At 42.9% G+C, this 288,358-nt stretch overlaps 6 protein-coding genes and 1 non-coding gene across 24 annotated transcripts; 3 read left to right on the top strand and 4 right to left on the bottom strand.

Annotated features, from left to right (window-relative positions):
* Positions 1–20,819: 20,819 nt before the first annotated feature.
* On the bottom strand, positions 20,820–23,653 carry LOC147004499 (protein transport protein Sec61 subunit gamma-like). Of its 2 annotated transcripts, XM_085837556.1 has the most exons (4): positions 23,581–23,653; positions 23,268–23,283; positions 22,798–22,829; positions 20,820–20,905 (listed from the first exon to the last, which is right to left on the bottom strand). In XM_085837556.1, exons 1-4 carry the CDS (start codon positions 23,651–23,653, stop codon positions 20,820–20,822), a joined length of 207 nt encoding a protein of 68 aa, XP_085693682.1. The 2 variants fall into 2 exon arrangements, with proteins under 2 accessions (XP_085693682.1, XP_085693681.1); XM_085837555.1 differs by lacking the exon at positions 23,268–23,283 and having other exon boundaries at positions 20,820–20,924; positions 22,808–22,845.
* A 34,194-nt stretch (positions 23,654–57,847) lies between these two features.
* Iqsec2 (IQ motif and Sec7 domain ArfGEF 2) lies at positions 57,848–137,949 on the top strand. Of its 5 annotated transcripts, XM_029473106.2 has the most exons (16): positions 57,848–58,813; positions 79,266–79,295; positions 93,353–93,448; positions 115,302–115,563; positions 116,329–116,730; positions 121,533–122,428; positions 123,992–124,153; positions 124,660–124,782; positions 125,964–126,130; positions 128,172–128,311; positions 129,025–129,150; positions 131,541–131,640; positions 132,416–132,577; positions 134,368–134,541; positions 134,998–135,047; positions 135,639–137,949. In XM_029473106.2, the coding sequence occupies exons 1-16, from the start codon at positions 58,107–58,109 to the stop codon at positions 136,602–136,604; spliced, it is 4,563 nt and encodes a 1,520-aa protein (XP_029328966.1). In that variant the 5' UTR covers positions 57,848–58,106; the 3' UTR covers positions 136,605–137,949. The 5 variants fall into 5 exon arrangements, with proteins under 5 accessions (XP_029328966.1, XP_029328967.1, XP_029328968.1 ...); XM_029473107.2 differs by lacking the exon at positions 93,353–93,448; XM_029473108.2 differs by lacking the exons at positions 79,266–79,295; positions 93,353–93,448.
* On the top strand, positions 90,431–90,537 carry LOC115030244 (U6 spliceosomal RNA). The gene has a single exon (XR_003835836.1). It is a non-coding gene; the product is annotated as a U6 spliceosomal RNA (small nuclear RNA).
* Positions 137,950–146,072: 8,123 nt separating the features above from the next.
* Kdm5c (lysine demethylase 5C) lies at positions 146,073–187,464 on the top strand. 7 transcript variants are annotated; one of them, XM_029473065.2, is made up of 26 exons: positions 146,073–146,545; positions 150,624–150,701; positions 152,524–152,646; positions 152,921–153,091; positions 154,941–155,072; positions 157,857–157,980; positions 158,079–158,260; positions 159,229–159,387; positions 161,361–161,480; positions 161,595–161,753; positions 166,564–166,745; positions 166,839–167,001; positions 175,369–175,488; positions 175,595–175,789; positions 179,501–179,682; positions 179,761–179,885; positions 180,027–180,174; positions 180,839–180,944; positions 181,725–182,083; positions 182,671–182,809; positions 183,291–183,470; positions 183,633–183,770; positions 183,955–184,536; positions 184,803–184,872; positions 185,018–185,217; positions 185,638–187,464. In XM_029473065.2, the coding sequence occupies exons 1-26, from the start codon at positions 146,396–146,398 to the stop codon at positions 186,001–186,003; spliced, it is 4,653 nt and encodes a 1,550-aa protein (XP_029328925.1). In that variant the 5' UTR covers positions 146,073–146,395; the 3' UTR covers positions 186,004–187,464. The 7 variants fall into 7 exon arrangements, with proteins under 7 accessions (XP_029328925.1, XP_021009257.1, XP_021009258.1 ...); XM_021153598.3 differs by having other exon boundaries at positions 184,803–184,881; XM_021153599.3 differs by having other exon boundaries at positions 154,938–155,072.
* Positions 187,465–209,538: 22,074 nt separating this feature from the next.
* Kantr (KANTR integral membrane protein) lies at positions 209,539–240,849 on the bottom strand. Of its 5 annotated transcripts, none has more exons than XM_085837952.1 (4): positions 240,676–240,849; positions 240,471–240,549; positions 239,714–239,842; positions 209,539–211,816 (listed from the first exon to the last, which is right to left on the bottom strand). In XM_085837952.1, the coding sequence occupies exon 4, from the start codon at positions 211,053–211,055 to the stop codon at positions 210,825–210,827; it is 231 nt and encodes a 76-aa protein (XP_085694078.1). In that variant the 5' UTR covers positions 211,056–211,816; positions 239,714–239,842; positions 240,471–240,549; positions 240,676–240,849; the 3' UTR covers positions 209,539–210,824. The 5 variants fall into 5 exon arrangements, with proteins under 5 accessions (XP_085694078.1, XP_085694076.1, XP_085694077.1 ...); XM_085837950.1 differs by lacking the exon at positions 239,714–239,842 and adding an exon at positions 233,509–233,587 and having other exon boundaries at positions 240,676–240,848; XM_085837951.1 differs by lacking the exon at positions 239,714–239,842 and adding an exon at positions 233,509–233,583 and having other exon boundaries at positions 240,676–240,848.
* Positions 240,850–253,425: 12,576 nt separating this feature from the next.
* Positions 253,426–259,027, bottom strand: Tspyl2 (TSPY like 2). Its single transcript, XM_021153243.3, has 7 exons — positions 258,122–259,027; positions 256,894–256,971; positions 256,677–256,788; positions 256,449–256,594; positions 256,220–256,314; positions 255,306–255,976; positions 253,426–254,140 (listed from the first exon to the last, which is right to left on the bottom strand). The coding sequence occupies exons 1-7, from the start codon at positions 258,905–258,907 to the stop codon at positions 253,992–253,994; spliced, it is 2,037 nt and encodes a 678-aa protein (XP_021008902.1). The 5' UTR covers positions 258,908–259,027; the 3' UTR covers positions 253,426–253,991.
* A 1,188-nt stretch (positions 259,028–260,215) lies between these two features.
* Gpr173 (G protein-coupled receptor 173) lies at positions 260,216–285,832 on the bottom strand. 3 transcript variants are annotated; one of them, XR_003835715.2, is made up of 3 exons: positions 284,881–285,832; positions 284,220–284,309; positions 283,063–284,068 (listed from the first exon to the last, which is right to left on the bottom strand). XR_003835715.2 is itself a non-coding variant. In XM_021152627.3 (2 exons), exon 2 carries the CDS (start codon positions 264,060–264,062, stop codon positions 262,941–262,943), a length of 1,122 nt encoding a protein of 373 aa, XP_021008286.1. In that variant the 5' UTR covers positions 264,063–264,295; positions 284,881–285,832; the 3' UTR covers positions 260,216–262,940. The 3 variants fall into 3 exon arrangements, 1 of the variants encoding a protein (XP_021008286.1); XM_021152627.3 differs by lacking the exons at positions 283,063–284,068; positions 284,220–284,309 and adding an exon at positions 260,216–264,295; XR_015047130.1 differs by lacking the exon at positions 284,220–284,309.
* Between the last annotated feature and the right edge of the window lie 2,526 nt (positions 285,833–288,358).

Genomic DNA, 288,358 nt, shown 5'->3' with positions numbered 1-288,358 from the left:
TTGTTCCTATGGGAAACTAGGACCCAGAGTGGTTTACAACTGACTAGGCATCACACAGCAGTTGTGAGATTGAGACTGTAGATCTCTTAAACCTCTGTGCCGACTACCAAGATAGAGCCTCCCCTGGCAATATTACTTCAACTGCCTTGGCCTTTGATGCCCTTCAAAAGCACACATGTTCTGGTCACATACCTGCTTCCCTGTAACCCCTTCAGTCACATGCAGGGATGTCTGTATTAACCACTTTTCTCATTACTGTGGCAAAATACCCAACAAAAGCAACTTAAGATGAGAGGATTTATTCTGGCTCAACCGTGTGAAGGTATAGGGAAGGCGTGGTGGCAAAAGAATGAGGTGGTGGCTCACATTGCACCCACAGTCATGACCCAGGAGAGATGATGCTGATATTCCAGCTGCCTTTCTCCTTTCTCCATTTTATTTAGTCTGGAACTCCAACCTATAGGATGGCAGATGTACTCCCATTCAGGGTGCCTCTTCCTCCTCCTCAGTTAATCCTCTCTGAATTTTCCTTACAGATATACCTAAGTATGTCTCCTAAGTAATTCCAAATCCAGTCAAGTGTGCCATAGAGATTTGCCATCAATGTACCCTCCTGCCTGGAGCAAGGGCAGTATTGGATAAATGTCATGCAACTCCACTCATCCTGACCCAAGTCATCCACAGAGCTAGGCACTTCCTGAGCATTCTTTCGTGTGTGTGTGTGTGTGTGTGTGTGTGTGTGTGTGTGTACATATATGCTATGGAGCACATGTGAAGTTCAGAGGACAACCATTGGACTTGCTTGTTCCTTCTATCATGTTGGTCCTGAGCTTGACCTCAGATCATCAGGCAGCATTGTAAATGCTTAGCCATCCTGCCAGCCCTTAGCATCCTCTTATGTAATGCAGTCCTCATAGTTTGTCTCTGTCTTCTGACTTAGCAAGTGGAAACTAAAGGACCAGAAAAATACAACATGATTGGCCAAAGTCACACAGTGAGTTTTAACCTGAATCCCTCCTCCTCCAGAAAGGTCTTTCTTCCTGTCCTATCCTATATTCCTTAGAGTTTCTCTGGTGCATGTTTTTCTTTCATTTATGCCCATGTAGCATACCCTACTCTGTCCTCTGTCTTATGTACAGGACAAACTCTATCTCATCATAGCTGATCCCAACAGGTCCAGTTGTTTTCCCCCGATCTGTCAAGTCTACCAGTCATCCTCTGCCACTGCCCTGATTTGGTTGTAATGTCCCTCACACCAATGACCAGAATTCTACACCCTAGCTTCTAGACTGTCTTTAGATTAATATGCTGTACAGTAACAATGTGAGGCTACTGACATAAAGTCAATGTGTTCTTTCCTTCTGTAATACCTCATTCGCCACAAGATGATGTTCTACTTCTTTCTTTAGTAACTAAGGCCATCCATAATTTTGTCCTCTGTCAAACACCAAGACATCCTTTGCCATTTTTGGCCTCACACCACTGAACTAACAATTTCTTCCTACAATGTTCCAGGCTTTTTTTATTCTAGTTATCTTTGCAATGTTTTATTATTATTATTATTATTATTATTATTATTATTATTATTATTAAAGGCCTTTCACACTGACTCCCCCAACTCAGTAAACTGAGCTGTCCAAATGTAATCAGCCTACATTGATTCCTCAGTGGGCTCGGTTCTTTCCTTTGGGTTCTCACAGTCCTTCAAGCTCCTCTTTGCCCCTTACACAGCAAGGTTCTAATGTCTGGGGCTCAATGGCCTATCAGATTGAAAGCTCCTTGAGACAATGACCCTGTTTCTAGAAAATCCCAGGACTTGCCAGAGGAATGGCCAATGAATATTCATTAAATGAATCTAAATACAGAAATGGCTTGATGACCAGTAAAATTTGCATTCAGTTTCATGATTGCCTGCTCACATTCAAGAGAACCTGGGACATATCACCTGTTACCTGACAACCTCTCTACTAATTCACAACCTGGGTTATCTAGAAAAAGGTGTGTCCTAGGTCATCTGATCCAGGGTATGATGGCTTAGTAATCCAAATCAATCAGATTATAACCAAAAAGGGCGCTGAAGGTGTAAAATGAGGAACCCTCTGAGAGAAATACTATTATTTTGCCTGCCCCTTTTATTAGTTACTTTCCTGTAGATGTGATAACACCATGACCAAAATCAACTTATAGAAGGAAGGGAGGGTTTATTTGGACTTACGGTTCCAGAAGGTTAACAATCTATCATGGTGGGAAGCCATGGCAGCAAGAGCAGGGAATTGAGAGCTTACATCTTCAAACACAAACATGAAACAAAGAGAGACAAATCGAAAGTGTCACAAAGTTTTTAATCGTAAAGCCTGACCCTAGTGAAATACTTCCTCTAGCAAGGCTGCACCACTTGAACTTCCCCAAGCAGGACAACCAACTGGACACCATGTGTCTATGAGTCTATGAGACCTTCTTGTTTAAACCATTGCATTCCACTCCCTGGCTCCCATGGGCTCATAGCCATATCATAATGCAAAACTACATTTAGGACAACTTTTTAACTCTCCATACTCTTTTACAGTCCCAATACTGTTTACAAGTCTCTTATGAGACTTGAAGCTGTCTCCTAATTGTAACTTCCTGTGAAATCAGAAAGCAAATTACATACTTCCAACATGTAATGACACAGAATATACATTACTGTTCCCAAGAAGAAGAAAGGGAGTGTAGTGGGGAAATATTGGACCAAAGCATGGGCAAACTCCAAATCCTGTAGCTCTGTATTCAGTATCTGATACTTTAGCTCCTGAGGACTCAAATGACTCAGCCCCTTCAGCTCTGTTGCCTGCAGCATACATCTCTTTCTTGGGCTCCGTCCATTCCCCAGATGCAGCAATCCTTAGCAGATGTCTTTTTTTTTATTAGATATATTCTTTATTTACATTTCAAATGCTATCCCATAAGTTCCCTATACCCTCCCCCACCCTGCTCCTCTACCCACCCACTCCCACTTCTTGGCCCTGGTGTTCCCCTGTAGTGGGGCATATAAAGTTTGTGAGACCAAGGGGCCTCTCTTTCCAGTGATGGCCGACTAGGACATCTTCTGCTACATATGCAGCTAGAGACATGAGCTCTGGGGGTACTGGTTAGTTCATATTGTTGTTCCATCTATAGGGTTGCAGATCCCTTCAGCTCCTTGGGTACTTGGGTTCATCCATTGGGGGCCGTGTGTTCCATCCAATAGATGACTGTGAGCAGATGTCTTATAGCTCTGCCATTTCCAACATCATGGAGTCTGCACCCAGGCTTTGTTTTCACAGCTTCATGCAATGGCCTCTTCTAGTCTCTTTTGCTCTGGGTACCTTCATGTAAGGACTTCCTTGCTGTGTACTGCCTGGCCTCAGTGACTCTTTGAAACTGTGGAGGAAGAATCTACAGTGAATTGACTCTTGCATCCTTTATACCTCTAACTCCAATACCATGAGTATGATGTGACCAAGTTCCATTACCAGCAAAGGGATGAACCTTTGCCCCCCTTGAATCATATTAGCAGTAGAATTTTTTTGTTATTGGTTTCTAGGAGCAGAAAACTCTACTGGGCCTTTTCCTTTCACAAGTTGGAAACTTAGCTGACTGTGCTCTTGCCCTGAGGGCACCCTTCTCTTTATTCTGGTGCAGAACAGGTAGTCTCTCCTTAATGCTGCTAATCTCCTTATCTCTTTCAGCTCAAGCCTTGGCTACAACATTAATTTTCCTGGTGTTCTTTTTCAATCAAGCTGTACATTTTTGTATTTCTTTCTGCCCTACTTGATCTTTTTCATTGTAAATCTACATTAGAGTGATTAATAGTAGTCATAGCACAGATTCAATAGTGTATTATGTTGAAATTTTCTCCAGCAAGGAAATTTGTTCATTGCTTGTTAATTTAGCCACAGGAAAATTCTCAGGACATTGGCAGAAAACATCTTGAAACCTTTTGAGAAAGTTCTCTGTAGCTCACATTGCTCTCAGCATTACTGTCTTCTAGGCACCTAAGAAAGTCCATTAAGCCCAATAATGGTTCAACCACTTTTCTAGCCCAAGTTTCCAGTTTCCATATTCCTCAAAACCAAATATTCCATATTCCTCAAAACCAACCAACCAACAAAAAACAGTCATGATCTGGTACTTCACAGCAACAGCCCATTCTCAGGTACCAACTTCTATATTTGTTTCTTTCTTGTTGCTGTGACAAAATACCATGGCTAAAAGTAGCTTATAGATAGAAGGTGTGTTTGTGGTTATAATTGCAGAGGGTTAAGAGTCCATCATGGCAGGGAGCCACAGCAGCAAGTGGCAGGCATGGCAAGCAGGAGCAGGAAGCTGAGAGAGTCCATGTCTTCAGATGCAAACATGAAACAAGAGTGAACTGGAAGTGGTACAAATCTTTTCATCTCAAAGCCCACCCCAGAACAATACTTCCTCCAGCAAACCTGCACCTCCTAAACCTCCCCATTCAGTGCCACCAACTAGAGACCAAGTGTTCAAACACACGGGTCTATGGGAGACATACTCATTGAAACGACTACACCCTTCTAGCTCAGGAAACGAGTATTGAAAACCTTTAACAATGTAGCAGAGCTGTATAGCTAAGTAAACGAATGGCAACACTAACTCTGACCAACTCGAGTTTAGTGTACAGCACTTGTTTAGTGTTCACAAGAGCCTTTGTTGGATCCCCAGAACCACTTAACTATACCACCACCACCACAGCAACAACAAACACAGGTCAAGAAACTTAAACTCATGTGACTAATTGAAAGAGCATTAGTAACTGAGCCCTCTGCCCCAAAGTCCCAAAATAACAAAATACCCCACCCCTAAGTCTCTATAGAGCTAATACATAGTACCTGGTGAAAACATTTCTACCCCCAAATACAACCAATGTTAGAATCTTGATTGATCTATTTAGCCTTTATTTTTATTAATTATTTACTTTACATCCTGATATCAGCTTCTCCTCCTCCCTCCTCTCCTTCCAGTTCCTCCCTCTTCCCTCCCTTCCTGCCATCCTCTGCTCCTCCCTTTCTCCTCAAAAAAGGTGAGGCCTCCCATATATATCAACCAGCCTTGGCATATCAAGTTGCAGTAAGACTAGGTCCATCTTCTTCTATTGTGGCTAGACAAGGCAGCCCAGTTAGGGGAAAGGGATCAAAAGGCAGACAATGTAGTCAGGGGCAGTTCCTGCTCCTACTTTAGATGTCCCACATGAAGACTCAGGTGCACAACTGTTACTTAAGTGCAGAGGGCCTAGGTCTGTCCCATGTATGCTCTCTGGTTGGGGGTTCGTGAGCCCAGGTTATTTAATTCCTTAGATTTTCCTGTGGTGTCCTTGACCTCTCAGGCTTCTTCAATCCTTCCACCCCTTTTTCTACAGGATTCCCCAAGCTCCACTTAATGTTTGGCTGTGGTCTTCTGCATCTGTTTTCACCAGTTGCTGAATGAAGCCTCTTTGATGACAGTTAAGCTAGGCTCCTGTTTGTATAGCAGACAGGATAGCAGAGTGTCAGCAATGCTGTCAGAGGTTAGCTCCCTCTCGTGGCATGGATCTCAAGCTGGACCAGTCATTGATTGGCCTTTATCTCAATTTCTGCTCCATCTTTCACCCTGAAACATCTTGTAGGCAGGACAAATTGTGGGTCTAAGGTCTTGTGGCTGGGCTGGTGTCCCAATCTCTCCATTTAAGTCTTGCCTGGTTACAAAAGATGGCTGGTTCAGGCTCCATAGCCCCCATTGCTAGGAGTCTCATCCACATAGAATCCTGAGAGTTTCCATTGTCTTAGGTTTCTAGCTTGTCCCAGATATGCCCCCCCCCAGTCCACTTGTCTGTCCCAGTACTCTCTTCTTCTATCCTTCCCCCCACCTTATCCCTGCTGTTCCCATCCCCATCCCCTCCTCACCCAGTCATCCAGTCCCCTCTAATCCCCCATCTAATTGATTTTCCTTTCTCAGTGAGATTCAAGCATTCCCCCTTGTGCCCTCTTTGTTTCTTAGCTTTTTTGGATCTGTGGTTTGTAGCATGAATATGGTTAATATTCATTTATAAGTGAGTGTATATCACATGTCTTAGTTAGACTTTCCATCTTTGTGAAGAGACACCATAACCAAGGCAACTCTTATAAAGGATAACATTTAATTGGTGCTGGCTTGCAGCTTCATAGGTTCAGTCCATAATCATCATGGCAGAAAGCATGGCAAACATGGTGCTGGAGAAGGACCTGAGAGTTCTACATCTTGATCTAACTGTAGCCAGGAGAATACTGTCTCCCAGGTGCTAGGAGGAGAGTCTCAAAGCTCAGCCCCACAGTGACACACACTTCCTTCAAGGCTACATCTACTCCAACACAGCCACACCCCCGAATAGTGCCACTTCCTGGGCCAAACATACTCAAACCACTACACCATGTTTGCCTTTCTGGGCCTGGATTACTTTTTTAAAAAGGAAATTTGAGCTCAAATTTGAGTATAGAATATATTCAACTCTATACTCCCATCATCTCACAAACATTTTCAATTAAATTTATTTTTTCCTACATTTATTAATTCATTGATTTATTATGTATGTGATGTGTTATGCACATAGAGAGGTCAGAAGACAACTTGTGGACGTCTATTTTCTCCTTTCACTATGTTGGTTCCTGGAATCAAACTCAGGTCATCAGGCTTGGCACCTTTACCTTCTGAGCCATCTTGTTGGGACCTGATTAGAATTCTTTATAAACATTTAAGTTACCACAAAATACTCCATTAAATGGATATAGGTACGGAATTAATTTCTGTAATGGTTTTGGCATATTCATATTTGTTCATGTTTTTTTCCCAGAGGAATGGGAAGTTGAGATAAGGTCTCATTTAGCCCAGAGTTGCCTTAAATTTAGTACATAGTTGAGGCTGGACTTGAATTCATCTACCAGCCTTCACTTCCCAAGTGCTGGGATTAGGGTATACACCACCATACCTGACTTTTTCTTGCTTTCTTTAGTTTTTTTGGGTTAGGTTTAGGGATTTTTTTTTCTTGTATCACATTTTGGGAGGTAGTATAAAGACTATTGTTTAAGATAAGTTAGGAAAAGCAATGTAGGTATCTGGAAACAATAGCATTTTATGGGAACTTTGGAGTATGTAACAAATGAATAAGATAAAAATCTTCGATAAAAAGATGGCATAAGAAGGTATTCAGTGGAAAAACAAGAGCTTCAGCCTTCATCTTCTATTCCCCATTTCTACACGGAGGATCTCACTGTTAGCACTTTCTTGTGTGGCTGTTAGGTGGATAGTCTAAGCCTACACAGTCATCCTTCAGTAGCCAATGGGAACTGCTTCCAGGACTCTCCTTGGATACCAAAACCCACAGACACTCAAGTTCCTTATGTAAAATGATGTAGTATTTGCATAATAGCCTACACACATCCTCCCATATACTTTAAGTCATTTCCAGATTATAATACCTAATAAAATGTAAATGCTATGTAAATAGTTATTATACTCTGTTATTTAAGGAACAATGACAAAGAAAAACTTTATATGTACAGTACAGACACAATTTGAAAAAAAATATTTTCAATTCTTAGTTGAAACTGCAGATAGGGGAACTATGATATGAAGACCAACTGCATTTTCAGGCTCTGGGAGCTAGAATGAGGACACATGCTTGTGTGCTTGGGTATATACAAAGGGTTCTTTTTAAAACAGAATTTCATTGTGCAGCTCTAGCTGGCCCCAGACTGGTCTCAAATTCACTGCAATCATCCTGCTTCAGCCCCCAGAGTGCTGGGATTACAAGTATGAGTCACCACATTTAGCTTGTACGTTCTTAAAAATTTTTAATTAAAATATTACATCATTTCCCCTTGTCTTCTCCTTCCAACCCCTCCTATGTTCTCTCCCACTCCCTCTCAAATTCATGGCCTCTTTTTCTTTAATTATTGTTGGCATACGTGTATGTAGATACAACCTGCTGAGTTGATTAGTGCTACTTGTATGTGTGTGATTTCAGGGCTGAGCAATTGATATTGGATAACCAATTAAGAGGTTCATCTAGGGAAATTCTGGATCTTCCTCAATCGTCAGTTGTTAATTGCTTGTATTGCTTCATCTAGAGGTGAGAACCCATGAGATTTCTCCATATACACTGGATGTTAACTATTGTTGGGAGTGTTCAGGTCTTGTTTTGTCAACCATGTTGCTGATATTTCATGGCTGTAGCTTCCCTGTTACATCTAGGAGATATGATGTCACAGCAGACATCCTGATCTTCTGGCTCATATAATCTTTTTACCCCTCTTCCATGATGTTCCTTGATAGTAGGTGCAGGAGTTGCATTGTAGATGTTTCTGTCTATTGGATCTAGGAACCCCATTATTAGTTGCTCTCTGCATTTGAACCAGTTGTATTTTTCCTGTAACAGTCTGTTTTTGCAAAGTGAAGCTTCTTTGCTGAAGGCTGAGAGCTACACTTATCTGTGGATATATGGATAAACATTCAGAATGCAGTTGGGAATTATGTTGGTCAAGTAAACTGGTGGTAGTAGGTTTGTTCTCCTATAATATTCATAACCTCACTAGCCTGGGGTAATTGGCTAGGTTTCTGTTATCTAGTAGCTTTCTCCAAGATCAAAATATCCCATGCATCAGGGGAGCTCCCTAAACAGGGAGACAAAAGATAAAAATAAAAAAAGCTTCAAGAATGCCCTGAAACTGGGCTGGAGAGATGGCTCAGCGGATAAGAGCACTAACTGCTACGACAGAGAACCTGAGTTCAATTCCCAGCAACCACATGGTGGCTCACAACCATCTGTAATGGGATCCGATGCCCTCTTCTGGTGTGTCTGAAAAACAGCTTTAAAGAAGAAGAAGAAGAAGAAGAAGAAGAAGAAGAAGAAGAAGAAGAAGAAGAAGAAGAAGAAGAAGAAGAAGAAGAAGGCCCTGAAACTAGCCAGATTCCCTACCAGAGTAAACAGTAAAATCTGAGAGTCCCACTCAGAGAAAAAACAAGCTGAGATCACTTGAGACTCTCAGATAAGATGAGCTTCAAAGAAGACTCAGCAGAGAACAACTACAGACTCTGAAACCAGAGTGGCTGCCTAGCTGCCTGAAAGAAGTTTAGACCAACTGAGTCGCTTAGATGGGACACTTCTCAACATGTTGAGCTACCTGAATGCTGTGCAGCATGTTTCAGGTTTCCTAGCTTTTGTGAACTTTCACATATGCTGGGGTGGGCCTTGGTGATGGATTTGTCTTTATGTCATTTCAACTTCCGTAAGTAACCCCTCACCCATTATGCTGGCTAGTTTTATGTTAGCTTGACACCAATTAGAGTTATTTGAAAGGAAGGAAGCTCAACTGAGAAAATGTCTACATAAGATCTAGCCATAAGGCATTTTAAAAATTAATGATTAATGGGGGAGGGCCCAACCTATTGTGAGTGCTTCCTTTCTTGGGCTCATAGTTCTAGATTCTGTAAGAAAGCAGACTGAGCAAACCAGTAAGCAGAACCCTTCTATGCCTCTGCATCAGCTCCTGCCCCCAGGTTCCTGCTCTGTTTGAGTTCCTGTCCTGGCTTTCTTCAATGATGGACTACAATGTGGAAGTGTAAGCCAAATAAACCCTTTCCTCCCCAACTTGCTTTTTGGTTACAGTGTTTCATCGCAAAAATTAGAAACCCTAAAACACCCATATTCTTGTAAGTAACCCCAATAAAAGTCATTGGTACATCAAGTTGGGCTTTGGTGATATTCATACTTTGGTTTCTAATGGGTTCCCTATTTGAGGTGAGTAGACAGGAAGTTTCATCACACAAGAGTTTCTAGTACCAGATATGATTTTCCTCCACCTGTGCAAGCTTTAAGTCCAATCAGACAGCTGTTGGTAACCACCAAGATATGAGTGTCACTATTGCACCTTTAGGGATGTCTTACCATGATGATCATTGTTGTGCTTCATAGTTATTACAACTTATTAGTACTATTCATTATTTTTCTGCCTTGGCAGCTTGCACAGCAACTTCTGATACTATGAAAGCTAGTCCTCAAGAAGGATGCTATTGAGTTAGATCCAGCTAAAGTATTTCACAGCCTGTATCCAAAGTGTGTGGTTTCTATAGCAATAGGGGATTACCCTCCAACTTCTGGGTGACAATTCAGGACAAAAGCAATAGCTTATATTACTTTGGGGTTCTCTTGGACCTCTTAACCCAAAACTTAAAAAATAGGTTTCTCATACCTGGTACTAGGCATTCTGTTAGGTAGTCCATGACTCTTAAGTAGCTTTGTTGATATATAATTCATAAACCATAGACACTACTCTTTATAGTATAGAATATAATGGCTCTTAGTATATTCATGCAGTTGTGTGACTGTCACTACAATATGTTTTAGGATATTTTCACATCTCCACTAAGTTATAACTACACCCCACAGCTATCACACATCACTATCCTCATCCCCCCACCCTGATGTAACCATTAGTTTACTGTCTGTCTCTATAGGCTTGCCTTTTATTAATATTCCATATAAAATGGAATAATACAGAATATGACTTCCTGTGACCAAATTCTTTGACTTAGCACTTTTCCAAAGCTCATCTGTGTTTTAACATATAGTTAGTACTTTATTCATTTTAAAACTATTTATTTATTGTGTGTGTGTCTATGTGTCCGTGTGTCCATAGAGGTCAGAAGAGGGTATTGGATGAATCCTCTGGAAATGGAACTATATAGACAGTTTGGACTGCCATGTAAGTGCTGGGAATTGAACCTGGGTCCTCTGGAAGAGCAGTCAGTGTTCTTAACCACAGAAAAATCCCTTCAGTCCCCTATTTTACTCATTTTTAAAAATACATGTAATTGTTGAGGACATATCTCTTAGATCAGAGGTAGAGTGCTTGCCTGGTGATTGTGAAGATTTGTGTTCAAGCTCTAGCACCACATGTGTGTATGTGATATGTGTGTATACATGCACATACGTATGCATGCATTTATTTTCAAAGCAGTTTCACATTTACAAACAAATTGAAAGTACTCAGTCCCACTTGGGAGAGAGAAGAAAGCAATCATAAGTGGGGAGAGAGGGAGGGAGGTGCTTTCTCACACGCTATTGTCTCGACAGCAAGAACACACACGCGAACAACCGGATCCTTCTGCAGCAATTCTTTATTACGCTAGCTTCAGCATGAAGAGGAAGACCCCGAGCCCCAAAAAGGCGCTGCTTATATACACCTCAGTGCGGTGTGTCCACACCTGATTGGCTGCTCTTTCAGCACGCCCCGGGATGGGCAGTGACTTGGCGTGAACACACTCTTGCACATGCGCATATTGCTTGTTTACCAGTTAGGCCACGTAGGCACAGCGGAAACTGGCGCCATCTTGTAATGGCAATTGCAGATTGATAGGGATGGTTCCCCACAGTACTTGAGAGGGAAAGTGGATGGGGTGGGAAGGTGGGGGGGTGGGGAAGAGGGGAACCTGATCTGGTATTGGGTGAAGGAAAAAGCCCCTTAGGGCCAGAAGAAAGAATATAAACAGGCAACCTCAGGAAATAGGAGGTTGGGGGAACCACCCAGTATGCACCAGAGACTTGGGAGGTCAGAGACTCTCAGGATTCAAAGCGAGGGTCCTTAGATGAAATGCCTGACAGTAGGGAGAGGGAACTTATAGAGCCCACCTCCAGTAGACAAGACATCAAGTGAGGGATGGGGTTGCCATCCCACAGTCACACCTCTGAAAGAATTACAGGGATGGAAATGGAGAGGAGCCTGAGGAAAAGAAGGTCCAGTGACAGGCCCAAAGTGGGATCCAGCTCAAGGGGAGGTCCCAAGGCCTGACACTATTACTGAGGCTATGGAGAGCTCACAAAAAGGGACCTAGCATGACTGCCCTCTGAAAGACCCAACAAGCAACTGAAAGAGTCAAAGGCAGGTATTTGTACCCAACCAATGGACAGAAGCAGCTGACCCCTGTTGTTGAATTAGGAAAGGCTGAAAGAAGCTGAGGAGAAGGGTGATTCTATAGGAGGACCAGCAGTCTCAATTAATCTGGACCCCTGAGATCTCTCAAACACTGGACCACTGAACAGACAGCATACACCAGCTGATATGAGGCCCCCAACACACATACAGCAGAGTACTGCCGGGTCTATGTACATTCAGAGCTGATGCACCTAACCCTCAATAGACTGGAGGCCCCAGGGCATTTAGAGGTCAGGTGGGATGGGGGGTGTGGGCATCCACATGGAGACGGGGTAGAGTGGGGAGGAGGTGTGGGATGTGGAGGAGTTGGAGGATGGATGGGGGGGGCGTGGGGAATGGACTATGGAGTGTAAATAATGAATTACAAATGAAATTAAAATTTAAAAAAGAAAGTACAGAGATGAAGTTCACATGTACTCTCATCCTATCCTAATGTGCATTATTGCATTAATATGATATATTCATTATGAATGGTGATCCAATATTAGTACATCATTATAATTATATCATTAAGTACATTATTGATTAAGCCCATAGTTTACTCAATATTGTATATTTTACAACTCTATCTTTTTTTTTTTTTTTTTTTTTTTTTTAGTTAGGGTCTCACTATGCTGTCCAGGAAAGTCTTAAACTGCTTCAGTCTCTCAAATGCTGGGATTTTAGCTGTCAACCACGATGCCTAACTCATTCTATGAGTTTTGACAGTATATGGCATAAATATCATTTGGTTTCATACACAATAACTTCACTGCCTCCAAAATTCCCTGTGTTTGAAACTTCCTCTTGCAGAAAAAGGGAACAAATATAGAGGCACATAGCCAGATATTTCAGAGTGAGTGACTTTAGAACACTAAGCCCTAAGGGTTGTTTCTATCAAATCCTTCCCCTCCTAGCTCCAGGAACCCAGTAGAGGCAAAAAGAGAATAAGAGCCAGAAGGGATGGCAAACACAGAAGTGGATGCTCACAGTCATCTATAGGATGGAACACAGGGCTCCCAATGGAGGAACTAGAGAAAGTACCCAAGGAGCTGAAGGGATCTGCAACCCTATAGGTGGAACAACAATATGAACTAATCAGTACCCCCAGAGCTTGTATCTCTAGCTGCATATGTAGCAGAAGATGGCCTAGTCGGCCATCATTGGTAAGAGAGGCCCTTGGTCTTGCAACCTTTATATGCCCCAGTACAGGAGAACGCCAGGGCCAAGAAGTGGGAGTGGGTGGGTAGGGAAGCAGGGTGGGGGGAGGCTATAGGGGACTTTTGGGATAGCATTTGAAATGTAAATGAAGAAAGTATCTAATAAAAAATTTAAAAATAAAGAGCCAGAGGGGATGGAGGACACCAGGAAAACAAGCTCTCTAAGTCAACTAAGCAACGCTCATATGAACTTACAGAGTCTAAGGCAGCTGAAGCAGCATGCATAGGGCCTGTACAGGTCAACACCATTGTATGGATGGATGGATAGATAGATAGATAGATAGATAGATAGATAGATAGATAGATGTATTTATTTTATATATGTGAGTATACTATTGCTGTCTTCAGACACACCAGAAGACGGCATCAGATCCCATTACAGATAGTTGTGGGCCACCGTGTGATTGCTGGGAATTGAACTCAGGACCTCTGGAAGAACAGTCAGTGCTCCTAACCACTGAGCTATCTCTCCAGTCCGCCGTTGTACTTATATTATGGCTTCCAGTTAAGTGTTGTGGGATTGCTGAGTGTGTGAATGAGTGGGTCTCTGATTCTTGTGCCTTGGCTTGGGCTCAATATTTTTCTGTTGGTTTGGACCATCCAACTTCAATGTGATAGTTTTTATCTTATATTTTATTTAGCTATATTTTTTAAAAGTGAATGAATGAATAACTAGTAGGGTAAAGGTTAACAAGTGAACTGTCAGTTCTGGGAGAGAGAAAATCTGTTTTCTCCAATGGAGTGACACTGGGTAGAACAGCCACTCTAGGACAGGCCTCATGTTCAGGAGATGTTGACCAATATATAATGGACTCCATTTGGACTCCACAGTGCTTTTATTTGGTTACAGTTTGGTGTTTTGTTTTGTTCTTGTTTTGGGTAGTGTTTTCTTGGTTTTGTGTTTGTATTGGGTTTTTGTTTGTTTGTTGAGAAAGAACTTAAAGTTGGGTGTGTAGTGGGGAGGAGGGGATCTGGAAGAACTTGGGGGGGGGAGAATATGATCAAAATTTACTTAAATTAAAATTGCTTTGACAGAGTTTCTGAGTAAGAAATTGAAATAAAAAACAAACAAACAAAAAAACAGTTCAGTGTTAGCTTGGGAGAGCCAAACAGATTGTATGATTAGATACAGTGTGGTCTCAGACAACCTCTACCTTCTAAGCTGCCACTTAGACATCTAACCACAGGAGCAAGGGATGTAACCCTCTAAGACTGCTGTGAAAATAGAAGAAATGTGGTATGAAAGACACTTGCCATTGCCTGGGACACAACAGCACTGGGGATGTGCTACCCATTGCTACCATGGCATGATTGTTGCTATAATCATAAAGACTGGCATGACTTCTGTCCTTATACTCTATATTTGTGAAGAAGAAATTATTTTTTAAACTCAAAAATTGCTTTAAATAATAAAAAATTCTCTATGCTCTATCTTCTTATCCTTTCTGCTTCAACCCCTACCACCGGGCAGTGGTGGCGCATGCCTTTAATCCCAGCACTCGGGAGGCAGAGGCAGGCGGATTTCTGAGTTCGAGGCCTGCCTGGTCTACAAAGTGAGTTCCAGGACAGCCAGAGCTATACAGAGAAACCCTGTCTCAAAAAACCAAAAAAAAAAAAAAAATCATCATCATCATCATGCAGCATTCAGAAGACAACTTCTTGTAGTTGGTTCTCTCCTCTACCTTTATGTGGATTCTGGGGATGAAAACTCAGGTGGCCAGGGTTTCACAGCAAGAACTTGCACCTATTGAGGCATCTCACCAGTCCTAATCACTGATTTTTCTAAGACAAGGTGAAGCTATGTAACCCAAGCTGGACTCTGGGTCCTCCAGGATGAACTCCATATCCTCCTGCTTCAAACTCTCAAATGGTAGGATTAAGGGCATGTGCTACTCTGTTCAACAACCCCCTCCCCTTTGTCACTGTCACCACAGTTTTGCCTTTTCCAGAATATCACATTATTGGAATCATACAGTATGTCATCATACTAGATTGCCCTCCTTCACTTCTAAGGTTTATCTATGCCTTTCCTTTTCCTTTTCCTTTTCCTTTTCCTTTTCCTTTTCCTTTTCCTTTTCCTTTTCCTTTTCCTTTTCCTGTCACCACAGTTTTGCCTTTTCCAGAATATCACATTATTGGAATCATACAGTATGTCATCATACTAGATTGCCCTCCTTCACTTCTAAGGTTTATCTATGCCTTTCCTTTTCCTTTTCCTTTTCCTTTTCCTTTTCCTTTTCCTTTTCCTGTCACCACAGTTTTGCCTTTTCCAGAATATCACATTATTGGAATCATACAGTATGTCATCATACTAGATTGCCCTCCTTCACTTCTAAGGTTTATCTATGCCTTTTCCTTTTCCTTTTCCTTTTCCTTTTCCTTTTCCTTTTCCTTTTCCTTTTCCTTTTCCTTTTCCTTTTCCTTTTCCTTTTTCTTTTTCTTTTTTCGAGAAAGGGATTCTCTGTGTAGCCCTGGCTGTCCTGGAACTCGCTCTGTAGACCAGGCTGGCCTCGAACTCAGAGATCCACCTGCCTCTGCCTCCCAAGTGCTGGGATATCTATGCCTTTTCATGACTTGTCTAGCCATTTCTTTTTATTCTTGAATTAATATTCTATTATATGGATTACCATAGTACTTTACCTGCTCAAGAAAATTTTGGTTGTTTTCAATTATGGGCACTTATGAGAAAGCTATTATAAATGTTTATGTGCAGATTTTTTGCGTGGACTTATTTTTAAGTCATTAGGGTGAATAGCCAGAAATACAACTATTGGGTTATGTGGGAAGATGATGTTTATCTTTGTAAGAAACGCTTAAACTATATCCCAAAATGATTGTTCTGTTTTGCATTCCCATTAGCAGTTAATGAATTCCTGTTTCACATCCTCGTCAGCATCTGATGTTTTCAGTGTTCAGAATGCAGCATTTCTAATAAGTGTGTGTTGATAATCATTTTAACTTTCAATTTTCTAATGGCACATGATGTTGAGCATCTTTTACTGTTCTTTGCTGTCTGTATATTTTCTTTGCTGAGGATCTGCTCAGAAACTTTGTCCATTTTAAAGCTGGTTTGTTTCCTTGTTGTCTTTGAATGGTTCTTTGTTGCACATGGCTGTATTTCTGTAGTGGAGTGCATGCTTAGATGATGGGACACTCTAGTGTCTGTAGTGGAGTGCATGCTTAGATGATGGGACACTCTAGTTTGATCCCCAGCAACAAAAAAGTTCTTTGCATGTTTTGAATACCAGGCCTTCCTGATATTCCTTTCGTTCTCTCTTTTTTTTTTTTTTTTTTTGAGACAGAGTTTCTCTGTGTAGCCTTGACTGTCCTATAAATTGCTCTGTAGACCATGCTGGCCTCCAACTCAGAGATCTGCCTGCCTCTGCCTCTCGAGTTCTGGAATTAAAAGTGTTCACCAGCACTTCCTGGAAAATTTTTGTGTTTTATCAAAACACAACTTACTGATTTTTTTCTTTCATATAGTGTCTGTGTAATGTCAGGTCTGAAAAGTCATTGTTAAAGACAAGGTCTCCTAAATTTTACTTGTTAGGTTTTAAGAATTTCATAATTTTGCATTTAAGAATTTTATTAATTAATTTATTTAATCCAGATACAGTTTCCCCTCCCTCTTCTTCTCCTAGACCTCCCCCCCCATCCACTTCTTCCTTTCTTCTTAGAAAAGGGGAAGTCTCTCATTAATCTCAACCAGCCCTGCCATATCAAGTTGCAGTGAGACTAGGTGCATCTTTTATTAAGGCAGCCCAGTAGAGAGAAAGGGTCCCTAAGGCAGGCAACAGAATCAAAGACAGCACCTGCTCTCACTGTTAGGAGTCCCACATGAAGATCAAGCTACATATCTGTTATATATGTTCAGAGGGTCTGGGTGAGTCCCATGCAACCTTCTTGGTTGGCAGTTCAGTCTGTGAGCCCCTATGGGCCCAGGTTAGTTGATTCTGTGGGCTCTTACAATCCTTCTCTCCCTCTTCCACAGGACTCCCTAAGCTCCAGCAGCCTAATATTTGGCTGTGGGTCTCTGTATGTGATTCTCTCAGCTACTGGATAAAGCCTCTCTGGTGGCAGTTATGCTAGGCTCCTGTAAGTATAGCAGAATGTCAAGGGTGAGCTCCCTCTTATGGCATGGGTCCTAAACTGTACCAGTCATTGATTGGCCAGCCACTCCCTCGATTTATGTTCCATCTTTACTCCAGCACATCTTGTAGGCCGAACAAATTATAGGCTGAAGCTTTTGCGAGTTGATGTCCCAATCCCTCCATTAGCAGGCTAGGGATATGGTGGGATCAAGCTTCAATCCCCCATGGTAGGAGTCTTACCTAGGGTCACCCTCATATATTCCTGGGAGTTTCCATTGACCTGAGTTTCTATCCTTTCACCCCATTCCAGTTGTCTCTCCCAGTACTCTCTCCCTCAGTCCTGTTCTCACCTGATCCCTACTGTTCCCATCCCTGTTCCTACCCCTGTCCAGTCCTCTTAACCCAGTCCACCCACAATGTCTATTCTATTTTTCCTTCTTGGGGAGATTCATGTGTCCCCTTTTAATCCCTCCTTGTTACTTCGCCTCTCTGGGTCTGTAGATTGTAGTATTTTTATCCTTTACATCTAATATCCACTTATAAGTGAGTACATATCATGCATGCCTTTCTGGGTCTGGGTTACCTGACTCAGGATGGTTTTTTTCTAGTTCCATCCACTTGCCTGTAAATCTCAATATGTTATTATTTTTAATAGCTGAGTAATATTCCATTGTGTAATTGCACCACATTTTCTTTATTCATTCTTCAGTTGAGGGACATTTAGGTTGTTTTCAGTTTCCGGATATTATGAATAAAGTTGCTATAAACATAACTGAGCAAGTATCCTTGTGATATGGTTGATCATCCTTTGGGTATGTGCCCAGGAGTGGTATAGCTGGGTCTCGAGGTAGATCTATTCTGAATTTTCTGAGAAGTCACCAAATTGATTTCCATAGTGGTTGTCTTAGGGTTTTACTGCTGTGAACAGACACCATGACCAAGGCAACTATAGCCCTGGCTGTCCTGGAACTCACTTTGTAGACCAGACTGGCCTCGAACTCAGAAATCCGCCTGACTCTGCCTCCCAAGTGCTGGGATTAAAGGCGTGCACCACCACCACTCGGCCAAGGCAACTTATATAAAGACATTTAATGGGGATTGCTTACAGGTTCAGAGGTTCAGTCCATTATCATCAAGGTGGGGGCATGGCAGAGTCCAGGCAGGCATTGTGCAGGAGGAGCTGAGAGTTCTACATCTTCATCTAAAGGAGAAGATTGGTTAGAAGGAGGATCTCATTGACCACCCTCACAGTGACACACTTCCTCCAACAAGGTCACACCTCCTAGAAGTGACACTCCCTGGGCAAAGTTTATTCAAACCATCACAGTGCTTGTACAAGTTTGCACTCCCACTAGCAGTGGAGGAGTGTTCTCTCTGCTCCATATCCTCACCAGCATGTGCTGTCACTTGAGTTTTTGATCATAGTCATCCTGATAGGTATAAGAGGGAATCTCAGAGTCATTTTATTTGCATTTTTCTGATGGCGAAGAATGTTGAACATTTCTTTAAGTGCTTCTTGGTCATTAGAGATTCCTCTGTTGAGAATTCTGTTTCGATAAGTACCCCATTTTTAATTAGGTTATCTGGTTTGTTAATGTTTAGCTTCTTGAGTTTTTTTTTAAAATATATTTTGGATTTTAGCTGTCAGATGTAGGGTTGGTGAAGATCCTTTCCCAATATCTAGGCTGCTGTTTTGTCCTATTGACAGTGTCCTTTGTCTTACAGAAGCTTTTCAGTTTCATAAGCTCCCATTTATCAATTGTTGATCTTAGTACCTGTATGTTTGGTGTTATGTTCATAATTTTGCATTTTATATTAAGGCTTATAATCAATTTTGATCTATTTTGTGAAGAATGTAAGTTCTGTCAAGATAAATGCTTTGGTATGTAGATGTCCAGTTGTCCCAGAAACATTTGTTTTTTTAAATTAATTTATTATTTACACTCCATATTTTATTCCCACCATCCACCCTCTGACTATTCCACATCCCATACCTCCTCTCCACCCTCCCCCCCCGTCTCCATGGATGCCCCCACCTCCACACCACCTGACCTCTAAACTCCCTAGGCTTCCAGTCTCTTGAGGGTTAGGTGCTTCATCTCTGAATGAACACAGACCTGGAAGTCAAGTCCTCTAACTGTATTGTGTTGGGGGCCTCACATCAGCTCGTGTGTGCTGTCTGTTTGGTGGTCCAGTGTTTGAGAGATCTCAGGAGTCCAGATTAAGATTGCTGGTCCTCCTACAGGATCGCCCTTCTCCTCAGCTTCTTTCAGCCTTCCCTAATTCAACAACAGGGGTCAGCTGCTTCTGTCCATTGGTTGGGGGCAAATATCTCTTTCAGCTGCTTGTTTGGTCTTCCAGAGTACATTCATGTTAGGTCCCTTTTTGTGAGCGCTTCCTCTGTAGCCTCAGTAATAGTGTCAGGCCTTGGGACCTCCCCTTGAGCTGGATCCCACTTTGGGCCTGTTACTGGACCTTCTTTTCCTCAAGCTCCTCTCCATTTCCATCCCTGTAATTCTTTCAGACAGGAACAATTATGGGTCAGAGGTGTGACTGTAGGATGGCAACCCCATCCCTCACTTGATGTCTTGTCTACTGGAGGTGGGCTCTATAAGTTCCCTCTCCCTACTGTTGGGCATTTCATCTAAGATCCCTCCCTTTGAGTTCTAGGAGTCTCTGACCTTCCAGGTCTCTGGTGCATTCTGGGGAGTCCTCTCAACCTCTTATTTCCTGAGGTTGCTTGTTTCCATTCTTTCTGCTGGCCCTCAGGGGCCTTTTCCCTCACCCAATACCAGATCAGGTTCTCCTATCCTCCCCACTCCCCCCCCCCCGTCCACTTTCCCTCCCAGGTCCCTCCCTCCCTCCCCACTTGTGATTGCTTTCTTCTCTCAAGTGGGACTGAGGTGTCCTACTTAAGCTTGTTGACCTTAGTTCTGTGGACTGTATCTTGGGTATTCTGTACTTTTTTTGTGGCTAATATCCATTTATTAGTGAGTACATACCATGCATGTCCATTTTGGTCTGAGTTACCTCACTCAGAATGGTATTTTCTAGTTCCATCCATTTGCCTGCAAAACTCAGGATGTCCACGTTCTTAATAGCTGAGTAGTATTCCATTGTGTAAATGAAGCACATTTTCTGTATCCATTCCTCTGTCGTGGGACATCTGGGTTGTTTCCAGCTCCTGGCTATCACAAATAAGACTGCTATGAACACAGGGGAACATGTGCCCCTGTGACATGGTGGGGCATCTTTTGGATATATATATATATATATATATATATATATATATATAATCTTTTCTCCATTAAATTACCTTTGCTCCCTTGTTCAAGATCATTGATTAGATCTGTGCTTACTTCCATCTTCTGTGATTTTTTTGTTATGGAAAAAGGGTTTATTTTGAAATTATTTTAATTTAGAAATAGAAAACCTCATAGGAAGGAGGAAAGAAACAAAATACATAAAGCATCCAGGCAACGTTTTACTTCATGAGCTCATCACTCTCTCATTAGTTCACTTGTCCCATGATGAGAAAGGACTCAGCCACCCAAAATAATGTTATTAATAGGGATATGGATCAGTTTCACAAAGAAGCCAATGAATTCCATGATAGCAAATCCTATCGCTGTGGCCATGGCAATTGTCTTAGTCAGGGTTTCTATTCCTGCACAAACATCATGACCAGGAAGCAAGTTGGGGAGGAAAGGGTTTATTGAGCTTACACTTCCATACTGCTGTTCATCACCAAAGGAAGTCAGGACTGGAACTCAAGCAGGGCAGGAAGCAGGAGCTGATGCAGAAGCCATGGAGGAATGTTCCTTACTGGCTTGCTTCCCCTGGCTTGCTCATCCTGCTCTCTTATAGAACCCAAGACTGCCAGCCCAGAGATGGTCCCACCCACAAGGGGCCTTTCCCCCTTGATCATTAATTGAGAAAATGCCTTACAGTTGAATCTCGTGGAGGCATTTCCTCAACTGAAACTCCTTTCTCTGTGATAACTCCAGCTGTGTCAAGTTGACACAAAACTAGACAGTACAATTGACCCCTTGTCAACTTGACACACAAACACATCACTAGTAAGCCTCAACCCTTACATTCTTATTCATCCCCAAGATCTAAATAACTTTAAATATTCTTAAATTCTTAAAATTCTTAAATTTTCAATCTCTTTAAAATATCCATCTCTTTTAAAATCCAAAGTCTTTTTACAATTAAAAGTCTCTTAACTGCGGGCTCCACTAAAATAGTTCCTTCCTTCAAGAGGGAAAATATCAGGGCACAGTCACAATCGAAAGCAAAAATCAATCTCCAACCATCCAATGTCTGGGATCCAACTCACGATCTTCTGGGCTCCTCCAAGGGCTTGGGCCACTTCTCCAACCATGCCCTTTGTAGCACATGTGTCGTCCTCTAGGCTCCAGATGCCTATACTCCACTGCTGCTGCTGCTCTTGGTGGTCATCTCATGGTACTGGCATCTCCAAAACAATGCATGACCCCTTCAGTCCTGGGTCATCAATTGCAACTGAGGCTGCACCTTCAACAATGGCCTTCCATGGCCTCTCACAATGCCGCGCCTCAGCTGCTCTGCATGACCCCTTCATGCCTTCAAAACCAGTACCACCTGGGTGATCCTTACACATTACCAAGTCCCACTGCAGCAAGAGTACAACCTTGGCTATCTCTGGAACACAGCCTCTTTGTGCTTTCAGAAAACACTTCCCAGAAGATGTCACCTCAACGATGCTGGTCTCTTCTTGATCACCGCTAATTTCTTAGCTCCAGCTAACCAGCATCAATAGTCCCAGTAATGCAAAGTTTTTGCTTTAGTAGTTCTGGTATCTTGTTAATCACAGATGATTCTTCAGCCCCAGCTAAGCAGAACCACAGAATCTTCACAATCAAAACAGCAATGGCTCTAAAAAGAGTTTTTAATTTTCCCTCTGAAATTTCAAAAACCAGACCTCCATCTTCTGCACTGTTCTCAACATTATCTTCCAAGCTCCTACACAACATCTGACAGAGCTCTTAACAACGAATGGATCTTCAAGCCCAAAGTTCCAAAGTCCTTCCACAGTCCTCCCCAAAACATGGTCAGGTTGTCACAGGAATACCCCACTATGCTGGTACCAATTTGTCTTAGTCAGGGTTTCTATTCCTGCACAAACATCATGACCAAGAAGCAAGTTGGGGAGGAAAGGGTTTATTGAGCTTACACTTCCACATTGCTGTTCATCACCAAGGAAGTCAGGACTGGAACTCAAGCAGGGCAGGAAGCAGGAGCTGATGCAGAAGCCATGGAGGAATGTTCCTTACTGGCTTGCTTCCCCTGGCTTGCTCATCCTGCTCTCTTATAGAACCCAAGACTGCCAGCCCAGAGATGGTCCCACCCACAAGGGGCCTTTCCCCCTTGATCACTAATTGAAAAATGCCTTACAGTTGGATCTCGTGGAGGCATTTCCTCAACTGAAACTCCTTTCTCTGTGATAACTCCAGCTGTGTCAAGTTGACACAAAACTAGCCAGTACAGCAATCTTCTGGAATTCTTTTCTGTTGAGTTTGGTACTTTTTTTGTTTGTTTGTTTGTTTTGAGACAGGGTTTCTCTGTGTAGCCCTGGCTGTTCTGGAACTCACTTTGTAGACCAGGCTGGCCTCAGAAATCCTCCTGCCTCTCCCTCTCAAGTGCTGGAATTAAAGTCATGCGCCACCACCGCCTGGCTTGGTACATTTTTTTTTATTATTAGATATTTTATTTTTATACATTTCAAATGCTATCCCGAAAGTCCCCCATACCCTCCCCCCACCCTGCTCCCCTATCCACCCACTCCCGCTTCTTGACCCTGGAATTTCCCTCTACTGGGGCATATAAAGTTTGCAACACCAAGGGGCCTCTCTTCCCAATGATGGCCGACTAGGCCATCTTCTGCTACATATGTGGCTAGAGATATGAGCTCTAGGGGTACTGGTTAGTTCATATTGTTGTTCCACCTATAGGGTTGCAGACCTCTTCAGCTCCTTGGGTACTTTCTCTAGCTTCTCCATTGGGGGCCCTGTGTTCCATCCTATAGATGACTATGAGCATCTACTTCTGTATTTGCCAGGCACTGGCATAGCCTCACTCGAGATAGCTATATCAGGATCCTTTCAGCAAATCTTGCTGGCATGTGCAATAGTGTCTGGGTTTGGTGGCTGATTATGGGATGGATCCCCCAGTGGGGTAGTCTCTGGATAGTCCATCCTTTCATCTTAGCCCCAAACTTTGTCTCTGTAACTCCTTCCATGGGTGTTTTGTTCCCTATACATCTTTTAACCAGCCAAATTGAGTCCTTTACAAACCGCCGACTTGGCTCAACAAACTGCATTACCTGATCCATGTTTGTGGGATGGTGATTTGAGAGCATAGAGACACATAGCTTAGGAGATAATTCTCTCTATCTTATTTTACTAATAGACTTATCTATTCTTTCACCAGTACTATATTACAGCATTAGAGTAAGTCTTGACGTGAGGTAGCACCAGTTCTCACTGTTTCTTCTCTGTCATTCTTATGTTGGTTATTCTAGGTCCTTCCTCTTTTAATAGAAATTTCAGAAACACTCTGTTGATGTCCAGCAAATTCTAGGATTTTTGTCGCTACTTCATAACTGTAATTTTGCTATGGTTATGAATCATTACATTAGTAAATACTTGGTATGCAGGAAATCTGATACATGACCCCCTTTGAGATTACATATCACCCGCAATTTGCGGACCACTTCTCTAGATTGAGGTTGACATAATTAACATTTTGATATTTTTTCCTATTTTGTGTGCGTGGAATATCACTTCATTTGCTTGTCTTTGGTTTTTATCATTGGAGCTTTGTATCTTTCCTCATATAGATCTTATACATGTTTTCATTAAGATTTATACCCAAGTAAGTTTTGGGTGTTAACATAGATGATACTATGTCTTTCAAAGTTTCAAATCTCAGCTGTTCCTTGCTGCTATATTTAAAAAAAAAAAAAAAAAAAAGCAGTTGGCCTTTGTAGCCTAACCTGGTTATCTTTGTATCCTAACCTGGTTATCTTGCGAACTTGCCATAATTTATTAGTTACAAGAGGCTTATTTCATCCTTTGACATTTTCTACATAGGTAATCATATCTTCTGACAGAGACAGCTTCATTTATCATTTCTTCTGTCCCAGTCTGAATACCTTTTATCTCCTTTCCTTTATTTCCTGTTCTTGTCTTAATGGCTTAAAGTATGATGTTAAATGGGAGTGAAGAAAACACATTCTTGCCTTGTGTATGTATTTATGTGCCTGTATGTATGTGTGTACAAACACACATGTATGTGGATACTAAAGTTTAAACCCAGATTTATTCCTTGGGAGCCACCCACCCTCTTTTTTTTTTTTTTTGATTTTTAATATTTTTATTACATATTTTCCTCAATTACATTTCCAATGCTATCCCAAAAGTCCCCCATAGCGCCCCCCCACTTCCCTACCCACCCATTCCCATTCTTTTGGCCCTGGCATTCCCCTATATTGGGGCATATAAAGTTTGCAAGTCCAATGGGCCTCTCTTTCCATTGATGGCCGACTAGGCCATCTTTCGATACATATGCAGCTAGAGACAAGAGCTCCGGGGTTCTGGTTAGTACATCATGTTGTTCCAACAATAGGGTTGCAGATCCCTTTAGCTCCTTGGGTACTTTCTCTAGCTTCTCCATTGGGAGCCCTGTGATACATCCAATAGCTGACTGTGAACATCCACTCCTGTGTTTGCTAGGCCCCGGCATCGTCTCACAAGAGACAGCTATATTTGCCACCCTCTTTCTTGAGGTAGACTTTTTCATTGGGGCATGGGACTTGACAATTAGAGTAGGTGACTGGCCAGCAAACCCAGGGACTCCTTGTGTCTACACCTCCTGGTATTGGTATTACAAATGCATACTTTCTACATGGGTGCTGGAGATTGAACTTGAGTTCTCCAGCTTGTACAGCAAACATTTTACTAACTGAGCTCTCTCTCCAGCCCCCAAAAATGTTCCTCATAGCAAAAGAATTCTCTGAATTATGTACATTTGGTTGATGTCTCTTTAGCCTCACTATGATAGAATTCTTCAGAATTCATTAGTCTTTCTTGTGTCTCATAGCGCTGACAAAATTTCAAGAGTACAGACTAGTTATTTTTAGATTATCCCTCAATTTGAGTTTTTCTAGTAATTTTCATTATATTTGGGTTATACATTGTGGTAGGAAGATCACAAGAGTGATGGTGTATTCTTTTTGGTACATAGTATCAGGAGGCATACAATGTCTATTTGTCCCAGTAATGGTGATCACATAATTAAAGAATGTCTTCCAGATTTCTCCAAGTATAGTTACTATACTTAATAGTACCTGGTGGAAAGATGTACCACACTTATTGTAATTATATCAATATTCAGACTTGAACCTACTAGCTTTTAGATTCATCTGAAATAATTATCATGACTGAAATTATCAAATGGTGATTTCCAAATACTATCATTCTTTTAGCTCTGTTTTTTCTCATCTAAAGTCTCCTTTTTCTTACACCTGCAGCGGTAAGGATATGTATGTATGTATCTATCTATCTGAATATATATGGAGATATATACATATATGTGTGGCTATATAAGTATATATATATATATATATATCTTTATGAACTCAACAAGTTGTAGAATATTAATACCATTCTATATATTAACATTCAAATGCCCTATATTCAACTAGGAGAAAATTTTCAGTATTAGTCAGGGTATTCCATAGGGAAGAAATCAATAAGACATATAGAAAGAATTTTAATTAGATTAGTTGACAACACCATGGAGGCTGAAAAGTTTCACTGTGGTCATCTTTGATCTCATGATACAACCACTCAACCTTGGCTCAGGCCAAAGGACCAAGAACCCACCAGTATATAAACATATGCTGGTCTCCTGAATTCAAATGCCTGGAGTCCAAAGTACCTGAAGTCCTGATGTCCATGGGCAGCAATTAAAGAATACATCCCCATTCTTGAAGGAAGAACTGGAGAGAGAAAATGTCTCCTTCTTCCTCTCCATTCCATCTGGGTCTTTATCTAATTAGATAATTATTGATCCTATTTCAAGTGGATCTGCCTCATTTAGTTTGCTGACCAATACACAAGTCTTCTCTGGAAACACACACCTGGAAGCATTGATTTACCAGTTTTCTAGCAACCTTCAATCTTATCAAGTTGATATACAAATTTAACCACCACTCCACTCAAGCTCCTCCTTCATGCTTTTAGTCTTTGTGACTGCATCTTTCTTTGAGCAGTTCTTTATTTTCTCACACAAGGTGTTTCAGACCTCTTATATTTTCAATTCCCCAGCCCTGGAATCAGCCAACTTTCCAAGAAGCCTGGCTGTTTTGGCCTGATAATGACAATTAGAAACCACAATTTGGGCACTCAGTGTTTATTAAAATAGTTAAGAGTCCACTTTTTTATTTGTGAAGATACTCTGGATTCACATTGCTGACAACTAAATGCACTTTGTTGCAATTGATAGGAGGCTGACAGTGTCTTCCTATTTTGATATCTTCTAAAAGCAACTTATACCTGATGACATATTACCACAGTGATTAGGGCAAAGCAATAGAACTTGAATTGATTGTCAGTAAGGTTGGGCTGTGACACTTCCAATTAATGAGAACTTACTGTGAGCCATAGAGTGTGCTGAAAAGTTTATAAAGATGTTCTCTGATTCCCTATGGGAATTCTAGAAGATGGAGTGAGACTGGTCTGTTTGGTTAGTAATAGCTGAGCAAGGAGAAGAACTCAGCAAGATGGTGTGAGACTCTACCTACTGTAGGAGAAAACCAACACATCACAGTTATTTGGGGAAAACACTTTAGTGTAATAAGCTATGAACTGAAAACTTGATGTTCTCATCCTACTTTTGCTGCCCCCTGGTTATGAAATAGCCATATAGTCTCTTTAAAGATTAGTTTTACTGTCTGACTACATCATCTGTTTTTTAAAGGAAATAAAATTAAGTCATGACTTGAAAGCAGATTTATAAGCTCTAAAATGCTACACAAATGGAAACGGCTACTATTTATCTGGCCATATGAGCCTGGAGTCTTTTCTGCCAGAGACCATAATTTTCTTAGGAATTAAAATTGAGCTAAGCATAGTGGCATATGCTTATAATCTCAGTACTTGGAAAGTGGATACATGAAGATGTTCTGTATGGTACAGGGAATAACCTATGCCAGCCATATTTTAGGGTTAGAATGAATAAATTTAAGGATATAGCAAGCCAAAGTAAAATAATAAATAGCAAATGATTGATAGATAGGTGGATAACAAAACAGCAACTTAGATGCTCAAAACATCCAGTAGACAAAAACTGAGAAAGCCCCCCAAAGGCAGTCAGATGACCTTCACCATAAAGAGATTCCCTTGGGTGAGGCTTCCAAGTAAAAACAAAAACTAAAGACCAAATAGCAATAGAAAGAGATAACATCACTAAATTATCTCAAGACATCTGGCAGAAACTGACGTAGGACCTTTAGGCAGTCAACTGAAGTTCCTCATTGTGCTTACTCTCCTTGGCTGCACTCCCAATGGTAGAACTGTCCATGGCTGAAGCTGCACTCTGCTTTTTCACTGTAGGCATGTTAAATACTATGGAATGAATACTAGTTACATCAATTAGAAATGGTTTACCCTCTAGTTATTTTTAAGGGCACAGTATTTTAACTCCTTGGCTGTTTTGTGATTGTTGTCTCTCTCTGCCTCAGAGTGAGGCAGGAGAGCCCATCCTGAATCAAGTGAACTTGGAGGACAATTTGAGACAAATATACTTTAATCTGAAATGGGTCTGGAACAATCCCAATTTTAAACTTAGCTTCTTAGTGAACGCAAACAGCACATGGCAATTTACCAATGTACGTTATCGAAGACAGAGAGTTTGAGGATACTTTGTACTACATAGTGAATTCTGGGTCAGCCTAGATCTTTCCTCAAAAAAGAAAAAAATATCCAAGCTAACTGTGGTGTAATCTCAGTACTAGAGAGGTAGGGACATGATGATCAGGAGTTCAAGGTCACCACTGGCTGCACGGGGAGACGAAGGCCAGCCAGAGCTACGCGACTCTATCTCAATAAAGAAAAGGAAAGAAGGAAAGAAAGATAAAAGAAATTAATCCAGGTGGGAGTCAGAGGCAGGCAGATCTCTCTGAGTTCAAGGCCAGCCTTGTCTACAGAAAGATTTCTAGGACAGCCAGGGCTACACAGAGAAAACTTGTCTCAAAATAAAACCAAAAACGAACAAACAAAAACAGAAGGATAAAAGAAAGAAAGAAAAAAGGACAAAAGGAAGGAAGGAAGGGAGGGAGGGAGGGAGGGAGGAAGGGAGGGAGGGAGGAAGGAAGGAAGGGAGGGAGGAAAGAAGAAAGTGAAAGAACCTAGTGGGGAAACCCCCACTCAATTCTCGATTTGGCATGCACCCAAGAATCATGAACAGATGACCATCTTGATGCAAAAACACGAGGTAGTTTAATGGTGGAGCTCCGGATCAAAACATATCTCACGCAGGATACAGTGTTCGACCACGAGGCTTGGAAGCTAGGGGTTTTTATAGAAAAGGGGCTGGGGCTGGGGCTGGGGGAGGAATTGGCGCGGTTTCACATGATTGGTCCATTTAAACATCAGCAGACTGTTAACACTTAACTTAGGTCAGAAGGGAGGGAGATAGGGAGGCACTGGGCCAGTCCGGCATGTCATTCTCTTTATCTCTTTTTATCTTTATGGCCAAGCAGCCTCAGGAATATCTTAATGACGGGCCTGCCTGGGCATGTCCTGGCCTGTTCTGCTATGTTCTCAGCCCCAGGTTTCAAAGCTTACAAACAACTCTTTGGGCTATTTGACATAAATTACATGAATCACAGGTCTCAAGTTTTATTTCCTTTCAGAAGGAAGGAAGGAAGGAAGGAAGGAAGGAAGGAAGGAAGGAAGGAAGGAAGGAAGATTATATTTTATATTGAGAAACCTTCTTTTCATGTATTAGGGCAGTCCTTTGGCAAATGATTCTAAACTTACTATAACTTATATTTCTTAGTAGCTATGATAAGTAGCCTTTAGGAGGCCCTCAACAATTCTTACATTTTTTTTTATTCTTTAATCCTTTTTTACAGTCTAGTCTTCATCCCCCTCCCAGTCTGCCCCCCAACCACTCCCTATCCCATACCTCTTCCACCACCCCCACCCCCATCTCCATGAGGATGTCCCCACCCCACTCCCTTCACACACACACTCTCACCTCACCAGAACTCCCTACTCCCTGGGGCCTCCAGTCTCTAGAGGGTTAGGTGCATCTTCTCTCACTGAGTCCAGACCCGGCAGCCCTCTTACTGTATATGTGTTGGGGGCCTCATATCAGCTGGTATATGCTGTTTGGTTGGTGGCTCAGCCTCTGAGAGATCCCAGGGGTCCAGGTCAGTTGAGACTGCTGCTCTTTCCAGAGGGCCACCCTCCTCCTCAACTTCTTCCAGCTTTTCCCCAATTCAATCACAGGAATTCCTAGCTTCTGTCCATTGGTTGGGTCCTAGTATCTGCATCTGGCTCTTTCAGCTACTTGCTGGGCTCTCAGAGGGCAACCCTGATTCTTACTTTTTTAAAGATTTATTTATTTATTTTTATGTATGTGAGTACACTGTAGATATACAGATAGTTGTGAACCTTTATGTGGTTGTTGGGAATTGAATTTTAGGACCTATGCTAACTCCAGGAAGCCCTGCTAGCTCTGGCCAACTCTGCTCGCTCAGTCCCTGACTGCTCCAGCCCAAAAATTTATTTATTATTATACATAAGTACACTGTAGCTGACTTCAGACACACCAGAAGAGGCTGTCAGGTCACACTACAGGTAGTTGTGAACCATCATGTGGTTGCCGGGATTTGAACTCAGGACCTTCAGAAGAGCAGTCAGTGTTCTTACCCACTGAGCCATCTTGCCAGCCCTTGATCCCTACTTTTGATATTGATGTTTATGTGTAATTCCTTCCCTGTGGGTATGAATTAACATATAGACTAGTGTACAATTCATGTATATGACAAAGGTGATGGGATTTGACTTAAGTGTTTAGATTACATAGAACTGAGACTTCTATCTTGCTAAACAATGATTCTTTAACTTTGTGGTGTGTGTGTGTGTGTGTTACAGGATAGCAAACTCAAGGCCTCTCACATTCCATCAATTACTTTACCTCTGACTTATACTCCTAGTTCCTTTGTTAGCTTTGATGAAGCAAGTTGCTATGCTGGCGAGGTCATGTGCCAGGAAACTGAAGACCAGGAACTGGGGGGGGGGGCGGTGTTCACAGTCCAACAGTCAATGAAGAATTGAAAATATGACAATAACCACCTGATCTTGGTGTGGTCCTTCCTCTACTGATTCTTCTAGTGGTCCCTAAACCCTGACTAACACTTTTATTGTAGTCTTGTGAGGCCCTGAGGCAGAGAACTTGAGGTAAGATGTGCTTAGATTCCTGACCCATAGAGACTATGAGACAAATAGGGTTGTTCTAAACAACTAAATTTGTGTATGGTACTCAGCAATAGATAATACAATAACCACCTCTTACACACATTCTTCTGCTCTGTTCTTTCTTGTATTTCATACAGTTCTATATTTCCCCTCCATTAAGCTATACTTAAACTTCTGTATTTCCTTCTAAAGTTTGTCATTGTATCCTTCTGGAAACCTCACTGTACAGTTAAGGGGCTCCCTTATAGGTTATAAAATATGTGCATAGAGCTGATGAGATGGTTCAGCAGGTAATGACACTTGCCACTGAACCAGCAGTCTGAGCTTAACACCCAGGATACAATATGAAGGATCCTTTGACCCTTCATACAATAGCTAGATAAATACTGTAATACAATAAAAATATGGGAAATGATCACTATTTATAAAAATGTTAACATTCTTCAAATTAATTCATAAACTTCATGAAATTCAAATAAGTTTACATTGATCTTACATATATAAATTGTATCCCCTTGGAAAGATAAAGATCTAGAAATAACTGGGAAAATTCTGAGATGACTAATGAGTAACCACCAGTTTTAGTACTTAATGAAAGAAGTGTGAGGCTGTAGAAATTAAAGCATAGCGGTACTGATTCAAAACAGAAAACTAGATTAATGGAATACAGCAGAATGCTTTTAAAAATTAGATTCATGAAGAATTTAGCATATTAACAATGATGAATTTATTTGTGAAAAGATAAATTGTGCAATTTACTTGTGATTTGGTAAAAATAGAGTCATATCTCTATCTTATTGCTTATGTGCAAATAAACTCCAAGTGTTCCAATAATATAAATATTAGGGGCTGGAGAGATGGCTCAGCGTTTATAAGCACTTACTGCTCCTGCTGAAGACCCAGGTTAGGTTCTCAGCACCCACGTGTTAGTTCACAGCCCTCTGTAATGACAGTTCCGGGGAATACAACATCCTCTTCTGGCCTCTATTGGCTCCCTCATGTATATGATACACACAAACTCATGTGGGTTTACACAATACGTAGAAATAAAATCAATCAATCAATAAATAAGAAATAAAATAAATTACTTTAAAATGTTTTAAACAGTCATATTTTGTGGAAAAGGGGGAAATGGAAACCCCAAATGCCCACCAGTAGGTAAATGGATAAGCAAGTTATGTCACAATTGCACATGAAGGGACTGTTTAGCAAGAGAGGTATGGATTTCTGATGAAAGCAACAGCTGGGATGAATCTCAGAGAACTGAATGAAGCCAAACTTTCCCTCAGAAAAAAACCTCAGTTTTTATGTTTTTCAAGATAACATAAAACATTGGATAGAAGTAAGAACAATAGGACATCGGCAAGAAGGCTGATTTTGAAGGGTCATTCATTATATGAGTTACATGGGTTCGTGTTTTTATTGAAACTGATTGAACTTTTCACTAAGATGTGAGCATTTTGTTTTATGCAAATTATATCCCAATAGAATTTAATGTTATTGTTATTAGTTATAACAGTAACATTAGTGCTCAAAAGTTTTAAAAGAAAGTGTGAATAGATGTTTTATAGCCAACAGTGAGAATGGGCTTTTCCATGTGACTCAAGACCCAGAAGGATATTTCAACATACTTTGTTTTGTTAGTTTATTGAATCGTTACTATTTATGTAGTATGAAATGCTAAAGCATTGCTTTCCAGGATTGTCCATTAACTTGAAAATATATATCCCAATCATTCCCAATAACTTGAAAATGTATACTTTACATGGCCTGTTAAGCAGCCCAGCTGCTATAAGAACATGCGTTAGACAGATAATTGTTTTTATTTTTTATTATTTGACATTAAAATATAGTATAATTATATCATTCCCTCCCTTCCCTTTCCTTCCTCCACTTAGTCCCATGTACTTATTCCCTTGCTCTCTTTCGAATTCATGGTGTCTATTTCCTTACTTGTATATATGTGATTTGAAGGCTGAGCATTTGGTATTAGACAACCAATTTCGAGGTTCTTCCCTGGAGAAGACTGTTTCTTCTGCTCTCAGAACTCCTTAGTTGCCTGTAGTTCTTTGTCTAGGGTTGAGGCCCCATGAGCTTTTCTCATCCCGTGGTAGCATGTCTATCACTGTTGTCCTTGTTCAGGTCATGTTTAGGCAGCCATACTGTAGAGACTTCATGGATGTAGCTTCTCTGACATTTCTAGGAGACACAATCTCACAGTAAACTCCCTCTTCTTACAATCTTTCCCCCTCCTCATGTGTAGGAGTTGTGTTGTAGATGTATCACTTGGGCCTAAACTTCACAACTCTGTGTTTGAGTGGTTGTGGTTTTCTGTAATGGTCTCCATCTCTTGTACGGAGACGTTTCTTTGATGAAGGATGAGACTTTCACTTATCTGTGAGTAGAAGGATAAATATTTAAAATGTAGCTAGGAATTACTCTGGTTTAGGAAAGTGGTGGTAGTGTATTCTCCAAGATCCATGATCTCACTGGGACTAGACTAGGTTTCCAGTGCTAGGAATGATTTCCTTTTTGCTGAGTGGACCCTAAGGCTAATAGACAGCTGTTGGTTACTGCATACCTTGGCTGAAAAGTCTGAGATCCAAGCCCTGGCAGGTCCAGTGTTTGATGAGCATCCATCCTTTATCTGTGGGCCTCTTTTTTTTTTTTTTATTTTAACGCATCCTCACATGATTAATGGACAGAAAGGAACTTACAAGATTTCTCAGGCCTCCTTTATAAGATCACTAATCACATTCATGAAGGTGGAGCCTTCCAAAGGCCTTACTTCTTAAAACCAACACCATGTGGTCTCAACATATGAATTTTGGGAGAACACATTCATGGCACAAAGAAATTTTAGATGTCAAGGTGAGGATCTTGATAATAGAAAGAATACTCTGGGTTGATTGGGTAGGCTCAATCCAACTACAAGGGTAATTACAAGTGAAGAAGAAAGGAGGACAGTTAGAGAAATGTAACAAGTTATGGAAATAAGAGAGGGAAAGAGAGGGAAGAAGAGACAGGAGGGGAAAGTGGAGAAAGAAGAGAAATAAAAACTTTATATTTCTGACTTTGAAGGAAGTGGTCATAAACCAAGGGATGTGGGAAGCCTTTAGAAGTTGGAATTGGCAAGGAAAGAAATACAGAAACACTCCCCCTAACACTAAAGAACATGTCCTTTGCTTTTAGCCCTGAAAACCCATTTCAGGCTTCTGACCCCCAAAACCGAGGATTGAACTCAAGGCTTTGTGCATGCTGAGCATGCTTTCTTTTTTACATTGATTTATTTAGTGTGTGCACATGTGTGCATGTGCATGGTGCACATATGAAGGTCAGAGGACAACTTGTGGGAGTCAACTCTCTCCTTCCATAATGTGGTTCCCAAGGATTGAATTCAGGTTGTTAGGTCTGGTGGCAAAGGCTTTTACTTGCTAACCCATCTTACTGACCATGATTGTGGTCATTGGTTATGCCAGAGATATGAAACTAATACAAATAGCTAAAAATATTAAAACTATATATAAAGTGTATTGTGGAAATTATTGTTAATAATCTGTCCTCATTCAGCTGTTCCCCTTGAACTCTGTAGAGTAAATATTTGTATTAACATCTAGTATATTCATTGCTTCTTCGTTTTCTCCTGGCTTGAATATGTATATATTTGCGTGTATGCATTTGGAGGCCACAGGAAAACCTCAGGTGTCATCCACAGGAGGCACCTTCTTCAAGGCAGTCACTCATTGGCTCAGAACTCATCAACTAGGCTAGATTGGCTGGTCAGTGAGTCTCAAGGATTCTGATGTCTGTCTCTGCAATATTGGCATTACAAGTGTAGGCTCCCATATCTGTCATTTTTATGTGGGCTGTGAGGATTGAATTCAGGTCACTGTGCTTACAAGGTCCGTAGTCTATCTAGCAACTCAGCCATCCCTCACTCCTATATGTAAACATATTTTCTTACTTTCTGCTTTTGTACACAAGGATAATCCCATATACAGACTTTTGCTTACTTTTCTTCAGATAACAATACAAGGTAGATAAATTAACCATGTAAAGTTAAGCATTTGTCAAATAATATCCCAAGAAGAATCAAGGGATAAACTTGGGGAAATATTTGTACAAAACCCACACTAACATTCAAAAGATGATTATTCATTGATAGAAAATTGCTCAAGTAAATTATATTGTGTTTATAGAATGATTTCAAATACACTGTAACAAACAAGGCACTTACAAAATAACAATCCTTTGTATGTACAAATTCTTTGTTTGTAAATAGCATAGAAAATTGAAAGAGTATGTAGCAAATTATAAGTAATGATTATTTTGGGAATTATAAAGGACTCTTTATTTTCTTCATTAAATATTTGTGTAGTGTTCAATTTTTAATACGTGGTATCACTTTAATTATCAGAAAAGGTTAAATCAAATATTCTCATCCCCATACCCTTTACTAGTTATGGGTCTATTTTGCAGTTGGTTCATTGTGTCTCTGGTACACTGTAAGAGAAAATGAAATTAGAAATGTTGAAATTTCATTATTGAGACTGAATTTTTGGCATTAGAAGTATTGGAAGGGGGGCTGGAGAGATGGCTCAGCAGTTAAGAGCACAGACTGCTCTTTCAGAGGTCCTGAGTTCAATTCCCAGCAACCACATGGTGGTTCACAACCACCTGTAATGAGGTCTGATACCATCTTCTGGTGTGTCTGAAGAGAGCAATGGTGTATTCACACACATAAAATGAATAAATAAATATTTTTTTAAAGAAAAAAAGAAGAAAAAGTATTGGAAGGTGTGGCAGAGGTATTTACTACTTACCAAATTTTTCCAGTCCTCTTAGAATTTGGTGAGGCCATTGGCTAGTTCTGGCCAATGAGTTGTGCAATTTAATAGCTGGCGCTCAATAGACCTACTCTCTCTTTCTCTAGTATGACAACCATAAGCTAGATGAGTCAGCCACAAAGATAGTAGAGTCTTCATTTGCTTGCCTATTTGAGTTACCACTTAGAAAGGAACTATTCTGAAAAGCTGCTAGACCTGCAGTTGATTTTGCATAAACAAAACCCCCTACTTCAACAGAGTCTTCTCTACAGCCTAGACTGGTCTTAAACTCATAATCTCCCTGATCTAGCCTCCTGAGTGCTGGGATTATAAGCATGCACCATCATAACTACCCAAATATATTTATTGTTTATGTATGTGGGAAGTCATTTCAAGATGTTACTTTTCAAAGTTTAAGCCAGCCTACCCCAACTAATAGAAAAGAATGTCCAGTAATCTATATGGTCCATAAGAGTCCTGGAGGAAAAGGCAAAGTCATAAGCCAGGCCTAGCTATAGGATGTAACCTAACAGCATCATTAATGGCATGGATTGATAGGATAATTCTTTCTCACCCATGATCAACATAACACTTGCCCATACAGCTGTGTACCCTGCTATTCCACAGATTTTGTTTTGAGACCAGGTCTTACTTCATTGCTCAGACAGGTCTCATGATTATGCCTCAACCTCCTGAGGGCTAGGATTTTGTTTGTGCTACCATGACCAGCTATTATCAAATTCTCGACTCCAGTAACTTCCTTGAGAAATCACTAAATGACCCTAAACACTTTTCTGTTATTCCTTCAACATTCAAAGTCATAGGCTGGGTAATGTAATTGGCCATGTAGAGTCCCCAGGAAATAGAAGGAAAAAATATTTTGTGTTCTAGAGGCTTCACTGGGATAATCACAAGAGGTCTTGTGCTCAGTGGTAAAACACTTGTCTAGCATTCCCAAGTGCCTGAATTTGATCCCCACCACTGCCCTCCACCAAAAGCCACAAAACAACTTACAAACTAGGAGAAAACAATGCAAGCCATATGTCTAATAAAGGACCAGAAGCCAGACTATATAAAGAATTCCTACAACTCAGTAATGATAAGATGCACAATCCATTTGAAAAATGGACAAAATATTTGAAGAGAGAATGAAGATATAGAAATGGCCATGGAGCACTTGAAGAAATAAATTCATAGCTGGACGTGGTGACACATTCCTTTAATTCCAGCACTTAGGAGGCAGAGGCAGGTGGATCTCTGTGAGTTTGAGGCCAGCCTAGTTTACCTACAGAATTTCAGGCAAGTCATGGCTACATACAGAAACCCTGACTCAACAAACAAACAAACTCATAATACCATTAGCCATGAGGAAAATGCAAATCAAAGTCACTTCACACCTACTAGAGTATGCATAATTTTTAAAAAGGGAAGTGTTGACAATTGGAATCTTTGTATATTGCTCGTGCGGATGCAAAATTATGAAGCCTCTGTGGAAAATTGTCTGATATTTCTTTTAAAGGGTAAACACAGAATCACCATATAAGCCAGTAATTCCACTCTTAGGCATGCACTCAAAGCAGTTCGGGACAAGAATTCAAGCAAATATAAGTATACAAATATTTATAGAAGAGTTATTTATAATAACAAAAATTATAAAAATGCGCAAATGGTCATAAATTGGTGAGTGAATAAATGAAATGTGATATATGCAGTACAATTTAATATTTTCAACCATAAAAAGGGAGGAAATGTTGATACATACTACAACGTAGATGAGCCTTGAGAACACAATGCTAAGTGAACACAACAGGTCACCTATTCCATGGTTACATTCATATGAATCACTGCACAAAGCTGATACAGATAAATACAAAGCAGACTAGTGGCTGCTATATAAGCTGGGGTTGTGGAGTAATAAATAATGAGTGATAAATGAGTATGGGAGCTTTCTTTTGAAGTGATGAAAGTGATTTAGAACTAGGAAAGGAGATAGGTCACATGATATGTGTAATAAATTCCATTAAATCATACAATTCTTATAAATGTAACAATTAATGAAAGCATTGTCTAGGCCATGAGATGGCTCAGTGGGTAGAGACTCTTATTGCAAGTCTGATGACCTGAGTTCAATCTCTGGAACCCAGGTGATGGAAAGAGAGAACCGATACGCAGAAGTTGTCCTCTGACCTGCACATGCCCCACAATTATACCTCTAAATACCTAAGACAAATGAAAACTCAAATGTATAGAAGAAAATTATATTCTGATGTCATAGCTTTTTTGTTCAAACTATGCAAAAGGTCCAATTTTCTACCAACTGACAAATGTCTAAACAAAACACGGTATAGTCATGTTATTCAGCACTGAAGCAGTGATACACACTGCAGCATATATGAACTTCAAAAATATTTTGCTCAGTCAAAAAAACTCAGGCACAACTTCTGCCCCATATACACACTATCATTCCATATAAAGAAACTTTCCGTGAAATACAAACATATAGTAACAGAAAGCAGATAAGCAGTTGACTAAGGGAGAGGTGGGGATAAGGAGAAACTGGGCATAAGTGGTCTTTTAGAGGAAATAGAGGTGTTTAAAAAATAGATTGAGGCCGGGCGTGGTGGCGCACGCCTTTAATCCCAGCACTCGGGAGGCAGAGGCAGGCGGATTTCTGAGTTCGAGGCCAGCCTGGTCTACAAAGTGAGTTCCAGGACAGCCAGGGCTATACAGAGAAACCCTGTCTCGAAAAACCAAAAAAAAAAAAAAAAAAAAATAGATTGAATTTGGGGATCGTGGTTTGTGCCTTTAGTTCCAACCATTCTGGATACTGAAGCAGAAAGATTGCTTGAACTCAGGAGTTCAGGCAAGCTTGAACAACTCCCATCTCAAGAAAAAATGGATTGTGATGATCGCATGATTTTGTAAACAAGGTAAAATTAATTTAAATGTGTACTTAAATAACATGAAGTTCATGCTACATAAAGGTCCATATAAACAAAGACACTGTCAGGGATGGGGTGGGGGTGGGGGTTTCACTGCTTTCTAGCTTCTAACCTATCCCTCTCCTCCATGTCAGGGACAAAAGGTGTTACCGCTACTGTCCCTCCTCCTCACCTCCCCTTCACTTTTTAATCTTTTTCTCCACAGTCACCTCTTAACCTTTTTTTTTCATTTCGCCTTCAACTCTTTCCTTCTTAGCCCATTGTAATTTGCCATCCACGCCCACTACTCCATGGAAACTGCTCCCTGCAAGACTGCCAATGATCTTGTTTCTAAATCTAGTTGATTCAGACTTTGTTTTGTGTAATATTTGGCACTGTAGACCACTCCCTCCATTTGATTTTGGTGACACACACTCTTCCTGGATTTGCTCTTTATACCTTGGGCCCCTACATCTCAGTCACTTTTGTAGATCCTTTTTCTTTTGTCTCTTTATTAATTTTTTTATAAAGCTATGTTCAAGCCCTTTTCTCATTCTTGGGCGGGGGGAGGGGGGGTGGTGGTGGTGGAGGGCAGAGACAAGCCAAATGAGAATCACAAAAGCTATTATTTAGAGCTTGCTATAGCAAGGAAATCTGCCACCGGTTTGTTTTGGTAGAGACTCGGAGGCAGGTAGAGGAGGAAAGGTTCATATTAGAGAAGAGACAGCTTTAGGTGTGCCCCTATTAGAGACTGTTTTGCTTTGGAAGCCTTCAGTAGCTAGAAACAAAAAGGGTATCTTATGTGATTAGTTAGGGGTACATATTTACATTTCTGTAGTTGTAAGTTGAAAGGGGGACTGAAAACTTGGGAACCTGTCAGTTATTTATCAAGTCCTAATCATTTTGGGTCAAGTGATAGGGAGGGCATTATTTAGCTTCCTAGAAGGTCAATAGAGGTAACCACTTAGCTTCCTATAAGTCTTACTTGTTATGGGCTTGGTTCCTAGGCTTTTTACTGTAAGTAAAGAGTAATCTTCTACGCAGGTTGCTGTAGGCTGTATGTCACAGTTCTAGGTTCTATGTCTCCCTGCATTGTCCATTTGTATATTCAATGGGTCGCTCTGTGCAGTCTTTGCAGGTGATCCACTCATTCCTCTATGCTTACTAATCACCTAGAAGATGGCTCCCAACTCTGTAACTCCAGCCTCCATTTCTCTCTTGAACACCAGATCCTACGTCTATCTCATGGATGTCTTCCCAAAGGCTGAGAAAACATAGCAGTCCATTCAGTATTTTTCTTCCGGATATGTATTCCTGTCTGTGTGTTCTCCCTCTCAGAGGAAGGTTCCACCATCCGTTTAGCTGCCTCAGTCATAAACCCAGGCTTCCTCTTTGACTAAACTGATTGTATGCCAATGTTATCCACTTGTTGGTCATGCTGCTTTCTTTCTCTGTATTTGAATGGGTTCCTGCCATGTTGTACAGTCTAACCTCAAACTCCTGTATTCAAGTGATTCTCCTGCCTTAGTTTCTTGTTGCAGCTAGGACTACAGGCATTTACCACTGCACTTAGAACTCTTGTGGCTATTAAAACAATCTCCCTATATTCTCTAATGCAGAGATCCTACGCAGCTGTTTGTGTACTAGATGGTTTAGAGCACACTCAGACTGCTGAATTACAGGCAAAATTTGATATGCTGTGTGATTTACAGTTTTTCTGGGGTCAGTGTGTAGGCTGGAACCTTTATCGTTATTCTCAGACAGATGAGTCACAACAAAAAAAATGAAGAACCACCACCACTCTACGTTTATCTATTTTACTTATCCACATTTCTGCTCTGACAAGGTGTTGTCACTACACGGGCTATTTCTCTTTATAGCTGCTTTCCTTTTCTCTTACAGCTGCAAATCGGGAGATTTTGCTGAGGTTGAGCATCAAAGTGTTGGGTACAGTCTGTCCAAGGGTGCTGCAGATCCTGGCCTGATCTTTTACCCCCTTTCTATTAATAGATAATTTGACTTGTTTCCTCCCTTCCCCCATTAGTATTCTTTTCTCTTTCAGTTTATTCTCTGCCCTTTTTTCAATTTCTGTCTCATGCTTCATTAACACACAAATTATAGGGCAAAGAGATCTTTGGCACACAAGGCTTGGAATTTTTCTCTTTAAAAAAAAAGACTTCTTTTATGTGTGAGAGTGTCTTGTCTATATGTATGTTCATGTACCACATGCAATCAGTGACCATGGATGCCAGAAGATGGCATCGGGGTCCTCAGACTTGGAGTTAAAGATTGTTAGCCACCATATGGGTGATAGGAACCAAACCCAGTTCCTCTCTCTGGAAGAGCAGCCAGTGCTCTTAATCACTGAGCCATCTCTCTATTCCCTCCCTTTCTTCCTCCTCTTACTCCTTCTCCTCTTCCTTCTTCTCCTCCTCATTTTATTTTCCAGTTTAGATAGGATTTCGCCATGTATTCCAGGCTGGTCTTGAACTTATTATATATCCTAGGCTGGCTTTCAACTCTCAGCTCTCCTCCTGAGTCACTTTCCCAAGTACTGGGATTAAATGAATGCATCTCTATACCTGGCATTACTACCCATCTGAGATCAAATGAAATGAGGAAGTGGTATGGGCACAGATTTGAAGTCTCTTATAATCAGGACAACATCTACCTTCCTCATCAACTCCCACTAACAGAGTCTCTGGCAATCCCCCCTCCCCTGACCAGAGTAGGAAAAGAGAGTAAGGTTCTGGTTTAGAGGTATAGTGTCCATAAGAAGAGAGACCCCTAACACCAAGAATGGCTGTAGAGAATTTAGAGAATTAGATTGGACAAGTCAAAGACTCATATACCTTATAATGCTTACTTCTATGATGCTGAGAATGATGCCTAGGGCCCCATACATGTTAGGCAAGCACTCTACCACTGAGCCACATTCTCTACCATAATCTTTTACTAACAGGATCTTCCTCTCACACTCATTTCTTTATATACTCCCCTCTCCCCTCTCCCCTCTCCCCTCTCCCCTCTCCCCTCTCCCCTCTCCCCTCTCCCCTCTCCCCTCTCCCCTCTCTCTCTTTCTCTCTCCCTTTCTCTCGATTGAATCCAGAGCCTCACATATGCTAGGAAAACTCTTTACTACTAAGCTGTATACCTAGTCCGTTATTTCCTTTCTATTTTGAGACAGAGCCTCACTAAGTTGCCACAGTTGACCTTAAACTCTTTCTGTAGCTCAGGCCTTGAGCTTGTGGTTCTGTCAGACTCCTGGGTGGCTAGGATGATAGACCACCGTCACCAGGCTCACCCTTGTTACACCATTTCTAAAATGAAATTATAGTGATGGGGGGAAAACTTGACTTCTATTCCTGAAGGAAGTTTGTATTTGATGTATCTTTTATCTATCCAGAACCCATTCTGTTTTATAACATGCCCCCTATTGCTCACCTGTATGGACTATGTGACAAGAAGCTTGTTTTAAAAGGGAAGCATGAAGTGTGAGACTGTATTAGCCGCCTTCTTCTAATTCAGGGAGAAATTTGTATAAACAGACCTTGACTTCATTTTTCTTTTTTAACTTCAGTTCATACTTCCATTAAATTCTATTGCATATGTCTCAGAATTTGTTCTAGTTCTGCTCTGTTGATGTATGTGTGCATTCCCTCTTTAGTTCCCTTGTGTACTCTAACTCACTTGTATTGTGGTTGCCTTGAAACTGGATACTGTGAATCCTCCACTTTTGTTCTTAACTATTGTAGTTGTAACAGGTCTTTGGCCTTTCTGTATTAACTTCAGAATCATTTTGTACATGCCCATCATGTAAGCTTGCTAGGAATTTGGTTGGAATAACATCGTATCTCGATATTAAGTTGGGAAAGACAGATCTTCACAATTTCTAGTCTGCTTGTCTGTGAACATAGAATAATTCTTTATTTAGATTTGTCATCAATGTTTTGTACATTAAGATCATGTACCTATTATGCTGTTATATTTATATATAAGTATTTCATTGATTGCTCTTGAAAATAGTTTTGCTGTCTTAAGATGTCAAATTCTAATTGCTTTTTGCTGATACATAAGAAGCAGTTGGTAGGCCGGGTGGTGGTGGTGCACGCCTTTGATCCCAACACTTGGGAGGCAGAGGCAGAGGCAGGCAGATTTCTGAGTTCAAGGCCAGCCTGGTCTACAACGTGAGTTCCAGGACAGCCAGGGCTATACAGAGAAATCCTGTCTTGAAAAACCAAAAAAAAAAAAAAAAAAAAAACAAGAAGAAGAAGAAGCAGTTGGTTTTTGCATGTTGACTTTGTCTCTTATGATCATACTACACTCTCTTACTAGCTTCTCGATTTATTTTGATTTTTAAATCTAGATTCTTTGGAGATTTCTACAGATTGCTTGGATTTTTCTGTGACTTATGATTTGTTGTTGCTGTTTTGAGACAGACTCTCCCTCCATATACCAGGATGGCCTGGAACTCAAGATATAGCCAAAGCTATCCTTGAATTCACACAATCTACTGCTAGGATCACATGTATATGCCACTATGCCTGCTATAGCTACACATCTGTTTGAATACTTCCAGCATCATTTCCCCCCAGTGATTTTTGCCCCTAAGTTAGACAGTGTCTCTTTAATATAAATTTGTGTATTATAAGTTATCTATTTTTGAGGTCATTTTTGAGCTTCTTTTGCTAAATTATATTTTGAAGGGATGCCCATTGTCATAGCACACATGTGGAAGTTGGTTCTTTCCTTCCACATAGTTACCAGGAATCAAACCCAGCTTGTCAGGTTTGGTGGCAAGCATCTTTACCCACTGAGCCATGTTGCCATCCCTTAGCTCATTGAAACTGTGTATCAGGACTGGAGAGATGGCTCAGGGGTTCTTCTGATTGCTCTTCTGATGGTCCTGAGTTCAAATCCCAGCAATCACATGGGGGCTCACAAACACCTGTAATGAGATCTGACACCCTCCTCTGGTGTGTCTGAAGACAACTACAGTGTACTTAGATACAATAATAAATAAATCTTTAGGCTGAAGTGAGCAGGACTAGAGCAAGCTGGGCCAACCAGAGTGAGTGGGGTCAACCGGAGCAAGCAGAGGTCCTGAATTCAAATTCCCAGCAACCACATGATGGCTCACAACCATCTGTACAGCTACAGTGTACATAAAAATAAATAAATAAATAAATCTTTAAAAAAAGAAAAAGAAACTGTGTATAGAAAAGGAAAAAACCATATGGTCATTAGGAAAGATGCTAAGGAAGTAGTAGTCAATAAGACTTAATCCATGTTCTTGACAAATAAACATCTTAGCTATTATGAAGAAGAAGAAATTTCCTTAACTTGATTTTTAAAAAAAACCTTCAAAAGCCTACATCAATCATTATATATGATCATAAAGCGGGGAGCTCTCTTTCTTTTAGATGAATAACATAGATGCCCATTTTGTCTCATTTGTTAGCTGTAACTACAGTAAAACCTGTATCTCCACATTCTAGAGATCCCACACAGTAAGACAAGGGAATGAAATAACAAGAATTTGGAAAGAAGAAACAAAACTGCCATTTAAATCTGTCTTGCATCTTTCACTCACTATTCCTTCTGCTTCCTGGAGGCCCAGAGGGGAAGTGGGGGTGGATGGGTGGGTGGCGTGGGGTGGGGAACTGTCCATATAATAGCTCCCTCTCTGAGCCACCTCATCTAGTAAGGTAAACCCTCTTTTTGATTCTATCTTCCTGTGCTGTTCATAATCTCCTCCCCACAGGCTAAACATTCCCAGTTTCCTCAATAGTTCTTAACTATTTCCAGATCTCTCCTTCCTAGCAACACACTCCATTTTGTTTTGTCCTGTTCAGTTTTGTTTTCTAAACGGTGCCTAGAACTAGGAGAGAAGGTGAAGAAACAGGAGGCCGCGAAAAGAAGGAAGCACATAAAATCTGAAAACAGAGCTTGAAGAGGGTGGCAAGGAGGTATGAAAAGGCATGGGACAGCTTTTGAGAGCAAAGAGCCTGGCAGAGAGAGCTTGTGAGTAGTGACCAATCTCCTTGACTTATTTTCATGGGACAAGGAGAGGGACCCCATACAGTTTAGGAGCACAGAATCTGAAGCCGGCTACAAGCACTTAGTGGCTCTGCTATTTCTCCTTTCTAGCTCTCCTGCTCCTGGAATCCAGGACTGTCACTCTGGTAGCTGGAGTAGGGTTGGAGGCAGGGGATATTGACAAAAGCCAGCTTGGAACAGGAAAGTTGAACAGTTCCAGGTCTCTGTCCAGGAGGCAGGAGCAGCCGCCACAGTGGGAGGGAGAGGCAAGCCAACAGCTGAGTGAGACAAGGCCTGGGTTATTTTTTTTCCAGTTTGTTGGCATGTGGGTGGATTTTTCTCCTTTTTTCTTCTCTCCTGCTCTCTGCCGTTTCCACAGAGATGTGGGAGTTTGCAAATTTGTCTCAGTGGAGGGGAGAGGCAGGAGCTGATTTTTTTTGGGGGGGGGGTCCTTGTTAGGGATCAAGGGAACAAAGAAGGACATATAAATTTAGGCGGTCAGCAAACTAGGACCTATCTCCTGACAAACTTGCTAGGGTTAGGAAGTCTGGCAAGGTGGCTTCTTTCCCAGTGCAGCTGCAGGGATGCTTTCTTACCTCTCAGCTTTCAGTTCTCAAAACCATCCCACCTGGTGATTTTGGAAACCTCCCTCCCCATCTCTCCTTTATCTGCCTTGCCAGATGCCCTTCCTTGGGCCACTGGACAAACCTGAGACTGCCCTAAGCTATAACTGCTCTCCTCTCTAGTATTTCTGGGGATGGGATTTGGGGTGGGGCTGAAAAAAAACCTTAAAAAGGGTGGGAGTGGGAAGGGGTAAAGAAGCAAGGGAGGGGAAAGCATATGAGGGCAAAGTGATCTGTCAAGGCAAGCATGTGGAAAGTGCCCCATCTTCTTGACTTATTTCCCTGGGAAATATTTTCCTTGGTACACATTTAGAGGGTAAAAAAAAATATATATACCCGTTTTTTTTTTAAAGGGGGAAGGTTTTTGAAAGGCTGAGGGAGCAGTGCAAGGTGATTTAGGGAAGACCTCCTGGAGAATTGGAGAGCCTCACAAACTGACAAGTAGCCGAGGAGGTGCTAGGTATAGGCAGAGAACATGAGGCTGCGGGTCTGCATGCTTAGATGCTATTCTTGGTTCTGCTGTTAATTTGCAACAAGATATTAAAGACAGAGGGGTTTTTTTTTCCATTCTTTCAGAATTTGCTTTTTCATCTGGAAAATGGGCTGGATCTTGAAGGCTCTGTCCAAACTGAATTCCTAGTCTTGGGAGTCATGAATTATGTAGTGAGTTCATGTGTATGCAGAGTATGAACATCCTGGATGGAGAAACATGGCCAAATGCCCTGGTTTAACTGGCATTCCGAGCCTTCAGTGGGATCTAGGGCCTTCAGTGATTAAAACAATTGTGGGCAAACTGGAAAGGTTGGTGACTCTAGCAAAGATCATACCCACTAATGATCATTTGATCATCATTATCATTATTATTACCACCAGGGGGCAACACTCTTCTGCTGGAGAATAGGTCTTACCCTACCAAAAGGTTCAGAACTGTCTCCTGAATCCAGAACCAATCCTTGTTCTCAGTCTTGATCCTATAGACGAGAATGCTAAGGAACAGAGCAATCTACGAATTCCAAGTCTCTGGCTTCCTGGGGCAACCCTCTGTGGTCATCTGCTAGTTGAACTCAGGTTATTTCACTCTAGCAGAAGAGTCTGCTTCTTGAGGGACTAGGGAAATAAAGGAATTATGAAATGTACCTGGATTTGTCTGAAAAAAAGAGACACTTTCACAAAGCTGTGTGTGTTGTTCTCCCTATGGTTGCCTAGCAGCACAGACATTTCATCAGGCCATCCTAGACTAGCCTCATTGATGCCCAAACTGGCTATCTCCTTCCTAAGGAAGTGATTTGGATATACTGCCTTATATCCCTTATCACACTAAATTGTAATTATGTATATGTATCTATATATTCGGGTGTTAGTCCAGGCATACAAAAAGTATGGATTGCTTATTGCTTACCTACCATGTACCAGGATTTTTACTATACCTATGACATTGAACGTGAAGTGTAACAAATAGACAGAGAAACACCTACCCTTGAGTGTTAACAGTTCAAAGAAGGAAACAGATGGTAAGCAACAAGGAACTGCACCAGTCAATATGCAATTATAAACTTGCTGTGCCGGGCAAAGAAAAGGACTCTCAGACAGCATATATAGAGGGACCTGTCTACACTAAGAAGAAGAGAAGGGGCTGCTTATGAACTAAGATCTGAAGAATAAGAGGCAGTAAGTATGCAAAAGTGGGAAAGCAGCTTTCCATGACAGCAAATGGACAGCCCACGGGCAGAACATTTGTTCCTTGAGGGCACAGCTTATCTCCTGTCTACTATTGTATGGCTCCAGGCTTCTGAAACAGAGATGTGAAAATCTGTTCGACTAGAAGTGAATGGTATTTTGTCATAGAAAGTATCACAGTGTTAGAAGGCCTAACGTATAGTTTCAGCACTTTGGAACAATTCTGCTGAGTTCAATTTCCCAACTGTTAATTGTATACCCACCATGTGCAAGGTGCCAACACGAAGCCTTGTGGAAGAATTGAAAGAAAACTTGGTTTTTCCCTTGAGCAACTCTTAGTGAGGTGAAACAGGCAATGGGTTGGGTTGACTAGTCCCTTCCATTCCACAAGGTCTGCCTTGATCTGTCTGTCTGTCTGTCTGTCTGACTACCTATCTAGATGGAGTCTTGTTATTTAAACTCAGGCCGGCTTCAAACTTGTAATACTCCATCCAGATGATGAAATTACAGGCATGAGCCACCACAGCCAGCTCCCTCTGAGTCTCTTTATTGGGTCATAAAACAAGGGATTTGGACCACATGATCTCTAAAGTTCCCTTTAAACTCTGAACACCAGCCCATGGTGTAAGGAGCAATGGAAAGGACTTTTTGGTTCCTTTTCCCCTATAAGAATCATATGGGATAGGACTGGGTTAGTGCAGGCTTGGGTTCTGTTTATAGCTCACTATTTCCTTTATGAATATCTCTGAAGTTGTCGAGGTTCATTTGGGCTAGAATATCCCAGTATTTGGTGAATCTTTGCTTCTTTTCTGTTCTCCCTCCATACCTTTCTCTTTTCCATCTTGTCTTCTAATTTACAGCTAGGATGATGTCTTTCACGTGGTAGGGCCATAAAGGGACTTTGAAACCATCTTATTTAATATGTTTCCACTCTCTATTGCAACAGACCCTCCAAATGATACCATCCAGTCACTATTTGAAGGCCTCCATTGTTAGTGAACTAGCCTTGTTGTTTAAGCCTCCCTGGAAGAGGTTTCTTCCCTTGGGCTCTGTCTCCCTGTTATTTTCACCCATTACATCTGGCTGTGCACTTTGGAGTTATGCAGAATAATTCTACTACAGTACCCTCCGGGTAGCCTATTGGATATTTGAAGATAGTAATCATTTCCTTAGACGCCTGCTTTCCTTTAGGCCAAATATCTGTTTCTTGAAAGGTTCATCATTGTTTTAAATCCCCTTAGCATCTGTAAATATAGTTTAGTTTATGTGAGATTTATATCTCACCTACTTTAAAGAGGATATTAGGCGACTCATCAGTTTATAACATGAAAGAAAGAAAATTGGGGATAAAAATATGGAAGAAAACAGACCAGCAACTATGGAAAAGAAGCACAAATAGATGTTGCCAGGTACCTAAAATGAACTGAATTATAATTGGACTCTGAATTTGGCTCAAAGTTTTATGGCAGCTAGGACAAAATTGGAAACATGATGGGTTATGTGGTTTTATGTTCTGACAGGATCAAGCTTACACATCATCTTCAGAGAGAAAATTTCTCCTAAAACGAAACTCTACAGCAGCCTATTAGGCTTGCTCTCTGCAGTTGTTAGAGGCTGACAAGTACTTTGGTTACATATCACCCCATCCCCACTAGGGGGAAGGGGGCTGGCAGCGTAGTTAATTAATTAGCTAAAAGCTGTCTTAGTTTTAAGCACCGCTATCTCTGTAAGGATACCCAAGAGAAAAGCATAGTCCTTTTCTCTCTTTCTGTGTACCACACAAATGGTTACTTTCCTGCCTTACCACTCTCTAAAGTCTGATGCTTCTTGTTTCTTTGGAACAGCAAACCCTAGGAAATAGTCCAAGAAAAGCATTAAAGTAGTAATCTCCTAGACTAGTGGTCACTGCCTTCAGCAATTAGGTGCAATCAATCTCTCTAGTTCTCAATTTTGTCTTCTCCACAAAACTGAGTTCTTCTGGATACTAAATTTTCTGAGGGAACGATGTTTTTAAAGATAGGATTTTACTGGCCTACTTGGTCTCCCAAGTGCTGGGACTATAGGTGTGTGCCACCATTACTGGCAAGCTCAGAGACTTGCACATGCTAAGAACATGCTCCACCATTGAGAGACACCTCCAGATCCTGATTTTCTTTTTAATCTTGATATTCCCATTTTGTACTTGGCAGCTAACAGGTGTAGGAGAAGGTCTGTGCATAGATAGAGCTGTGAGAATCTAGTAGACAAGACCCAGTTTGAACAGATGCCACCATCTGAGGAAAATGCTTCATGGTTCTCCACATCACGACAGATTCGTATTGACTGGATCCTGGCAGTGTTGAGAAGCGGTTTGGGGGGGTGGGGCTCTTTCCTCCTCTAGCACACATTCCTTGGCAAAGACAGACCTTGGATAAGGAGAATTGGAACAATCTCACTGGCTACAGAGGCTTCTGGGAAATGACTCTGGGAGGTGGCAGGCAAAGAGAGATGTAGTACCATGGTTTCTGCTGAACAACAATAACAAACCAATACTGAAGTCATCTTGTAGTGTGGCATGTTTGCTGCCTACAATACCCATGTGGGTGCTCCACCTGGCGCATTCAAAATATGTTCAAAACTTTTCGTTGCCTATAAGAGAAGGTCCAAATTCTTTAGCTTGGCAATAGAATCTTCAATCTAATAATCAGTCAATGTTTTCCCATCGATTCTCCCTCACAACACTCATGTACACACACACACACACACACAGAGAGAGAGAGAGAGACAGAGACAGAGACAGACAGACAGAGAGACAGAGACAGACAGACAGACAGACTGAGACAGAGAGACAGAGAGAGACAGACAGACAGACACACACACACGACATACACGACACAGAGAGAGAGAGACAGACACACAGACACACACACAGACAGACAGACACATATAACACAGACACACAGACACACACTCACATGTGTGTCTCTCATTCCTTTTCTATGCATAGTTCCCAAAATACTGTGTTTTCCTGACTTTGTTCCTCTCCTCCCATAGCACACGAAGTCTTGTTCATTCGATTCTGTTTCTTAGTTGTATTTGGTACAGGACCCTAATCCATGGAATGGTACTGTCCATATTTGTGGGGTATATGTCTTCTCTTTCCACGTCAATTAACGTAATAACTATAATCTCTCATGAAAATTGCCAGAGATTTTTCCCACAATAGTTCTGATTCCTATTGAGTTGGCAATCATTATCAACAATCACAGCTCTTCCCCTTGTCACCTTTAGACCTAAGCACATAATTTTTAAGCCATTAACCTTCTACCCCCTTTAGCCATAGGCACACAGTGTCTCATAATGCAAAATACACCAGGTCAAAACTCTTCAGAGTGTTTAATAATTTTAACAGTGTTTAAAAGTCCAAAGTCAGGGTTCAAGAGAGAACTCAGCAGTTAAGAGCACTTACTGTGCTTGCAGAGGGCCTGGGTTTGGTTTCCAGCACCCACATGGTAATTCATAGCCATCTATAGTTCTGAAAACTTTGATCATGTCTTCTGGCCACTGCAGGTAGCAGGCATGCATGTGGTACACATACACACAGGCACATAAAATAAAAATACATCCTAAAAACAAAAACCAAGTTTCATCTGAGACTCAAGACAATCTCTAACTGTGAGTCCCTATAACATCAGAAAATAAGTTACATACTTCCAACATATATAATGACACAGAATAAAGAGTCCCATTCCAAAAGGCAAGAATGGAGACATAGCAAGGAATGATTGCACTGAAGTAAGACCAAAAACCCAGCAGAGATCATACCAGATTTTGAAGCTCCACATCTCACATCTGGGGTTCCAGACGAAACCATTCAGGCTCTAAAGGGCTTAGAGCGCCCTGCTTCTCTAGCTTTGCAACATGCAGAACATATAGCCTCTCTTTTGGAGCCTCTCTATGGCCTTCAGCTTTCTTCAGCAGGCATTCTATGGTTTTGGCACCAACGACAACCTGGGGTCTCCATTGCAACTTTTACCTTTACAGCTTCATGCAATAGCCTCGCAGGGTCTCCTTGGTGGGCCTCCAGTCTTGCCCACATTGCCTGGTCCTCTGAAACCATGAAGAAAGGTTCTATGACCTCTTCAATCTTCCATTTTTCATGCTTTCAAACTAGTACCACACAGATGCTACCACTGAGTTCTGCTGCTAGCTCAAAATGTAGCCTGTCTCGCTTGGATCACAGTGCTGACCACGTGGAAACATTTCCTTAGGCTGTTGCCTTTGAGAATCCTTTCACTTTAGACCCTCTCCCTTCAAGTGAACTTGTACCTTTATAAGATGGAGCCTCTGATGGGTGTTATCCTAGCCTTGTGACACCATTCTTACTGTTCCAGTGCTTGGGATTCTGTTTAATAATGCTAGTCTCCTTAACAGTCATAGCTACTTTCAAAGCTGCCTTGTCTATATGGTTAAACTTGCTTACACTCTTTTCCTCACTAGCATACACAATTTTAATATCTTTCTGCTTCATTTTTTTTCTTTCTTATGGTAGACCTGGATAAGAATAGTAAACAGTAGCCATACCATAGCTCAAATGCTATTTTATCTTGAAATTTCCTTTACCAAGCAAGTTAGTTTGCTGCCTTCAAGTTAAACCTCACTCACGTTCTTAGTGCACAAGCAGAATACAGAAAGATTCTTGGACAAAATATCACATGAATGGCCCTGACCTGCTTTTCTAAGAGTCCTTGTTCCCCTTTGAAATCTCATGAGCTGGATTTCCACTGTCTACACTCTTCTCAGCTCTTCCAAGGTCCCATGAGAATGGCCCACTAAATCCTATTTCTAGCATGTTAGACTTTTTCTAGCCCAAGTACCACACTCTTCCATATTCCAGCCACAAAAAAAGTTTCAAAGGCCTAAGAACCACATAGTCAGGTTTATCATAGCAAAAGCCCCAACTCAGCTGGGTGTAGTGGCACATGCCTTTAATCCCAGCACTTGGGAGGCAGAGGCAGGCAATGTCTGCGAGTTCGAGGTCAGCCTGGTCTACACAGTGAGTTCCAGGTCAGCAGAGCTACATAGTAAAACAAAACAAAACAAAACAAAACAAAACAAAACAAAACAAAAAACAAACAACAACCTGAAACCTCACAACAACAACAACAAAAATAAAACCAAAAAAGAACCCCACTTGTTAATACTAATTTTATATATTAATTACTTTTTCTGTTACTGTAATCTCTGATAAAAGCAATTTAAGGGAGGGAAGAGTTTATTTAGGCTTACAATTTTGAAGGTGCATGTCCATCATTGCAGGGAAGTCAAGTCAGCAGAAACTCGAAACATCGGGCTACATTGCATCACAGGCAGGAAGCAGAGTGAGAGATGCATTCTTGTGCTCAGTTCTCTCTCTCCTTTTTATACTCTCCAGAATGCCAGCCCATGGATGATTCTTTCTACCTCAGTTGAAATAATCTAGATAAGCCCTGACAAGAATTCCCAGAAATTTGTTTCTATTGTGATTATAAATCCTATCAAGTTGATAATGAATATTAGCCATCATAACTCATCATAACTCACCACATGACATTCTTCTCTTGTGTGTGTCTTTGTATCCAATTATCCAATTCCCTCTATTTGTTTTCAGTGCTGAGAAGTGAACCTAGGACTTCAGTGTGCTAGTTAAGTGCTATTACTGGTCTATGTCCTTAGGCCTTTCCCTTTTCTTCAGATAACATCAATCATTGGATTAGAACACACCAATTTTACAGGACATTATCTTAAGGTGATTAAATCTGTAGGAACCTTATTTCCAAATGAGGTTACTCACCGTTTCTGGGTGGACTTGGGTTTAGAAGGAACAGTATTCAGCACCATTCTAAATATTCTGTTTATTGTCTCTCTAACCTACTAGAATGTTAGCACCATAAGATTTCAGCTTGTTTGTTTGATGTAGGGGATTTTTGAGACTATAATATAATTATAACATTTCCTCCTTCCCCTCTTCCCCTCCAAACCCTCACATACATCCCTCAGGCTTTTATTCAAATTTGTGGCTTCTTCTTTAAAATTAATTGTTATCATATGCATATATATACACATATATACACACACACACACATATATATACACATATGTACATGCATTTACTTCTATAAATGTTACTTCTATCTGTTTTTAGGGCTAACCATTTGGCATTGGCCAACTGATTGGTGTGTTCTTTGCTGGGGAAGGCTACTTCTTCCACTCTCACCTTTCCTCATTTACCCATAGTTCTTTGTGTAGGGTTGAGGACTTGTGGGTTGGGCTTTCTCCATCCACTTTGGCATGTCCATTGATGTTGTCTTAGTCAGGGTTCTCTAGAGTTACAGAACTTATGGAGTGTCACTATATATTAAGGGAATGTGTTGTGATGACTTACAGTCTATAGTCCAACTCCCCAACAATGGGCAGCTGTGAATAGGAAGTCCAAGAATCTAGTAGTTGCTCAATCCCATGAGGCTAGTTGTTTCAGCTGGTCTTCTGTAAAAGTCAGTTCCAACAGATGTGTTGGCAAGTAAATGCAAGCAGTCAAAGAGCGAATCTTCCTTCTTCCAATGTCCCTATGTGGGTCTCCAGCAGAAGGTGTGGCCCAGATTACAGGTATGTACCACCAAGCCTGGATCTTGGACTTGTTTTGTCCCTGGCTGACCTTGAACTCAGAGAACTCCTTGCCTTAGTCTCCTGGGATTAAAGACATGTAATACCTTGCTTGGGCCTAAGCTTTCCATAGCCACTATGCCTCAAGATATCCATGCCAAGATCGAGGTCAGAAACTTGTGTCTTCCAGCCTCAAGACCTGGATCACAGGTGAGCACTCCAATTCTGGATGGTAGCTTATTCCGATATAGTCAAGTTGACAACCAGGAATAACAGATGTTGTACCTGTTTATCTCACATCTGGGCAGTCATGTTGGTGAGATTTTGTGGGTGTAGCTTCTGATATTACTAGAAGATTGTTGTCTATTTTATCTATTGGTGTGTCTTCAGTGTTTAGAGAAGTGCTTGATACATAGTAGACTTAGTATTTGGTGAATGAACCTTAGTGCCTATCTGCCCCCAACTCCAGAGGGAATTTGAGTGACAGATGCCGCTAAAGATGAGCTTTCGGGTATTGGTATTGCTGGGAACATGGACAATGCTCTATAAATGTTTGCAGGACGAATAGAAATATTCACTAGATATATTACTTTAACATTTACAGAGTGCCTCCTTTGTACAAGGCACAGGGAAAATATGCAAAGAAGTCAGAATGAAGCTGCTGACTACGTACTCTGGTTTTATGTCTGTGTGACCATCGGCAAATCGTTCAGTCTTCATTTTACTTCCCTTATGTATTAAGTGAAGGTAATAACAGAACCTACCATAGAACCTTGTCATGTGGATTATGTAGGCTCATATACTTAAATTGTTTTGCATAGTACTCAGAATATGGGAAGCACCATAACAGTAATAGCTGCTATTATTATAGCTGGTGTTATGTGCTAGTTTTGTGCCACACTTTTCTTCAAAAAACAACTTTATTGAGATAAAGTTCACATACTATGAAACCAGGCCCTTTCCAAAAGCACCATTTCATGGCTTTTAGAATACAAGCAATGTTGGGCTCCCATCACAAGTTCCCTTTAAAGATCTTATCCCTTCCAATAAGGTCCTATACACATTAGTAGACACTTCTGCAGCCCACCCCAACCCCCCCCCCAGCTCTACTGATGCTACTCTAATTTCCATGTCTATAGATTTGCTTCTTTTGGAACTTCATATAAAAGGAATCATATAATATTTGCCTTTTGTGACTGGTTTATTTCACTTAGTAGAAAGTTTTTAAGCTTCACCACACTTTTATACATATATTTTAATTTATTTTTCTTTTCAACACATCTTGACCAAATTTTCCCTCCCTCCACTCCTCTAAGTTCCTCCCTGACTCCTCCCAGTCCCCTTCTTCCCCCTCGCACCCACTCTTTTTTATGTTTTAATACTTTATTCTTTCTGTTGTTTTTATACAGAATTTCACTATGTAGTCTAGGCTGGCTTGGAATTCACAATTCTCCTGCCTCACCTTCCTAAGATTATAAGCATGCACTAGACTCCTCAAATAATATTTTGCTTCAAATTTGACATTTATTTATTTTATGTGCCTACATGCATGTAATGTGTACCATGTATGTGCCTGGTGCCCACAGAAGGTTTTGAATCAACCCTCTGGAACTGGAATTATGAATGATTGTGAGATGCCTTGTGGCTGCTGGGAATCAAATCAGGTCCTCTGCAACAAGTGCTCTTAACCACTAAGCCATCTTTCCACCCAATATTTCAGTTTTTGATTATACCTCATTTTGTTTATCCAACAATTGCTTATTTGGTTATTATTATTTATAAGGCAACAATGAATACTCTATAGACTTTTGTATAGTCATTTAGTTGTACACTTTCATTCCTCTTTAGACACCCAGAAGTAGAATTGTTGGCTCTATTTTTTTTTAACCTTTTAAGTAATAGACTGCTTTACAAAGGGACAGCTCCATTTTACATTCCTGTTGGCAATGAATGAGAGTTCCAATATCTCCACATTTGTGCTAACATTTTTTAAAATTGTAAATCCCTTTGATGTTTGCCATTATAGAGGATGTGGTATCTTACTATGTATGTTTAAGAAACTGATATTTAGGGCTGGTGTGATGGCTCAGCACTGGCTGCTTTTCCAAAGGTCCTGAGTTCAAATCCCAGCAACCACATGGTGGCTCACAACCATCCATAGTGAGATCTGATGCCCTCTTCTGGCACATCTGAAAACAGCTACAGTGTTGACCAGAGCAAGCAGAGGTCCTAAAAATTTAATTCCCAACAACCACATGAAGGCTTACAACCATCTGTTCAGCTACAGCGTACTCATATACATAAAATAAATAAATCTAAAAAAAAAAAAAGAAAGAAACTGATATTTAGGGGCTCAGAGGTTAAGAGCACTTGCACCTTCCACCTTCCAGAGGACCCAACTTCAGTTCCCAGCAACCACATCAGGTGGCTCACAGCCACCTGTAACTCCAGCTCCAGGGGATCCGATGTTGATATGTAGCATACACTTTTACACACACACATACACACACACACACACACACACACACACACACTAATAATGATAATATAGTAATAATAATAACATAAATTTTTACAAAGAAAGTGATGCTTTTCCATTAACTTTTATTTTCTGCCCATGGAAGGATAGCTTAAGAACATCATTCTGTAGCTGTTTCTATCAAGGCAGTCCTGAGCAGTGGGAACTAAATGAAGTCCAGCAGTCAGTGGCTAGCTAAGCACACTAGAGAACTTCTGCATCAGCTCAGAAGGCATTTTTCATGCCTTGTAATCATTCTGGACCCTATGTTAGAAAGCTGGCTATTCCCATTGTTCTTGAGCTTTCTCCTTGGTTAGTCACAGCCTTCTCAGCACCTCTCACTCTGCTGTTTCTATCCAATCTCTTTAGGATCTCTACAGAAGCACAGAACATTTATCACTGGGAAAATCAGGGATAGACTCAAAAAGAGGCTTCCTCCTTGTCCTCCTTTTCTCCTTACTTCTTTCCCTCTTCCTCCTTCTCCTTCATGTGCAAGGGTGTTTTGCCTGTGTTTATGTCTGTGCACCACATGAGTGCCTGGCACCCTTGAAGGCCAGAAGAGTGTTTAAAATCCTTCTTGAACAGGAGTTACAGTTTGAGTTGTCATGTGGGTGCTTGAAATTGAAGCCAGGTTCTTCGGAAGAGCAATTAGTGCTCTTAATTTCTGAACCATCTCTCCAGCTCCTAAACTTTCTATTGTTATTTTGGGTTTTGGAGATAGCATCTCACACTGTAGCTAAGGAACTCATTATTAGTTCAGGTTGGCCTCTAAATACTAGCAACCCATGCTGAGAATCTGATTCGGGTCTTAATGAAATGATAAAACTTCACTGATTGGCAATGGTGGAATGAATGAAGATGCCATTTCCATGGGGATTAGAAAATGACGGTTGAAGAAAGATGTTTTGACATCAAGTCTGACTCTAATGGGGAGTCCTGGGGCTTGTTGGAAATGATCATCAATGATCAAAAGACCCTTGTCAAAAAGGCCTTCCTTGGTCAAAAGACCCAGTAACTGGCTAATATAGGGAATCCTGGGGTCGGATAGGATTGGAAATCTGAGTATTGATTTGGATGAAGAATTTAGAGGCTGGCGGGCTGAAGGTAAATGCCTGTAGAGTTACATGTGTGTGTGTGTGTGTGTGTGTGTGTGTGTGTGTGTGTGTGTAGGGGGTGGTGGTAGTGGTGGGGGTGGGGGTGGTGGTGATGGTAGTAGTAGTTGAATTCCAGGGACTGTCTGGGATATGGAACTACAGACTGGATGGGCTGGAGGATCACAAGGCTAGAGAAACACAAAAGTACAGAGATGGAGTTAATGGTCTATAACTGACTAGTTGTAATGAAAAATCAAGAGATTGTCATGGAGCTGGAAGGAGATCATCTAAAACAAGAAGCCAGCTGGGATAAGGAATGGGATACTGAGTGGGGTTGGCAGACTGAGGGGTTGGAAGTCTGAGTTGGCTGAGTCTGGAGACTGCCTGGGCTGGGTGTTTTGACGGCTTGGGTCTTGGGCCTGTTGGACCAGTGCATATTAGAATAGGTTGGAGGACTTCATTAGGCTGTTAGGTGAAGACCCCAGGACAGCTGGAATGGAGATATCTCCTGTAGGCTGAGCTAAGGCTGGCATCCAGCTGAGGTGCCAATGCTTTGGGGCTGGTCCAGCTAGGGTGCTGGTGGCGACTGCAGGTGGGGCGCGCGGGGGCGGGTCGGGAGAGCTGGGTGGGGGCAGGGGCGGGGGGCGGGCCGGCGGCCGGGGCGGTCCCGCGCGGCCGCGCTGCGCAGTGACTCCGCAGCGGGCGGAGCGCCGTGGGCCGCGTCCTTCCGAGCCCTGGCGGTGGCGGTGGCGGCGGCGGCGGCGGCGGTGGCGGCGGTAGCCTCAGCTCCTGCGCCCCGTGCCGCCGGCCCCAGCGCTGTCTCCCGGGCCCCCTAGGGCCCCCGGGCCCCCGAGCCCGGTGCGCGCCCTCGCGTCCCGCCGGCCCCCTCCCCCGGCTGGGCCCGGGGGAGGGTGGCGCCGTGAGCGAGCGGGGACTGGGCTCTCCTGCCCGTTCCCCTGTCCCTGGGCCGCCAGGATGGAGGCGGGGTCCGGTCCTCCGGGTGGCCCGGGATCTGAGAGCCCCAACCGGGCGGTGGAGTACCTGCTGGAGCTGAACAACATCATCGAGAGTCAGCAGCAGCTGTTGGAGACCCAGCGGCGGCGCATAGAAGAGCTGGAGGGCCAGTTGGACCAGCTCACCCAGGAGAACCGCGACCTGCGGGAGGAGAGCCAGCTGCACCGTGGGGAACTGCACCGGGACCCCCTTGGCGCACGGGATAGTCCTGGCCGCGAAAGCCAGTACCAGAACCTGCGTGAGACCCAGTTCCACCACCGCGAGCTGCGGGAGAGCCAGTTCCACCAGGCGTCCCGGGACGTGGGCTACCCGAACCGGGATGGCGCTTACCAGAACCGGGAAGCTATCTATCGGGATAAGGAGCGAGAAGCCTCCTATCAACTCCAGGACACTACCGGTTACACAGCCCGCGAGCGCGACGTGGCCCAATGCCACCTGCACCATGAGAACCCAGCCCTGGGTCGCGAGCGTGGCGGGAGGGAGGCTGGGCCAGCGCACCCGGGCCGCGAGAAGGAAGCCGGCTATTCCGCGGCGGTGGGCGTGGGGCAGCGGCCACCGCGGGAGCGGGGCCAGTTGAGTCGTGGCGCATCCAGAAGCTCCAGTCCTGGCGCTGGCGGAGGTCACAGCACCAGTACCAGCACCAGCCCGGCTACAACCCTCCAGAGAAAGTAAGGAATGTGTTTGCGGCCCCCACCCTACCCATTCCTTTCCCTCTAGATCCCTCTCCAACTTAGCTGGCAGATAAAGTATATGAAACCCATGCCTGATCCCATTTCCTGCTTCGCCTGTCCCAATCGGGAGAAGGTTCTCCTCAACCAGCTGACATGCTTTCCCTAGCCACCACACATTGGTTTGGTCAGATGAGTGCGGGCTTCTTCTTTTCCCTGTAGAACCAAAGCCAGTTAGAGACTAAAGCAATTCCCACTACCTCCCTCCACTTCTTCAGCCCCTAGCTGTATCCTTTCCAGAGGATGGATTAAATAATTTTTAGACAGAGGTGGTATCAACTCAAGCCCCCTAAAGAGAGAAACACTCCTACACACCTTTTTTTTTGGGGGGGGGGTTGGTGATCTTGTCTCGAGGCAGGTGGGGACCAGAATGGAACTGCAGCATATCTTGGCATGGGGAGGGGGGGTGATGGTGGCAAAGATGGGGGAGCAAAGATGGAGGCTAGGCCCTTGGTTAGTTTCTCAAAGTCCAGCTGGTCTCCACCCTTCAAGAAAAACAACACCCATTTAAAGAGCCCTACCAGGAAGGGAAGTCCATAGATCTCCCATCTGTTGGATCAGCTTCAGTTCCTGTGCTGGGGTTTGTACATGTGTCTGAGACAGGTTAGGAATATTTTCTGAGTTGATGGGACATGGACAGGGTCTACTTTTCCTATGTAGATCCCATTGTGTGCTGATTGGGATAAATGTATTAGGCTGTGAGTCAAGGGCACGAAGGCTCACAGGGATGCCCTAAAGGCCCTCCTATTGCTTTACTGCTATACTGAAAAGAACACTGAACTGGGAGATGGGAGAACTGGCGTCCCCTTCCAGCTCTGTTGCAGATTGGCTTTGTGACCTTGACTGAGTCCCTTCTTCTGCCAGTCTATGATTTCCCCTAGATATTTTTTTTAAAGCCAGGGACTGCCAACTGAGATTCAATGGGTATGTTACTAACCCAGCCACACCAAAGAGCAAGTCTGAAGTCCTTTAGCAAATGGACAGGCTTCCCCCTCCTCTCACTGCTCAGCTGGTCCTACCATGTGCCACAACTAGTGGAGTGTCTCTTGGAGGCTGGGCTGGGGGTGGGGAAGCCTTCTGCCTCAGGAAATCTGCCGGGAGACAGCTCTCTGCAACTCCCCCATGGTGAGGCAGCAGGCTGGGGTGCTGGGTTGAGATGGCTGGGCCCCAGGAGCAGCAGCTGCAGCTTGAGGGCTTGGCTGGGCTCCACTGCAGTGCACCCTCAGCTGAGTGTTGAGGTGGAAGGACAGCCCCAGAATGGGGGGCAGAGAAAGACTGGATGGGGCATTGTGGTCCTTGAGCCTGGTTGCAGACTTCTCTAGAGGGGTCAGGCCTGTGATGGAGGGAGCAACCTCAATATGTATGGCTCCAGGGAGCAGATCCAGGAACAGAGGGAACATTTGAGATAAAATCAAGAGAACTTTTCAACCTAGCCAGTTGTGATGCAGTACATTGCCTCAAGGGATGGGGGTAGTAGCTGGCCTGACTGGTCCACTTGAAGTCTAAAGGGGGTCTGAGAGAGCTGGAGGAAGCATATAGTTCCTGATTTGAGCATTAAGCCCAATGAAAAGACCTGAATCTTTCTCAATTTCCGAATTCCATTGCTCTCAGATTCTCTACCCTGCAGACATAGGTCTGATTTTCTTGGCTGGCTGGAAGCCCATTTGCCCTTCTGCCATCCTTGCGGGCCTGCTTCTGACTCCTTCCTTCTTTTTGTACACTTTCCAGGTTGCTTGTTGGAATCCCTTGCATCACATTTCCTACTGGCTAATAAAGAGGTTTAAATAACACTTTGGATTTCTCTCAACCACATATTAACTGCTTGCCTATCTATGATTGCTTCCTTTGGACTTCACAGCCCAGCCCACTCAGTGAGCATCAGCAACTCCATTTTAGAGAGGGAGAAACTGAGGCTTCAAGATGAAGGGGCCTTATTCAAGGTTATGCTACTATTTGCTAATGGAGCTGTGACTAGAATCTAAGTCTGCCTGTCTTAAAGGCATGCTATTTGTTCCCTACAGCTTAACTACTCCTAGGAGTCTTGGCCTCAGGACCTGCTGAGGTACTGAACTTGGAAAAGCCAAAAGAGCCTTAGGTATCTCCAGGTTTTGAACTAGAAGAGATGGGTCTGGAATGAGTGGAGGAGTTGATGAGAAGAAAAGACAGCTGTCTTCCTCTTTCCCACCCTCCTCCTTGCCCGGTGTCAGGAGAACCTGTAGCCATTGCTGTAACCAATGCTGCTGCAAGCGACTCCCCTGCTAGGCCTGTTCTAGGTTTGTAAGGAGTGGGTGAGAAGGCTGCTGTTGGAAGCGCGGGCAGGCAGGGTGGGAGTTCAGCAGCTGAGGCTGCAGCATTGGGGGAGGACAGGCAGAGCTGGTACAGGCTGGGCTCTGTTGGGCCCCAGGCTCCCTCTGGTGGACAGACTAGGAAGACTAGGGCCTGGGTCAAGATGTTGCTTGTTGGGAGCCTGTTCTGCCCCAGACTCAGTTCTCCCAACAACCCTTTGTGCATCTGTCACTACCATCATGTCACAGCATAAGAAACCTAGGGCTCTGAGAAGTGATGTCCATCAGAGGTCACGCTACTAACACAACATGCTCCCGTTCCTGTGAACTCGGCCTTCTTTGCTTTGGGCATCACCCATCCATGTTCGGATCATTTACCCAGGACTCCCACATCCTTCCCTACTGCTCTTCTGGACAGGTTCCAGGATGCCAGAATCTCTGCTGCCAGGCTCTGGGTGTGGCCTTCCTAGTGTGACAGAAAGCAACATGAGTCCCTACCTCCTTCTGGTCACTGCTACATGAGGATTGAGTTGTTTGCTTACTAGTTGTTGATCCTGACTAATCCTCAGATCTTTTTATGTGGAGCTCTCACCTCCTGCCATGATTTAAAAAGAGATTTTTTTTTTTTGGTTGTTAAGCTTGGTCTCCCCCCACCCCCAACACACTACAGTTCTGGTACCTAAAATGATTTCTAGAGGCTAGGACTCACTGCTCAGTGCCCTGTGCCCAAGAGAGCTCTGTTCCTACATTTTCTGCATGGGCCTAGCTTTATCTCTGCTGTATGCAGTGGTGGGTTGAAGCCAGTATAGTGGTAACTGTCTATCCTCTGCTCCCTCCTCCCCACCCCACCCCCCTGTGTTCTTGACACCCAGGGCGATGCATAGTCCTACCATTTCACTGCTGAGCTCTCATCATGTGTGTGTGGTGGGTTGTCAGCATGCTCCCCATAAGGGGCCCAGGCTGCTGAGAAAATGAATAAGTGAGAGCAATCCCAGGGTGAGGCTCTGGGGGAAGTCTGGCCCCTTTGGCGTGCTGGATTCTTTTTCTAGGGTGTCTCTCTTTCCTTTCAGGAGGGAAACTATTTATTGTCCCCTCTGCCGTGTCGTGAGCATTATGCTGGTATGGGAGAAAATGATAATGTTAAGTTTAAGGAGAATTGGGAGTCTTGCTTTCTCTGTCTAGATCTGGGGCAAGAATGGGGTTGTTGTCATCCACAAATATTTCTTGGCTGTGTTCACAGAGCAGGAGGGGCCACCAGGCTGAGCAAACACCATGCTCTTGGCACTTGCAGAGCCCTCTTCCCACCAGCCAGGAAGACAGGGTTTCGGGCTTAGTCAGGCCATAGACAGTACAGAGGACAAAGTGAACCAAAAGGGTGGGGTTCCTCAGAGGATAGAGGGACCAAAGTGAGCCAGGCCACTGTTTGAGGACCTGGGCAGTAGAGGAAGGTGCTTTGAAGAAGTGCACAGTCCCTTGGTGTCCAATTGATGTTTGCTGCCTGTTCTTTCTCTGTCCACCTCCTACCTACTATGGCCTCTGAATTTGCTAGGGGCAGAGTAAAAGCCTGGAGCATGGTGAAGAGGCCCTGTTCATATTGAGTCTCAGCTTTCTGGGTGGTAGGCACTATCCTATGCAGCTTTATGTAATAATAGCTAACATTTTTTTTTACTGCATTTACTGTGTGCTGGACACTGCCTTCTACATGCTTCCCATGGAATCATTCCTTCTGTCTTCACATGCATCCCTTTATGTAAATTGTTATTAACTCCATTTTACGGATGTAGAAGCTGAGGTCTAGAAACTTCAGGTAACACAGCCAAGGTCCCTAAGTGAATACGTGGCAGGACTACAAAAGAGCTAGTAGGAACCCAGGCTGGGCTCCAGAGCCTGTAGCATTCTTGACATTCTTACCCATCAGGCAGCCCCATGTCTTATCTCATTGTCACAGACCCCTCGCCAGGTGGGCGTTACTGCTATCCTCAGATGAGGAAATGAGGAATCCGGGAGGAGCTGTAAAGGAACCTGCTGATGAGACCTAGAATTGTATGGCTCTCAGTCGTTCAATGCACTGCTCCCTGCCAGAAGAGGGGTTTAGAGACATGGACCTAGTCACGACTCAGGCTTTCCTCCGACAGAGGTTCCCTCTTACAATTACCTCCTGATTGTTGCCACCATGTATTTCTGTTAAGCCTCTGATTAGCTGGAGCCAAGCCATGTCTGCAGTCTGGCTCCTATGTTTTTCATTGTCTTTCTGTTTCTGTCCACAGATTCCCCTTCTCTCATTTTGGTGAGTCCCTTGTCCTCAGTCCATGCTTGAGTTAGCCTTGTGCTGTTCCCTCATCTTTGGTTGAATTTTTAAGATTGAATTAGCTGACAGCTCTTCACACCTCTCCTGTGTTTATTTGGTGGTCCTTAATTTGTTTAAAAAAATTCTATTTTGTGTCTGTGGCATTTTTTTGCCTGTATGTGTACCACATATGTGCCCATGGAGGCCAAAAGAGGGCACTGGATTTCCTGAACTGAAGCTGTGAGCTGCCATGTGAGTTGCTGGGAATCAAACCTGGGTCTTCTAGAAGAACAAAAAGTACTTTTAATTATTGAGCCATCTCCCAAGCCCTTGTTCATTTTTTTAAAGATTTATTTATTATTATATGTAAGTACACTGTAGCTGTCCTCAGACATATCAGAAAAGTCCATTGGACCCCATTACAGATGGTTGTGAGCCACCATGTGGTTGCTGGGATTTGAACACAGGACCTTCGGAAGAACAGTCAGTGCTCTTAACCGCTGAGCCATTTTGCCAGCCCTTATTGGTCGTTCTTAATGCTCAGTTTATCCTTGGCATTTGCAATGAGCAGATTATCCTTTTTATCTTCTTTTTATTATTTTTATTTTATGTATAGGGAAGTTTTGCCTGCACGTCTGTGCACAGTATGCATTCTCTGCTTGTAGAGACCAGAAGAGGACATCAGATCCCGTGGGACTGCAGTTACAGATTGTGGGTGCTGGAAATTAAACCTGGGTCCTTTGTAAGAGCAACTAATGCTATTGACCACTGAACCATCTCTCTAGCCCCAGGTCTAGCTTTTTACAATACCTTTGTAGTTGTTCACATTATTGTGCCTCCTACTAGCCTCTAAAACAGCGGTTCTCAATCTGTGGGTTGCAACTCCTTTGGGAGTTGCATATCAGCTATCCTGCATATCAGATATTTACATCACAATTCATAACAGTAGCAAAATTACAGTTATGAAGTAGCAACAAAATAATCTTATGGTTGGGGGTTACTGCAACATGAGGAGATGTATTAAAGGGTCACAGCATTAGGAAGGTTGAGAAACCCTGTGACTTAACTGACATGTATTGAGTACAAGTTTTGTATTGGATTCTGTGCTTGGTGCAGGGGGCATAACAAAGGGCTGAAGAACTTGGAAGTACTTTGCATAACACATAGCTGCTCAGTCAATTCTGAGTAAACACATGAATGTCTAATTAAGTCCTGGTGAGCTAATGGCCCAGTACCTCAGTTTTTCTTTATTCTGGACTCCTTTGGAGAGAAATGTCAACTTCAAAATTCTTTTGGCCTTTTCCACTTGCTCCCTGGAGGCATTTGGCTTATGACTTTTCTGCCTTTTACACCCAGTGGTCTCCCAATTCATATAGTGACAGAGAAGCAGGATTGAATGAGACTTTTGAAGATATACAGGCCGCCGGGCATGGTGGCACATGCCTTTAATCCCAGCATTTGGGAGGCAGAGGCAGGCGGATTTTTGAGTTTGAGGCCAGCCTGGTCTACAGAGTGAGTTCCAGGACAGCCAGGGCTACACAGAGAAACTCTGTCTTGAAAAACAAAAAAAAAACAAACAAACAAAAAGATATGCAGGCCAATCTGCTCATCATTATATCTCCTTAGCATGCCATGTCTGTGTCATGCGACATTCTTGATCCATGGAGGAAAATCCTCTCTCTTGAGTGAACCAGGCAGTCCTGTACAAGACCTGTATGCAGTTCACCCAAGTCTGGTTACAAGTTGTTGATTTATAAATTTTTCCATTTCTTTTCCCCTTTTTGTTTCCATCCAGTCTTTATTGAGAAGATACCCAAGGCCACGCACAGCATCTTGGGGTGGGAATAGACTTGGGCCTTTTTGGTTCCTTCCCTGGCAGGAGCCAGTGTGACAGGGAAGAAAGGTGAATAAATGCCTTATTTCCTCCTTGGTGGGGATCTGCTAAGGCTAGACAAGAATAGATGATACTTCCCTGCCCCCTAGAGGCGAAGTGCGACAAACAACGTGAAAAAAGTCCTATCATATCTTAGCCAAAACAAAGATGGCTAGCCAGTTATATGACTGATTGGGACTGTTCCTCTCGTGCTTTAGATGTAAATGAACCACCACCATCACCAGAGAGGTACCCTTTACTCATAGAAGATGCGTTGATGTGGCATTATGTGATCTTTTTTAGACTATAAGTTTCATTTATTTTTTTGTTGGCGCATGGAAATAAGAGTGCAGTTGTATGATTCTTGGGTTTTCTTAAAAGGTTAGTATGGGGGCTGGAGAGATGGCTCAGCGGTTAAGAGCACTGACTGCTCTTCCAGAAGTCCTGAGTTCAAATCCCAGCAACCATATGGTGGATCACAACCATCTGTAATGAAACCTGAAGCCCTCTTCTGGGGTGTCTGAAGAAAGCTACATTGTACTTCCATAAATAAATTAATTAATTTTAAAAAAGGTTAGTATGACTGTATATCCAGGTCTTATGATTTCCTACTGGATCTCAGGTTACAGTGTATTACACTCACCTGAATCAAATTGTCTTAGGGTCTCTATTGCTGTGAAGAGACACCATGACCACAGCAACTCTTATAAACAGTGCAGTTTTATTTACCCCTAAAAAGAATTAAGTAGTGTCATTTGTAAGAAAAAAATGAATAGAACTGGAAATCATGCTAAGCAAAATAAGCCAGACACAGAAAGGCCATTTTGTATGTTTTTCTCATATGCAGAATCTGCATTAATATATATATATGTATATATATATACACATATATATATATATGTATATATATATATACACATGTGTGTGTGTGTACTATATATTTATAGATATATGTGGGCTAGGGAGATGGCATAGTGGGTAAAATGCTTGTTGTGCAATTGTGAGGATCTGAGATAGGATTCCCAGCACCCACTAAAAAGCTGGGTGTTTTGGTGCACCCCTGTCATCCCAGCGCTGGGGAGGTGGAGACAGGAGGATCCATGAATCTTGTCAGCTGAAGTCAGTCTAACCAGTCAGTGAGTTCCAAGTTCTGTGAGAGATCCTATCTCAAGGAGAAGGTGAAGAGTGGATTTGGAAGACACTCAACATCAACCTCAGGCATGCTCACACACAGCGCACACACACACACACACAGACACACACACACACACACACGAACAAGTGTATACACAATTATATGTAACCTGAAAGCAAAAATGGGACTATTTGCAGGGAAGAAGGGCACCAGTGAAGGGAGGAGAGAAAAGTAAGAGAGCGCTTTGGGGGCATGAATATGAGCAAAGGACAAGAGTCCACATGTGAATATTATATAATGAGCCTTTAGTCCCAGTACTGGAGAGGCAGAGGGAGGTGAATCTCAAGTTCCAGGACAGCCAAAGCTATACAGCCCTGTCGATAAAAATAAGAAAGGAAGGAAGAAAAAAACCAGCCCAATGAAACTAATTTTAAAAAGAAAACAATTTGTTAAGATAGTAGATCTCATTAAAAGAAAAAAAAAAAAAAGACCTGCACACTTGGGTGCCAGAGAGAGAATAGTAATGACACTAAATTCTTCAAGTGCCATCACAGAAGGGAACGGAGCCCGCTGCAGGAGTTCAGAGAGGTGGCAATCATTCATGATCAGCAGGGTTGTAAATGTCAGGTGTTGGAGCTGGAAGGGCCAGAACTATGAGGCTAAAGGAGATTTACTTTACAAGTGAGAAGACTGAGAACAGAAGAGACAAAAGACTGTTTAGGGCCATGCAAGGTGTGAGCAGGGGAGAGGTGTCAGAGCAGGGGAGAGCGTTCCTGACTGCAAGAGTCTCTCTAGTATTAATGCCAATGTTCAGAGCAGCTTCCCTCTAATGTGCTGTTTCCTGCTCTAAAATCTTAGGAAGGTGGAATTGTTTTGTGTTCTACTTATAGAAAACCCAAATGAAAGAAAGAGGAAAGCTAGGACGCAAAGAGACTAGGTGACTTGTTGGGGATGAAGCTTGAATGGTAGAGTGGCCTTCTGCTCCATTTTGGCTCCTTAGGACCAAACCTCTTGCTAGGATTTTTGTCTTGCTAGGATTTGTTTGGTGTATCTGAGGCAGCTCGGAGGCAATTTCTGCCTTGATAGTCAGGCTTGGACACCTCCCCTCCTCCCTGTTTCAACTTTCATATAAAGGAGGGCTGTACTTTTGAGAAAGACAGACTTGTGTCTGAATACGAATCTGCTTCAGTGTGCTAAATGACCTCAGTGAAACCATTTTCTGTTATAAGCTTTTATTTCCTGGTCTTTAAAATGGAATAACAATGCCCACTGCTCAGCATTAACTGAGATCATTTGAACTGCAATGTCAGATGCTTGTATGTGCTCAATAAACAATCATTTTCATTCTCTTTCTGGATCCAGGACTAGGCCAAGCTTTGCTTTCCTGAAAATTGTATATTTTATCCTTGCTAATATGGGGCTGTTGGGATGTTCATTGTGTCTTCCTTTCTGCCTCAGCCACCAGTTGACTTGAAATTTAGCTTGAAAAACATGTTTTGATCTCTTTCTCTGTCTCTCTGTCTCTCTCTCTCTCTCTCTCTCTCTCTCTCTGTGTCTCTCTCTCTCTCTCTGTCTCTCTCTGTGTGTCTCTCTGTCTCTCTCTCTCTGTCTCTCTCTCTGTCTCTCTCTCTGTCTCTCTCTCACACACAGCTTCTTATTGTTTTGTTCAATTTCTGGTCTGCCCTTATCTGTGCTCTTGGAATAAGTAACCTTAAATCCTTCATGACTCAGGCAGGTATAAATACTTGCTGGGTGTAAATAGTTTAGTAAATGGAAGACTGGATGGGGTTTGGAATGGTAATGGTGATGTTTGAAGAGGGTGGTGCAGGCTGAGCTGGTTGAAAAGGCATCAGTATAGATGGTTGTAGGGAGCCAAAGTATTAGTTTAGAGCAGTGGTTCTCAACCTCCCTAACGCTGTGACCCTTTAATGCAGTTCCTCATGTTCTGGTGACCCCCAACCATAACAGTATTTTCATTGCTACTTCATAACTGTATTTTTCTATTGTGAATCATAATGTAAATATCGATGTTTTCTGATGGTCTTAGGCAACACATGTGAAAGGGGCATCAGGACTCCCAGGTTGAGAAACCACTGGTTTAGAGTATCCAGTCCTGTACCCACCTCTCTTGCTTCTTCCCTAAACAGAAGCAAACACTGGAGACCAGAACCTCATATCAGGAGAATTATCACTGTCTCTGCTTGGTATGTACAGTATGAAAGACAGAGATCCCAGAAAAGGAAAGGGACTTGATTTTAGAATTTTAAAAAGCATTCCAGCCAATCAAGGTGGCACCCAGCTCAGCTGGGAGGCTGAGGCAGGAGGATTACTTGAGCGCAGAATTTCAAGACTAACCAACACTATCAAGACCTCATCTCAAAACCAAGAGAAACAAAGTGAGCACAAATCAAAGCAGTGTATATATTCAATATTATTTTTTTATTTTTAACTGACATAGTAATTATACATGTTTATTACATACAGTATGGCATTTTAATATATGTATACAACTTGTGATCATCAAGTCAGGGTACTTATTAAACTGTACTCCAACATTTATATCTCTTTGTATTGGGAACATTAAAAACCCTCTCTACTAGCTAATTTGAAATATTCCAGTACTTTTTGTCAACCATTGTTATACTACTGCACTATAGGACAATAAAAGGTATTCCTTCTGTCTGCTAGCACCTCTGTACCCAGGAGTCATCTTCCCTCCATTCCCTTCTCATCCTTTTCAGTCTTGGTAAACATTATTCTGTTCTGTATTTCTGTGAGATTAATTTTTTTTTTAGCTTCTACGTATAAGTTAGATCATGTAGCATACACACACTTTTTTTTTTTTTTTTTTTTTTTTTGGTTTTTCGAGACAGGGTTTCTCTGTGTAGCCCTGGCTGTCCTGGCACTCACTTTGTAGACCAGGCTGGCCTCGAACTCAGAAATCCGCCTGCCTCTGCCTCCCGAGTGCTGGGATTAAAGGCGTGCGCCACCACGCCCGGCCTACACACACTTTTAAATGACACTCAAGGAGTTGTAGAATAAAAAGCCCATGTCTTGTCAGGCACAATGGCATATGGCTGTAATCTCAGCTCTTGGGAGGCTAAGAGGGGGGGAAGCCAGGATAGTATACATAGGCGCTCCCATGCACCACTGGATATGGTCAGTTGGTCAGTTTTATCATTTAGCTTTTCTGGTAGTAACTTCATTTCTCTTTTTTTATTATTTTATTGTTCTCTCTCTCTCTCACTTCTTTAACATTCACTTATTTGTTACATTCTTTCTTTGTCAGCTTCCTCCATTTCATCCTTTTGGTTTTCTTTTTCTAGAATGTTGGAAGTTGGATATTGGACATACTAGATTGATTTGCTAGGCCACGTACCTTTTCTCTCCTATTTTCTGCCTTGCAGACTGTGAATGACTTCATATAAACTCTTATTCTTTGTATCTCCAGAATCACTTGTCCACTCGCTGGTTTTGCTCAGTGATTCAACAGGGAGCTGATTGTTATAATGGATGTCTTTCAAAAGCCAAAATGAAAAGCAGTTTATTTGAGGCCACTAAAATGTCACTAGACACTCTAATCCATTTCTCATAGCTTAGTTCCTTTCTCCAGGAGCCCTGTGACATTTTGCCTTTGCGAGAATGCCAGGCAGCTTGTGTTCTGAGTCTAGTACTTAGAGTGACAAGGAAGGAAGGAAGGAAGGAAGGAAGGAAGGAAGGAAGGAGGGAGGGAGGGAGGGAGGGAGGGAGGGAGGGAGGGAGGGAGGGAGGGAGGGAGGGAAGGAAGGAAGGACTTTGTTGTTGTTGTTAATGATGATGATGATGTGTGTGTGTGCACGTGCACACAAGCACTCACATGTCATGGTGCACATGTGGAGATCAGAGCAAAACTTTCAGGAGTCAGTTTTCTCATTCCACTGTGCAGGGTCTAGGGAGCAAACTCAAGTCATTACACTTGCATGGCAGGTACCTTCACATGGTGAGCCATCTCCCTTGACCTGAAAGGATTTTATTTTGGTTGTGAGCATACCCTTTAACAGCTGAGCCATCTCTCCAGCCCCTGAAAAGATTTTATATGTTGTCAGTTTATCCCTTGTCTTTTGTCCCCCCGTTATATCTATTCTTCTTGATACATACCAAGGCTAAGTCTGGAATCTCTCTTGGCCTCTCATGATCCAAGTTGCTCCCTCCTCAACTGCAGCCTCCTCTGAGGTGTTCTTCAAGAGCCTTCAACTCCCTGAGTCCTCTTTTTAACTTGTTTTTGCTTTCAGAAACTTGTTGAAATCTCTTACTGATGCTTCGCTCTCCTACCCTATTTCCTGATATGATCTCATACTTGCACTTTATTTAATTCCTTTACTTGTATTTTACTACAGTTCTAGAAGAGAGGCAATACATGTTTATGCTCTTGAGTTATAGGCTTTGGCTCCAGCTAAGCCTGATTGAAACCAGAAATATTAGTAACTCCACATTCCCAGTAGCATAGCTTGGATGGCCTCATCTTGACCCTATGTTACTATTGGTCAAAAACAGCATCATGAACATTCCTTTAGCAGGCCTGGTACATCCCTTCCGTCAAGCTCCTCTCCCTAGACCTCAGGTGAAGAACAGATACCTGAGCTCTGTCTCCATCTGCCTATTGCATCCTTAGGAAGCCTTCAAACCTTCTCCTTCCCCTCTCTGGGTGCTTTGTCTGTGACTTGATAGGCTTCTGGTCTGCTGTGCGCAATCACTCCAGGATTGGCTAAGTGCTTGAGGAGCAGCCCATCTTTACCCTGGCAATGAAAGCAGGCAGGCCAGAGGTGATCCCCAAGCACACTGTAAGGGGCTTAGAGGCTGAGTTTAGACTTTCTCAACAGAAGGCTTGCTCTAGCTGCCTACCCTTCTGCAGACACCGTTTCATCATGGCTGAACACTTACTCCTGTACGTCCAGCAGAAAAGGAGAAATGTAAGGCCAATAGAACCAATTCCATTTTCCTGTCCCCCTCCATTGATCTGCAATATTTGTATCCGCCCCCACTTTCTTTTTTGGGTGTGCCCCTCTTCTGCCCCTTCTAAAAGAGCTTGTTGTAGCTGGAGAGATAGATGGTTCAGCAGTTAAGAGCACTGGCTGCTCTTCCAGAGGACCTGAGTTTAATTCCCAGCTCACAACCATCTGTAACTGTAGTTTCAGGGGATCCATCTCCTTTTTCTGGCCTCTGAAGGTACCAGGTACCATGTGGTACACAGACATACATACAGGCAAGCCACTCATACATATAGAACAAAAATAAATAAATATAAAATTAAATAAATAAATAAATAAATAAAAGTGCCTGCTAAATGTTTCTGGTATAGGGTACATCGGGCTATGCCATGTGGAGGGGAGATGGTAGACAGGGGAGGAAGGAAGGCCAAGTCTGCAGGCTGGTATGAGAGATGAAGTGCCTCTTAGCTCTGGTGTGCCAGAAAGGAGCAAAAGTTGTGGCAGTTGAAGAAGTATTTGGTGTGTGTGTGTATGATGACACATGCTGAGTCAGGAAGCTGAAGCAGGAAGGCAACAAGTTCCCTACAAGCATTCAGTGCATAGCAAAGTCCTGTCTCAAAAACCCAAGCAATCAGACAAGTACAGATTTTCAACTTGGACCCACCACTTATTAGCTGAGTGAGTGTGCATGAATCACATTGATCCACCAAGCTTCAGTTTCTAAACCCCATATGATGAGAACAACTACCTCGGACAGATGTTAGGACTACCGTAACTATTGCATGAGTCCCAGGCCATTGTAAACACATAATAAATAGTGGCATTGTTATTGTTTGGGTTATTGTAAGTTTGGCTATGATATAGGCCAATAATGCTTGCTCGTTATATTTATTATGATTATATAATACTCGTTTAGGATGAAAAGGAGGCATACCTTGTATGAAGCCTCCTTGGAGCTTCCCAGCAATTATAGGGCAATGTTTATATTCTCTTACCTAGTTTTTAAGTCTTTAGTTGTAGTCTTTGTTTTCTTCAAAACCTAAATATAAAGTGATCTTTGCCTCTTTAGTTCTGGAACATGATATTTAAGAAATTATAGCCATGTGTAGCGGTACATGCCTATAATCCCAGCTCTTAGAAGGAAGAAATGGGAGGATCAAGATTTCCCAGGCAGCCAGAGCTACCTGGTGAAATCTTGTCTCAGAAAAATAAGAATAAATATAGACAAATATTTAGTCTAAAGTTTGAAGCAATCTTTACCATCACTACTGTCACTATCATCATCTTTATTATTATTTCAGGCTTGTTCAGAGAGTTATGGTGAACAAGGACAATAGAAAACCTAATGGCCAACGACATTCTAGAAAGAGCCTTTATACATATGTATTTTTTTTTCTCTAGAAGCATTTAACATCTTTTTTTTAACTCTCAGTATTCTGAAATGGTATAGCTGCATATCTTGAGGTGGGTCTCTGTTTTGGTGATCTTGTGGCCTCTCGTTCCTTCAATTCTGGGAAACGGTCTTATACTGTGTCTTTGAGCATTTCCTTCCTGCTGTTTCCTCCGGCTTCTATTTCTGGAGCTCCTATTGTTAGACGAAGGAATTCCTCAATTAATCCTCTAATTTTCTTATCTTTTCCCTTCTGTCATTCTCTTTCTTATGTTATCTTCTTTCCTAGGATATCTTTCCACCTTTGATTTTCAAATTCCACTGGCATTTTTATTCTGGCTCTCACTATTTTTCCTTTTTTTAAAAAAAAGAATCTGTTTATTTGTTTATTTATTTATTTATTTATATTTCATGTGCATTGGTGTTTTGCCTGCATGCATGTCTGAGTGTGAGGGTGTCATATCTTGGAGTTACAGACAGGAGTTACAGACAGTTGAGAGCTGCCATGTGGTTGCTGGGATTTGAACTCAGGACCTCTGGAAGAACAGTCAGTGCTCTTAACCGCTGAACCATCTCTACAGTCCCCTAATTATTTTTCACTCTTCAGATTTCTTTTTCTATTTTCATTGTCTTTGTGCCTTTCAGATTCCTTCTTAAGTTTGTTTTCTTTGTCCATCTGCCTCCAAGTTGGTGGTCTTCCTCACACAGCTTTGTAGCATACAGTACTTTGACTGCCTAGAACTTCATTGCCTTTAAAAATAACAAATTTTATTAAGGTTTATTTAATATAAAATAAAATATACCTAGCTTGTGGGTTGGAGCGATGGATCAGCAGTTAAGAGCACCTGTTGCTCTTGCAGAGGACTCAGGCTGTTCCCAGCACCCACATGGCAATTTATAACCATCTATAACTACAGTTCCAGGGGATCTAGCATCCCTTTCTAGCCTCTGCCAGCACCAAGCACGCACACAGTGCTCTTATATACATGCAGTTAAAACATTCATACATATAAAATTAAAAAAAAATCTTAAAAACAGAAACCCTAACTTAAATGACTTTGGATGTTGCCGCTTTGAAACTAGTTCCCATGACACTAGACAGGTGCACCCGACTTTGCTGTTGGAAGGAGGAGAGTAGCAGGAAGTTAGGGTACCAGCATTTCCCAGGGAAGATTCCTTTGCTTTTAGCTCTGTTTCACCCCATCTGCCACTGCACCTGGTGTTCTCAAATCCAAAGCCTCCGGTTGCTGGCCTGGTGCTGGAGGTGGAGAGAATCTAACTGGACAGCATTGAGGACAGCTTTGCAATCCACTATTTTTAGCCTTATACCTCACTCCACCTTCTGAGGTGTACAGTACCTCTAAATCCTGAGCACTGAAGGGGTTCTATAAGCAGCATGGTTTACTTCTGGTCAGCATCTTAGGCTTTCTCTTTCTGTCTCTTGTTGCCGTTATTTACTCACATTTTGGTGGGATTTGGGAATGGAGACAAATCAAGTTAATTAACTCATTGTGTTTAGATGAACAGTCCTCTTTTTATCCTAGGCAACTGCTACTCATCTTCCATGACTCGTGTAGGCACCATATCCTCCAAAGAGTTTATGTTCATGTCCGTAGGGTGGGTTAAGGGACCCTTCTCTGTTCTCCTGTGATATCTTCTTCTTCCCTCTCAGCCATTAATGGAATTGCCTATTTCAAGCATGACTGAGAGACATCTTCTAGTGGTCTGGAGCTATGCCTCATTTCTTCCCATAGCCCTAGCTTGGGATCATAGAAGTACCGAGTGAATATGTGTCACTGGAATGAATGAATGAATTTAGACATAGCTAGAGGGAATGATTATCTAGAAAGAGAAATAAGATGTGTGTATTGGGCTGATATAAGGTTTGTTTCTTAAAATCCATGTGTTGCTTTAAAGCTGTGGTCAGGAAAGTCTATCTAAGCCCAATTTAAACCAATGGAAAAATATAGCTGCTTCTATTTTGTACATTCAGGGAATGGTTGACTATATCATGACAAATCAAAATAATGGTAATGAAGAATATGCACTTATGTGGGAAAACATGCAAAAGAACATACAATGAAAATCATGCAGTGCAAAATCATTTTTTAAGATTTATTTATTTATTTTATGTATATGAGAACACTGGTAGCTGTACAGATGGTTGTGAGCCACCATGTGGTTGCTGGGATTTGAACTCAGGACCTTTGGAAGAGCAGTCAGGGCTCCTAACTGCTGAGCTATCTCTCCAGGCGCAAAATCATTTTTACCACCATGAAGAAATGCAGAGAAATAGAGCAACTGTTCAGGGTTGTTGCTGCCTCTGTGTTGTAATTATGCACATTTGTCTCCTCTCTTTCCCAAGGTTTTCATGGATTTTCTAGTGGAAGAATGCATTCAGTGCACAGTTTTTAAAAAGCTATTCAGACCTGAAGATCAGTATACCGAAGGACCAAAGGATGAAATACCCCAATGGATATCCTGAGAATCAGTGCATTTGCTTACTAGGGTTTACAGTAAAAGGTTCACTGACCACAGATCCTGTAGGTCTTGGCCTGTGGGACATCCCTGAATTACAAAGCAGGACCTAGCGAAGGAAGCAAAAAGAGGAGGTTCTTTTTTTTTTTCAATTTTTATTAGATATTTTCTTTATTTACATTTCAAATGCTATCCAGAAAGTTCCCTATACCCTTCCCCTGCCCTGCTCCCCTACCCACCCACTCCTGCTTCTTGGCCCTCGCGTTCCCCTGTACTGAGGCATATAAAGTTTGCAAGACCAAGGGGCCTCTTTTCCCAATGATGGCCGACTAGGCCATCTTCTGATACATATGCAGCTAGAGTCAAGAGCTCTGGGGGGTACTGGTTAGTTAATATTGTTGTTCCATCTATAGGGTTGCAGACCCCTTCAGCTCCTTGGGTACTTTCTCTAGCTCCAAAGAGGAGGTTCTTGGGTCTCAGTTTACTACAAATCACAATATCATGGAGTGCCCCAAGAAAGACAGGTCTAGGCTCCAAAGTTCAAAGACCCCTCCCCACAAAGCAAGTATCTGTGGAGCTAAGTTCATTAGGACCCCATCCCTTCTAAACTATACTCTGGGTATCTGGGGTCCCAAATTCCCTGTCCAGATTTCTCAAGCTTTTAGCAATTTATTGTCTTATTATCCAAGTCTACTTATTAGGCCCAAGTGTACCCTAAGGAGCTGGGGCGGGGGCAGGGGGCACAAAGAGGGTATGATATGTATGTGTACATGCAAACATAGATAGACGGATGGATAGATAGTGGATGGATGGATGGATAGATAGATAGATAGATAGATAGATAGATAGATAGATACATAGGTAGATAGATAGGCAGATAGATATTTTTCTACACACAAGGGTGTGTCCCTGGGTCTTTGGTTCCACATGTGGACAGCTGAGTCTATTTGATAAGAGAAATAAACATTGGGCTTTTGAAGAAAGTAAATTTTTTGTTTGTTGTTCTCGAGACAAGGTTTATCTCCATAGCTTTGACTGTCCTGGAACTCTCTTTGCTGTCCTTGAACTCAGAGAGTCACCTGCCTCTGCTTCCCAAGTGCTGGGATCAAAGGCATGTGGCATCACTGCCTGACAGAAAGCAAATGTTTTAAAGCTTAAAGAGTGCTTAGAACTCAACTAATACAGCTGCATCATTTTACAGATGAGGAACAAAGGTTTAGAGAGGTGACTTACCAGAATTAACACTGCCTGCTACAGACCAAATCATAATACATCCCAACTTCCTACCACTTCACACTCTCTCCCTGAAGTAGGAAGCAGATTGACCATTTGTGATTCAAGGCAACGCTCCTCAAAAAGGTGCCAGATCACTCTTTATTGATGTTTGTTGCCTTAGGTTTTCTATTGATGTGATAAAACCTTTTGGGGAGAAAAGGCTTTATTTCAGTTTATGCTTCTCTATCACAGCCCATCACTAAAGGAAATCAGAGCAGGAACTCAAGGCAGGAAGTGACACAGAGGCCATGGAGAACACTATTTTCTGGCTTGCTCAGCCTGCTTTTCTATACATCCCAGGACTACCTACTAGGATGTGCCTTCACACATCAATCATTAATCAAGAAAATGTCCCATAGACTTGACCTACAGGCCAATTTAATGGAGGCATTTTCTCAATTAAGATTCCCTCTTCCCAAATATGTCTAGGTTTGGGTCAAATTGACAAGAACTGACCAGCACAGTTGTTATCCATATACAACATACTGAATGCTTAGTGATAGATCCTTGAGGTGGGATGCACCCTCACTTTGGATCTTATGGTGCTAGAGCTTCCCAAATGAGGAAGAATTAGTCCAATGAGAAGACTTGACTAATACACTCTGCATCAGGACTTGGACATCCCCCCTCCCAACCCCACTGCCATCTTGAGAAGTGTAACACATCACAGAAATACTTTGGAAGCAGAAATACTATGAATGGTACACAGTAGATGCTTGTTGATTGTTCAGGATGATGATGATGATGATGCAGATGATGAAGTTGAACTCCTTGATCAGGTAGTTGTCTTTCCAGGTTAGAGCCTAGGGTATAGTCAACTGAATAAATGTGTGCTGGGTTTTGAGATGGGTGCTTGTAAGGGAACCAAACTCTTTGGAGCAGGTGATTAATATTAGAGATGCTGAGGGTTTTCGCTTCCATTCTATAGGCAGCTGGGGAGTCATTGAAGTTTGGCTAAGCACTTGATACTTGAGAATAACTGAGCTGGAATTCGGAAGCTGTCTTGTTGCTATAGAGTGCAGTGGAGAGTTTTAATAACTGCAGTAAAATCTGCTGTGGCCTTGATTCTCTGTTCCTTTATGGGGGACAAAAAAGAGAACAGGTTGGTACCACTGACCAGCTGAACAGGCAACAGGTGTCAGGCACTTTAAGCATCAAAGCCATTCCATGAAGGGAGGGATTCTTAGCACTACCCCCATACTGCCCCGTTTACTGAGTGAAAAAATCTGAGGTTCTTAGACAGCAAGGTGATTTCTTCAGGATAATGTGGCTAGCAAGCAGTCAACTCAAGCAGGCAGACTCACCCTAGTAAAGACTGTACTTTAGCACCCTGACACTTGCCTGTCCTACCTTGCTGGAGCGTGTGTGTGTGTGTGTGTGTGTGAGAGAGAGAGAGAGAGAGAGAGAGAGAGAGAGAGAGAGAGAGAGAGAGAGAGAGTGTGCTTGAGAAGCAGCCAGAGACATCCAGGTTCAGATATTGCCTCTACTACTTACCATCCCTGTGAATTAGGAAAGCTACTTCATGTTTCTGAGTCTAAGCCTCAGTTTCCCCATTTGTAATACAAGGTTGCATATGCGTGCACACATGCATGCGCACACACTCATTCTCTCAACAAATGCTCTTCTAAAATCATCCTCTCAACATAGATATGGATGATATCCACAGGAAACATAAGAATATATCTTGGCTCTCTCAGCTGAAGACAGAGCCTTATGTATTCATCTCTATGCCTTTTACAGCTCAGCCTAGGAGAGGACCTGAGGTGAGGGGTAAAGAGGGAGGAAGACTACTTTCCATACTATCGCACTTCCAGGGCCCCCAGTCTTCCTTTCTCTCCTCTTCTGCTCCCAATACAGTAGCTTCTCTGTCCTAACCTCCATTACACAAGTACATGTGCATACATACATACACACATACTGTCCATGTGACTAATCGCTTGTACAAGCATGTGCGCCTAGACAACACACACTCCTCTCAGGGAGGAAGAGTGAGAGAGGAGGTGAGTGGGCCTAGTTTTGCTCATTTCCTGGCTTTCCTCAGAGCTGGCCCTCACTCCATTTTCTTTCACCCTTCTTTTGCATCGGGGGCCATGCATAATGAAGAAGACGGTCAGTACAGTAGAAAAGAACCTAGCAGCTGACTCATTTACCCTCTCAGCTTGAGTCTGTTCATCTGGAAAATAAGCAGGTTGGACTAGGCAGTTGGCAAAGCCTCTTCTATCTTGTTAATAATGTCTGGCTTTTGTCTGCTTGGTTCCAAAGAGCTTAATCATCCCAACAACTCTGTGAGGATCAACCTTGTAATACAAATGGGGAAACTGAGGCTTAGACTCAGAAAAATGAAGTAGCTTGCCTAAGTCACAGGGATGGTAAGTAGTAGAGGCAATATCTGAACCTGGATGTCTCTGGCTGCTTCTCAAGCCACACTCCAAGGAGAACCACACTAATTATGAGCCCAGCTAGTTCTGACTCCACACACCTTCAATGGCCCTTCGCTTGCTTACCTAGCTGACCATTCCTTCTCCCTGTTGCTCCAACTGACTAAGCACTCACCATCCTGGTCTTTGCACTTGCTGTTCTCCATGCATGAATGAAACACGTGTGTGTTTTTATAACATACATTGGACCTCAACATGGGGTAAGGGGAAAGAGTGGTGAACTTATATTGACTGTTGGGTTTTTTCCCCCTGTTTCTCTTTCAGATCTGATGGTGAGAATTCCAGAACAGTCAGGTCAGTTTCTTTAGTAGTACTTGGGGGATGGGGATGGGCCTGGGGAGGAGGTGTTTTCTGGTTATTACTTTGGGATCCATGGGTAGGGGTCAATGGCAGGGTTTATTCCCCCATTGGTATTAGAAGTGGGTGTGGAATGGAAGGGAGGACAGGGAGAATGTGGCAGGCTTAGAGATGATGGTGTTAAAGACTGTCATTCAGTCCTTGCAGTTGTAGGGGACTTGAGAGCTTTGCTGCACAGCTCAGGGGCTCATAAGACATCGGCTCCAGACCTTCTATTTTCTTCTTTCAGGAGGGAAGGGAACAATGGACACTAGGCTTGCCCAGTCTTATTTTCCCTTTGTCTCAAGTAATGGGGTTTACATTGACTTTATATGTGATACATTCTAGATATTAGAAACATATATGGTATGCTGGGTGGTGGTGGCGCACGCCTTTAGTCCCAGCACATGGGAGGCAGAGGCAGTTGGATCTGTGAGTTCAAGGCCAGCCAGGGCTACATAGAGAGACCTTGTCTCAAAAACCCTGGAAGGAAGAAAGGAAGGAAGATAATGGTGACAAGGAAGCAGTTTTGCATGCTTGGTTAAAAGTTTCTAAGCTTTGTTAAGGTTTAAAGGTGATCTGTTGGTACTTGAGGAAGCAGAACTAAAGCTGAAGTAAGACTAGGGCTCTTTGTGCATGCCTCTGGACCTAATCTGTCAGAAACCTCAGGAAGGCAGAAGTGTCAGAAATAGGAATAATGTAAGGCTGGTGAGGCAGTTTGGGGTGTGGTCTGGTCTTAGCATCTGGATTGGGAACTATGGCTTTTGAGATAAGATGGGCCCAGGCAGTAGAGACATACATTAGGAACAGTCTGTACTCTCTAGGCTTGCACTAGTAAATATGACATCTTTGTGATTGGTAGAAAACAGCTCACTTAAGAAACTATTCTTCTTTCCGAATGGATCAATTGGAAAATGTTCCCTTTCTTGTGAGCCTTGCCTTGCTCACCAGGCTCTTCAGGTTGGTGAACAAAGCACAAATGCGATGTTAGCCCCTATTCACTACCTCTCAGCTGTAAACCCTTGGGTGGGGCACAGTTTGCCCAACTATATGTAACAGTGCAGTTCCTATCATGCCATGCACACTACTGGACATGGGCTGGGGTCAGAAGTTGTCTGTGTACAGACAGAATTTGTCCTAGCATCCCCCTTGCAGGATGTACAGGAGGTCTGCAGTGAGCAAATTGGTACCCAGGTCCAATGGGGAGGGTGGACACATGCTGAGGCCAGCATTAAATCAGTGAGAATGTGGTGGATATAGTGAGCCCTGATGTCTGGGCAAGAGGTCTGTGATGGCACATAATTAATCCTTGCATGCAGCCAAGGAACATGGCCAGGCACAGCTTGTCCTAGCAGTTACGATGGCACTTGTCTAAGAAAGGACACAGATCTCGATGTCCTTACTGCAGGTTTGGGATGACTTCAAGTCCGGGCCTTCCAAAAGCATCTCTGTTAATGTACCTGCTAACTTGTTGAGGAACCAACTGAACTCATCTCTAGTTGTCAGCTTCTCCCAGCTGCGGAGCTCCAGGAACCTTTCAGCTCATGCTATTTAAAAATGACCATAATCATGAGTCATGTGATGACATATGCTGAGCCTTTATAGCTTAACAGAACTTGTCGAGGATTTGCTTTATTTGATCCACCCAGTGACACTGTGGAGGAAACCTGCGCTGGCCTTATCATCTATGTTTTACAGTTGAGGTGAGGAACCAAGCCAGGATTCAAACTCCAGTCAGCCTGGCACCAAGCCCAGATTCCTGCCTTTCCTGTCACTGTAGGACTTCTTAACAGCTTTGCAGATGATGATCATTCTCACCATCATCCAAATATTAGTAATCATAATAATTATCATTGATTCTTCAAATACTAAGAACTGTAAATATGGTCTTATTTAATGCTCACAGCAGCTGCATTAGGCATGGATTATGATGTCTGATCTGCAATTGAAGAAAAGGAGCATGGTGTGGAGGCAAATTCCTTTAATCCCAGCACTTGGGAGACAGAGGCAGGTAGATCTCTGTGAGTTTGAGGCTGGCCTGGTCTACAGAGCAAGTTCCAGGATGGCCGGGGCTACATAGTGAAATCCTTGTCTCAAAACAAAACAAAACAAAGCAAAAGCAAATGAGGAAAAGGATATCCCAAGTAGGTCAATCCCTTACCCAGGGAAAGGTCATTGGGGTGGGGCGTCATTCTTCTGATGAATACTCTGAACTCTCTGGTTCTGAAGCTAGTGTTGATTTGACTCGGATTTGCTTCCTCGTGTGTATACTAGGCTCATATTCAAGGACGCTCTAACAGCTCTGAGGACTCAGCAGGCAGACCAAACTCTGGCTATGGGAAGGGCCTATAGCAGTAGGACATGTAAAGCAAGGGCTTGCAAAATAGTAGGCAGACCCTTTAATTTGGAACCACAGTTGGATGAGACTCTCTGAGGATACTTTCAGGCCCCATGCATACATGCTCAGGTTCACTATAGTTAGGGTGTTTATTGGGGGTAGACGGTATCTAAGCAGGCAGGAGTACACAGGACTGACTTTACATAAGTAGAGTCCATGGATGTAGAATCAGAATGACTAGAAACACAAGGGATGTGTTTAAAGCCAGGGACCAATCAGTTGGGCTAAAACAGACATGAGCAGGAAAGCACTTCTAAAGGTAAGGACCATGATTGGATCAAGGATGTGTCACAGATCTCTTTAGGCATGTCCAGCCTTTTGACTTTATGACATGATGTCATCTACAAACTTCACACAGGGGAACCATGTAAACTGATGTTTACAAAACAATGCAAAAAAAAAAAATCTCAGCTGGGGAGAAGACTCATTTGGTAAAGTGCATGCTAGGTAAGCATGAGAACCTCTGGTTGATGCCCAGAAGCCATATAAAAAGCTAAGCATGATGGGCATGATCTGGTGATCACAGTGCTAAGGAGACAGATTCCTGGAGCTCACTGGCCAGCCATCCTGACAAATCAGTGAGAGACCCCATCTTAAAACAGAAAAGAAAAATTGAAGAAGACACCTATTTTCAGGCTCTGGCCTTCACACACACACACACGTACACACACACATGCATACATATACATGCACACACATATATACACACACATCACATATACATGTCCTTCTGAATCCACATGCATGCATACCATCTACCCACACATACACATGCACACATACACACATGTTCACGCATGCATGTACACACACAACCAATCTCATATTGTTTTAAATAAGTTCATAATTTTGTGGTTGCATCACTTATAGCTATTTTGGGGTGTAGGCGGCCTCTGAGTTGCAGGTTATATACACCTGAGTGCTGAGAAGCTAAGGAAAGTAGGCTTTGTGGCACAGAAAACAGGGAGAAACTTTGGATCCAGGCTAAGGGCTCCATTTGAGGCTAGGTTGCTTTCTAGTTATTTGACTGGGCAAATTGGTTTGTCTCTTGTAAACCCCAAGTTTCTTCATCCAGTAAGCATCTGCATTCATGAGTGTGCACATAGAAGGGCACATGTATGACTGGAGAAGAATTGAGTGCTGGGGAAAATGCAGGAAGAAGACAAATAGGCCTCAGTAGTGTAAAAACTGAATAGCAAGGAGTGAACATGGCAGCAGGTAGACTGCAAACTACCCATGTTGGGGCCCAGGCTTTAGGAATTCAGTACAAGAGTGTAATTAAAACTAAACAACTGACAGCGGGGCAAGGGGCCAAGATGGATGCCTGGGCTTCCTGTATATCCAACAGAATTTGTCAGACCTAAAGGCACCTTAAGCCAAAGTCCAGATTACGACTGGCCATACCTAAAGATCACAAGGCTATCAGTCTGACTTTTGCCATCACTTAAATACTCTGGTCCTTTGTTTCTCTTTTATAAAATGGTTCTGATTTCACTGAATTGAGGGAAATTGAAATAACCCTATGCTTAATATCAAATATCAGGACAACCAACTGCGCTACAGCCTCCCTTAGACTAACTCGTAACTGTATGATATAGAGTCATGCTGTAAAATGTGGACAAGTTTGTTAAAAGCAAACAGACAGGAGGGGCTAGACTGATCCCATCAGCAGAAGGTAAGGGAGTTCCAGATATCCCAGAGGAAATCATGGCTGTAAGAGGTCAGGCTGGAACTCCATGGCCCTGGGGACCAGGCTGAGGTTGCTAGGCATGCAATGATAAAAGCAAGAGGTGGCCTGTTGCTAGGGAAGGAGGGAGGGGGTAGGGGAGCCACTGACACCCTCTGAGCCAGGGACATCCCCATGGCAACAGAAGCCACTGGTGTCTGGAGAAGTGGGAGGAGGAGCAATGTCTGGCTTTGTTCCCAGAGGAGGCCTCCCACTCTGGGCCTCAGTGTCCCTATCTGTCCCACTGAAAATTTGGTTTAGGTATTTTGAAGATTCTTCCTTGTTTTGACCTCCTAGGATGACTAAAACCTTACAATCCTTCCTTGGCTCCCCCATTCACATATCTGAGATACTGTAACCATTCCCCAGAGCCACCCCAGCTATGTCCAGGCTTTCCCTCCCATATGCTTCCTGTTCAGCTCTGCCTGGCTACCCACCCTGCCCAACTCTCTGTTCCTACTGCTTCCTGTGCTTCCAGCCTTTCTCACTTACTGCCTGTAACATGCTCTCTGTCTGAGAAGGGGAAGCAATTCCCATCCTGTACAGTGTGGGAAGCCTGCCCCCCATCCACCCAGACTGCTTCCTCCATCCTAAGCTTCCCGGATGTCAAAGGTCTGATACCCCCCCCCATTTGTGATCACTGTTGCAATTTATTGAGCTATTTCTAAGAGCTGGGCTCTCCACATGATATTTGGCAGGTACATTTATGGTGACATATTGTGATTCCCCACTTTACATAAGACTGTTGGGTAAGCTCCTGGGATTTGTCTAAGGTCTTTCTGATGCCCTGTGGTGGTCCAGGTTTAGAACTTGTCTCTATATCATTCCTTCTGCCCCAGCCTCGGATGCAGGTGCGATTTTTCCTCTTGAGCAGCAGCAGCCCTACCAAACGATGGCTGGGTACTTTATACGTAGTCTCTAGTTTGTCTTCACTATATTCTTAAAGCCTATATATGTGTGTGTTATTTTACAAACCAAGATTCTAAGGCTTAGAAAGCTAAGTTAATTTGCCCTGCGGTAAAAATTAAGGTGGGAATCTAGATCATCAGATTGGTAATTACCACTGTGTTGTGAATTTAGCCTGATTACTTTCCTGAAGCATGGAAAAATTCATTTCCTAAGTAGCAGACCTGGGTTGGACAATCTGTTTTTGATGAGGGGTTTCAAAGAAAGAGGTAATTGGGGGACCCCTGCCTACAGGGAGCGCTAAATCTAGGGTTGCTATGGACAAAGATGAGTTAGTTTTAGAATGTGACAAGGTAGATGGCCAGTGTGTAAGAACAAGAGTCTGGAGGGATTGATCTGGCTTCTGATAACAAGACAGAAGGAAGGACGGAGGGGGACTAGGTAATTTTCCCAAAAGAGGAACTTTTTCTGGAAGCTCCAGAGAGATGAGTTAGGGCAAATGGTTCCTCTTCTCCCCTTCCTCTCTGGGTTCTCCTGCCTCTGCTTGGCCCAGCCCCCGGAAGTGGGTGACCCCTAAGCTGGCTGAGTGCCTGGTTAGCACCAAAATAAACTTGCCTTCCCTCTCTTTCCCTCCCCTTGCCTCTGTCCCCTCTGTCCTGGCTTTAATTAGCAGCCCTAGGGATGAGTCACTTGGCAGCTGGGGAGGGAGGCTATGCAGAGCCCAGTTAAGCTTCGACTCTTGCCCTGAGCCTTACAGGCAGCACCACAGTGTTCATATGTGTGGGTGTGTATTACTGCATGTCAGGGAGGCTCTGCGTCATTGCTGCTGAGAAAAGTGCAGTGGCAACTTTGCATGCTGCCTCAAGGCCATGCATGTCGGGGTGTCTGCACATAAGCAAATCTGGTGGTTGCTGCATTTGTCTCTGTGTGTCACTGAGTGTCTCTCTGTGTGAACGTCTGGCTGTAATGTGTGGCTGTGATAGCAAGTGTCAGGAAATGAGAGAGGGAGCATTTGGGCTAACAAAGACAAATGCCATAATAATTGCAGTCACTTCTCCTGATGTTTTCCCTTCTACCAGCCCCATGCTTGCATTCCCAAATTTCACTTGTCAGAGTTTGGATACATCTTGTTGCAGGGAACAGAAGTTTAGCCAAGCTAGCTCAAGAATAGAGAGGGGAGGGCTAGACTGAGGCTACACCTCACAAAATTAAGAACAATAAATTAAGGATAGCCATGCATTTTTACCACCAAAATCAAGACCCGAAGTCAAGGAACAAGATTGCTCTTTGACTCTGTGGATCTCTTGGGCCTATGTCTTGGTTTTATCCCTCATAGCTTGCTTGACCCCCCCCCCCCTTGCAAATTCTTCTCTGTGGCTTTTTCTGCTGCTGTGGCATACTAGCATGGTCACAACCTAGAAGCTATGTGACTTAAGGTCCCTGTCATTTAACTGCAAAGATCCTGTCCAGCCTCTGGTAATACAAGACAGCGAGGTGGATTTCTGTTCTCTTGAAAATGGATGAGGGTAGAGAGATAAAATACTTAGAACCTGGTATTTTTTTTGCACTGAGCAAGGTTTTTACATGCACAAAAGCGAGCTTAGGAGTTGGGTGTCCTGCGTGGCACATGCCTTTAATTCCAGCACTTGGGTAGCAGACACAGGAGTTTAAGGCCAGCAAGGTCCTCAGGGTGAGGTCCATGACAGCCAGGGCTAAACAAAGAAACTCTGTCTCAGAAAACAAATGAACAAAAATTTGAGGTCAGATGTTAAGATTGCCCATCCACTGAGTTTTTGGTCTCTACTTAATTCCAGGTGACCTTTCTTCTCTGTTTTCAAGTTCCATTTTCATATATCAAAACACTATTATATATAAAACTAATTCTTCACTTTTCTTATGATATTTGTATTGAACCCAGAACCTCATGCATGCTAGACATATGCTCTATTCCTAAGGTACCCTGCTTATTTATTTTAAGTCAAAATGCCTTTTGAACTTTTTGGGGGTGGAGGCATGGGAGGATGGAGTCCAACTATGTATCCCTGGCTAACCTGGAACTCTCTATGTAGACACAGCTGACCTTGAACTCCCATTGAGAGCATTCCTGAGTGCCCAGTCCAAAAATACCTTTCAAGTGCATAGTACAAATGATCATTGCTATCAGTTTGTGGCAGTCTTCATAGCCTCAGAACAACTGGCATAATGGTCCTGGTGGTGTAGCTGCTACCAAATTCATAGTCACTTTAGATATTTTTCTGTTTTGTTAGTTCAGTGACTACATTTATAGTTATTTGTAGTATATAATTACAGACACACATTATCAATATTAGCAACATGACGCTTGAGCTTACTTCTCCATTAATACAAACCCTGCAGTTTCTACATTAATTACAGAGGGAATTAATGACCCCTTAGACAAGTTTTCACCTATTAGTAAAGAGTTAGGAACCAGCTGTTCCAGTAATGACTGGTCTCCAGATGTGAGGGCAATGCCCGTAGCTCTGAAGTTGACCCTGACCTAGCATCCTCTAGCTGAAACTAAAGTCTTCTTAACACCTCATCTGGGGCCTTCTGGTTCTGGTCCAGCAAGAGACGCTGGTATTATTTTTAATAAATATGTAGTATTACTGTTAAGTCTAAGTGACAGAGATTATTCCAGGCTCGGGCAGAGTCTCTTTTCTTTTCTCCTCTTCTTACTTTGTTTTTATTGTTCCAAATATTAATTATTGCTTTTGGCTCTGAAAATATCTATTGAATTTTAGGTAGTGTTAGAGACTACTTGACACACATTATCTTTAGTCTTCATGACCATTCTGCCAAGTAGAGGCAATTTAAGGGTGGGCAAACATATCTAGAGGAAGTGAAGTGACTCGCCAATTCATGCATTTTGTCCTTCATTCAAAGATGATTTATTGAGTAGCTACCAATACCAGTTGATTCAATATGGCAAATAGGATGGTGCACAGTAAAGTGATGGACCCTGCGCTGGACTCCCCTTTCTGGTTAGGAAACAGAAAATGATCCACAATTATAAGAATGCCTTAGTGTCTTAGTATCGGGGACGATTCCCAAGCTGATGGTCCAAACTGAGACTTGGAGGATGAGTAGAAGTGATCTAAGGGAGGATGATGTGGTGTGAGATGAAATGGACAGTATTATATGCTGGAAGTATGGGAGGTGTGGTTGGCACCTGGATTTGTGAGGAACTAAAGCTTCATCTGCAGTGGGAGTGGGTTGTTAAGAGAAGAATCTGGAAATTAGAAGAGTGTACTTTAGGAGGCTGGAACTGGGGCCCTCGTCAGTTGTACCCACTGCTAGGGAGCTACAGGGCTCAGCTGAGGAGTTTCCATGCTTCCTGGGCTCCTGGAAATGTATACAGGGCCAGGCAACCTCCTGGGTGGGTCTGTATGTTAGCTTTACTATATTATAGTGGCTTCAGTGCCCTCTAGTGTCCACTGGCCTATCTTGCAGCTGTGCTGTGTATATCGTCTCCCACCAACATTCATAACCAGCTGGGCCTGTGCTAGGTGCTGGGGACATTGGGATCAGTGAGACACCTGTTCCTACAGATTTCCAAATTAAGTAGATGAAACTGTGAACAGTGTTGAGAGAAGGTGGCTGAGAGACGAGCAGGGTGGAAGGGGACTAGGGAGGTGATTCACCCTGCCTAGATGGGATCAGGGCAGGTTCCCAGAAGACACAGCTTTAGCTGATTTTTGAAGACTATTCAGGTGGGGAGGTGGCTCTGGGATCCCAGGGGGAGAGCACAAGTTAAGATGAGGCATGGAGCAGCTGAGTATGCCTGGGAATTAGAAGTAATTCTGTCTGGGTGAGGTGCAGGTTGGGGGGGGGGGACGTGATACATTTCTGTAACCATAATAGTGATAAGATGCAGGCAGAAGGAGCTCAAGTGTAAGGCCAGCCTGGACTCTGAGGCAAAGCCCTATCTCCAAAAAACAAAATGGAGGGAGACCAAGATTAGCTGAAGGTGGAAGATGGGAGCTAGGTCACCTAAGGATCTATGATACCTGCTACTAGCTTATTTACTGGGTATTTAAAGCATGGAATCTAATTGAAAGCTTCGTAAAGAATCACACATCCATCTAGGTATCTGATGGAATCTAGAAAATATATTTCTCTGAGAATACTTTCCATACAACTCTAGGGGCTTTACAGGTACTCCCTTCCCTGCCTAGCAATGAACCATAGACTTCCAAACTTACCCTAGTTTAAGTAAGGAAAGCCTATCATGGCCTCCAAGGATTTGCAATATTGAACCCCTCCTGCACCTCCAGCCTCATGTGTGTCTCTGCAATTTTACCTCAGCCACATTGGCCTCTTTGAAGTTCCTGGAAGCAGTAGCTCAGGTCTTTTCTTCTGCATAGAATTCTTTCTCCTTCCTGTCTCCATGTGAACATAATGTCTGTCTCCGCTCAGACATAAGCTTCCTGAAGACAGGACATTATCTACCTTTAGAAGCCAGCACTGTGCCTAGTCCACAGTACCTGCCAGATGAAGGACTTACTAGTACCCTGTGGCTGGATAAAGTTCCTCACTCTGAATTCATTCAGCTCCTTGTGAGTCATTATATAAGTTTATGTAACATGCTTAGATATGCCTGAATCACACAAAGGCAGTTCATTAATAGGTATTTTCCTAGAATTCTTCCCCATCCTTGAAGCAAATGGGCTTCTCAAAAGTACTCCCTCTATCCACTGGGAGAAGGGTCAGACACTGTTGCTCAACCGATACTCTTCCATTATCATGAGCATACTTGAGCCTATGGAACCTTGACAAGAACCTCTGAGGTAAGCCAGGTGTGGTGGCACATGCCTATAATTCCAGCACTCAACAAGCCGAAACAGAAGGATTGCTGTGAGTCTGAGGTCACTCTGGGTTACACAACAAGTAGCAGGACAGCCCAAGGCTATGTAGCCCCCATCTCAAAAAATGATAAATGAAAAAACAGCGCTGTCGGGTAACAGAGCATGGTGGGATGGTACATACCTGAGAGACTGAAGCAGGAGAATTATGAATTTGTGGCAAGCCAGGCTACAGAGCAAGATTTTTTCAAACAAACCCAAACCAACCTCTGGAATAGGGGATGTCAATGATCTTTAGGTAACCAAACTGAGTCTCAGGGGGAGAAATCCAGACGAATGATTACATTGAACCTACTAGGCTCCACAGTGAGGAGGTTTTGAACTCCTCAGAGAGTAAAGGAGACTTGCTCAACGTTGTATATCAGCAGCCTTACAGTCAGGCGTACAATTTCTGTCCTCAACCGCTGCCAGGTTAAGAGGAAGGTCTGGGCCAGAGGTGACGCAGCTGCAGGAGCTGGGAGAGTTGAGATTGAGGTAACTGAGCATGGTAGGTAATCTGCAATCTCAGGACTTGAGAGGGTGAGATTTATGAATCTGAGGCAAGCCTGGGCTACAGAGCAAGACTCTTTCCAAACAAACCCAATTGAACCTCTGAAGTAGGGGATTGTCATTTCTCTTCTATAGGTAATCAAACTGAGTGATCTATAGAATAGAGGAGACAGCAGAGGTCCCACAGATACCAGACCTGTAGTGGTTTGGAGGGCCTCTCTCTTCCTAGCTGCCTTGGCTTTCTTCAGATGAGCCAGTTGTCCTGGTAGGGAGACAGGAAGGCTGGCCTGTGGCCTGTCATCTCCTATTTCTTCTGGATCACTGGCCACCCTGGCCCTTCCCAGGAGCCTTCTGCTCAGAACAGCCAGGAGCCTGGGCTCTGGAGCCATGAAAGACTGGAATGCTCAAAGCTGGACCCATGCTCCTTTTTTTTTAAGGAATGTTCCCATCCTTCAGACCCTCAAAATTCTGTTTTCTCTGATGCTACCCATATAGACAGTAGAGATTGCCATGTGGGTAGACGGTGCCGTGATATATCAACATTGCTGAGATTTTTTGCTTCCGTCCGGGCTTCAGTTGTTGCACCTGTAGAACCAGGATGGACAGTCTTCATGGATGAACAACCTCTTGATTGTAAATGGCGTGTGCTTTTCAGTTGTTTTGTTTTTGCCAGTGTAGAAAGTAACAGAGAGTGCTCGCTTCGGCAGCACATATACTAAAATTGGAATGATACAGAGAAGATTAGCATGGCCCCTGCACAAGGATGACACGCAAATTCATGAAGCATTCCATATTTTTGAGGAGCTAGAGAAAGTAACCAAGGAGCTAAAGGGATCTGCAACCCTATAGGTGGAACAACATTATGAACTAACCAGTACCCCCAGAGCTCATGTCTCTAGCTGCATATGTATCAAAAGATGACCTAGTCGGCCATCAGTGGAAAGAGAGGCCCATTGGTCGTGCAAACTTTATATGCCTCAGTACAGGGGAACGCCAGGGCCAAGAAGTGGGAGTGGGTGGTGGGGGAGCGGGTGGGGGACTTTTGGGATAGCATTGGAAATGTAAATGAAATGAATACCTACTAAAAAAGAAAATAACAGAGAAGTGAATGACAGCTTATTAGAGTCATAAAGAATAGTGTTCCTGGCCACGCCCTCATATCAGAAACTGATTTGGATTTTATTTGATGTGGACTATTCTAGGACAGTCTATATGTGTCTGTAAATGTGCTGAAATGAAGATGCTTGTGAAAAGCTTCTGCTTAAAGATTTCTGTATGTACAAAATAGTAATAAGGCCAAGGGTGCAGATTTCAGATTTTAGAATAGCCAAATTAAGCCCCAATCTTGGGCTTCTGCCACTACTACTACTAAGCTTTTGTATCTCAATTGTCTATGGAGGGTATTCAAATAGGCCCTGTGACACAAACTTTTCAGGATGAGACAAGTTGTTTGTGGAGATTGCAGGAGAGATGCACATCTCTAAACTGCTTCCTCTTGTTAGGAATTCCCAGCCCTTGGAGAGCAAGGAAGGAACAAAGTTTCCAATTGCATCCTGGCCTGCAGCCCAGCTGGCCTGGCCCCTCCTCCTTGGCTCCTCCTTCTAGGGAAGGACTGAAAAAGAAGGGGTGGAAGTAGTGACCGGGTAGCATTGGCAGGGGATAGGGAGGGGGACTGCCCCTGGGACAGGTCCAGACTCATGGAACCCCCCTGGAGGAGCAGCAGGTAGGAACCTGGGCCACTTAACCTGATCCCCTTCTTCCTGCTCAGACCTAGACTCACTGCCCGGGCTGCTGATTCAGCTGCCTTCTAGCTTCCTGGTTTCTGGCTCCCTTTCTGTACTCTTGAAGGCCTTTGGTTTAGGAGAGGGACCAACTTGAGTGGGTGAATTACTGGGCATCTGAAAGCTAGCTCCGTAAGGACCTAGGAGCCTAAAAGCAGCATGGTCCGTGGCCTCTGAAAGGTGACCTTCCTGACTGCCCTGGCGTTATCCTAGCACACGGGCAGCCTGCGTGCTCCAGCCACTGACATTCTGATGCCAGCATTCCAGCAACCTGAGGGTGCCTGAGGCTCAGATGCAGTGAAACATTGAATCAGGGACCAGGAGTGTCTGGCGCATAGAGGATACTTGAGAAACAGCCACTCTGATGACAAGAGCTATTTGGAGTTTCAGATATGAATTCTTGTGTTCAAAGTATCTCTGTAAAAAACTTGGGTATCTTCTGACTTGTAATGAATGCATTAGAGAGTGGGCAGCTGGCCTGAACTACAGCCCCATTTCTGACTTTTGCTTGGACTCTTGAATGGCCAATACTGACCATCTACCTTTAGGGGCTTATGGAGACAGGGGCTGGCTGACCTGGAGGTTCCACTTTCAGCTCGTCCTAGCTGTGGCCACCTGTGTTGGATAGGGCCGGGAGAAGGCCTTTAGCCCCCCTATTTACTGTCCCTCCTCTTCCCTCTTTCTATTTTCTGGACTTTAATCACATCAAGCAGGTGCCAGAGGGGCCTTTAGACTGTGCACTAGGGGTGGGGGTGGGGTGCAGCAGAGGGGTGGAGTGTGGGCCCAGCCTTGGGATGTGTGGGGGACAGTAAAGGCCTTGGAAGCAAAAGAATCCTCCTTGGAACCACCCTGTCCTCTACCTTGCCTTCCACCTCTAGCTCTGAGTCCTATCCTGTCACCAAGACCACTGAGATCCTGTCAGTCTTCTCTGCCCTCAGCCCCCTCTGCTCTGATATTCTCTGGCTCTCCCTGTCTTCTCTCTGTGTCTTTTGTCTGGCCCTTTCTCTGTCTCCCTCTTCCTCTTTCTCCTTTTCTGTCTCTTTCGGTTTCTCTCTGTCTTTTCCTCTGCTCCTTCAGTGCCCCACCCCACCCTAACTTGTCCCAGGCCCCTCTTCCCTCCTCCCCTACCTTCATATGAGAGGTTTTCTCTAAGGGGAACCCTTGCATCCACCCACACATCCTTTTCCTTCTCTTTCATACCTCTTCTGCTTCCTTCCTACCTTCCCCTGTGGTGTCTGGTGTGAGGAGGGCTCCTTTTTCCCTTCCCTGCTGTGGTGTCCCAGCGTCTCTCAGTGACCCAGGTCCCCATGGAGTCACCTGGAACACAGGAGGCCCAAGCCTGGCTTTCGTCTCTACTGCCCCCTGTTGTCATTGTGTTCTGTTTGTGGTTGAGTGCTGTCCTCTCTTTCTTGACTTTGTGGTTTTTTCTTTTTCCTTCCTTCCTTCCTTCCTTCCTTCCTTCCTTCCTTCCTTCCTTCCTTCCTTCCCTTTCTCCTTCCCTCTCTTCTTCCCTCCTTTCCTTCCCCTTCCTCCTCTCTCCTGCCATGCCTCCTTCACTCCTTTTCTCCTTCCCTTCCTTTCCTCTTCCTCCCTCCTTCCTTCCTCCCTCTACTCTTCCCTCTCACCTTCCTTTCCTGTCTTCCCCTCTCCCATCATATCTTCCTTCCTTTCCTTCCTCCTACCCCTTTCCTCTCCTCTTCCTCTCCTATAAGCTTTCCCTTTCCCCACCCCCACCCACTCTTACCCCCTTGTCCCCACCACCCACCGTGCCTCTCCCCTCCTTCCCTGTCTCTTTCTCTGTCTCTTTTTCCCTGTCTCTTGCTGTCTCTCAGGTCCACAGCGTCTCATACTCTACACCAGTATTGCTGTCCTACTCAGGTCCTTGACTCCATGAAGCTTACCCCCTCAGGCAGGCTGGCAGAGAGCAGGTAAGAGCTAGACCTATCCTCCCCCAGTCCTTTCCTCCTTCCAAACCAATATGCACCATCATTGCCAGACACCCCCCAACCCCTGCCCTGTGTCCCCTAGTCCCCCGTGTGACTGTGGAGTGGTTTTTTTGAATGTGTCTCTGGAGACTAAAGAGGACCTTTGGAATCTATTTGTATTTTATTCTTTTTTTTTTTTTTAAAGAAATCCATACTAAGAGGCCTGCCTTAGCTGGGAGTGGTTGGTTTTGGAATATGTTGCACCTGAAGGATGTTCGGAAGTATGAATAGGAGACTGCCATTTGGGTAGACTGGAAGGATTTTTAGGCAGAGAGAAGAATCTGCCTACATTGTTTTCAAGTTAATCAGAAATCTTATTTTATATTTCTGATTAGAATTCAACAAGAGGAAGTTTTAAAAGTGATATCAAAAAAGGGAGGTCCAGCAGTGTGGTGTCTTACACCTTGGTCCCAGTACTCAGGAGGCAGAGGCAGGCAGATCTCTGTGAGTTCAAAGCCAGTCTGGTCTGCACAGTGAGTTCAAGGCTAGCTGGGACTACACAATGAGATCCCACCTCAATAAATGAACAAAACAAAACATCTTGCATTTAAAAGGAAGTGAGAATGGATAGACTATTTAGAATAAATTAAATTATGAGACATTACATTTCACGGCCCATGAGCTATTTCCATAGAGGCCTAGAAGAAAATCTGTAGTTTCCAGTGCTTTATTTTCTGTGGTGCTGGGAATGGATCTTAGGGCCTCACAAGTGCTAAGCAAATACGCTATAATAATACTATAATACTATAGTCCCAGCTGTTCTGGTGCTGTTATTAGGGAATAAGATGCAACTAGTTACTCCCCTTAAGAAGCTAGAAAAAGAACAACAAAAGGAAAACAGAATACACTAATTATTGTAGATGAAGCCAGAAATCAGTGAAACAAAAAACAAAAGTTTTGATCCTCTGGCAGATCATAAAAGCAAAAATTAGTGGCTGGTGAGATGGCTCAGTGGGTAAGAGCACCCGACTGCTCTTCCAAAGGTCTGGAGTTCAAATCCCAGCAACCACATGGTGGCTCACAACCATCCATAACGAGATCTGACTCCCTCTTCTGGAGTGTCTGAAGACAGCTACAGTGTACTTACATATAATCAATAAATAAATCTTTAAAAAAAAAAAGCAAAAATTGTAAATGAAATACGATTTTTCTAAAAGATGAAGTACTATAGATTTTGAAGAGAATTTTTTAAAGTTATAAGAAATGCTGTGTGTGTGTGTGTGTGTGTGTGTGTGTGTGTGTGTATGTGTGTGTGTGTGTATTTATACCAAGAAATACAAAAATGCAATTTAATTGGGTGATTTTCTAGGAACACGTAAATTACTGCAATTACCTACAAAAGGACAAAAAACACTTGATTAGGATGGAAAAGTAAGGAATACATTGAAAAAAAAACTGGTCATCTTTTCTCTTGAGAAAAAATACCATGTCCAGTTGTTTTTCTGGAGGTCCTGAAAGTCCTAGCAATTCTTGCAAGGTTGGGTAATAGGAAAAGACAACCACCGTCCCGTGCTGTAAGGCTAGGTAGGTAACTTAGCTGTTCAGTGACATACCTACAGTCCCCTGGCCTTTCAAGAGGCCGAGACAAGAATGCTGCATTTAGGTAGGTGTTTGAAGTCAGCCTGGGGAATGGAGAGAGACCCTTTCTCAAAAACAAAGCAGAACAGAGCTGGAGATATAGTTAAATGGAAGAACACAAAGCTCTGGCTTTTTAATCCCCCTGCTCTCAAAAACAAAATGAAACACAACAAAAATTATATATCAGTGAGGAATTATTTGTTTGTTAGTCTGTTTGTTATCTATCAGAACTGGGAATTCGATGCAGAGATTTGTGCATGTTAAACTGAGCTATGTCTGGGATTTCAGGCATGTGCTCCTGATGTAATAAATATTTTAATAGAATACTAAATAGAAGCCGGGCGTGGTGGCGCACGCCTTTAATCCCAGCACTCGGGAGGCAGAGGCAGGCGGATTTCTGAGTTCGAGGCCAGCCTGGTCTACAAAGTGAGTTCCAGGACAGCCAAGGCTACACAGAGAAACCCTGTCTCGAAAAACCAAAAAAAAAAAAAAAAAAAAAAAAAGAATACTAAATAGAATCTATTAGAATATTAAAAGTATATCTTTCTTGGCTTGGTGGCATAGGTTTGTAATTCCAGCACTTGGAATAAAAGATAGAAGCTGGAAGATGAAGGATTCAAGGTTAGATTTGGCTACATAAGCAAGTTTGAACCAAATCTAGACTGCCTCAGACAGACAAATGAAATATCTTAACAAATAAAGGCTCCCCAGGAGTGCAGGGATTGTCAACATTAAGAGCCCTCAGGTCTAGAGAGATGACCCAGTGCTTAACAATATTTGCTCTTCCAAAGAACCTGGGTTAGATTTCCCATACCTACAAGGCAACTCACAAACTTCTATAACCCCACTTCCCGGGGATGCCCTCTGCAGGCACCAGGCATGCATTTGGTTCACAGACATACAGCAAGCAAAACACCCATATACATTAAAATAATAATTATTATAATGATAAATGTTAGGAACTCTGCTATTGTAATTTATTATGATGTTTTTCTTTTATAGGAAAGATCATTTTTATGAATGCTAGAAAATGTTCTGATATACTTACAATATATTCTCTTGCTACAATGGAATAACTTGTTATGTAGCAAAAGATAGCTAGGAATTAGTGAAAAATTCCTTAAATTTGTAAAGGTTTGTTTTTATCAGAAATCAGAGCTCTTTTAGCTTCCACCTTTCTTACTCTCCTCTCTAGCCCTCCTTCTCTCTCTCCTTTCCCCTCCCTCCACATGGCCATGGCCAGCCTCTCTCTTTCTCCCTTCTCTCCTTCCCCCTGCCTTTCTACAATAAAGCTCTAAAACCATAAAAAAAAAAAAGAAATCAGAGACAATCAAATGTAACAATGAAAATCACTTAATACATATCCATTAAATTCAAGAACAAAGTAAGAATGATTGCTATCACTATTATTTAATAATTTTTTGAAATTGTAAACTGGGATTTTAAAAATAACTTTTATTGAATTTGTTATATGATGATTTCATACATGTATATATTTCATTATAATTATAAACAATGGTATCTAAAAAGAAATGAGTAGTGTAAATATTAGAATGGATCATAATTAGCATTATCTGAAGATAATATGATTGTCTAATCAAAGAGAATAAAATTAAAGCTTCCTTCAATAACTAAGAAATTCCAGTGTGATAGGTTCATACAGGGCAAATATGTACTCAAAACATTAGCATCTCTGAATACCAGTAGCATCTAACTAAATGACAGAATAGAAAAAGATACTTTTGCAGGGCAATGGTGGCTCACACCTTTAATCCCAGCAGATTCAGGCAGATCTCTGTGAGTTTGAGGCCACCCTGATCTACAGAGCTAGTTCCAGGACAATCAGGGCTGTTACACAGAGAAATCTTGTCTTGAAAAAAAATTAAAAGAAAAATAAAAAGATGCTATTTACAGTAGTAGAAACAATTTACAAACTCCCTCGAAATTTATATGAAACAGAAAATATTTTTTGTAAAGGGCTGCAAATTTTTATTGAAGCCTTGACTACATCAGGATTATCTTCTATTTGAGGATAGAAAGGTTTTCAGTGTGGTAAACAAGGATATTTTCCCCCAATTTGATCAAAATGTTCAATGCAATTGGCATAAAAATTTCAATGATATTTTCTATGGTACTGAGCAATTGCGTTTTGAAGTTCCTTTGAAAAAGTATATAATTAAGAAATTTTTGAAAAAGAGGAATAATATAGGAGATTTATCCATTAGATGGACCCAAACGTTACCATAGAAATGCACATTAATGGACTAGAAAGATGGCTCAACAGTTAAGGGCACTGTTTGCTCTCACAGAGGGCCTGGGTTCAATTCCCAGCACCCACATGGTGACTCACAGCCGTTCCATAACTCCAGTTCTAGGGGATCTGATAACCCTCCTCTGACCTCCACAGGCACAAGGCATACATGTGATGTGAAATACACACAAAATAACAAAATAAATACATCTAAAAATTAAGACTACCGTAATTACAAATATTGTATCCTACCGGAAATAGAGGAATATATAAATGGAATGGAGTGGGAGTTTAGATGAAAGCCCATATGTTGAAATGGGAAGTTCATATATGTGATAAAGAAGATATTTCAGACTAGTGACACGTATGAAGACATGGTTGTAGAATTACAAGAAAGAAGTCTGGAATATTTTAATTATATTCAGATAGTCTTGAAATGTGAGGCTTTAAGACCCTAAGTAGTATGCATACCTTTAATCAGGAGGCATAGGCAGATGGATATCTGTCAGTTCAAAGGCAGCCTAGTCTACAGAGTGAGTATGTAGGACAACCAAAGCTACATACTGAGACCCTGTCTTGAAAAGACACCAGCAACAACAATGAACATAAACCAACCTATTAGTCAAGGCAACTGTGATGGCACATGACAGCATTCCCAGATACTCAGGAAGATGAAGCAGTAAAACTTCTTCTGTGTGGAGAAAGATGATAATGTATACGAGTTAAGACATAAATTAACAAGGCACTAGAAAGTATCTTTACTACATAGATATCAGGTAAAATGTTGCTATCTCTGTCTAAATCTATATAGTTAGTCTCCTGGAAGTCAATAAGAAAAAGATACCCAACCCATTGAAAATGGAGAATTAGGGTGGGCATGGTAGCTTTCAACTACAATCCTACCATTCAGGAAGCTGAGACAAAAGGAACTGTGTGTTCAAGACCAGCCTGTGCTAGAGAGTTCCAGGACTGCCTGTACTATATATAGAGTGGGATCTTGTTTCAAATAAAGTAAAATAATATGTTGAAATAACATGATTTGATGAGTCAACAATAAAATAGATAATTGCCTAATAAGTATGTTAACCGTATCGCTGGTTAACAAACTGAAGTGAAACCATAACAAACTGTTTTTAGGTACAAAAATTTTAAAAGATCAGAAGGATAGTGAAAAAAAAAAAAACCAGAGCCTCTTAGATACCTTGATTGGAGTACAGATTAATAAAGGTTTTTGTTTGTTTGTCTTATGGGGACACTTTGTCCGTTTTCAGGAGAATTTCTCTTTTCCTTTTTGGATTTATGGGATAGTGTCTGGCTGTCAGCACCAGCTGGTCTGAAACTCTTGATTCTCCTCCTTCAGCCTCCTGAGTAATGACATCGCAGGCTTGTGATAGTGGATATCATGAGCATGGGAATCATGAGTGTGTGCACATTCTTCCAAGCTGAAAAGCATGTCTTGGAGCAACATTTTTCTGAGGATTTAGTGACAGAAAGCCTATATAGCCAGACAGAAACCTTTCCTAAAACATCCAATTCAAATTTCAAACATGAGTTCTGTTGTGAAACTACTTATTAAATACCCTTGTAGAATATCGCCCCTTTTAAAAAAAACTATTACCTCTCTCTCTCTCTCTCTCTCTCTCTCTCTCTCTCTCTCTCTCTCTCTCTCTCTGTGTGTGTGTGTGTGTGTGTGTGTGTGTGTGTGTTGGTATATGGGTATATATACAGGAGTGCAAGTATCTTTGTTATTATTGTTGTTTGTTTTGTTTTGTTTTGTTTTGTTTTGTTTTGTTTTGTTTTAAGACAGACTCTTACTACATAGCTCTGGCTGTCCTGGAAGTCACTATGTAAACCAAGTGTTTGCAAGTGAATGACCCTGGAGCTGGAGATCTAGGAGGTTATGAGCTTCTGATGTGTGTGCTAAGGGTCGAATTTTGGTCTTCAGCATGCTCTTAATACATAAGCCATCCCTCCTGCCTCAAATGCTACTCTTGACCAAGTCTTCTAATTTTTTAAAAATTTATTAATTGAATGTATGTGCATGGGTGTTTTATTTGCATGTGTGTCTGAGCACCACTTGAATGTTTAGTGCCCATTGAGGCCAGAAGAGGGCACCAGATGCCTTGGAACTAGAGTTATAGATGATAGGGGTTCTGGGAATAGAATTCCAGTCCGCTGGAAGAACAGGCAGTGCTCTTAACCACTGAACAATTTCTCCAACCCTTTGACCACCTCTTAATTAAAAAGTTATATAATGTATGCCTTAAATAAAGACAGGATTTATGACTAACCTTTACCTTTACTTAGTCTATACACTTAAAGCAATGAAAATAACTTTTATCTTCACTTTAAATAAACTATACATTCTTGGGACTGGAGAGATGACTCAGTGGTTAAGTGCGCATGCTGCTCTTTTGGAATGAAGTATATCTGGCCCTGCTTTCAGGGAGTTCTAGTCTAGCAGGCAGAAAAAGAGGCACAGTGTACTTTGGAATGAGACTGAATTATGCTAAGTTGGCTGCCAGAATAAAGGCATGTAACTCCATCTGGCTCCTGGGAAAGGCTTCCTATAGGTGACATTTGTAATGAGTTGAAAAAACATAATAATTCTCTTTCATCCTCCTTCATGATGATGCCTTGTCTTTTTAACTCTTCCAAGCATAATGACTTCACTGGGGGAAAGTAGTTGAGTCAGTTTATTCAAGTTCAGCCTTTTCCATTTACCTTTCTGTGACTTGGGGCAAGTCATTTAGCTTCTGGGCCTCTCTTTCCCCAGTCTAGTCATGAAGCTAATGCCTACTTGCCTTCAAGGCTGTTTTTAGGATTGGGGATGGTACGTGTGAAATTGCAGAGTGGCTGTCAACTAAAGACTAGGAAAGACTATTCAGATCTTGTTTTCTTACTGACAAAGTGTGCAACATTATAAATGTGTGACAACTGTTCTGAAATGAAGGCTGGCCCTAGCCATAGCAGGCAGGATTTGGGGAAAGAGGAGAATACATAAGGAGAGCGTCAGGTGCCTGGCCTTGGCAGGACCTCTGTGGGAATTAGAATAAGAGGTGTCTTGAAAAATTGGAACCCACGTCCAGAACTCTGGTCCTAGTTCTTGGTGCTCTTCTTTTGATAATACTTTCTTGTAATTAATTGTACAATCCAGAGCCGTAGGGTACGGTATACCACTATTTGCTGTGGTATCCATGGCAATCTCTGTCCAAACTCTGTCTCTTGAACAACTTCACATATCTCTTAATCTATTGTCTTCTTTGTTGAAAAGAACAGAATACTATGAACAACATCATGAATTTTAGTGACTGAGGAGTAGATGATCTCATTCGAATGAGTGCATTCAGAATTCATATCACTGAGTACCTGGAACATAGTGGGTACTCATAGTTGTGGTCAGTAGACACTTAGGAGTATTGCCTATGGAAGGTAATGGTTGTTGTCTTCCCTGAATCCACAGTTAGTTGAGGGAAGATTGTGAAGGCCTGTGACAGAAAAGAAAACAAGATGTAGAGGGTAGGGAAGCTCAAAAGAAGGAATCCATCCCTGTGTCTAGGGCTGGCACAGATAAATTCACGTTGCATTCTGGGTCTTAAAGGATAAGTAAGAATTAGCCAGATGGGTTAAGTACTGAAGAATATTCTAGACAGAAGAAATAGCATATGCAAAAGAACTGGATGTTTTTAGACAGAGCAAGAGAGTAGACTGTATGGCTCCCAGATAGGCTTCATGAGGCCCACGAACCTCCTGAAATTGGATCAAAATGCTACATGTCTGTAACTATATGCACATAATTTTATGGGGAAGACAGCTTGTGGCTTTCATTGAATGTATAAAGGAATTTGTATCCCCTCAAAAAGGCTGAGAGCCAAAATTGTTTGGTAACAAACTATCACATGAAAGAATCTGAAATGAGAGTATAACTTGATAAAAATTTGTGTTTTAGAACTGTCCTATCATCGTTTCTCGGCCTTTTGGCTAAGATCAAGTGTAGAACTGTCCTATCACCAATCCATATAAGAAATGAATTGTGGCAAGGTGGCATACACCTGTAATCTTAGCACTTGGGAGGTGGATGCAGGAGGATCAGGAAGCCATCTTTGACTATATGGAGAGTTAAAGTTCAGCCAGAGATACAGAAAGCCTTGTCTACAAAAAGTGGATTGTGTACACAGAGGCCAGTGTGAGGTTTGACTCTGGATTGTCATAGAAAACATAGCATCAAGTAGTTAGTACATTGCATAACTCTGGTGGGCACCATTCATTTAGAGGCATTTTAACTTCAAAGTTTGGAATCCAATTCTTTTGAGAGTTGTTAATAAGCTTCAATCCAACTGTTTAGTGGTATAAACTATTATAGATAGCAAAGGTGAGGGGCAGGAGGACAGAAATGAGTAGACATTAACAGGATGACAGAGAGCAGGTAATAGATTAGCCCAGGATAAAAGTACAAGAAACAAGAACCTCCATTGATGCTCACTCACCCACCATCCAAAGTCCTTGGTCTCATATCTAATTACTAACTTCTACCATAGTCCTTGTTCTTAGAGATCCCAAGTAACACCAGAGACACTTATTTTCCTCTGGATTAGAGAACAGGGAGCTGGAGAGAGGGAGATATTACTTCTTAGTTGTGAGTCACACAAAGTTTTCCAAAGAAAGTAACATCTAAGCTAGTTACTTAAGATCCATAATGATGTCAAGAGCTAAAGATAGCTTGTTAGTGGTGGTGCACAACTTTAATTCCAGCACTAGGGAGGCAGAGGCAGGCATATCTCTGTGAGTGCGAGGCCAGCCTGGCTTACAAAGTGAGTTCCAGGACAGCCAGGGCTACACAGAGTAACCCTGTCTCAAAAAAGAGAGGCTAAAGATAGAAGATGGAGGATGCTCTGAGAGTCTACACAAGAGTTTGGAGATAAGAAAGAACAAATAAAAATGTTAGTGGAGCAGAGTCAGTTGTCTGGGGGAGTATAGGGTTGTTATTTTTTTTTAAAGGGATAGACAGCTGGGGAGATTTGATCAGTTCTTGAATAGGAAAGTGTCATTATCAAATTAACATTTTAGAAGGAAGGGAGATTTGGGAAGAGGCAAATGCAGTCATCCAGGAAAAGAGAAACTAAGAAAGTAACAGTGAGCATAGAGAAGAGGAGATTGACTGAGAAGTGATTGGCAGAAGAAAGTACCAGAGTCAGAGACTTGGGGAGTGAAGACAGATGGAGGAGGAGGTGGACATGATTGAGAATGGAGTTCACAGTAAGAGTCTTCAGGCTTAGCAATGGATTCACTTATTGAATGAATAATTACTAAAGCACTATTCTAGGCATGAGCAATGGAGCACTGAGCAGGACAAATGCCTGCCCTGGTGGATATGACAAATAACAAACAACAGGATGTGTGTGGCGAAGGGGTAGAGGATGTTGGTGTACCTTTTAAGGAGTTAACTCTTTAAGGATGAATTGTTGATCAGAGGCTTGACGGAAGTCAGGCAGCAAAGCCATACACAAATTTAAGTGATATTTCAGATGGTGTGTGTGTTTGAAGAACAGTAGAAAGAATAATGTGATTTGAGAAAGGTTGAATGAGGAGCAAAAGGAATAGAAGATAATGTGCCAGCAGCTGATGATATACAGAATGTTAAAGCTATTTAGAAGGTAAAATGAGCAACTTCCAGTCAGTCACTCTGACTTGCTAAGGAAGCAGGAAGAATCAAGCATGTGTGTCCAATCTCCAATGTGTAGGCCACACTTGACTAGTAGTAGCTATGAATTTAGTCTAACACAAAATGTTAAACTTGCCTAAAACATTGTTGAGACCTTTTGCATTTTTCCCCTTGTAACATGATCGCACAATTTTGAAGTATAAACTGTGGAGGTATCATCATGTCAAAATGTCAAAAGGTTGGGCCTGCCTGGTGGGGTAACTCCAAGATGTGTTTTGGGCACAGGTGACTAGGTGTCAAGCAATAGTTTTCACTAAGGTGGGAGATGTGAAAGGCAAGGCTTACACTGATAAGGTTGTGGGAGAGGTTCCTCTAGCACCTGAGGTTTGGACAGGATGGACAGGATGGACAGGCTAGCCTAGACCCAGAAGAAAGATCTGTGCTAGATAGAACCATACCTGAAGTTACAAAATGGAATAACATCACTAAAGGGAAGCAACATGAAAGAGAATATGAAGGAAGAACTGGGGAAGAGGTAACAACATGAAGGGTGGGCCCAAAAAGAAGTAGAGGGCTGGGCCAGAGAAATAGCAGGAAAACCAAATGTGATGGGGCTCACCAAGGAAGGAAGTGGCCTTGTTAAGTGTATTAAATCTTGTGGCCAGGAGGAGTTAAGTCCAGGGTTGAAGTGAATATATTGCTTCAACCATGAGGAAGTCCTGGGCAACCTTTCTAAACAACCATTTTCCATGCAGTGATGACTGCAAGAGGCAGATTGCAGTGGGTTGCAGAACTCGTAGGAGGTACTGAGATGGAGATGGCCAGTGTAGACACATTTCTCAAGAAGCTTAGCTGTGAAGAAGAAAGAGGGACAGAGGGAGATGTGGAGGCAGGTAGAGGGTTTTGATTCCCAGATGGGAAAGACTTGAGTTTCTATAAATGAGGACAGGAAGGGAAGCAACAAAGAGGGAGCAGTTGAGAATGTGGGAGAAAGAAGAGATGGTTGTGGCTGAGAGAGCAGGGATGGGCCCCAGAGCCCAGGTGGAAACTGGTCTTAAATAGTATAGGTGACCCCTCTTTCTCTTCAAGAGGGGAAGTAGTAGTGGTAGTGGGCATATAGGTGCATTGAGATTGGTAAAAGGAATGCTTCAAGAAGTTCAAAGAAATCAACAAAGAGCCCTGACCAAGCACATAAATGCTAGAGCCAGGTAGAAGCAAAGAATAACCTATGTCTGGGAGTCAGGGAGGATGGCTCTTGGGAAACAGCATTTGATCAGGTGCATTAAATTCAGCATGAATAGAATCAGCAAAGGCACAGAGCAGTGAAAAGGCTAGGCATACAGATGGAATAATGAACTCATTTGTTGACAGTTCAGCATGAGTGAGTATAACAACGTGGATACCACTGGCAATGGCGGCCATAATAATGTTACCATGTGTTAAACATCAAACTATCCATGGATTTATTTAGTCCTACCATACCCTATGGGATAGATAGTTCTTCATTTTGCAGATAAGGAAAATGAGTCCCAGGCTGGTTAAGAAATGGATCCCAATCTACTGAGGTGGTAGGTGGTGGGGCTGGTACTGGAAGTCAGGCCTGTTTGAATCAATTTGTCCAGAAAAGCCAGGTGAGACCATATGATGAGGGAGCCTTCAATGGCAACTTGGAGTCTTAACTTTACCCATCAGACAGTGAAGAGCCAAGATGAGTATGTGAGCATAAGAGATGGGCACTTAGAGTGAACTTTTAAGGTGGCTTAAAAAATAAGGAGAAGGAGGTTGTCCAAGGGAGAGAGAGAACTGGAGCCTGTCCTTGGTAATAGGAAAATGCACAGTGAGACTGGACTGTCATTCTTTTCTCATGACAACCTTAAGAACTATGGCATTTTATCACATTGTAGAGACAAGGAGTGGGAAACCAAGGCTCGGGGCTTTGAGACCTGGCTTATGTGATTGTGCTGATTTAGTGTGTAGAACAGTGTGTCAGAGGGATCTCCAGGTTGGAGAAGGGTGCGTGCATGTGTGTATTCATGTGTGTGCTTGTCTGCCAGATGGACCACAGTGCCTTCCCCTGCTTGTCATCTTTCCTCCTCATCTCTTTCTGATCCTTTTCTTTCCTGAATTCCATACTTCTTACATTTTCTTAACTGAGTCTGGGAATGGGATGTTGCTATTTCCCTGGTTGTCCCCAGAAGACCCAGCTTTTTACTTCTGAGGCATCTGATCCCCTCCCAGCCCATACAAACTCCTTGGTATTGTAACTCCACTCCAGTGGCTGCCAAATGCAGTCTGGCCTCTTAGAAATGTTCTTGTTTCCATTGTGATTGTTTGCTAGGAATTTGATGACCTAGGCCTCACAACAGTCCTGGGCGTTAGAACCATAAGTCCCATTTTACAGATGAGAGGGGCATTACAATGCTCAAGGCCACATATCATGGAAACACTTATAAAGCCTGGGTCTAGGTCCAAATCTTCCTCTTTTCTTTTCTTCCCTCTCCTTTCCTCTCCTTTCCTTTTTTCCTTTTTTTTTCTTTTTTTCTTTTCTTTTCTTTTCTTTTCTTTTCTTTTCTTTTCTTTTCTTTTTTTTTTGTGGTTCTAGGAATGTAACCTAGGGCCTTTCATATGCTAGGCTCTATAGTGGGCTACATCCCTAACCCATGAACTCAGGTCTTTTTACTTCTAAAGATGTGCACTTCTCATGCTTTATTTATAAGCATCTTCTTGTTTTTGCTGACCTCGAGTATTAATGAAATACAAATCTTTGTCCCATAAGGACAGAGTGGAAGGATGGAGTGTGAGACCTGAAGCTCTAAGAACTCTGGATTAAATATTTTATGCCCAATTTATCTAATGTCTCTAAATAAGCATCATTTCTAAAATGATGCTTTTGCAAAGTTGTTGTAGGGGTTACATGAGTTATATACTAAGTTCTAGCATAAAACAGGTTGCTATTATTTATAGGAAAATTAAGGTTGGGCAACTGTCAGAGTCAGAAATTGTGTTTCTTTACTGGGAAGGTGACCCTAAGATTAAGGCTGGGTTGGGGAGGGCTATTCCTTTCTTGAAGACTGAATTGGATGTGGCCTTGGATAATGTGTCACACTGGCTACCCCATTTGGACCCCCATCCTAGTTCAACCTCCCAGTTCTGGCCCTTTCATGTATCTCCCCTTCTCTGCAAACTAATGTCTCTGCCTCTCTCTGTCACCCCTGCCTGTGGCCTCTACCCTGCCCTTCCTGGCCCCAGGGAAGAGGAGGAGGAGGAGGAAACTGAGGAAGAGGAAGAGGAAGACGCTCACCAGTTCTGCTGTCCGGCCTCCGAATGCAGTAGTCCCTCCTCTCGGTAACTGAGAGGACAAGGGCCATTTTCTATGCAGAAGCAAAAGCCTTAACCAGCCCCCACCCCTGCCTCTATGGATCCCTCATGGGACCCTGTCCCCTGCTTCAGGAACCAGATGGGCAAGCATCATGCTCTTACTTCCCCAACCTCCTTCTTGGAATTCCTCCCTACCCCTGCTGTCTCCCCTAGGCTCTAGTCCCTGAATTAAAGAGCTGGAGTCCTAGATTTTACTAATATGTGGGAGAAGCAGAGCTTGGAGCTTGGAGCTTGAAGCTTGCAACCTGGACCCTCTTGCTCCCATATACCCACTTCCCAGGCACCCTGGAGCTTGTTACTACTGGAGAGGTCTCCAAATGACACCCCAAGGACCTACCTCTGTTCTCTGTGAGCACAAACAGAGATGCAGGGTGCCTAGGGCTCAGAGGACCAGACGGGAGCAGGAACCCAGCCTGCCTAGTTCCCCGTCACTCATTCCCTTGCTGTGGCCATAGCTGCCATATTTTGTCCACTGCTTGAAGGCCTCACCTCATACCCTCTCCCCAACCCCTATCACTCCCATAGCGCTCTGTAAACATGATTAGGAGGAAAAGGCCTTTCAGCATGTGTGTTGCTATGTATAAAGAAATTTCCATCAATAAAAGCTGATCTCTTCTCTCTGTCTGATGTATGTTCCACCCTACCCCATCCCCCTGTCTCCATCCCCACCAGAACTTTGCCTTCTTTCCTATCCAAAGCTGGTAAAGGGCTGGAAGACAGAGTAGGGTTTGATTTGTGGCTTGTCAATGCCTCAAAGTCATTTAAAAAATAAATGTGTGAATGTCTCCGGGCAGGAGCACACCTATTACCTTCTTTAGTGCCCTAGCCTGGGGCATTTTTGAACTAGCTAATCTTGGACATGGCCCTTGACTTCTGTAATACATAGTTTACTCACCTGGAAAATTGGTAGAGTGCTTTGACCAGGGTCACCAGAATTCTTCCAGCGCTGACATTCAGAATCTGAGATGCTACTATTTTAAAAAGCTGTAATTATGAGCTTTGAAGATACTATGATTCTGGGACAAATTTCATGCAGTTCTGTGAGTTCTCTTTCTACAGTGTTATGATACTTGGATTCCTCAATCCTATGATTTTAGATTTCATAATTCTACCACTTAAAAATCTGATGCTATGATTTTAATATTCTGTGATATTAGGATTCCTTGGCTCTGATACTGTAACTTTAGGATCTCCAAGAGGAAGCCATTTTCCCAACAAAACTGCAAACACTTCCTTGACCTGGCTGAAAGCTAAGACTCTTTAAAGCAGTGGTTCTCTCATCGGACATTTACATCATGATTCATAACAGTTGCAAAATTACAGTTCTGAAGTAGCAACAAAATAATCTTATGGTTGGGGTTCACCACAACATGAGGAACTGTGTTAAAGGGTCACAGCGTTAGGAAGGTTGAGAACCATTGCTTTTAAGGGTGCTCCTGGGAGAGAAGACAGGGGCCTTTGTGATTTTGTGCTCCCCCTTCCATGATGTGTTTATGTTAGGAAATGGGAATGTGGGTGGGGAGTGGTAGGGTCGGGGCGGCGCTTGCTGGAGGAAGATGGATAAAAATTGGGTCTCAGATATTGGGAAAGATTTGATTAGGTGGCAAGAGGCAAGAAGACATTTCAAGGGATAGGGAAACCCCACTGGTGTGCACCAGGGTCAAGTTGGGGAATGGTGAGTAATTACTGTGCTCAAATGTCTCTCCAGGATATGTGAGTCTAGGTGACCTGTGACCAGGAGAACATCATCTATACTTTATTTGAGTGAAGATAGAAGGAAGTGGGCAGGGGTTAACTGAATAAAGGAAGAAGGCAAGTCAAGAACAGACTGGAAACTGTAAGAGTGTTTGACACCTGTGCAGGCAACTGAATTGGCTGGACCAGAGGGGGTTATGCTTCGTGAAGGGAGCAGACCTGTATCTGTGGTGAGAAAAATACGACTCCATGTGTCTGTGCATCTATGGGCACATGCATGTGAGGCTAGACGGGTCTCACAGTAGTGAAAGACTGCATGAGTTGCTGTATATCTAAGGAAGTGTGATTATGTGAGCCAAGGCTTGAGGAGTCCTGAGAATATGAGATTTCTGTGTGAAGTCTGGCTTTCTGCACCTGAAAGCTTCTATGTATGTGCCTAGTGAATTTAATCACAGGGGTAGGAGATGGTTGGCTTTTAAACATGGGGCTCTTAGGGTAGCAGTTATCAGACAGATGGTAACACACATACAGACATGTTACCTGTAGATTTAGGGGACAGAGTAGCTGAGCAAGGTATGCTAGGCCCTGACCTGTGCATGGTAGCTCCATAAAAGTGGATCACGCCAAGCCACTACTCTTGGAAAACAGATGGGGAGCGGGTGGTGCTGGAGAGATGGCAGCGGTTAAGAGCACTGACTGCTCTTCCAGAGGTCCTGAGTTCAATTCTCAGCAACCACATGGTGGCTTACAATCATCTGTAATGGGATCTGATGCCCTCTTCTGGTACATCTGAAGAGAGTTATAGTGTACTCATACAAATAAAATAAATCTTTTTTTTTTTTTTTGTATAAAAGGGAAACAGATATGGGGATCAAGAGTGGGCAATGCATATTTCAAGAAAGACTGGTGATAAGGGCCACCATGAGATGGGTGAGCATGAGACACAGAGGAGACAGTACCTGATTCTGTTGGGTGCTGGTGGGGTGAGAGTGAGTCAGAATTCTCTTGGCTGGAGGTTCTGCCTGTTCAGGGTATACAAAATGAAGATGAGCTCATCTAGGCCAGTTAAGTCCAAGGGTAAAAAGGAGAAAAGACATTTTGGACAAGAAAAATAAAGCAGGTCTTTGAATGCAGAAAGGTGATGGATACGTTTGCTATATGGGAATTGCAAGTAGCCTATTGTTGTTCTCTGTTTGGAACATATTGAGCAGAGTGAGAGGCAATAGGAAGTGGTGGGGGTGGCATGGGTATTTGTAGCTCAAAGTGAAACTTTTGTCTAGGAGATAGGGAAGTTTTTGAGAGAAAGATACTTTCGCTGCCTGAGCTTCACTTGCATCTATGGGATTGGATGGTTCTTAATACTTGTTTGCAAAGTTCACTCCAACTCTATGGACTGAACAAATCCATCAATCATTGTTCTTAAATGCAGGAGCTTTTTCCATCTAACTTCAGCTTTCCTGATTCCTCACTTACTGCTCCACAAATATTTACCTCAGGGTCTAGTCTGCTGTTAGTCCGCTGTGTGCCACTGTGGGAAGAAATGGAGAAATGGATAGTCAAGGACTCCACCGCGGGAGGGGACAGGAAGAGCAGGAACTTTTCTATGCAGACTCATTGTTTCGTGTGTGTGGAAATGGGGATCAAACCCCAAACTGGAGATGCTAGGCAAATGCTCTGCCATACTACCAGCCTTGTATGCTCAGATATGTTTTCTTTTCAGTCTTGGCTCCCCTACTACTTAGTTTTGAAACCTTTTGCAACTGAGTTCATCTCCCCACCTATGCTGTATCTCTTTCAGTGAGAAAAGTGAGACTTTGCCTAGTTGCTAGGCCTGGTGAAAAGAGTAAATTAAAACTAGTATTTTTTCTAGGGTTGCAAATGAGCAGATCCAGGATTCCAACCCAGGCTTTGGGCTCCCAGAATCTGCTTTCCCACTGTTTACCTGGTTAGCCCTCAGTTGTTAGCTAATCCAGGCTGGATTTGGGATTGGACTTTATGTAACACTGGATTGAATAGCAAAAGGCCCTGCTCCTGTCGTCACTCTGTCAGCTCCAGTTTTCTTGCCTAGCCTTTTACTTCTAGAACCTAAAACCCTTGGTTCCATCTATACACCCTGACCCCCTTGTTTTCTTGTATCTCACTTGTAGTCCCTTCCCTTTCCAACCTAAGTTGTCATGGGGATAGTTTTCAGCAACCTTGCTTTCCTCTTGCCCTCATCTTATGGTATCCATAGCAACAGTCTCCATTCATTTCCATGGCAACTGCATTCTGATTCCCATTCCCCGGCTGAATTCTTGGCTCTGGGCAGTACCAATAAAAAGAAGGAGGGAGAAAAGACCCCACACACACACTAAACAGGAGTAGCATCTGGGAAGGGTCTATGCCCCACCCTCTGTCATGGGCAGACCAACCTCAAGTGTCTAGAAGGCAGCCTAACCTGCTTCCCCCCATCTTAGAGCCTTGGCTTACAAGATTGCTCTACTCTCATCTCGTCTAGCTCCTCCTAGGCAAAGTACAGTCCATGAGCTTCCTCTCCCAGGAAGACTTCAAGACAGCAGGAGGGCCAGCACAGGCTTTGGGTCTGAATCCCTATCCTGCCAGTTGCTAGCTCTGTGACCTTTGTCAGTCAGTTTCCCTCTTAGAGCTCTTTTCTTCCTCTGTAAAACAGGAATCCTAATTTTTTCCTTGTGTTTGCCATGCAGATTAAATAATGTGTGGAAAAAGCCTGACACAGGGTAGGTGCATAGTTAAGTGCCAGTTTATTTTTATTCTGCTCAGCCACCCCCAAGCAGAAGGAATCTCTCTCCTTTACTCCCCCATCACTTCCTGTATTCCCCACCCCTGATAACTTTCCACTTTGTTCTGTGGTTATTTGTGAAGCATGGCTTATTCTCCCCCTCTACAAAGGATGCTCTCATTTCCCCCTAAAGAATAGTCCTGCAGGCAATGTGTGTTTGTATCTACATGTATTCATGTCTACTTCCCTGTGATTATGGATGTGTATATTTGTTTCTAGATTTGTTGGCCTTTGAATGTGTCTGTGATATTATACTTGTCCATACGTGGGGGAGGGTTCCAGGTGATTGGCCTGTTACTAAGTGTTTTATGGGCTCTGACATGAGGGGTTCCTGAAGTCACAGATTTTTCAGTGGTATGTATGATAGCAAAAGCACCCCCTCAAGCAATCTCCTTGGTTTTGGCCAGTCTCTCCCATGGGAGACTGTGCTGTCACCCTACAATTCCTGTGACTTTTCTCTTTGCAATCAAAATGGGGCAAGTTCTCAAGAGAGGAATTACCAAAGAGTAGAAAGCCTAGAGCAGCACAGGGTTGGGGAGAGATGCTGAGATATCATTAGTGGGTAGTCTGAGCTTTGAGTTTACAATTTGGCTTTCTTACTTAATAGCTATGTATGACCTTGAGTTACATTTACGTCAACTCTACTTCACTTCACTATAAAGGGGGCTAACAGTGCCTGTTACAAGGAATTGCAAGGGGCAGAGATGACTGCAGAGCCCTACAGTAACATGAAGGAGGGGCATGTATGTAAGGCAACATGTGCGAAGGAGGCAAGCAGGTGTGGAAAGGCACACCTGAGCTAAATGTTGAAGTGTGAGCAGAAGGTAGTCAAGTTTAGGTGTGATTATAGGGTTCAGGCCAGGTAAGGAAGCTATTGATAAGTTAGGTTACATCCTTCGTATGTTCGTCTCAATCAAAGCAAAAGCCAAAGTCTTTATGATAGGCTCAGTGTCCCTTGTATTAGTCTGCTTTTGTTGCTGTGATAAAACATGGACCACAAGCAACTTAGGGAGGAAAAGGTTTATTTCGTCATCAGGAATGTCAAGCAGGAAGTCAGGACAGAAACCTGGAGGCAGAAACTGAAGCCAAGACCATGCTGCTTACTGCTGTCTTTCCATGCTTTGCTCTGCCTGCTTTCTTGTACACCCCAGGACTACTTGCCCAGGATGGCACCATCCACAGTGGGCTAGGCCCTCCCACATCAGTTGACAATCAAGAAAATGCTCACATACATGCCCACAAGCCAATCTGATGGAGACAAATCCTCAGTTGACGCTCCCCGTTTCTAGGTGACGGTATCTTGTGTCAAGTTGACAAAAATTAACTAGTACGACTCTCATTTCATGTCTAATCTTATTTCTCATTACCCTCTCTTGTTCACTGTGTTCTGTCTATATTGGTTTTTTTATGGATTCTTAAACACGTAGACATGTACTGACTCTACTCTCTAGCCTCAGACAGCTACACAGCTCACTCCCTCATTTCCACCAGGATTCTGCTTCTGTGTCATTCCCCTCAACCACAGTTTTCCTGGACATCACATCTAAAATAGCAAATTTGGCTGGATTTGTGGCTCAGTGCTCAAGAGCTTCCTTAGCCTGCATAATTTTCTGAGTACTATCCCTAGTCTGTCTCTGTCTCTCTCTGTCCTCGTTTTCTCTCTCTCTCTCTCTCTCACACACACACACACACACACATGCAAATGTGCGCACACACAATTAAAATGGTACCTTTTAATACTCTGCTCTTTTCTATCTTAACATTTATTTGAAACACTCTCTCTCTCTCTCTCTCTCTCTCTCTCTCTCTCTCTCTCTCTCTCTCTCTCTCTCCTGTTTCCTTCACTATAGCATCACCTTCCTGAAGAAATAATTTGGTGGCTTTGATTTTTACTGTATTTCTGGTGCTTAGTGCTGATACATGGAAAGGACTTGGATGTTGTTTATTGAGTGAGTTATGGCAGGGTTAGATGAGAAAGGAAGATGGGCTGATTTGTATGTTCCAGCAATCTCTCTAGCCACAGGATAGAGAAGAGATTTGCAAATAAGCCTGAAGTTTGTGGTATACATTTGAGTGAGAGTTTTATTAGAGCAGCCACCAAGAACATTCACTAACTCGATTATACCAGAAACACCTACTGTGGTCTGGTCTAGGCCCCACGTCCTGTGCCCGCCAAATTAGGGATTACCAAATTCCCTTCCTATGCTGGGGTACTGAGAGTCATTTACTCTTTGCTGAAGCTAATCATTGCCAGAAAAAAAAAAAAGGAAGTCATGTGTAAAGATAGGGGGTCTGAGCAAGATCACCTGTAATTTCTGGCTGGTGGCAAGATTCAGGGGGCATCTCAGTAGGGGTATATACCTTGAATCTTAACAGAACTAGCATGTGGAGCATTTCTCAGGTTTCACTAGCAGAAACAATGGGGATAGCATTGGGAGTAGGTCTTATATGAGCAGTTTGGAAGGTAGGGGCCTGAGGAACATTTGACAGAAACAGAAGCTGGGCTGGGTGAGTAAGATTAGGGGGTTGCTTAATGATTGAGGGCGTGAACTCTGAAGTCACTCTGCCTGGAGTTGAATCCTGCTTGTATTGTTGGTAGCTATCCTCTCCGGGCTTTGTTTTCTATATAAAATGAAGACAAATAACAACCTTATAGCATTGTTGGAAGGAACAACCAAGTTATTAAGTACAAAGTGGTAAGAACGGTACCTAAATATTAAGTATTCTAGAAGCATTGTCTGTTGAACCTTGCGAGGTCTTCAATGCCAGAGTGATTGGAAATCGGACTAACTTGCAGACAGTGAGAGCTGTGGATGTTTTGTAGATAGAGGAGACAGTTGCTCAAAGCTGGATTTGAAATGTGTACTGGTAAGGGAAATGTTTGAGAGGTTGGTGAGCAGGATTCCACCATCCTAGGGAGACTAGAGGAATGCCTTTGATGCTGGACTGGGCTGGGTCTAACCTGTGGAGGGTAGCATCAGGGGCCTCTGAGGTCTGAGAGAAAGGAAATTTAGGGTACAAAGCAGCCCTCCAGTCTCATTCTGACTAGTACTTGGGAGGGTGGAGAATAAGCAGTGACTGAGAGTTCCCACCAGGGCAGAGCCCAGCTCTACTGCCCCTGACCTCCAGCACAGAGGGCAGACAGATCGCAGAGAGCACAGGCACTTCTGCCAGTAGGTAACCCCTTCCACCCACCCAGCTTGCCCTTGCCTTGCCCCCTGGCCTTCCTCAATAGAGGTGGAGGAGTGGCCCTTTGATCCTTTTACTAGCCAATAGCCTCCCCCCCAGCCTATATTACTTCCCTGATTTAAAAAAAAAAAATCATTCTTTTAGCCCCAGCTACACCCATTCTCCCACAACCTCCTCCATGCCTCAGTCTTCCTGGTTCACCCCACCTCTGTGCTTCTCAACATGCCCTGGAGCTCTGCTGCCACCTGGGTTCCCTGGCAGCCTGGTTGCCATGGCACTGTGGAGCAGGTCTGGCAGAACAACAGCTCTAGGTAACCCCAGCAGGCAAGACCTGGGACCCAGCTCCTGCTACCTTTCTGCTTGAGAGCCCCCTGCCCTCCTCCCGGAGCAGAGCAGAGGAGGACATGAGGAGGAAAAGGAAGCTTCCCCGCAGGGCAGCTCTTTACCTGTGAGGATGCTGAATGGGAGGCACTTCCCACTGTGGCCCAGCCTGTGCCTTCACCCTGCCCTCTCACCAGCAGCAGCAGCAGCAGCCGCAGCCGCAGCAGTAACAGCAGCAGTAACAGCAACAGCAGCAGCAGCAGCAGCCTGGGAACCCTGGGAACTGGCCAGGCCTGGACTCAAGGCTGCTAAGGGCAGGGGCAGGGCACAGGGGCAGGGCTGGGTGGGGGAGGGAGGACCTGGATGGGCAGGAATCACCAACCAGGTCTGGGAGGGGGGCAATATGTCAAGGAAACTGGTCTGGGGTTGTTCTGGGAATAGGACCATAAGGGAAATCACTGCATGGGGTTATGAGGAATTAGCTGGGTGGAAAAGAGATCCAGGGAGGGAGCAACTAGGCCGTCAGGGGAAGGAAGATTTGAGGCTGGAGCTGCTAGGGACAGGAGTGGGAGGAGACTAGGAGTAAAGTTGTGACTGGACCAGATTGCGAGGGGTGGTGGGTAGGACTGAGGACAAAACTGAGAAGACACTCTTGAGGGAACAGTGTCTCAGAAGAGTTATGGAGCTGGGGCTCTGACGGGAAGGGACTGAAAGGGAATAAAGGAAAACAAGGGCACTTGAGTGAATGAACTGTGTAGGCAGTGAAGAGACAGATTAAAGGTCTCTTAAATGTTGGAGTCTCTAGGTATCTGAGGAAATGGGAGAAGATGGGGTTGGGGGCAGGATCTAGTGTACTCACGCAATTGGGCCTAGCAAGCCTCTCTCCTGTTGCCACATCCTGGCTCATTTTATCTCCTGCCCACAGTGTGGAGGGTGATGCCCCAGGCAGTGACCTGAGCACAGCTGTTGATAGTCCTGGGAGCCAACCCCCCTACCGGCTGAGCCAACTGCCCCCCACCAGCAGCCACATGGGGGGCCCCCCTGCCGGGGTGGGCCTTCCTTGGGCTCAGAGGGCACGCCTCCAGCCGGCCAGTGTCGCCCTGAGGAAGCAGGAGGAGGAGGAGATCAAGCGCTCCAAGGCCCTGTCAGACAGCTATGAACTCTCCACAGACCTGCAGGACAAGAAGGTGCAGAGGAGATGGCTCTGGTTGAAAAATGGGAGTGGGATATGAAGAGAAGGAGGGAGGTTGGGGTGTGGCTCTTGAGGGTGGTATTCAGGGAGGGACAGTAAGGCTGGAACTGGCGAAGACAGGCTCCAGGGCCTATCATTGTACATTCACTGCATATGCACTGAGCCTCCTATTCACGCAGCAAACATCACTGAGTTCCAATAATGGGGTCCAGACTTTAACAACATGCACTCTTAGTCGGAAGCACACACACAGAACTTGACAGTTTCACAGTATGATGCAATACACTATCTAGGGGTATAAAAGAGAGAAAAGGAAGGGAGGGGGAGGGAGGGAGGGGAGGACATTACACAAGATTTAAGAAAAGTAGGACTTGGAAGGGCAGTTATCAACACATTAGTTATGGCTATGCCTAAATGTTTGGACTGTAGGTGAGTCATCCCTCACCCCCTCCCGTCTTTCCTTCCTTCCTGCTTTTCTCTCTTACTCTGATTCTTTCTTCCTTCCACTTCCTCCTGTTCGTTTACTGTTTCCTTCCTCCTTCCTTCCTTCCTTCCTTCCTTCCTTTTTCTTTTTTCTTTTTGTTTTCTAAGTGTTTTCTGATTTTAAATATATTTTCCCTTTTATCCCTTGTGTACATCTTGGGATTATAAGTGAGAAAACACTGGGCACAGAGCCTGTCATGACTTCCAGCAGTTAGTTGTGACTTGACTGGGATATGGTTGAGGCTCTGGCAACTTTCTGAACTTGTTCCTCTGACAGGTGGAAATGCTGGAGAGGAAGTATGGGGGCTCCTTCCTGAGCCGCAGGGCTGCCAGGACCATCCAGACAGCCTTTCGACAGTACCGTATGAATAAGAACTTTGAGCGGCTGCGCAGCTCAGCTTCAGAGAGCCGCATGTCCCGCCGCATCATCTTGTCCAACATGCGGATGCAGTTCTCCTTTGAGGAGTATGAGAAAGCACAGAACCCTGCATACTTCGAGGGCAAGCCTGCCTCATTGGATGAGGGTGCCATGGCTGGCGCCCGGAGCCACCGGCTTGAACGGGGCCTCCCTTATGGAGGCTCCTGTGGTGGGGGCATCGATGGTGGTGGAAGTTCAGTCACCACATCTGGAGAGTTTTCTAATGACATCACAGAGCTCGAGGACTCCTTCTCCAAACAGGTCAGGAGCCCTGAAAGGGGCTTTTCTTCTCCATTCCTGGTCTCTGGCTGCTTCTACTGCTTTTTAAATCTATTTTCCAAAGTATAAGAAGTTTCGCTATTAAGCACTTAACAGCAACAAATGGCAGTGATTTGAACTGAGACTTGGAGAATAGTGAGAGAGAATTATTAACACAAGAAAGAGTTACAGCTGAGTGTATACTTGTAATTGAAGCACTGGGGAGACTGAGGCAGGAGGATTGGGAGCACCTGTGTCAAACAACACCAACAACCAAGGAAAAACCCAAAGACAGGGATGTAGCTCAGTAGTAGAGCACTTGCCTAACATATGCTACACAGTGTGCTTCATCTCCAGCACTGTTAAAAAAAAATTACATTGCTAAAACAAGCAAGTTAGAACTCGGGTGCACAGGGCCAGTAAGATGTGGGTGAAGACCCTTGCTGCCATGTTTGATGACCTAGGTTCAATTCCCCTAACCCTTACTATGGAAGAGGAGAGAACAGATTCTTTATTTTAAATACTTTATTTTTTTTTAAAGATTTATTTATTTATTATATGTAAGTACACTGTAGCTGTCTTCAGACACTCCAGAAGAGGGCGCCAGATCTCGTTACGGATGGTTGTGAGCCACCATGTGGTTGCTGGGATTTGAACTCTGGACCTTTGGAAGAGCAGTCGGGTGCTCTTACCCACTGAGCCATCTCGCCAGCCCCTAAATACTTTATTTTTATGTGTGTGTGTGTGTGTGTGTGTGTGTGTCACATCCCCTGGAACTAGAGTTAAAGGCATCTGTGACACATTTGGCATGGCTGCTAGGAACCAAACTTAGGTCCTCTGCAAGAGCGGTGTATATTCTTAACCACTGCACCATCTCTCCAGGCCCCCGAAACTGATGTAGAAAAAGATTTACTTATTTTATTTTATATGTTTGGGTGTTTTGCCCACATGTATGTTTGTGGGCCACATGCACACCTCATACCTGTTGCATTCCAAAGAGGGTGTCTGATTCCATGAAACCTTATGAATGTGGGTGCTGGGAAACAAGCTCGTTTTCTACATCGGTGCTCTTAAGAGTTGTGCTGCTAGCTTTCCTTGAGCTCAACACATAGAAAGTCATTTTAGAAGTTGAAACCTCAGTTGAGAAAATGTCCAAATCAGACTGGCCTGTGGGCAAACCTGTGGTACATTTTCTCAGTTGGTGAGTGATGGGGCGGGGCTCAGCTCACCGTGGGTGGTGTTATCCCTGGACTGGTGGTCCTGGGTATTATAAGAAAGCAGACTGAGGCAGCCATGGGGTGCAAGCTAGTAAACAGCACCCTCTGCATCATGGCCTCTGTATCAGCTCCTGCCTCCAGGTCTCTGCCTTGAGTTTCTGGCCTGTCTGACTTCCCTGGATGATGGACTGCAAGCTGTAAGCTGAAGCAAACCCTTTCCTCCACAAGCTGCTTCTGGTCGTGGTGTTTTATCACAGCAATAGAAGCCCTAAGTAAAACAGAAATTGGTACAAGGTTCATGGGCAATTGCTGTGACAGACCTGACCATGCTTGGGGGAAGGACTTTGAAACTTCGGGTTAGAAAAGTAACTAAGGCAACAGCTGAGCCAACTCTCCAGCCCCAAGAACAGATTCTTGAAAGTTTACCTCTCACCTGCACATATGCACTGTGACATACAAGGACATGTGCATGCACATGCACTAAAAATATGAACATATAAACAGATAAGAAGACAAAAAGTCATTACTTTTAGAAATTTGATATACATCAAATAAAGCCTTTACTAACATAATGAGCACTTGCTGGGTGCCAGGTACTCTGTATGCTTCACAATAAATCTGAGACATAGAGATTCTTTTCCCTGTTTTATAATGGAGGAGACCGAGGCTGAGGCATGTGCTCTGGTCAGTATTCTTAAGGCTCTCCCAGTCTGGTAGACAGTAGAAGCATATAGGTGCATGGTCATCTCCTAAAATAGAATGTACTCAGAACCAGAAGGGATTCTGGGAAGACCAGACCCGTTTCTTGGAGAAAATAGCATTGTAACTAGACCTCGTGGAACTGGAAAGATGTTGCTAGTTAGAGATGTTGAAAAGTGTGTTGTTGGTCCAGGCACTGTGATTGCATCTGCTAAAACATGGAATAATAGGAATAGACATGGCAGCGAGTGGCCATTCTAAACTGGGGAGATTTCAACATGGCTCCCCGTGTGAAAACCCCAGTTGTTCCATTTCCCAGTTGTATGATCTCAGGCAAATGGTCTCACCTTTTGATCAGCAAAATGGAGTCAAAGCTTTCTTTTTGGTGCCATTTTAGGGCTGTTGTGGAAATGCACTTCAACTTGGTAACGTACATGAAAGTCCCTGGTATCTGGTAACTGCTAAGTTAGTCAGATTTTTTTTTCTCTCCTAAAGCCAAGGAGATACTTGGTAGAAATTGTTGAATGAATGAAGTTTTTTAAAAGAAGAAATCACTGTAATCTAAACTCTGTTATCTGATCCTATCATTTGTCCATGCTTGCTTCTCTGAGGCTAGTAAAATGGAGGGAAGGAAAGAAGTAATGAAGGGAAGATCTGCATCATCTATCCATCCATTCATGTGATAATTAAGCATCTTTTCTATGTCAAGCAGTAGCTGATCTAAAATAGAAACTGGGCTCGCACCTATCCCTCAAGGGAAGAATAGAGAACAGGAAAATACCATCTGATGGAAAAGAGAGAAGAACCAGGTCTGATCCTAGCACTCAGTGCTATCTAAGTCAGATTGGGGGAAAATGTATTATACTTCTTGCTGTACAGCAAACTAGCTCAAAATTTAGTCATTTAAATCTGACCTTAGAGGTCAGAGTACGCATGAAAGAGAGTCGGTGAGATGGCTCAGTGGGTAAAGGTGTTTGGTGTGCAAGCCTGAAGACCAGAATTCAATCCCTGGAACCTATGGAAAGGTGGAGAGAGGAAGAAGTGCCACAAAGTTGTCCTCTGACTCTACACACATGCCATGGCTTCTGTACCTACACCCACACATCATGTACTCATACATACAGTAATAACAGGCTTTAAAACAAAGAACCTGAGATTAGAACTGAGCTTAAGCAACAAACGATCTCTTTATTTTTTCTTCTGAACAGAGTAGCTTTGTGTAGCCCAGGCTGGCCTTGAGCTTGAGGAATTCCCGGCTTAGCCTCTGGAGTACTATAATTACAGGTGTGTCACCACACACCACAACAAACATTATCTTATGCAGTTTCTGAGGGCCAGGAAGCTGTGAGGGGTGTGGCTGGATGATTCTGTTTCCAGGTCTCTCAGGAGGCTGCTGTTAAGCTGTGTAAGACCCAATCTCAGAAGACTGGACTGGGGCTGGCAGGTCTGCTTCTATGCTCAATTTCTTCTTTTGTTGGCAGTCCCTTTCAGGACTGTTCACACACAGTGTGGCTTCCCTTCAGTGAGGAATCTGAAAGGATACAAGTCAAAGAGCATGCTAGACAGAATTTGCAGTACTTGCCAGTGTCATTCCAGAATGATATGCCTTCACTACTACCATGTGTTGTGGGCCACACAGACCAACTTTAGTACGGTGTTATATCTAAGATTGTGGTAGAGATCACTGGGGGCCAGTTTGGAAGCCGAGTACACCTGGAGACAGTGTTACTAGGTGTTCATTTTCTCAAGAGTAAATATGGATTTCCTAAGAGAATTTTGCACGGAGAGCTCTGGGAGGAAGCTGAGATTTTGGGGTTTTCCCTGCATGGGAACTGAGCCTATTTGACAGAGGTAAGAGTGTGGCTTGAATCAGGGAAGAGGGAGTATTTGATATGGAGACAGGGATACTGGAGTGCCCAAGAAGGCATTTTGTCACTGTTAGTCCTAGCCTCTGTGAACTCACAGTGACTCCCTGGGAGTTATTTTATAAACTAGTAAGAACCTATGGGATTCTTTGCAAGCTTTTAAAAAAATAATAAAGTTTAAAATAAGGGACTGGCTGGACAACACACAATGAACTCAATGGTATTTTTGTAGACTTTTATCTCATACTGCCTTGTTTGGACTTTTTTGTCTTACTGGTCTTTTGCTTGTGTATTATGCTTTCTAATTTTGTGTTGTATGGGTTTTTATTGGATGTCTCTCTGTGTGTTTGTGATTTTCTTTGTCCTTTTAAAATTATTTTTCTAGTTTGTTTGTTTTCTAAAGAGAGAAAGAAGGCATGGGGTTAGGTGGGTAGGGAGAATCTGGGAGGAATTGGGGGAAACTACGATCAGAATATATTGTATGAAAAAATGTATTTTCAATAAAAATGTATTTGTGTATATATAAAAGAAACAATAAGGGGCTGGAGAGATGGCAGACCCTCTGTGACTCCAGTTCCAGGGGATTTGATGGCTTCCACTAGCACCACACACACATGTGATGCACAGACATATGCAGGCAAAACACTCACACACACACACACACACACACACACACACACACTCACTAAGCATGTATTTTAAACATTTAAAATACAGAACCTATGGTAAAGGATCTGCTTCCTTGGCTGACCCACCAGGAAAATTTCCCTGCCTTGCCTTGCCTTGCCTTGCCTTGCCTTGCCTTGCCTTGCCTTGCCTTGCCTTGCCTCGCCTCGCCTCGCCTTGCCTTGCCTTGCCTCGCCTCGCCTTGCCTTGCCTCGCCTTCCCTCCCCTCCCCTCCCCTCCCCTCCCCTCCCCTCCCCTCCCCTCCCCTTCCCTTCCCTTCCCTTCTTCTCACCTTTTCACCCTTGTACCATTCCTCTCTTTATGATTCCTTTTTCTTTTCACCTTTCACTGTGTACAGGTAAAGTCTCTGGCTGAATCCATTGATGAGGCCCTGAACTGCCACCCATCAGGGCCTATGTCTGAGGAGCCAGGGTCAGCCCAACTGGAGAAGCGGGAATCAAAGGAACAGCAAGAAGACAGCTCAGCCACATCCTTCAGTGACCTCCCCCTGTACTTGGATGACCCAGTTCCTCCTCCATCACCTGAGCGACTGCCCAGCACAGAGCCCCCACCCCAAGGCCGCCCTGAGTTCTGGGCACCAGCTCCCCTCCCACCAGTTCCTCCACCAATGCCACCAGGGACCCGGGAAGATGGTAGCCGTGAGGAAGGCACTCGAAGGGGTCCTGGGTGCTTGGAGTGCCGGGATTTCCGGCTCCGGGCTGCACACCTCCCCCTCCTCACCATTGAGCCTCCCAGTGACAGTTCTGTAGACCTGAGTGACCGCTCAGATCGCGGCTCTGTCCACCGCCAGCTGGTGTATGAGGCCGATGGCTGCAGCCCCCATGGGACCCTGAAGCACAAGGGGCCACCAGGCAGGGCCCCAATCCCACACCGCCACTACCCTGCCCCTGAGGGTCCAGCTCCAGCCCCACCAGGGCCCCTGCCACCAGCCCCCAATAGTGGTACTGGGCCCAGTGGTGTGGCTGGAGGTCGGAGGTTGGGGAAGTGTGAGGCAGCAGGTGAGAACTCTGATGGTGGAGACAATGAGAGTCTGGAGAGCTCCAGCAATTCTAATGAGACCATCAACTGCAGCTCTGGCTCCTCCTCTCGGGATAGCCTGAGGGAACCACCAGCCACTGGCCTGTGCAAGCAGACTTACCAGCGGGAGACAAGGCACAGCTGGGACTCGCCAGCCTTCAACAATGATGTGGTACAAAGGCGACATTACAGAATTGGCCTCAACCTCTTCAATAAGTATGTGCTCTCGGTTCTAGCTTCCTTGCCTCTTCCCACCCTGCATGGGTACCTTGTTTTAGAGGCTAGTTCCAAGCAGTCACCTTGATTCTGCTATCCTGACATTTGATGCAATGGTATTTCTTCCCAGATGTCTGGGGATGAGAAGGACAGCAGAAAGTGGATGTAGTAACTCACACTTGGAAATCTTAGCACTCTGTAGGCTTGAGTGAAAGGGATTGCCACAAGTTAGAAGATAGCCTGGGCTCTGTTGTGACCACCAGGCCAGCCTAAGCTACAAAGTAAGACCCTGTCTCAAAAGACAGCTACCCAAAGTAAGAAATAAAGAAGAATTAAACAAAACTCACAGAGTTACAGAATAGAGAGGCTCCCAACATGCCTGAGTTCAGGTCCTAGTGCTTTCAGTACCTGTTTGTATGATTTTGAGCAATATGTTTCTCCCAAATGGCTTCTGGGCACTGTCCTCCCTATTCCCCCTTTTCAGAGGGAGGAGGCAATCTGGACTATAATGAGCCCTAGATCAGGACCCGTAGCCTGCCTTTGCTCACTCCCTGTCTAGTCTTAGGTAACTTGTGTTTCTTCTTGGGGCTTCAGTTTTTTCATCTTTCCATAAGCTGGTGTGACTAATGGTGACTAAGCTCTTTCTAGGTGCCTGGTTCTGTGCCAGGTGCTTAGGAATGGGGATGAGAGTGTGGCATTTGATTAGAAAATAATTAGAAAACATAAGAAGCAATTATAAAACATTAGATGTAATGGAAGGCATTTGATGTAATACTTCACATCTTTATAATCTGTTAAACACTGCCACCTATATTTAATTTTCACAATAACTTCAGCGAGGTTCATAGTCATATTCTTATTTTAGAGGTGAAGAACTGAGACACAGAGAAGTATAAGAGGTTGGCCAAAATCATGCAGTTAGAAAGTAATTGGTCAGAGACTCCTAGAACATCAAAGTCCAAATTTGCAAATTTTAGTTTTTGGAGACCCTCATAAGGCATTCAAGTTCTGCATATGGGACAATTCCAACCAAGAGGTTTTTGGCTCCACTCTCTGAAAACATTAGAAGTACCTCATCTGTAAAAATAGTCACAGAGGCTGAGTAGGATGTAGGGTGTGGAACAAAGCAACTTTTTTACTTCTTCCCTGTCCTGAGGGTCTGTGACTCAGGGAAGCAGTCTTGGTCTAGAACTCAGGCCCCCTCTCAAGACCCTCTGATGATTGCTGGGCCTATCATAATTCTTGCAGAGAGCATCCTCCACCCCTCAACTCTGGTATGCCTCAGGTAAAGGAGATTAGTGTAAGGATGCCTTGGAATTGTGAAACTCTGTGAAATGGGAAAGTAGTTTCTGGGCTGTGGAGATGGCTCAGCCGTTAAAGGCTAGGAAAAGTAGTTTTTTCTTGTGCTGCGATGTTTTCATCTGTACTGTGAAGGAATTGACCACATGATCGATCCTTGGCTCTCTAAAGCCCTGGTTAGTCTGGCCCTAAATCAAATTAGAAATAGGACCAGGCACAGTTCTAGAGGGACAACTATCTCATCTACCTCCTCTCTTCCTGCAGGAAGCCAGAGAAGGGTATCCAGTATTTGATCGAACGAGGCTTCCTGTCTGACACTCCTGTTGGGGTGGCTCACTTCATCCTGGAGAGGAAAGGCCTGAGCCGGCAGATGATAGGGGAATTCCTGGGGAATCGGCAGAAGCAGTTCAACAGAGATGTGTTGGAGTGAGGACCCCAGCATGGGGCAGGGGGGGCCAGGGATTCCTGGAAAAAAGAAGACAGGAGGGAGGAAGGGGAGAAAGGGAAGACAGGAGAGAGGCAGTCTGTCTTTTTTGCTCAAATAAACTTTCAAAACAAGATGACTAGATTTTCCTGTTCCCAGACCTCTCTGCTCCAAAGGGGTCTTCTTATTTCTTTTGACCCTATTCTTAAAGACTCCTAAGGGTGGTTTTGGGCATGGCACGCTCATCTGATATTTTGCTTTGGGCCTCAGTATCCCATCGCTAAAATGAATAGATTAAGGGGAAGCACTCTTAGTGACCATGTGCCTTCGACTTTCTTACTTGAGTTTCAAGCATTCTGTCTTCAGATGTGATGTACGTGTGGCTGTAGGCCCAAAGCGTGGGAGTCTGTCAGTGGGAGTGTTGGGCTGCTTGTGCAAGTGGGTGTGTCAGTGGTTTGTGTAGAGAAATGAAGAGTGCCACCACCCACCCTGCTTCTTTACTCTTCAGCTGTGTGGTGGATGAGATGGACTTCTCCTCTATGGATTTGGACGATGCACTCAGGAAGTTCCAATCCCATATCCGAGTTCAGGGGGAGGCCCAGAAAGTGGAGCGACTCATTGAAGCTTTCAGGTGTGCCCGATTCCCACTCCTGAAGCTGCCCCTTGCTACCATGGGGCCCTATTTCCACAAGACACTACTCTCTGGACATAATAATTTTCTCGCCATAAAACAGAAACAAAGGTCTGCTGTGGTGAGGAAGAGGCAGGTAGATCTCTGAATTCAAGGCCAGACTGGTCTATGTAGTGAGTTCCAAGACAGCCTGGACCTACACTGAGAGACACTGTCTCAAAAACAAAACAAAACAAAACAAAACAAAACAAAACAAAACAAAACAAAACGTAACCAAACAAAAATTCAGAATTGATGAATCCCATCTTAAGAGGCATTTGTATGGTTCAGAATCAGTGAATATGAAGTATCTAGCTCTAGCCTCTGAGATCTAGGCATAGTAATAAGTGACAAGATCAGCAATAAATGACAGCACTCAAGAATCTGGGTATGTAAGTCAGTGATAGAGCATTTGCCTGTTGTTATGACTCTGAGTCTCTGGTTTCTGTGCCCAGTACTGAAGAAAAAAGGCTACTGAGGTAGATCCTTCTACTGGCATTTTCATTTTGTAGATGACAAAATTCTGGGGCATTAGAGTAAGTTAGCTGAATCAGGGTTTAAACTTGACTGCATCTAACTCCATATTATCTATGCTCAGCTCTAAATGCTTTGAAGATCAGACAGAGCTGGGTCTAAATCTTGCTCCACCCTTTGGAGCTTTTCTCAGGAGAGGTGGGGGAAAATTTGCTTTGAAGCCAGATGATTGCTTTTCATCCGGGCTTTGCCATTCACCAGCTCTATTGCCTGGGCAAGTTACCTTACCACTTCAAGCCTTCATTATATCCTGTGTAAAATAGGACTGCTTGGGAGTTAGAGATGTGGTTCAGTGGTAGAGCATATGCTTAGCATGCTCAAGGCCCAAGGCTCAATCCTCAGCACTACAGGCAGAAGAAAGAAACGGGGAAATAGCATTTATGCAGTGCTGTGATGAATTGCATGAGACAATGTACTTAAATCTCCCAGAAAAGTTCCAAGAAGGTAGTGGTTATGATTTTTCATGGTGGTGTTGGAGAAAATGAAGAGGACAGGCTCCAAATGCTAAGGGAATGTTTCTTGAAGGAAAGGGTTTGTGATGGCAACTTGGGTGGGTAGGTGGAAATTGTTGGCACCTGAGTCTGGACTTGACCCTTCTTGTCTCACAGCCAGCGGTACTGTGTCTGTAACCCTGCCCTCGTACGCCAGTTCCGGAACCCAGACACCATCTTCATCCTTGCTTTTGCCATCATCCTCCTCAATACCGATATGTACAGCCCCAGTGTCAAGGCTGAACGCAAGATGAAGCTGGATGACTTCATTAAGAACCTGAGAGGTGACCAGAATTTCCCATCTATTTTTCTTGCACATCATCTGAGAAAAGTAAAGTGTGTGGGGATGGGAGTAGGGTGAGAGAGATCCCAGATGTCCTTATAAATTAGCCTTCTATGCTGTCACTTTATCTCATGGCTGGACTTCCCCAGGGCATTCACCTATTAATTCACTCAAATTTATCAAAGTCCTTTGCCAGGCAGTGTAGGTAACTCAGCGCTGAGCACTTATCTAGCATGTGCAAGGCTCTGAGTTTGATTTCCAGCACTGTAAAGAAAAACAGTTGTCTATCCATATACTAAGTATTGACTCAGGCTATAGAATGTGACTCTGTCTCACAAAACAAAACAAGCCTGGCTCTTAAACTGTTTGATTCACTCCTTCATCCATTCCTTGTTAGCTCTCTCCTTGTCTTCTCTATTTATACCCATAAAGACTCATTTGATTACTTTAGACACCTTTTTCTCCATTTGTTTATTCATTTAGCCAACCAACCACTCAGCCAGTGGACACTTACTGGTTGCTTACTGTGTACCAAGTAAAATGAGTACGAAGGACAATGGAGGGGAGGCTGCTATAGTCTCTGTTCTGAAAAATTCTGGGAAAAAAAAAACAACTTGGGTCTGTTCTGAACATGTACAACCATTTTTCTTGTCATTATTCCCTAAATAATACAGTAAAACCACCATTTATGTGGCATTAACATTGCAGTAAGTATTGTAGGTAATATGCAGATGAGTTAAAGTAACTGGAGAATGTATAATGTAGGCTATATGAAAATACTCCCCCATTTTTTAAGACCAACACCTTATCACTTGGCAACCATACTTGACAGTACTAATTTATATATAAGCCATGAACATCTTTGGATTTGGGTGTTGATGGAAGATCTTGGAACCAATCTCTGATGGATATGGAGGGATGGGGTTCTTTTGTTTGTTTGTTTTTCAAGATAGGGGCTATTCTAAAATAACTTCCATCTGCCTGCCTCTGCCTCCTGAGTGCTGGGATTAAAGGCATGTGCCACCATCTGACAATTTCATTTTATTAATCTGGCTTGGAGGGATGTGTGTGTGTGTGTGTGTGTGTGTGTGTGTGTGTGTGTACATACACATGTGACTATTTCCTTCAGTTATTGAACAAACAAGCAAACAAACAAATGAAATATGTGTTTATTTTAGGAATGAGGAACACGGGGCTATCATGAGGCCCTGGGTTTGATGCTCAGCAGTGCCAAAATTATTTTTTCATTACATCTATTTGCTTATTTATTTGTGGGTGTGTGCACATGCTACAGATGTGGGCATGCACATGCCATAATTGTTCGTGTGGAGGTCAGAGGACAACTTGTAAGAATTGGTTCACTTCTTCCACCATGTAGATTCTGGGGATGAAACTCAAGCTGTCAGACTTGGCAGCAGGCACCCTTCCTTACCTCCTCAGTCATCTCTCTGCCTCTCAAGTAGTTTATTATCTTCCTCTTTTCACTTAACTTGCTGCAAGAATTTTCTCACACTATTGAAATATTTTGGTAAACATCAAGTTTATAGATAAACTATCCTTTACTTAGCTATTTCTCTACTGTTAGAAATTAAGCTGTTTCAGAATTTCTCCATAAATACCACTTGGTGAACATTCTTTGGCATCAAGCTCATAAATATTTTTGAATAATCCCTTAGGATATGTGTTTTGGAAAGGAGTTGATGGGATTGAATATTTATGGTCATGTAGGATTCATTTCTGAAACTGTGATATCAGTAGACATGCCAATCTGCTCAGACCCTTACTAACTCTGTATCATTTGAAAGTACTATTTCCAGTTAAGAGGAGCAAAAGGAAGATAAAAAGTAGTACCTGGTTGCCTCAATTACAGTATAAGTTGTTTAGACAAAATCCCTACCCTAGCTAAAAAAAAAGACCAATTGGCTGTTTTGTTGAAAGGCACCTTCTGTCCCTATGCCTGAGTGTGGGGTATTATGGAGAGCCCCCTACTACCTACCTTCTATATTGATGTGACATATTCTTTTGTTATACTTTCCATGTAGGAGTTGACAATGGTGAAGACATCCCCCGGGACCTTCTAGTAGGCATCTACCAGCGCATCCAAGGTCGTGAACTGAGGACCAACGATGACCATGTGTCCCAGGTGCAGGCTGTGGAGCGCATGATTGTTGGCAAGAAACCGGTAAGTGACTTCAGGGTAGGAGGCATCATTGTGTGGTAAGTCACTGCCCTCCCCCAGCTTCCAGCTTCCCCTTCCCTATAAAATAAAGTGGGAAATATGATATTCCTTAGGAATCATGGTACAGATTATAGGAGATTATTTATATAAGTGCATTTAGTATATTGCAGAGTCCATCACAGGGGCAGGATGAATATTTTCTTTTTATCTATGTAAAGATATCCAAGTAAAGAGAGGCAAGCTGTAGTAGGTAAGAAGCAGATACACTATTGGCAGCAAACATTTATGAATGCCTTACCATTTTGCTGGGATCCAGAGACAGATTCGAATCAGACATAATCTCTGTCTTTAGGGGCACTCAAAGATTACTGAGGTTCCCAGACAAAGACACAAATAATACTTCTGCCTCCTAGTTTAATTTAGAGGAACAGAAAGCAGGGAGAGGCCATTTTAAGTCAAGGGAAGTCAGAAAGGCTTCTTGGAAAATAACTTGGGAAGTGTGATGTAAAAGAGGGACAGAATATAGCTGGACTGGGCAAGAAAGACATTTCAGACAGAAGGTTCTAGAGGGACAAAGACAAGATAGAAGAAAAGCTTACAGGACTTAGTTGTTTATATTCTTTGTGTCAGAGTGACAGATATGCCTTGTTAAGGTACCAGAGGCCTGAAACTGATGGGGTGGCCTTGCTGACCACCACTTTTTCACACCTCTCCAGGTCCTGTCGCTCCCTCACCGTCGACTGGTTTGCTGCTGCCAGCTCTATGAGGTGCCAGATCCAAACCGCCCCCAAAGGCTGGGGCTGCATCAGCGGGAGGTCTTCCTCTTCAATGACCTCCTTGTGGTATGGGCATTGTACCGAAGGAAATGGGAGGGAGATAGTCAGCAGAGCTGCTGGGTCTAGTGCAAACCATGGTGTGTGCAGTTTGGTTGATACAATGCATGCCATCTGCATGGTCCCCAGCAAGGTATAGCCCATCGTTGTCCCTCCTTTTCCTTCATTTTCATGTCATGTGAGCCACACAGGGACAGAAAAAAATTCGAGGACCAGGGGGCTAATAATAGACTTGTAATCTGGGAAGTGGTAGGAAATGTCCCTGTCCACTGCCGTAGCACAGAGGGTTGTGAATCTGTGGCTCTGTGAACCTCTCAGTTTTCTTGATGTTAGAAGTGATTAAAACAAAGCACTTCACTGGTACAGAGGTATCATCTTTTAGTGATAGGATTTGTTGGATTCTATAGATCAAAAGGGATTTTTTCAGGATTTCCTAGGCAAGAGCTACTCTCCAAGGTGGCTTAGCCCTGACTACTACTACTAGAATCTGGTTATTTGGGTGTGGGGGTGTTGGTTTTTTGGTTTTGTTTTGTTTTTAAAATAAAGACTCTCACCAAATAGCTCTGGCTGTCTTGTAATTCACTGTGTACACCAGGCTAGCCTCAAACTCACAGAAATCTACCTGCCTCTGCCTCTTAGCTAGAATTAAAGGAGTGTGTCAACACACCTGGCTAGATTCGGCCTCCTGATGTGGTTCACCTCTTACTCTACATTCTCTACTGTTTCTTGGGATCACAAAGAGCAAGTGTTCTCCCTCTGCTCTGAGAAAGTACTCCTGAGAACAGCAGTCTTGTTCCTTCCTTGGTCTTCTCTTCTTTACATTAGCGTTTCTCCATCTTGGCACTACTGTTGCTATTTTGAGGCAAGGCAATTCTCTCTTTCAAGGGCCTGTCTTGTATATGTTTAGCAGTACCCTGGGGTGCCTACTAGAAGGCAGCAGCAAACCTTCAACCAAAAATGTTTTCTCCAGAGAAAAGGAGAAAAAAAAAAAGTCAGAGAAGAAAGGGTGGGAGAGGGAAGGAACATCTTCAGGGAAGAAAAAGTGGAAGGAACAAAAGAAAAGAAAGTAATGTCTTCTCCAGATGTTGTTCTGTATCCTATGGAAGCCGGGGTCAAAATCACGTCTAGTTGAGAATCAAGGCTTTAGACAACATACCTCCTACACCCTCTCCAAACCTTAGTGGCTTGCTTCATGAAATGGTGCTAACCTTATCTCCTAGAGTTGTCAAGAGGATGAAACAGGAAGTCAGTGCCTCGCAATGCAATTCGGCAGTAGAGTGCTTGTTTAACTTATGCAAGGATCTGGGTTCTATTCCCAGCCCTATAAGAGAGAAGAGGGGGAAGAGATGACTCCATCTCAAACCATGTGGGCCTGGCTCACGTGGGTGCTGAGTCCCTGTTAGATGTGCTTCATGAATCGACACCCCTGTTTATCTAGCTTTATGCTAGACACTGAGTACATGGAGATAAATCAGACTCAGCCCTTGTACTCAAGGACTCACAAACAAATGGCCTAATAGTGTTTTGCAACATGGTATGCTGATAAACCCCTATAATTTAATCATTTGGGAGGTGGAAGCAAAAGGAACAGAATGTTGAGATCAGACTGGACTACATTGATAGAGGTCTTGTCTCAACCATCCACGCCACACCACTGCTAGAAAGTGTTTGACAGCATTGTGCACTGTAACCAACCTAAACAAAACCTTTGTTTGAAGAGCCATTGGTAGAAGATGGGGCTGTAGCTTAATGATAGAGCAATTGTCTGGACCCAGGTTGCATTCCCCAATACAATACATGGAATAAACTAGCCACTTGCAGATTGTCCAAGCTTATGTTCGTGGTGAATCTAAAATGCCTAAATACTTGAGAAAGACTTTTGGTCCTTGAGAGATTATTAATCCTGTTCAGAGGCTAGGCAGAGGTTGCCATTATAAGATAGTTTTGTATGGTGGGAGTTGGGGTAAGTGAGAAAACCTGAAATTTAGACCCACCAATACCCCCTGCCCTCCAGGCCAGCAGGGGCAATCACATATTTAGAATTACCATAGACTCTGACAGGGGAAGAGGTATGAAAGGAACACCCTGGAAGATCAGAAGATGGAAACAGAAATCTATGTGAGGTATTAGGACAGGCTTCCTAGAGGGACCAACATTCATGTAGTTCCTTTCAAAGTTGCAAATGCTTGTTGTGTGTGGTCATGATGTCACAAACTTGGATTCTTTCCCACCTCTCCGCTCCTAAAGTTTCAGTTCTTCTTCGTGGGTATATGTGCTCATGTGCATATGCCTATTACTGGGAATAGGTGGGGAAGGCGGTTACTAGAAATGGGTATCATTTGGAAATCCCCTACCCTAAACCCTGCCTCTTATCTTTTTCCCACTCTTGTTTGCCAAAGGTCACCAAAATTTTCCAGAAGAAGAAGATCTTGGTGACATACAGCTTCCGTCAGTCCTTTCCCCTGGTGGAAATGCATATGCAGCTCTTCCAGAACTCATGTGAGTCCCCTCTTGAACCCTAGCATGCATCCCAGGAGTCTATCAGAGCCCATGCTCATCCTTCATCTACACTAGCTTCCAGCCACTGAAGTCCTCCAAAGCTAGCTTAAAGTCCCCAACGTATCTACTGGTATGAGGATGAAAGGAAGATTAGAATGGAGTATGATTTGGGTGTGGCTCCTGGAGAACACAGAACAACGTTTGTGTGTTCCTTAATGGGCAGAAGAGGTAGCAGTTACAGTGTGCTTGGAAGTCCTGTATTGAGAAGAGCATGACTGAGTATCATTCAAGAGAGCAGAGTCATTTTGAGAGGCAGAGAGACAAAGGAAAAGGTTTCTAGAAAGCAGTTCAGAATTCTGTTTGCCTTTACATCTTAGGGTATAAGGAATAAGGTTGCCATGGTTACCAGGAGTTTGGGGACAAAAGGAAACCACTGAAGATGCTTGAGCACAGAAAAGGCATTTCAGAGTTGGGTTCTACAGAAATCATCTCCAAGAAGGACAGGGTGATGTGTGCGCCTATAGGACAGCTGTTGAGAGGCAGAGACAGAAAAGTTACTGGAGCCCAGGAGTTTGAGATTAGCCTAGCCGAACAGCATGATTCTGTCTCAAGAGTTGGTTGGCTCTGTGTGTGTGTGTGTGTGTGTGTGTGTGTGTGTGTGTGTGTGTGTGTGTGTGTTTGTAGGGGGTTGTATCATTTCTCAGTTTCTTGTCTTATCCACTCTGCTTCAAAGTTGACAGAAGTGTCCAACTTCTGTCCTTTCTCATTGTCACAGATTATCAGTTTGGGATCAAGTTACTGTCTGCAGTACCTGGAGGGGAACGAAAAGTCCTCATCATCTTTAATGCTCCTAGCCTCCAAGACAGGCTACGCTTTACCTCTGACCTGCGGGAGTCCATTGCTGAGGTGCAGGAGATGGAGAAGTATCGTGTGGAATGTGAGTAGCTACCCCTGTCCTGATATGGTGCCTCACAGACACCAGGAATCCTGTCTGCTGAGAACCATAGAGTTGAGGGCTAGCTTGCCCAACCTTCCTACCCTTATTTCAGAAACCCTTCAGTTTCTGCCTGAATGCTTGCAGTGACAAGAAGGTCATTACTCCCTAACCTCAGATTATTATTCCAGTCATTGAGAGTCTACACTGTGGCTTCCAAACCCATCCTTTAAATATGAGCCAACTCTTCCTTCTATTAAATGGGATCAGAGAGAAGATTCAGGGCATAGGAGATAGGACTGTAGCTTCAGATTTCATGTATGCTACTTGTTATTTGGAGAAACAGGTGAGTTCTGTGGCCCTCTGAACCTTTGTTCAGATGAAAGAGATAAAGAAATCTTCACAGAATTTGACAAGGAGCCAGGCACAATGTTTGCACACCTGTAATCCCAGCACTAGGGAGGCTGAGGTAGGAAGATTTCAAGTTCACAGGCAAGCTTTGGCTATGTATTGAATCTCTGTCACAAAGAGAGAGGAAGGAGGAAGAGGAGAAGAAAGGGAGATGTTGAAGATGAAGGAGTAGAAAAAAGGGAAGGGGAGGGGAGGGGAAAGAAAGAGAAGGGAGGGGAGGGGAGAGGAGGAGAGAGGAAAGGGGAGAGGAGAGGAGAGGAGAGGAGAGGAGAGGAGAGGAGAGGAGAGGAGAGGAGAGGAGTGGAGAGGAGTGGAGAGGAGAGGAGATTGATGCCAAAGTGTCCCCAGTGCCTCCATGGCATTCAATAAATACCATTCCCTGTCCCCTCTTCTCTCCCCAATATCAGGTCCTGAGCTGAGGTCCAGGTCAATCCCCAGGGGCTGTACCAAATTAGTTTGGTCATATACAATGGAAAATAGTAATTATATCTCACTCTTCCTGGTGCTTTCCAGTTCTTCTCTTTCTCTTGTCTTTTCTTCTCTAAGCTAAGCAGTCCCAGTTAAGTAACATGGCAACAAGGAGAAAGAAGGCAGAGAGAAAGAGAAGCAGTAGTTTGTTCCTTGATAGGTCTTCAGCAAAACAGAGTATCAGTTCAGTGGATTCCAGAACTTCCGGGGAAAGTGTAAGAGGTTAGCCATATCAAGAGAACAAGAGGCCCAATAGATCAGTTTCCCTGACCTTAGTGGGGATATAGGGGAGCCAGGAGAGTAGGATAGACCTGCTTCCAGAATGTTGACTTCACAAATTTCAACTCTCTGACCCTGAGCAAACTGTGACTTCTCAGATTCTCAGTTTCCTCTGCACAATATAGATGATGATCAGAATGTGGAATGAGAGGGATCAAGTATACACTGTCCCTAGCATACTGCCCAGCATATACTAGAGGGCTTGCTTCCAATCAATTTCATGCCCTTGCTCTTCCAAGAGCTCCTCTGAGAACTGAGCGAACTTTAAAAGGACTGTCCTTCGCCATAGGCTAAAAGGGCCTTCCCATCCTTACTGTGAGCCAAGTGTTGCAAAACAACACAAAAGGGTAAAAAATGAAGGATAAGATGGAAAGGGAGCAGGGAAAGTAGGCACTTACACTTACAGGGAGGGAGGAAAAAGAAGGAGCAGGTGGCATAGGATGGGGTAGGCACCTAAGGAGTTTTGAAGATAGAGTTGCAGTTTAGGGGAAACAATTACTACTAGGGTGTGGGAGTGGACAGGAAGGAGGGGACCAGAAGGAGGGAGGAAAAAAAGAGGAAGGCTGTAGTCAACCAGGTGGGTTCTTTCTTAATGCTCTTCTTGACCTTTGCCCATTTTCTTCACTGCTATTCAGCGGAGCTGGAGAAGCAGAAAGGTATGATGCGGCCTAATGCCTCACAGCCTGGAGGAGCCAAGGACTCAGTGAATGGGACTCTGGCCCGCAGTAGTCTGGAGGACACTTATGGGGCAGGCGATGGGCTCAAGCGGGGTGCACTCAGTAGTTCCCTGCGAGACCTCTCTGATGCAGGTAAGTGTTCTGGGCCCCTGTTTTGGCTGGGGAGATGTGGGACCAGGTGTCCTCTTTGCCTCCTGTCACTGGCTGTCAGCCTTCCCCCAAAACACACACACACACACACTCACCATTCAGAGCCCTGGGCACTATGCCACAGGGGGCCTGGTAGCCAGGTCAGAACAGGTGGGGCCCAGGGTTTCTGCCAGGGAGTATAAAGTGGGGCCATAGACTCAGCCCCTCTCCTCTTCCCTCTTCTGTCTCTCCTTTACTGCCTCTCCTCCATCTTTTCCTCCTTTCTTTCCTCCTTCTCAACCTCTCTTCCTCCCTACCTCCCCCTCTTCAATGGGGGAAGGGGGCAATGGGGTGTCTGTCCCTGGGAGGGACCTAGGCCTGGTGCCCAGCTCTGGAGCCCAGCAGGGTGGGGAGGGAGGGTTGCTGCTCTGACGCTGGGCTCCTTGCTTGTGGGTGCAGGGAAGCGGGGGCGGCGTAACAGCGTGGGATCGCTGGACAGCACCATCGAAGTAAGTGTCAGCTCCTGCCCCACTCATTTCTGCATGAGCCCTGCCCTGGCCATAGAGCCCCAGAGGAGGAGGGGGACCTGTTGCCTACCCCTCTTCCGTGCTGGGAACCATATGGCTGCCTCTCCCAAACAACCACTTTCTCCATCTGTCCTCAACTCTTGTCTGTCCTCACTCTGCCTGTCTCTCAGTCTGTCTTCCACTCTCCCATGCCCCTTCTCAACCCCAGGGCCAACTCCAAATAGGGATGCCCTTGGATTTGGGCCTCAAGAAACTTTAACCTCCATATCCTGGTTTTTTTTTACCCTGAGCCAGTTACTTTGCCTCTCTAGGCCTAACATTTTCTTGGCCTGAGAAATGGTCATGCTAAGGAAGTCCTACTGATTTTTCCTCTGCCCTCTGAGGTTCAACTGAGCTAGTGGATGTGGCAACAGAGCTTGGGAGCAGAGCTGGCCACAGATACAGGACTGCTGTTTGGTTTCCACTGTTACTTTGGGATCCCTGTTGCTCCAGCTTCAGGGACAGGGGTGGAATTTAGGGTTGGGGGTTTAGGATATTTAGACTGGCCTGACTTCCCCCCCTCCCCCCTTTCAGGGGTCTGTTATTAGCAGTCCACGCCCTCACCAGAGGATGCCACCTCCGCCCCCACCCCCGCCGCCAGAGGAGTACAAGAGCCAGAGGCCAGTCTCCAACTCCTCATCTTTCCTGGGCTCCCTATTTGGAAGCAAGAGGGGCAAAGGGCCCTTCCAGATGCCACCACCACCAACAGGCCAGGCCTCTGCCTCGTCTTCATCTGCTTCCTCCACCCACCACCACCATCACCACCACCACCATGGTCACAGCCATGGTGGCCTGGGGGTGCTACCTGATGGGCAGTCCAAGCTCCAGGCCCTGCATGCCCAGTATTGCCAAGGACCGGGCCCTGCCCCACCACCCTACCTCCCACCCCAGCAACCCCCTCTGCCTCCACCCCCTCAGCAGCCTCCACCCCTGCCCCAGCTGGGCTCCATTCCACCACCACCTGCCTCAGCCCCACCTGTGGGGCCACATCGACACTTCCATGCCCATGGCCCAGTTCCAGGACCCCAGCATTATACCTTGGGCCGGCCAGGCAGAGCCCCAAGACGAGGGGCTGGAGGACACCCTCAGTTTGCTCCACACGGCCGCCACCCCTTGCACCAGCCCACATCCCCATTACCCCTGTACAGTCCTGCTCCACAGCACCCTCCTGCCCATAAACAGGGCCCCAAGCACTTCATCTTCAGTCACCACCCACAGATGATGCCAGCAGCAGGTGCAGCTGGGGGCCCTGGGTCCCGGCCACCAGGGGGATCCTATTCCCACCCTCACCACCCCCAATCACCACTGTCACCACACTCACCCATCCCACCTCATCCCTCCTACCCGCCCCTGCCCCCACCCTCACCTCACACCCCACATTCACCCCTACCACCCACCTCCCCCCATGGCCCACTGCACGCCTCTGGGCCCCCTGGCACGGCTAATCCACCCAGTGCAAACCCCAAGGCCAAGCCAAGCCGGATCAGCACTGTGGTCTGAGGAACGGGATGAGTGTACTGGGGAGCAGGATAGTCTGGGGAAATCCACAGGAGAGGGACCTTGCCCCTCTCTTCTTCCTCGGTTTTTTCAAAATATATATACACACTCAGCAGTGTCTTTCTTTCCACTTCCTCTGTATCTCCAGACCCTTCTTCCAACCCCCAGCAGTTGTCATGGGGTTTCCTTTCAGAATGGAGGGCCCTTGCCACTTGCAGCCTGAACGTAGGGCACTGCAGTGCTGGGAAGTGGTAAGAGCCTCTCAGCAGGCCTCGTCCTCCTGTTCCTGTCTTCCTCTCCTCTTTCTTGTCCCTGGAGGTCTAGTTGGTGACCTCAGACCTCTGGGCAAATGTGAGCTTCCTTGTAAGCTGGTGGAGAAGGCAGGCTTCTGGAGCTGCAGAGGTGAAGGCTTTCCCCAGAGCTCCTCTGACTGTGTGGGGCTAGGAGAGAGCTCTGTAGAGCTGTGGCCAAACCTCAGCTGGCGCAGCCCTCCCTCTGACCTCAGGGCCTAGCCACACACCTCCATGTGTCTTTCTGCCTGCTGGAGGACACACAGACCGTCAGTGCACTCTATGGGTGGAACCCTGCTTGTGCTGGCCCCCACTGAGGGCAGTGCTTCCTCTCTTGAGCCAGTCTGTGCCCTCTCTCCTAATAGGCCCCAGCCCAGACCTCTTTGGCTTCAGGAACTTGCCTTGCCCTGCAATGTTCTTATCCTGATCAAAGTCCAGACAGGTTTTTACTTTGGAGGCGGGGGAGGGGGGGCTCAGGTCTGGGATGAGAAGGGTACTGCCCTCCCTCACCCATATTGCATGCCCCCCTTCGTTCTACTTTTCCCACCTTCGACTGAAGACAATGCACTTTACAGATCTCACCCACACATATCTCACTGGGGCAGGGCACCCAGCATCAGCCCTCGGGAAAGACTCCCAGAGGACCACCCTGAGCCCAAGATGTCCTTCCTGAGGCAGAGATTGAAGCCATCAGAGCAGGGGCTGTGAGCCAGAATGCCCAAGCCCCTCTTGTTCATCAAAATCTCCACTGCCTCGCCAGCCCCTTTGCAGCCCTGTTTATTTATTATAAATATATTTTTTACAAGTCCCAGCTCCTCTTCTTGCCCTACATTCAGCTCCTTTCACAGTCCCTGCCTTTCTCTCCCCTGTCCAGTATGGGCTGCAATACAGACAGACAGATGGGCCCTCTATGTCAAAGGGTCCCTGGGGCTTGGGGTTGTGGGAGGGCGTTGGTAGGAGGGACTGTATGGAGAGGAGCTGGGGTTCAGGCATTGTCTTTTTCCCTCCTTGTATATAAGAATGTATATTTGATGCCTCATAAAAGACCTTGTGCTCACCTCTGGCCTCTGCCTCCTACTTATGACCCCTTCTCTGCTGTGGAGCCCATGGAAAGAGGCACTAGCCTGGGGAGGTGCTAATGGAAATTCAGGCAACTGTGTGGGCAAGATGCTTTGGTAAGGTAGGAGGGTAAATGAGGGTGGGGGTTTCCTGTCTCGTTTCATATGTTGTCTGGATGAGAGTGGCAGGAGTGCGGGCTCTGGGGTTGATCCAGTTCACATCCTGGAGGTTTTACTCAGGCACAAGAGTTTCAGGGGATCATCCTCCAACTGTCTGTTACCACTTGGGATGATCACATGTTGTTATGCTATCTCCATGAAACTTGCAGATACTCACATAAGGATACACACATATACATAATTAAAAATAAATCTCCCCTTTTTAAAAAAAGAATATCTTCATTTCTGCCAGGCTGTTTAAACAGTTACATGAAATCATGATGGCTGCATGAAGTAATGAGTGCCAAGCAGCTAGGGTGGAGCAGGTAGGTATTCAGCAAGTTAATTCTCTTGTCTTTTTTCGTAGAGGTTGAGTATTTGGAGAATGTGTGGCCTCTGTTCTCCTTTTTCCCGTGACTGGCCTGGTTTTGTCTTGAAACCTCTGCTAGTAGCCCTCCATGAAGTGGCTAGCCATACTTTTGCTCTTGAGGGCAGGGAGGTGACTTGGGCCAGAAAGGCCCAGGTCTAGTAAAATGGACCCAGTTCTAGCACCAATAATTATGCCCTGGGTTTCAGCCTAGCACAGGAGGAATGATGGGATAGAGTAATGGCTCTTAGAGTTAGCAGAGTCCCCAGAAATAGCATTCAGTTGATAGTTTTGCTGTTTTCCTAGAATCTGCAAAGGTCTCTAAAAAGGGAATGGTTTATATGACCCTACACTTCTTGGATCCATGTCATTGTTTTCTTCCTGGTAAAGCACACTGAAAGGCTACCCAGGGAAGACAGCTAGCAAGAGCAGAAACTAAAACCATGGAAGCATTTGCTGCTTCTCTGACCTGGACCTGAGTGAAGAGCCCAGATGTGGGGGTCCACTAAGCATGTTTTGGTTTCTTCCTTGGTAGACTAAGCTAGGCTATCCTTGGTCTCAGCCCCCCCACCTTTTTTTTTTCTACCTTCAGCTAGAAATTGGCCACTGACCATCTGACTTCTTAGAGCCTAGTTTTTGACCTCTAGAACAGAGATAAAAATCTTGCAGGACAATTGTTAGCTAATGTATGTGAACTGCCTACCTCATTGCAGACTTCACAGTCACATGCTGTCAGCTACCTACAGAAATAAGTGCAAAAGTTAGGAGTCCTTCACAGCATGTCCTAGCCAAGATCTCCAAAGTCCCAATCCCCCCTCATACACACTAATTAATTAATTAATACAATTTTTAAAATAAAAAAGTTACAGAATTCCAAAGCAGTAATACAGAATAAACATTCTCATTCTGCAAGGGATAAATGAAGATATAGAAAGGAGGGATAGGACCAAAACAAGGCTGAAAACTCAGTAGGGTGAACATTACATTGTATAGTTTCATGTCTGGTGTCTAGGTCATGTGGTATCACAATGTGATATAGGCCTGAAAAGCCCTGCCCCGTGGCCCTTCTGTTGGAAGATTAGGAGTTCAAAGGCAACCTGAACTAACTAAATAAATAAATAAAATAAACCAAACCCAAATTAATCAGCATCATGAGGCCAACTTCTGCTGTCAACTGTAGGATGAGAGACTTGAACAACACCAGCCCCTGTCTTGTAGTACCAGGATGGCAGAGGGTAGGAAAACATTTCCTAGGATGTATGAACAGTGGGCCACAGGGTGGGTGTGTGTGTGTACGTATGTATGTATACATGTATGTAGAAACCAGAGTTGATGTCACATATCTTCCCCAATTGCTCTCCATCTTATTTTGGGTATAGGGTCTCTCACTATACCTATCCATCAGTTCATAAGGATCCTCCTGTCTCTGCCTCAGTGCTGTAATTATAGGTACAAACCAATGTGCTTGGCTTTTTTACATGGATGCTACAGATAAAACTCAGGTCCTCTTACTTCCATGGAAAGCACTGTGCCATATGATTCATTTCCTCAGCTGTTTTTACCCAGCCCCTTCCCTCTTCTTCCTCCTCTTCCACCTTCTTTTGAGATAGGGGTTCTTTGTGTAGCCCTACCTAGCTGTCCTGGATCTTTCTCTGTTGACCAGGCTCTGCCTCAAACTCAGAGATCCACTTGCCTCTGCCTCCTGAGTGCTGGGATTAAAGACATGCACTACCACTACCTAGTAACCCCCAGGCCTCTTTAATTTTAAAAACATTTATGTATTTATTTGTGTTTGTGTGCATGATGTGTGTGGGGAGTAGAGGGGGCAATTGCACACATGTGGAGGTCAGAGAACAATTTGTGGGACTTGGCCATTTCCTTCCTCCATGTGGGTTCCAGGGATCAAACTCAGGCTGGAAGACTTAGAAACAAGCACTCTTACCCACTATGTTATCTCACCACCCATCTGTCTTAGAACAAAATTTTACTACTAAGGCTGGGACTAGTGGGATCTGATCTGATGTAACATTATGGCATTTTCTTGTTATTCTAGTGCAACCTGCTTCTTTTTAATAGTACAAATATTTTTCTCCCTTCTCTTTTCTCTCTCCCTATCCTTCCTTCAACTCCTTCCCTACTACCCTCTCCCCAACTATCTTTTTTCTTCCTTCCTCTCTCCTCCCCTTTCATCCCTTCTGATCTCCTTCTCTCCTCTCAATTTATGAATTGGGTCTTAGTATGTAGCCTAGGCTGGCCTCTAACTTATGATCTCTTTGTCAACTTCTCTAGTTATGGAAATAATCATATCACCATACATGGCTCTACTAACATCAATATTTTAATATCCCAAATGCCCCTGTTGTTAGCTGGGCATGGTAACATAGGCCTGTAATCCCAACTACTCTGTAGGCCGAGGAAGGGGGACCACAAGGTTGAGTTTGGGCTACTGGACTGTAGAGTGAGTTCAAGACAAGCCTGGGCAACTGAGACCCTGTTTTTAAATATTTTTATTATTTTATTTTATGTGTAAGGGTGGCTCACCTTCATGTATGTCTGTACATGTGTGCACCTGTGGCCAGAAGAGGGCATTGGGTCCTCTGGAACTGGAATTACAAACAATTATGAGCTGCCACGTGGGAAATGAACCTGTGGAAGAACAGCCAGTATTCTTAACCACTAAGTAATCTCTCCAGCCTCCATGCCCCTTTATAAAACCTTTGAGACAAGGTCTGGAACTTGCTTTGTAGACCAGAACACCTTGAGCTCACATAGAAGGTATCCAGCTCTGAGACACTGTCCTAAAAAGCAAAAGACATAAAGCTGTGTGGTGTTAGTGGTGATAGTGGTACATACCTGTAACCCCCACACTCAGGAGACAGAGGCAGGTTGGATCTGGTCTACAGTGTGAGTTGCAGGACAACTAGGACCACCCAGAGAAACCCAGTCTCAGAACAAACAAATGAGGAAAAGATATAGAAGATAAACTGGGAATAAAATCTAGAGATAGGAGTGCTTGCCTAGCATACACTGGTCTTCGGCTTAACCCCAAATACTATAAAAACAAAAAAAAACAACAAACAAAAAAAAAAATCAGTGAACACAAAATGGCCCAGATTTGGCCTGTAGATCTAAGTGTCTCCTGTGTCCTTTGACTGAGCACTACTTTTTGTTTTGTTTTTGTTTTTTTGAGACAGGGTTTCTCTGTGTAGCCCTAGTTGTCTTGGAACTCACTTTGTAGTCCAAGCTGGCCTCAAACTCAGAAAGAGACCTTCTGCCTCTGCCTTCTGAGAGATGGGATTAAAGGTATGCACCACCACCTGGCCTTAGATGATCTTCTAATTCCCCTGCCCCAGCCAGTAACCAGTAGATAAGGTTTGTTTTTTGTTTTTGTTTTTTAAACAAAGATTCTTTCCAGTAAAAAGTTTGAAAATCAGGGTTTGGATAGGGCCTGGTGTCTCACAAGTTTAATCTCAAAAGTTCGTAGACTGAGGCAGGAAAACTACTGTCATTACTAGGATAGTTTAGGTCACAGGGTGATACCCTGTCTCATTTTCTCCCCTCAAAAGAGAGAGATTAAGATTTGGGTATTCAGGTTGTACATCTATGTTAATAGTGTCATCTTATTTGGAAAAAGTTTCAGCGTTTGTTGATAATTTCCTAACTCCATTATTCCTTCCATATTTTTTGTTTAGAATTCTAAATGTTCTCAGATGGGTACAATGGCACATAATAATCCCAGAACTTGGGAGGTAGAGGCAGGAGGATCAGGAGTTCAAGGCCAACCTGGGTTACATGAGACCCTGTCTCAAAAGAACAATGGACAAACTTTTCCTTTTCTCTAACTTTATCTATTTATATCAGTGTGGTGTTATGGATTTTAATCCATATTTTAATCAATTTATAATTTACTGTTCTAATTCATTTTTTTGTTTTGTTTTGGTTTTTGGGGGGAGTTGGTTTTTTCGAGACAGGGTTTCTCTGTGTAGCTCTGGCTGTCCTGGCACTCACTTTGTAGACCAGGCTGGCCTTGAACTCAGAAATCCCCCTGCTTCTGCCTCCCAAGTGCTGGGATTAAAGGCATGCGCCACCACTGCCAGCTATAATTCATTTTTTAAATTATCATTATTTTAATTGTATGATTTTATGGCTCAGTATCTGTATTATGAACAAACTATACACCTATATTTCTCTCTGAGAATGTCTCTCTCTGACTCTTTCACTGTCACATATATCTTGTTAGGATCCTTATAAATAGTTCAGGGTAGAAGATGGATGTGGTGGTACACATCTATAGTCCTACCTACTCAAAAGACCAAGGTAGTTGAATTGCTTGAATATACAAGCTCAAGACCAGCCTGGTCAGCATAACAGAGATACTCCATCTTCAATAAGGAAAGAAAAGAAGAGAAGAGAAGAGAAGAGAAGAGAAGAGAAGAGAAGACAAGAGAAGACAAGAGAAGACAAGAGAAGAGAAGAGAAAAAAGAAAAATAAAGGAAAGAAAAGAAGCCAGAGAGAAGGGTCATCAGTTAAACACACTGGCTGCTTTTGCAGAGGATTCAGGTTCAATTCCTAGCACCCACTCAGTGGCTCACAACTGTATGTAATCCAGTTCTAGGGAATCTAGTATCCTCCAAGACCACAAACATACATTCAGGCAAATACTCATATACATAAAATAAAATACTGATAATAATAAAAAAAACTTTTTAAAATCCATGGTAAAGGGATAGTAAATGGTTCACATGTGATCTAGAGGAGGGTGGTAGAGGTGAGAAGGAGATGGATTCCAGAGCTATTTGGAAGTTGGAAATGGTGGCTCCTGCCTATAAACTCAGTACTTGGGAGGTGGAGACCGGGGGTTTAAAGTCATCCTTGATTACATAGCAAGTGAAACCTCATGTCAAACAAACAAGCAAACAAGGACCAAACAAAGACAAAAAGACAGCTCATGTCTATTTTGGAATTTTACAAACCCAAATTAAAAAGTCACAAGGGTTGGGAATAGAGCTCAGTAACATAGCACCCGTTTAGAGGGTATGAAGCTCTGTTTAGGGCACTGGGTTATCCCTACCACCAAAGCAGTATCATTCTCATGCAGTTTAGCTACAGAGACGAGGGTGTGGTTGGGAACTTAGTTAAGACTTTGAGTTATTGCTCTGCATACACTCTATACCAGAATTTCTCTCCCAGATGGCTGGGTGAGGCCACACCAGCTTTACCCACAAGGAAAATTCCAAATTCTGGAGCCTACAGCGCCCAGTTTCTGATTGTTCCTCAACAAGACTTGAAGCTTGGAAAACACTGAGCAACTTTCACTGAGCAACAACCTAGACTGTCACAGGCAGAATTTATGGGAGTCACACAGTTGTAGGTTTGAATTCTGGCTCTGTCACTTTCTACTTATGTGACTTGGACCTGAGTTTCATTCTACTCATCTGAAAGATGGGGAGAATACTACTCCCCAGCACTTGGCTTTTTTTTTTTTAATTTTCTTTCTTTTCTTTTCTTTTCTTTTTTTTCTGATACAGGGTTTCTCTGTGTAGCCCTGGCTATCCTGGCACTCACTCTGTAGACCAGGCTGGCCTCGAACTCAGAAATCTGCCTGCCTCTGCCTCCCGACTCCCAAGTGCTGGGATTAAAGGCGTGCACCACCACTGCCCTGTAGCACTCGGCTCTTAAAGGCAGACATTAGGCTGGTGAGATGGCTCAGTGGTTAACAGTACTAACTGTTCTTCCAGAGGTCCTGCATTCAATTCCCAGAAACCACATAGTGGCTCATAACCATCTGTAATGGGATTCAATACCCTCTTCTGGTGTGTGTCTGAAGACAGTTACAATGTACTCATATACATAAAATAAATAAATACAAAAAATAAATAAATTAGCAATGAAAATAAAAATTTTAAAAAGAGAGGCAGATATTATTATCTCTAATCTTCCTAAGTAATGAAAGGATTACTTAACTTCATTTTATGAACAAGAAAATCAAGGGTCAGGGACGTGAGGTACTTGGCAGGTCCCAGTGAGTAAATAATCTGTTCCAGGAAGGCATGCTTTTGTATTTCCACATGCTCACAAAAGTTCCTGTTGCATAGTATGACTTTCACAAATACAAATCAATGGATTTTATATCACTGGCTTAAAAGAGTGCTCAGTTTCCTTTTGCCCTGTGGTATGTCTGGGCTAAGGACATTAGAGGAGACTGGAGGAAGACTGGGTGGTGCTGAGACCAAAAGCCTGGTGTTCTTTACTCTTTACAGAGATGTTCCTCAGGTAGAAAAGCAAAATGTCTTCAGGTGAGGAACAGCAAACTTACTAACCTTAATTTTAATCACTTTTCTCCTGTCCAGTTCTATTACTTTACATTATTATTATTATTATTACTATTGAGATTTTGAGATGGGGAGTAGCCCTATCCTGGCTATCCCGGAAGTAGTTCTGTAGACCAGGATGACATTGAACTCAGAGATTCATCTACCTCTGCCTCCTGAGTACTGGAATTAAAGGTGTATGCCCCCATGCCTGCCCATTTTTTTTTTTTTTGAGACAAGAACTCACTGTGCAACCTGCCTCTGCCTCCCAAGTGCTGGGATTAAAGACATGTGCCACCTACTGCCCGGCCATTAGTAATAATAATATTACTACTACTACTACTACTACTACTTTGTGAGGCAGGATCTTGCTATGTAGCTCAGGCTGGTCTCAAACTCAAAATCCCCCCCTTTTTAGCCTCTATGTAGTGCATATACATGGAATGAAAAAAAAGGTAAACATCCAGGCCTTTTGTTTTTTTGTAGCAGTAGTTGCTACAAAAATGGATACACACATATTATACAAAGTGTTTATATAGTTACAATGTATACCAAACAGTCGAAAGCATTCTTTAAAATGCGGATGGCCAATGATACTGGGGAGAATAATGCATTTTTACTCTACGTGGGACTGAAGCTTCTAAAACTCCACATTCTCTAGGGAGTGAGGAGTTTCCTACTTTCCTTTAAAAACAAAAACCTCAGAGGTGTAAGTCTGGTAAATCTTCAATTCACTCAGCAGTAGACACGCGGAATGGGAGGGGGAGGGGGAGGAAGGGGGCGGAGGTTCCTCGAAATCACCGCCTTCCGTGGTTCCCACTGAAAGGACCTGAGAGAAGCAGCAAAGGACATTGGGGAGGAGACAACTGGCTTGGGATCTAGGGTGTGTGCGTGCGCGTGCGCGAGCGTGTGCGAGCGCGCATGGGCGCGTACTAGTTTAGGCTCACTACTTATGGACACTAGCTCCTCTTCCGGTTTGTCTAGAGACTGCGCATGCGCATCACTGGCCTTTAAACGTGCATCGCCGGTCCATCCGGTAAAAGGATCCGGCTATCGATTTACAATTTTGTTCTTCCGCCAATGAAATGAACTATTTTCTCTCAGCCTGAGAAATGTTTTTAACTAACCACCTCCAAATAAGGGACATATACAACCCTATTTCTTTCGGTCATCACATGATGAAGGCTTCCTAGGGTCTTTTTCTGACTCAAAGTAAACGGAACTCGGAGAGACACCTTGCGGAGGGATCTGGTTTGTTGTGGTGAGGTACAGAGGTGGGGGGGAGGAGACGCTGACAAACCAAGATGGCGGTGGCAGCGGTGAAACCTGCCGCGACTGGGACCTAACTGTAGTAGTGAAGGCTTCAGTAGTTGGGAGGCAGCGGTAAGGTGTGGAAGAAACGGAACAGGACTAAGAACCTGTAAAAGGAACCTCAGCCTGAGACTTTTAGAGCACGGCACCCGCCCCCCTAAGCCCTTGACGGGCGGTGGCCGTCCTGCTTAGGGCCTAGACTCCGAGAAGTACCTCGGTTTCAGACAGCGGCGGCGCCATGCGTCCTTAAGGGCGGCCTGAGCCCTCCCGATCTCTGGCCCAGCCCTCGGGCCCACCATGGAGCTGGGGTCCGACGATTTCCTACCGCCGCCGGAGTGTCCGGTGTTCGAGCCTAGCTGGGCCGAGTTCCGAGACCCTCTTGGCTACATCGCGAAAATCAGACCCATCGCCGAGAAGTCCGGCATTTGCAAGATCCGCCCACCCGCGGTAAGGCTGGGATCTGATGGTCGCCAGCGGCGAGTTTGTGGGTGGATCCGGGTAGCCAGTGGTGAAGTCCCGGGGCGGAGGGCAGCAGGTGTGGGAAGAATATGGGATGGCTGGTATTTTGTGGATGCCTCGCGAAGCGGAGAAAGGGTGCTGGGGTCAGAGTTCCTCGTTTTGTGGCATACAAGTGACCTGGGGTCTGAGACCCACTCCCACTCTGCTCTTGAGAATTTCCCCTAATTCAATACACAGATGCTTAATGGGCTGGGGAGAGTTCGCAGGGAGGCACAGAGACTTCCATCTTTTACTTTGTATCACCCTGGTCGAGGCAGTTACAAAGTAACGACTACTGTCTTTATTCCCTTTAAGGCAAGCTGTGTGGTGTAGTGGAAAGATCACGTCTTAAAAGGGAGTCAGATGTGAGTTTAAAACTACTTAGAAGGTTAGCAGCTGTATGACCTTGGGCATGTAAAGTAATCCCTGAGCCTGTGAATTGTGTGCTGGGAATAATTAGATTAAACCAGGTAACATAGTGCACTCTGGTAAGTGGTAATTACTGTGACTGTGAAGGTGCTTGATGTGGTCATTGGTTTGCTTCTGTGTGTGTTGACTCATGTTTACTCACGCTGTCAGGCCAATTCATCTCTGATAATATCCTAGCCTGGTGGCCAGTCAGGAAATCATTCTCACAGGGAGTGCTCTTTCTGGCTCCTGCGTTTTCTAGTTGAAGATAATGTCAGAACCTTCTTGCACATGGTCCCCACAGGCTTCCTCTGGAGAAGTTTAGACCAGTTAGCTTGGTATGGCCTTCTCAGAAGATCTGGATTCTACCTCATGCTCAGAATGTAGATGATCCTATAAGATAAGGTTTTTTTGGGTCCCCAGGAACAATAGTGGAGATGTGGAAATCTTCCTTTGCTTCCCAAATGTTCAGCAAAAAGGACCATATTGTTGCTTCTAGTCCTGACTAGCCCAGGGGAAGTTTTCCAAAGGCTAGGACAGGCTGCTGCCTTCCTGATACACTGGAGGAAACAATGATGAACAGTGTTTAGTAACCACTTGAGATTCCTGGGCTGGTTTGAATTTATCTGCAACAATGTATCTTCGAGGAGGTGATTCTGGGTGTGGAAGCCTTATTCCCACTTGACGAGAGCACCTTAGGTCTTCTTATCCTAATTCAGTGCTTTTGTTGCCCTTGCATAGGCTGGTTTTAGATGGATCCTCTGGGTCCTAGAGTCTAGAGTCCTTGTTGGTCACAGGTGTCTGAAGATGGGTTTCTGTTGTGAGGGAGTCACAACTATTAGTGACAAGCCCAGGAAGGCTAGCAGAAGGGAAAGGTTGGACTCCTGGATGGCCTTATGGAAATATTCCTTGACGTGGTCAGGAGACACCTAACATGGGGATAATTGAGGTCTGAATTTCCCTTTTTTCTCCCTTGGGCTTTTGGGCAGGTTGGCCTTATGTAGGTGCTCTTACCTTGTCTTGAGGAGCCAGGATGGAAGAAATGACAAGTACATTGGTGTGTGGTGTGTGTGTGTGTGTCCATGTGTCCGTCCGTCCGTCCATCTGTTCGTCTGTCCGTTTGTCCCCAGGGGACTGTTCTTTGGTAGGCTTCTTTTCTCTACTCTAGTAGCTTGATTCTTTCCAGTCCTGACTTTTGTTTTTGTTGTTCATGATTTAGTGTACGTGCCCACATTCTCTTAAACCACTTTAGGCTCTAAAGCAGTTGGCTTTCTTCTGTTTGGAACTTGAATTACTCACCCAAGTGGTTCTTAGGCCCAGGATGCAAACCTGTGTGTGAGTAGGTATTGGAGTTTTTCTTAGAGGGGTGGTTTTGGGTTTGTGTTTCAGAGCATGTGGCTGCTTGCTACACTTGGCAAAGATGGATGGAGGACAGGGTAGGTAATGGTGGCATCACACAACTTCTTGAATTAGCCATCCTGTTTGTCACCACATTCGAAATGCCATCATCTTGAGCATTTGTACTAATACAGGACTGAGATGAGAGGTTTGTTGGACCTTCCCCATCTACTGTTGCACCTATAGCTCCTGCCTTAGGATTTCAAATTGTTTAGAACTTGGCAGAGCAGGGAAAAGCGGTGCTTAGAGTTTGGGGTTTGAGCACCTTTCTGTCTGGGTTATCTGTGCTGAGGGGAGTGTTGTCTGATGGGAGATAAGAGGGTATGGAAAGCTTCACTGGGCTTAAGCCGTAGCATTTTAGCCTAAGGTTGGTTCCCCCCCCCCCTCCTGCTTTCCTCAGCCTCAAGTGCTTTCTGTCTATTACCATGGGTTGGGGAAGAATGTGTGCACTTGCAAATATGAGGCCTCTGGTTCCTTTTTTAAGAGAAAGAGCATGCATACAGATATCAACAGCTCTTTCTCTCTTTTCCCATACCTTTTCTGTCCTTCCATATGTGTTCACTTGTGTGTGAATGCTGGTAGCTTAGTGTAGTAGAAAGAACCAGCGATCAGAGGACATGGGTTTTAGTGTTGGCTCTGCTGCTAACTAGCATAGGATTTCCTCTCCTAGCCTTACTTTCCACGTCTGTAAAATGAAGATGTTGATCTAGGTTATTTTAGGGTCTTTTTTTTTTTAACCATTTTTAAAATTTTTTTAAGATTTATTTATTTTATGTATATGAGTAGTTGTACTGATGGTTGTGAGCCATCATGTAGTTGCTGGGAATGAAAGTTGCTCACTCCGGATGGGGCTCCAGACTACCCTGCTCACTCCTGGCCTAAAGATTTATTTATTATTATACATAAGTACACTGTAGCTGACTTCAGACATACCAGAAGAGGGTGTCAGATCTCATTATGGATGGTTGTGAGCCACCATGTGGTTGCTGGGATTTGAACTCAGGACCTTTGGAAGAGCAGTCAGTGCTCTTACCCGCTGAGCCATCTCACCAACCCTTTTACCATTTCTTTTTTTTTTTTTTTTTTTTTTTTGATTTTTTTGAGACAGGGTTTCTCTGTGTAGCCCTGGCTGTCCTGGCACTTACTTTGTAGACCAGGCTGGCCTCGAACTCAGAAATCCGCCTGCCTCTGCCTCCCTAGTGCTGGGACTAAAGGCGTGCACCACCACGCCCGGCTCCTTTTACCATTTCTTAAGCACTAGAGCTCCAGGGGAGAGAGAGGACTCTCTGGGGAAGTATTCATGAGGCTGTGGAAGGGGAGTCTTCATAGCTATCTTTTGGGTAGGACAGAAAAAGCTCCAGCTTGGCAGGGTAAAGCTTTCCCTACTTTCATTAATTTTTTCCTGGCTTCCCCTCTGTAAATTCTTGCATTCGTTGCCACCACTTTTGGGCTTCCCACTCACTCCCAGACTTCTTTCCCTGCCTCTTACAGCAGACAAGTATATGAGAGAGGACCCACAGGAAGCCTTTCCAACCTGGGGAGTGAGTAAGAGGTGCAGATTCATCTTCCTTGGTCTTCCCTGCAGTGTCTTCTGTTAGCCTTTAACTGAGAAAACAGACATTGATGGCCTAAAGTGTTAACCCCTGCCTGAACCAGAGATGAGCTACTCTGAATGTGTATTCATTGGTGGGATCAGATTTAGAGAGCAGATTTAGTGAGGAAGCCAGGGCAAGAATTCATATGCCCACCTTACAGATAAGAAAACAGATTCAGAAAGGTAAGAGCTCATAGCTAGTAAGCAGTAGAGTTACAATATGAACCCACATCTCCTGTCTCCAGGTCCTGCATGGTTGCCAGAACTCTAGGCTATGTGTCCTGCCCAGGGAAGGGTGACAATGTGGGTGTGAGGAGGGTTTGTGGTTAACTGATTTGAGCTTTTTATATTTGTCAAAATCCTAGCACTGTACTGTTGGGGAAGACAGAAGTTTACCAGGGCATGTACATGAGGCCTTGAATATGGGCCTGAGGGGCTTTTATGCCCTGTTATAAGCCTTAGGTAGAGTTGGGAGTGGGTCCATTTGAATGTTTCCCAGGTTGATAGATCTAAGGTGGCTAGAAGTTTTAGGAGGTATTAATGGATCATGGCGCTGCTTTTGATGCTGTCTGATCTTGCATTGAAGTGGGATAACCCAAGTTCCTTTCCCCCTTTTTTTCCTCCTAGGACTGGCAGCCACCCTTTGCTGTGGAAGTGGATAACTTCAGGTTTACTCCCCGAATCCAGAGGTTGAATGAGCTGGAGGTGAGATTAGCAGCTGGTGATGGGGTTTGGAGAAAGGATAAGCATGCCCAGGACGTAGAGGAAGCTTCGAAGCTCCAGATATAAGGGCAGGAATTCGAGTTTTTTATTTGATAGCCCAAAGGCTGGAAATGCTCTTTTTCCCCATAAAACTTTGTTATTTAAGAGTTTTCCCTATCAGTACCTACGTTACCTGGATCAGCAAAAGGTAGCTGAGACCTTCCTTCCTTGACCAGCTTATTGTGGCCTTATATATCTGATTTATCCATGGCTCTGTGCTTCTTACATTCCTTCTTTCATACTTGATAGAGTGGATGGTAAGGTAAAAGAGCACACAAACTGGTCTTTGTAAAGGCTGGAATGGTTAGTGTATATATTATATATATTTATGGTACTGGTATTCAGCTGGGCCCAGTACTCTACTAGAATATTTAATAAGACTCAAAGGTACATATTAATGGGAATTAATTAGTGGGAAGGGAACATACATTTAACTTGTATCTTCTATGAAAAATTCTAGAACTATACCTAAAACCAGCTTTATCATCCCAGAACAGTCTCAAGCCTGATATTGTTCAAGTCAGAACCAGAGTAATGTGTTGTATGTGGTATGAGTTCCTTGGAGAAATAAATGTAACTAGGTCTGTGGGTGGTACATCTGTGGGCAGGTATTACCTAGCACTGAACAAGGGCAGTCTTACAGAGGTTTCATGCTAGTTAATGAGGGGAGGAAGGAGCAGGGATGAGGCCAAGTTTAGAAAGATAAGGGGTTCAGATGGAAGGTGTTTGCCCCTTAAGCATTTTTACAGCCAAGGGGCTTTAGTTCATTTCTTACCATGAGTAGACCTTAATTCTTCTCAACTATGACTCAAAAAACTGACCTACATGTAACCTGGTTCTCTAGAAAAGGGCCTGGGACTCAAGTGGTAAAGTTACAGACTTAGGACCTTTGAGAACCCTTCTTAGGCCACTGAGATTTCAGGTAAGCATGGACAGCCTTATTCTAGGATCTTTCATCCATATCAGGTCTTGAGTTAGCCAGTATGTCATTTTAGTTCTTCAGGCCATTCTCATAATTCAGCCACTACAAAATATTTTATGTGGTACAAAAGGAGATGAATATGCTCTTCTGGAGCCCTATGTAGAACTTAGATACAATTCTGAAGTTTCTAGGTGGTTCTCACTGCTCTTCTTAATTCTGTATCTCTGGGGTAAGTGTGCTATTTTCCTTTTCCTATTGTTTGTTTTGAGACAGTGTCTCGAGTAACCCAGGCAGGCCTCAGATCTCATATGTAATGGAGGCTAGACTTGAACACATCTTCCTGCCTCTACTTTTCAAATGGTGGGATTACGGGTGTGAGCTACCATGCCTGGCACTTATTTTCTAATAAAAATATGGGGATGCAGTGAGTGGTACTCATTTGCTCAAATGCAGCAAATCAGTAGTAGCAGCGAGAAAGCAAAGCTTATAGGTATTTGATATTCATGTATCTTGGGGCTTGTGTGAATGAACTCTTTTGGCCCTGTTTTTTCATCTGTACAAGATATAATAATATATAGACAACCTTGTCACAAGAATGGGAGGAAAGATGTATAAAGACTAATGACCTTCTCCTGGGAAACGAGAGAAAAGCAAAGCCAAGGACTGTCTAGAGTCCAAATCTCATTTCATTGGGAGAAGTCTACTTTGTTCCCTTTCTCTTCCCCTAAGTTTTAGCCAGAAGATGGGTCACTGTGGAGTGTTGGGGGGAGGGGTGGGGTGGGATGGAGTATTGATGGTAATGGGTGGGTGGTGGCCAGTGTTTTTGAGCCATTTCTCCTTTAGGCCCAGACAAGAGTGAAACTGAACTATTTGGACCAGATTGCCAAATTCTGGGAGATCCAGGGCTCATCCTTAAAGATTCCCAATGTAGAACGGCGGATCTTGGACCTCTATAGCCTCAGCAAAGTAAGAACAGGTTTTTCTCAAATATTCAATAAACCCATGCTACTTTAGGACCCCTTTTGGTTTGGATACCGTGTCTCTGGGCTATAATGGAAGGGGTAGACTGGTAGCACATCAGCGTGTTTTACCACCTCTTGCAGCAGTTTGAGATTGGGAGAAGGGGTAGCTCCTGGTGAAGTGAGAGGCTGCAGTTGTTTTCCTTACCCTTCCTGTAGGCCTACCTTCTTGCATGGTCACATACACAGTGCATCATGTCCCTTCCTGCTCTTCCTTTCAGATTGTGGTTGAAGAAGGTGGTTATGAAACTATCTGCAAGGACCGTCGATGGGCCCGTGTGGCCCAGCGCCTCAACTACCCACCTGGCAAAAACATTGGTTCCTTGCTACGCTCTCACTATGAACGCATTGTTTATCCCTATGAAATGTACCAGTCTGGAGCCAACCTTGTGGTAAGGATGCCAGGCAGTAGTGGAGTTAAGGAGGTCTTGATCTGCGGGTACATATTGGCATACTTCTGGTTTTGTTTCTTTTTATTTTTTTAATTTGACATGAGGTCTTAATATGTGACAGGCTGGCCTAGAAGTTACCATGTAGTTAGCCCACTGACCATGTAGCTCAGACTGGACTTAAAACTCCTTTTTGGTGGGAAGTCTGGACGTGATTTCGTTATTTGGAATTTATTATAGTCCTTCAGTTCCCCAAGTATGGGATTTCAGCTACCATGTCCTGTTGTCTTAGATTCTCTTTTATTTTCTTTTGAGTCAGCGTCCTCTTATAGCCCTGGCTGGTCTCAAACTTTGTAGGTAAAGACAAGCTTGAAGCAAACAACAAAAAAAAAAAGCCAGATGTGTTGGCGCATGCCTTTAATCCCAGCACTCGGGAGGCAGAGGCAGGCGGATTTCTGAGTTGGAGGCCAGCCTGGTCTACAAAGTGAGTTCCAGGACAGCCAGAGCTACATAGAGAAACCCTGTCTCGAAAAACCAAAAAAAAAAAAAAAAAAAAAAGACAAGCTTGAACTCCTTCTCCTCCTTTCACTTTCCAGGTCACAGATTAGAGGCATGTACCACCATGCTGAGTTTGCCCACGTTAGGTAAATACTAACTGAGCTGTATCCCCAGATCCCTACCTTGAACTTTATAAATTACATTTATTGTGTGTGCATCCATGTATGTGGAGGTAAGAGGATAACTTTTGAGAACTTTGTTCTCTTTTTCCACCATGTGGGTCCCTGAGCCATGTTGCAGGTCCCTTGGCCTTGAACCCTTGATCCTCTTTTTCTCAGCTTCTTTTTTTTAGGATTTTATTTATTTATTTTATGTATATGAGTGCACTGTAGCTGTACTGATGGTTGTGAGCCATCATGTGGTTGCTGGGAATTTGAATTCAGGACCTCTGCTCATTCTCATTGGCCCAGCTCGCTGTAGCCCAGCTTGCTCTAGCCCTGATCACTCCAGCCTAAAGATTTATTTATTGTATCTACTGTCTTCAGACGCACCAGAAGAGGGCGTCAGATCTCGTTATGGATGGTTGTGAGCCACCATGTGGTTGCTGGGAATTGAACTCAGGACCTCTAGAACAGCAGTCAGTGCTCTTAACTGCCAAGCCATCTCTCCAGCCCTTTCTCAGCTTCTTAAGTGCTGGGACTATTCTATTGATTGATTGATTGTATGTGAGTACACTGTAGCTGAGCCATCTCTCCAGCCTGGGACTATACTTAATAGGATTGGTTCCATGGATTGGAAACTGAGAAAATTAGACCTTACCTTTTCCTAGTGATACTTTCTTATCTTCTGATAGTATCTGTAGTCAAAAGTCCTATCTGTAGAACCCTGGGTTCAGTTACCAGCACACACTCCTCCCCTACCAGAGCGGGTGGGAGGAGAAAAGAAGAAGAAAAAGCCTCCTTAGTGGTAGGCAAATGACTCATTGGGTTAATGTGCTTGCTTCCAAACTTGATGACCTGAGTTTGACCTGGAATGCACATGGTGGAGGGAGAGAACTGGCTCTCAGGGGTTGTCCTGTGACCTTTGCATGCCCACTGTGGCATGAATGCCACACTGCCACACACGCCACACACGCCACATACACACACAAAGTAAAAGTTTTTAAAAAGGGAATTAAAAAAAAAGAATTCCTAAAGTTTGTAAGGTGTCAGCAATAAAGACCGGTTGAACTGGGATTACTGGTGTTGGTCAGGGATATGGGCCACAACTTTGTCCATTGGCCAAAGGAAGGTTTTACTTTGGGGGCTGAGGTTCTGTGCCCTGGGCCTTACTCTTTACTTATTATCTCTAGCAGTGTAACACACGCCCATTTGATAATGAGGAAAAGGACAAGGAATATAAACCCCACAGCATCCCCCTCCGACAGTCTGTGCAGCCTTCCAAGTTCAACAGTTATGGACGACGGGCAAAGAGACTACAGCCTGATGTGAGTTCTTTTCTTCTTGCCACTTACAGGGGCTTTGGGGTGGAAAGACTCATGCTTGTTGACTGAAGCCTTGCAGAACATTGTTGCACTTGTTTTGTGCCTTAAGCATTAGCATGCCCTTTCTGGGCTTTTTGGTCATTTCTCTACTCAGTTTCGTTGGAGATGTATTTGAACTATACTATATTTTTGTATCTGCCCTGTGTGACTGGTTTGTTCCTTTCTTCAGAAAGTCTGCTCATAGAATAAATGTCCTTTTTCTTGTTTTCTTTCCTCTTTTTGAGATAGGGTTTCTCTGTATAACTCTGGCAGTATTTGTACTTGGCTCTGTAGACCAGGCTGACCTTGAACTCAGAGATTTACCTGCCTCTGCCTCCCAAAACCTAGGATTAAAGGTTTGCACCCCACACACTCAGCAATAATGTTACTCTATTTAATGTTTTTAATTGAAATAGGCTTAATTACATAATTTCCTTCCTCCATCTACTCCCATTTACTCTCCCTCAAATCCCTCATATGTGTGTATGTATGTATATGTATGTGTGTGTGTGTGTACATACATATATATATATATATACATATATATATATATATATATATATATATATATATACACACACACACACACACACACAGCAATCAGTATTTGCCTGTAGTTCTTTGTTTAGGGATGAGACCTCATGAAATCCCCTCCCACCTCTATGTTAACATTTTCACTGATAATACTATTGTTCTGATCTTATCTATGCAGCCATTTTTAAGAGAGACTTTCACAGCAGACTTCTTGGTGTTCTGGCTCTTAGAATCTTTTCATTTTCCTCCATGATATTCCCTGAGTCACAGATGGAAAAGCTATGTTGAAGATTTATTCACTGGGGCTGGGCTCCACAGGATCCATTGATATCTCTGCATTATGTCCGGTTGTGGTTTTCTGTGATAGTTTCCATTTGCTGAAAAGGGAGGCTTCTTTCGTAAGGAATGGTAGCTATATTTATTCAGGAAAGGTGGCTCAAACACCACTTTACTTCTATATATTATCCCTAAGCTATAAGGTAGAAGTTAATATTTTTATTTATAGCTGGTAAAACTGAGATTCTGCCTTTAATTCCCTTTCTTTTTTTTTTTAAAAAAGATTTATTTATTATTATATGTAAGTACACTGTAGCTGTCTTCAGACACTCCAGAAGAGGGCACCAGATCTCATTACAGATGTTTGCTTTCTCTGGCCCTGCTCCCTCCGGCTTTTCTTTTCCTTTCTTTCTTTCTTTCTTTCTTTCTTTCTTTCTTTCTTTCTTTCTTTCTTCTTTTCTTTTTTTTTTTTTTTAATGCTTTAAAAACTTCTTTCTTAGCTGGACGGTGGCGGTGCACGCCTTTAATCCGAGCACTTGGGAAGCAGAGACAGGTAGATTTCTGAGTTCGAGGCCAGCCTGGTCTACAGAGTGAGTTCCAGGACAGCCAGGGATATACAGAGAAACCCTGTCTCGAAAAAACAAAACAAAAAACCAAAAAAACAAAACCCTTCTTAGAGTTTTACAAAATTTTATGTATATGGGTGTTTACTTTCATGTATGTTTATGTACATGTGTGTGCCTGGTGCCCATGGATGCCAGAACAGGGTGTTGGATTTCCTGGAACTGGAGTTACCGATGATTGTGAGATGCCATGTGGATGCTGGGAATTGAACCTGGGTCCTGGAAGAACAGCTCATAGTGCCCCTGAGTCATCTCTCCAGCCCCTAGACGTATAATTTTTAATTCTGTTGTATGCCATGTGTTTTTGTGGAGAAGTATGAACATGTGAGTAAATTACCCATAGAGGCCAGAAAGAGTCTGATTCTTTGGAGCTGGAGTTATAGGTAATTGTAAGCTGCTTGCATGGGTACTCTTTAACAATTCAGCCATCTCTCTAGCTCCTGAAATTTTTTTTTAAGATTTATTTATTATTATACATAAGTACACTGTAGCTGCCTTTAGATACACCAGAAGAGGGCGTCAGATCTCGTTACAGATGGTTGTGAGCCACTATGTGGTTGCTGGGAATTGAACTCAGGACCTTCGGAAGAGCAGTCAGTGCTCTTACCCGCTGAGCCATCTCTCCAGCCCCACTCCTAAAATTTTTATAGTTATTTATTTGAAAATTTCATGTTTGTTTAAAGTATATCTTGATCATATACACCCTTCACCACCACCACCCCTTACTTCTTCCTGGATCCTCCAATTACATCTCCCAACTTCATGTCTTTTTAAAATTTTTTTAGTTAAGTAAAGTTTTTTAATCTACTGAGTTTAGTTTGTGTTGCTCATCATACATGGGTGTGTGGTCATCCACCAGGGCATGAGGAACCTACCAGTGGCCACTCCTTGCCCTGGCAACTGTCAGCTACTCAAAGCCCCTCACCTAGAGAAGGAACCTTAGGAACCCCTAATTTTTTTATTGTCATTATTAGATTTGTTGTGTGAGTGTGTATGTGTGTATATCTGTGGTTTTGCTTTGATAAGCAGGTACTAGAGAACAACTTACTAGAGTTGATTCTTCCCTTCTACCACCTGGGTCCCAGGGATTCAGCTCAGGTTGTCAGGCTTGATGACTTAGCCTGCTGAGTCATCTTGGTGTGCTTGAGTTCTTGGCATGAACTTGGATATATATATATATATATATATATATATATATATATATATATATATATATATATATATTTTCATTTCATATTCTGAGCTTTTCTTTTAGGATTGGGTAGTCTGCTCCAAATAGTCATCTTGACTCATTTTTTTCCTACTTTCTTTGTAGCCGGAACCCACAGAGGAAGACATTGAAAAGAATCCAGAACTGAAGAAACTACAGATATATGGAGCAGGCCCCAAGATGATGGGGCTGGGCCTAATGGCCAAAGATAAGACTCTGCGGAAAAAAGGTGATGTCTAAGATACTAGGGGTGGCTTCATACAGAGGCAGGAGGCAGGACTGTAAATGTTTCAGATTTAAATTTAGAACCACTTTTTTCTCCTACAGATAAAGAAGGGCCTGAGTGTCCCCCTACTGTGGTGGTAAAGGAGGAATTAGGTGGGGATGTCAAGATGGAATCAGCCTCACCCAAGACCTTCCTAGAAGGCAAGGAGGAACTGAGTCATAGCCCTGAGCCCTGCACCAAGATGACCATGAGGCTTCGAAGGAACCACAGCAATGCCCAGTTTGTAAGGACCCAGCCCTGACTTCCTAGAGCTCTGCTTCTCATCCCTTCAGTGAGCATTTCTCCAGCATGGCACTGGACTAGGCTGCATTAAGTAGTAAAGTGGATCTAGAGGGCCCTGCCTACAGGCAACTTACTTAATTGGGGAAGATGAGGTCAGCTAATTTGGAACAAAAACCAAAACAGAGTAAATAGCTACTGTTCACATAAAGTGGTAGGAGGAGACTCCTATTGTCCAGTGCTTCAGGATAAAGGCTAAGATCTTCATTATCTTCATTATTGTGCATGATCCAGTCCCAGCTGACCTCTAACCTCATTGTCCACCACTGCCTACCTCACTTTCCAGCTATTGCTGTTCTGAATTACTTGTAGGTATATTCTTTTTTTTTTTTTTTTTCTGATGTACTAGTATTTCTTTCATAGTCTTACATTCCTTGTACATATGGTTTTTTCTGCCTCAAAGAATTGGTCTTTGTGCTCTGCTCCAATTGCCAAATACCAGCATGCTTTCAAGTTTCGGTTATTCCAGGTGTCCCCTTCAGAATGAAGTACTTCCTTGCAGTCCTCCCTCATCTCCAAGTAATACAAGTGCTGCTTGCTTTGCTGGATACCCAAAGTATTTCTTATGGGCTGCTATGGCTGTTTTCAGTTGTTATGAATAGAGTACTGTGTGCCTCTTGAAGGCAGATACTAGATTTTCCTCATCTCTGCCATAGAACACTATTTATTGAATGAATAAAACTGAGAAGACTGAAGACTTCTCATATCTGTATTTATCTGGGGAAGTGGTACATGCATTCAACTGAACTCCAGGCCTTGAATGACTAGCCTGTTTAGGGCCATGAACAACCCAGCCAGCAAACACCTCTGGCTTCTAACAGAGCTCTCTGGAACAGGATATTGTCTGGAGGGGCCTGGTGTTTGAAGACTAGGCAGGGTCTATATTCATAACCCTTTGCTTTTCTTTGGCAGATTGAGTCATACGTATGCCGAATGTGTTCCCGAGGAGATGAAGATGACAAACTCTTACTGTGTGATGGCTGTGATGACAATTACCACATCTTTTGCCTGCTGCCTCCTTTGCCTGAAATCCCGAAAGGTGTCTGGAGGTGTCCAAAGTGTGTCATGGCGGTAAGGCCTTCCCAGTCCCAGTTCACATGGGATATCTTTGCTTGCCTTTGTATAGTCTAAGGGGAGCCTTCTGCCTCAGCCATAGTATTACTGTATTTTGGGACCTCAAGCTCTGCAGAACTTTGTGAGAAAAAGAGAATGTAATTTATGCTCCTATCCTCTGGGAGCTCCCAGTCTATGGGGTATTACAATTAGATGGACTCTGTGTGATGGTGAACTATGTGTACTGACATGTAAGCAGATAGTAAAATTGATGTTAGAAACCCTGAGTTGAGCCTGGTCTACAAAGTGATTTCCAGGACAGCCAGGGCTATACAGAGAAACCCTGTCTTGAAAAAAAACAAAAACAAAAAAAAAAAAAAAAGAAAGAAAGAAAGAAAAGAAAAGAAACCCTGAGTTGTAGTTGACCAGATAGGAAAGGTGGGTTTGTTGGTTGGTTGGTTGGTTTGGTTTGTTTGGTTGAGATAGGGTCTTATTCTGTAGCACAGTCTAGCCTCAAAATTCTATCAGTCCTTCTTCCTCAGCCTGCCAGAGGATTATGAGTATGAGCCACCATGCCCAGGGTAATTAAAGGTAGTGATTAAGAATGAGCTTTAAATGATAGGATTAACTAGCTATAGATAGACCATCTTTCTGGTAATTAAACTTAAGGATTTGAGCATGCTAAAGAAGTGCTCTCTACCACTGAGCTGGATCTCCAGGCTGTGTTTTTTTATTATTGTTTCAAATTCACTTTGTGGCCCAGGTAGGTTTTACATTTGGAGTCCCCCTCAGCCTTCAAAGTAACTGGAATTGTAGGCCTGCACCATTAGTCCTGGCTAGAAATAAAAACTTTTTAAACGGTCTTTTGATTCCCAAGTATTTTCTTTTTTCTGTCTTACATATAATTATCTTTAAGACACTTTTAAAAAAAATCTTGTTCTATAGTTTATAAAGCCCTCTAGGGCTGGAGAGATGGTTCATCTGTTAAGAGCACTGACTGCTCTTCCAGAGGTCCTGAGTTCTATTCCTAGCAACCACATGGTGGCTCACAACCATCTGTAATGAGATCTGATGCCCTCTTCTGGTGTATCTGAAGACAGCTACAGTGTACTCATCATATATAAAATAATGAAAATCTTTATAAAGACTTCTAACTTCATACTTTCTTCTGTATTAAATGAATTGAAGATAGGAAATTTTATCAAATGAATATAATGATTACTTGCTTTCCTCTTATTATGGTATTTAGATTTGGTTCATTTTCCAGGTAGGGAAACAGGATTTTGTAGGAACTGAGGTATTCAGGAGAGAATTTGCCTAGAGCAGGTAGGTGTAGTGTATTAAGGAGGAGCCACAATAGCAGCAGTGAGGGCCAAGTACAGGTGGTTGTGAGCACTATGTGGGTGCTGGGAACTGAACCTGGCTCTTCTGCAAGAGCAACAAGTGCTCTGAACTGCTGAGATATCTCTGCAGCCCCTGAGAGAAACAGTTTAAAGGAAAAAAGATTTTGGCTCACAGTTTTAGAGGTTTCAGCCCATTATGGGGAAGTGCTTATGGCTCAACTCACATTATTATAGCTCGAAATCAGAAAGACAAAGACAGTGTATGGCTGGGCAAAGATACTGCCTCCAAGGAACTCAACGTACAACCTACTTTCTACAACTAGGCCCCACCTGCAGAACACTATAGAACTTTCCAAAATAGCACTACCATCTTGGGACAAAGTCTTTAATAGGTGAACTTTTTGGGAAGGACACTTTAAACCCTAACAGTGAGCAGAAGTATGAGAGAGATGCCTGTGGCATGAATACACGTGATAAGCTCATGTGGGAAGGAGGAAAAGATAGAGCTGCAAAGCAAGGCTTTCCCTAGGATCCCGGAAGGCTGAGTGAGAGCAATTCTCCCTCCCTCCTTCTATCTCATGTTTCAGCTCCACTTGAGATGATTTGCTCTTTGCCTCTTTTTATGATTTGTTCTCATTTGGGTTCCAGGAGTGTAAGCGGCCCCCTGAAGCCTTTGGCTTTGAGCAAGCTACCCGGGAATATACTCTGCAGAGCTTTGGAGAGATGGCTGACTCCTTTAAAGCTGACTACTTCAACATGCCTGTACATGTAGGTGATGCAGGGCTGGGGTAGTGCTGAGACTAGGTTCATAGGCACTGGTACTGTACCTCCCTAAATTAATGTTGACAGGATAAGATGTCATTTACTATCCTGTTCCCCCAGATGGTACCCACAGAACTTGTAGAGAAGGAGTTCTGGCGGCTGGTGAATAGCATCGAGGAAGATGTAACTGTGGAGTACGGGGCTGACATCCATTCCAAAGAATTTGGCAGTGGTTTCCCTGTCAGTGACAGTAAGCGGCACCTAACCCCAGAGGAGGAGGTGAGTGGGTGATTCTTGTGGTTATATGTCAAGTTACATGAGCTTGGGCAAGTTATTTAGTGTCTGAAAGACATCGAAATCCCTTTTTATGCCTGCCTCAGGTAGTTACTTTGAAGTGTAGATGAAATGCTGTAAAGAACACAGCCTAGGTAGTATCTGGAATGTGCATGGATGAGATGCTGTTGTAAAAATTCTTCTCGCCAGGCGTGGTGGCGCACGCCTTTAATCCCAGCACTCGGGAGGCAGAGGCAGGCGGATTTCTGAGTTCGAGGCCAGCCTGGTCTATAAAGTGAGTTCCAGGTCAGCCAGAGCTATACAGAGAAACCCTGTCTCGGAAAAAAAAATTCTTCTCTCATACATTACATCCCAACCACTGTTTCACGTCCTTCCAGCCTCCTCACCTCATGTTCTCTCTCCCCCACATCCACTCCTCTTCAGAAAAAGAACAGGCCTCCCAAGGATATTAACTGACCCTCTGAGCCTGTTTCCTTATGTGTAATATGGGGATATTCCTACCTTTATTCTTTTTTCTAGTTGTTTTATTTTGGTTTTTGGTTTTGTTTTTCAAGACAAACAGGGTTGGGGGGGGGTGTGGGTGTAGCTCTGGCTGTCCTTGAACTCACTTTATAGATTAGGCTGCCCTCGAACTCAGAGATCCTCTTGCCTCTGCCTTCCAAGTGCTTGGGTTAAAGGCGTGTGCCACCACCACACAGCCTGCAAATTTGTTGTAAGAATGATGTGAGAAGTAGATAAAGTACCCTAAAGAGTGCTGGGTCTTTTCATACGTGTTCTGTAAGGAGGATTGGCATGTACAGGGAGAATTGAGAGTCCAGGCTTAACTGAATGCAAAAAAATGCATTTGGGTTCAGATTTTTGCTTATTTTGTTTTTGTTTCTGGCTTGTTAGGTTTTAATTTGAACTTTGGAAAATTGATGTATAAAAATATTGAAATTCCACATAATGGGGCTGGAAATATGGCTGCTTTTGCAGAAGACCCAAATTTGATCCAAGCACCCACATTGAGCAGCTCACTACTGGCTGTAACTCTAGCTCCAGGGGATCCAACAACATTTTTTTCTGGCCTCTATGTGTGCTTAGGTAGAACACATGCATACACTTAGTTAAAACTAAAAATTAATCTCAAGAAATAAATTACTTGTATTTATAGGATACCATGTGATGTTTCTAAAACATAACTACATTGTGTGAGCCAGTGCATATTCTGAAACATTTTTTATTGTGAAAAAATTCAAAATCTTTTCATAAAGCTTTTTTTTTTTGACACTATTTTTTTTTTAAAGGTGACTTTTTTTTTTTTTTTAAGATTTATTTATTGATTATATGTAAGTACACTGTAGCTGTCTTCAGACACTCCAGAAGAGGGAGTCAGATCTCATTACAGATGGTTGTGAGCCACCATGTGGTTGCTGGGATTTGAACTCAGGTCCTTTGGAAGAGCAGTCGGGTGCTCTTACCCACTGAACCATCTCACCAGCCCTTCATAAAGCTTTTTAAAGTATATAGTACATAATTGTATCTAGTCGTCCCTCTGTGCAATAATAGATAAGAATGTCCCGCTTCTGTCTAGCTTTAACTTAGTATCAATCTTTTTGTGAATCTCTCTCCCCTTGTGCTCTCCTGCTTCTAAGAACCAACTTTTTACTTTAAATATCAAAGAAATCAACTTTTTTATATTCCACATTGGACTGAGATCACATGGCACTGACCCTTCCTGTGCCTGGGTTATTTTACTTAATGTAGTGGTCGTCAGTTCCATCTGTGCTGTCACAAATAATATGATTTTATCCTTTTTAATGACTGAATAGCATTCCAGTGAGTATATTATATATTACATTTTCTTTAGTTTAGACATCTTAGGCAGGTTTTCTTTCCTTGGCTGTTTTGTAAATAGTGTACAGTAAACATGGGAGTGCAGATATCTTTTCAAAATGCCAATTTTGTTTCTTTTGGTTATAGAACCTGTAGTAGAATTGCTACATCATATAGTAGTTTTATTTTCAAAGGTTTGAAGAACTTCCCTGTTTTTAACTACAATATTTGGGGCTTCCCACATCATTGCTAGTGTTTATGATCATTTTGCTATACTGGAGACTGAACCCAGGGCTTTGTGCACTCTACCACCTGCTTTCATCCCTTGTCTGTCTGTCTGTCTTTTTTTTTTTTTTTAATTTACCAAAACTTTAATGTAGAAAACTTATAAGTAAAAATCATCACGTAAAACTGTTTTTGTTTTTTGATTAAAGTTTTTGGTTTTGTTTTGAGACAGGGTTTTTCTCTGTGTAGTCTTGGCTGTTCTGGAATTTACTCTGAAACCAGGCTAGCCACAAACTCAGGGACCCGGCTGCCTTTGCTGCCTTTGCCTCCCAAGTGTTGGAAATAAAGATGTGCGCCACCATGCCCAGCAATAAAAGTCATCCATACTGAAGCCGACTGATAACTTGTGGGCTTGGCTTGTGTTTCTTTAAGGATTAATTATATTGAACATTTTTCATATACTTGTTTGCTGTTTATATGTCATCATTTTAACAATTATTGAATCTTTCAATTGTTGGTAACTGTTTATCTACTATATTTTAAATCTGGTTTTATCTGTTTTTTTGAGGTTTTTTTTTTTAAAACAATTTTTAAATTGTTAATGTCTTGTTAGGCAAATAGTTTGCAAATACTTGTTCAGTATATTGTCTTTTTGCTTTTGTGTGTGTGTGTGTTACTCTTTTTGTTTAGCTTTTTGAGTTTTGGCTTCATGATTTTTTTTCTCCTTTGAAACCAGGTCTTGCTATGTAGCCCTGGCCTGGGCTCCTGTTAAACTTCTATGGCAGTCTTTCTTTTTCCTCAGCCTTCTGAATGCTGGGATTCCAAGCATGAATAACTAGCTTGCTTTTTTGTTTCCTTTGCTGTGCAGAGCTTTTTAGTTTGTTACAATAACATTTATCTTGTTTTGTTGTTTCTTGTGCTTTTCATGTTTTGTATAAGAAATTGTTGCCCATTTCAATGTCCTGAGATAATAAGATAAATGTTCAATTTATCTCATAAATTCATAGTTAGATCTTTTTCATTCTCTCTCTCTCTCTTGTCTCTCTCTCTCTTGTCTCTCGTCTCTCATCTCTTGTCTCACTCTCTCTCCCTCTCTCTCTCGTCCTGAAACTCACTATGTAGACCAGGCTGACCTTAAATTCAGAGATCTGTCTGCTTCTGCCTCCAGAGTGCTGGAATTAAAGGTGTATGCCATCACTGCCTAGCTGTAGTTTTAAGACTTATACTTAAGGGCTGGTGAGATGGCTCAGCAGGTAAGAGCACTGACTGCTCTTCCAAAGTTCATGAGTTCAAATCCCAGCAACCATATGGTGCCTCACAACCATCCGTAACGAGATCTGACACCCTTTTCTGGAGTGTCTGAAGTCAGCTACAGTGTACTTGCATATTAATAAATAAATAAATCTAAAAAAGAAAAAGAAAAAAAAAGACTTACACTTAAGTTTTCATCTGTTTATAGTTTACTTTTATTACTGAGTAGGGGTCTATTTTTATTCTTTTGCATATAGCTACATCAATTTATGTAGCATTATTTATTAGAAAGACTATCCTTTGTTTATTTGTTAAATTGTTTTGGTGAGACGGGGCTTCAATTTATAGCCTTGGCTAGCCTAGAACCCACTATGTAGACCAGACTGAGTTTGAATTCACAGAGGTCTGTCTGTGTCTGCTTCCTGAATGCTGGGATTAAAGGCATGTATTGCTGCATACAGTTTCATTATTTTTTGACAAAGGCTATTTCAGTGTAGACCAGACTAGCCTCAAATTTGTGAACTTCCTGTCTCAACCTCCCAATTGCTAACATTAACTGGTATGTACTACTTCAAGTTCCTAGGACTTGGTAAAAACCAGTTTGCAGAGCAGGCCTTATGGTAGATATATATACATAATCTTTATGAAATTAAAGTGAATTGAATTGAAAATTCCTATGTGTGCATTTGGGGGGAAGAAGCAGAGAAGACTCATACGTTGTTTGGTATGATGCCAATATTAAGGCTCCCTGTACGAAAGCAAATAACTAAGTTCTTGTTGAGTGTGATCATTCAACATCTGTAATCTCAGCCTTCAAGAGGCTCAGGTGGCTTACTTACTATGACATTGATGTTGGCCTGATCTACAGAATGAGGTTTTGTCTTAAACCAAAAAAAAAAAAAAAAAATGAAGCTAAAGAGATGGTTTAATTGCTAAAGTGACTGTTCTGTAAGCACGAGGATCCAAATTTGGATCCCTAGAAACCAAATAAAAGCAGGGTGTACTAATAGCTTGCCTCTTTAACCACTAGTGCTGAGGGAAGGCAGGCAGAGCCAATTTTGGCAACTGCTGAACTTTGGGGTCATTGATAGGTCCTCTCTCAATAACATTCTCAATAACATAGAGAATGATAGAGGAAGATACCTGATGTTGACCTCTGGCCTCCACATGTATATTCACACTTGTGTACCCACACAAACATACACTGAAAATGCACTACACACACACACACACACAAATGTAAAAAAAAAAAAAAAATGCTGGGCTTGGTAGTTTTCACCTATGATCCCCAGTTACTCAGGAGGTTGAGGCAAGAGGATCATAAGCTCAAGGCCTGCTAGGGTAACTTAGTGAGACTGTGTCTCAAAGTAGAAGGAACTCAGGTTACAGTGATAGAACATTTGCCTAGCATTTGTGATCCCAAAGTTCAATCCTCAGTCCTGGGGCAGAAACTCAGTTCCTTAGCATAATCCTCATCCTTCTGTACAAACACTTGACCTGACAGGAGTATGCTACAAGTGGTTGGAACCTGAATGTGATGCCTGTATTGGAGCAGTCTGTACTGTGCCACATCAATGCAGATATATCTGGCATGAAGGTACCATGGCTGTATGTGGGAATGGTCTTCTCAGCCTTTTGCTGGCATATTGAAGATCACTGGAGTTACTCTATTAACTACCTCCACTGGTGAGTGGGGCTTTGGCAAGCTGGGGAGGTAGTCAGGGTGATCTCCCTACATAACTATGCACATGACCATTCTATGTCCTCTAACATGAACAGGGGTGAACCAAAAACCTGGTATGGAGTCCCATCGCTTGCAGCGGAACACTTGGAAGAAGTGATGAAGAAGCTGACACCTGAGCTTTTTGATAGCCAGCCTGATCTCCTTCACCAACTTGTCACCCTCATGAATCCTAACACGCTCATGTCCCATGGTGTGCCGGTGAGTGCCCAGAAACCATAAGGAAGGTTTCACCATAAGTGATGTACTGATGACTTTTGTGCTAGTAATTGTAGTCTTCACTTGTGATTTATCCCTGCTTTTTCTTATTCCTGTTCTGCCTTGATTGGACTGTTTTGAGGTCTGTGATCATCATGGTTGGTTAGATATGCAATGTGATAGTGAGTTCTTTCCATGGGTTTGAGGGATACTTTAGGCTACCTTAGGGATAGCTTGTTATCATCTCTAGGTTCTAGCTAGTAAAAAAGGGAAATGGAGAAAGGACAGGTTTAGAAAGTCTTTTTGCCAGGCAGTGGTTAGCACGCCTTTAATCCCAGCACTTGGGAGGCAGAGGCAGGCAGATTTCTGAGTTTGAGGCCAGCCTGGTCTACAGAGTGACTTCCAGGAAAGCCAAGGCTATACAGAGAAACCCTGTCTCAAAAAAAAAAAAAGAAAGAAAAAAGAAAAAGTCTTTTTGCTTTTCTTTTTAATTATATATATTTTTGTGTGTATGTGTGTGCCTATGTTTCTGTATATGCACCACGTGTGTGCTGTGCCCATGGAGGCCAGAGAAGAAGGGTGTTAAATCTCCTGGAATAGAAGTTATAGGTGGTTATGAGCCACTATGTGAGTGTTGAGAACCAAACTCTTCAAGAGTAGCAAGTTCTCTTATCCGCTGAGCCATCTCCCCAGCCTGTCCTCTTCAGTATCTCTGGGCTCTGGATTAGCAGTATACATTCTAATCCAAATCACCTGTGATTTTTGTTTTAACTTGGCAGGCTACAGTTTTGTGTGGTGATTTTTTTTATTATTTGTAAGTTTTGTACAATAAAGTTTTGGTAATGTAATAAAAAAAGTTTTTTAAAAAGTTTTGGTAAATTAAAAAAAAAAAGAAAAAGAGACAGACAGACAAAGGATGAAAGCAAATGGTAGAGTACTTGCCTAGCATGCACAAAGCCCTGGGTTCAGTCTCCAGTATAGCAAAATGATCATAAACACTAGCAATGATGTGGGAAGCCCCAAATATTGTAATAAAAACAGGGAAGTTCTTCAAACCTTTGAAAATAAAACTACTATATGATGTAGCAATCTTTTTTTTTAAGATTTATTTATTGTATGTTAGCACACTGTTGCTTCTTTCAGACACACCAGAAGAGGACATCAGATCCCATTACAGATGGTTGTGAGCCACCATGTGGTTGCTGGGAATTGAACTCGGGGCCTCTGGAAGAGCAGTCAGTGTTAACTGCTGAGCCATCTCTCCAGCCCATGATGTAGCAATTCTACTACAGGTTCTATAACCAAAGGAAACAAAATTGGCATTTTGAAAAGATATCTGCACTCCCATGTTTATTGTAACACTATTTACAAAACAGCCAAGGAAAGAAAACCTGCCTAAGATGTCTAAACTAAAGAAAATGTAATATATAATATACTCACTGGAATGCTATTCAGAAATTAAAAAGGATAAAATCATATTATTTGTGATAGCACAGATGGAACTGGTGACCACTACATTAAAGCTTTGTTTAAGTCTTTGTACCATATCATGTGTGTCCTCCAACCCCAACCCCAATATACACACTTCCCTTCCTTTGGAAAAGGTCATTTATTTTTAAAAAGCATATCTCCTTTCCCCAAAATGGAAAATTGATCACATTTCCGTGGTGGGGTTTTTTTTTATGTCAAGTTTGATATATCAGTAAAACTGTGAATTTATAATTTCTTGTATGTATTTCTAGCTTAATACCTATTAGTCACATGTGGCCACCGAGCATTTCAGATGTGGCTAGTCCCATATCAAATGTACTGAGAGTATAAAATGGATGTTGTAATTCAAGATTTAGTATTAATGTAAAGTATAGAGTATCTCATGAATACTTTTGTTTACAACCTAAACACCGAGACAACAATATTCTGGCTTTGTTAAGTAAAATACATTAAAATTATTTTATCTGTTTTTTCAAACTTTTTAATTTATATTTTATTTTTTTTAATGTGGCTACTAAAGAATTTTAAAATAGCCAGGCATGATGTTATGTGCCTTATAACATGAACTGTTTGAGAAGCTGAGTCAAGAGTTCAATGCCTGTAGCTCAGCAGAACATTTGTCTAGCATTCACAAGGGCCTGTGTTCAGTATCTGTGATCTAGCAGTACCAGGCAAGGAAAGAAACTTTTTCCAAGTACCTTTGTGCTTAGAAATATACTTGGTATATTTCTCTTGACAGTGCTGGTCTATAACTACTATTGTATTTTTTAAAAACAACTTTATTGCAGTATGACCTGTATTCTGTAAAATTCATCCATTTTAAGTGTATAACCTAGATGTCCTTAGAGATGTTTGCTGTTGTCACTGTAATTCAGTTTTAAAACATTTTTGCCACCCCAGGAAAACCCCTTATTCACAGTCATTCTCCATTCTATCCTATAAAACTAGGTGACTTTTCTGGTTCTATATTTGCCTTCCTTGCTTGTTCATACAAGTAGAATACTGTTTGGTCTTTTGTGGGGGGCTTCTCTCAGTGGGTCTTAGAGACCTGAGTTTGATCTCCAGGGTCCATATGGTGAAAGAACCATATTTCTCATTTTTAATAGCTGTAGAATAGAATGACTACTTCTTGTTGTTTGTTTTGTTGTTGAGTTACTGTTTCACTGTGTAACCTAGGCCAGCCTTAAACTTGTTAGGTAGTTCAGCCTGACATCAAACTTGTGATTCTCCTACATTAGCCTTCTAGATGCTGAGCTTGTCGAAATGTACCTGGAAATGTATCTGGATAGGTGTGCTTTTTAAAAAGTACCACGAAACAAACAGAAAAGTAACACTGGCAAAAATAAGCTGAAGAGGAAATTAGGAACATTCTTTTCCTGCTCTGCTAGCTGAGGCTTCTCTGGAACTTGGTTTTTACATCTATGAAATTATAAAATAGATATTGCTAAAGTACTTTCTGTGTGTAAAGCCACTGGTCACCACCCTGAAGGTCAATAACACGATTCCTGCCTTGGGTGTGTACCCACAAGTAAAAAAAGAGAACAGTAAACAATTAAAATAAGTTGGGAGACACCATAGAACAGCAGAGTGGGCCTTTTAGGATTTGTGTTATCTGGACCAGGTTTGTAAACGTATTTAAGAAGTTTCACAAATTTTTAAAAGATGAACGTTTGGGGCTATCCATTTCACAGTCCTATTTAAAAGAGTAAGAATTTGCCTGCTAAACTTTATCTATGTAATCATGAAATTTATTCTAGAGGCTTTGGGTGAGGCATGCTGTACGTAGAGTTGTTGTTGTTGTTGTTGTTGTTGTTGATATTATTTACAAAACATTTCTGGTGATTGGTGGAAGCCATAGCAATAATAAAAGCAAGAAGTGTTTTGAGGCTGACTTCATTTAAGAAGAAAATGTGATGGTGCTACATCATCAATAGGAAGATTTCTATTAGCTATTGATATGCTTCACATTTTTCTGGAATTGTAGCAGATTTACTGAGCTACAACCCAGATTCTTGATATGTGTTAGCAGCTTAGTGAGATGGCTATGTAGCTCAAAGATCGTGGCTTTAATTTCTAGCACCAAGGAAATAATAATAATAAAAGAAAGAAAGAAAATGGACTTTTCAGGGAGAATTTGATTCTTAACCCAGCATTTATCCTTTCACTACGCATTAAATGTTCATTTTAAAACATTTTGTGAAACTTCTTGGTTAAAGAAACAAATTAAACAAGTAAATGGCTACTTCTGCTTCTTATTGAGACCCAGTAAAATGACAAAAACTGATTTGAAAAAGATAAATCATAAAGATGGAAAAAACAGGACACAATGATAAAATTCTTTTTTTTTTAAATTGACGTTAAAAAATTATTTTTACCTTTGTGCCTGAGTGTTTTTCCTGCATGTATTTATGTGTACTATGTGTGTGCCTGTGCGTGAGGAAGTCAGAAAGTATCAGATCCCCAGAACTGACTATAATTACAGATAGTTGGGAGCTACCATGTAGGTACTAGGAATCAAATCTGAGTTTTCTATAAGAATAGCAAGTGTTAACCATTGAGCCATCTTTCCAGCCCCAACAATAAAAGTCTTAACGCTAAAAAGGAGACACTACAATTCAGTCTGTTTTTTAAGAAATTAGATTTATTTTACTTTTGTGTATATGTGAGTATGTGTGTATGAGCATGTACATGGTGGGGGTGCAGGGGAGCTGCCCTTGGAGGCCAATAGATGATTAATCCCCTGGTCCTGGAGTAACAGGAGGCTGTAAGCTGCCAGATGTGGGTACTGGAAACCCAACTCAAGTCTTTTCTAGATCAACAAATATTCTTAACCACTGAGCCATTTCTCCAGCCCCAATCAATTGAATCTTGAGCCCCTACTGAGAAAATAAGAACCAACATGATTTAATACTTTATGATCACTTAAGGGCTATACTCAGCAGTACCTGGCATTCTGGGGGTAATAGTGGATGGTTTCATGTCCATAAAAGAAACTGAGTTTCCATCATTTTATCTGATATGTGACATCACCTCACATATTTCTGAAGATTTATTTCTGAAAAAATTAGAACAGAGGATTGAGATCTCCATGGTATAGCTAGTACAGTTAAAGGTGGTTTTACTCTAATCAGGGTAAAAACAGGATTCATCTTTGTGTACATACTGGATCCTGGCCACTTTCCTCATTTGCCTATTAGTTTGTTGAAAACTGGGTCATTTCCTGCAGACAGAAAGTAGGAGTATTTTTAGAAGGGAAGGGGAATTTGAGAATCTGACTGGTGTAAGAAGAAAACAACTCTCTAGAATTCCCCAGATCATTCTGCAGTGAAGCTCACAAGTTGATAAATGTCACCTATGTACTTTTGGGAGTGGAGCTTTCATTCAGCCTTTTTTGTTGTTGTTTTTTGTTTCTTAAGAATAAGTAGGGAGGGGCTGGAGAGATGGCTTAGCGGGTAAGAGTGCTAACTGCTCTTCCAAAGGTCCCGAGTTCCAATCCCAGCAACCATATGGTGGCTCACAACCATCCGTACCATTCGGACATCTAGAGTGTCCGAAGACAGCTACAATTTACTTACATATGATGAATAAATAAGTCTCTCTCTCTTTTTTTTTTTTTTAAGAGCTAAACTCAGGTCTTCTTTAAAAAAGAAAACGGGGGCTGGAGAGATGGCTCAACAGTTAAGAGCACTGACTGCTCTTCCGAAGGTCCTGAGTTCCAATCTCAGCAACCACATGGTGGCTCACAACTATCTGTAATGAGATCTAACGCCCTCTTTTGGTGTGTTTGAAGACAGCTACAGTGTACTTACATATAATAAATAAATCTTTAAAAAAGAAAAAAGAAAACAAAAACAAAAGAATAAGTAGGGAACCCTAGATTATCAGGTAATCAAAATGAAACAAACAAAAAAACCTAAGAAAAAAATAGAACCAAATAGTAAGAAAGCAACTTAGAGAAATTGGCTTGCCAGGAAGGAGTAAACTTTAAAAGGAAAACAGACTCTACTAACATGATCAAATATTCATTATTTTGCTTTCATAGATCCATGGTCAACTGCAGCCCAAAGATACTCAGTAAGAAATTCCAGAATTGAACAATTGCTTTAAAATTATATATATATATTTTTTTTTTGTATAAGGTCGTGAGATCTAATGTTACTGTACTCTGTCCTAAGGCCCTACCTGAGGCATCAATCTGTTTGTCCATTGCACCATGCCCTAGATGCTACCCATATTGTTAGTCACTGAGTCTGTCTTGGTTAGTTGACTACCAAGATATGGTAGTGCTTGCTTTCAAACAACCTTTGACTTACATAATAATATCCTTAAGTGTAAGAGTAGTGATGTAGGGAGGTCCGATAAGTATAACAAGAGAAGTTTATTTTTTTCTGTGAAGTTTCAACTTAAAGAAAAAAATATATAAGCTGAGGTTGCTAAGATCTTATAAAGTGGGGAAAAGGGTGCCAGGTTTGTCACACTGCAGACTGCAAAGAGTACATTGTTAAGATGTCCCCATCAAATTCCCATTTATATGTATATGTAGGAAAAACATACATTTATATGTATGTTATATATGGGGGGCTTCCACAAAGAGTCTTGAATAAGAGGGACTGCCTCTGAAAAGTGGTATGCTGTTTCAAAAACTATATAGAGAAACTACTGAGCTCTTGGGGCATTGAAATTTTGATAGCAAAAGTGAAATCCAGAAAAGGGGGGAAGTACTTGAAATAATAGGATGAAAAGATAAAAATGAGAAAAGGTAGGAAAAACGTTATAAAATCTGTATAGTATCAGATAATAGAAATCACAAAGTAGATAAATGGTAGAATTATTAATAAAATTTTAAAAATAAGATTCTTATTTTATATGTATGGCTGTCTTGCCTGCATTTATATCTGTGCACCATGTACATTACTGGTACTCGTGAAAGCCAGAAGAGGGCCTGAAAGTAGGGCTGCAGAAATTGTTAGTCACTATGTGAGTGTTGGCTATTGAATCTGGGTCCTCGGGAAAAGCAGCCAGTTCTCTTAACTGCTGTGCCTCTGTAGCCCTAAAAAAAATTTTCTTGAAGGATTGTTTCTTGAATCAAAGTGGCCTACCTAGTATAGGAATAAAAATAGATCCACACAAAGATAGATCTTGTGAACTTTGTTGTTGTTGTTGTTGTTAAACACCGAGAGCAGAAGAATCACATAAACATCTTGAAGAAGAAACAGGTTTCGATAAGAGATCTTTTAATAGCATTGAAATCTTTTAAAAGACTTCAGAAAGAGTTCAGAACACCTGTAATCTCAGTAGTTGTGAGAATCAAGTAAGATAATTGCCACAAATTCAAGGCTACTGTGGTCTACATACAGAGTACTTAGTCAGCTAGGGCTAGTCTTAAACAACAAAAACCCTTTGAAATGATTTTTATTTTGAAATTCTATATGCAATCAACTGTAAGAGTTAGACTAAACACCTCCCTCCCAAATATGCTTTCTGACCATGTTTAGCCACAGCAAAGTAATAAATCTACAAAGAGCATAGGATCTAGGAAATGAAATCTGTCACAAGATTGAAGGAAGATAAGTGGTACAGATGAGAAAGATAAGAAATCTGTATGAAGCTGGAAGTGTTGATAACGTACCTATAATCCCAGCAGTAGAGTGGCTGAAGCAGGGCTGTGGGTTCAAGCCTAGCCTGAGCTACATATGTAGTAATACCCAATCTCCAAAAAAAGTAACCTCCCTCACACCTCCCCCCAAAACCCAAAGCTGAAAGGTAAAAATGTATAGGAAAGGATGTTTAGACTCTTATCAGAAAGTTAGGACTCAAGTTAGTATATGTATAGAAAACTAAACAAATTGAAAAGGGGGAGAGCTGGTGAGATGGCTCAGTGGGTAAGAGCACCCGACTGCTCTTCCGAAGGTCCAGAGTTCAAATCCCAGCAACCACATGGTGGCTCACAACCATCCGTAACGAGATCTGGCGCCCTCTTCTGGAGTGTCTGAAGACAGCTACAGTGTACTTACATATAATAAATAAATAAATCTTTAAAAAAAAAAAAAAGAAAGAAAAGGGGGAAGCTGATGCTTTTTTGTTGTTTTTAAAAAGAATTTCAGTAGCTGGGTGGTGGTGGCGCACACCTTTAATCCCAGCACTTGGGAGGCATAGACAGGCGGATTTCTGAGTTCGGGGCCAGCCTGGATTACAAAGCGAGTTCCAGGACAGCCAGGGCTATACAGAGAAACCCTGTCTCGAAAAACCAAAAAAAAAAAAATGTAGTTATATGTGTATGTGAGTGCAGATGCCAGTGGAGGTCAGCAAAGGGCATTGGCTCCCCTGGAACTGGAGTTATAGGTGGTTATAAGCCACCCAGTATGGATACTGGGAACTTAACTCTGGTCCTCTGCAAGATCAGTGTACATTCTTAACTGCTGAGCCATTTTTCTAGCCAGCCAACACTACTGTTAATTTAGTCCAGATCCATATTATTTAGATTGGTTAAAGCTATTATTCAAATAATCAGAAGAGATAATTGGGAAGGAGAGAATAATAGCATCTGATGGTTTTATAATAAATATTATAGAAGCATTTGACTCTCAAAGCTGTATTAAAATGAATATCAAATGGAAAACTATGGCCATCTTAGTAGAAAGTGATATTTATAATTTTATTAAAATATTACTAGGAAAGTTGAAGTGATTTAATGCATATATTTCCTGCCACTTGTGACTCAATCACCTTTCAGAACGGAGGCCTGGGACTTTGTTGTCATACTCTCTTTCCTGAAGCTTTCCTTTCTCTCCTTTAGGACGCTGCTTTTAGGTCAAGTTGCCTACAACTTGAAAGCCTCAGTTTATCTTCATGGTCTTAGCCTTTTTTTACCTCCCTTAGGTTGTCCGCACAAACCAGTGTGCAGGAGAATTTGTCATCACTTTTCCTCGTGCTTACCACAGTGGTTTCAACCAAGGCTACAACTTTGCTGAGGCAGTCAACTTTTGCACTGCTGACTGGGTAAGTCTGGAGTGTGGTGGGCTGGTAGGGAGAAGCAGAAAGATAGGGAAGCCGATACACTGCTTCCTTCAAGCTTGGTCAAGTTCAACTTTGAACCTGTCCACAGCTGCCTGCTGGGCGCCAATGCATTGAGCACTACCGCCGACTACGAAGATACTGTGTCTTTTCTCATGAGGAGCTCATTTGCAAGATGGCTGCCTGCCCTGAGAAACTGGACCTGAACCTGGCAGCAGCTGTACATAAGGAGATGTTCATTATGGTGCAAGAGGAGCGGCGTCTACGAAAGGCTCTGTTGGAAAAAGTAAGTGGTGGTGCTTTTGATCCGGGATCCTAGGCTGGTAAAGGTTGGGGAAGAAAAGGGTAAATTCCGGATAGATGAGGCCTCCATTATTCTTGGCATGTAGGGAAAAGAGCTAGGCACACCTGAATTGAAAAACACATTTTATGCTTAGTCTTTATAGTACCTGGCAACTTTACACATCTTTTTAGGTAGCTGAGTGAGTTAAGAATATTTGTTCATTAATTTCAGGCTATGGTTTAGTAGCTATTACCCTTATGCAAAAGACCCATTAAAATAGGCAGGCATATAAACCCTGTTGCTGATCATTTAGTCCCTTCAAGTTACTTAAAATATCACTGATAGTCTCACTTTCCTACCTTGTAAAATGGTAGTAAATATGTAAGCGTGATTTTGTTTTTTTTGAGATGGGGTTTCTCCATGTAGCCCTGGCTATCTTGAAACTTGCTGTGTAGATTAGGCTGGCCTCAAAATCAGATCTACCTTGGCTCTGCCTCCCAGTGTTGGGATCAAAGGTGTGTGCCAGCACGCCCAGCTTAACCTTGATATTTGTAATGGTAGTTGTAAAGCTTGAGTGATTGGATATTTGTAAAAGAATTTATTACTACCCTTGCAGTATACTAACTGCTGGTGTCAGTATATTAATGCATGAAGAAGGTGATTAAAATGTAGAATGTTTCATAGGAAATTCTATTTTATTTATTTTTTGAGACCTGGTATCTTTTGATCCTTCATCACAGTCTCCTGAGACCTGAAATTATTAGGCATGCTCCATCATACCTAGCTTTGTTTTTGTTTTTGTTTTTTTTTTTAATTTGTAAAAGATTTTTGGTGTTGTAATTTATGACTGAGCATAATGGTGCAGACCTTCAGTCCCAGCACTCCAAAGGCAGAGAGGCAGGTGGATGTCTATAAATGTGAGAACAGCCTGGTCTATATAATAAGTTCCAGGCCATCCAAGGCTATATAGTAAGATCCTGTCTCAAAAGGGGTGGGGGGAGGTTTTTTTATTTACTTTTATGTGTATAAGTGTTTTTGCCTGCACATACGTACTCTGTGTGTATGCAGTATGTGTTTAGGTCAAAAGACGGGTGTGAGATCCCCAGGAACTGAAGTTAATGACAGTTGTGAACCACCATGTAGGTACCAGGTCTTCTGCAATAGCAGCAAATGCTCTTAAACTATATTTCTAGCACCCTTAGCTATTTTCTTAATTTCTAATTGTCTGTTAACTTGGATAAAATAATGCTATCAAGTAGAAAATGACCCTACTCCAATAGATTTTCCCATATGTGTGGATCAGTTGTGTGTGGCCCAGTGGCTATTACTGTTCTACCTACCTGGTTAGGGAACTGCTGTAATGAGGATCCTCCATGAGATGATGTTAGAAATTTAGTATTAGAGCTCAATGGCATAGTACCACCTAGCATGTGGAAGATACTGTGTTTAATTGCAAAAGAGAAAAAACTACAAAGAATGCTGGTCCTAAGGGATCCTGAGTGGCCTGTTTTCAGGGTAATGCATTTTTAGTTTAAAGTTCATGTACAGGCTGGTTATGGTGGTGCTTGCCCTATAACCTCAGCATTTAGCAAGCATATAGAGGAGGATTACCCTAAGTTTCAGGCCAGCCCAGGCTACATAGCAAAGCTTGTCTTAAAGCATACACACATAAGACACATTCACAACTTTGCTGAGTGTTAGATCTAGGCCAAGTTTCAGCTATAGTAATGTTGGAAGTGTGTGGCTTCTCATTTGTTGTTTTTTTGGTTTGGTTTGGTTTGGTTTTTCGAGACAGGGTTTCTCTGCGTAGCCCTGGGTGTCCTGGAACTCACTTTGTAGACCAGGCTGGCCCCGAAACTCACAAATCTGCCTGCCTCTGCCTCCCGAGTGCTGGGATTAAAGGCTTGCGCCACCACTGCCCGGCTCATTTGTTATATTAGTTGGTAAATTTCTTGGCTTTTCCATGTGTCATATCCTCTACATTATTAAATGATAACTCCATGCTATGTCACAGTATGAAAAGGAACAAAATCAAGTTTGTAAGGATAGAGACCTACCTTCCTATTTGGACAGAATTCTGTACATTTGACACTTAACTCAAAGATGAGTTCTGGACACGATAATCATGAGATCTTTAAGAGATGATATGTGGTTTTAGGTGATTTGTTTTTGTTTGTTTGTTTGTTATTGAGACATAGTTTCTCTGTGTAGCCCTGGCTGTCCTGGAACTCACTCTGTAGCCCAGGCTGGCCTCCAACTCAGAAATCCGCCTGCCTCTGCCTCCCGAGTGCTGGGATTAAAGGCCCACCGCCTGGCAATCTACTAAATTCTTAATTGAAATACTTAAAACAATCTAATAAGGATGATAGTTACTGCTGACAAGAGCATAAACAAATCTAGAAAGATTTAAATAATCTTCACATGATGAATGGGTGGCGACCCATTAGTGGAGCAAGATCTGTAATTTTTGTTGACCTCATGCCTTACATAGAAGTTTGAAGAAATTTTACTAATTAAAAAATAGAAGCTGGGCAGTGGTGGTGCACACCTTTAATCCCAGTACTTGGGAGGCAGAGGCAGGCGGATTTCTGAGTTTGAGGCCAGCCTGGTCTACAGAGTGAGTTCCAGAACAGCCAGGGCTACACAGAGAAACCCTGTCTCAAAAAAAAAAAGAAAGAAAGCTATGGTAGCATAATTCAGTAAGTTATGCTTCCTGAGCACAGGTAAGTCCTGAGGCTTAAAGTTGGTGTGTAAGACAAAGCTATTGGAGCCAACATTTCTTCTTAAAATTCCTGAAGTTGCTCATAATTGCTGTCTTCAGTGATGCCAACGTATTTGCATATTTGGCTTTTCATTTTTAGGCATGGATTGCTTTTTTTAATCTAAAAAAAAAAAAGCACACCAAAAACCCCCGAAACCCAGAAGTTGTTCTTCTGTAAGCCCTATTGGTGCCCAGTGTTTCCATTTGCTAAGCATGAGTAGTATCTAAAACATGTGACTATTGAGGAACTGAAGCCAGCATCGTTTCCTAGGACAGACCTTACATTTCCACCTCTACTGCCTAGATGTACAGTCTTCATCTCTCTCACTAAAAGACCATTTGTTCTCATTTTAATCTCTTTTTGATTGTTTTTGTTTTAAACATTTTAATTGGTTTTCTTTTTTTCATTATTGGGTATGTGGTGCATGTACAGTAGTGAGCCTATGGAGGTACGAAGACAACTTTGGGGAGTCCGTCTTTTTCCTTCTTCCTTAACATGGCTTCTGGGAATTGAACTCAGGCTGCCAGGCTTATGCAACAAGAGCCTTTATCTGCTGACTCATCTCACTTGTCCTTGGTTTTAGTCTTGTGAAATATTTAGCTATATTGCCCTGGCTGGCCTTGAGTTCACAATAATCCTTCTGCCTCATCCTTCTGAATGCTGGAATTATAAGTATTTGCCACATTGTCCAGCTCCTAATCTGAATCTTACCCAAATTTTTCTATCTTCTTCTTTTTTTTTTTTTTGTCCTGAAGTCCATACTGATCTTGTCAATTATGATCCATCAGAACCCCTGCTTTGAGATTGTAGAGTTGACAGAAGGCAGATGTGATGTGAAGCTTGGCTTTCCAGTCTTCACAACCATCATGAAAGATTTGAGTTACTCTGATAATGAGATGGGATTTCTGCCACCTTGTCTGTTTCTGAACAATGTGTGGGTTGTATGCCCCAGGGTATCACCGAGGCTGAGCGAGAGGCTTTTGAGCTGCTTCCAGATGATGAACGTCAGTGCATAAAGTGCAAGACCACATGTTTCCTATCTGCCCTGGCTTGCTATGACTGCCCAGATGGCCTTGTCTGCCTTTCTCATATCAATGACCTCTGCAAGTGCTCCAGTAGCCGCCAGTACCTTCGGTAAGTCTAGGACCTATGTGAAGGAAGTAGGAGAGTGCCAAGTTGGGCTAAAGTGTACTCTACCCTGTGCTTTTCCAGGTATCGGTACACCTTGGATGAGCTGCCTGCCATGCTGCATAAACTGAAAGTTAGAGCTGAGTCCTTTGACACCTGGGCTAACAAAGTACGAGTGGCCCTGGAGGTGGAAGATGGGCGGAAGCGCAGTGAGTGACTGGGGGTGGGGGTTGGAATGGGGCGGATAGAGGGACTCTTCAGACAAGTTCTATTCTTGTTTCTTCTGTATCTCTGGCCCTTCTCCTCTGCCTTGAATTAATATTGCCTAATCCTTCTTACTCTTTCTCCAGGCCTGGAAGAACTGAGAGCACTAGAATCTGAGGCTCGTGAGCGAAGGTTTCCTAACAGTGAGCTTCTACAGCGACTGAAAAACTGCCTGAGTGAAGCAGAGGCTTGTGTGTCCCGGGCTCTGGGATTGGTCAGTGGCCAGGAAGCTGGGTATGTTGATGTGAGGCGAAAAGTGTGTTACAAGTGGTGGATTCTAAATACAGTGGGGTCCTTGGAACATTAGCAGGAAGTTGCCAAGTATGAGGTGATAGCCTGGGAAGTACTGCAGAGTACAAGGACAGGTAACTTTTCATGGAGAATGAGAGCCTTGTCAATAAGAAAAATTAGAAGTGTTTATAATCAGCATCTGTAGAAGATTTGAGAGGTAGGTTGAGGGAGTTTGTGGGCAGGGAGGAGTATGGGAGGTTTAAGGGCTAGAATAGGACACAAACAAGAAAAGCAGCATAGTTGCAGTAGACAGTGGATTGTAAAGTCTAGGGGCTTGCAGTGTACCTTCCTGTTTATCTAGTATATGAGGCTTGGGGTTCTCTCTCCAGCTCCATGCAGGTTAGTGGGGATGTAAGAATAAAGTGTGGCTTCTGTTAGCATCACTAGCTTATAAGCTCCTTCACCCTCCAACTGTTTCCCTTTCTGCTCCTATCCCTTCACCCTATAAATAGGCTTAGATTTAAAAACCCTCCCTGTAGCCTAGGCAATTGTGGGAACATTGAGACACAAGATTGAAGTTGAACAGATACAGTGAAGAGTGGTTTTGGCACACATGAAAGGAGGGACCTGGGTTTGCATCTGAAATCTCATACATGAAACTCCATAGCCCTGACAGGGAGGCTGGCCTACAGATGACCCTGGCTGAGCTACGGGATTTTCTGGGCCAGATGAACAACCTGCCCTGTGCCATGCACCAGATTGGGGATGTCAAGGTGAGGAGAGGTGGGTTTAGGTAAGACAGGGTGCATGTGTGAGAAAATAGTGCAAAGAATGAGCAAGGTTTTAGGTTTGGGATTTGGGACAAGGAACAGAGATATGAGTACAAGCTGTTGAGACAATGGAAGGTTTACCTGAGGAAGTAAAAGGTAACAAAGGTGCTTATTGAGCCTGAAACAATAAATAAAGTTTATAAAAATAGAAGTAGGGGGCTGGAGAGATGGCTCAGCGGGTAAGAGCCCTGATTGCTCTTCTGAAGGTCCTGAGTTCAAATCCCAGCAACCACATGGTGGCTCACAACCACCTGTAATGAGATCTGATGCCCTCTTCTGGTGCGTCTGAGGATAGCTAAGGTGACTTATATATAATAATAAATAAATCTTTAAAAAAAAAATAGAAGTAGGATGGAGAAGGCAGGGGACCCCAGAGTGAGCATGAGGGTTTTATATAGCATAATATTTCTTACGGTGGAGGGTCTCTTGGTGCTTTGAGAACAGAGTCCCATGTAGAGAGAAGTAAAGTACAAATTTATGATCAATCATGAATAAACCTGCCTAGGAATATACATTTTAATGCATTCCGTAGGCTATTGTAATGAGCAGTCAAATGTTACAGGAACTACTGTTTTAGAGTTCAGACAGTGACAGTTCAGTCCATGGCAGATTTCCATTTCTCAAAAGGTTGTGTTGGGAGGTGCTGGAACAGGATGTGTTGTGGGTCCTCTTAAGTGGCCTCATCTGAAGGGTTTGTTCTTTATTCATCCTGTGTTCTGGTAGGGTATTCTGGAACATGTGGAAGCCTACCAGACTGAGGCCCGTGAGGCCCTGGTCTCACAGCCTTCCAGTCCAGGGCTGCTGCAGTCCTTGTTGGAGAGAGGACAACAGCTGGGTGTGGAGGTACCTGAAGCCCAGCAGCTCCAAAGGCAGGTGGAACAGGCGCGGTGGCTGGATGAGGTAAAACGCACGCTGGCTCCCTCTGCCCGAAGGGGTACCCTGGCCATCATGAGGGGACTGTTGGTTGCGGGCGCCAGTGTAGCCCCTAGCCCTGCTGTGGATAAGGCCCAGGCAGAGCTTCAGGAGCTGCTGACCATCGCTGAACGCTGGGAAGAGAAAGCCCACCTCTGCTTAGAGGCCAGGTAAGTCCAACCCTTCCCCTCCCTGCCATTCTTTACTTTCAAATTTTAGTGGAGAATCTGAAGAAAATGGCTGTGGGTGGCCTTGGGCATCACTCCCCAGTGTAGGTATATTGAGTTTCTCTGCTCTTTTGTTTCTGGTCTTGGTTTTTAGTTTTGTTTGTTTGTTTGTTTTTTCTTTGTTTCTTTTTCTTTTTAAGTCTGAATACATAGAGGCAGAGGTAGGCTGGGGTGTGTGTGTGTAGCCCAGTACCAATAGACCAGCATGTAAACATGCTCAGAAGCACAGGAAACAAGCAGATGAGTGGATATTTGTAAAAAAATGCCACAGGATACACAAGTGATCAGAGTGTAAACTTCTAGCAGGCTGACAGAGTGGCAAACGTAGGTGCAAGAGCTATGGTGGAGGATATGTGGGTGCATGCAATCTGAAGTAAGCAGAACCTGGCAACCATCTTTACCAACATCAAAGCACAGAAGTGGCAGAAAGAATAACAAGAGCACAGCTGTGTACAGCTACTGATCAGGCTGTGCTCTGATCCATAGAGCAAACTGGCCTGTTCCCCTGCCCCTTCTTTTCTTGTTTTTAGGCAGAAGCATCCACCAGCCACACTTGAGGCCATAATCCATGAAGCAGAAAACATCCCTGTTCACTTGCCCAATATCCAGTCTCTCAAGGAGGCTCTTGCTAAGGCCCGGGCATGGATTGCTGATGTGGATGAGATCCAAGTAAGGACCACCCCCATCCACACCTAGATTTTCCATGTTGCTAGAAGAGATGATATACAGGCTTGTGCTGTGTTGCATGGTTAGAGAGAGGGATGAGATACCACATATTGTGAGGAGGCAAAATGTTTGCAGAACAATATTAAGAGAGGGTCTTCTGAGGCTGGCCTGAAGGATGTGAGGGGCTGGCCGGGATGTGGATGGTAGAGCAAGGAGACAGGTATTATGAGAGTAGAAAGGGACAGGTACCTGGCAGTAGGTAGAAAAGGAAGACCACAAAAGGATAGTCCAGTATCCCTGAAGGCTGACTGGCTACCTGGACTGAGCCAGGTGTCATGCATGGTAGAGGGTACTCCTGAGGACAATGTTATTTGTTTCTGCTTTGAGATTATGAGGGCAAACCATCTTCCCAGCTCAGACCAGACATAGAGAATTAGGAGATATTTGCAAGTTCAACTTGCCCTTTTCTCTCACCTGTGCTCAGAATGGTGACCACTACCCTTGCTTGGATGACTTGGAGGGCCTCGTAGCTGTGGGTCGGGACCTCCCTGTGGGGCTGGAGGAACTGAGACAGCTAGAGCTACAGGTATTGACAGCACACTCCTGGAGAGAAAAGGCCTCCAAGACCTTCCTCAAGAAGAACTCCTGCTATACATTATTGGAGGTGAGATCTAGCACTTTTACCTATAGCCTCTTTTTATAAGACTTACTTGTTTTGAGGTAGTTTATATGAGAATATGAGTTTTTGAGGGGGCATGGGTGAGGGGAGGAAAGAATCCGGGGAGGTAGGGAAGCCTGGTCATTTGCCTCTGTCTGCCTGCCTCAGGTGCTCTGCCCGTGTGCAGACGCCGGCTCAGACAGCACCAAACGCAGCCGGTGGATGGAGAAGGAGCTGGGGTTGTACAAATCTGACACAGAGCTGTTGGGGCTGTCTGCGCAGGACCTCAGGGACCCAGGCTCTGTGGTAAGAAGCTTAGATACAGATGGGTAAAGAGCCTGGTGATGATTGTCTGAACCCTGTGACCATGGGCAGACCACTTGCTTCCTGAGCTCAGTTTTCCTGGTTTGGGAGTGGTTTGGGTATTGCATTCAGAGAATGAAAGAATCAGATTGTTTACCTATTCTTCCCCCTTTCCTGGGCACGGCAGATCGTGGCCTTCAAAGAGGGGGAGCAGAAGGAGAAGGAAGGGATACTGCAGCTTCGTCGTACAAACTCAGCCAAGCCAAGTCCACTGGCACCGTTGACAACAGCCTCCTCTACAGCTTCTATCTGCGTGTGTGGGCAAGTGCCAGCTGGGGTGGGAGCTCTGCAGTGTGACCTGTGTCAGGACTGGTTCCATGGGCGCTGTGTGACAGTACCCCGCCTCCTCAGCTCCCAGAGGTCCAGTCTTCCCTCATCCCCACTGCTGGCCTGGTGGGAATGGGACACCAAATTCTTGTGCCCTCTGTGTATGCGCTCACGGCGCCCACGCTTGGAAACCATCCTGGCACTGCTGGTAGCCCTACAGAGACTGCCTGTGCGGCTGCCTGAGGGTGAGGCTCTACAGTGCCTCACAGAGAGAGCCATCAGCTGGCAAGGCCGTGCCAGACAGGTTTTGGCCTCTGAGGAAGTGACTGCTCTGTTGGGACGGCTGGCTGAACTCCGCCAACGGCTACAGGCTGAATCCAAGCCTGAGGAATCCCTGGCTTACCCTTCAGATGGTGGAGAAGGCACTGGCAATATGCCTAAGGTGAGCTGCTTAGCCTAGCTCTTAACTTCAAATTCATGTCCCCCTAACTCTGCCCCTGTTTCTCCTGTTTTAAATCTCCTTTGGCTCAGCCTTTTTGTTCCATCCTATTATCTGTCCAAATTCCTAAACCCTGCTCTCAGCTGACACCCCATGTTTGCCTTCCTCCAAGAGATAGTCTTCCAGGTTTGGCATGGGTGAAGGAAGAGTAGGGCCTGGCTCTTCAGTTCAGTTACCCCTTGCCTTTTCCTGATCTTGATATTTGATAGGTCCAGGGGCTGTTGGAGAATGGGGACAGTGTGACCAGTCCTGAAAAGGTAGCCACAGAGGAGGGCTCAGGTAAGAGAGGTAGGTCTAGCTGTAGTGTGAGTGGGATGTTGAATGGATATTATCAGTGTGGCCCCTGATGTCCTCAGCTCTGTTATAGCGGTGTAGGATTAGACCAAGAGAAGCCTCTAATCCATCCTGTCCCTGCATCTTCCAGATCTGGAGCTGCTATCCTCAATATTACCACAGTTGTCTGGCCCTGTGTTGGAACTGCCTGAGGCAACCCGAGCCCCACTGGAGGAACTTATGATGGAAGGGGATCTGCTTGAGGTGACCCTAGATGAGAATCATAGCATCTGGCAGCTGCTGCAGGCTGGGCAGCCTCCAGACTTGAAGAGGGTCCAGACACTTCTGGAGGTAAGGAGAGGAGCCATTATTGACATGGCCTGGTCAGGCCAAGTAGGCAGAGAGCCCTGACTACTTGCCGTGTACGCAAGGAGAGGGAGAGTGGGATAGGATTTTGCTAGCTAGCCTTAGAATTCGTGGCTTTTTTTTTTGTTTTGTTTTTGGTTTTTGGTTTTTGGTTTTTGGTTTTTTCGAGACAGGGTTTCTCTTTATAGCCCTGGCTGTCCTGGAACTCACTCTGTAGACCAGGCTGGCCTCGAACTCATAAATCTGCCTGCCTCTGCCTCCCAAGTGCTGGAACTGAAGGCGTGTGCCACCACTGCCTGGCTCATGGCAATCTTCCTGCTTTAGCCTTGCAAGTGCTGGGATTACAGTCATGCACCACCAGACCCCACTTACAATTTGGTCTTTTTTTGCCTTCTGTGTTCACAGCTGGAGAAGGCAGAGCGCCATGGGAGTCGGACACGAGGCCGAGCCCTAGAGAGGAGACGACGGAGAAAGGTGGATCGGGGTGGGGAGCCGGATGACCCGGCACGAGAGGAGCTAGAGCCAAAGAGGGTACGAAGCTCAGGACCAGAAGCCGAGGAAGTCCAGGAGGAAGAGGAGCTGGAGGAGGAGACTGGGGGTGAGGTCCCTCCTGTACCCTTCCCCAACAGTGGCAGCCCCAGCACCCAGGAGGACCAGGATGGCTTAGAACCAGTGTTAGAGGCTGGTTCTGACACCTCAGCCCCTTTCTCTACTCTGACTTCCCGGCTGTTGATGTCCTGCCCGCAGCAGCCATCTCTGCAACAATTGTGACAGTGGCTGAGCCTAGCACAGACCCCAACAAAGATCCTTCCTTGGCCTCAAGGATCCTTTCTGACCATCAAGCCTGCTTCTTGGAGGTGGGCGGGTAGGTGGAGAGACTTCCCCCTCACCACCATCCCCAAGATCGTGACTTTTATATTCTGACTCCAAGGTATTGTTCAGACCTCAGCTCCTGGGGGCCGGCCCCTGGAGTCCTGCGTCCCTGGTAACCTCTAACCAGCATTCCCAGACACCAGAGGCAGATAGACAGGTGGGCAGGGGATCTACTGGGGCTGGGCCAGCACCATTCCAGAGACAAATCCAGGGCACATGCAAACTGGGGGACCTCTCCCTTATCCCCAGTTCTGACCCTGGGTCAGGCCATGCTACACTAACCTTCCCTCCCCTACTTCACACTTTTGCTTCCCCCCCCCTCCATTTTACTTCTTTCATCTTTTCCCTTCCCCTTACTGTTCCACCCAGGAGGAGGAAACTTCACATAGCTGTCCTCGCCTTTTTATTTTAAATGAATTTTGTTGGGGTTGAGCAGGGCTGCCTATGGTCTGAAGGCTTTTGGTGCTTGTCCACACACCCACCTCAACCCTTCCTGCCCATCCTCCCCTATCTCCTTTCCTCCTCCTGGGTTCATGCTGTAATAAAGAAGATTGTTGGTGTGTAATTAATTTGTTCAAAAGGAGAAAAAAAAAGCAAAACAAGAAACTTTGTTTCAACTAAAGCCTATTTTAATTTTATTTTATTATTTTCCTCATTAGAAATAAAACCCTTAGGAATGTTTTTTTTTTTTTTTTTGGAAACATGTTTCTGAAGTGCATTTCTCTTCAAAAAGAGAGCAGAACCTTCCTCGCCTGTTAATGGAGCAGCTGCAGTGCCAGTTAGTAGTAGTGCCAGGGCCAGGGAAGCAGGGCTCTGAATTTGAATCTTACCAACTTCTCTCTAACCTTGGAAAAGATTTCCTTCCTGGTCTTCCCCCAAGCCATTTCAGACTGGTGGGCACTGGCCCCCTTTGATAATTTGCACAACAGCTTCCCCTAGCTTTGTGCTCTTGATTTTCTATTCTCTGGGGGACTTTTTCTTCATGGCTTTATTGAGGTAGAGTTTCCATGCTATAAAGTTCAGCTGTTTTAAATATGTAATTTGGTGAGTCAGACCATCCTTGATGTTTCTCCATTAGTTCTTTCTGCCCCTAATGAATGTGTGGTTAATTTGTAACGTCTGTGTCACTGTTAAACTGCTCTATTGAGATGAAATGTGCATAGATACAGTTCATCCACTTCAAGTATACAATTCAGTGACTTTTAGTATATTTCAGTCATTGAATGAATCATCACTGCAAAAAGTTTTAGAATGTTTTTACAACCCTCAGAAGAAACCCCACATTGCCTAGGTATTTCCTCCTTACTCCCATTTGTCTCTTCTGGACATTTTATATAAATGAAATTATACAATATGTGATCCTTTTGTGTCTGGCTTCTTTGACTTGGCATAGTAGCTTCAAGCCTATTAATAGTCCTACAGTAGTTGTATTTTCACCCTTCTGAGCCTGAAAGAAGGGACTATGCTTGATCAGGGACTGACCTCTGAAATACATGTTTTTGTGGGTATCTATATGCATTTTTCTCAGATTAAGACCCACCAGATTGCATCATATTCATGAAGGAACCATAACCCTCTAAAGACTAAGAACACTCTTATGGTTCTGAGAGTTCTCTGCCCAGAGTTTACCTAGGAGATACAGGAGGAAGCAAAAGCTTGGAGGCCCTGTTTCACTAGCTAACTTCCAGGCATCCCTGGCTTCTCCAAGGCTTTTCCTCTTCTCAAGGTTGTATGAGGTGTTACAGGCTAAAGTCAAGTCTTGATCCCTAGCTCAGGAACTCAGCACACCAGCACTCTTACTTTGCCCTTCCTCATTTATATCTTCAGAAGGATTATTTGGCTCCATTTCTCCCCTTTCCCAGGATTTCCAGTTGCTAGAAATGTAGTGATATATCTCACTCACCCTCTTTGGGTGGCTTTCAGGGGTGGGAGCATGGCTTAGACCTACCTGCCTTACTGAGTCTTTTAGTCTATGTTGAAAGGTAAACACCAGTAAACAGGGAACACCCCTGCCCTGGGTCCACTTTGATACTAAGTTTCAATCAAGGGTCTTGCCTTTGCCCAGCCATTGGTTTCCATTGAGAGTTGGAGGTAGCAGAAGAGACACCCAAAGGAGCTTGATATTTTACTACCACTCTAGTCCATGGAAGCTAGGCACAGGAAGAAGCGGCCAAAGGAAAGGTAAAGATGGTGCCTACAACCTACAACATCTCCTAGGCTAGTGAACTTCTCAGGCCAAAGTAGGGGTCCTCTGTGGTATGGGCCTGTCCCTTACTAATTTTCAGGCAGCCGTTCGCAGCATTTCCCTGACATATCCCTTATACACTTTCTGCTCCTTTCACAGTGTACATGTAGCCATTATTGATTCAAAACTGTCTTAATTAGGTTTCTGTTGCTGTGATAAAACACCACAACCAAAAACAACTTGGGGAAGAAAGGGTTTATTTCATCTTACAGCTTGTAGTCCATCCAGGGAAGGAGGCAGGAACTTAGAGGCAGGAGTTGATGCAGAGGCCATGGAGGAGTGCTGCTTACTGGCTTGCTCATCATGATTTGCTCAGCCTACATACTGCACCCAGGACCACCAGCCCAAGGATGGCACAGCCCTGTGAGCTAGGTCCTGCAATATCAGACGTCAATAAAGAAAATGCACCCTGGGCTTGCCCAAAGGCCAATCTGAAGGGGGCAACTTCTCAATTGTTTTTCCCTTCTCCTCCAGGAGAGCACCAAGTGAGTGGGCAAGTTTTACCCTGAGTCATTTAGTTTACAGATACCATCTTGCTTCTCCATCCTACCAGACAGTTCACTCCTGCCAGGATACAGGATAGCACCTGAGTATGCAGGGGTGGAAAGAGATACTGTGCTTCTATTAAGGACAAATCTCTCCCTCCTCCCGTTCCCCATTCTCTCTTACTGAGACAGAGTCTGTAGCCCTGGCTGGCCTGGAACTCACTATGTAGACCAGGCTGGCCTCAAACTCACAGGAGGCCTGCCTCTGCCTCCTGAGTGCTTGGATTAAAGATGTGCCACCACATCCAGCATCTAAATTCCTCTCTTGGCCCAACTTTGCATTTCTTCCTGTCTAGCTTTTCAGTGTCTCCACTGTGCCTTAAATCATGTCCAAAACACTAGGTTTAATGAGTTTTTTTTCCCCTACCTACCTGAAAGTACCTATTCTGAGAGTTCCTGGAGGAGAAAAACAAGAACCATGTCTGAGTCCTCTGCTACTTCAAGGCTGGGGGTTGGGAGGATGGGAATCTTGTATGGTCAGTTCAGAAAGAGGCAGATCAAGCAGCATTTCCAACCCTACACTGCATGTGAATTCTGTTCCTTATGCACTGTATGGAGTCTGCTGATCCAGGATGACACTCTGGAAGTCATTTGGGTCTGGACCAAGACCACCAGAGCCCTGAAAGAGAAACATTAACCATGTGTCCTAGAAGACCTGAAATTAGGGGGTGCTTAAATCCTGGGTGCCACACTCAAGTATATAAGATACTTGGCAAGTTCTGAGTAAGCATATAAGGAATAGACCCCTAGGGCAATATGCTGGGCCCAGCCAAAACATGACAGGGTTGCGATAACCATTTTCGATGCAAAATAAAGCCCTATTTATTTCAGAGGGGGGTCTAAGTAATTGGTGTGCCACCAGACTATTGTTCATAATGGAACTTTACTGTTAGTCAACTGGGACATCAGCAATGCCAGCTAGGTAGAAGCTTGTATTGCTATTGTTCTGTGGCATCATTCCCATGCCTGTCTCCCATGACTGTCTGTGTTCAGTGTGTATTACTGTAAGACAGTAACATGGTTGGCACATACCTTTAAAACCAAACCTATGGAAGTAAGAGCAGGTAAGATTGCAAATTTGAAACTAGCCTGAGTTGTAGAGTGGGACCCTGTCTCAAACAAAAGTCAAAACTGCCAATAAAGCAACATTTAGCTGACTTCAAGGTCATTCACAGGCATCAATCAAGATGTCAGCCAGCGCAGCTGTCATCTTCTGGCATATTGGGTTAGGATGTACTTAGAAGTTCTGTAGTTGGCAGGACTCAGTTTCTTACAGGTTCAATCAGTTTCTTGAATGTGGGTGGATTTTTCACAGGGCAGCTCACAATATGGCTGATTGTTTTATGAGATCAAGATGGGCAAGAAACAGAAATGACTATCTCAGAAATAACATTCCATTGTTTTTTGCAATTGACAATATTAATTAGAAGCCATTAAGAGGGAAAGGGGGGGAGGTCTAGACCATATTCAGAAGGAAGGAATTAAGAGGATGGGGTTCATTGGGGGGGTCATCTTGGAGATGAACTATTATGGTTTGCTCTCTGATACTTAATCTCATTCATGTTCCATCCATGTACAAAATATATCTACTCCTTAAGTTTTCTTTCTTACATCACATCCCATTACTGCATAACCTCAAAGGTGCTAAATATGAATGAATTGCCTTGGGCACAATCCCTACATATGGCTCAAGTACTGTTTTTCTCTATGGATGGAACTGTGAAATGTGAAAATACGCATTATCCATCCCTACCACTTCCTAATATACAATGGTGGGAAGGCATATACAGACATTCCAGTTCAAAAAGGGCAAAGGATATGTGTGTGCCTGTAGCAGGTGGAAACAGGAGCTGTTTCCAAACTGGTCCGTTACAAGTTAAATCCATCTGGGCATATGAAGTTCCTTGAATTGATTCCAAAACTGAGGATGGTTTTTCATACACCTGTCTCTGCTTTCTGGGCTCTTGCTGTCACCTGTGATTCTTCATGAGAGGTAGCACATGCTTGCAACCAAGATTTTTTTTCTGTTTCCTGTCAGAATTTTGGAGGACCAGGACTGACTTCTTGCAGTGCATGTGTAATCAATTATCAAGGCAAAGGACTTCTTTGTTGGCATGTTGAGCGTTCAACAGTAAACTACAATGAGATTGGCCTTCAGGGCAACCCTGACTTAGAGCCCATGCCTGCTATCATGGCCACTTTGTTCAGAAGCCTATTGGCAAAGATAAAGGTGACAGGATAGAGATTGGCCACAACCATAGAATGGAATATCTCTTTTGAGATTTTTCTATACTGGTGCTTGTTTACATGGGTCATGAAAATTCTCACTGTGCTCATTCCAAAATGGACAGCTATTTGCATAGGCCTTTTTCCTCAGATGTCTCTTCAGCATTTCAGTCTTGTTATTTCCAAATCCTTGACTATGCAGACATGAGCCAGCAAGCTGTCTATGCTTTTGACTGTTTCTGTAATAGTAATCAACCCAAAGTGGAGCTGTAACTCTGAAACTAGCCACTTGTAGCAGAGGCTAGCATGTCCTGCAGAACATCTGTAAGCCAAGTGTGACTATTGTATCCCTTAGTTGTCTGGTCTCAAGGAACCTCCCCATGGGGTCTCAAAGGAGGAAAAAGGGATGACAATGTAGCAAGTGTGAGTTTCCAGACCTGCACATAATTTAGCGGACCTGATGGAACAGTTGCAAATTATTGTTTGATGTCATGCGCTCAGATGTTCATTTGAGAAAATGAAAAAGTCCACTTTTCTATTTTTATTTTTCTTTGCTTCTGAGATCTTGCTACTTGCAGTTTTGCCCTCTATTTTTGTTTGTTTTGTCTTATAAATATGTTGTATCTTGGGCCAGTGAGATGGCCCAGTGGGTAAAAGCACTTGCTACACGAGCCTGGTGGCCTGAATTCAATCCCAGGGATCCACGTGGTAAGAGAGAATCAACTCATGCAAGTTGTCCTGGTCACCATTTGTGTGCGTGCACACATAAAATAGATGTAATAAAAATAATTTCTAAAATGTTGTATCTCTTTATTTTCTGTTGCTTCCCAGAGGAGAAATGAGTCTTCCTCCCCTACCAGGGCCCTTCTCTTCTTTATGTCATGTATATTGTGTATATTTACATGATGTATCCAGAAACTGGAAAAAATCTCCTGGACCAATAAAATGACTCAGGACAAAAACTTCATGTATACTCTAATTCCACTCTAACTGGTGGACTGTAAAGATAGTCTGGGCCAGCAGAGATTAACAGTTAATCATAATCAATACTTGTGTATTTCAAGAGATGTGGGTATTTTTTTTTTTATGTCACCAAAACAGAGGCAAAGGAAGGGAGGGAAATTTTGACTACACTTTTTAAAAATACGTGTGAAGGTTTACTTTTTTTTTTTTTTTTTTGGTTTTTCGAGACAGGGTTTCTCTGTGTAGCCCTGGCTGTCCTGGAACTCACTTTGTAGACCAGGCTGGCCTCGAACTCAGAAATCCGCCTGCCTCTGCCTCCCGAGTGCTGGGATTAAAGGCGTGCGCCACCACGCCCGGCTTGAAGGTTTACTTTAAAGGGGCCCTTTTCCTTTAAAGGGTTTCTGCGAACTAAAAGAAAGGCTAGGACTCTGCATTTTGGTACCTAGACAAGCTTTCCTTAGCAGTGCTAGACTTTGTTATATAACCAGTAGGCCGTTTTGTTTGTTTTGAGACGGGGTTTTTCTGTGTAGCCCTAGTTGTCTGGGAACCACTCTGTAGACCTCTTCACTCTACCTGCCATCAGTTTTGGTACTAGGAAGACTATACTAAAATAATCATTACAGATTTACACAGATTAATAAAAAATTTTCTGGTTACTGCCATGATTCTGTTATCCATTATTATAGGAACCAAACTCAATCTATATTCTCCACTGAAATCTTCAAAGCATGGATTCACTGTAGTCTTTGTCATCTACACTCAATTGTCAATTAACGGTGGAAATGACCAAGTGAGAGGTTCTTGGGATACTGAAAAGAGGGGAGTTGGACACCAGGCATACTCAATTGCAAGGAACACTGTAAAATGCCTGAATTTATCCTCAGGAAGGAGAGGAAAAAGGCTACCAGGCTAGTCTCAACTATACTTTGTAATGTGCTTTTTAGAGTTCTTATGAAAGGGGTGTTAATATATAGAGAATTGAGTGCTTTACTATAGCTAATCAACTCTAAGATTCTGTTGCCTTAAATATTTTCATTTTTTGTCTACATTGCCCCATAGAAGTTCTGACAACATAACTTTGCAAACTTATTGTTGCAGACAGTTGGACAGTGGATGCTGTCATGTGGGTGCTGGGAACTGAATCCAGGTCCTCTGCAAGAGCAGTAAGTGCTCATGGCCACTGAGCTCTCTCTCACCCTCTATTAAAACAACTGATTGACTATAATTAGTGCTGCCTGGATGTGCATGAGTATGGGACCAACTACTGCAGCCTGGGCAACCTACAAATGACATACCCCTAAAGGAAAAATGACTCTTCAGGCCCTTGTAGGGCCCTTCTCTTTTATGCCATGTTTATTGTATATATTTAAATAATGTATCCAGCAATTGGAAAAATCTCCTGGACCAATAAAATGACTCATGTAACAAACTATTGTTGAGCCCAAGTTTTGGATAGCCAATAAAACAACTTTTGGTGGTGGGGCACACCTTTAATCCCAGCACTTGAGAGGCAGAGGCAGGCTGATTTCTGAGTTCGAGGCCAGCCTGGTCTACAGAGTGAGTTCCAGGACAGCCAGGGCTACACAGAGAAACCCTTGTCTCGGGGGAAAAAAAAAGAACAAAACACATAAACACTTGGGCATGGCAGCATATGACTAATCCCAGTACTCAGGAAAAAGAATAAGATCTCAAGTTAGAGGCCAGCCTTGTCTATATAGGGCAAAAGTAAAGCCATGCAAAGCCTTGTGGTGCACACCTTTATTCCTAGTACTCAGGAGGCAGAGACAAGGAGAGCTCTGTGACTGTGAAGCCAGCCTGGTCTACAGAGCATGTTCTAGACCAGGAAGCGCTACATGGTGAGACACTGTCTCAAAAACAAAACAAAAATAAGTAAAAGCAAAACTAGAAAAGGAAATGGGAGCTAGAGAGGTGGGTTAGTGGTTGAGAGCACTTGCTGCCCCTGCACAGGACCTGGGTTTAATTACTAGCATCTACGTGGTGGCTCACCATCTGTAGTTGCAGTTCCAGGCAATCTGATGCACTCTTCTAACCTTCACTGGCACCCAGCGCACACATGAAGCACATATAAACATACAGGCAAAACACTCATACGCATACATCTGAAAAAAAAAAAAAGTGTGGCTGGAGAGGTGGCTTGGCAATTAAGAATGCTGGCTGTGCCAGGCAGTGGCGGTGCATGCCTTTAATCCCAGCACTTGGGAGGCAGAGGCAGGCAGATTTCTGAGTGCGAGGCCAGCCTGGTCTACAGAGTGAGTTCCAGGACAGCTAGGGCTACACAGAGAAACCCTGTCTCGAAAAAACAAAAAAAAAAAAAAAAAAAAAAAAGAATGCTGACTGTTCTTCCAGAAGACCCATCCATGTTCATGTTCAGTCCTCAACACCCACATAGTGGCTCACAACTGTCTTTAATTTCCAGGGATATCCTCTTCCAACCTCAGCAGGAAACAGGCATATACATGATGCACAGACACACATGCTGGCAAAACACCATACACATACATTTCAAATTTTTAAAGAGATTTGAAGTTTTTTCTCCAAAGAAGATATGAAAAGCACCAAGAAGCACATTACGAGATTCTTTTTTTGTTTTGTTTTGTTTTTCTAGGCTTTCGGATGCGGATGCGGGACTTGCTACTCTGGGTTTTAACCACCAACAACCCTGGTACTTGACAGCTATTTTCTTCCAACTTTCAGAAGCAGTGCACGTGCTATTTTTAGTTCCTGGGTAACCACCAGGAACTGGGGCCCTCAGCTCCTATAGTGGCCAGTGTTAAGGATTTTCAGGCCTAGGGTGTTAAAGTCTGGCTACTCCGTTGCACTGGATTAGTGGTTGAGATCCACAGCTTGTCAGCTCTGGCATTCCTTAGTCTATCATTCAGCACTGGCTCTTCCTCTTCGATCATTTCTATACTTCTGCTCTGTCTTCTTTATCACTTCTGCCCCTCCTACTGTTTTTTGTCCCAAGCCATTCTGAAATGCTTCAGCTGTCCTGTTACAATTAATGATACTCCTACCACTGCTGCTATGGTGGCAGCATGTGTTTTGCCACTGTCCTGTCTCTTCCTTCTACTGTCTCCTCTTCATGCTACTTTGGTCACTCTTCTAATGATAAAGATCCAAAACAATATAGCACTATTTTAAATGTTGCAACACTAGAAGGACAGCACAGGAAGGTTTCTTCTCCCAGGTAATTTGAGAAACAAGCCAAACAGTTTGCAATAAGGGACACAGAGAGGAGATGGAGGTGCACTCTCTCTCTTTCTGGCATATGTGAAGATAAATGCTGGGGTTCACTAAGGCTTGTGATAATAATAAGCAAGCACAAGGTGTTTGAAAACTGTTGGTCAGAGTGGTGCCTTCTGGGGCTGGAGTTGTCCTTCCATAGCAAGCAGCGGTGGTTACAGTGAAGGTTCCTCTAAGCATCCATGTTGGAGCAAGGAGGCTGAGGTGAGGGTAAAATGTCTGGCTGCTAAAGGGCTTGGTTGACTGGGATTACCATAGCAGGTATAAGGGAAGGAAGGGCCTCACAAACAGCCTGAGTTGAAACGGTTAACAATCCACAAACCATTAAACACGAAAGTTTCTTTAAAGGGAAGATTTGTTTTGTTTTTTTTTTTGGTTTTTCGAGACAGGGTTTCTCTGTGTAGCCCTGGCTGTCCTGGAACTCACTTTGTAGACCAGGCTGGCCTCGAACTCAGAAATCCGCCTGCCTCTGCCTCCCGAGTGCTGGGATTAAAGGTGTGCACCACCACGCCCGGCCTTTAAAGGGAAGATTTAATGGAAGAATCAACACTTCTAATAGGACTTAACAGTATTACTAGTATTTATCAATGCGTAACGTGCTTAACATCATATTTGAGGATTCCAGGGAGAGATGGGTCTATCATAGATGAACCTTAAAAACATTCTAAATGAAGTAACCTAGATACAAAAGGACAGACATTTTGTGATTTCATTTAAGTGATATTATTTGAACTTGCATATTCACAAAAAACCAAAAAGTAGAGTAGAGGTTGCCAGAGGCTGGGAATACGGTAGATTGATTACTTGGTACATACAGTTTCTGTTTGGGCTGTGGAAAAGGTTTAGAGATGGCTGAAAAACGTTTAAAAATATAACTATTGCCATGTAGCTGTAGAATTGAAAATGGTTAAGCCAGGCGTGGTGGCGCACACCGCACACCTTTTTTTTTTTTTTTTAAAGATTTATTTATTTATTATACGTAAGTACAACTGTAGCTGTCTTCAGACACTCCAGAAGAGGGCGCCAGATCTCGTTACGGATGGTTGTGAGCCACCATGTGGTTGCTGGGATTAGAACTCTGGACCTTCGGAAGAGCAGTCGGGTTCTCTTATCCACTGAGCCACCTCACCAGCCCAGGCCCACACCTTTAATCCCAGCACTCGGGAGGCAGAGGCAGGCGGATTTCTGAGGTCAAGGACAGCCTGGTCTACAAAGTGGGTTCCAGGCAGCCAGGGCTGCACAGAGAAACCCTGTGTACTGGCTAGTTTTGTGTCAACTTGACACAGCTGGAGTTATCACAGAGAAAGGAGCTTCAGTTGAGGAAATGCCTCCATGAGATCCAACTGTAAGGCATTTTCTCAGTTAGTAATCAAGGGGAAAAGGCCCCTTGTGGGTGGGACCATCTCTGGGCTGGTAGTCTTGGGTTCTATAAGAGAGCAGACTGAGCAAGCCAGGGGAAGCAAGCCAGTAAAGAACATCCCTCCATGACCTCTGCATCAGCTCCTGCTTCCTGACCTGTCTGAGTTCCAGTCCTGACTTCCTTTGGTGATGAACAGCAGTATGGAAGTGTAAGCTGAATAAACCCTTTCCTCCCCAACTTGCTTCATGGTCATGATGTTTGTGCAGTAATAGAAACCCTGACTAAGACACCCTGTCTCAAAAACCAAAACAAAACAGAAATAACAAAAAAAAAAAAAAAAAGAAAGAAAGAAAAGAAAAGAAAATGGTTAAAGTGCCACAAAAAATTCTGGGCTCAATCTAATATGGTGCTTTTTTTCTTCTGATCTAGAGTCATTTTCCACTCATGTCACCGAGGGTTCTTTCACTCTATCATTTGTGTGTATAAGTGCTTGTTTTCTCCCTCATGATTTGGATTGTACTTCTTAAACATTCAGGACTCAATCTAATAATGAGTCTGGATATTGAGAAAGAGTACCAAATCTCTTGTTTTCCTTTCAATTTTTTAAATTAATTTTTTATTAATCATTCCATTCGTTTACATCTCAAATTCCCCTTCCAGGTTACCTCTCCACCCCCTCCCATCCCATCTGCCCTTGCCACCCCCCCCCTTTGCCTCTATGAGGATGCTCCCCTAACCACCCACTCACCCACTCTTGCTTCACCACTCCAGCATGTCCTATACTGGAGCATCAAACTGCCACAAGACCAAGGACCTCCCCTTCCACTGATAACAGATAAGGCAGCCTCTGCTACATATGCAGCTGGAGCCATGGATCCCTCCCTGTGAACTCCTTGGTTGGTGGTCTAGTCCCTGGAAGCACTGGGAGATCTGGCCAGCCGACATTGTTCTTCCTGTGGGGTGGCAATCCCCCCTCTGCTCCTTCAGTCCTTCTGCCAGCTCCCCGACCAGGGTCCCTGAGCTCAGTCTGATGGTTGGCTGCATCTGCATCTGCATTAGTCAGGTGCTAGCAGAACCTCCCAGGGACCAGCCATACCTAGTTCCTGTCAGCAAGCTCTTCTTGGCAGTTGCAACAATGTCCTTCTTGTTGGGAGCCACTCGCTTCTCTGGTGTATGGGATCCTCCAGTGGCTATCCCCAGTTACTCATCCCCCACTGCTACATATTTTTATTCAATTTCCTGAGCTTCTGTAACTCTCTCTCCCATCCCCTCCAGTACCTGATAATGCTCCCCCTTATTTCCTCCCCCTCCTCTCTCCCTCCCAGGTCCCCTCTCCCTCCAACTCCTGGGATCATTCTGTTCCCCCTCAATGTAGGACTGAAGCATGCACATCCTGGTCTTCCTTCCTCCTAAGTTCCATTATGGTCTGTGGGTTTTATCATGGGCATGGTGACCTTTTGGGTTAGTATCCATTACCAGTGAGTGCATACCATGTGTGTTCTTTTGTGACTGTGTTACCTTACTCGGGATGATATTTTCTAGTTCCATCCATTTGCCTAAGAATTTCATGAAGTCATTGTTTTTTTTTAAAGATTTATTTATTTATTTTATATATGTGAGTACACTGTTGTACACACACCAGAAGAGGACATCAGATCCCATTAGAGATAGCTTTGAGTTTTTCAAGGCAGGGTTTCTCTGTATAGCCCTGGCTGTCCTGAAACTCACTCTGTAGACCAGGCTGGCCTCGAATAGGGAGCTGCACTATTAGGAAGCTTGGCCTTGTTGGAGGAACTGTGTCACTGTGGGGGTGGGCTTTGAGGTCTTATATATGCTCAAGCTATAAACAGTCTCCTGCTACCTGTGGATCAAGATGTAAAACTCTCAGCCACTTCTCTAGAACTATGTCTGCCTGTGTGTCACTATGCTTTTTGCCACCTTAATAGACTAAACCTCTGAACTGTAAGCCAACCCCAAATGAAATGTTTCCTTTGTAAGTGTTGCTGTGGTCATGTTGTCTCTTCACAGCAACAAAACCCTAACTAAGACACCTGTAATCCTGGAATTTAGGAGGCTAAATTATAAGAACCATAACTTTGAGGCCAGCCTGAAATACATAGCAAGAACCTCACTCAAAAATTTTAAAACAAGGGGCTGGAGAGATGGCTCAGCAGTTAAGAGCACTGACTGTTCTTCCATAGGTCCTGAGTTCAATTCCCAGCAACCACATGGTGGCTCACAACCATCTGTTATGGGATCCAATGCCCTTTTCTGGTGTGTCTGAAGACAGCTACAGTATACTCACATACATAAAACAAATAACTAAATCTTTAAAAAAGTGAAAACAAGCCGGGCATGGTGGCGCACACCATTAAGCCCAGCACTCGGGAGGCAAAGGCAGGCGGATTTCTGAGTTCAAGGCCAGCCTGGTCTACAAAGTGAGTTCCAGGACAGCCAGAGCTATACAGAGAAACCCTGTCTCAAAAAAACAAACAAACAAACAAAAAAAAAAAACAAAAAAACAACAAAAAAAAAAGAAAACAAATAAATGACTAAATAAATAAGGCAGTGTTGGGCTCATAACAAATTGAGTGTAAACTTTACAAAGTACAGAGTTTTTATATATTTCCTGTTGCCACAGAGGTATAATCTTTTCCACTATCTACATCTTACAATAGTACAGTGGTACATTTTCTTTTTTTTTTTTTTTTTTTTTTTTTTTTTTTTGGTTTTTACGAGACAGGGTTTCTCTGTATAGCCCTGGCTGTCCTGGAGCTCACTTTGTAGACCAGGCTGGCCTCGAACTCAGAAATCCGCCTGCCTCTGCCTCCTGAGTGCTGGGATTAAAGGCGTGCGCCACCACGCCCGGCGGTACATTTTCTTAAAACCCATTTATCTATAGTGATCTATAAACCAAGTCCATAATTTGCATTAAGAGTTTGCTCTTACTAGGCGATGGTGATGCACACCTTTAATCTCAGCACTCAGGAGGCAGAGGCAGCAGATCTTTAAGTTGGAGGCCAGCCTGCTCTACAGAGTGAGTTCTGCTACGAACACTCCAGTGAAGTTTGCTTGGCATCCCAAGAGGCCTAGAAGCACTCACGAGGCAAAGAGTTTCACTGAAACTCACCTCCTGGAGCTTTGGCATTCTCATTAACCCGTATACTCATACCCTATCCCCGAGTTAGTCTGGTGAATGGATCCACGTGCTCTCTTTTAGTATTATTTTATTATAAGTGCCTTTTAAGATTGAATTCTGACATAGCTAAAGCCTCCCACTGTTCCAGAAGCCTATGAGCTTAGAATCTGGTAGGAATGCAGTAAATTACCTATTCAGTAACTAATTAAGCATTACAAAAGACGGAGCCAGCAACTCAGGGCTGGTCTGCAGAGTGTTTACTAAAGGACAGTAGCCAATCTCAACCCAAACAAGGGAATACCATGAAAGAGCCAGGGAATCCCACTGAGACAGAAATCTTCAGTACAGGCTACATTGCATATTAGAAGCAAGTTGATGAATTCTTCTGACAAATGGAGATTCTCCACAGATACTTAAAAGTTACAAGAAATTATCAGGGCCCAGGAAATAGAGGGGTCATGGTTTTGCAGTATTCATGAGAAGGTCTGCTAGAGCAGAACCCCTGGTGGTGGGCTTAACAATAGACTAGCTTAACACCTGGCTCCTTTCTTAGTGGCAGTGGCCTAGTCCCCGCCTTCTTTTGATGTATACATTCCTTTTGTATTGTGTCACTGTAACTTGGTGGATTGTATCTCGCCTGGTTTCTTGTTATTCTGTGTAAAAAGTTTGATGCTCGACTTGACAAATTACATTCAGATTCTACACAATGTCGCATGTTGATCTGTCATTCACCAACTCCTTGCGCCATCTGCACCCAGAGACTTGTTCCACGCAGACAAAGGAACCCAGAGGGTCTGTGGCAGAGTTCCAGGACAATTAGAGCTACACAGAGAACCCTTGTTTCAACTTCCCCCAAAACTTTGTCCTTGATGTTGTTCACTCAATGAATGAGTTTTGTCAAACTTACATTAATCACCATTATAGTACCATACAGTGTGATTCTCTTGCCCTAAGATCCTGTGTTCCAACAACTCATTCATTCCCCCTAATCCTTGGCCAATCCTTTTACCTGACTACCTTTTTAGTGTCTTCATAATTATTTTCCAGAACATAGTTATTTAGAATTCGGTACATAAAAATAGAAAAAATTAAAAACTAAAATAGAACTTAGTATGTAGTTTCTTAAGGTCAGTATCACTTAGCAATATGCATTTAAAGCTCCATGTCTCTTTATGACTGGATATCTTGTTTCTTTTTGTCAACAACTCCCTTGCCTGAATATACCATCTGTATATTCTGGCTGGTTTTCTATGTCAACTTGACACAAGCTGGAGTTATCAGAGAAAGGAGCCTCCCTTGAGGAAATGCCTCCATGAGATCCAGCTATGGGGCATTTTCTCAATTAGTGATCAAGGGGGAAAGGCCCCTTGTGGGTGATGCCATCTCTGGGCTGGTAGTCTTGGGTTCTATAAGAGAGCAGGCTGAGCAAGCCAGGGGAAGCAAGCCAGTAAGTAACATCTCTCCATGGCCTCTCCATCAGCTCCTGCTTGAGCTCCAGTCCTGACTTCTTTTGGTGATGACCAGCAATGTGGCAGTGTAAGCTGAATATGCTTCTTGGTCATGATGTTTGTGCAGGAATAAAACCCTAAGACACCATATTTTATTTAAACATTTATTTACTTATGTATATAAGTACACTGTAGCTGTCTTCAGACACACCAGAAGAGGGCATCAGATCCCATTACAGATGGTTGTGAGCCACCATGTGGTTGCTGGGATTTGAACTGAGGAACTACTGAGCCATCTCTCTAGCTCATACCATACTTTATGCACTTATCTACTACAGAATGCTTTCATTGCTTCAAAGTATGGTTACTTTTATGTTGTTGTTGCTGCTACATAGTAGCTGAAGGTGATTTAGAACTTGGTACATATCCCAGGTAGGCCTTAAATTTGCATTTTTTTCTCTATCTTCTGAGTGTTAGGATTAAGGGTATATGCTATTGAAAAAGTATAACATAAAAGCAAAATTCTAGGCCTTTAGACCCAGGCTTGAGAATGTGACCTCTGTGACTCAATGCTCCAAGGTATGCTAATCATAAAATAGATAGCAACATTCTTCCACCCACCTGCTTCCTGGGTTCAAGGAGTGTTCATTGAAAGAAAGTCACCCTGACCCACCCTGACCATTGCTGGAACCCGCTATGCAAATGTGCTATTGTTAGGGGCTCTTGGAAACTGTCTTGAGAAATAACCCGCACAATTACCAGATATTCCTTGTGACTCTTGTGACTTTGCACTTCCTTGTGACTCTTAACTGGTATTTTTGGTATTTTCCAACAACACCCTCCCCACCTCCTTGAGTTGTTGTTTCTCCCTTTAAATACCCCCTTATCCAGCTACTCAGGGCGCCAAGGTCCTCTACCCCTGTGTGGTGTATGACTGTGGGCCCGAGAGCGCTCTTGAATAAAAGTCCTCTTGCAGTTTGCAGCAAGACCGTCTCTTGTGAGTGATTTGGGGTGTCACCTCTCCTGAGTCAGAATGTTGGGGAGTCTTCACATTGTGGGTCTTTCACTATCAGGCCTAAGCTTGAACAATTATGAGTACAGGTGTTATATCTGTGTGCAGATTTTCCTGTAGAGATAAGTTTTGAAGTCACAAGTTAATTATCAAGAAATGAAATTGAGGCTGAGTGTGGTGGCACATGCCTTTAACCCTAGCTCTCGGGAGGCTAGAGGTAGGTGAATCTCCCATGAGTTTGAGGCCAGCCTGGTTACAGAGTCAGTTCCAGAACAGAGCAGCCAGGACACAAAGAAATCTTGTCTGGAAAAAAAAATCTGGAGTGTATAGTAAGAGGATGTTTCTTTGGAGGGCACTTTTCCATTGTCCATTCCTACCAGCAATAGATAACATAAGTTCTGGTTGAGCTACATCTTTAAGTAAGTGTTAGGCATAGGCATTTAGGCTTGCAATCATCTCAATAGGTGTTATAATAATATGTCATTGATTTTTTTTCTTGGTGAACAAGTGAGTTTAATTAGGGATATTTACAGAAGCAGGGTAAGGAGTTACAGAGCCATAAGCTTATAAGTGGCTACACCACATAAGAAAACATCTCACCGGACAGTGGTGGAGCACCCCTTTAATCCAGCACTTGGGAGGCAGAGACAGGTGAATTTCTGAGTTCGAGGTCAGCCTGGACTACAGAGTGAGGTCCAGGACAGCCAGAGCTATACAGAGAAACCCCGCCTCAAAAAAACCAAAAAAAAAAAAAAAGAAAAAGAAAATAAAAAAGAAAAAAAGAAAAAAAAAAGTGTCTCTCCTATATATCCTTGGAGATGTGAGGGACCTTGTGAAGTCCTCTTGTCCTCCATGCATGTACATGGACATAATCTTGTGCATGTTTTGTGTGGATAATCACAGCTGCTGAGGGTTCAGGAGAGCAATGGCCATATTATGTCCAGAGGAAAGTGTTCCTCAAACCAATATCTTTTCCTTTCATTCTTATAATCTTTCCACTCTCTCTTCCTCTCTTCTGTGATGTTCTCTGTGGTGGTTTGAATGAGAAGGTACCCCATAGGCTCTGGTATGTGAACACTTGCTTCCCATAGTGACTCTGAGATTATATAGACTCACTGTACATTCAGTTCTCTTTGTGTATATATATATATATATACACACACAGTATATATACTGTAGCTGTCTTCAGACACACCAGAAGACACACTGGATCCCATTACAGATGGTTTGGTTGTGAGTCACCATGTGGTTGCTGGGAATTGAACTCAGGACCTATGGTAGAGCAGTCAGTGCTCTTAACTGCTGATCCATCTCTCTAGCCATGGCACTGTTATCTTAATTCACATTTCACTGATGGTATATGTAGATATGCAGAGCATCTTTAAAATTTTATATTTCTAATTTTATTTGTTTTTTGTTGTTTTTTGTTTTGTTTTGTTTTGTTTTGTTTTTGAGACAGGGTTTCTCTGTGTAGCCCTGGCTGTTCTGGAACTCACTCTGTAGACCAGGCTGGTCTCAATTTAGAGATTCTCCCTACCTCTGCCTCCTTAGTGCTGGGATTAAGTGCATGTGCTACCACTGCCTGGGACTCACATTGTGGAAGGAGAGAATCAATTCCTGCAACTATTCTTCTGAGCTCCACCCATGTGCACCCCCCCACACACAGATGAAATAAACAATTACAATAATTAAATATTTTAATTTTTTTAAGAAAGTGTGTAGGAGCCGGGCAGTGGTGGCGCACGCCTTTAATCCCAGCACTTGGGAGGCAGAGGCAGACGGATTTCTGAGTTCAAGGCCAGCCTGGTCTACAGAGTGAGTTCCAGGAAAAGCCAGGGCTACACAGAGAAACCCTGTCTCTGTGGGGCTGGAGAGATGGCTCAGCAGTTAAGAGTAGAAGCCCCCCCCCCCAACATGGTGGAACCCTTTAATTTTTTTTTTTTTTTTGTATTCTAGCCTAAATAACTATTTTTTATTAATCATTCCATTTGTTTACATCTCAAATGGTATCCCACTTCCTGGTTGCCCCTCCACAAGTCCCCCACATGTCCTCTCCCCCCTCCCCTTTGTCTCCAAGAGGGTGCTCTTCCATCCACCCACCCACTTCCCCCTCACTGCTCTAGCATCCCTCTATGCTGGGGTAACAGGCTTCCACAGGACTGAGGGCCTCCCCTCCCATTGATGTCAGACAAGGCCACCCTAGTGGGTGGTCTGGCCAGCCAATGTCGTTCTTCCTTTTGTGTTGCAATCCCCCTCCGAGGAGCACGAGTTTTTCATAAAATTTTATTTACCAAATTGGTGTATTCCTAAATAATATTTTGTTTCATTTTGAAAACATAGGTAACATGCACACACCTAGTTGGTTATGGAAGGTATGAGGAATTCCAGGCAAGGACAGACGACAAATTTCTCCCTAAAAATGTACATGAGCAACTTTTAGGGAAACTCAGAGCATAAGGTGTTAAGTGAGTCCAGGAAAATCCATCCATGGCTGAGCCAAGCTGGGGCACCAGCAGGATTGGTGTGTGGGAACACAAACTGGTTCTCTGGTAACTGTGTGGTTGGTGAGGAACAGGCTGCTCTGGTTTTCTGTTTATAACATGATCAGCTCTCATCCTTAAGACATTGCTACTGGTGAGTACTGTGGGGCCTGTCTAAATGTGTTCTATGCAGCTGCAGAACTGGGGGGAGCAGTGGGCAAGAACTGCAGCCACATCCAGTCACGACTATAGAATGTCTTGGGAATTCTGGCTTCAGATTAAGAGATCAAGTTGGTCTGCCTCTTCTTGAGAATAGAATACTAAAGGCTAGAAAGGTGGCTCAGTATTAGAGTGCTTGCTTGCCTAGCATATATAGTCTTCTCAGGTTGGTCCCCAGAAGCACAAAGCAAATGATAAATAATAGGGCTGGTAAGATGGCTTAGCAGGTAAAAGTTCTTGCCACAACACAAGTCTGATGACCTATGCTCAATGCCCAGAACCCATAGGAGAGAACTAATTCCTGAAAGTTGTCCTCTGACCTTCACATCTACTCTTATGTATATGTGTGTATACACATGCAAGCACGCACACGCATGTGCACACACACACATTACAAATAAAAATAATATAAAGTATACTAAAGGATGAATGCTCCAGGGAAGTGGATAACTAAGGCCAAGGGAATACAGTCATCCCTTGGTACCTTTGAGGGGCTGACACCATGACCACCTCTGGACAGTAAAAGGATGGATGCTCAAGTCCTTTACATAAAATTGCATAGCATTTGCAGATCACCCATACAACTGGTCCAAAATGTGTGTGTGAATGTGCAATACATGGTATTGGCCAGAGAACCTCAGGTGTTCTTCCTGAGATGCTACCCACCTATTCTTTTCTGACATGGCCTTTCATTGACCTGGAATTTCCCAACTAGGCGCCCTACTATTTTTGCTTAAGACCTTGGAGCTTTGTGAAAGGTATCCTTTAGACCCACCCTGGGACTGTGACGATCTTGGAGGTTACAGTCTCTTCCAGGCACATGTGTGGAAAGGAATCTTTCTTGACTTCCAACACCAGCCAAGGAACGGAAAAAAATTTCAGGTAATAGAGTTGGCTTTTCCATCTTTTTCTCAACTATTAGGGTCCATAGCCTCTTGAGTTTCTTGCTTGTTTCAAGTCTGACTTTAAAAGTTTAATGATTTATTTACTTTTATGTGCACTGGTGTTTTACCTGTATGAATTTCTGTGTGATAGTGCCAGGTCCCCTGGAATTGGAGTTACAAACAGTTGTGAGCCACCTTTAGGTCCTGGGAACAGAAAGATATTAGAGGATGATATAGACAAACTTGTGGACAGTCAGTCATGTCAGGCAAACTTGTCAACAACTTTTTAATAGTTACCAGATTAGCATGTCAGAGGAGACCACAACTCCTCCTATTTGAATTTTTTTATGTATCAAAGTGTGTTAGCATGATCTCACAGAAAGAGTTAGCGTAGTGAGACAGGTTGGCCTAGTTTTCTAGCTGTGTATCATTGCACATAATGTGCCCTTCGCCTGAATTACTTCCCTTTTTCCCCTTATTTATCAACTAGAACAGGAACTATCAACTAAAATTTATCAACCAGCATAGGATTTCATCATTTAAATCTCCATCTCTTCCAAGGAACCTCCTTGGTCTCCTAAGCAGAGCTAAGAATTCTGTAGGGATTCTTGCGTTACTGTTACCATACCTGAAAGTAGGGTGCTAGATTTTTTTGGGGGGGGTTCGAGACAGGGTTTCTCTGTATAGCCCTGGCTGTCCTGGAACTCACTCTGTAGACCAGGCTGGCCTCGAACTCAGAAATCCACCTGCCTCTGCCTCCCAAGGGCTGGGATTAAAGGCATGCACCACCACACCGGGCATTAGGGTGTTTTATCTTAATTACATCTTATCCATCTTGGTGGTGTCTGTGCAGAGCAGGATGCCTAAAATGTAGTAGGTAGTCAGTCAAATTTTATACAGCTATTCATCTAATTAGATGATTCAACTCAGTGTGCTAATGGTTACTGAACTGATATTGGCTCAGAAAGCATGGTTTATAATGATATGCCACACAGCTGTGTATATTAGCATTTTAATAAAAATATGACAAAACTGTGTGTGTGTGTGTGTGTGTGTGTGTGTGTGAGGGGGTAGGATGGGGGACAAAGGTTGGTAGCTATTAGACAACAGTATTAGCATCTAGGAAACACTGGAGCCAGCCTAGTACCCATGTGGGTCAGGGGAAAAGTCAGGACTAAAAAGTCAAAAGCCTGTTGCTACCTTGACAATTGGGGAGGGGCATTCTTTCAATCTACCTTCTGTGGTGTTTACATGTAGAATGGTACTGGCTATAGTTCAGACTTTGTATACACACTATCCTCTCCTCTCAAGGACTGCAGATAAAGTCTAATGGAATGATCTGCTTAAACTGAGAACCAAGAAACAGTTCCTCATAAGGCAAGAGAGCCAGTGCTTTGTTCATACAAAGTAACAAGTTTGGGAGCTCGTTAAAAAGGAGGCAGTCCTGTTTTCAGAAGCAGATAGCGTAGATTCAGCCACAAAGAACACAGGGCCTTGCATGATACCACCAATTGTAAACTTGCTACTCTAGAAAACCTAGGGCTTATCCTCAATGTGTCTTTCTACTCAGTATCCTTGTGAATAATGGCATTTATGTTTCCTTTTTTTTTTTTTTTAAGATTTATTTATTTATTATATGTAAGTACACTGTAGCTGTCTTCAGAAGAGGGCGCCAGATCCCGTTACGGATGGTTGTGAGCCACCATGTGGTTGCTGGGATTAGAACTCTGGACCTTCAGAAGAGCAGTCGGGTGCTCTTACCCACTGAGCCATCTCACCAGCCCCCATTTATGTTTCCTAACATGCCAACAAAGACCTTTATACTGACCCTAATTCTCTGAGTATTTCTGTCTGTGTTTTTCATATTAAAAAAAGGAAGTCACACAGTCATTCACTTTATTCCACAAATATTTTATTGAGTTTTCACTGAATATTATTACACACTGTTCTTGACACTGGAGTTACAGCAGTAAACAACACAGAAATCTCTGTTTTGAGGAGCTTACAGGTTATTTGGTAGAAACAAACACTAACCACAATAAATAAAGATATATCAAATAGTGATCAGTGCTTTGTAGAAGACATAACATAAAATAGGCTATGACACAACATGGAGATGAGCAGGGCTGTTTATATATGTTGGTTAGGAAATACTTCTCTAGGGAAAACATAATAGAAAGACTTAGTTAAGTCATCAAATTATTTGGGAAGAAGGATGTCTCAGGTAGTAAAAACAGCAAATCAGAAGTCCTGTAGGTGGAAGGTCCCTAGCATGCTTGAGGAATAGGGAAAAAAGGCCAGGATAGCTAGAGAAGAGTGAGGCTGATAGCAACGAGATGAAGGAGGTAAAGGATCTAACCTGTGTAGGAACATCTAGTCCATGGAGAAGATTCTGGCTTGTGTACTGTGGGAATTGGGGGTCATGGGAGAATTTTGAGCAGGCTAGGGGTATGATCTGATTCGGATTCCACAAATAATTTCTAGGAAGAATTTTTAACTCTTATAGAATTGCTGAGAATTAGTAGCAAGTGCTACAACACTAGGAAAAGAAAAAAAAACTCCGAGAACACTGAATTTTAGGAAAACAAAAAGGTGCACAGTAGAGATGATATAGTCAGTGTGCTGTGTAGTTCAGATGTGAACAATATTTACAATGCCATACACAAAAAAGTGAATTCTGATTTAACAAAAATTATACTTAAAGAAGTAGTAGATGTAATCACAATTTGAGCAAGCAACAAATGACTTAATTAGGGATCAGAAAGACTAGAAAGTAAATGAACCTTTTACAAAGAAAAACACAAAATGGAAAAAGTAAAAGGCAGATTAAACATAGCTGGAGAAGAGAATAAACTAAAACATATACCTGATGAAATGTCCGCAAATGAAGTACAGGAGACAGAAAATATCAAAGACTTGTTATGAGCTACGAAAAACAGAATTAAGAGGCACAAAATATGGGCAGTTTGATTTTGAGGAAAAAAAAAAACAGAAAGACTTTAATAGTTGAGAACTTTCCAGAAATTATATAAAAAAAATGCATCTACTAAGCCATGAAACACATTTCAAAAGCAGAATAAATAAAAAAGAAACAAGTCTAAACATGTTAGAATGAAAGTGCAGTATTCCCTGTGCACCCCACTCACTAACCAAATGAAAGCAAACCACAATTAGACTGGTGATGTACTTTTTAAAGGCAACAAGGCATATACACGTATTTTAAAGGTTGAGCAAACTCTCCTAAGGATGAAGATAAAGCCTTTAACTCACAGCAAAGATTTGGGGAGTTAATACTGGAGAGCTGAACTAAAACAGTAGACAAACACTATATTCATAAGGAAAGAGAATAATGCCATAAAAGGGGGAGGGGGAGTCTGAGATGCAAGAATGTATGCATGTGCAGCCGAACAAATACTGCCTGTCTATATAAACAATACCGATCATATATAACTCTGAGATCACAAAACAAACAAGCAAAAAACAAGGAATAAATTCATATACTTGAAAACAAAATCCAGTACTTAGAAGAGGAATGACTAAAATCAGGTTTCTCAGCTTCCTGCACTCTTCAAGAAACACTGAAAATATTGTTTGAACTTTGTAAGTTCATGGTAGAATGTCAAGGATAACCAAAGAGTAGAAAAATAGAAAAAAAAAACCCCTTAAAACTAAAAAACAAAACAAAAACAAAAAAGCAGGTGAAAAAGGAGAAAAGGAAGCATACAAAAAGTAGCAGAAAATCAAAATAAGAAAGTAATGGTAGAAACAATTGCAAACACCCTGAAGGGAATGTAAACAAAACTTGCTAAGTTTTAAAGGCAGAGGTCATTAGATAAACTTTTTTTTTTTTCTGAGACAGGGTCTCACTGTATAGCTTTGGCTGGCCTGGAACTAACTCACTATGTTGACTGGGCTGGCCTCAAATGCAGAGATCCACCTGCCTCGGCCTCCCAAGTGCTAGGATTATAAGCGTGCACCACCACGCCCAGCCCAAGATTAGTTTGTTTTTTTTGTTTTTTTTTTTTAAAAAGTCCCGCCATATGCTGTTTTCAAGAAATATAATTAAAACACAAAGGTGTAAAAAATTCTTAAAAGTAAAAAGATAGAAAATTATATACCACCAAACCCTAACAAGAAGAAAAGCTTGTGCTGTTACATTAATACAAGATAACCTGGCATAATTCCTCTATCATCAGGAATAGAGAAGGATATTACACTTTTACAAGAAATATAACAATTCTTAATTGTTGTTAAAATTTATGTTAAAAAAGGAAACTATAAGAAGAAAACAGAGAACCCCACTGTCAGAGTTAACTATTAAAAACTCTTGGTAGATCATAACAAAAGCAATCAGTTTAGATAAATATAATTTGAATAAGGTAGTTGCTAATAGACACACATAGATTTCTATATTCAATAATCAGAGGACATACATTCTTACAGAGCACATAGGAAACATTAATAATTATCAATTGCAATAGAACAAGTCTCAATAAATTTCAGAGTTACTACAAAGACCACATCATCTGAACATAATAGGATAGATTTGAATAAAAGAACAAACTTAAAATCCCCCAAACATTTGGGAACTTAAAAACATACTTCTGTATAATTCATGAGTCAAAGAAGTAATAATAATAGATATACTGAAGCACTTGGAACTGAACAATGAAATTATTACCGTATATGATCATGTTTGAGAGTAGTATTAGTGGGAAATTTATAGCTTTCAAATATATAAATTAGAAAACAAGAGAGGCTAAAAGCTAGGTTCAGTGCCTCACACCTGTAATCACTGTGCTTGGGAGGGTTAGGGAAAAGATCATTGTGAGCTTGAGGTGAGTCTGAGCTATAGGAAACAAACAGGAAAACAAAACAAGGGGGAAAAAAAGGCAAGCCTGAAAATGAATGAGCTCCACATACAATTGAAGAAATCAGAAGAAGAGCAACAGAATGAATCCAAAAAATGTGGAAGGAAGGAGGTCAAAAAAGATCAGAGCTGAAATTAAAGAAATAGAGAACAAAGACACAATCGAGAGGAGCAGCAGAGCCAGAAGTTGGTTCTTTGTAAAGACTAATAAAATAGACAAACCTCTGCTGAGATTGATCAAGAAGAAAAGGGAGAAGGCACAAATAACCAGTATTAGCAGTGAAAAAGGAGACATAGCTACAGATTAGATAAAGGAGAGACTTGATGTCGGTGAATTTGAAAACACAGACAAAATGGTCCAATACCTAAGAAACTATATCCAAAATTTACTCGAGGAAAAATAAATTCTTAATAGTACTACAACTACTGATGGGACTGAATCAATAATTAAAATTCTTCGCAACCAGAAGGAGAGAAAAAAATAGTACACAGTTTTCTACTTAGGATATGGATTAGAGCTAGGTAACGAGCTACTGATGTCTGCAGCCCTACAGGTGCTCAGATAGGACTCGAGGCAGTGCAAACCCTATGATGACCACGTTTGTTTTAGTAGAGCCTCCTCCAGAGGGCTCGCTAGAGAGTGGCCCTTAGTGAAGTGCGGGCCTGACAAATCTCGCTGTAGTCCCTGCAGGTGGTGAGCACTCAGAGCTTGCTCTTTAGCAAAGGTGCTAAGCAAGGCCAGTGAGGTGCTCTGCTATCTGGACAGCCTCTTCAGTAGCCAGCTTCTGTGGTCTTCTGCTCATTGAGGACAAAGGGCCTGGAGAGCAGTCGGAGGAGTCTGTGTTCCAGTTTCCAAGAAACACCATGCACAGCCCAAGTTGTAACTGGTTGGGATGGGGCTGGGTGCAGGGGAAGCCAAGCAGGGGCTCCTGGAGGGTGTAGCTCCAGGCAGAAACCCTGAAACTCTGTCTTCATGAATATCAGATACTTCTGATGAGCCCTTTTAATGATGTCCAAGCTAGCTGCAGGGTGATGGTTCTAATAATGGTGGATGTTCTGCAAATAAGAGCTTCATCATTATTTTGTAATAGGTAGTAGAAAAGAGATAATGGGTTTGAAATCTACTCATATTATCATAGAAATTCCAACAATATATTTGTCAGTGAAACAAAATAAAAACTTGCATTATTTTAGCTGTTAAACATCTTTGAAGATTTTAAGAACTGGTTTTAAGTATCTTATCACCAATTCATATGACAAAAGTTTTTTTTTTTTTTTGTTGGTGGTGACTGTTAATAATTTGATAAACACATTATTACAAAGTCTTGGCTAGAATTTGTGTTTATCCATTTCAAGTATAAAATGCTACATAGACTATATGCTGTGGAAGCACATTTCAAATTTCACATTTAAAAAATTTGAAAAGGGGAGCTGAAGAGATGGCTTAGCTGTTCAGAACACTGGCTGCTCTTGCAGTGGACCTGGGTTTCATTCGCAGTACCTACATGACAGCTATCAACCATCTGTAACTCCAAAGCAGAGGGTCCAGCACCCTCCTTTGGCCTCTGTTGCCACTACATGGCATACTGCACAAACATACATGCATAAATCTTTAATTTTATTTGTTTGTTTATTTATTTATATTTTACATTCATAAGTGTTTTGCATGTCTACATACCATGTGCATGCCTGCTCTCTGTAGAGAGGCCAGAAGAGGGGCTTGGGTGCCCTGGAACTGCAGTTCCAGGTGGTTGTGAGCCACCATGTGGGTGCTAGGAATTGAACCTGAGTCCCCTGGAAGAGCAATTATGCTCGAAACCACTGAGCCATCTTTCCAGCACCCATGGATAAGTCTTAAAGTACAAACAAACCCTGCAACATTCCTCTAGCGTGAGAAAAGTCTATAAATATAATTGGGACTCATTATCAGGCTATTAGAGACAAAACATGATTATCCTAAGAAATGGAAAAGGAATTTGATTTAAAAAAAAACAAAAACACCCTTTCATGATTTAAAACAATAAAAAAAAAAAAACCTCTTAGTATAAAAAAATAGGTTGAAATTTGCTTAACTTGCAGAAACCTGTAGAAAGCAGATAACAAATAAGGTTGTTTCCTTGAAAACACATAATTGAGGAATGTCACTGTAGCCTTTCTATTCAAAATCATACTAGATGTGCTAGACATCCCATTAAAACAAGAAAAATATATTAAAGACACAAAAAGTAAAAAGGAAGAAAACTTGACTTATAGTTGACAAGGTTGTCAGTGTAGAAAATACAAAAGAGAAGACATCTTAGAGGAAAGCAGGTCTTTTTGGAGAAATGGCTGATTCAAGGACTTCCTTGGGATGTGGTTGTTGGAATAGGTATGACCCCCATGGATTCATGTGCTTGATCAGCCCCAATTATCAAACTTAAGTTTGAGATAAAAGGATTGTGGGGGCAGGCTTTGAGGTCTCCTATGTTCAGGCTCTGTCCAGTGAGGAGTCCAGTCTCCTCCTGGCTGCCTTTAGATCAAGCTGTAGAACTCTTGGTCCTCCAGCACCATGTCTGCCTGCCTGCTGCCATGCTTCCCACCAAGATGGGTAATGGACTAAACCTCTAAAACTGTAAGCCATCTCCAATTAAATGTTTTCCTTTATAAGAGTTCCTGTGGTCTTGGTGTCTCTTCAAAGCAATGAAACCCTCACTAAGGCAGCAAGGAAGTCCTTTAAAAACTATGAATGAGGGGCTAAAGAGATAGTTCAGCAGTTAAGAGTGCTTACCGCTTTTACAAAGGACTCAAATCCAGATCCTAGCACCCATATCAGGTGGCTCACAACAGCCTGTGATTCCAGTTCTAAGGGACCCAGTATCCTATTATGGCCTCCATGGACACCTCTACACCTATGGTATATATACGCACACAGACATACAGAAATACATATAAATGTAAATGGCCAACAAGAATGAGAACATGCCAAGGGGACACAGGAGCCATTCTGAGTTGTCAGTGGGCAAAGGTGAAACCATTTGAACATCAAACCAAAGAACAGAGTACTGGATTCATAACTCAAATTGTTAAAACAAATATACATAAGCTCATACGGATACAAACAAGTGAAAGGATAATAAAAGACAAGACATAAACCATTACAGAAGAATTTCAAGTAACATATACATAGATACACCCTCTTTTAGGGGCTGGAGCTTAATTGTTCCTCCTCTCTGTGAGAGTGGATTAGATTCCTCCAAAGAACAAAATATTAAAAGGGAAAAAAAACCCAGCAACTTTCCCATGCAGAAACACAGTAAATACTACTGTAAGCAACAGATTATAGTTCATATCACCAGTGATATCATGTAGATACCATGTACTCCTTGATATGTGTGATGAGAAGAACATTTGAATTCTGTTGCATTCTTTCTAAAAAGAAGCTCAGCCTAATTACAACAAAAACTTCAGACGACTTATGATGGTTTGTATATGCTTGGCCCAGGGAGTGGCATTATTAGAAGGTGTGGCCCTGTTGGAGTAGTTTTGTCACTGTGGGCGTGTTAAGACCCTCATCCTAGCTGCCTGAGCTCTGATTGTACCATGCCTGCCTGGATGCTGCCATGATCCCACCTTGATGATAATTGACTGGATCTCTGAAGCTGTAAGCCAGCCCCGCAGCTAAATGTTGTCTAAGAGTTTCCTTGATCATGGTGTCTGTTTATAGCAGTAAACCCTACGTAAGACACAACTCCAAATTGAGGAGCATTCTACAGTACTCAAAATCGTTAATGGCATAAAAAAAAAAAAAGATCAAGGTTTTCTGAAATCCCCTAACAATGTAGGCTGTTGCCATTGCCCTTGGTTGCTTCTCAGAGGCTGAAGTTAAGTCCCTATTGTTGAAGACACAAAATGCTTTGGACATAGGATCTGTGTGATCTGAGTTGGAACTGACCCGAAAGTCTCCTTCCTGAGGACTAGCTTCCTTTAGGACTGCAAGGTGCTATGCAAGCTTCCAAGGGAAGAAAGCAATCAATAGTCCTACCCAGCTGTGATGCCTATGAACCACAGTACCGACAGCATAACAAGATAGCTCTAAAAGTGCAATTGCGGCATTCATTTGTTGGTGGTAACCAATAGCTGTCTAATTGGACTTAAGACCCACTACAACAGAAAGGAAAGCATTCCTGATACTGGGAACCTACCAACCTTCCTGGAGCCAGTGAGGCCATGGACATGGATTTCACAGGAACACCATCTACCTCCAGTTTACTAAAACAGCAGAATTCCTAACTGCATTCTAAATACCTATTTTTATGCTCATAGGTAAGTGTAGCTCTCATGCTGCATCAAGGAAACATTCCCAGCCAGGCGTGGTGGTGCACGCCTTTAATCCCAGCACTCAGGAAGCAGAGGCAGGTGGATTTCTGAGTTCGAGGCCAGCCTGGTCTACAAAGTGAGTTCCAGGACAGCCAGGGCTATACAGAGAAACCCTGTCTTGAACACCCCCCCCCCCAAAAAAAAAGGGGGGAAACTTTCCCTTGTGACACATGGAGAGAGCATTGCAGAAAACTATAACTGGTCAAAGAACAGTTGATCATGGGGTACCTGGCCCCAACAGATACACCTACAACAATACTTATTCACCTAGGGCTCAAAGAACATCATGGCAGAAAGATTCTAAGAGTCAAAGGACCAGGAAATCTGCTGTGAGACTGTGTCTCCTAGAGCTCAGATTGAGGCTTCACCTATGAAGTCTCATTAACATGGCTGCCTAAACAAGACCTGAACAAGTGCAACACCAATAGACATGTTAACATAGAAGGTGGAAATCATATAGGGCTCTACCCTAAATAACTAAGACTAACTGCTGAGACCAGAAGAATATAGTCTTCCCCAGGGATGAGCCCCCAATGGGTTATCCAATAGCAATTAGTCAGCCCTGAAATTATACACATACAAATAACACTAAATAGACTGAGCAAATTGTATTCATGTACATATACATATATGTATGCATATACAATCTATATAGGTAACAATAACAAGGAAAAGGAGGCCATAACTTGAGAAGAAGCAATGGTAGAAGAAACACAGGAAGGGCTAGAAGGAGAAAGAGAAGGGGAGAATGATTTAATTACATTTTAATTTCAAAAAATAAAAATCACTGGGAGCAAAAAGGGGACCAATAGAAGAATTGGCTTAGACCAGAGAACACTATGAAGATATGACAACCAAATACAAAGTAGTATTTTGAACTGAACAATAGTAAGAAAACTGACAAATTCTTGGTAGGGTATCTAGTTAACAGGAATATATTGATGTTGCTTTCTTACTTTTAAAAAATGTTCCACAGTGAGGCACAGGAAGATCCTGTAGGAACTCACTCCTTATTAAACTTTACTAACTTTTTGTACAACTTATAAAGTGTAGACACAGCGGTGCATAGCTGTAAATTCCAGTACTTGGGGGTTGAGGCAAGAGGATCATAGTTTGAGGTCAGCTTTGGTTATATAGCAAATTGTAGGTCGACCTAGATTATAGATCAACAGCAGCAGCAATAATGGTTTATATAGTGAATGATTATACGAACAAAATTATCGACAAAATTCTATTTCACCAGGCGTGGTGGTGCACACCTTTAATCCCAGAACTCAGGAGGCAGAGGCAGGCAGATTTCTGAGTTCGAGGCCAGCCTGGTCTAGAGTGAGTTCTAGGACAGCCAGGGCTACACAGAAAGACCCTGTCTTGAAAAACTAAAAAAAAAAATTCTATTTCATTTTTATATATGTAGAAAATGGATAAAAATATACTAAGTGAAAGTGTCTCTTGGATTCGAGGAATATCTAGGTGGTAGAACATGCATGAGGCTTTGAATTTAATACCCAATACCATGAGAAAAAAATTTTCACTTATTACAACACACAAATTCACAAAATATGAAGGGGTATATCTAATACAATATATAAAAGGTTTTATATAAAAAAATCATAAAACATCTATAGCCATATTGCCCCAAACAGGTTGATCTTGTCTGATCTTAGAAGCTAAGCAGGGTTGATCTTGGTTAGTACTTGAAATGGGAAATAATACTGGGTGCTGTAGGCTAAACAAAATTATTTTTAAAAAATTACACTTAGACAAAAAGACATGAAATAGTTTATTTAAAATAGAAGAATATGCCAAAGTTTATAGCTGACTAAATTTCATAAACATCAATTATGTTCAAACTGGTTTATATAGTAACTGCAATTCCCAAAACATTATAAAACATAACAAGTGGATTCTGAAATATATTTTAAAAAATCTAAAGAAGGTTGGGTATGGTTGTACACACCTTTAATTCCAGCAATTGGGAGAAAGAGGCAGGTGAATTTCTGTGAGTTTGAGTCTAGCCTGGTCTAAATAGTTTTGGGTCCCCCAGAGCTACATAGTGAGACCTTCTCGCAAATAAAAATAAAGTAAGCAGAATATATGGGCAAAAAGGTGGAAATGTTTTGCTTTGTTAAATACCAATATTTACTAGGAAACTGAAATAATTTAGGGAGTGTGATAGTGATTTGGGGGCAAAAAGTTAGGCAACGGCAAAGAGAGTCTATAATCAGACTTATCAGACAAACTGTGGCTAATACTAACTGTTAACTTTACTAGATTAATTAATACCTTGTCTAGAACATTAGTGAGGTACATCTCTTGGCTGTGGTTGTGAGGGTAACTAGAGAGATGTTTAACTGAGAAAGAAAGACCCATCCTGAATGTGAGTGGCACTGCCTGTGGGCTAAGGTCCAGAGTAATGCAAAAGCAAAAAAGCAGCCAGCAGAATGTTGACATTCCTTTGTTTCTGTTTTTGGATCCACTGAGATCTGAGCCGACAGTCTCCAGCCCCCTGGATGGACTGCACCCTGAACCTGTGAACTAAAACAAACCTTTCATCCTTTACATTGCTTATTGTCAGATATTTGAGTATAGCAATGAGAAAAGTAACTAATTCAGGAGATTTGATGTATGACCGAGGTGGCATTAGGTTATCCATGTGGAAAAAAATGAGACTCCAAAACCAAAGAATTTCACTTTATACTATATTGACAAAAGAGACAGGTTTATAAGGGTGTGGGTCAATAGAATCTTTTATACATTAAAAAGAGCACAAGTTGTATCATAGTTTAAACAGTTTGACAGAACTCTGTCAGGTGGGACTTTTATATACTCTATTAACCAGCAATCCCCTCCTTAGATTGGATATACCTTAGAACAAGAGCTGTGTATGGAAAGCAGAGACACACGGAAGAACATTTAAGCAGTGCTGTTTTTAAGAGCAAAAAGCTGGAAAGGACTCAAATGTCCACGAACAGAAACATGGATTATTTGTTTTACAATTACTTGAAGTATAGTGATCTACAACCACATGCAGCAAAAGATGAGAGTCTCAGGGATACAGTATCAGTGAAAAAATAAAATGGCAGAAAACCATACACAATAGTGTTCTGTAGTTATTTCATCGGAATTGAAACATTCTCCTGGGGGCTGGAGAGGTGGTTCAGCGGTTAAGAGCACTGACTGCTCTTCTAGAGGTCCTGAGTTCAATTCCCAGCAACCACATGGTGGCTCTCAACCATCTGTAATGGAATCTGATGCCCTCTTCTTGTGTGTCTGAAGACAGCTACAGTGTATTCACAGTATATAAATAAATAAATAAAAAGAAACATTCTCTGGAAGGGAGAAAGGTGGGCATGTGAAATTGAAGAAGCAAAACAGATTTCCATGGGGCTGGTGAGATGGCTCAGTGGGTAAGAGCACCCGACTGTTCTTCTAAAGGTTCTGAGTTCAAATCCCAGCAACCACATGGTGGCTCACAACCATCCGTAAGAAGATCTGACTCCCTCTTCTGGAGTGTCTGAAGACAGCTACAGTGTAATTACATATAATAAATACATCTTTAAAAAAAAAAAAACCAAACCAGATTTCCAAGGGCCAGCAAGTTCAGTAAATTTACAAGATCTCTTCCCAAGTTTATAAAAGCAGTAAGAAATTAATGGGGAATAGAAAGTCCTGATAGGAGCTTCACACAGGGCAGGCAAAGAAGTCTAGGGATGTACCTTTTGTGAGCTATCATCCATGCTGGGGTGGGCATTTCAGCAATGCAGCTGACTTTCAATCATCCATGCTTCTAAAGTAGCTCCAACAAACTCATTGGTTCATATGATGGTTAATACTGTCAACTTGACAGGATCTAGAATACTGGAGATCAAACCTTTGGGGATGTCTGTGAGGGATTATATAGATTAGATAATGGCTGGAAAGACCCACCCAAACTGGATGGTGCCGTTTCTATACACTGGGCTCCTAGACTGAATCAAAAGGATACAGTAAGCTCAGGGCATTTATCCATCACTGCTCCTGATTGTGAACACAATGTGGAAAACTGCCTCAAGCTTTTGCCACAACCTTCCCATCACAAAGGACTGTATCCTCTGACTGTGAGTCTAAAGAAACCTTTTTGACTATCAAAGAAGAGGGGTTAGAATGATTGTAAGAACCAGAGGTCAGGGAGCATCAGGCTAAACAATGTCTTCTGGATACCACAGGACTGATGTACTATAAACTCACAAGATCAAGCCAGTCAACATTCCAGTATGGAAGGAGAAAGGCTCAAGAGTCTCCACATCTAATAGAGGAGCTACTGACAGTTGATGGCTTCTGGAAGAAAAAGAATTAGTTTTCTGGTGTGGCCTCTGGTAGGTTGACCATATCCTGGCAGATGGCCATGAGTATATGAGAAACATAAATTAGAATCAGGGAGATATTAAAGAGGACATGAAGTTGGATGTGGATGGCAATGGTGAAAGTTAGGAAGAGTGGAGTGTGAAATGATTGAAATACATTGTAAGTAGGACATGTGGGGTTGTGCATACCTCTTTCCTTCCTCTGTCTCTGTCTCATGTATGTGGGTGCACCCTGCAGACACCCCAGAAAAGGACACTGGATCCCATTACAGATGGTTTTGAGCCACCATGTGGCTGCTGGGAATTGAACACAGGACTTCTGGAAGAGCTAGTCAGTGCTCTTCTTAACCACTGAGCCATCTCTCTAGCCCCGAGTATACCTTTTAATCCCAGCATACACAAGGCAGCAGCAGGTAGGTCTGTATGAGTTCTGGGCCAACCAAGTCTCCATAATGACATCTTTTTTAAAACAAACAAACAAACAAACAAACAAACAAACAAACACATAGAATCAACCTCCCCAAAGCCCCTGTATATATGTGTGTGTGAAATACCAAACAAATTAATAAAAATGCTATATTTCACACAAAAAAGTTTCTATAGTTTGCTTTTGTTGAAGCAATGTCACAAATAACACAGAAGTGGGACCAGTTCTCATTCTGTGCTAGTAGAACTTGACAGAGTGGTTCACCTGCTGCTGGTTTTGAAGGCATGAAAGAGGATTGAAGGTCACAAACTCTTGCACTGTGGCCTGAGGCCAGACAATGCATGACAAGGCTGGAGTCTCTGAAAGGAGTAGGAAGCCACTGTGTGAAGCTGTGATGATAAAGTCATGGGAGGTCTGCAGGCAGTGATGAGCCACTCTAAGAGGTTATATGAACTGCTGGAAGCAGAGATGGAGGGGTGGGGATACTCAAGCCCTTTGGGCCCAGATAATTTTATCATGACCTCCAGCTGCTTAGCATAAAACTGCAGGAGTTTGTGTTTCTATACTTTTTTTCTCTTTTTTTTACTTTGGTCCAATTATTCCTTGCTATGCCCCATGCTTTTCTTTGGAACAAGAACGTTTATTCTGTGCCATTATGTACAAGAAATATGTAACTTGGCTTTTACTTTATAGGAACTCACATCACATCTAAGAGATTGCCTTGAACCTGATATGAGATATGAACACTGAACTTTTTTGAGACAGTGCCTCTCTGCATAATCCTGGTTATACTGGAACGAACTCTATAGACCAGGAAGTCCTGGAACTCAGAGATCTAGCAGCCTCTGCTGCCACCACCTGGCTTGACTTTGAAAATTCTAACACTGTTGAAACTGTTAAAAACTGTAAGGACATTAAATACATAACATTGCATTGTGAGATATTCACAAGACTTTAGGGACAAGCGGTAGAAAATTATAGTTTGAAAGTGATGTGTTTGGGTGCCAAGTTGACAAGGGATGGAGTTGTGATGATTAATATGAGATTAATCCTGTCAACCTGACAGGATTTTGAGTCACTGAACAGACAAATCTGGGCAGATCTGCTCAGGATTATCTAGAATTTAGATTCCAGATTAAGAGCAGAGAAGACTCACCTTAAATGTGGGTGGAACCATGGTACTGGGTTAGGTCCTGGACTAAATAAATCCAAGCGCTTCCTGATAGGACTTCCTCTCCATGATTATGCTAGTTAGTTTTCTGTCAAATTGATATAAGCTAGAGAGATCTGAGAAGAGGGAATCTCAATTGAGAAAATGCCTTCTTGTTTTGGATACCAAAACTGAACTGATTCCAGTAAAGTCCAGTTCTGGGCATCTAGTTACACTCCTAGACTCTAGGTCAGTACCCAATGACAGCCCCAAGGCCCATCCTGGCACCAGATTCCTCAAGGCTTTAGGCTTCAGGCTCCTAATGGGTTTAGAACCAAGCCCAAACCAGAAGGACTTAAATAGCCACAGGCTCCAGGGGCCAAAGTACCAAACCTGTCTAAGTACTACATCAGACCACACATGCTTAGATTTAGTTCATAGCCAAACATGCCCCAGTGACCCTGGGCCCCAAACTTCAGGTCCACTCTAGCACTAGGTCAGCCTTTGTACTCTCTGACCTGTCTCAGCCCACGGTCAGCCCTCTTTGCTGTAGTTACCAACTGATACTAAAGACACATGCTCTAGGCTTACCTAGTGATAGGCTGGCCCCTATATCTCTACATTCCATAAGATCCAGTCTAGGCTATTCTAGCAGAATGAGGGTCCAGGTATATCCCAGCCAATATCACCTCACTTGTGGTGTGTCCATCTATCCAGAAGAGCTTATTCTGTGTGTGTGTGTGGTGGGGGTCAGAAAGGTAGGGCTGGGTATACTCCCTTAGCATCTCCCTTAGAGCAGGCCAAAGTCTATACCCTTTAGACTTGCAGAAGTGGTGCAGGGCTTGGCTATGGCTCCAAACAGCCAGGTATCCCTACTAATTCTATTCCCAGCTAATTCTATTAAGTGTCTTGGCCAGTGTCAGAAGTAGTGATATTTACAATGTTGGTGAGCATAGGACAGAAACCATAGTACAAGAACAAATAAGTTTGTGGAAATTCACATCATGTACATCTTCAAAGGGGTTTTCTGTGGGGAGATCTTCAGTACAGACAGCCATCATTGACCATAAAATAGTCCTGAGCAAGGTGTAGTATTGCCTTTAATCCCAGCACTCAAAAGTTCGAGATCATCCGGCAGTGGTGGTGTATGCCTTAAATCCCAGCACTTGGAAGTGAGTTCTAAGACAGCCAGGGCTACACAGAGAAACCCTGTCTCAAAAACAAACAAACAAACAAACAAACAAACAAACAAACAAACAAAAAACAAACGTTTGAAATCATTGATTAAGAGCACTGAGTTTGAGGCCAAGGAAAGCCAGAACTGTATAGAAACCCTATAAAAGAAATTAAAAAAGAAAAGAAACCTTTTCTTTAGTCAATTATTTCAGTAATTCTAGGAGTTATTATAGAAGTTAAAAATGACTACATCTACATTTTAAAGTCAAAGATAATAATTATTTTCATATTTCTAAGGGGAAAATTATTAATGGCCACCAATGAACAATTACCTCACTTAAATATTCACCGTTTCTAGTATTTCATTATTCATAATGGCAGTTATGGATCTTCCTTGTATTTTAAAGGTCAAACGTTCTACAGCTCTGAATTAAACAGTGTAATATAGCTATCCTAGTATGCTTAAACTATTAAACCCATCATGATACAAGTACTAAAAGTATTCATTTAAGATTCACTATTCCAAAGGTACAGAACTTCAGACCAATTTCCCTTATGAATATTGATGCAAAAATACTCAATAAAGTTCTCGCTAACCGAATCCAAGAGCACATCAAAACAATCATCCATCCTGACCAAGTAGGTTTCATTCCAAGGATGCAGGGATGGTTCAATATACGTAAATCCATCAACGTAATCCAGTATATAAACAAACTCAAAGACAAAAACCACATGGTCATCTTGTTAGATGCTGAGAAAGCATTTGACAAAATTCAACATCCCTTCATGATAAAAGTCTTGGAGAGATCAGGAATTCAAGGCCCATACCTAAACATGATAAAAGCAATCTACAGCAAACCAGTAGCCAACATCAAAGTAAATGGTGAGAAGCTTGAAGCAATCCCTCTAAAATCAGGGACTAGACAAGGCTGTCCACTTTCTCCATACCTATTCAACATAGTATTTGAAGTCCTAGCCAGAGCAATTCGACAACAAAAGGAGATCAAGGGGATACAAATTGGAAAGGAAGAAGTCAAAATATCACTTTTTGCAGATGATATGATAGTATATATAAGTGACCCTAAAAATTCCACCAGAGAATTCCTAAACCTGATAAACAGTTTCAGTTAAGTAGCAGGATATAAAATTAACTCAAACAAGTCAATGGCCTTTCTCTACACAAAGGATAAACAGCCTGAGAAAGAAATTAGGGAAAAAACACCCTTCACAATAGTCACAAATTATATAAAATACCTTGGTGTGACTCTAACTAAGTGAAAGATCTGTATGATAAGAACTTCAAGTCTCTGAAGAAAGAAGTCAAAGAAGATCTCAGAAGATGGAAAGATCTCCCATGCTCATGGATTGGCAGGATCAATATAGTAAAAATGGCTATCTTGCCAAAAGCAATCTACAGATTCAATGCAATCCCCATCAAAATTCCAACTCAATTCTTCAATGAATTAGAAAGGGCAATTTGCAAATTCATCTGGAATAACAAAAAACCTAGGATAGCAAAAACTCTTCTCAATGATAAAAGAACCTCTGGGGGAATCACCATGCCTGACCTCAAGCTGTACTACAGAGCAATTGTGATAAAAACTGCATAGTACTGGTATAGCGACAGACAAGTAGAACAATGGAATAGAATTAAAGACCCAGAAATGAACCCACACACCTATGGTCACTTGATCTTTGACAAGGGAGCTAAAACCATCCAGTTGAAAAATGACAGCATTTTCAACAAATGGTGTTGGCACAACTGGCAGTTATCATGTAGAAGAATGCGAATTGATCCATTCTTATCTCCTTGTACTAAGGTCAAATCTAAGTGGATCAAGGAACTCCACATAAAACCAGAGACACTGAAACTTATAGAGGAGAAAGTGGGGAAAAGCCTCGAAGATATGGGCACAGGGGAAAAATTCCTGAATAGAACAGCAATGGCTTGTGCTGTAAGATGGAGAATCGACCAATGGGAACTCATAAAATTGCAAAGCTTCTGTAAGGCAAAAGATACTGTCAGTAAGACAAAACGGCCACCAACAGATTGGGAAAGGATCTTTACCAATCCTAAATCTGATAGGGGACTAATATCCAATATATATAAAGAACTCAAGAAGGTGGACTCCAGAAAATCAAATAACCCCATTAAAAATTGGGGTAGAGCCGGGTGGTGGTGGGGCACACTTTTAATCCCAGCACTTGGGAGGCAGAGGCAGGCGGATTTCTGAGTTCGAGGCCAGCCTGGTCTACAAAGTGAGTTTTAGGACAGCCAGGGCTACGCAGAGAAACCCTGTCTCGAAAAACCAAAAAAAAAAAAAAAAAAAAAAAAAAAAAGGGATAAAGAGCTAAACAAAGAATTCTCACCTGAGGAATACCGAATGGCTGAGAAGCACCTGAAAAAATGTTCAGCATCCTTAATCATCAGGGAAATGCAAATCAAAACAACCCTGAGATTCCACCTCACACCAGTCAGAATGGCTAAGATCAAAAATTCAGATGACAGCAGAGGCTGGCGAGGATGTGGAGAGAGAGGAACACTCCTGTATTGTTGGTGGGATTTCAAGCTGGTACAACCACTCTGGAAATCAGTCTGGCGGTTCCTCAGAAAATTGGACATAGTACTACTGGAAGATCCAGCAATACCTCTCCTGGGCATATATCCAGAAGATGTCCCAACCGGTAAGAAGGACACATGCTCCACTATGTTCATAGCAGTCTTATTTATAATAGCCAGAAGCTGGAAAGAACCCAGATGTCCCTCAGCAGAGGAATGGATACAGAAAATGTGGTACATTTACACAATGGAGTACTACTCAGCTATTAAAAGGAATGAATTTATGAAATTCCTAGGCAAATGGATGGACCTGGAGGGCATCATCCTGAGTGAGGTAACACAATCACAAAAGAACTCACATGATATGTACTCACTGGTAAGTGGATATTAGCCCAGAAACTTGGAATACCCAAGATACAAGTTGCAAAACACATGAAACTCAAGAAGAACGAAGACCAAAGTGTGGTCACTTTACCCCTTCTTAGAATTGGGAACAAAACACCCATGGAAGGAGTTACAGAGACAAAGTTTGGAGCTCAGACAAAAGGGTGGACCATCTAGAGACTGCCACACCCGGGGATCCATCCCATAATCAGCCTCCAAAGCTGACACCATTGCATACACCAGCAAGATTTTGCTGAAAGGACCCTGATATAGCTGTCTCTTGTGAGACTATGCAGGGGCCTAGCAAACACAGAAGTGGATGCTCACAGTCAGCTATTGGATGGATCACACGGCCCCCAATGGAGGAGCTAGAGAAAGTACCCAAGGAGCTAAAGGGGTCTGCAACCCTATAGGTGGAACAACATTATGAACTAACTAGTACCCCAGAGCTCGTGTCTCTAGCTGCATATATAGGAGAAGATGGCCTAGTCGGCCATCATTGGGAAGAGAGGCCCAATGGTCTTGCAAACTTTATATGCCCCAGTACAGGGGAACGCCAGGGCCAAAAAGTGGGCGTGGGTGGGTAGGGGAGTGGGTGGGGGGTATGAGGGACTTTTGGGATAGCATTTGAAATGTAAAATAGGGCTGGTGAGATGGCTCAGTGGGTAAGAGCACCCGACTGCTCTTCCGAAGGTCCAGAGTTCAAATCCCAGCAACCACATGGTGGCTCACAACCATCTGCAACGAGATCTGGCGCCCTCTTCTGGAATGTCTGAAGACAGCTACAGTGTACTTACATATAATAAATAAATAAATCTTTAAAAAAAAAAAAGAAATGTAAAATAAGAAAATACCTAATTAAAAAAAAGATGAAGAAAAGAGATTCAATATTCTTTGTATGTATTGTTGATTAGAATTGTACCATATACCATTAGAAAATGATTAAGTATATTGTAATAGAAATAAAACATAGGTCAGTATGGGTCAAAAGCAGACACATACTTGTATAGCAGATGTTACTAAACAGAGAAGGTACATCTCAAAGGTAAATGCAAAAAGGCTGTCTGGAGGGCTGGAGAGATGGCTCAGTGGTTAAGGTTCACTGTTCTTCCAGAGAATCAGTTTAGTTTCTAGCATCCATACTGTGGTTCACAACTGTGTGTAACTCCAGCTCCAGGAGAGCTAATGCTTTCGGTCCCCGGGGGCTCTTGCACAAATGTGGTGCACACACATACACTCAGGCACCAATCCATACTCATGAAATTAAATAAATATGTTTAAAAGCTTGATAATCATTATAAACTTATGAAGGAAACTCTACATCCCATGCTGCTATTTTGTACACTGACATATCACTGACAAGAAGCCTCGTTAAGTTTTATTTTATTTATTTTCCTTGTGTCAAAGCCATGGTACAGCCTCTGTATTTGTGCTTGCCTTAATTTCTATGAGAGTCCCTTCGCCAATTAGATGCTCTGCTTCCTTTCTTTAAAAGGTAAAATCCATTTCTTGATTTCATAGATTTTGGTTTGCATAGTATGTCTTTCTTCTTCTCTAAGGGATTAAAGGCCCCCACCAGTTTCTCAAATAACACAAAATATTTGTTTCCCCTTAAGGAAATTCTTTAATAATAAATGAAACCATGAAGCAGAAAGTAATATTTAATGAGGGTGTATGGTTTAGAGTTGTGTATGCACAATGAGTTAAACAGAATTCAGTGCTAATCTTGAGAATACTTTTTTTTTTTTTGGTTTTTCGAGGCAGGGTTTCTCTGTATAGCCCTGGCTGTCCTGGAACTCACTTTGTAGACCAGGCTGGCCTCGAACTCAGAAATCCGCCTGCCTCTGCCTCCCAAGTGCTGAGATTAAAGGCGTTCGCCACCACGCCCGGCTGAGAATACTTTTTTTGTTTTAAAGATTTATTTAATCCATGTATGTGAGTACACTGTCACTGTCTTCAGACACACCAGAAGAGAGCATTGGATCCCACTACAGATGGTTGTGAGCTACCATGTGGTTGCTGGGGATTGAACTCAGGACCTCTGGAAGAGCAGTCAGTGCTCTTAACTGCTGAGCCATCTCTCTAGCCCCTTGAGAATACTTGTTACTTGAAAGGTATGATCTTCGCAAGACCAAGGGTCTATCCTCCCATTGATGGCCGACTAGGCCATCCTCTGCTACATATGCAACTAGAGACACAAGCTCTGGGGGGTATTGGTTAGTTCATATTGTTGTTCCTCCTTTAGGGTTGCAGACCCTGATCATATGCCCCAGTACAGGGGAATCCAGGGCCAGGAAGCAGGAGTGGGTAGGTTGGGGAGCAGGGCGGGGGTGAGGGTATAGGGGGCTTTGGGGATAGCATTTGAAATGTAAATGAAGAAAATATCTAATAAAAAAGAAAAAAAGAAAAGGAAAAAAAAAGGTATGAAGTTTTAGCAAAATAATCTTCATAGTTTATATTTTCCCCACTATTAACTGTTAAGTTTTGGTTACTTAAATACTTTCATTTGTATTGGCTGAAAGTTGACATTTTAGAAATCTAAGGGTTTGCTTTTTCCCCCCATTAGATAGTAAACCATATCATTGTTTACTTCAGCAACAGATGTGCTGGTGGAGAGGCAGCGGGAGGGTAGAGGTGAAGTATGTAGAAGGTAATGTTTAAGTTATTATTGTCTGTGTGTGGGCCCGTACACACATCATGGTGTGCACATGGAGATCAGAGGACAGCTTTCTAGAGTTGCTTTCTCCTTCCACCTTTTTGTAGGTTCTAGGAAGCAAACAAACTCAGTCATCTGCTACAATTGCTTTACCCACTTAGCTATCTTGCTGGGCCTCTTTTTTTTTTTTTTTGGTAGAAGATAATTTCAAAGCTCTCTATGTGGACCTTTTTGCAGTGCTCTGGAAAGAACCTGGACCTTATGACTGCCCGGCAGGTGCTCTATCACTTTACCACTGAACTGCATCCCTAGTCTTGAAAATATTAATGTTAGAAACCTCATACTTGAAAGAAGTCTCAATGATCAATGGTTTAATGACGAGACGCTCAAAGCAAACCTGGAAGACATAAAAACGTATTTGCGTTTGTTTCATATGAATAGCTTGAAGATTACACGAATTTTATGAAGCAAACTGTTTTTCTTTTTTCTTTTTATTTTTTGGTTTTTCAAGACAGGGTTTCCCTGTACATCCCTGGCTGTCCTGGAACTCACTTTGTAGACCAGGCTGGCCTCGAACTCAGAAATCCGCCCGCCTCTGCCTCCCAAGTGCTGGGATTGAAGGCGTGCACCACCACCGCCCAGCTCTTAATGATTTTTCTTATTCTGGAGAAAGTCCCCCTTTTCCCTCACTCCCTTCTTTGACAGCATTTTGCTATGTACTACAGGCTCTTGCTGACTTCCTGCCTCAGTACCACAGCAAGCTTTTGATACACACCCAAAGTATATCATTTCAAGTTGTAATTTTAATTGTTAACACCTAGAGTAATCTCTGAAATTTTAACTTAAAACATAGTTACAAAGAAATAGAAGTAGATAGGATATATTTAACACAAAAGAGAAATTGGCTGGGCAGTAGTGGTGCATGTCTTTAATTCCAGCACTCGTGAGGCAGAGGCAAGTGGATTTCTATAAGTTCCAGGTCAGCCTGGTCTACAAAGAGAGTCCCAGACAGGACTATTACACAGAGAAATGCAGGATGGCTCATAACCATCTGCAACTCCAGGGAGACCTGACACCTGTGGGTTCCACAGACAACAGTAGTTAGGGTTGAGAGTGCAGGCATGTGTGTGTGTGTGTGTGTGCACACGCACTCTCATGTGCATACACAAACATGCATACAGAGACAGAGATTTTATAAAAGGTTATGGCAGAAATTAGTGAAATGGAGACTAAAAGAACAATAGAAGGGGGCTAGAGAAGATGGCTCAGTGGTTTAAGAGCACTGACTGCTCTTCCAGAGGTCCTGAGTTCAGTTCCTAGTAACTACATGGTGGCTCACACCATCTGCAATGGAATCTGATGCCCTCTTCTAGTGTGTGTCTGAAGACAGTGTAGTCATATACATAAAATAAATAAATCTTAAAAAAAAAAAACATAAGGAAAAGAAAAAACAAGAGCAGTGAACCCCTAGCCTAACTAAAGACAAGAAATATGAGAGTTAATTAAGATCAGAGATGGAAAAAGGAATATTACAATTAATTTTAATACAATCTAGAGGATCATTAGAGAATACTTTTTATTTTTGAGACAGGGACTCATCATGTATCTCTGGTTGTCCTAGAACTCACTATGTAGACCAAACTGACCTCAAAGTCACAGAAATCCTCCTGCCTCTTATTAGGGAATATTTTGAAAATATATTCCAGCCAGGCATAGTGGTACATGCCTATCTATAATCACAGCGTTTTGGGGGCAGCAATAGAAGGATCTGTGTAAGTTCAAGAGCATCCTCATCTATATAGAAAGTTCTAGCTCAGTAAGAGATACACAGACAGACCTTGTCTTAAAAACAAATAAGAGATTAAATACTCTCAACCCACAATTAAATTTCAACCACTCCTGGAAAATCTAGAACACTAGATAAACTGCTAGCTAGACATATAATGTGCTAAAATAATCAAAATTAAAAAGAAACTGATAAGCTGATAGAGAAAGTCATATGGTAAAGTAAGGGCCTTCAATAGCCAAACTAAGCTTTTAAAAGTACAAAATTGGAGTACTCATATTTTTTTTTAATTTCAAACATGCTACTCAAATATAGCAAGTAATAAAGACAATACCTTGTGTAGTGAGTGATAACGCATACAGATAAATGAAATTTAGAGTCCAGACATTAACCTTTATATTTACAAAATATAGTCCATTGACTTAGACATAGTTGTCAAGACAATGTAGTGGGAAAATAATTTCCTTTTCAACAAAAGGTGCCAAGACAATTAGATATCTCTATTATAGGAAAGAATATGTACCCACTATTGTTTGAATGTGTCCTCCGGAAGTTCATGTGTTGGAAAATTAATCCTCCATACTGATAGTGTTTGGAAGTGAGGCCACTGTAAGGTAATCAGAATGTTGTGAGGCTTGATAGTGGGTCCCCATGAGCAGATGTGTGACTTTTTTTTTATTAGATATTTTCTTTATATACATTTCAAATTTCAAATGCTATCCTGAAAGTTCCCTATACCCTCCCGCACCCTGCTCCTCTACCCACCCACTCCCACTTCTTGGCCCTGGCATTCCCCTGTACTGGGGCATATAAAGTTTCCAATACCAAGGGGCCTCTCTTACCAATGATGGCCGACTAGGCCATCTTCTGCTACATATGCAGCTAGAGACACGAGCTCTGGGGGTACTGGTTAGTTCATATTGTTGTTCTACCTATAGGGTTGCAGACCCCTTCAGCTCCTTGGGTGCTTTCTCTAGCTACCCCATTGGGGGCCCTGTGTTCCATCTTATAGATGACTGTGAGTATCCACTTTTGTATTTGCCAGGCACTGGCATAGCCTCATATGAAACAGCTATATCAGGGTCCCTTCATCAAAATCTTGCTGGCATATGCAATAGTGTCTGGGTTTGGTGGCTGATTATGGGATGGACCCCCGGGTGGGGTAGTCTCTGGATAGTCCATCCTTTCGTCTTAGCTCCAAACTTTGTCTCTGTAACTCCTTTCATGGGTATTTTGTTCCCTATTCTAAGGAGGCATGAAGTATCCACTCATTGGTCTTCCCTCTTCTTGATTTTCTTGTGTTTTGCAAATTGTATCTTGGGTGTTCTATGTTTCTGGGCTAATATCCACTTATCAGTGAGTGCATATCTAGTGACTTCTTTTGTGATTGGGTTACCTAACTAAGGATGATATAGTGATGTGTGACTTTCTAAGAAGAGAAAGAGACCTGTTTCCATCACACAGTGTCTGTTCTGACAGCAAGAAGGTGCTCACCCTTGGTCTTGGACTTCTTGGCCTCAAGAACAGTGAACAAGTTTCTTTTCTTTATAAATTACCCAGTTTCAGGCATTCTGTTGTAGCAACACAAAATAGATTAAGACAGAGCCCTACTTCACACCAAACAGAAAAATTAAGTCAAATGGCTCATCAATCTAAATATGAAAACCTAAAGCTATAACGTTCCTAGAAGAAAGCACATAACTCCATCTTTGTGATACTGAGTTAGACAATGAGTTCTTGGACCACACCAAAAGCCCAAGTGACAAATGGAAAAAGATATTAATTGGACTTCATCAAAATATAAAATTTCTGTGTATCAAAGCGGCAGAGAGGCAGTCAGATGTCTGAATTCAAGCCCAGCGTGGTATATACAACAAATTCCAGGACAGCCAGGGAGACACAGAGAGACCTTGTCTTAGGGGAAAAAAAGACACAGTGAAGAAAACAAAAGGACAACCCAGAGATCAGGACAAAGTATTTGCAATTACTATTTTTGACAAGGGTCTTCTATTCAGATATCAAAGCAATAACAAAAACCAAAACCTCTCATACCTCAAGACTATAAGGATAATAAATAATCCAATTAAAAATGACTAAGTGTTTAAATAGATTTTTTTTAATGATTATACACAAAGAGAATAAATGCAGAAAAGGGGATTTCAGAGCATTATTATTAAATGAAAATCGCCGGGCGTGGTGGCGCATGCCTTTAATCCCAGCACTCAGGAGGCAGAGGCAGGCGGATTTCTGAGTTCGAGGCCAGCCTGGTCTACAAAGTGAGTTCCAGGACATCCAAGGCTACACAGAGAAACCCTGTCTCGAAAAACCAAAAAAAAAAAAAAAAAGAAAATCAAAACCATCATGAGATACTATTTTATACTTACTAGAATATCTATATTCAAAGGCAGAACAAAAACAAAAAGGCAAAAAAATGTGCTGGTGAGGATGTGGAGAAACTGGCACATGCTTACATTGTTAGTGAATACAAAATGGTAGCGGCACCTGTACAAACAATTTTTCCTCAGAAAAGTTAAATATAGATGTCATAAGACACAGTGATTCTATTAAGGAGAGAAGAAAACATTCACATAAACACTTTCACACAGACATTCAAGAAAATCTGCAAAAATATAAAAACTGAAATGCTTATCAACTGACCAATGGATAAACAAAACACAGAATATCCGTACAATAGAATATTATTTTGTAATAAAAATAAGTAACATATATAACAACATGGATGAACTTGGAAAACATTTTTTGTGCATGTGCACATGGAGACCAAAGGTCAAGCTTGAGTGTCTCACTTTAGGTGCCACTCACCTCATTTTTGAGATATGATCTTTCACTGGTCTGGAGTGACAAGTAAGCTAGGCTGCCCAAGCCATTATTGAGCCCCGTGGATCAGCCTATCTTTCCTTTCCCAGTGGACAGAATACAAGTGTGTACCACAATGCCTGGGTTTTTTTTTTACATGGGTTCTTGGGGTTGAACTCAGGCCCTCCTCATGCTTGTACAGCAAGCACTGTACTGACTGAGCCATTTCCTTAGACCCTGGAAAACATTATTTTTAAGTGAAAGAGGCTAGTGCAGTATATTACATGGAATCTTTTTTTTTTTAAACTTTTGAGACAGTCATATGTAGAGTTGGTTGGCTTGGAGCTTGCTATGTAGACCAGGCTGGTCATGAACTCACACAGGTCTGCCTGCTTTTGCTTCTCATGTACTGAAACTAAAGGCACACACTATCATGCTTGGTTACATGGAATCATTTATATGGACTATGGAGGTGGGGGAGGAGCAGGGAGAAAAATACTAGGAACTGACTAACAATGAGTATGAAGCATCTTTAGCAGGAGACAAGGATAAAAAGGTTCAAACGATTGATCATGCTGATTGTTGCATGTCATCATGAATATACTACAACCACTGAATACCTTTCAAAAAGTTAAATTGTAGGGCTGGTGAGATGGCTCAGTGGTTAAGAGCGGTGAATGCTCTTCCGAAGGTCCCGGGTTCAAATCCCAGCAACCACATGGTGGCTCACAACCATCCGTAACGAAATCTGATGCCCTCTTCTGGAGTGTCTGAAGACAGCTACAGAGTACTTACATACAATAAATAAATAAATCTTAAAAAAAAAAAGTTAAATTTTACGGCATGTAAAATACATCTCACTAAAGTTGTGACAAAAAAGATGGAAGTAGGCAGAGGGTGTAGCTTAGTGGTAAAGTGTATGCTTAGCATTTGAGATAGTTCAATTCTCAGCACTAGAAATATGGGACTAGAAAAGATGGGAAGTAGTAAGAGAACATTTGTGTGTTAATGCTGTTTTATATAGAAGATAAAACTGGTGAAGAGATGTCCTCAAGACAATATGGGGCTTTTTGCCAGGCATAGTGGTACGCACCTTTAATCCCAGCACTTTGTAGGCAGATGGGGATCTCAGTGAGGTTCAGGGCAGCCAGAGCTGAAAAGTGAGACCCTGTCTTGGGAGAAAAAACACAAGAGAATATGGGACTTTTAAAAAAATTGAAGTGGAAAAAAAAATTGAAGTGGAAAGATTTGATTTTAATGACAGCAAGAAATGATTAATACATAATAACAGAGAAGACAAGGTAAATGAATTCATGTGGTACACAGCACATAGTGGGGATCTAGGGACCTCCTTTCCTTCTTTTTGTGAGGTAGGATCTTGCTTGAACTTTTGTACCCAGACTCTGCCTGGCACTGATGGTTCTCATGCCTCAGCCTGAGTGATAGACATTTGTTTCTGAAAGCTTTACATGTTAGGTAAGCAACAGGCCTGAGCACCCGAGTATGAGGACCAAAGCATGGAGATTTCAGCAGAGAGAAGAATGGGGCACAGAACTGAGAACGACCATCTCTAAGGAGATTAAAATCACCTACAGTTAGCCTAGAAGGGGATGGAGGGAACAAAGTGGGTGGCAGTGACTAGCATTGTAGATAAGCTCCTGCCCAGCATGTGCAAGGTTCTGAATTACAGTACCAGGGAGGAAGGGAAGCGAAGAGTTCATGGGGTCAAATTCTAGGAATGAGGAGTGGCAGGGGCAGCTGTTTGTCAGGTGCACGTACAACTAACACAGAGGAGCAGTAGATAGTTTAAAATTTGAAACAGAGTAGTTTAAAAGAAATTTATCACTTATTAATTATACAGAAGAAAAACAACAGGTTTGGGACAGTGCTCACCATTCCTGGATTCCGTCATTGGCAACAAACACAAAAGCAACCACATAGAGTTTGGGTCCAGCACGAGGGCTTTATTGGACAAACGTGTTTGCTGTCAAGCCTCATAACCTGAATTTCATCCCCAGAGCACTCATTCGGTATGGAAAGAACTGATTCCCACAAGCTGTCCTTCGACCTCCATATATGTGCCGTGTGTGGCATGTGTGTACCCATTCACACAATAAATGAATAGATAAATGCAATATAAGTACAGTAATGTGTTGCTTAAGAGCAGATACATTCTAAGAAACTTACTGGTCATTTTACAGGGTCTTATGTTCTACCAACTGAGCTACTCTGGGAATAATACACATCAAAAATTTGTTTCTAATCAGGCCCTGAACCTGCTTAGCTTCTGAGATCAGATGAGATCAGTCTTGTTCATGGTGATGCTTTTCTCAAATGTTCCCTTTTATCAGCATGTACTTATACAAACCAATGTGTATGATGCTACTAGATGATTAATCTTATGAGACCAGTGCCGTATTTTCAGTTTGTTGTTGGCCAAAACATTGTGATACAGCATACAAATGTAACTATGGTGAAGGAACCCGGCAGGCATCACATTGAACAAGTAGTCCAAGCAAAAGAAAAAAAATGTCAGGAGCCATCTAGGACAGTTTAAGGCTACCAGGTAGCCTTCCTGGAAGTGATCTATCATTTTTGCATTGGTCTACAATGGGTTAACCCGATGGCAAGGTTCCAAAGAGAGTTGATTTCAGGATTGCTTCTTGCACCTGATATGCCTTCCCTCTCATCATTAAATTAATATAATAATCCCTGGGCATTAGCCCACCCTAGTGATCAGATTTCCTGCAGATCAACAAAAAGATGAACTTTCATGAATTAATACTGTTTAGATGAGTTAATGACCTTATAGAATTCCTGATTTGATTCAAATAATTTTAGGAAGAAGGTTTTAAGAGACGGTCTTAGTCACTTTGCTAGAAAGATGTAACAAAGTTAGAATCAAGAATAGAATGTGCCCACTCCTCATAATAGTAAAGGTTGCATAATAAGAAATACAATGAGCTTTCTTTTTTCTTTTTCTTTGGGGGGGGAGGAGGAAAGGGTTTATTCAGCTTACACTTCCATACTGCTGTTCATCACCAAAGTAAGTCAGGACTGGAACTCAAGCAGGTCAGGAAGCAGGAGCTGATGCAGAGGCCATGGAGGGATGTTACTTACTGGCTTGCTTCCCCTGGCTTGCTCAGCCTGCTCTCGTATAGAACCAAGACTACCAGCCCAGAGATGGTTCCACCCACAAGGCTCCCTCCTTGATCACTAATTGAGAAAATGCCTTGCAGCTGGATCTCGTGGAACAATGAGCTTTCTTAATTACACTAAAAAGAGAATTAGACTTGGGACAAATTTGTGTTCAAAGAAAAGCATTCAGGTCCAAGGGTAACTGTCCATGTGTGCACTATGATAAGGCACAGCCATGTAAAAACTATTGCTTTGAACTTAATATTAACTTAATATTAACATCCTTCCATAACTCCCATTTTACGTAACATCTTATCTCTGAGGTAATTTTCTAAAGAACATTTTGTCTGAGAAGGTTTAAAAAGGCCAAAGAAAATAAATAAAATTGTTGGTTGGATGGTTTGGCTTGGGAGGGAGTATGCTCCATCCATCCATCCATCCATCCATCCATCCATCCATTCATCCACCCACCCATCCATCCATCCACCCACCCACCCATCCAATGTATATGCCTGTTTGTCTGTACATACATTTGTAGATATATGTGTGTATGTATGTAAGCATGTATAAATACTTGTGGAATATATGAGACGGGTGGTTGGGCCCAACAAAAATGTGAATGTGTTAATGTGCAAATGAGAATGTGAATGAGAATCTAAATGTATGTATGAATGTATATGTTTCTGTGTCCATATCTGCCTGTATAACGCATTTTAGCTCTTTTTCTTTCCTTCCTTTCTGGTTCACAAAGAGTTAACCAGCCTAGCAAGAGAGGCTTCTGGCTGCCTGGACAGAAAAAAGGAGCAATGTACCCGCTGCTAGGCAACAGGTGTTAATTGCCCAAGCCAGTGGTTTTTAACCACAGAATAAGCAAGAAATTTTTTAGTAGGACATTTTAGAAGTTATCAGCAAGCATTTAGTTAGCCAGAGAGCTCGAAGGCCAGAGACCACCAGTCTTTAAAGCTACCTCTGACACCATCAGTTTTTAAAAATATGTCCAATTCTGTGTCCTACTTCAAACCATTCCAGGCCGTGCTGGCTCCCAGCCAAAAACAAACAAACAAACAAACAAACAAAAAACAAATATTAGGACAAAATGTTACCATGTCCCTCTTGATATAACAACAAACATGTAACATATCTTCTGATATGCATGTCTAAAATGCAGACCTTAAAACTAATATAATCACAACAAAACTTACACAAACCTGAATTCTATAAAATAACTGGCCAGGATACTTAGACAAATAACAAATTCATCTAAGAGTGGTGGCATCCCTCTAATCCCAGCACTCAGGAGGCAGAGGCAGGTGAATCTCCGTGAGTTTGAGGCCAGCCTGGTCTATATAGAGAGTTCTAGGACAACCAGGGCTAAGTAGAGAGATTCTGTCTTAAAAAAACAAAAAGAAATACAAAAGAAAGACTAAAAGAACTGTTCCAGATGAGGAAACATGACTGAATGACAATTATCTAATTTAGGTAATTTGACTGAAGTATATATTAAAACTCTTCCAAAAAGTTTAAAAATTCTGAAAACACAGGCTGGAGAGAGATCTTGCAAACCACCTGTAACTCCAGTTCCAGAGAATACTATGCCCTCTTCTGGCCTCTGTAGGCAGTGCATTCACATGCCAGCAAAACACATAAAAAACAAATATATCTTTTTTAAAATATGAAAACACAGTCAGGCAGTGGTGGCGCATGCCTTTAATCCCAGCCCTTGGGAAGCAGAGGCAGGGGCAGGTGGATCTGAGTTTCAGGCTAGCCTGGTCTACAGAGTGAGTTCCACAACAGCCAGCACTACACAGAGAAACCTTATCTTGAAAAACAAAACAAACAAAAATGAAAACATTGGGCTGTAGAGATGGCTCAGAGGTTGAAAGCACCTGTTGCTCTTTTAGAGGACCTAGGTTCAATTCCCAGCACCTCTGTAGTGACTCCCAACTATCCAAAACCTCAGATCCAGAGGCCCGATGCTCTCTTCTGACCTTTCTCTGCACCAGGCACACACACAGTGCATGTGCATACATAATGGCTATATACTCATACATATAAAAAAATGAATAAATCTAAAAAAATAAAACTAAAAAACTATCTGAAAACAGGGCTTGGATATAGCTCAGTGGTGGAGTGCTTGCCTAGCATGTGAGAGAACATGAGTTCACTCCCCAGCACTGAAAGTAATCAGAAAACAAAAACAGGGTTAAAAAGAAAAGAGAAAATACGTGGAAAGGGCAATTAGAATCAAGGATACCTACTCCCACCCCTCACACAGTGGAGTATTAGAAGGCTACAAGGGTGGGCAAGAGTGTTCAGTGGAAAGCCAGATCACTGCTCAAGTCAAAGAGTGTTTGGGGGTGGGGTGGGGATTTCTAACTGGCATGATTATTGGAGAGCCTTAGTGCCATCAGTGGGCATCTACTATCTCTGGTAGATGCCCAACGTTCTGCAGTACACCAGACAGCACCACACAGCAGAGAATTGTACCGCATCCATACAACTTTAGACTGACTCACCAAATCATTATTTAAGTTTAAAGAAGTCTGCTTATTCATTTCTAATTTATCCACGTGACCAACATTTAAAGAAAGCCTGTCAAGTACCAAGTAGTGTTTTAGGTACTACAGACCCATCAGTAAGTAAAAAAAGAAAAAGACAAAAACCCGTCCCCTTTTCTAGAGCTTACAATTGAGTGAATAATTAGACAACAAACTACAAACACAATAGAAGTAAATAACATACAGCCATACACTATATAATGAAGTTATGGTCAACAATGGTCTGCTTAAATGACGTTCATCCCATAAAATTGTATTGTCTGGTGATGTCACAAAGGTGTTAGTTTGAGTAAGCACTCTATGTTTTTGCACGATGACAAAATTACATAATGATACTTTCCTCAGGTTATATTCCCATTGTTAAGCAACACATAACTGGACGATGTAAGAAGATGGGATGCAATGGGAACTAATAAAGTTCGGTTAGTGTTCAGACAATGACAACTAAACAGAAACCTGAAGTGAGGGAATGAGACCTGTGGATAATCCGGGGAAGAGTATTTATTCTAAAGGGAGAGAAAGGCCTAATACATTCAAAACCTCAAGGTGAAATGGAGTAAGAGGGCAGAGTGGTAGGAGATAAGGCTAGAGGAGTTACTAAACAAGGATATTCATTTATACTCGCTTTTCTAGAAATCTAGCAACCAAACAGAGAGACATATATACATACATGTTCTTTTGTTTAGAACTTTATGAAGAATTACTCATCATTTATGGAAAAGGAACTATATCCTATATATGGTTTCTGAGTCACCACTCAACCAATACACATGTAGCTGTCACACGTACAAGTCACATACATGAAATAATGTGTAAAATTATTTCTTTTAGTGAAGTTATATCAAAGCATTTATGTATTGAAGTGCATACTGTTTTATTATACATTGTTCTTCAGCCCCAACACTCAGGAGGCAGGGTTCAAGGCCAGCCTGGTTTACAAAGTGAGTTCCAGAACAACCAGTGCTGTACGTAGAGAAGCCCTGCCTTGAAAAACAAAATTTTTTCTCTATTATATTACAATTAAAATGTCATTATAAGCTGTGGGAGGATTGTGTATGCAGAGGCTACTTTTTATGCTCTCCATTAAAAAATCGTGAAGGAGGCAAACTACATATTTTAAAAATAGACTATTGGATCTATAGTTGTCAGAATGACAAAGGTATAGCAAGAATATGGAAAAATTAGCATAGGAATGTGAAGAGAGTTGTGATACTTGACAGTGAGTTTCAAAAGGTCTGATCTAGAAGGACTCCTAGATAAGGACAGAAAAGATGCTCAGGCCTACATGGGGATATAATTAGAAGATCCTTGGACTATCTGTGGTGACCAACATTACATAATGGCTATTAAACTGTTTTGTAGCCCTGGCGGTGGTGCATGTCTTTAATCCCAGCACTTAGAAGGCAAAGACAAGTTGTTCTCTGTGAGTTCAAGGCCATCCTGGTCTACAGAGTGATTTCTAAGACAGCTAGGGCTGTTACACAGTAAAACCCTTTCTTGAAAAAAAAAAAAAAACAACAAAATAAAAATGTTTTGTTGGGGTGGGGGTGGGTGGGCCAAGACAGTGTTTTACATTGTAACCCAGGTTTACTTTGGACTCACTATGTAGCTGAGGCTGGTCTTGAACTTGTGGCAATCCTCCTGAATGCTGTGAATATAGCCATGCACCACCATCAAAGCTGGCTGAAAAGTAGCTTAATACAAATTTCTCCCCATCCTTGGTGTTTCTACCTGTTTAATATAGAAGGCCGAGAATCAGAGACTCCTCAATGAAACTTACAAGTAGCTCAAGACCAGGCTCCAGTTTTGTGCCCTACCTTTGGGCCACTCTCATTGTTATATATATATTGCACCTCCAACCACATTAGGGATAGGAAAGAGTTAGGTTCAGTGTGGAAAATGAGAGGACAGAAGCATTCAAAAAAAGATCCAGTGGGGAGAGGGTTAGAGACAGACAAGGGTGAAAAAAAGTCAGAGACTAAGAGAATCAATACTCTTTCAATCACAATCATCATTATTTATTGAAAAAATTTTAGGGACCAAGCATGCGCATTGGCTCAGGTAGAGACAGACCCCCATTTGGCAGATGATGAAACCAAGACTCAAATGAATAAAACGGATAGTTTAAAATTTCATAGCTGGTTTCAAGGGGTCAGGTAAGGATTAGGCCTCCTGAGTCTGGGATATCTTAGTACGTCTCAGAGAGAAAATGTTGGGTAGAGGCAGATATGGAGTCAAGACTAGAACACAGACAATCACGTGAGCAGCAGACCTGCACGAAATCTTTTCCCCAGAGACCGGGACTGGGAGGCTCGCAGAGGGTGGGCACGGGTGGTGGGTTCAAGAGGGTAATACTCACCTGGGTACCGTCTTGAGAGGATGCAGGAGCACTCGCCTTCTTTTTTTGCTACGCAAAGGATCCTCCACCACCCACGGACCTAGAGTCGAAAGGCCGCCCAGGTAAAAGCGCGCCAGGTCCCTCCCCACACGCGTTCTGGGCCGTTCTCTCCCCTCCCGCCGTTTTCTAACCCACCACCCCATCTTTACTGCTTCTCTTGGGATACCTCTAGTCTCCGTAGGGTCTAAGCTGCCGCAGGAGAATGGATACCTGGCCCACAGCAAGATCTCGCAGACACACAGACGCTTCACGTAACGCTCCACCGAACCCTGGCAGGGTAGCGATCTCCACCACTTACCACGGGCTCCTCAGCTCCCATTGGAGAATGGTCCTCCTGCCTTCCCTGAGATTGGTTGGAATTGGAAGCACCTACGAAAACTCCACCCTCTCGAGGGTGTGATTGGCTTATGTGCCAGCCCTTCCGTTAACAACACTGGTCAGGAAAGGATTACTGCTTAGTCCTTTTGCAGGTCCAGTGGACTGGGCCTTCGGGGGTTGTTTGTTAAAACGCAGGAAACCCTAAACCAGGCTAAGCACAAATCACTGAATAGAATTATTACTTTCGTGATGTCTTCTTTCTTTCTGTAGCCACACTGCCTTTACACCGTTTTGCTTAGAGACACTGCAAATGTACTTCCAGTTTCCTATAGCTCCACACCCACTTGTAGGAGTTTCTGAGCCAGGTTTCTCTCTTTCCCTGTAAGCATTGTTCCTAATTCCATCCATGGAGAATAAGGTGATCCTACTTTGTAGCCCACGACTTCACTCGCCATGTAAACCAGGCCTGCCTTTGCCTCCTGAGTGCTGGGACTAAAGGTGTGAGTCATTTATACCCGACAGATTTTATTTCATTTTTAAATTAGGTGTGGTCAGTCTTCACATAAAAAAAGCTATGGCCTAAAGAGGAAGAGTCAATGAGGCATTGGTAGTACGATGATGAGCACAGCTGCCTTCCAACGAGGCAAATACTGGTCTGAAACTGTGCAGCAATTATTTAGAATAAAATCCATCTCTCTTGTCTTCTAAAGGAAAGGTATTTAAGAAGGAAGGGAAGACAGGAAGGATCATTCTATTAACAGATTTTAAATTTGAGTAGCACAGATCCTCCAGGAGAGCCTGGGGGTGCAGCTTGGGGGCAGAGAGCAATAACTTGAATGGGAATGAATTTACATCTTTGTTTCCTCTCTGTTTAGGAAATTTAGCATGTTTTCAATAAAGGATGTAACTCACCATGACGCTAATATTGGTAATATTGGTGATTGTTACCAGTAGCAATCAGAGAGATTTGTCCATCACAGTATAAAGTTGCCCCTCTTTCAAATATGTAATCTCTGAAATATATAATTAGTGCTTTAAAATCATGATAAGCGGGAGCTGGAGAGGTAACTCCATGGTTACGAGTGCTTGCTGCTCTGGTAGAAGGCCGGAGGTTGGTTATCAGCGTGAATGTCAGTTGCCTGTAACTCCTCCTCCAGGCTACCAGATGTCTTCATCTACTATGAAGACACCTTTGCATAGCACACATGAGTGCATGCACAGGAACATATACACATATAAATAAAAGTAAACTAAATCTAAAATCACGATAATCATTGTAGTCTTTAAACCAAAGCATCCTATGATTTAATGGATTGATGAGCAATACACATATGACTCTAGAACATTTTTCTATTTTACTATTTCAATAGTTGGCTTTCTAAATTCTAGATGTGATTTTTCCGATTTTAAAGGATATTTTTTTGTGAGAAGAGGTCTAGGTCACAAAAGAAATCAATGACACAGAAATTGAAATTGGCTTTTTAAGCTTTTCCCTTTCTTACTCTCTAGCCCTCCTTTTCTCTTTCCCTTCCCCCCTCTCTCCACGTGGCCATGGCCGGTTCCTCTCTCTTTCTACCTTCTCTCCTTTCTCCCTGTCTTTCTACAATAAAGCGTTAAAACAAAACAAAACAAAACAAAACAAAACAAAACAAAACAAAATTGAACTTGATCTCTTAGCTCCAACAGGACAGAGACATATTTTCTTTTGTTTACTTGCTGTATTCCTATTAGTCTAGTATGAGGCATGTAGTTGGTACTCAATGAAATGTGTATTATTAACAAATACTTGCAAGAACAAATGCTGTTTTGTTTTTTTGGTTTGTTTTTTTTTGTTGTTGTTGTTGTTGTTGTTTTGTCTTGTCACCTGAATCTAGTTTTGTCCCTGACAATCTGATTCTGTCTACAAAAGTGAATGGCACTTTCATGACACCAGAAGATCTTGGGACCCTCACACCTAGTAGCAGGACCCTTTCTTGCACAGGGCTGTAAAATGAAGAGTCCACCAAAACAAGTAGTTTCAATGTGAGAAGAGGCCCTGGGGAGCATGGGGCCTGTCTTAGTTAGGGTTTTACTGCTGTGAACAGACACCATGACCAAGGCAAGTCTTAATAAAACAACATTTAATTGGGGCTGGCTTACAGATTCAGAGGTTCAGTCCATTATCATCAAGGTGAAAGCATGGCAGTATCCAGGCAGACATGGCACAGGTAGAGCTGAGAGTTCTACGTCTTCATCCAAAGGCTGCAAGTGGAAGACTGTCTTCTAGGCAACTAGGGTGAGGATCTTATACCCACACCCACAGTGACACACTCATTCCAACCAGGTCACACCTATTCCAACAAGGCCACACCTTCAGATGGTGCCACTCCCTGGTCCAAGGATATACAAACCATCACATTCCACTCCCTGGTCCCCATAGACTTGTTCAAAAACATGAATCTATGGAGGCCACACTTAAACATAGCATAATGCAAAATGCTTTTAGTCCAACTTTCAAAGTCCTCATAGTCTATAGCAGTCGCAACAATGTTAAAAGTCCAAAGTTCAAGGTCTCTTCTGAGATTCATTCAATTTAATTAACTGTAATCCTCAAAGCAAAGCAGGAAACCAGCTGGGCAAACTCCAAACCCTGCATCTCCATGGCTGATGTCAAAGTGGTCTTTAGATCTCCACTCCTTTTCATCTTTTTGACTGCAACAAACTGCTTTCTCCTGGGCTGGTTCCACTCCCTGTTAGCAGCTTTCCTCAGCATGTATCCCATGGTTCTGGCATCTTTAACATCTTTGAGTCTCCAAGGCAATTTCAATGTTACAGCTTCTTCTTTCAGTGTCTGGGATTCCACTTGATCTTTTAGACTCCTCCTAAGGGCTGGCATCACTTCTCCATCTCTGTCCTCTGTAGCACTCTATGCTCAGGTTGATCCACTCCACTATGGCTGCTGTTCTTGGTGATCATCCCATGGCACTGATATTTCCAATACACTGGGGTGTTCCACTCGAACTAGGCTTCACCAATAGCCTCTCATAGGCTCTCTTCAGGGTGCCAAGCCTCAAATCCTTTGCATGACCCCTTCAATCCTGGGCCATCAACTACAGCTGAGGCTTCACCTTCTCCAATGGCCTTCCCTGGCCTCTCACAGTGCTAAGCCTCAGCTTCTCTCCATGATCCCTTTATTCCTTCACAAGCAGTACCACCTGAGTGACTCTTACACATTACCAAGCCCAGCCGCAGCATGAGGTACAACCTCGGGTATCTCTGGAACACAGCTTCTTTGTGCTCCCAGAAAACAATTTCCAGAAGATTTCACCCAGTGATGCTGGTCTCTTCTTAATCACTGCTAATTCCTTAGCTCCAGCTAACCAGCTTCAATTGTCCCAGTAGTTCCTTCCATTCTTAACTCTAGAGCCAGAGCCACATGGCTGAAGCTGCCGAGTTCTGCTGCTTGCAGGAACTAGAACATGACCCGATTGTACTATTACATTGTCACTGGCTTTCTGATTTCCAAATCCTTCACTGCCTAAGCTTGGCTATCCTGGATCTTGCTCTGTAGATTGACCTTGAATGCAGAGATCAGCATGCCTGTCTCCTGAGATTAAAGGTGTGTACCACCATGCCTGGATTTAATTTAGCTGGGTAGGATCTTGCCCTAAGGTCCCACTCCCTTAATCTGTTATCTCCTAGAACACAGGATTTTGCTCCATTTCACTTCCTGGTATGTCTTTAATACTCGAACCATGTATTTTATATTTGGCCTTTCTAAGTTTGCTATGCTTGTTCAAACTTCTCTTTGTGAGACTTAACCAGAGAACGGAGTCTCTGCTGGGCTTTTTTGAAACTTCCTTTGTCAATGCAATTAATGCAATTAATCCAAGTCTCTTCACCTTAGCCTCAGGCAGACTTTTTAGACAAGGGTAAAAAGTAGCCACATTCTTCACCAAAATACCACAAAAACACTCTTTATGCCACATGCTGAAATTCTTCTCTTTTGAAATTTCTTGGGCCAGGTCAACACAGTTCAAATTACTCCCAGAAACAAAGTCCTCCATATTCCTACTAGGATGACCCATTAAGCCCCATTTAAAGCATTCCATTGCTTTCCAAATCCAAAGTCCCAAAATCCACATTCTTTCAAATAAAAGCATGGTCAGGCCTATCACAGCAATACTCCACTCCTGGTACCAACTTCTGTCTTAGTTAGGGTTTTACTGCTGTGAACAGACACCATGACCAAGGCAAGTCTTAATAAAACAACATTTAATTGGGGCTGGCTTACAGATTCAGAGGTTCAGTCCATTATCATCAAGGTGAAAGCATGGCAGTATCCAGGCAGACATGGCACAGGTAGAGCTGAGAGTTCTACGTCTTCATCCAAAGGCTGCAAGTGGAAGACTGTCTTCTAGGCAACTAGGGTGAGGATCTTATACCCACACCCATTCCAACCAGGTCACACCTATTCCAACAAGGCCACACCTTCAGATGGTGCCACTCCCTGGTCCAAGGATATACAAACCATCACAGGGCCCATCATTATTCATTCTCCTGGTTTCTGTTTATAGTCCTACGTAATAATGCTCATGTTTTCTGATGCTTGCTATATGCTATATTTTAGAGCTAGGTTTGACTTTGAAAACATTCTAACTGGGCTAGAGAGATGGCTCAGTGGTTAAGAGCACTGACTGCTCTTCTGAAGGTCCTGAGTACAAATCCCAGCAACCACATAGTGGCTCACAACCATCTGTAACGAGATCTGACACTCTCTTCTGGGGTGTCTGAAGACAGCTACAATGTACTTATATATAATAAATAAAATAAATCTTTAAAAAAGTAGCTACAACTTATAAAAAACAAAACAAAACAAAACAAAACAAAACAAAACAGAAAAACATTCTAACCTTCCTTTTGAAGATCCAGGCTGAGAAAGGAGGGTACTGGTAACAAGATGTCACTCTGGGTGAAGAACTTTCTCTTGTTCCATACTTCAGCTCAGAGCATGAGCACTCTGGCCAACTGTGTTAGACCCAAAATGGGCATTTAAGTGTGTCCCACAAGACCAGGGTCCTTTTGGGGGTAACGTGGCTAAAGAAGAGCCTCAAATGCCAGAATGAAGTGTGGTGGATTTGACTTGTGGGGAGAATATGATGCAAGACTAGACTTCAAAGACTAGCTTCATGCTTGCTGACAGGAGCCTGGTATAGCTGTCCCCCTGAGAGGCTCTGCCAGAGCCTGACAAATAGAAATGCAGATATTCACAGCCAACCATTGGACAGAGCACGAGTTTCCCAATGGAGGAGTTAGGGGAAGAACTGAAGGAGCTGAAGGGGTTTGCAACCCCATAGGAAGAACAACAAAATCAACTAACTGGACCCCCCCCCCCACCAAGCTCCCAGGGACTAAATCAACAACCAAAGTGCATACATGGAGGGACCCAAGGCTCCAGCTACATATGTAGCAGAGGATGGCTTTATCTGGCATCAGTGGGAGGGGAAGCCCTTGGTCTTGTGGAGGCTCGATGCCTCAGTGTAGGGGAATGTTAGGAGTGGTTGGGTGGGTGGGGGAGCACCCTCATAGAAGCAGGGGGGAGGGGAAATGGGATAGGGGGTTTGAGGAGGAGAAGCCGGGAAGGGGCATAACCCCCCTTTTTAATTTTGAAATATAAATAAATAAAATAACCAATAGAAACAAACAAACAAGCAAAATACCCCAAAGACTAGCTTCAAAGCTAGACTCAGTACTGAGATCTTGGACAAGTTGCTACCCCTGAGCTAGTTCTCCCTGAATAATTGGGCTAAAGTAGTAAGTGGGAGGATTGAGACCTGTGAGAGGGGATGAGGGAATTACACCAGTTAGGACAGATTGAGGCAAGAGGAACCAGGCTTGCTCCCTGTTGGACTGACAGCTATTGTTGCCAAGCTGACTTCCTTGCTGGTCCACTCCAGGGTCTTTGCTCCTGAGATCTCCTCTCCTCATCTCCCCTTCTCTTCATACATACATGCTCACTGGGACTGGCTTCAGATAGTTCAGGGAGTGAATATATATATATATATATATATATATATATATATATATATACACACACACACACATATTCTCACTCTCCACGAGATGCCTTAGCTTAAGACCCTGTAAGACCCTGTTCTATAAACTCTAGTCTTGGGATACTGCATGACCTTCGATAAGAGTTCACCTATCTTTTTTAATAGCTTGTTTTTCCTTTTGAGGAATACAGAACATATGGAGTGTGCTATGTTGCTCAGGGTGGTCTTGAATTCTAGGCTCAAGCAATCTTGTTGCCTTGGCCTTCTGACTACTTACAGGTATGCAGCACCGTGCCTGGCTAAGGCATCTCTCCCTTCTATCTCTCAGTCCTGTTTACTTAACTCTGACAAGGTGAGTCAAGGTCAGAATTAGAATCATCAAAATCTCTATCTTCTCTCCAAAATGTAATCAAGAACACACACACACACACACACACACACACACACACACACACACACACAAACACACACAAACACACATATCAAGTAGATCCATTTCCAAGATCTAGCATTCAGACTACATCAAAGAAGAGGCCCAGATAGGAAAGGGGCCTTGTCAAGGATCCCACAGCAACCAGGCATCAGCTCTACACCTTTATTCTCTCTCTGCCCATAGGTAAAGGCTGTCAATTCCAATGTCCTAAAAGCTGTTATTGAACAGGGAGATTTCTTGTGCATTAGAATTCCAATTAATTTATGTAGTCACTTTTCTCTCAAGTAAGAGCTGTGCAATTCCTCATTTTTTAAAATTGTTTTTTAAAATTTTATTTATTATTATTATAATTTTTTTTTTTTTGGTTTTCAAGACAGGGTTTCTCTGTATAGTCTTGGCTGTCCTGGAACTCACTCTGTAGACCAGGCTGGCCTTGAACTCAGAAATCTGCCTGTCTTTGCCTCCCAAGTGCTGGGATTAAAGGTGTGCGTCACCACTGCCCGGCATTTTTAAAATTCTTTTTTTTTTTTTTTTTTTTTTTTTTTTTTTTGGTTTTTCGAGACAGGGTTTCTCTGTGTAGCCCTGGCTGTCCTCTGCCTCCCGAGTACTGGGATTAAAGGCGTGCGCCACCAACGCCCGGCTTTAAAATTCTTTAATTTTTTTTTTTTTTTTACAATCCAGTCTTTATCCCCCTCCCAGTCTGCTCTCTGACTGTTCCACATCCAATACCTCCTCTCCCTGATAATTCCTCATTTTTAAAGCATGGGCTGCACTTAGTTTTTTTTCAGAGCAGGGACAAGGCAGCAAGAGTAAGTTTAGAGTAGAGAAACCTGGTAGACATTACCTTGGCCAGGGGATCAACATTAAAATCTATAATGATGTCATATTGATAGCTATGTACCTTTGATGTGATATTATGAAAAGGGCATGTTATATTTGTAGTCTTCCTCCCTTAAACCCGTTATGCCCTTTAAAAAGTAGAAAAGAGGGCTGGAGAGATGGCTCAGCAGTTAAGAGCACTGACTGCTCTTCCACAGGTCCTGAGTTCAATTCCCAGCAACCACATGGTGGCTCAGCCATCTACAATGTGATCTGAGACCCTCTTCTGGTGTGTCTGAAGACAGCTACAGTGTGCTCACATACATTAAATAAATACATCTTAAAAAAAGTAGAAAACATCAGATAATTCTCACTCAGAGGACATTGTACCAAATATTTCTCTGGTGTTGACAACTCCAGGGCATCAAAACCAAGGAAACTCTGAGAAAGTGCCATAACCAAGAGGAACCTAAGTAGATAGGATGCTTAAATGGAGTGTGGTATTCGGCATGAGAACTAGAGACACAAAAGGACCATAGATTAAAACTAAGGAAACCTTAAGAAGATAGAGACTTGGGATAATCATAATGTGCTGGTGATATTGGTTCTTTTTGTTGTTGTTGTTTTGCTTTGTTTTTTGTTTTTCGAAACAGGGTTTCTCAGTATAGCCCTGGCTGTCCTGGAAGTCACTCTGTAGAACAGGCTGGCCTTGAACTCAGAAATCCGCCTGCCTCTGCCTCCCGAGTGCTGGGATTGCGCCACCACGCCCAGCTGATATTGGTTCTTTAGTTGACTAATGTGAAATATAAATGATAAGAGAAAGTGCTTTGAGGTACTCCAGACTCCTCTATTTTTTTTTTTGTTTGTTTGTTTGCTTGCAGTATTTCATTCAAGTCTAAAACTTATACCCATGGAAGGAGTTACAGAGACAAAGTTCACAGCTGAGATAGAAGGAATGATCATCCAGAGACTGTCCCACCTGGGGATCCATCCCATAAACAACCACCAAACCCAGACACTATTGCATATGTCAGAAAGATTTTGCTGACAGAACCCTGATATAGCTGCCTCCTGAGAGGCTATGCCAATGCCTGACAAATACAGAAGTAGATGTTCACAGTCAGCTATTGGATAGAACACAGGGCCCCCAATGGAGAAGCTAGAGAAAGTACCCAAGGAGCTAAAGGGATCTGCAACCCTATTGTTGGAACAACATGATGTACTAACCAGAACCCCGGAGCTCTTGTCTCTAGCTGCATATGTAGCAGAAGATGGCCTAGTCGAGTCGACCATCATTGGAAAGAGAGGCCCATCAGTCTTGCAAACTTTATATGCCCCAGTACAGGGGAATGGCAGGGCCAAGAAGTGGGAGTGGGTGGGTTGGGGAGCAGGGCAGGGGGAGGGTATAGGGGACTTTTGGGATAGCATTTGAAATGTAAATGAAGAAAATATTTAATAAATATAAAAAAGAGCTTTAAATAAATAAAAAAATCTCCAAATTCCTCCACCCCACCCCACTCTCATCTGAGGTACAGATAACCCTGCTTCCACGCTGCTTTCCTTCAATGCTCCTGGCAGTCAGCAGAGGGCATTTTTTAAAAGGCAAATTTGAGGAAGCCAGCCTGTAAACTAAGGCTGTCAATGCATAGTTTGGGAAATATATTGGGGAAAAAACAACACTAGGCTATTCACTTAAAACACACCTCTGGGGCTATGGTTTAATGCTTAAGAGTATGTATTGCTTTTCCAGAGGACCAAAGTTTGGTTCCTAGAGCACCACAGGACGCCTTTTTGCATTCTTGGATACCAGCACTATCCTATGCACACACACACACACACACACACACACACACACACACACACACACACACAATTTAAATAGGGGGCTTGAGCGATGTTCAGTGGATGCAAGTGTTTACTGCTTTTGCAGAAGTCCCAAGATCAGTTTCCAGCATTCAAATGGCAGCTCACAACCATCTCTAACTCCAGTTCCAGAGGATCTGATGTCCTCTTCTGATCTCTGAGAGCATCAGGCAAGCAAGTGGTACAGACACATATACATGCATGCAGACAACACCCCCACACACTCAAAAATAAATATATCTTAAATAATAAAAATATTTAAAGCTCAGTCACATTATGATCGAGTATATATGGTAAACATTTCTGGTATATGTTTTAGCAAAGTTACTATATCTCAGGTTTAGCACTCGCCAGTCTTTCCAAGGTCTCCTAGATTAAAACTTGCCTTTCAGATGGCCAGCTCTGAGCCTATCTCACCACACAGCTACAAAGCAATTTCTTTTCTATTTTCTGTTATCTTCAATGCAAACTCCATGGCCCAAGCCATCTTTTCTTCTGCCCTCCCCTAGGACAGGAAGGGACCCTGCCCCCTGCCTGCCTCCCAAGCACTTCTGCGTGGCTCGGTAACGCTGTCTAGACTGCTGTCGTGACTTTTTTTTTTTAATTATACGTGAACAAGAAAAAATAGCTCCTTAGAAGACAAAATATCACTATTTGCAGATGATATGATAGTATATATAAGTGACCCTAAAAATTCCACCAGAGAACCCCTAAATTTGATAAACAGCTTCAGTGCAGTAGCTGGATATAAAATTAACTCAAACAATTCAGTGGCATTTCTCTACACAAAGAATAAACAGGATGAGAAAGAAATTAGGGAAACAACACCCTTCACAATAGTCACAAATAATATAAAACACCTTGGTGCGACTCTAACTAAGGAAGTGAAAGATCTGTATGATATGAATTTCAAGTCTTTGAAGAAAGAAATTAAAGATCTCAGAAGATGGAAAGATCTCCCATGCTCATGGATTGGCAGGATTAATATAGTAAAAGTGGCTATCGTGCCAAAAGCAGTCTACAGATTCAATGCAATCCCCATCAAAATTCCAACTCAATTCTTCACTGAGTTAGAAAGGGCAATTTGCAAATTCATCTGGAATAACAAAAAACCTAGGATAGCAAAAACTCTTCTCAATGATAAAAGAACCTCTGGGGGAATCACCATGCCTGACCTCAAGCTGTACTACAGAGCAATTGTGATAAAAACTGCATGGTACTGGTACAGCGACAGACAGGTAGATCAATGGAGTAGAATTGAAGACCCAGAAATGAATCCACACAGCTATGGTCACTTGATCTTTGACAAGGGAGCTAAAACCATCCAGTGGAAAAAAGACAGCATTTTCAACAAATGGTGCTGGCACAACTGGCGGTTATCATGTAGAAGAATGCGAATTGATCCATTCTTATCTCCTTGTACAAGGCTCAAGTCTAAGTGGATCAAAGACCTCCACATAAAACCAGAGACACTAAAATTTATAGAGGAGAAAGTGGGGAAAACCCTTGAAGATATGGGCACAGGGGAAAAATTCCTAAACAGAACAGCAATGGCCTGTACTGTAAGATCAAGAATCGACAAATAGGACCTCATAAAATTGCAAAGCTTCTGTAAGGCAAAAGACACTGTCAATAAGAGAAAAAGGCCACCAACAGATTGGGAAAGAAGTTTTACCAGTCCTAAATCTGATAGGGGACTAATATCCAATATATACAAAGAGCTCAAGAAGCTGAACTCCAGAAATTCAAATAACCCCATTAAAAATGAGGTACAGAGATAAACAAAGAATTCTCAACCAAAGAATACCGAATGGCTGAGAAACACTTGAAAAAATGTTCAACATCCTTAATCATCAGGGAAATGCAAATCAAAACAACCCTGAGATTCCACCTCACACCAGTCAGAATGGCTAGGATCAAAAATTCAGATGACAGCAGAGGCTGGCGAGGATGTGGAGAAAGAGGAACACTCCTCCATTGTTGGTGAGATTGCAAGCTTATACAACCACTCTGGAAATCAGTCTGGCGGTTCCTCAGAAAATTGGACATAGTACTACCGGAGGATCCAGCAATACCTCTCCTGGGCATATACCCAGAAGATGTTCCAACTGGTAATAAGGACACATGCTCCACTATGTTCATAGCAGCCCTATTTATAATAGCCAGAGGCTGGAAAGAATCCAGATGTCCCTCAACAGAGGAATGGATACAGAAAATGTGGTACATTTACACAATGGAGTACTACTCAGCTATTAAAAACCATGGAATTATGAAATTCTTGGGCAAATGGATGTATCTGGAGGATATCATCCTGAGTGAGGTAACCCAATCACAAAAGAAGTCACTTGATATGCACTCACTGATAAGTGGATATTAGCCCAGAAACCTAGAATACCCAAGATACAATTTCCAAAACACAAGAAAGTCAAGAAAGAAGACCAACTCGTGGATACTTCATTCCTCCCTAGAATAGAGAACAAAATATCCATGGAAGGAGTTACAGAGACAAAGTTTAGAGCTAAGACAAAAGGATGGACCATCCAGAGACTGCCCCACTCTGGGGTCCATCCCATAATCAGTCACCAAATGCAGACACTATTGCATACACCAACAAGGTTTTGCTGAAAGGACCCTGATATAGCTGTCTCCTGTGAGGCTTTGCCAGTGCCTGGCAAATACAGAAGTGGATGCTCACAGTCATCTATTGGATGGAACACAGGGCCCCCAATGGAGGAGCTAGAGAAAGCACCCAAGGAGCAGAAGGGGTCTGCAACCCTGAAGGTGGAACAATATGAACTAATCAGTACTCCCAGAACTCGTGTCTTTAGCTGCATATGTAGCAGAAGATGGCCTAATTGGCCATCATTGGGAAGAGAGGCCCCTTGTATTGCATACTTTATATGCCCCAGTATAGGGGAATGGCAGGGCCAAGAAGTGGGAGTGGGTGGGTAGGGGAGCAGGGCGGGGTAGGGGGGTTGGGGGTGGGAGGGTATAGGGGACTTTTGGGATAGCATTTGAAATGTAAATGAAGAAAATGTCCAATAAAAAAAAAGAAGGAAAAAAAAAAAGAAAAATAGCTCCTCTAACCCAGCTCGAACTAAGCTTGAAAAAATGGTTTGACGCACTGTAAATGAATAGATGAATCACCAAATAGATGGTCTAGGCCGCAGGATCTGTCTGCGCATGCGCCATAGGAAAGGCGTGGGATGCTCTTTTCTTCCTAGCTGGGTTTCTTCGGTCTCGGAGCGTGGGTGCTGGGGGTGGGGGGCGCCCTCAACCTTGTCCAGTCATTGGCTAGGATGGCCCGCATTGCTCTGACGCAATGCTTCTGCAGTCTCGCGGAGCTCTACTCGGCCAGTGAAAACGTTTGGTACCACCATGGTGCTAGGGCGGCTCCTCCAGGCTTAGCGACGGTGCACCCAGGCGGACAAAAGACTCCAAGAGGCACTTTGAATTTGCTCAGTTTTATTAGGCTCGTTGAGGGTCACGGGCGAAGGGGCGGGGCTTCTGGGGAGCAGGAATCCCACAAAGGCGAAGCTGCCTTGCAAAGACACTGAGGCGGGCTAGCTGTCAGGGCTGTTGAAGGGAAGAAAGGAGTTGGAGAGTAACTCTGGAGAAGGGGGTGGTAGCAGAGTCTCAGGCCACAGTGCAATTGTGACGAAGGTCACAGCGGCCCTTCTCGCTTAGAGATAGGATGTCCACGCAGCACGGAGAGAGGGGCTTGGGCCTAAGCTCACGAGAAGGGGGCTAGAGGGGCCCTGACCAAGGCATCACAATAAATAAGATTAGCAGCACACAGAAGCCTGCAGTGGAGGAGGGCCGAAGGGGAGCGTGGTCCCTCCTCCAAATAAGAACTCTGCAATTACTAAACCATAAAAATAAACTTTAAACCCGTGTAATAAGTCGGTCTCCCCCCAGAAGTGCAATATGGGGCCGCACAGCCCTAGCTGAAGAGGAGGGCAAATGGGAGAGGGTATAGGGGTATATATAGAGAGCCCCTAAAGGGCAAGATGTTTATCCGATTTTCCCTTTCTTCCCCAGGCTGGCCCAAGCTTTTGGGACCGGCAGCACTTCCTGAATATCAGAATCTTCGGAGTTCATCTCACTTCTTTCCTCCCCATAGATTCGTTCATCTTCATAGCTGTCCTCACTTAGCTGGCTGGCTGTGAAGGAGAGAGGAGGACACAGGGGAAGGTAGTTGGATACCCCTTGAAAAGTGAACAGAACAAATGGCTGTGGCTTTGGAGGGCTGGGGACCACTAGTCACCAGTGCCTCTGTTTGGGACAGGGAGGGAGGGGAGATAAAGTGCCGCCATTGAGATTGTGCTCATATCCAAGGTTAGAAGAGAGAGGGAGGGAGGGAGGGAGGCAAGACAGCAGGGCATTCATCTTTGTCAGATCAAAACGGATACATTCCCCTTTCTCCTGCTCCCACACTCCTCAAAGTGCTTCTGTTTCTGAGCGAAGCCTTGGCTTTTTACTTATTACTTTTTGCAGCTAGTGTGACCCAAACATAGGCTGTAGTCTACCTTCTTCAGTCTTGTTCCCCATCCCCACTCCACTCCAGAGCTAGGCAACTCTGCCTCCCATTTTTGGAGAAAAGAGATGGTGTCAGATGGGAGGCAAAGAGGACTGACAATTCCCTTAGTTTCCCCAGCCTACCCCAAAATGTGTGTCTGTGGCTCCTCCCTCCTGCACACTTTCACCCTTAGTGCCTTGCTTAAACCTTCAGACGTGGCTGGTTTTCCTATCTCTGCCACCTACCCCTGGGGTTCACCTCTCCTTTGTCTGCCCACAGCCAGGTTCAAATGAGTTCTTTTCCCAGTCTTCCAGATCAGAACTAAACCTGGGAGTCAATTTAAATATTGCATTAGACCTCAGACTTCCATGTGCAGTCTTTCCTAAGCAGTTTCCCAAATATATACAGTGTTGGGCAAAGAACATGTTTTGTGGTCAAGAGGTCTGGGAAATGTGGAGCTCTGCAAAGTGAAATAGGGGTTTTAAAGGCAGGATTCTTAGAATGTGTAGAGGATATTTATGTATTATTTGCCTAACACATTTGATCAACAATGAGTGAGTGAAGGGTCCTCTGATAATCTTGGAAGCCTTGCCAAACATTGTGTCGCTAATCCATGCAGTGGAGAAGGCTCGACATTAATGGTACCTCCTTTCCCTAGCTCTCCCTCTCCTTTCCTACTCCTTGAGGTGGAATTAACTGCCCTGTCCTCTGACCGGAGAGAACACACAGTGTTTACCTCACCACCAGCTGCCTAAAGAAGCCTGGGTGTTCTCAGAAGAGAAAGGAAGGGGGAGGGGCCTATATCTCACCTTCCTCACTGGTCTCTTCCTCTTCAACTGAGTCTTCAGAGATGAGTTCTACCTCCTCCTCATAGTCATTCTGGTTGGTGCGGTTATCTAGAGCCTTGTCAAAGACTTCGGTGCCATTCTTATAGTATCTAATGTCCCTGTCATCATCATCACTGCCCTCATTGTCATCATCATCATCATCATCATCACTGCCCTCATTGTCCCCCTCATTACCATCATCATCTTCATCATCACTGCCCTCATCTCCATTGTCACTATCACTGCTGTCCTGGATATTAGTAACCTGCTGGTTGTCACCTAGGGTTGTGTTGTCACCATCAGCTTTCTCGCTGTTGGAATCCTCACTGTCATAGGTATTCTTTTCCTCTGGGTCATCACTGTTGTCATCTGGATTTGTGGCAACGCTCCCTTTGTTGTCAGTGATCTTGGTGTTGTAGCCCTCATTGTAGTCAGGATTCTCACTGTCGCACAGGTTCTCATTGGCATCGGTCACCTCATTATCAGTAGTCTCGAAGTAGTCGGTGGTCTCCATGAAGTCAGAGATCTTGATGTCGTGAATGGTCTCATTGTCAGTGATCTCATCAATTTCTGAGATGTCACTGAGAATGTCTTCAATTGCATAATGGTCATGAGCATCTTCCATGATCACCATTTCATATTGATTCTTGGCTCTATGTGGGCAAGTTTAGAACTTAGTATAATGTTATTGGGAGTAAGGTACTAGGATTTCTAAGAATGGGGGAAAGTCCCATTGCCACTTCTGGGGATCAGTGCTCATTTGTAAACAAGGTATTCATTGGATTACCTCAGTGGTCCCCTGTGCCTCTATAAATCCTGTGCAACACTAGGTTAGTCTCTGCCCTATTTAAAAACAACTCCACCCCCAACCTCTCAGGCACCATTTCTCTCATCACCTTTCCTTTCCATGTTGCTTCTTTCTGCTTGATCTGTAGCCACCTCGTCTCATATAGTAGCGCACTGGGTTAACCCACAGGTCGTTCTTGATGATCTGTTGAGGGGTGGGGAGGGGGAGAGTGAAAAGGAGTTCTAGGAGTATAAGTCCTAGAACCCACTCACAATTTCTCAGGCACCCAGGGACAAGTCTTGAAAGGCTTTCCCTGGCAATGCCAGGAGGGGCCTCACCTCAGCAATTCTGTCAGCTTCTGGGAGGCTGTGATTGGAAAACCAGTTGAAGAAGCTTTCTCTGGTGTCATGGCTCCTGCGATTATAGGCCTGGGGTTCCTGGCCCCGGTGCCAACGTATTGGGGTAGAATGAGACACCAACCGGCCTAGAAGAGGAAGAGATACATACAGAAGGAAGGGGAAATGATAGTATAGGGGCCGCAGGTTTATCCTGGGACTATCACTTACCTGAGCGGTTGCGCTGGAACTCCTTGACGATCACCATGTTTGTAAAGTATGGGTTTGTCTGGAAGTACAGCTTCATTTTGTAGCCCATGGAGATATGTCTGAGGTCCTGTACCTGCTCAGGGTGGGGTAATAGTGGTATCTATCCCTCCCAGGGCCCTTCCCACCCACCCCCTCACCTCCAAAGACCAGATTCCTTGGCTTTCTTCTTTGGCCTGACCTGAAGATTGGTCAAGTAGCGGAAAATGTCTCTGTCACGTTGGTTGATCAAGATTGAAATTCTGGGGTGGTTGAGGAACTGATGAGTGGAGCAGTTTAGGTCAAGGATTTACTGTTCAATGCCAGGGAGGGCAGAGCAAACCAGGCTGAAGCAAGGGGGATCCTTCTGGGTTTGAGTGACGTCTGAGGAGGTGAGTGCTTATGCAATGTTAAACCTCAGCATTAGGGGGCCTTGCCATGGTTCATATTTGCTGTAGGTCTAGATGCTAAGGGTCTCTGACCATGGCCATGGGATTCTTGTGCTTATGTTCACAGAATACTGTATGTCTGGGAGATGAGAGCCCAAGTCTAAGTACTGATGCATTTGGTTACCGAGGGCCTGTATTTAAATGTTACATGTATAGGTGTTGATGGTCAGTGTCCACATAATGGATGAATGCCTCTAGAAGTCTGTGTGCTTAGGCCCAGTTGCCTCATGTCTAGATATGGAAGTTATGTATCTACCTGATACCCTGTGCCTGACTCCAGAGAGCCTGTGATCATGTGACACGTTTTAATCATGGGCCAAGTGTTTATATCTATATAAATTCTACTAAAATGTGTGCATTTCAAATGTTGCATACATGTTTCCCTGGGGATGAGCTCAACAGTCACCAATAGTGGATTGGATTCTTCCTGTTGTACCTTTCCCTTCATTTAACCACTTGAGCCTCACAACCAAGTGGCCTTTCTCCCAATTCTTCAGGGTTCCATCCCATTTCTACCCTCTCCCTTCTAATGGAGAGGATGGTAGACAGATTTGGGATTTCTAGGTATCTAAGCAGAGACCCAGGTTTATGGAGCCTTGTGTGGTTTGAGCACGCTTCCCGAAGAGCTTATGTGCCCTCCCTCCTTAGTCAGTTCATCACCTGTATTCCCCCCTCCTCTCCTCCTTTCTCTATCTGTTGCTCTGTTTATGGGCTGTTTGCCTTTTCCGTTACCCCTCCCTCTTTTACTGTCTGGGATCCATTTTCTTTTTATATGTTACAGTGCTACTCTTTTTCCCTTTTGCAGTCTAGTTTTAGATTCGAGTTTGCCCTCTTGCCATCTCTCTTCCTTGCGTTCTAGAATCTTCTAATGGGGATTCATCATTCTCATCTCTGACCCTCCCCCACACCTCTTCTCTCTCTTCCACACATCTCCCCTTCAGTCATGGGCTTCTGGCCCATGCATACTGATGAGAAGGATACTGCTTTGACCCAGAAGCCTGGGATATGCTGGATGATGAGGTCTCTGCGCTCCAAAAAGGGCCTTCGCATCTGGATGAATTTGCGCTTGAGACGCAAGAAGGCCTTGCCTGCTTTGATGTTCACCGCCTCCAGGTCCATTTGAATGCTCTCCAGGGCCTGCAGTATGCTCTCCATCCTCTGGGCACTCCTCTCTCGGCTCTCCTTCGCCTTCCTCTGCTTCCTTCTCCTCCTCCTCCGACGCTGCCGCCTCCTCACACTTTCCTTTTCATCCTCATCCTCATCTTCCACTATTATGATAGCCTCCTCCTTCCTCTTCGGACCAACTAACATCTGGGGCCCCCACCCTCCTAAGCTACAGGTTTCTAGGGCCTTCCCTCCGAGGCTGCTGGGCTCTGCAACCTGAAAGTCAATTGCCAGGCTTCCCCCAGAGATTTCTGAAGATGGGAGCGTTTCCATGATCCCCGTGGAAGGGGCCTCCCCGAACCCTGACTCCATCGCGTGATCCCATCCGGGACTCTCAGCACTCAGGGTGAAATACGCGCGGATCCCCCCTTCCTCAAGAATGACATAGGGCAGTGGTGGGGGCAGCGTGGGGCCCACCCCCCTCATGTCAGCCAGCACCTGTGCAGCCTCGGTTTCTTCCTGGGGTCTCGGACGCTGCTGGGGTGGAGGCAGGGGCAGTCGCTGGAGCGGTGGGGGTGGCGGGGGCGGCAGGTCGCGCTGACGGGGTTCCGAGCTGATCAGGCGGGGGGTCTTGGCCGGAGGCCCCTCGTCCGGGCGGTCCATGGTGACCGCACTCACAGCACTGGCTCTTCTGCTCTCAGACAAGGCCGTAGCCACCAGTCACACTTGAAGCGGAGCCGCCACACCTCACGCGACCAGCTCTGCTCACCACCTCGCTCTGACGTCCCCTCCCACAGCGCCTGCCCTACTCCCACAGCGCCTATCGCCGAGGCCCCGCCCACTCCCTGGCATGGCGTCTGCTCTGCCCGCCATTGGCTGCAGGCCTTGGAGCTGGCAGTAGCGTTCCCTCAGCCCCTGCCTTCTCTCACGCAATCCGCTTGCCAACACTACACATCATCATTTTCTAATTGGCTCCCTTCGTGCCCACCAATCATCAGGCTGACTGCCCCTCCGTGATGAGAGGAAAACTGCGGGGCGATTGGCTGTGAGGAAAGCTAGGGTAGGAACCCCCTCACCCTCAGTCTTGCAATGTTTTGGCCAATGGGAAAAGTACCAGTGATTCTGAAGACCACAAGACTAGGCCCGGGGAGGGTGGCTGGGAGTGCGCAAGCACCAGGGAACGAGATGTGCTCAAATGAAATCAGAGAGCCTCGCTATCATTCTCCCCGCCCCACTCCCCCAACAACTACGCACTTTTAAAATCTGTCCCTTCCCCCACCAGTTTATGCCTGTGGGGTGAGCGCTGTAGCCCCTCAGTCGCAGGCTGCTTTGAACTGCTAGTAATTTAAATATCTGAGGTCTTTTTGCTTTGGTGGTCAGGTTTTGACATGGCTTTTTCTATCTCTGCAAAATGGCTCCACAGATGCAAAGAGTAACTTCCTCTGCGTCATTAAAAAAAAAAAAGTGATTCAACTAATGTGCTAGATTTTTCTAGAACTTTAAAATTCTCTTTGTCTACACATTATTTCTACCCCCAGCTTTTCCTAAATGAATGCGGCTATTAATTGTACCCTAATATTATATTTTATTTTGTTTGTGATCAGAAATGGCTGGTCTTTGATGAGGCATGATGGTGGAGTTTTGGCTCAGGTTCTAGAATCCACATAGCAGGTGACTTCCACTGTGACTTTAGCCAAATCACTGCCCCTCTCTGAGCTTGTTTCTTCTACATTAGACATTCCTAAGGAGAGGAGATAATTGCCCATTGCAGCCTTGCTGTGGTAGCAGAGGAAGGAACCTCAGAATCCATCAACAGGAAAATGGATAAGATGTGATATGTGTTTTAGATGGACTACTAGAATAAATTTGATCTATGTATAGCAACATGGCTGGATTTTGCAAAAACAGAATGTTAAGTGAAAAAAAGAAACAGAACAAGATTTATAGTACAATACTGTTTATGTAAATTAAAACACATCAATACCATATATTTTCCACAGATACACATAAGTAAATAAACACATGAACGGTGGTTTGGAAGGACACACATTAAGTTCTGAAGAGTGGTGCCTATGTGGGGTTGGGAAGGATGGGATCAGGGATGGGTGATGAAGGGGACAAAGCAAAATAATAAAAGGACCTTGCATGGACCAATGATATAATGTGCCAAGAACTGAGTAATAGGGTCAGCTCAATTCTGTGCACCTGAAGAAATAAGTAAATAAATAGTAAATTAATTGAGTGCTTAGGGAGTAGGCCAGCTGGGTAGATCCCCAGACTTGGGCTTTTTCTTTATGTTATCTTTCCTTCTGAATTTAGTCAAAGCTAAACCAAGTCCCAGCTGTATACAGTGGAACCTTAAGAAGGACTTGCAGTTTAGGCTGAGCAGTTCCTCTAAAAGCCATTACATTGCAGGGGACCATTTCTTAACCCCATTGTCTTCATGTTTGATCCCTCCCCCATTCCCAGTTCCTATTTCCATGGTGGTCTAATATCAGAAATAACTTGTGTGAAATTTGGGGTGAGGATTGAATCTCCAGACATTGGGAAGAGATGGGGTTCTAAAGTATTCTCTCCTTACCTGGTGCTCAGAAGCTGGGCCAAAGGAAGACAACTTCATGAAAAATTTCAGGTTCCATCTCCTAAGCACTCTATTTCCTGCTGCAGGCACATACTAAGTTTTGTCTCCTCTCCATTGTGTGTATGTGTGTGTGCATACTCTATTTCTTCACATATATGTATTTGCTCACATATGTGTACCAGGCAAGTTTTCCTCAGAGGTTCTTACCCACACAAAGTCACACAGACACACACTATCTCATTCAATCATACCTCCTCATGTGATCATACACAGATAGGAGACACACACACACACACACACACACACACACACACACACACACACAGAGAGAGAGAGAGAGAGAGAGAGAGAGAGAGAGAGAGAGAGAGAACATCCAATATAACATTGTTCATTTCACTTTTTCCATTTACAAAATCCAATGATGAATCCAGGCAGTTAGAAAAAGGAAACGGAGGAAAACCCTCCTGAGTTTACCCTATTTGCCCTCCCACCTTGGTCTTTGCACCCCAGCCCTCAGAAAGGCATTTCTATCATCATCACTGAGAGAATAGCCCCACCCCAAACACACATTCCCAGCCTCTCAGCTCCTCTGGCTTGCTTTTCCAGGGCCACTCCACAACCAGGGTCATCAATATCTCTTCTGCCTAGAGTGCCCCCTTCATTGCTTTTGGGTCAAGACTTCCTCAGTTCAGGGCCTATCTTGGGGTAGAGGTGGAGTTTAGGACAGGAGTTTATAAGGAAGGAAAGGAGATGGAGAGATCACTGCCCCAGACTTAGGCGAAGAGTTCCAACTTGGCTCACCAGTCTGTAGAACTGGCCTTGAAGTAAGCCCAAAGTGGTTTGTGTCCATGGAAAAGAGGCTTGGGACCTTCCACCTTTGAAATTTGGGTGCAGTCTGCTCCACTTTGAGCATAAGTAAGAGTGGATGGAGAAAAAACTTCTGGGAAGGATGTTTGGGGCCCAACCAAGGAGGAGCTCAAGGACTGTGAAGGCTAGGAAGGGACAAAAAGAGGTCAAGCAGAAATGGACTCAATTCCACAGTGCCTTGAAGTTTGTATAACTATTGATTATCAAGGTCTCCAAAGAATTTTATTTTAGGGGGGAGTATTGTGAACCCAAGGGATAATTGTGGGGTTGAATTTAGCTCTGACCCCATGGTCTGGACTCTTGGTACTCTGGAGAGTTTAACTATTTCCCCATGGGTGACTTTCCCTGTCAGCATATACCCACATCATCCCTAGTGGGGACTAAAGTGGATATATATTCCTAGGAGGAAAAGTTAGTTATATATTCCTGGAGGAAGCTTGAGTGAACGTAGCTAAGTTTGGTATATTCTGGTTGAGGAGCCCATCCCCCATTCTGCTCTTCATCTAGCCTGGGCACATCATGGAGGCTCTTCTTTGTATGCTCTTGGCTTCTCAAACAGCCTCAAGAAACACCTGTGAAGTCTGGACATGGTAGGGAGGGATTGGAGATTGGGCTTTGGACCAAGGTTAGCCAAAAACAACATTGCACACAACATAGCAATTTAAACATCCTTGCTCCCAAGGAATATAGCACCCCATTTGGTCCCTCTTGTCTGAAGACTTAAGCCAATATTTCCTAAACATCCAAGTCTTGCTAAAGGATTTGGAAGGGGAGGGTGAATGGGAGCCCAGGGGACGATACAATCTCTGGGAATCTATTTTACAGGAGAAATTTCCCATTTCTTGACAATGTCAAAAGGGGGGACATTTAAGCAAGAGAGCCTATTTCCTCAGCTGTTATTATTAAAAACCCTGCATTTTCAGTTTGTTTTCATTTACTGAATCATTACTTTAGAAAGATAGGAGAGGGGAGAGGGAAGGGAAGGCAGGGAGGGCATGGGAAAAGGAGATTTGAAGTGGAGGAGGCTGCGGGACAATCCCCACAAAACTAGAAATGCCTCTTTTCCAGTTCCTCACCCCGTTTCCAACCCTAGGGAGGTGTTGACAAATTGCCTCGGTTATGGATGGTTTGAGAGCCTGGATTGAAGCTTGAAAAAGAAGGCTTCTGTATGGGTCCCACCCTTCCCCTGCTGCTGGCCCCAGTATGGTGATTCTGACTTTCCCCCTGCCTATCACCTACGGGCTTGCTTCACATGACACAATAGGGTTCTCTGGGAGCTGGGGCACCTCCTGTGCCCCAGCAAGGGGCATGAGTCCTCAGGCACTTCTTGAGGTCCTTGTTAAGCAGGAAGCAGACGATTGGGTTGACGGCAGCCTGGGCGAAGCTCATCCAAACAGCAGTGGCCAAGTAGCGGTGGGGCACAGCGCAGGCTTTCACAAACACTCGCCAGTAGCAGGCCACAATGTATGGTGACCAGAGGAGAAGGAAGAGCAGTGTAATCGCGTAGAACATTCGGCCCAGCTGCTTTTCACCCTTGACCTCGTCCATGCCCAGTAGCCGCCGGCTAGCTGCATGCCCATTCTGCCGGATACCCAGCAGAGTTGGTGGCATGGGCCCACGGCCAAAACCAGCGATCCAGTTGGCAGCAGCCTGGCCGGTAGCCCCAGGGCCATGGAATGTCCAGTTTTGGCTGATGGCTGGCACCATCTGCACTGGCTTCATCTTGCGGTGACGATACTCGAAGAGTAGCAGCTTGCCATAGACAGCATGTGTGGCTGCCATGAGCACAGCCAACATAAGCATAAAGCCCAGTGTGTCATTTGCTTTGAAGTAGCGATGCTCAAAGATGCACTGGTCCTCCTCTCGGATAAACTTGTAGGTGCCCACATCAAAGACAGGTGGGAAAGCCATGGCCACAGACAAGGTCCAGGCCATGCAGATGACAGCTGCGCATGTCCAGAGTGTCATGCGCTTGGCATAGAAGCGGTGGTGGGCGATGGCCATGTAGCGGGTGACGCTGATGCAGAACAGCATGAAGGCCGCATGGAAGCAAAAGAGCACAGCCATAAAGGCCACAATCTTACAGCTGAGTGCACTGAAGGTCCATGAGGAGCCATGGCGCACAGAAGCCAGTACAAAGGGGAAGCAGATGGCAGAGCGTATGCCATCGGCTAGGCACAGGTCCAGCAGAAAGTAGTAAGGAGCCTTGTGCAGGGCACGCTCCTTGAGCACCAGCAGGGACAAGATGGCATTGCCTGCCAGGCTTACACACATGATCAGTCCCAGCAGCACCAGCTTCACATAAGCCGATGCTGATGGCAGAGACAGTGCGCCGCTCACCTCTTCGGGCTCTCCGGTGGTGTTGGCCATACTGAGGGGCAAAGGCTACCCCCAACCCTAGGGAATCGGCCAGTTCAGTATTTGATGGGCCCTGGTGGACTCCATCAGTTTTCTTGCTGAGCTACACCTGCAAATGGGAACAATGGAGGGAGATACAGACAGAGGGACAGAGAGATGAGCGTGGGAAACAGAAAAATGCAGAGACAGAGTGGTAAATGAGATTGAAAAATGGAAACAAGGATACAAATGGATAGAAAACAACACTGAAGTGGAAGGGATGGATCAGGATGAGGGGAGGGAGAAACAGATGAGGAAGAAACAGAGAAGGCAGGTTAGTGTGTCTATGAGCCCTTCCCATCGACTCCCCAGCTACTCCTGCCCCTCCCCTCCTTGCTGGGTAAAAGTGCTTTATGTCTCCCAATGTCCTCAGATTCCTTTCTTCCTCCACTCGTGGGTCTGTAGGGTTGTAGATGTTGATACAACTCTTATTCCCTTTTACAAGCCCTAAGGTTGTATTCAAGCACTTTTTATTGCTACCCATAATTCAGTACAATTACGTATGTGTGTCATATACACATACAAACACAGAGCTCAACTAAAAGTTTTACACACTACTTGTCCAAATTGTAATATACTCATGCATTTCTATTGTATTTCATGTTTTGTTTTATTAAACTATTGGCAGCCACTCATTAGATGTCTTTCTGTCTTTCTCTCCTATTTCCTCTCTCCCTCGCTTACTTCTTTTCTTTTCTTTTCTTTTCTTTTCTTTTCTTTTCTTTTCTTTTCTTTTCTTTTCTTTTCTCTTTTTTCTTTTCTGTACTGGGGATTGAATTTAGTGTCTCAGGCCTGGTAGGCAATAGCCTACCCCATCCAATGAGCTACATCCCTAAACCTTCTTTAAAAATTTACTTTTAAAACTCTTAATTTTGGGCGGGTGAGATGGCTCAGTGGGTAAGAGCACTGACTGCTCCTCCAAAGGTTCTGAGTTCAAATCCCAGCAACCACATGGCGGCTCACAACCACCGGTAATGAGATCTGACACCTTCTTCTGATACGACTGAAGTCAGCGACAGTGTACTTAAGTATAATAGTAAATAAATCTTAAAAAATACCCTCTTAATTTTGCAATAGGATTTTGGGAAGTAGACCAGGTTGGCTATGAACATTTTTCTCAGCCTTGGCAAGCCTTGAATTGGGATCATTCTACCTCAGACTCCCATGTGCGAGGATTACAGCTCTATGCCACCATGCCTAGCAGATCTTATTCACGGTCAGGAATGTGTGTAGCATGTTCTGTGAGAAGACTAATCTTGTTAAATGGTATATTTCAGAGAAGTGAAGTCATAGAAGACCAAATGTTGTAGGACTGTGGATTATGATGCAGCCTCTGGCATTATTTTATGTTAATTTAGGATTATGTATGAATATAAAAATATAGGTATACTTGTGTTGGTCCATTGAAAAAATATTTCTTTACGTTAGGACACACACTCTTTTATGCTCTGGGGATACAGTTGTGAATCAGACAGATAAAAGATTCCTATTCTAGCACTTCAGAGGCAGAGGCAGAGGGCAGAGGGCAGAGGGCAGAGGGCAGAGGCAGAGGCAGAGGCAGAGGGCAGAGGGCAGAGGGCAGAGGCAGAGGCAGAGGCAGGTGGATCCCTGAGTTTGAAGCCAGCCTGGGTTACAGATGGAGTTCCAGGACATCCAGGGCTACACAGAGAACCCTGTCTTGAAAACCAAAACCAAAACAAACCAAAAACAAAAAACGAACCAACCAAAAGCCAACACAACAACAACAACAACCAAAAGGATTCCCTACTCTTGTATAATTGACATTTTAGGTAACAAGAAGAGACAGGTGGAGTTGGTATATTAGCCGATGACAATATTGTAAAATATAATTATAAATAGGGGAAGATGATTTAAAGTGCTAGAGGTGAGGAAGGTACTGAAGTTGTTGATGAGGCAGATAGGGAAGGCTTCACAAAGGAGTCATCATCTAAGCAAACTGATGAGGATGTAAGTCCTGTGGCTGTTTGGGAGACTAGAACTTCAGGTAGACAGTCAGAACAAAGGCTCTGTGATGGGGCTATTCATGGCACACTGGGAAGGAGCAAGGAAGCCATAGTGGGTGAAATATTGAGCAAGGGGCGAGCAAGGGGCAAGTGTTAGGTGGTGATGTAAGTCAGAGAGTTGGCAAGGATGTAGCATAGAGGCCATAGTGAGGACTTTGATTCAGAATTACTTGGGAGGCTTTTGAACAAAGATTAAGATGTGATTCTGGTTCAGGGTTGAATAAGATTCTACTTGTTGCTGGGAAAACTGGGCATGTTCCATAAAGGTAGATGTAGGGAGATTAGTGAGGCTTCATTAGTAATCCAGGTAAGAGGTCATAGTATCTCCATGCCCCTTTCCTTTCTCACCATCATCTCTATCTTCTTATTATATCATATACTCTTCAAATTTAGATTGTTACTTGCCTCATCCCATTAGAACAGAATCTCCACAAGGGCAGGGTAGGTAGGTACCCTCCCCTCTAAAAGGTCAGTAACATGCACAAAGTAGGTTCCTGCTGAAAAGATGCCAAGCTAATTGGCTAAAGAACTAGACTGAACGCTGAGTGTAGAGGGCTCCATGAAAGTATTCACCCTGGATTTGCTGAAAGAACAGTTTTAGGAGTACGAAAGTGCCTGTTGTGTGCAGGCAGGCAATGTGGGGACATGACAAGGTGACAGCATTTCTCAGATGAAAGGGAACTAGGCCAGCCCACATGGAACTGGAGTCTTGGGATTACTGTTAGGGCTGGATATGAACTGGGGGACAGGCTAGGGAGATGGGTCTTGAAGTAGATGTCTTCTTGCCAACTCCCTCCTAGTAAAGTTGTCCCCTTTGCATTGTTTGTAGCTCAATACAATCTGGCCTGTCACCTAAAAGCAGGATTTTTTTTGACAGTATCAATTAATCTCATAGCCAATGGCCTACTTAAAAAAGAAGGTGTTAGGGCAGAAGTTGGAGAGAAATAAAGATAGGTCTCTTTCAGTCTCTTAAGACCTGATGTCTCCCACCTCTTCCAGGACTACAGACAGCCCTCCACTATGAATAATTAAAGGCAATGTGTGTGTGTGTGTCTGTGTGTGTGTGCACAGACACAGACACGCAGACACACAGACACAGACACACACAGACACATACAGACACACTATGCCTTAGCCATAAGGGGAGGGGAGGGGCAAAGATTAGGCATAGAGATAGATTGATTGTAAGCAGTAGTCAGATACACAGGGAGTGACAAAGAGAGACATTTGTGTGACAGGCAGATGGTGACATAGGAGAAGGAAAGACAGAAAAGATAGAAAAAGGACAGGGGAAGAGACATAAATGGAGAAAGAGAGGGAAGGGAGAGTGACTTAAAAGAGACATAGATAACAGAGCAACAGTGAATGAGCAAGAGAGGAGACAGAAAGGGTGGAGAAGGAAAACCACAGGAAAAACCAACCAACCAACCAACCAACCAACCAACCAACCAACCAACCAACCATCTAGAACACAGTTCCTTAAAGCATGGTTTGAAACTGAATGTGTTACTAACCTATGGGGTTGCATCACTGAATATGGAGGTTTCAAGAAATTTTATAAAATTTCTGGATATGTAATGACCAAAATTTAATCCAGAATCAAAAGTGTGATGAGTCCCATACATTTCTGACAGCAGTTGCTCATGCTGCTTTATAGATGCAATGTTACTGAAGCCATGGTTCTGAGCATACAACACGCATACTTTGCACTGTACATGCCACTATACAACCCAATGATAACAAATGGTACCCGAGATGCCTCAGTGAAGACTTGACACTACTATATGCTATGAATTGCAGTGTTTTTGTTGTACATACAATAGTTTTTCTTTTATAAAACATAATGGCTGAAGTGCAGAAAATTAAAACCTTTAATACTTTCCTATTGTCCTGTAAGTATCAAAATAGTATGCCATTACATTGTATTGTATTAGAATATTCTATTTAAAAAATGCCATTTCAGATGGATCTCTGTGAATTCGAGGGCAGCCTAGTCTACGTAGAAAGTTCCAGGGCGGGCTGGTGAGATGGCTCAGTGGGTTAGAGCACCCGACTGCTCTTCCGAAGGTCCAGAGTTCAAATCCCACCAACCACATGGTGGCTCACAACCATCCGTAACGAGATCTGGCGCCCTCTTCTGGAGTGTCTGAAGACAGCTACAGTGTACTTACATATAATAAATAAATCTTAAAAAAAAAAAAAAAAGTTCCAGGGCAGCCAGAGCTTACAAAGAGAGACCCTGTCTCAAACACCTGCCAATAAAATAAATAAATAAATAAATAAATAAATAAATAAATAAATAAATAGCCATTTGAGTTGTTGTTTGATTGTCATAAAAAAATCATTAGATGAATTTTGGCTTGGAAGTAGGACAGAATTTCCAGCAAATTTTGAAATGTCCCTAACCATACTTCTGCCGTTTTGTACTCTGTGTCTAAGTGAAGTGAGGTTCTCAGCATTGACGGTTATAAAATCAAAATACCAATCAACTCTTTTCTTTCTTTTTTTTTTTTTTTTTTGGTTTTTCGAGACAGGGTTTCTCTGTGTAGCCCTGGCTGTCCTGGAACTCACTCTGTAGACCAGGCTGGCCTCGAATTCAGAAATCCGCCTGCCTCTGCCTCCCAAGTGCTGGGATTAAAGGTATGCGCCACCACGCCCGGCACCAGTCAACTCTTAAAAACATTGAAGATGTCTTATATGTGACAGTACCAAATATTCAGAAAAGATTTACCTATCTATGTAAAAAAGCACATCCATCTCAGCATGCAAATTTACTTTTGCCTTTAATGAATAGTAAAATTATATGCATGCCTGAGAATGTTTCAAATAAACTTGTTAATAGTAAATGTTTGATTTGTATACTTATTTTATATAACTATACACCTGGAGTGGCATACAAAATTTCTTAGATGAAAGGGATCATAAGTAGAAAAAAATTTAAGGAACCCTGATGTAGAAGACCAGGTAGAGATGGGAGGCAGTGAGCAACACGTACACAGAGACAAAGCACACCAACATGTAGAGAGGAAGATATACTAGACTGAAAGGTAAATAATTTGTAGCTGAGGGTCTCAGCGAAAACAAACATTAAAGTTAAACCAGTTGCCGGGTGTGGTGGCGCACGCCTTTAATCCCAGTACTTGGGAGGCAGAGGCAGGTGAACTTCTGAGTTTGAGGCCAGCCTGGTCTACAGAGTGAGTTCCAGGACAGCCAGGGTTACACGAGAACTCAAAAAAACAAAACAAACAAAAAGTTAAAACCAACCTCCCTCAAAGCCAAAACAAAACAAAACAAAAAACACAAAAATAACAGTAACAACAACAACAAAACCCAATACAGCAAGCGAAGCCCTTGTTATTGCTTGGGAAGCTTGAAGAGGTTGTATTGATGAGTCTGGCAGCTGTAGCTGAGGCTCAGTTGAGGCAAAGGATAAATGTATGTGCACAGAACATACCTGCCTGTGTCTACACACCTTTGTGCACAGACCTACACACTCACAGGCTTTCTCAAATACAGTCTCACGGACAGCAAGTATAGTATATATGTGCATGCATACACACACATGCACACTGCTTGAGACGTGAGCACATGCACACACACATTGCACCAGAGGTGAGCAGGCACAGATGAGGTAGTTGTATCTGCCTTGGTATCAGGGCTTTTGTCCTTTACAAAGGCATTACTGCCCCCTAGAGGACATTTTAGAAATCTACAGGAATTGTGTGTGTAGGGGGCGGGGTGGGGTGGGGGTGAAAGTTGCCTCATGTTAACAGTGCAAGATGACCTAATATTTAAGGGGAGGAAGGGAGGGAGGGAAAGAGAGAGAGAGAGAGAGAGAGAGAGAGAGAGAGAGAGAGAGAGACAGAGACAGAGACAGAGACAGAGACAGAGACAGACAGAGAGACAGACAGAGAGACAGACAGAGAGAGAGAGACAGAGAGAGAGTTAGTTCATCACTTAGTGATATGTGGGGTCTTCTGACATTACTAACATATGACCTGCAAGTCATAGGATTTTGAGCTTATAATTAATTAGCCGAGCCTAGAATCTTTTTTAATGAGATTTTTCTTCATCTAGTTTTAGCATACTAGGAATTATCCAGTATGTGGCTGTCCTATGAATCAAGAGGATACTGTATTTTGCTTTTCAGTGAAGTTCATTTGTTTGTAAAATCTCAATATGAAGCCTCTGCTTATCATTTTCCTGTACATTGAGCCTGATTTTTCTTCTAAACTACATTTACTTATTATAAGTATCCAATTATTTTCTTGAATCTCCTGAGGAGTACCACATCCAAACACTTATACATCTAAATAAAATTATTATAAATCATTTCTTATTTGTATTATAGTTAATACAATATGTATATTATGTAGGTATAGTATGGACTCCTTTTGAAATGACAGGTGCAGAAATCTACAAACTCCATTTCCAGATAGTAAAGGACAAATTTTATGTAACAAGTTTGTTACATAAAAGGCACATTAAGTGAGGGCCGAGAATTGGTCATCAGTGTAGAGACACTGACACACTGTCTCACATACACATATGTAATGGCTCATAACCCTGCCTTCCCTTAGAGTTCTAATACACCACACACACACACACACACACACACACACACACACACACTCAAACACAAAACAAACCATTATTTTACCTATAGACTCTTATATACCCACTGAGCTGATATATCTGATTGCTTAAATACTCCCACATAGGCAAAAATCTCACATCAGCACATCTGCATCATCACATATACAAACTCTGTTACAAAACTACCATTCATGTTAAATATCACCCATACTGTCAGATTCACAAACACTTGAAACATGATTCCTAGGTATGTATATACAGAATCCCTGAGATACCTACAGATATATTTGCAGGTAAAAAATTGCTCACATATATGAGTATCCTTTACCACAAGAAATCAACTTACTTCCCCTCACATAGATTAGGCACACTCAACAATACAGATATGTACATCCTGGCACAGAAATGAACCTCTCTAATATATAAACTCTCACTGATAAATGGACGTGTAATAGCTCTAATATACCACAAAAGAATAGAGAGGCTCCCAGTCTCTCTCAAACAAAGCACTTGCAATCAGACAAAAATTCACTTGTATGTGCACACACTGGACTATAAATAGATACTTGCCTATGGACAAATGTGTGCAAACATATTAACTTTCTCTTAAACACATTATATGTATATATCTCCAACAACACGTATAATAGAAATCTGCTCATGTGCAGAAATCAGCTAACCTCTGCTGGTATATGTGGAAATATGAATAGAGAGCTACTTGGCTGGTAGGGTACATGCACACTGGGAAGTTTGAGTAAGGACAGGTACAAGAGACTGTGGCAAGAAGTACATTGCTTTTCAATAGGTTCTTACTAAAATATCCCAGACAGCTTGATTATTACCTTCAACTTATTTATCACAAGTGAGTTTTTTGGTTTGGCCTGTATCTATGTGTATGTTAGCTTGCTTTTTTTGTTTTATTTTTAAAATTTTATTCTTGTTCTTACTTTTTCTCACCTACAAAAATAGAAAATTTGGTCACGGGGGTGTGACTCAGTGGTACTGCATTTGTGTAACATGCATATGCTCATAGGGGGAGGAAAGGGAAGAGGAGGGCGGGGGAGGAGTGTTGCATGATTATTGTTATGGATTAGAGTTTGCTTATCTCTTATCCAAAATGCTCAGGAGTAGAAGTGCATTAGATGCTGGGCTTTTTCAGATTCTGGAATATTTGTGTAGATACAGTGCATCATCTTGGGGATTAGACCTAAATCCAAACATAAAGTTCCTTTGTGTTCTTACACACAGCATAATGGTGATTTTGTGCAATATTTTAGTGTGTCTAAATTTTGTCTGTGACCTGTCACTAGCTATTGGGTGGGAAACTTCCCACTTATAGCATCGTATTTGCATTAAAAATTCAGATTGTGGAGCATTTCAGATTTCAGATTATGTATTGTATTTGGTATTCCTAAAGGGAATATAATCATTTTGTTAATTTCCTATAATCCATTTTGTTAATATAAAAAGTACTCTTTATCATAGTTATCATTTCAAACATAAAAATGCAAGATGGAGCACCATGATGAACTTTGGTGAACTCAATATGCAGATATACCAATTATAAACCCAGAGGCTAGTCTTCTTCTGTCCATAGCCCTACCCACTTCTCTTGGCCCTCAGTTTTGTAAACCATAATTATTATACTAGTTCAACACATAAACATTTCACTATCTGTTTTTAAAAGAGGCTTCCTCTGTGAACATGATAATATATTTTTATTATTTCTCAGTCTATGTATTGATTTATTCACTATTGGCATTCACTATTTAAAAATTAGCCAAATATGATTCTTGGTGGTATTTCACATTTATGATCTTGTAGTTTTAGGTAAAAATATTTGTTGATAAATTAATGAGGCCATACAATAGCTGTGTTGGTTAGTTTTTTGTTAACTTGACACAGCTAGGGTCATTTGGGAAGAAGAAACCTCAACTGCAAAAATGCCTCCATAGATTGGCCTGTAGGCAAGTCTGTGGGGAACATTTTCTTGATTAACGGGTGATGTGGGTGGTGCTTTCCCTGGGCTACTGGTTCTAGGCTGTATAAGAAAGCTGACTGAGGAACAAGCCAGTAAGCACTGTTACTTGGTGGTTCTGCTTCAGTTTCTGCCTGCAGGTTCTTGCCTTGAGTTCTTACTCATTTCCCTTCATGATGTAGTGTAAGCTGTCAGCAGAAACAAACCCTATCCTCCCCAAGTTGTTTTTGGTCATGGTACTTATCACAGCAATAGAAAACAAACTAAGATAATAGTTTTAATTGAACTGATTCATCAAAGGTCAGTCTAAGATTTTATGATTTTGTCTCAGTGTTTCAAAAAAAAAAAAAAAAGCAATGAAAATTCAGTTTCAGAAGCCACAAAGATTTGTTGTACCCTTCAATAACAGGATATAAGGACTGGGCATGCAGCTTAATGGTAGGTAGAGTGCTGGCTTACCATGTATGAGGCCTGGGGGAGTTGTTGAGGGAGATAGGAAAAGAGGAAAGGAGGAAGGGGGAAGGGGGAAGGGGGAGGGGAAGGAGAGAGAGAGAGAGAGAGAGAGAGATTGATTGATTCACAGTTCATTTGGATTTTTTTTTTTTTAAAAACAAGGTCTAGGTAGCCACAGATGACCTCATAATCACCATATTCACTATATAACCCCAGGTGACGATAAACTCCTAATAATCCTCCTGCCTCAGCTTTCTGACTACTGGGATTATAGGAATGTGCCACCACACCATCTAAGGTTCAGATTTTTAAAAAAGCACTTGAGGCTGGAGAGATGGCTCATTCTGGTAGCACTAAGTGGACTCTGAACTTAAAAAAAGAAAGCACGCGGCTGGAAAGGTGACACAGAGATTATGAACACTTGTTGCTCTTGAGAAGAACCTGGGTTCAGCTTTCCTACATTATGGTTCACAACCATCTGTAACTCCAATTCTGAGAGATCTGACACTCTACTACCCTTGTGTGCACCAGTTATGCACATAACACACACACACACACACACACTCCAAAACACATAAAATAAATACATCTAAAGTAAATATTTTAAAGCACTTGGAAATATAAATTAAGGAACCAAAGTATTTTATGATGATTAGACTATTCTCATACAGAGCTCAGTCAGTTAGTGACAGGGTTGCAAACTTAATAAGAAAAGCTAAGTGAAATTTTACCTGCTAGCATTCTGCAGGGAAATTGTCCACAATGTATTTGGGATGGATGAGGTAAAGAGAATAGGCAAAGGGACAGTTTTAATTACTATTAGGAGACACACTGGTACAGGTCAGAGGTGGCACTAGCTTAAAAAACTGTTGAACCAAAAGGAGTTCACTATATACTGATTTATGGATATTGTCCATATATGCTTAGTTTTACAGCACTAATCAGAGACCTAGAAGAGAAATGCAATTAGTAAAAAAATAAACTAAGACTAATATATGCAAATTTATTCACACATTTTGAAATATGGAAATTGCATAGGTCTATGGATTGATGCTACTGGTTTTTGTTTTGCTTAGAGACAGGGTCCCATTATGTAGCTTTGACTGGCCTGGAGTTCCATATGTAGACTTGACTGGATGCTAGTGTTGTGATGTCAAGCTGGTTTTGGTAATACCAGAGTCACCTGCAAAACTTTGTAAGTCTAATATCTACAATACATGACAAACTAACTAAATGATGAATTTAACTAAGTGCAAAACTGTTTCCATGTATCTTTTAGTTTTGTGTGAAGCATTGAAATCCATATGTTTTTGTGTTTTAAATCTAGGTGTGTAGGAATTTTATAAAAAAAACATATCATAAGTGGTGGTAAGATGGTTCGGAAGGTAAAGGCACTTCCTATCAAGCCTGAAGACCTGACTTTGATTCCTGGGACCCACATAGTTGTCCTGTGACTTCCACATGTGCTTAGTGGCATGTGTGAACCACCCCTGCCCCTGCCAAATAAAAAAAATGTTAATTTTTAAAAGTATTATAAACTAAAACATTCAATTACTTCTTCTTTTTTTTTTGTTTTTTTTGTTTTTGTTTTTTCGAGACAGGGTTTCTCTGTATAGCCTTGGCTGTCCTGGAACTCACTCTGTAGACCAGGCTGGTCTTGAACTCAGAAATTCCCCTGCCTCTGCCTCCCAGGTGCTAGGATTAAAGGCGTGTGCCACCACGCCTGGCTTCAATTACTTCTTTGTGTGTGTTTCTTTTGCAGATCTGATACTCAACTGGCTTCAGAATGTTATATAGCCTAGCTCATTCTTGAACACTATGTAAATGAGGATAGCCTTGACCACCTGAACCACCTGTCTTCACTTCCCCAGTGCTGGGGTTTTAGGTATGTATTTCTACACCTGGCTTATGGGCTGCTGGAGACTGAACTCAGGATTTCATGCAGGCTAGGTGAGCACCATGCCAGCTAAGGTACACGCCCAGCCCTGCATTTCCAGGCACTCAAAAATCAAAGCAGGCAGCACTGACATGGCTTATACATTCAAAGTAAAACTCCAAGTTAGGAAAATGGAGGTTAAGTATGGCTCTGGAGTGATGTCTACTTGGTGTTGCAATATGAATGATAGACTATGTATAGAGTCAAGTCTACTTAGAAGAAATGTTTCATCATAATTTTGAGATACTTCAAATGATAATTATCTGTTAGATTCAAAATTCATGACCATTTACTACAAGAATTTTATGTGTGTGTGTGTGTGTGTGTGTGTGTGTGTGTGTATGGTGTGTGTTGGGATAGACATGTGTGGAGGTTAGAGTGTCAGTTCTTGCTTTCCACTTCGAGACAGGATCTTTATTGTTTGTTATTGTCTATGCCATGCTAGCTGGCCCCAAAACTTCTGTGGAGTTCTCCTGTGTCACACTTCCCATCTCGTGTGGGTACACGATTAGATATGCACACTGCTGCATTTGGCTTCAAGAAGGTTCTGAGTATTTGATTTTGGGTCTTCATGCTTGGATGGCAAGCCTTCCTTCCTTCCTTCTTTCCTTCTTTCCTTCTTTCCTTCCTTCCTTCCTTCCTTCCTTCCTTCCTTCCTTCCTTCCTTCCTTCCTTCCTTCCTTCCTTCCTTCCCTCCCTCCCTCCCTCCCTCCCTCCCTCCCTCTCTTCTTTCTTTCTTTCTTTCTTTCTTTCTTTCTTTCTTTCTTTCTTTCTTTCTTTCTTTCTTTCTTTCTTTCTAACTTTCTTTCTTTCTTTCTTTTTTTTTTGAAATAGGCTTTGCTGACCAGCAGAATCATATAGCTGTGTTTTGTACATTCAAGTGAATTATGAAGGAAATTAGGGCAAAATGTGTCTGAGCCACCTCCTTGGTTACCTTATACATGGCTTTCAAGATTAAGCAGCAGGCCATGTAGAAGTTTATATGTGCCAAAACTATACACTATTACTTGATCCTATTTTGTTGCTGTTGTTTGTAGTTTTCACCAAGAAATACAATTACCAAATTGATTTACTGAATCCAGGTAAAAATGAGAAAAAAGGGGGGGGGGCAATGATACTATAAGAAGCCATGGTAGTCATGACCAAAGGCTCACAAAATGTGGTCACTGATGACCGCTATGGATTCCCATTATGTCTTAATCCCAGCACTCAGGAGGGTGAGGCAGGTGGAGCTCTATGATTTTGAGGCCAGCCTGGTGTACATAGCTAGCTCCAGGTTGGCCAAGACTAAATAGTGAGACCTGACCTGTCTCAAAAAAAAAAAAAAATACTCTGACCTAGGCGTGCCTGTAAACACATTTGCGGGGAAGAGGCAAGCAAGTTTTTATTTAGTTTTGTTTGCTTTTTTTTTTTTTTTTTTACTCTGGCTATACTGGAACTTACTATGTAGACCAGGCAGAGCTCAAATACAGAGATCCACATGCCTCTGCCTCAAAAGCACTGGGATTAAAGGTGTACCTCACCACGTCCTGCTAGGAAAGCAGCATAGCAAGTTTGAAGCCAGCCTGGGTAACACAGTGAGCTCTAGGCCAGCAAGACCCTGTTTCATAAAAAGAGAGAAAGGAAGGGAGGGAGGGAGGGAAGGAAAGAAGGGAGGGAGGGAGGGAAGGAAGGAAGGAAGATGTTATGCATTGAGAGGAGCAATCTAGTTTATCATGAAATAATCTGCAAAAAGACTTTATTTGAAAGCTGTAAACAAATTCAGTACTTAATAAATCGTCTAAAACTTTGCAGTTTTTCCTTATAAATGTATAATATGGAGAAAATGTTGGGAATTTCTTTTTATTAAACTCCTGTACCTCTAAATAGTCTTTAGTTTACTCTAGTGTGCCATATAGATTTTACTTTCTCTGGATGTTGAGTTGTGTAAATGCCATAAAACACTCACATCTAGTTATATTGCATGTAAACACTAACACACACACACACAATACACACACACACACACACACACACAAATGTATGTATATGGGCACATGGACATTCAAATCTGCACTCATATTCAGATTTAAACCAGCTGATAAATGCAATTAGCTCTCTCTCTCTCTCTCTCTCTCTCTCTCTCTCTCTCTCTCTCTCTCTCTTCTACACAAAGAAAATGTGAATGCAATTTGGTATCCATTCAATAGCAAATCACTCAAGGATATACAACATACAGACATAACATAGGCATAGGCAGAGACACACTTACCATTCAGAGGGCACTTGAAAATGTACATACACACGAGTCTAACTGCGTGACTTACACATTTAGACACACTTCTGCTTGTGCAGGCATAAGAATTGACATTTAGTCGGGCGGTGATGGCGCACGCCTTTAATCCCAGCACATAGGAGTCAGAGGCAGGTGGATTTCTGAGTTCGAGGCCAGCCTGGTCTACAAAGTTCCAAAATCTTGCTCATGCCCTACAGATCCAGACCTTCTCTGCTTCACATTGGCTCTTACACTAAAACACTGGAGCCACTACGTTTAATTTCTATCTTAAAGAATATTTATGTGTGTTCTTATATACTCCATGTACACATGCAGAAGTCAAAGAATAACTTTCGGAGTTCCTTTTCTATTATGTGGGTCCCAGTTATTGAACTCAGGTTGTCTGCCTTAATGGCAGGCAACTTTGCCCACTGAGCCATCTCACTGGCTCCAAACCTACTATTCTATAAAAAGCCACTCTCACAAATCTGCCCTGGTACCCAGTCATTTACACATAGCATCAGCATACTTGCAGGCATTTTACTCAGACTCACAGCTGCACAGAGAGGCAATCAAGCAGATGAAACAATCCAGACTCACACATCCCAAACCCACATAACCACTGAGGCTTAGAAACATATAAACACAAATCTTCAGATGCACACACATTGATTCACACATTCCACCCTCATTGAACAACACAGATGCATACATTCTAATACATGCCCACATGTATTAGAGACAAACCCACACCATGCAAATGTTTCCACTGCATTCATCATATATAAAGGAACATCAGCCTTCTTAAATTTACAGGCAGAACAGAGACCCACATGCACACATGTAGATACTGACAATTGTAAACCTAGTTAGAGAGTCAAATAAAAATACACTGGCATGTGTGTATACAGAATCTTGTTCACATATGTATATACCCGCATTCTCACAGATGCTACATTATCACACATATGGGTGTGTGTACTCATATACCTAGAGAATTGTATATTAGCAAATATACACAAAAGGCTCAATGTCCTTCCATTTACCCTTGAACACATTCTTTCTCACACATTTGTGTTTCTATATGAACAATGAGATATTTATAACTATTAACCAATTTTCATGTATATTAAAAGAGGCTAAGCTCATTTTTCTTGGACATACACATCTATGCCTTTGCAGGCATAGATAAATGCACACTGTTAGCTTTTAGGACAGGGATAATTGTAACAGGTATACACAGATGATAAAAACAGGTAATATACTGTTGTTACCTGTAATAAGTAATTCCTCATGAGAGGGCTTATTATGTGCTAGGCACTGTTCCAAGGACTCTTAGTGTATTAACTCATTTTATTCTAACGTTGCAGGATCGATAGTTTTATTTCCTCCATTTTACAGACAAGAGACTGGGGCTTTGTTGAGGTTATGTGATTTACCCAAACCACACAGCTAATAAACAGTAAACCCAAAGACTGTCTCTAGAGGACTTGCAGACTCAATTTATTCACATTTAGAAATATATTCACCTCAAAAATAAATTCTAAATTCACATTGAGAAATTATATATATGTATGTATATATACATATATATATATTTCCTAGCATGTGCATACACAAGCCAGTTCCCATTTACTAATGCACTTAGGTACAAAAGGTTACTCATACCAAGTTTGGAGAAGTTCACATTACAGACATTTTAGCAGAGATATATATTCCCAAGAAAATATATACATATGTGGTCATAATCACAAACTTTACTCATAAATGACCACACTATTGAATGCACAAAACATCTAGATACAGCACCTATAAAATAGCTACATAAATCCATGTTAGATATCTTCCCAGCTGAAATACATAGAACCACACTATCCAGATATACATGCATACATGGTAGATTCAGTCATCTCACACAAACATACATTTTTTTCCTCACACACACCACTTAGATTCTCTCTTCCCTATCCATCCAGATAACTGCACATATCCTAGTTAGATATACCCACATTTTCACAAGCCCCAAACCCAGATATATACACATTCATTCTCTTCACACGCACCACACAGATACATCCACTTTCACACATATACCCAACACCAATACACCCACACGTTCATACACATCCCATTTACATAATCCATTCCCATATGTATGCACATCAAATATGCTTACACTTACAGTCATTCTATCCAATTAAAGTCACACTTATACAATCTCCAACTCGGCATGCCCACACTCTTACATATAGTTTTCATATACACTTAAACTTATTCTCACCCCAACTTGGAGCACTCATACCTGTCTTAGATGTACCTATGATCTCTTTCAAATGTACACTATCAAAACACACCCAAAGTGATACATGTACCCTCTAAAAGCACTGCACTAAGACACACCACCTAGATATAGTCACGGTTTCCAAAGCCAAATACATGCACTCAGAGACACATACATTCACGTATCACCTAGATTCTAACCTGATTCAGACAACTATGTGCATTAATACTTTCTGTTTGTTTCTTTGTCTTTTCTCTGTCTGTCTCTATCTCTGTCTCTCTCTCTCATTCTATCTCACACCACACACACACACACACACACACACACACACACACACACTCTGCCACCTAAGTATATCCATGCTTTGACCTGCTTACTATTCAAACACACCTACATTCAAATCCATTCTAATTCAAATGCGCCCACACATGGTCTCACACACAGCCCGAATGTACCCATACACTTTCTCTCATATACCATCAGGATACATCCACATCTCATAAACATGTAATAATCTCAATACACATGCTCTCATGCTCACCAAGTCTTCTGATGTAAGCTGGATGGTGGGTATGAAGAATGTGTTTAAGGAGCATTTGTGTGGGAAGTACTGTGCAGAGCGTGGGTTGGGTTTATCCATATGGTGTGGAGGAGAAGAAAGCATGGGTGTGTTTGGGTAGTAGGTTTGTGTAGAGGCATACACAGATTGTTTGTGTGACAGTTGAAAATATTTGGGTGGGATGCGTGTGTGTATCTTTGTGTTTAAAAGAATCCTTCCCTCCCTAAAATACACAATGATCTCACATGCACACACTACCAAGAAATACATATAGTCTCTTACATATACACACATATTCATGCCCTGCCCATACCTACTACTTTTCTAAGATATACTTTCACTTATACATATTTATTAACATCTACATTTCTGCTTGATGGTATAATTTGGGTGCTATCTGTGAAATGTCCAGATGTACATTCCTACTTTCTCATATTGTCCGTCACTTTGTCTCTCTCTTTTACACACACACACACACACACACACACACACACACACAGACACACACAGACACACACACACACACACTCCAACCAAAGCTCTTACTAACCCTAGGCACTATTATGATGCCCTCCTGCCCTGTGCCTTTGCCAGTGGTGAGAAAGGGAGGAAGATTTTTGTGTCAAAGTTTTATCACGGCCCCCAGTGGTCATTGGTGAGCATGCTGAGACTACAGTGTAGAGTGTGGGTGCATGCATATGGTGTGGACAAGATGAAAGCTGGGTGTATGTGAGTAAGAAGTTTGTGTAGAGGTCAGTCTGCACAAGACCAAGGCAAAATCTCATATCAGACAGGCAGATGCACAAATACTTTTATTTATCCACACACAGGCACATTTTCATTGGACTTAGTCACAACTATATCCATTTACTCTTTAAAACAGGCTATATTCACATGATATACTCATAAATGACATGCATTTCTTCACTCACAAACACAAGTGGGGACACAGGTATGTAAAAGTATTTTTACATATCTACAGAGATATGTAAAAATATATGTATCATATCTAAAGAGATGATAAAGAAACATGGGTACAAAAGAGGGAACTCCCAAATGTGTACACATATACCCTCAAACATAACCACAGAAGTATATGCACACACACACACACACACACACACACACACATACACACATACATATCTGTATAGGTGTGCTCACACATATTCATACCCAGATATGCATATGTTTGTAAATGAGATGAAGTATAAATATGCAGATATTCTAACATATAGACTTATATACACAACTGGTCATATAAACACATAGCATATTCACATGCTTATAGAATTGTATATACATTAATTCATTCTTATGGGAATACAATTAAATATGGAAACACAGATATTCACAAAGCACACTATCACAGTCAATTATATATACACGGTTATGTCCACACACCCATTCTGAGAAGCCACATAAATGAAAGAAAAGTAATTTATATGTACATTGGAATAGAACATAAGGGCATATTTCAACACATGCACATATAGAAGTACACTCATGTATTCTTGCACGCACACTTGTTGATCTGTATAGGAAAATTTGATCCACTTATCACATACATACATGCAAAGACATCCTAAATAAATACACACACACACACACAAATGTACTTGTGAACTAAGAGTAGCATGCACATAGATTTATATACATCATTCTATAATATATGCTTTAGACCAAACAAAGATAAATACAAACATACAAATGCAAATAAAAACTGTGCAAACTGGTACTTCACACATTTGTGTATTCAGACGGGCATACACACAAGCTTATTCAAAAATATACCCTTAACTGTGTTTGACAACACGTGCCTATGTATAGATATGTTCACTTGAATATATGCACAGTCAGGTATTAACAAATACTAGCATATATGTGCACAGTCACTCAAGACATATTCAAACACACAGTCACACTAAAAATTCAAATAAAACACATACTGAGACACATGCACCCAAGTATCCTGCAACACTCATGCATACGATAATCAGATAATGCACTTACACCAAACTAGACATCATAAAAATGTACCCATTCACCTATGCACACAGCCTTGTGACCAATATAATACACACTGCTGTAAACACCACAGTCTGTGCACACATAAAATATTTTTCATTCATATACTCTTCTCTTATTCCAGTTCTTATTCCAGTGTGTCTATTTATACTTACATTTCTTTAAATAGATATGAACACATAGGCTTGTTTAGAGACAGTGGACATTCAAGCATGCATATGCAGGCATAGACATAATGAAAAATGCTGAGGAATCTATACAGACTTTTACACATAGGCCTGCTCACACAAATATATGAGAGACACACCTACAACATATGTAGCATGTTCACACACACACACTTTCTTATATGCATGGACACATATATCTATTTTGATACACAAATCATTTGGATGGACACATACTGAAAGGCACACGTGGAAAAACAGGAATATACACAATCAGATCCAACTAGGCATTCATTTAATTGGATGTGTAACACACACACACACACACACACACACACACACACACTAGGCCTAATACAGGCTCAGAGAAACACGCCAATACTTGGGTCAGAATCAAACATGACCATTTGTTCACCCAGACAGGCATGCAAAACCATGCCCTCTAGTACAGACACAAACCTATTCAGACACTCATATAATCCCATATGCTATCATATAACCTGTTCACACACACATAAACTCATATACACCTACAGTGTATATGATGATATACACATACAGTGCAGTGATGAGACATGTATACACAGACTACAAATGCAGTCATTTATATATCACACACACACACACACACACACACACACACACACACACACACACACACACACACGCTGAGTTACAGGTCAAGATGCCTCTGGGCAACAGGCTAGTTCCTCTCCTTTCCACTTCAAATGCTTCTTTAGGAAAGTGTACTCATGTCTAAAGGTCCCAGGCCCTCCCTGTCCCTCAGAGGAAATCTATTTTCAATCTCTCCTCTCTTTTGGCTCCTCTGCTGATTCCCAACCCCTTGGGATTCTACCACATCTCCATACCTAGAAACCAGTTAGGAAACCCTATTCTCCTCAACCCAGGGTCTAGATGGGCAAACTCTGCTACAGGTCTGGCTACTGCATGGACCACACCCCAGCTCACTCAAAGCCCTATAATCTCAAAAGCTTCAGCCTTGTCTCCAGTCCCTGCCAACCACTGACCATAAGCCAAACTCTTGCTAATTTCCCCTCAACAGAGGGACACATACCAGGGCCAGGAATTCTGCAGGCTGCAAGCCAGGCTTCTGCTGGTTCTCAGTCTGGTGTGTGTGTGTGTGTGTGTATGTGTGTGTGTGTATACACAAATAAGGGTAAGTGCATGGAAAGAACCCCAAGTAGGGTAGGGATGACTGCCCCCAACTATCTATCATTCTTTACAAATTAGAAGTAATAGCATAAAGCTGTTCTGCTTCCCTCTACTTGCCACCTTCCACCTTCCCATCTGCTGGCTTCCCTAGATCTCTGCTAAGACCCTAGAGAAAAGGTACTAATCCTTTTCCTGATCTGTAGCAATACTAATCATGAACAATCAGCAATAATATTGACCCTGACACTGCTCAGCACCATCCTATAAACACATATAATTGTTTGCATGCATCAATTTATTTAATCCCTGCACACATCCATGAAGAAAGGGTTACCAGTCTCTTTGACAAATGGGAAAAATCAAGGTTCAACAAGTGACATGCCTTCACTAAAGTTGCGAACTAGTAGTTAGGAGCCGTGTCCCTAGTAGAATCCATGTTCTCCATATACCAGGTTTTCCTGCACCTCCAGATACAGGGACCTTTGGCTACTGTGTCATAGATCTGGAGGTCCCAAACACAATATGGGTATCTGAAACAGAAACAGAGAGCCATGTGATAGAAGCCAGGGCCCACAGTGTGGGGACCACTATGTTATTCCTGTCCCCTGTATATTGTCATGGGGATTGGTTCAAGCGCTCTCAGAGCCCAGGGCCTGAATGTGCTCCCTACCCCCACCTTACCTTCCTCTATTCCTATAGCAGCTTCCTCCCACTAGCTGGGACACATCTTCCAGAGTGAGTGAGCAAAAGTATGTTACCTGTAGGTAGAGACTGGGAAGAGAATAAAGGAAGGAATGAGGGGTGGTCTGCACTAGGAGCAGCCTCCTTGTCATATCTACCCACCTGCTTGGCGCACAGGTTCTCTGTCTCTCTTACAGACACACAGACACACAGACACAGACACAGACACACACACACACACACACACACACACACACAGAGATCACAATTCTGCAAACAACCTAAGGAACCCAGAGAAGGAGAAAAGGAAGCTGCAGGCATTGTGAGAACAAGGCTCAATGAGCTCCCAGGTACCCCTTCCACAGCTAGCACACAAGGAATGGTCTTGTGTCTAAACGTGACTATAATGATAGAAGCAGACCCTGTAAGGGGTTGGGGGTGGAGAAACAGGTGGTGGTTCCCTTTCTTATGGGACATTCAGGATTAAAGAAGATGGGGAAAGATAAGCAGTCTTGGGGTTTGAGTGTTGTCATACTCAGTGATGAAGCAGAGAGACAGGAAGCATGACAGTGATAGAGACTGAAATATATGGAGAGACAGAAGAGAAGTCCCAGCCCCCCTCCTCCCCTAGCTTCTTCATGGAAGAATGCTGACTACTTACCTGGGTTCGTTCTCTTAGCAGGACTGTCTTGGAATTCAGGAAGGAGACTCACTCTGTCTCATCCAGGATAAACCACAGCCCAGGCCACATTGTGGGACCCTCACTGATCTGGCAGCCAGTGACACTCCTGCTTCTGTTGCCGTGGATACAGCCTGGTTGATCTAAATCACTGGCAGCAAGGGAAGCAGGTGCCAGAGGGGTGCAATTGGTAGAGCTGGAGATGTTGGGGAACACCAGGTGGGCAGCACACAGCTTTGGGGTGCCCAAGTAGCGGGCAGATGGGGGTCCTGGTAGGTGCTTCTCCCACTACACACTCCCACCCCCATCTTCATGCCACCGCCGGTCTGGGAGGGGGCCAGCGTTGGCTCCGCTACTGTTCTGCCTGCCTAGCTACCGGTTCCCCCCCACCCCCCACCCAGTCTGCCTGCTGGCCGCAGCCTTTTGTCCTCAGAAGACACGGTCCCAGCGGGGCCTCTGCCAAGCTTCTAGCAGATGCTCAGGGTCCTGGACTCCTCCCTGGGAACACAGGAGCCATGGCCTGGGAGGGCCCCAGGTTAGGGGCACACTCTCATCCAGGCTAACCCCACTCTCCGGGCCTGGCGAGGATGGAGAAGAGGTGCAGGTCCACAGCCAGAGGCAGTAGCAGAGGTGGTGTTGGGGAGGGGATGGACGCCAGAAAGAGGGGGAGGGGTGGAGGGAGAGAGAGGCTGGCCTGATAGCCGTGTCCCAGGTTTTAGATCCGGGTTGAGAAGGGTGGCTCAGAGCATCCAAGGGGGGTCCTGAAGCGAGACGAAGGTACAGTGGACCCGCTGGAAGGAATTCCTGGCCCGGGAATCACCCCGCTTCACACAAATCCAGATTCCGTGATGCGGGAAACACCTAGCTTGGATAGGGTCTCAGTGAGGAGTCCTGGCCCCTTAGCTAGACCCTGTGTAGCCTGTTGGTCCTCCCCTCTCCTCGATTTGCACAGTCCCTGCCCGAGGGGCGGGTGGAGGAGGGAGGGAAGGAGGGAGAGCAAGGGAGGGAAGAAGGGAGGCTGAGCAGCCGGGAGACTCCCAGCCACCAGCAAGGTCCTCCCTGGGGCGGGGCGGCTGGGGTTGGGGGAGGGGGCTGGCGAGACCGGGAGAACTTGGCTGCCTGGCTTACTGAATGGGGATGCTTGGTGTGGTGGTTGTTCTTGCCAGGACAATAGCTGACTGACAAAATCAGGCTCAGGCCTTTCTAACTTGAGAGAGGCCTGTGTGGAGGTGAGGGGAAGTAGTCAAGAGGTTGCTGAGATAGCAACTTGCTTAGGATACTCGTGCAATGAGGGCAGTGCTTGTAAAGGTCTGGGGTCCGGTTTTGGACAAAGATTCAGGGGAAGTTTCTTAGGTCTGGTATGGAAGGCTTGGAAGATAAGGTAGATAGCCTTATTTAGGATGGGGTTTTCTGGAAGTTGGCTTGGAGAGAGGTGGAGGAGGAGTCAGACACCCAACTCGGAGCCCCTGTGAGGATATCCACAATGATAAATCTACTTTCTCTGGGCCAGGATGCAGGCATAAACACATACTTAAGGCTGTGTTCCAGGACAGCATGAAGCAAAAGATGAGAAGAATGCCTGGGAAACAGACATGGGAAGACCAGGGAATACAGTTCTGTTTTGAATTGGTTTAAATAGGGACCAAATGATGCTGTGGTGGTTCCTCTAATTTGTAGCAGTCAACAATTCCAGTTCTCTTGATATAAAAATTGTATTTTATTTGTTTTCTTACCCCATTTGTTGGTTCATTCATTAAATAGCCTTATGTAGGTCCAGTGCTGGACTCAGATGACTTGGGTAAGTCAGACTTGCTGCCTGCCCTTATGAAAACCATGATCTGCTACCAACCTGTGGGCCAGGAAGTCATGCACCTGCCTCTGGATCCCTCTGGTACCTGTGAAATCTAGATCCCCAGGCCTGCTCTCTGGAAATATAAATCTGGTAGGTGGGAGAGGTGTGAAACATTTTTAGAAAATCTTTAGGTGGTTATTTTTATAATCTCTAAATTTGGGCACGATGCTTTGGAAAGGGATAAAAACCTATGGACTGAGCATAAATTCGAAGTGGAAATTAGAAAGGACTTTGGGTTGATCTAGAATGGAAATCTTTACCTGAAATCTTGTGAAATGTGTCTAAGGCTGTGTGGCAGGACAATTTTGTAGCTTTAAATTTACACACACACACACACACACACACACACTAAAAAGAAGAGTAGGATTTCTGTCTAAAGTTGGAAAAAGAGAACACATTAGACTTAAAGGAAGGTGGAAATAGTAGAATTGATAGTGGAGAGCAATGGGATAGAAAATAGAGAGAAGATATAGCAGAGAAGATCCACAAAGTTAAAGAAGGCTCTTTGACAGATCCTTGAGACATCATGATTCTGGAACTAAGAAAGCATGTCAAAAGGATAAGGAGCAGAGAGGGTATGACACTACTGAACATTAAGTTAGATGAGAAGCTGTTAGAATTATAATTTTATGCTTGCAATTTTGAACAATTTGATACAATGGAAATTTGCTAAAAGTCACAGAAAATAATAGAATATCTGAGCAATCTTATAATTTCTAAACAAACTGAATTTATGCCTTTAAAAGCTTTAGAGAGAGAGAGGTCTCCAGGAGATAGTGCAAGCGTGAAAACCTGAGTTCAAATCTGTAGCAACCATGTAAAAGCCTGGCATGACTTTGCCTGCCTGTAACCCCATCATTGGTGGGCAAGGGTAAGCAGATCCATAGAACTTGCAGGCTACTCAGCCTAGCCAAAACACAGTGAGCTTCCAGTTCAGTGAGGGACCCTTTTTCAAGGCATTTCTTTTTGTAGAGGGCAATAAGGAAAAACATCTGGCGTTCTGCTCTGGCTTTTGTTTGCATGTACATACCTACACACTCCCCAGACCCAGACACTGTCTAATAGTCAATTCTGCAAAAAATTTTCAGAGAAAACCCTCCACTAATTTTCTAACTTTTACAAATTCTTTAAGGGAGTAAAGAAAAATTATGATTGTTTAACAGGCACAAAAGAAAAGTACCCAAACAAACAAAAAACTCATAGCAAACTTTTCTAAGAATTAAAAGAAGTTTATTAAAATACTGTATTTTCAAACATCATACCTAGTGGGGAAATATTGAATGCTTCCTGTGCTGGGTAGCTGTTGTCAACTTGATGCAAACTGAGTTACCTGCAAAGAGGGGACTTCAATTAAAGAATTGTCTCTAGCACATTGGTCTGAGGAAATGTTTGTGGGACATTTTCTTGATTAATGATTGATCTGAAAGGCCCCAGAGCACTTTGGGCAGTGCTGCTTCTGGGCAGGTGGTCCCGGTTTGTATTAGAAAGCAAGTTGAGCAAGCCATGGCAAGCAGGCTAGGAAGTGGCATTCCTCTATGTTCCTAAACCTGGCATCCCTCGGTAATGGACCTGAAAGCCTAAGACAAAATAATCTTGTTCTTTCTCAAG

This window comes from Mus caroli, unplaced genomic scaffold, assembly GCF_978045245.1.
Source record: "Mus caroli unplaced genomic scaffold, Mus_caroli_1 scaffold_5, whole genome shotgun sequence".
Lineage (NCBI taxonomy): Eukaryota > Metazoa > Chordata > Mammalia > Rodentia > Muridae > Mus > Mus caroli.
The sequence above is the reverse complement of the archived record's forward strand: the minus strand, read 5'-3'. Positions and strand labels throughout refer to the sequence as shown.

Excerpts from the sequence above, each read along its gene's own strand:
- Kantr (XM_085837952.1), bottom strand. The coding sequence starts at position 211,055 with ATGTCTCCTTTTTCACTGCTAATACTGGTTATTTGTGCCTTCTCCCTT.
- Kdm5c (XM_021153597.3), top strand. The coding sequence starts at position 146,396 with ATGGAGCTGGGGTCCGACGATTTCCTACCGCCGCCGGAGTGTCCGGTG. Across the intron at positions 159,388-161,360 it reads GTCCAAAGTGTGTCATGGCG|GAGTGTAAGCGGCCCCCTGA; the intron begins GTAAGGCCTTCC and ends TTTGGGTTCCAG. Across the intron at positions 179,886-180,026 it reads GGAAGATGGGCGGAAGCGCA|GCCTGGAAGAACTGAGAGCA; the intron begins GTGAGTGACTGG and ends CTCTTTCTCCAG.
- Iqsec2 (XM_029473106.2), top strand. The coding sequence starts at position 58,107 with ATGGAGGCGGGGTCCGGTCCTCCGGGTGGCCCGGGATCTGAGAGCCCC. Across the intron at positions 58,814-79,265 it reads GCTACAACCCTCCAGAGAAA|ATCTGATGGTGAGAATTCCA; the intron begins GTAAGGAATGTG and ends TTTCTCTTTCAG. Across the intron at positions 115,564-116,328 it reads CAGACCTGCAGGACAAGAAG|GTGGAAATGCTGGAGAGGAA; the intron begins GTGCAGAGGAGA and ends TTCCTCTGACAG.
- Tspyl2 (XM_021153243.3), bottom strand. The coding sequence starts at position 258,907 with ATGGACCGCCCGGACGAGGGGCCTCCGGCCAAGACCCCCCGCCTGATC. Across the intron at positions 256,972-258,121 it reads CAGGCTTCTGGGTCAAAGCA|TTCCTCAACCACCCCAGAAT; the intron begins GTATCCTTCTCA and ends TCCACTCATCAG. Across the intron at positions 254,141-255,305 it reads GGAAGAGACCAGTGAGGAAG|CCAGCCAGCTAAGTGAGGAC; the intron begins GTGAGATATAGG and ends TCTCCTTCACAG.
- Gpr173 (XM_021152627.3), bottom strand. The coding sequence starts at position 264,062 with ATGGCCAACACCACCGGAGAGCCCGAAGAGGTGAGCGGCGCACTGTCT.
- LOC147004499 (XM_085837555.1), bottom strand. The coding sequence starts at position 23,653 with ATGGATCAGGTAATGCAGTTTGTTGAGCCAAGTCGGCGGTTTGTAAAG. Across the intron at positions 22,846-23,580 it reads AATTTGGCTGGTTAAAAGAT|GTACCAAACTCAACAGAAAA; the intron begins GTATAGGGAACA and ends CAAACAAAAAAA. Across the intron at positions 20,925-22,807 it reads AAGAATTCCAGAAGATTGCT|ACAATTGCCATGGCCACAGC; the intron begins GTACTGGCTAGT and ends ACCCTGACTAAG.